The sequence below is a fragment of the Marmota monax genome, unplaced genomic scaffold (genome assembly GCF_021218885.2).
Source record: "Marmota monax isolate L192 unplaced genomic scaffold, Marmota_monax_Labrador192_F-V1.1 WCK01_AAM20220418_F8-fsc00051, whole genome shotgun sequence".
Lineage (NCBI taxonomy): Eukaryota > Metazoa > Chordata > Mammalia > Rodentia > Sciuridae > Marmota > Marmota monax.
This window is the reverse complement of record NW_026695202.1, coordinates 3548187-3836544: the sequence shown is the minus strand read 5'-3', so window position 1 is coordinate 3836544 and position 288358 is coordinate 3548187. Positions and strand designations below refer to the sequence as shown.

Below are 288358 nucleotides of genomic sequence, written 5' to 3'. Positions count from 1 at the left end.
TCAGATGCACCTTGGGGATTTTGGGCTCTTCTTTTAAAGACAACTTTGTGAGGGGTGGGCATGGAAAATTATGTGGGTGTTATGGTTTGGATTTACAGTCTCCCCTCAAAAAAGCTCATGTATTAGAAACATAATATCTAAAGTAGGAATATTCACAGGTGACATTAGATTATGAGAGCTGTAACCTAATAAGTGGATTGATCCACTTGATGGACTAATAATTTAAAGAACTATTGTACTGGGTGGTAACTGTAGGCAGGTAGAGGAAGTAGGTTATTGGGGGTGGGCCTTGGGGACTATATCTTGTCCTTGGCTCCTTGCGCTTTTACTCTGCTTCTTGGATGTCACGAGCTGAACAGCTTTTCTCCACTATACCCATCTGCCATGACGTTCCACCTCACCTCAGCCAAATATGGACCAAACCTCTGAAACCCTGAGCCCCAAATAAACTTTTCCTCCTCCAAGTTGTTCTGAGCAGGTATTTCGAGCACAGTGACGAAAAACTAACTAATACGGTGAGGATGACATCAGTCTGGTGATCACAGGATGGTTTATGGCTATTCTTAGAATCCTCAGGGTGATGCTGTCCTCTCTCTGATCAATAGGTAATGCTTGGAATACACACTCTATGATAAGTTTCTTAAAACATTGTTATCTCCCTTCACTTAATCTAGTCTAAAAATGCAAGTACAGTGCTCAGGACAATTTTCATAAATGAGTGAATTTTCAGTCACTTCAAGATTGTGAGACAAGATACATAGATTTCCCCAAAACTGGAGAGGGGCAGGCCTGGAGGGAAAAAAAAATGCGGGGGTGGGGGGGTGGGGGGGGGTGAGGACCTTCAGCCCATGGCTTTCAGATTACAGTGAGAGTCTCCTTGGTCCCCCTTTGTCTCTTCCTACCTATATATATATTTTTTTTTTCAATTTTTTTCTACCATACCTCAATACCAGAGCTTGAAATCAAAGGAAAGGAGTTTCTAGCTGGGTTTTGTGAAATCATCTGACAATAACTCTCAGCTCACGGGGAGATCAGGGCTTGAAACCAACAGAAGGGGTCTTGTCTACCCTGAAGGAAATTTAACTTTAAGAGACAACAGAGGTTCCGGGGATCTGGAGACCAGGAGGGATGCGGAGGAAATCAGAGGGACCCACAGGGCCAGAAGGATGCAGAGGAGCCTAGCTCTGGGGAAGGGGAGTGGGATAAAGGCTTCTATTGGGTTCAAATTGTGATTTAGGGGGATCTAACAGAGAGTTCAAAGTTTTTTTTTTTTTTTTATTTTGCCTTGGCCAAGGAATGTCTTTGAAAAGACATTCTGGAACCTGAATTCTTTTGGATGCTACTATCATGACAATTAAGGCGTGAGGACTACTGGAGGTTTGAAGTTTGTCCCTTTTGTGAACTGAATTTCCTGACCCCAGGGCCAGTTTAGGAAAAGGCTTATTTCAGAGCCAACTCCCACCCTCTTCCCTGTGAATTTCCTCTTTACTGATGGACAACAAAATAAATGGCACGGACAGAGAGACACACAGCAGTGCCAGTAACAAAACAGATTTCCACCAAGGATATGCTTTTTATTTTATTTTATTTTTTTTTAATTGGAACCTTAAGGAGGGTTTCTTAAACCTGGAAAAAAAATTTGAAAGAAATCAAATTTCCAAACCAATGTTCGATGTACTTACACTCTAATGGGGTTCAGGACACATCACCCTACAATATGATCATAGGAGACCAGACTTTGTCGCTTCAAAATAGGCCTCTTTAGCACAGGGATTATTTTGAGCTCTGGTTTTCGGAAACTGCAGACACAGGAGAAGCTCTGAAAAATGACTCTTGGGTAAGAGAAATTTCATCTATAAATGAAATTTCCATTTGAAAGCTGTCTTCCTGCCTGCACCAGGCAGGGGGCACCTGAACCCCCAGATTCTCATCAGTGGGGGAAGTCTCAGCTTAAATCTGCAGAACCGACCTAATCTGAGTTTCCTGGTCCTTTTCCTGGCCATCTTCATCTCATTGTCACCTGCCCACGCCCTCCTTTGTTTCGGAAAGTGGTATTTACACCTGCAGTCGTCTAAGCCAACCCCGCCCCCCGAGGTCTCTCTTAGGAATAACTCATTTCTATGGGTTATCTCTCCCATGAGCAGAAGGTCAACATGCTATTAAGCCTTTGTGTGTTTTTCTCTCATTAATCTATCTTTGGTTCCAGGGAGCCCCACCTAGGAACTCACCCAAGGGTGAAAGAAAGAATTATTTTTTTCCTTCTGCCCCCAATCACTGTCAGCCCGTGAGCAGCACTGATTCCCAATGGAGGGCTTTGGCCATGGCAGTGACATCATCACAGTCTCGTGGATCTTGGTGGAGCTCCAAAATCGGCTCTCCAGATGTCACCAAGACAACCTCTCATTAGGTCAGAGCTGAGCTGAGCACTCCCCGCATGAAGACCAAGCACAGCCTTGCAAAGCTTTGCAGGGTCTTGGAGGAAGAAAGTGGAGGCCAGAATTGACCGAGATTTGCAAGTTTGGTTGAAGGTAGGTCTTTCAGAGGCTGCATTAGCATCGGGTACAGATCAGGACACAACACTCCAGGACTTGTGGAAGCAGCAAGGTGAGCACTGAGAGGCAAAGGAAGGTCGAATGTTTTCTCTGATAAGTGGATGCTGATCCATAACTGATCCGGTGGGGGGTGGAGCATGGGAGGAAGGGAGGAACTTCGGATAGGGCAGAGCTGGGGCGGGGGAGGGGGAGGGGGTAGGAAAGACGGTGGAATGGGACGCACATGTTACCCTAGGTACGGTATGAACACACAAATGGTGTGACTTTGTGTACAGCCAGAGAAATGAAAAATTGTGCTCCATATGTGTACTATGAATCAACAGGCATTGTGCTGTCATCTATAACAAATTTTTAAAAATAAATTAATTAATTAATTTTTAAGTAAAAGAACCTTAGGATGGGGTTTTTTTAATATTTATTTTTTAGTTTTAAGTGGACACAATTTACATTTATGTGGTGCTGAGGATCAAACTCAGTGCCCCAAGCATGCTAGGCAAGCATTCTACCACTGAGCCATAACCCCAGCCCTTAGGATGGGTTTTGAAGAACGTTCTTATAATGAACAAGCAAACCATTTGTCCTGTTGTCGTGGGAATATAAAAGTCATACAAATGAAGACAGAGGAATCGCACAGTCATGTTAATGTGGGCCATAACCAACCGCTGGGATGCCCAGGGGCCAGTCTAATTGTAGGGGTACAGAGTCTCCATTCTCCCCTCTTTTCTGGCTCTCTCATTTAATTAGAGGATTACATAAAGTCTTTATTGTTTATTTTAAGGTGCAGAAGAGTCATGATTTCATCTTTTCCGAAAATTACCTTTCATCCTAGATACTCCCTAGGACAGTTGGAATCTCCTGGTTATTTATTCAGAACTCGGGGAAATGGGTGGACACATGTCATGGCAACCAGCTGCATGCGCAGGTCCCTGTGGGCCGTGGTGCAGCCTTATCCTTTTAAACCTCCCATCAGCTACGTAGTAGAACTACATCTCATCGCTCGCCCTTTTTGGCTTCTGTTGAGGTTCACAAAACAATTCCCCAAAGTGGGGTCCTTTGACAGCCTGGGCTGGGGGAACAGCCTCAGAATCAATCTCTCTCTGGCCTTCCCCGTTTCTCCCCCAAGCACCGGGAGAAAGGCTCTGAAGCTCCTGTCCCAGAGGGAACGCAACTGTGAAAACACTCCAAGGAGCCAGGAAAGATGAACCAGTGGAGAAAACTGAAAGTCACTATCGCCACGCCCAGGAGCAGAGCTGCCCTTGGCTTTTCTGAGGCCGCTCGAGGGATGACCTGGCAGGACAGCAGGGCCTGTGTGCACAAGTGGCCACCCCCCCCCCTCCAGAGCAGAGGGAACCTTGTCCCAGACTCGGGTCGCTTCTCCTAAAGACCATTTATCACCCCTCCAAAGTTGCCTGCAGGTCTCCATTTCCTGGAGGAGGTAATGAAGCTTCCTCCAACTGACCCTTTCCTGGAATTTCATATTTTGTGTGACTCCTGTACTCATGTGCACTTTATTTCTTCTACAAATCTGAGCAGCCCATTTCAGGGGACCTTCAGAGGGTAGATGGGAAGTTTCCCTTTACTCCTATACTTCCAACTAAAATACTGTGTCCTCAGACTAAGGCATATCTTTATGGGAGAAGTTCTCCACCTTTTTTTGTGCCATGGATGCCTTTGACGGTCTGATCAGACCTGTAAGTCTCTTCTCAAAACAATGTTTTCAAATGCTGGGGAAATGACGACATATAATGAAAAATTATATGTTATTAATTATTATTTAAAAAATTATTTAAAAATTTTATAAAAAAACAATTATTTTGAAATATTTTCAAAATGATTTTATAAAAACAAGTTACAATAGTTAAGCTATGGAAACAACCTAGGTGCCCCTCAACAGATGATTGTATAAAGAAAATGTGGTACATATACACAATGGAATATTACTCAGCCATAAAGAAGAATGAAATTATGGCATTTGCCCATAAATGGATGGATGTGGAGACTATCTTGCTGAGTGAAATAAACCCGTCCCCAAAAAACCAAAGGTCAAATGTTCACTCTGATATGTGGATGCTAACACACAATAGGTGGAGTGGGAATAGGTAGAACAGAAGCTTATTGGATAAGAAAAAGTGGAATAAAGGGAAGGGAGGGGTATAGGAATAGGAAAGACACTAGAATGAATTGGACATAACATTCCTATGTTCATATATGAATACATGACTAGTATAACGCCACATCATGTACAACCACAAGGATTGGATCCTAATTAGAATAAGTTAAACTCCTATGTATGTGTAATATGCCAAAATACACTCTTCTGTTGTGTATGTCTACAAAGAACAAATAAAAATGTATAACAATAGCCATCTCAGTGCATCTTTAAATTAAACAACATGTGAAAAATCTGTGGCCATTAGGGATGCCATGTAGAAACCCAAAATCCCTCAGAGGCTAAATCTTAAAGATTCGTCCATATGGAATCGGTCCATAGTACCCAGAATTTGTAGAGTTCTGCAGATTACCAAACACAATCCCTTGCCCCATAACTATGATGGACCATGCTGAGTATTTTGTCTCCTTCCAAACCAATTACTTTTTTACAAATATTGGCTTTTAAATATTTCAGGTTTTTTGCAATCACAATGTCACCTCATTGGACACCATAAAAATGTTGGCTAAGACTTTCTGCAAAAATAATATCTGAATTTTCTATCACAGGCTCCATTTATGATCCAGAACTCACTATACCACCACAAATGTGTTCCGCCATATTGAATAGTAGAGCCAACAAGTTGAGAAGGTTTTCCCCAGAGTACCATACAGCATAGGTCTAGGTAGCTACCACCACCATTGGTCATGGGTCTGTTCTATATTACCTTCTATTTTTAGGATAGTTGCAGGCCTCCAGAAAAAAAAAAATCTAAAAAGGGTCTCAAAGCATATTTGGGTGATCCGTGGTTTCAGGATTCTTCTGGCCCCCACAATCCCAGGAAACCCTTGCTCCAGACTCAGGTGGGCTTTGCTCCTGTGGTATTCTGTTATGACAGCCTCAGCAGACCAATAGAGTAGTTCAGAAAAGAAAAAATGTTATGGTTTTTTTATACTCAATTTGAAATACAAACCCAGAGTGTCAATTTGTGATTTAAAACAATTAGACCCTGGTATTGGGGTAGCTTTGATATTATAATGGAACTACCAGAAGATAGTTAGCACAGCCCTTGTCCCTGTACATCCCCAATCCCACAGCCCATATCCAGGCCAGAATCTCACCAAACGGTCTGACATCCCAACAATGGGGTTCCCAGAGTCATTGACCTTAGCATTTCCCATCTGCCGTTCGTGAGCCTAGTTGCCTACATCATAATTCCAAAAGCAGAAGTCTGGGTTTTGTTTTTCCCAGAAAATAGTACAAAAACTATTCCCAGCAAACATAATAGTGAAAAAAAAAGAGAGAGAGAGAAAGAGAGAGATTAGCCAAAGAATTTCAAAAAGCCAAGAATCAATTGTGTGGTATCATTAAGACTTTGGGTGGTCTCCCCCTCCCTACCCCATTCCTGGTTTCCAGCCCTAAGTACACTTGACTTCAGATATCTTGAAGATCACCAGAAACAGTCCTTGTAGATCATGCATGAAGTCTTATCTTTTTCTGGTTATGCTTTTATTTCAGAGGTCATCCACAGGCTCCAGGAGGCTCCCGGCATTAATGAACCCTCCTAGGAATTTACAGTAGCAGCTCTCAGCCCCCATATGAGTGCCACTTAGACAGAGATCAGATTTCCTTTTTAAGCCAAAACTTCAATAGCGCACAGATCAGCCAGCGGAACTCTCTTTCCGACTCACAATTTGAACAGAAAGGGGGTCTCACAACAGATCATAAACCCAAATCCCAAGACCACCATTTTCCCATTTCGAAATCTTCCCTAAGCTTGTTTTCCAGCTAATTTCTATTTACTCCATGAAGCATAAAGAAAAGGGAGCTCTTTCCTCTGGGTTAAAATTGATAATGTGTCTTAGGATAATTGTGAAGGTGTTTGATGGACCATTGGCAGTTAAATAATTATTTCCTGAGAGACCCAAGAACTCCTTTCTCTGAACACCAGTGTTGTTATTGTTTGTGACTCAGATGAACTGTTTTGTTGGTAAACTAAAGCCAATAAAATGACCATTTAATAAGTTTGAGGAATTATGTCAAGTTATGAGGTTGAACTTGAGCCCAAAACACCTAACCAAGTTTCTAACAAGACCAGGATTGCGATTCTTTAAAATCAGATCTGGGAGGAGATGATAAAGGTGAACAGACATGACTATGAACCTGGAGGAATCAACCCAAATCAACTTCCTTTCCCAGAAAGAGAGGAGAAGAAAATGGAGAGGAAAATGGCCCCTGAGAACATAATCTGGCTCTTGTTACGTGATAATTCCAGTTTCCCAAGGTTTTTGTAAGGCTCAGGACTAAGCAAGTTCTTGGCAGGCTGGAGGGGCCATGATTTGAAAGGAAGTCACAGGAGGTAGACAGAAGCCCCATATGAAGGAGGTGCTTAGCTACCATGACTTTTGAGAAGTCACATGGTCCTTGGGAGGGGTGTGCATGTGTCTGTGAGATTTGGCTAACTGGGAGAATTCCAACGATTACTAACTGGACAATCAGAAGAGCGAAAATCAAAGGGATAAAAAACCCTGGTGTGGAGACTTCCAAGACCTCACTTGGGTTCCCATAATCACCATGGACTACACCACGGGGGCTTAGGGTATCAAGAGTCTGCCAATTCTACACACCCCACTGTGTCCCAATCTATACCAAATCCACTACACCACAGGGCAACTGTGGACTGACCACGGCAGCCATGCTCTTTGGTGATTTGCCTCAATAACTCAGACTTACAAAATGGATCCACTTGGAGAAGAGAGGTCAATCCTGGGGGTGGCAAAGGTTATCTGAAAAGTCGAACACAGAGAACACAACAGAGAAAGAATGTGCTCAGAGAGGGCTTAACCTAAGAGAAAGGGCTGATGTCGGGCAGTGGGGATGCCTACCTGAGACCAATATCATAGGAAGCTTTTGCCACCTGCAAGCTTTTCCCTAGGATGAGACTCTCAATGATCAGCACACGATTTTAAAATGTGCCCTGTTTGTAAGTCCTCAATCCTGCACACAATTCAGAAGCTCCTGAAGAGCATGGAACAGTCAGACTTTGCAGAATAAAGGAGAGGGCAGGCACAGGATGCATGGCGTCTGCCAATCTCATCCCTCCACTGCCATTAATGAGAACAGAGCAGCATCCAAGCAAGGGTTCAGTGTCCCATCACTGCCAGCAGGGACAAGCATGGGTGGAGATTGGCAGAGGACTACAGGACACGAGTCCTTACTCTGGAGCTAGTAAGAGACAACTTATCCCCTGTTTACACCCATCTTCTTTTCCAAAACCAATGAAGAAGATGATTCCTTAAGAGAGAAAGAAGGCAAAAAGCTAGAACTTCATATTCTAACTGCTTAGAAAATTCTTTAGGAACTTCTGAGACTCTATCTCTTTAACATCTTCTATGGCTAATAAATGGCTCACTGTGATGCAAGAAGTGAATGCAAGCAAGCATCTGGAATGTAGCTGACCGTTCGGGGATGCTGTTGGGTTTTGCTTTACATCACTGAGGGCTAGCAACCTCTTTTCCATTCCTTCCTCATCCATTTTAAGCTTCATCTCCTCATATATCCACCACTACAATATTCTCCTAACCCACCACCTTTTGTGTTTCCTCATTGCAAATCATCCTATATTTCCGTGCCAGAATTTCTTAAAGTGACACTCTACACACACACACACACACAACCACCACAACAACAACACCTCCTGATTTTTCCTGGAACTTTCCAGATTTTTATCACTGAAAGTCTTGTGTTCAGGAAATCTCTCATTCTCCAGGAAGACTGAGGACAGCTGGTCAACCTAACCAAACACAAACACATGCCCCCTCCTTCTCATACACACACACACACACTTGACTACAGTACTACATATGTGTAGCAGGTACTCAATTAACATGGTTGGGTGGATGGAGGGAGGGATGGTTGGATGGGAAGAAGAAATAGGCTAACCCAGGAAAAAACTGATACTCATCCTTCTAGAAGGTTGTAAAATGTGATGGAGCGAGATTGTTTTGTTTGTTTTATTCCATTTCGCTTAGTATTTCATGGGTTAGTCTGTGGCCCACCTGAGTGCAGAGTTTCTAGGAAGCAAAGTCATCCCAGTGCCCAGGAAAAAGAGCAGCACACTCCAGAGGGAGAATAAAAAGTTTCTGTCAAGAGACCCAAGACATTATTGTCCCTCTAAACCACAGCCTGTGTGGATGAGGTGGGGAGAATGATAAAGGAACCCTGGGATTCAGAGAGAGATCCAGGAGTAACCTCCTGCAAGGAAAACAGAATGCCAACAAGGTGGGCCACCACTTGGTGACCGACACAGAAAATCAGTGTCTGCAGCCCACACCCCTGCTCAGGATTAGTGGCTCCAGTTCTCGGGAGGGGGGATCCCAGGGCAGACATGGGGAACTGCTTCTTTGGGCCACACAAACAGTGACTATGATTTTAAAATGCCTGGGTTTCCTCATGGAAGTAATCTACCCAGTCACACAAAATGACAAGACCGTGTGACATCAGCTCATGTGGACACCAAGCCTGAGTCCTGGAACAGGTGTGTCTCTATCACTCATGTATGTGCATACACAGACACACACACACACACACAAAAAAAAAACCCACAGGAGGCACGATTTATATATGTTGTCTGTCAACATATATAAATGTGAGGTGTCCCCGAAATACTCACGTGTGAGACAATGCAAAGAGGTGTAGAGGAGAAATGATTGGGTTGCGAGAACCTTAACCCAATTGGTGAATTAATCATCTGATGGAATTCAGTGAGTGGCCATTGAGGGCAGGTAGGGTGTGGCAGGAGGAGGTGGGGCACCGGGACCTGGCTCTAGGGTATATATTTTGTATCCAACAAGTGGAGTCTTTTTTTTCTCTGCTTTCTGATCACCATGTGAGCTGCTTCCCTCCCCCACACTCTTCTGCCATGATGTTCTGCTTCACCTCGAGCCCTGAGGAATGGAGCCTGCTGTCCAGGTACTGAGACCTCTGAAACCATGAGCCCTTAATTCCTCCTCTACAATTGTTCTGGTCAGGTCTTTAAGTCACAGCAACCAAAAAAAAAAAAACAAAACAAACTGACCAAAACACAGACTTCATCTTTTGCCTGAAGACCTCAACTGAGGGAGCCGTTGCAAGAAACTAACTCCTGAGATGTGCAATGTGGTAACAGCCCATCAGACTGTGTGGTTTAATAAATAAATCTCAGATGGGTTCACTGGAAGTCATCTGTGTTTAATTTGGGAATGGAATTAGGATTATACGTGGCTAACTGGTAGTGAGTGGTGAAAGTTGACATTCATAGTAGATATCCAATAATATTTGTTGGATATCTACTATTAGTGGTAGTGACCTTGATCACAATGTCTCTGACCATGAATTTAACTCTGAGATATGCCCATAGGATAAAAATCATCTCTCTACCAAAAGTCTACCAGGGTCACCGGGCAGACAGACTGAGTCTGGCCAGTCCTAAAGATGACTCTGTGCCAACTCTTAGGACTATACAGATAAACTAATTTCAAATTGTGTTTGCATATTTGGAAACTGAGTATTTTCAAAGAAACTGATAATTTATCGAATTAACTAAATGGTCTTAAAACAGTCTGCGTGAATAGATACCACACGTTACCCCCACAAAGGACAACAGTAATCCGGCAATTTCTAGCCTGAGCCAAGTAAATAACTAGGTAAATATAGATCCTAACACTGATAAATCCAGTGGTCACAAAATTGTGGTATCAAGTGGTTGGTTTTACAGTAAGTGGATAGATCTCTGAGGTTTCCAGCAACAAAATTAAACTAATGACTTCATGGGCCAGAAATATCTTATAATTTACATAATTACTGCCCTAATGTAGACCTGAGTAGGTCTCTTTCTTTTCATCCACGTGGACATTCACTCCGCCCTTACATCCTCCAGCCCTCATAACTAGATGGCAACTCCGTTTTATTCTTGTTGAGGGCCTGCTTGTGTTAAGGACAATCTTCACCTGAGGCTACAAAGATAATGATGATAATCGTAATTGCTATTTGATCACATTCATTTTACAGATGAGGAAACTGAGACTCAAGTTACCTCAGCTGGTTGCAAAGTAATAATGGCAAAGCTGGCGTTTAGAGAAGGACCCGGTGACCCCACAGAGTCCGTGGTCAGAACCAGTATCACATGCTCCTACCCTCAGAGGACTTGTACCCCATTTCTGGATCCACAGAAGGTCTCTCCTCCTGCACCTTCACCCCAAGTTAGGACTGCTCAGTCCCCACCCTGCTCCTCTCTGCCTTATGTTCTTCACTGAGAGCCAGAGACCCGGCCCCAACACCAAGATGGGCCCTGCTTGATTCCAGCCAACTTCCCGCCAGGAACGCAGACTGCAGCTCCCCAGCATTCAGGCCCCTCGTGCTCAACCTCAAGGCAGTACGCAGCAATGAAGAAGAGCTGACGACTTGAATCCCTTCTCTGATGCTGTGATATTATCTCCCCTTAAAGTTGAATGAGATAATCCAGGTAAAGTGCTCAGGACAAGGCTTGTCTCCTGGGGGCTCCCATTGGCTTTGGTTCTCCCAAGATTATTCTTGGCCAGAAAGATTACACCACCCTCCATGGATTGCACTGGGGATGCTTTACTTGATGGGCACACCCCTGGGTTGCTGCCCTATATCTTCCTCTGAAACTGAGCCAGTTTCCCTGCCTACTTGATGTTGGCCAAGGGGACAGGGCTCTGCTTTCCCCCTGGTAGTCTTGCAGGGCCTCAGGATGCCTGTTTCTCAGGATGCCCACTTCAGAACCACACTGTTCAGTAGAATTTTCTGGGGTGATAAAACTGTTCTAAATCTATGCTGTCCAAAATGGAAGCCCATAGCCATAAGTAGCTGTTAAGGACCTGAAATGTGGTTAGTATAAGTAAGGAATAGAATTTTCATTATTTTCAATCATTTTAATTTCAGTCACTACATGTGGCTGTGGCTAGTGACGATCAGCTTGGACAGGGCATGCCCAGCTAGATGTGCTCCTTGTCTCTCTGCTCCCAGTCTCTGCATCACATGGGGTTGTTTAGCCACTCACCATGAGGACCCGCCCCACAGGTAACTCACCACTCACCCACACCCTCTCATAGACGAGCCCGTGATTGCATCTAATGCATTTGCCTCAACATTGAGAAGCCGTCTTCCAGGTAAAGACCACTTTAGGGGTCACTGGAAGGTGAGGAGGAAGCAGATGGCAGTCTAACAGTGGGACTGTAGCAGGCAGAGCTAAAAAGAGGTGTATATAATTACACACCCCAGAGCCGAGAGGATTAGAAGTGCTACAGAAGTGAATGTCAGGCAACATGATATTCTACAGGTGTGAAAGGAGCATGGCTACAGAGTTGACCAGCACTCTCTAAATCAAAAATATCTGCTGCCAGAAAAGAGAGAGAGAGAGAGAGAGAGAGAGAGAGAGAGAGAAAGAGAGAGAGAGGTGAATACTAGTCAATGGGATCAGAGAGATGTATAGAGAGACCTGCAGGTCATACTTATGAAACTCACTGCCCACACACTGCTCAGAAGGTTGGATAAATTATCAAATAAATGTATGATTTAAATTGTAAAGAAACATTGGAAAAAATTCAAAATTTTACAGATGAGAAAACAGAGGCTTAGAAAGGTTATGTTGTTTACTCAAGTTCATACAATTTACAACGGAAGCAGGACACCCAGGCAGAGAGGCTCCAGGGTCCCCCACTCAGTGGTCCAGGATTCACAAGAGGGGTGAGGCAAAGATAGCAAAAGAGGTCATTCTAATGATCATCAAGTGAGAAGAAAAGTACAGAATCAAAGCAATTTTACTATCTGGGGTTTGTAGGACCCAAGAACAGAAGCAAAGGATTCTGAAGTGGGGATCTGACTTAAGGATGATGAGCTGGGTCCCTGAAGTGCTGGTCTGTAGATTGCAATAATTTAACTAAGTGGAAATGATCAAAAGTCCGTTGGAGACACTGAAGTAAAACTATGAAGGGACATTAGGGCAGGAGGCATAAATATCAGTTGTAGGAGTATTACAACATGGACAAAATCTCAAAAGCATAGACTATAAAGAGAAAGTAGCAAAAGCCAAAGTATCACCAGAGTAGAGACATTGGCAGAAAACTGTCTTTAATTGTTCAGCATGTGTCACTTTTGCTAGGTAGATGTGCATTCACTATTTCACCTCATTAGCCACACCATAAACCTGTCAAAGAGGTGACAAGAGAGCAAACCTTTGCCTTTTGCCTTCCAACATTTATTCTCTTTTTTTTTTCCTATCAAACTACAACAATTTGGGCTTGATCAAAATCCTCCAGCACTTCAGCACAAGGACCAGTCATGTGACCTAACCTAAGCCAACCCACACCTTCCATTCCCCTAGCCACAGTGATTGGTTCAGGGATAGATGCAAGAGCCAATCAGCTTCAACGGAACACAGACTTTTGCTGGAGAAGCTACAACTGTCTTGTTACCCTTTGAAGCCTGACACTGGAGTAAAAACTGAAGAATCAAAAGAGGAGGAAGAAATTGGGTCCTAGAGGATTTTTGAGTCCTGAATCAAAATATGCCTACATGGGAACCCACAACCTTTTCTCTCACATCAGACAGTAAATTCCATTTAGAATGAGTCTTCTAGCCTTTGCAACAAAGGGATTCCTACTTGATACAGAAATGTTCATATTTCAGCTAAAGCAAACTAGATTCCAAGAGCTTAGCTAATTTGTCTAAATTCATTTATCTATTAAATAATCAAGCCAAGATTTGAAGTCACTTCTTTATTTCAGCTCGAGAAGCTGGCAAGTGAGAAAAGCTAGATTCCCCCCCCCCCTTTTATGTGTTCTTTTTAGTCATTCATAACATTAGGATTCATTTTGACAGAATTATATAAGCATGGGATATAATTTGCTCTAATTCAGTCCCAAATACTTCCCCTCTCCCTCCTCTGCTCCCTCTCTCTTTCCTTCCCTCTACTCTACTGATCTTTCTGCTATTTACTTTTCAGGGCTATTTTTTTATATTGCAATGTGACAAACAGAAAAAAAATAAAGACACCACAGAAAGATGAAGCCAAGAAAGAACAAGTGAAGAACAGTGTAAATGAGATACACCGTTAGTGACTTTTTTGGGTTCTGGAAATCTGAGATTTTTCTGGTTGCTCCAATCTCTCCCAGTGCCTCAGCAAGAAAGGAGATCAAGGGTGTGTCTACCTTGTTACCTGGTAGACTATTTTAAACTCTAGCTATTTATACAGCATTAAATCGAAATCATTTCAAGCATAATATCTGTTCACCAATTTGCTATAACAGCGACCTTGGCTATCTATGAGGTCGTAATTTGCATCTCCTTGCTGAGAACAATCCTTAGTGCCAGGAGATTACAGAAAACAAACCTAGACACACAAAGATGCTCGGTTTTTAGAATTACACCACCATGAAATTATTCAGCCTTTCCCACCAGAATAATGTGAGCACACATTCCAGAGGAGAAGAGGGGACTGATGTGTCCCTTTGTGGCAGCCCTCCAAGGGTAGTCAATTTTTGAAGTTCTATGTTTTCCATTTCCTGCCGACGTTGCATTCGCCATCATACATCTGTTTATCTTCATATAGAAATATTTAGGCATTTATCAATTAAACCACTTATTGCAACAAATCTACTAGTGAAATCAATTCTTTGGTTTCATGCACCATCTGCATCTTGCAGCTTCTCTCACACTCAGCTCACTGACCAACACCCCAGGTGTTAGAGAGTCAGAGAAGCTGAGATAACAATGACGCAGAACAATGGATTAGTGCTTTCTGCTTGCCAGACACCTGTTCTGGGTGTTCTGCAAACATTAACCATTTAATTATCACAACTGCCTGTGTATTAGGTAGTATTCCTATTCCCCGCTTACCATCAGAACACCGAATCTCAAGATACAAAGTGACTTGTCCAAGCTCCCATCAGCTGTGAGGGGCTGAGGTAGGTTTTGGTTTTAATAGCTGACTCTTGACCACTCAGCTATATGCCTCTCAAGTCCATCAGCCCTTAACATAGAATCCCACCTGTCATCTGAGGACTGTAATAAAGAATGTTTTTAAAAGAGATGGGGAAATATGCATTGGACACAGACTTTAGGGGTAACTCAGGAGGATCTATCAAAATTCTGTATGCTTATCCCTATAACCTGGCAATTCCATTTTTAGGCATCCCTCCTCGTGAAAGACTGGCTGAGGGACAAGGTACACACAGGATACTAAAATTGATACTGAGACTCTTTAACTCTGGCACACCCAGACAGTGGATCGGCATTGAACCATTATAAAGAACAAGGTCAATGATTATGTGTAACATGGAAAATTCTCTAAGGTATGAGTAAGTGAAAAGGGAAAGTTGCAGAAGGATTTGTATAGGTATGTGGTGGGAAGGATAGTAGAAAAATCAGACATTATTACCCTAGGAGTCTACATCCTGTAGAACCAGAAGAATGAGAAATTATACTCCACTATATATGATGTATCAAAGTGCATGCTACTGTCATGTATGATTAATTAAAATAAATTTTTTAAAATTTTAAATCAGAAAAGAAGGACTTGTGCAGGACGAGGCAGGATTTAGACATTTAGGTTGAAAACAACATAAAACTATATTTTTTGTCAACATAAACTATATTTATACAGCAGTCTCCGTGGCAAACAGCAGTAGAGATTTTGGCATTTGATGATGGTTGATGTCCCAAGAGACACCTGAGAGACCAGATAATAGACATTACACTCAGTCACCAGGAGGGAAAACAGGGACAGTTACATTGAAGGTGTAGGAAAATGCCTTTCTTTATCCAAGATGCTAGAGAAACTAGAAAAATTGATCTGCAGGATAACATGGCGACATTGGGGGATGTGTTAGTCAGCTTTTCATGGCTGTGAAAATATTTGACATGAACAACTCAAAGCGAAAAGATTCATTTTGACTCACAGTTTCAGAGAGATGGTCCTTGGTCAACTGGCTCCATTGCTTTGGGCCTGAGGCACAGAATACATGGAGAAAGGACATGGCAGACAGAAGCTGCTGGCAGCCAGCAGGCAGAGAAAGAGACAGGAAAGAGCTGGAGACAAGATATAGTCCCTGAGGGCATGCCCCTGGGGACCCACTCCAAACAGGTTCCACCCCCAGTAGTTTCCACCACCTTCCAATAATCCATTCAGCTGTGAATCCCTCAGTGGGTTAACCCATTGATGAGATTAGAGCTGATCACTTCCCAAAGCCCCGCCTCTGAACCCTGCTACACTGGGAACCAATCCTTCAACACCTGAATCTTTGGGGGGTGGGGGACGACACATTCCAATCTAAACAATAACAAGAGGTAGAGCATGGAATATGGAATAATGATAATCCTAAACTGGTTCTTTGCTTTGATTGCTCAAAAGACTGACTGCATCCCACACACAGATGACTCATATGGCTTAAAGTCACTCAGTGAATTAGGGACTGAGCTGACACCAGGCTGTCTAGTAAGTACCAAACCGCTCCAATCTCAACTTGTCTCTGAGTTGTTGATCTTTAAATTGCATTCCAAGTGATTTCAAAGAGAATCTTCATCTCTGACACAAATTGCACAAACAAATTAGGACCCAGGTGACCAGACTCCCAGAAACCCTTCCCTAGTGCCCAAAGAGTACAGGTGTACTGTTTTCAATAAAGAGTCTTCATCGTGCAAGTTGTGTATGAGTTTTTATTTCAAATTCTTGCTATTTTTCTCTGTTTCTGTTTTATTGAAGCACCCACCAATAAGTATCATTTTAAAATAATACTGCTTTTCCTGTGCTGTCTGCAACTATTCTGGCACATTCCGTCATCCATTCCCTCTAGTGTGCTCTGTATACCTTGCTTCTTGCTATCTAAACTTGCAAGGTCCAGCAGCTGGAACTTGGAGTTGAGTCCGATTACTGCGGGGATGCTGCCCCCTGCAGGTCACCGCCATGAATGGCCTCTTAAGAGAGAAGCCTGATTCTAGATACTGTCAATTACATTGTAACAGCTATTGTGCTCCACCTCCTTTACGTAGATTATCTCTTTTCATTCTCACGACAAGCCTATGAGGTTAAGAACTATTATCCTCTTCATTTTTTAGAGGAGAAATATGAGTTCCAGAGGGTTAACCTGTCCAAATAAGCTGCAGAAGCAAGGTTTCAAAACAGGCTGTCTCTCCAGCATCTGCCCTACCAACACTATGTTATACTCCCTCCCAGAAAAGGTAATAACAATTTTTGAGCAGCTGTACCATGACAGTCATCCTTTCACTTAATCTGTCAGCCAAAAGTAAATTAACTAGGAAAAAAAAAACTGACTTACTTTGGGTCATGTCCACAGCATTGGATTCATCTGGGTGGTGCTCAGATCTCCCTGTGGGAAGCCTTTGTTGGAAGGTGCAATTGATTGACAGCCACCAACTGCTGCACCCTCTAAATAGCTGCAGCATTTGCACCAAGGCCAGGCTCTCTGTGGGGCTCTCCCAGCCAGTGAGCGAGCATTTCTGAGGAGCTTAGGACTCCTGGGAGGGCAGCCCTTGCTTGGAGGCTCCCTGTGGGCCTGGTAAGGTTCTCAGAGCTGCACTGACAACCTCTCTACTTCCTGCCCTCACTTGGCAGGTGTCAGAGCTGCATTGTGGCCTGAGGGTCTCCAACCCACACCTGCTCCCTTCTTCATCCTTCACAGATAATGTGGCAATTTGGGGATCCAGGCAGGTGACTCAGACCCTGATCTTATGCTCACATTGCTTGCGTAGAGTGGAGGTTTCATGAATATCAGTGGCTCTAGGGCAGGATAAACAACCATGAGGATCAGCAATACAGAGGGAAGAAGTCTGGGATTTATAGTCAGAAGTCCTGAACCAGAGTCTTGCAGCTGCCATCTTGGGCAAGTTACTTCTTACCTAGTCGTGGTGTGTGGTATGAATTCCCCCTCCAAAATTCATGTTGAAATTTAATTGCTATTGTAAGAGTGTTGAGAGGTGGGACTCCTGTAAGGTGATTAGGGGACATGGCCCTCATGAATGGATTCATGCTGTTCCCATGGAAGTGGATCAGTTGTGACAGTGGGCTCTGATAAAAAGCCCACCCCCTCTCCCAGACAGGCTGTCTTGCCATTCGGAGGCCTCCGGCATGTTGTGATGCAGCACGAGGATCCTCACAGATGCCAGCACCATGCTCTGAGATTTTCCATCCTCCAGAGCCATGAGCCAAAGAAGTTCCTAGTCTTGGTCCTCTGTTATAGCAGCACAAAACTGACCAAGACACTTGGTTTCCATGTGTGCAAACGAAAACCAGTAGAGTACCAGATCCTAGCCACAAGTTACATGCTTTTGTGGCTAAGGAAGTGTCGCACTTAGGTGGACCTGGGTTCAATTCCAGGCTGGATTAACTTGAGCAAGGGATTTAACTTTTCTGCAATTCCATTTCTTCCTCTGTAAAGGGGCACATGAACACACATTTTGTGGTGTGACTATGACAATTAAGAGTGACATGTATGTGAAGAGTCTGTTTATAATAAATCTGAAATGCATGGCAGCTGTGCCCCAAACTCTTCTAGTAAAAATAAAGAGAGATCATCTAAGGGGAAGTGTTCTATAAGGACTACTAGACAGGCAGAGGTCAGTTACAGCTGTTATTAAAAATGTCACAAAGGAGAATGGAATTGAGGGGTCTGAGATTCAAAGAAGAGGGAGGATTGGCAGAACTGAGGAAGAGGGGGTCTGGGAAAGGTCGAGGTGGAGGTGAAGATCATGGGGAATGGCAAAGGCAAGAGGGTGCAGGGTCTATCTACTCACAAACCTGTCTGGAGCCCATTCCCTCAAGGGCCTGCTGGGAGAGGACAAGTGGGTCTGATGAAAGTCCCCAGCACAACGTGTTAGTGGGAAGGATGGTGGAGGAGGTGGGGAACGAGCCTCAGCCATCCCAGGCCCTAAGGAGCTCACTGAGGAATTTATAATGACATCAAGGGACAAGACACACACAGTGGACACAGCTAAATAGCATCCAAGGTACTGGGGGAGTAGAGACAATGGTAATGTGGCTACAAAACCCCAAGAGCACTTGGCCCAGGCAGAGGACAGCTGTAACAGGGTGATGGCACAGTCACAGCAGACAGCTCTTTATATGTGTATCCACTTTCCAGCAAATGCCCACATGCATTCAGACGACTGCCATGCTGCTGAGGGGGGTAGAACCACGGCTGCCCCTTCAGCTGGCTCAGCCGATCCCCCTCCTCCCTCACCAACAGGGGGGGAATGACTGTAACTGGCACCGGTTTAAAAGCGCCGCATGCAGCCACATCAACGTTTACAGCAGGGCAATTCACAATAGCTGAACTGTGGCACCAGCGGGATGCCCTTCAGGAAGTGAATGGATAAAGACCCTGTGGTATATATACACAATGGAATATCACTCAGCATTAAAAGAGAATAAAATCATGGTATTTGCAGGTAAATGGATGGAGTTGGAGAACATCATTGTAAGTGAAGTAAACGAAAGGCTGGATGTTCTCTCTGATATGTGGAGGCTGATCCACAGTGGAGGTCGGACGGCGGGGAGCATGGGAGGAATGGAGGAACTCTGGATAGGACAGAAGGGAGGGGGAGAAGAGAGGGGGCACTGGGGTAAGAAAGATGGTGGAATGAGATGGACGTCATTACCGTAAGTACATGCATGAAGACACAGAATGGTGTGACTCTACTTTGTGTACAACCACAGATGTGAAAAATTGTGCTCCATATGTGTACTATGAATTAAAGTGCATTCTGCTGTCGTGTGTAACAAATTAGAATAAATAAATTTTTTTTAAAGTGATGCATGGTGACACTGGTGTTCCTGTGTGGGAGCTCAGCGAAGGGGAAGCCTCGTGCTGAGCCCGCAGGCAGCATTTCTTCACACCTCCCTGCGAGGTGTGTCCACTTAGCTGACTCCACACAAGCACTATGCATGCCATCACTTCACCCTCTCCTGGGTGACCATGGCTGGCTCTTTCCTTAGACTGCATACTCCTTGCAGCAAGCTTTACTCTTGGGAGATACTGATGTGTGGGATGAACGAATAAATAAACCAAAGAGTGACTTCCAGAGCTCAGTTAAATCCCATTACCTTATAGGTAGACTCAATGCTCTTGTGTCCAGGGTTTCCAAGAGGGACTCAGTTCAAAGCAGATGGCGGAATGTCCCCTCGTGTGTTAGCTCTATGGCCATGGCCAAAGGCTTAGCAAAGTAGAACTGATGATACCCACCTCAGGAGTTGAGGTGAGGTGTAAGTGTAGGTAATTCAGGTAAACTTCAACCACCCGACTGCCACCGAGCCCTGAGGAAATTCTACTGAAATTCACAAAACATTGGGAAGGTGTGGACTTCTTGAAAAGGACAGCCAGAGAGAAAACTGTGTTTCCCTCATGGAGATGAAGGTGAAACAGAGACAGCAAACCTGGGCACAAAGCACAAGAACTTATGTCCTGATAAGTATAAAAAATCTTGGTTAATAGCTTCCTGTTTTCAGAGATTGTGGAGGTTTCACAGGAGAGGGAAGGGGTGCAATCAAATTGTACCCTCGGAGAGGCAAGGGAAACCAAGCTACCTGGGGCACACCCTTCAGGACAGCCATCATCTCCGCTGGCCCCTGAGTTTCCTAGCCTGACCTAGAAAGGCTAATCAAGGTCCCAAACAACAGGTGCCCGGCATCCAGGGAGGATGGACCTCCTGAAGCCAGCTGCAGCAGCAGCTCAAGAGCACCCACAGTCTCACGGGCAGGGCCAGGGCCAAGGGGTCTGCTCCCTGGGGGATGGCAGGCACACCCCCAGGGACTTTCAGTCTTGTGGGGCAGAGCCTGGCAGTGACCATAAGAGACATGCAGAGCACCTGGTAACAAGGAAGGGCACCTCTTTGCAGCTGTCTGCCTTTACCCACCCATTCTGGTTTGAGTGCACCCCCCAAAAGTTCATGTCCACAGTGTGGCGATGATAGGAGGCAGTGAGATCTTTAAGAGGTGGAGCCCTCAGAAGGTATTAATGTAGTTCTCCTAGGACCCCAGTTAGTTCTCTCCAGAGTGGGTTATAAAGCAAGGCAACTGTAGGCACTTATTCTCTTCTGCACAAGGATTGTTTTCCTTTCCTCTTCTCCGCCATGTTGTGATCTATCTAAAGGGACCCACACCAGAGCCCAGCAGATGCTGGTGCCATACTCCTGGATCTCAGCCACAGAAAACAGGTGAATAATACACAGGTTTGGGGTCCATGGCACTAGAGATGACATGGGAACCCCGAGTGCTACTTGTTCTGCAGGGACACTGCAACGTAAAAGTCCTTCCCAGAGCTTCTGAAGGACTGCTCTGAAAGCCATTATTGAGGAAGGATATGCGACACAGAGTAAACCAGGGTACATTCTTGGCTTTGTCACAAGTGAAGCAGATTTAGATGTCCGATTCCTGGACATGGATTGGACCTCTCTCATGTCTGGATTTCCATTTATCCAGAGAGTGAAGGATAAATTTGATGTTGGCCAGAATGTGATGCCCAGGTATTGGATCTAACACTAGTCCAGATTTGCTGTGAAAGCACTTTGTAGACATGATTAACATCTACAGTCTGCTGACATTAAGGAGATTAACCTCAAGTGATGTGGGCTTCGTCCAATCAGTTGAAGTCCTTCAGAACAAAAATAAGTTTTCCCAAACAAGGTATTCTGTCTCAAGACTGTAACCTAGAGACCCTGCCTAAGTGTCTAGCACAGGGACGTTCACACTTTCCCCATGAAGACTTGGTCAAGGAGTCTACTGAAACACACAGACATTAGACAGATTAAGAGGCAAAAGGACACACACATTTATTAACATGCATATGTGCCTGGGAGTCTCAAAATATGAAACTCAAAGAAAGTCCAGATGGTTGGAGCTTAAATAACCTCTTCAGGAAAGTAGGGGAGGGGACTGTGGGCAATTTCAAAGGAGTAGCAAATGACTTTTAGGAGAAACGAATAAGCCCAGAGAACAGACAACGGCCCGGGACAAAGTTCCTCTGTGGTGTTTGATGTTCAGTCTCATCCTCTGTGATGTGGGTTTAATCTTCCTCGGTGAAAGGAATTTCAGTAAGGAGATTTGAAGGCAATTGCATTCCTCTTTGGAGAATCCGGTCCTTAGGTAGATAAGAAAACTTTAGAGAAAGCCCTGCCCTGCTCTTGAGGAAAGAAAGAAGATCAAAGATGATTGAGAGGCATGGGGGCAGGAGAAGGGCAGGGAGACCAGAGTTCTGAAGCAGTTGCTCCAGCTGAGCTTGTCAAAGCACCACGCTCTGGGGTATCATTTCCTGAGCCCCAATACCAACCAGCGCATATGCCAGCCCAGGCTATAAATTACAGGCTAAGACATCAACTGGCGTCCGAGTTTCCAACCTACCAATAGGCCCTTCAAATTCTGGGTTTGCCTTCCCTTACATTCACATGAATTAGTGTCTATTCTATTGGTTCTGTTTCTCTGGAGATCACTGTCTGATACACAGGATAATTATTAACACTCTAGGCGTCTGGCAAAAAGAGCAATCAATTTGGATATTGTGCTCGTGTGTGGTGCCTTGGGAGGTTGGTTGAGATCAGCCCCATTTTACAGATGAGAAAAAGCACTGTAAGCAATTTGTTCCACATCCTGTAACTTAGGGATGGTAAAGAAGAAACCTAAACCCCAGTCTTCCTTCAAAATGCCTCAGCCTTTATGAGTCAGGGAGATAGCTCGGTGGTAAAGCCCTTGCCTACTATGCATGCAGTCCTGGGTTCTAATCCCCATTGCCACATGAAAAAGGAAGAACAACAACAACAAAATTAAATGCCTCACTCTTTGTTTCTCCTTTCAAAGCATCTCCTGGGCCTCACCGACCCCAGCAGAGCGCCTAGTCACAGGTACCGCTCCATCTGTGGAATTATAGCACCAGCCGTTAAAATAAGACATGGTTTTGCTCCCTCTCCCTATTAATGACATATTACCCTCCAGTACCCAACCTCCAAAATACTAAGCCACCTTTTACGTTCATCTTTTTCTGTCTTTCTGCGTATAATCACTTAAGTTCTGGAAAGTCACCTTTGAAAATGTTTCACCTATCTGTCCTTCATCAAGACCCCACACACCCAGGCCACTGGTCCTTCTTGTCTGTGGGCCAGGCGCAGAAAACAATTTGAGAACAACTGATCAGGAACGGGATATAACAAGCTAGCGGAAGAAGCATCCTGTGCTGATTCTTGTGATGGAGATCTTGGACATGGTGGCTGTGTTAAAATGCATGTGACCTTGACCTTGTCTCCAAGGATCCCATCTTTACTGTTAAGTAACCAGAAATCATGGATCTACCATGTTTAAAACACTGGGAGGTCTTGCTTAGGGCACTTCTAAATGGGGGCCATACCTTAATTCCTGGGAGACATTTTAGGAATTTGTAGAGATGTTTTTTGGTCACAACATTAAGAGGCCCAGAACAACTAGAAATGGTGCATAGAAAAATTATGCACAATTTTAAAAAAAAAATTGCTTCCATCACATACAACCCTGGGTTCCATCCCCAACACCAAAATAATAAATAAATAAATAAACAAACAAACAGAACAGGTCACTTCAAACTGCTTAAAATGGTAACATTTTTTCTTATGTCTGTTTTGCCCCAATTAAAAAAAAAAAGAAAAAGAAGAAGTTATGTGTTTTATTGGTTTTTATGTGTGTGTCAGCAGGATAGTAAATAGGGCATTTTGAAATGTTTGTTTTTTTAAAAGGAAATGCTACGTGGAGAACAAGGTGTCTAGAGTTTGTGCCCTTGGTGTTTTACAGCACATTTTATTTTGTCTGGAGACTCTCTGGCACCCTTGAAATATGCAGAGACACTTAGGCATCACTAATGAAGGGCCGGGAACTGCTGGGGCACAGAAGAGAAGATCCCAGGAGACTAAGAAAAACATATACTTGAGCTTATGAGAATCCAGGCTGAGGGAGGAACTGCCCGAGAGTCCATTTAACTTGGATCTGAGCTAGCAAGTCTGGGACTACAAACATTTTATATTTATGGAGCTCCTCACAGTTTATGAAGCAAAAGCACTCTTAAACATACAGTCCATTAACAGGAGATAGCCACAGCCCAGCGGAAGGGGAACAAATGGAGTTAGAGATGACTTTGCCTCTCAGAGCTGTCTCTTCCATTTAGGGCAAATGTCTCACCTTCTGAGTCCTGTTTGTTTCCATCTGAAATATGAGAGTATGATTTACCTAGCTTTATGATGAAGACCTCCTCTTTACCGTAGGCCTACTGTGGCCCCTATGTAATTATTTAATCATTCATCATTTGGTCATCGTAACTACCCTGTAAGAAAGGCAGGATCCCCAGCATACAAATCAGAAAGCCAAAGCCGATGACACTGGTTACCTCGCTGTTTCCTGTTGGCTCACCTGAGAGGACAGCTGTGTGGCTTCCTGTGTCTCTCTGCCCAGTGGCATTCTTGGCCACTTGAATATTCTTTGACCACATCGGACAGCCTAGAAAGTCCAGGGGGTGAATGGCCAGGGGATGGAAGGCCCAGGAGCAATCTCAGCCAATGAAGGAGGGAGTTGAAGGCTAAACAACCCAGCTTCCTCCCCCTGCAAGACAACACCCAGGGGGTGTCTGACACAGCCTCTCGGAGGCCCTAGGATCAAGGCCTAGTCACCTGCTCGGTGACTCTTGGCTCTTCTTCCTTCCCTAGTTCACTCCCTGCCCCTTCTCCGTGAATCCTGGGATCAGCTCCCAGTAAACTTCTTGCAAAACCCAAAGTAAGGCAGAGGCCAAGGCTTAGAGAAGTGAAGTTGCTCATCGGCGCTCCCACCATTAGGAAGCCTGGCCCAGCCGCCATGGACTACCCACTGCATCTGATCTCAAAGCGTCCCTTCTTGTCCCCTGGCTTCCCTGCCTTCTACCCTGCCTGGTTGCTGAGAAGCTCCATGAGATAATACACATGAAGAAGAGGTTCATGTGGCAAAGCAAACAGTTCATTGCTTCCCCTGGACCTTCACAAGAGTCCACTGAGGTAGACAGTGGGTCATAGGATACTTTGATGCCCTTGGTAGGCTCAGAGGCTTGCACAAAGTGACCAGCTAATAGACAACACACAGCAAGACGATGCCCCCCTCCTCCAAGTCCACTCCCTGTCTCTGCCGGCCTTTCTGGGCCCGGTGGCTAACACCCCCAGACTTCGTCACTCTGGTCCTCTTGTCCTCTGGCCTATACTTGGGGGCTACCCCATTAAAGGCCTGGGCAGGAAGAAAGAGGAGAGGGACCTTTAGATCTCCACTCCCTCTTGGATGGGCTATATTTTAGCAATGACTGCATTCCTGAGCCACGGTCTTATCCAACCACTTTAACTTTTTAAAAAAAAAAAAAAGAAAAGAAAACTCAAATTTGTGTAAGTTATTTTAGAAATCTCAAGTCCTGGGACAGAGGGAAGGAAGTGATCTCAGATCACTAAGACCCCAGAACACTTTCCAAGTGCGTCTACCCTGACCCCGTCCTGTGGCTCTGGCTCTTGCCAGGTATGTGGGCTGGGAGTCACCAGGGCCTTAGCCTCAGGGGTGCTCCTTTCCCAGGCTGCTGTGGATCGCAGTGTTTCTCGGAGTCGCCCACACCCCTGTAGACAAAGCCCTCATTACACTTTCTTCACTTGGACCCTGTGAGGTGCCATTCTCTTTCTTGCTAAAGTCCTGACTAACCCAGAGCCTTAGTAACCCATAAAAGGGGGGAGAAAATAAAATATTTACGGGGCCAGTGCCATTCTCCAGCCCTTTCCATTCCTGACCCTCCCAGTGAGGTGGGGAGCTGGGTCATTATGATTCTCATTCCACAGATAAACAACCTGAGGCGAAGAAGTGGGGCCTGGACCCAGATCTAGGTCACTTAGAATTGATAGTCCACGCTGTCTCCCCTTCCCCACAGAGACCACACTGTTCCCTGACTTGCCTTTAGTGTAAATAAGTCGGGGGACCCCAGCCCTGCAGCCTTGGCCGGGGCATGTCAGAAAACCCAGAACACCCTGCCGAGGGTGAGGGAGTAGCATCTTTGTGGCAAATGAGATTTCCATGAATGGAAACAGCCTTTCCCTTCTGCAGGAGAGGCAGGATTTCATGTGAACGTGTGATGACTGGCAGGCAGCCAAGAATAAGAGCAGGAAATGGGGGCCCAAGTGAGATAATTGCCATAGACATCGAGGGGAGGGGGCAGGATAAACAGAGGACTTTCAATTTTGCAAAGCATTCAAGAGCTGGTTGGATTAAAGACGGCCCTTGGGGAGATCCAGGGATATGAGGGAAAGGGGGAGACAGCCTTGGCAGGCAGGGGGAACCCAGCGCTGGTGGGGCGATTAAAGGGTGGAGCAAGTGGGTAGGAAACCACAGAGAAATGCAAGACCCAAAAGCAAGCATCTGAATGTGCAAACACACACACACACACACACACACGCACACACGTTTGTGCTGAGAAGCTGAAAATATTTGAAACAACGTTTTGGGATGAGACACATGGAGTAAAAGGCAGCTGCCATTCCATGCAGCAGCTTGAGAAATGTGACTTGTCCCCATGGGCACTTGGAAAAAGAAGGAAAAAGAGTTTAGAATTCTAAATGAAGATGTGGCTGAATGGGCACTGCAGGGTTTTCCCCAATATTTCACATTTATGAATAAAGTCAAAAATGGATCACCAGACCCAGTAGAACTATAAATTTTATTCTCCCTTCTCTATATCAATCTACAACTTACCCATTATAAATTAATAATAATTCTAGCTATTTAGCAACCACATTCCAGGTACTTTTTTTTTTTTTTGGTACGAGGAATTGAACCCAGGGGCACTTAACCGCTGAGCCATATCCCCATCCCTTTTTATATTTTGTTTTTCACTAAGTTGCTGAGGCTGGCTTTGAACTTGAGATCCTCCTGTCTCAGCCTCCCAAGTCATTGGAATTACAGGTGTGTACCTCTGTGCCTGGCTCCAGGTTCTATACATATATATATGTATAGAACTAGAAATTTCTAGTTCTCCCAATGACTGTGCAAATATTACTATTGACTGCATTATACAGATGATTAGGGACCTGAGGCACAGCATTTGAATAATTTACCCATGGTCACACAAGCAGCTGGTGAGGGGTCAAAGGAGGAAGGAAACCCAGATCCCTCTGTCTCCGGGCACAATCCATTACCCCAGGGTGAATCCCAAGAGCTTTGAAAATGATCCAATCATCTCATTTTTCAGGAGAGAAAAATAGAGGCATAAAATGAGAGTGAAATGTTGTCCACAGAGGCGATCGCCCTAGACTTTGACTAGTGTCCTGCGGAACCTGAGGGGAGAAATCTGGAAGGTACTGAGCTCTCCTGTGCCAGTTTGAACCTTCCAAGATCTCAAAGCCCCCACAGCAGGGTACCGTATCTTTTTCCTGCCCAGTAGCACACGTTCCTACCATTCATGGATTCATTTGTTCATTCAACAAACATTTATCAAGTCCCTCCTTGGTGCCAAGAACTATGTCCTGTGAAAATATTATTCCAGTGAGGAACGAGAAGGTGCTCAGTTTGCGTTTCCTTTGGGTTTGCTTTTGCTTTTTCATTTTAGCACATTTCCACTTCATTCACCACATCAGGTCCTCAAATGCTCCTCCAAAAACTCACTCCGGCTCATGATCGGCACGCTGCTCTCTTCAGAACATTTGTGATCAAGTAACAGTCCCTGGTTTTTTCCAGTGGTAATTGTGTTTTCTGTTCAGTAACACTGGCAGCTCAGCAAGCGTGGTTTTTCTTTAGTAAATATAAGCAGTGAAGGCTCTTTTATATTCCTGTTTCTGAGCTGAAGAGGGTAATTGAAAGAGCACTTTGTAAATGGTTTTGTAATAAAAAAAAAATCCATGGATTTTGCCAGAGTTTTATTGGAAGTCTAGAAACCTGGAGAGGGGGAATAAAATAAAATTTCTAAACACCAAGACGTTCTGACCAGATCAGTCAGACCAAGTGACAGTGTCATGCTGACCTCATCGATACGCATTGGCTGGGTAACAAACAACTCCTGAAACCTGGTGGCTGAATACAACAAACACTTATTATTTCCCATGATTTGTTTTTTTAAGTACCAGGGATGGAAACCAGGCAGGAGCTCCACCACTGCACTACACTCTAGCCCCTTCTCCCATGATCCTGTGGGTCTGCTGGGTGGTTCATCTGGATCCTGCTGCGGCGGCGCTTGGATGGTCCAGGATCTCACAGGTGCATGCCTGAGGCCTCACCTGGGATGAATGGGGCCTCTCTTCTCCTCCAGGGGCCCACCCCAGGCTTCTCCACATGCCATGGAAGAGTTCACAGTAAGGAAGAGAGGGCAAGCCCCACTGCATCAACACTTTTCAAGACTTTCTGTACCATGGTTGCTACTGTCCTACGTATGAGTCAAATCAAAACACAAATTCAACCCAGGTTCAAGGGGTGGAAAGACAGCCCCACTTCTCAATGGGCAGATCTCCCAAATACTGTGGGGTGCTTTTGTTTTTGTTTCTTTTTGTTTTATTGCCAGTTAAGAGCCTTCAACATTTGCCCTTTCCAGAGATTTCTCTTTTTCCTGAAGAAAGTCACTTCACTCAAAGACACTTCCCCTTCTCAGGGATAGCCTGCAATGGTAACAACTTGTCTCAACTTATCTAGACTTCTATAACAAAGCACTATAGACTGGGTGACTTTGGAGTAAGTCCAGAAGAAGTTCAAGATCAGGGTGCCAGCATAGGCAGGCTCTGGTAAGGGTCCTCTTAAGGATCACAGATGGCTATCTTGTTTTATCCTCACGTGGAAGAAAGAGAGTTAGAGCTCTCTGGGGTCCCTTGTCTAAGGGTATGAATCCCATTCGTGATGACACCACCTCCAAAATCCCCACCTCCCTATGCCACCATATTTGGGAGTTAGGATTTCAACATATGAGCTTTTGGAGAGACACAAGCACTCAGTCCTGGCCAATGCAGGAATGCAAAGGCCTGGTCTTTTGCCCCAAGTCATCCCAGATCACCACTCATTTCAGGAGTCTAATGAGGCTTTTGTAGAAACTGAACTGCAATCTAACTCATCACTCTGCAGGATCTCACTTCCTCCCCTGCCACGGCTCATGTCCATCCTAAATACACTGCTAGCAGACTGATGTTCTCTAATCGCTGCCCTCTGTCTGCTCCCTAATGACAATGGATAATGCCAGAAGTAGTTTGAGAAAGAAGATGCTAAGAGAGGGATCTGAGGCTGTCAGCTGATGTCCAGCAAAAAGTGGAAATCCATTCCTATTGGTACATGGAGTTTACACAGTGCCCAATACAAGATGGTGGTGAAATTGGTTAAATGTCCACCAGTGGAGAAATGGAATGTGACCTGGGTGGAAGGAAAGGAACTAGAGGAGACAACCTACCAGGTGTCTGAAAAGTACAGGGGAAGTAGCCGTTGCAAGAGTGGTGGAATTAAGTGGCTGTGCTGGAGGCAACGTGTGCTTTAGAAAAAGATGACAGAAGACAGAGTGACTAGCAGTCAACAGAAAACTGAGCAAACACACCAGAGCCTCCTTGGCACTATATAAAGAGACTCTCATTTGTGGAAACAAATGAGATTCAACTCTCAAACTTGGGCAGATCTGCTATGGAAAAGTCAAGCCACTGGCTGGGAAAACATGAGATCCTGCAATATGGGATTAGCAACTGGGCCAATGCACTAGAACAAGCATGAACCCTCAGATTTCTCTGAATGCCTGGCCTTAACTCTTATTAAGCTCAATCACTAGTTGCTTTCTGCATGTGGTGCAGTGGCCTCTCCCACAGACAGCATGTGTGTGCTTTAGAATGTGCCCACATCTCCCGTTGGCCTCACTGATTCCATAGCCATGTGCTGGGGGAAGGAATATACCCTAACATTTTGAGCTCTGCCTGACCCAGGATCTCAACCGACAATTAGTGCTTGAAGATCCAAATATCATGATCCCTTTCCACTGTCAGAGCGGGAACACCTGAAGGCCAGGTAATAAACACTCACAAGCCCAGTTCCAAGTCACAGCGAGTCTATGGCATCTGTAGGTGTACCCCACTTCCTCCATCTCTGAAGGCATATTTGAAATGCACATCCAAATATGCAAATCTACATTGTCTCCTTTGGGTAAGAGCTCTCATAGAACAGAAAGCCAAGAGAAATGGAAGCCTCTGAGACTTCCCTGTCCCACAAGGAGAAATGGTAACACTCCCCAAGAACAAGGGCAGTGCCTCATGAGTGATGAAACCCCAAGGAGAAGGAGGTGGGGCTCCTGCCCACTTTGCAAAACAGACACTGTGTCAGCTCAGACTTTTATATAAGAGAGAAATAAATGTCTAGATATGTCATGATTTGGGGTCTATTTCACATCTGGTCCAATTTATATCCTAACCAGTCAGCCCTGAGCTTACTTCAAATCAACCTCAAACGAACAGAACTGGGGTTTCGGGTATGCCAGGCGTGTGGCACCAACAATTTCAGGCTCCACTGGCACAGGGTAATGATGGGAGGCAGACGTGCACCCACCTGCAGGGCTGGCTGGAAAGCAGGGCAGAGTCACACAAATAGTCTTTAGCCCAAATGTCTAAAAGGTTCACAAATGGAAAGATTCCCCCCTTGCCTCAGCCACACCTGCTTAAGAAATGTGCTAAATGACTTGTTTGCTCAGCTTCACACCTCACAGCTTTTCCTCTTGGTAATACCTTCACTTCACAAGAGCATTCTGGATTGCCTTGGGTAGCATTTGCCATGAGCATGACAGGACCTCAGCAACGGGTGGTGCGGTGGTGCGTGGCGGGTGGGAGGAGAAGGAATTTCTAAGGTACTGATTTTTCACACATTCTTGCCTGTGGATGGTGTATTGTCTGCTTTGTGCTGCTATGACAACATCTCTGACACTGGATAATGTATAAAGACATGTTTGACTCACAATTCTGATGGCTGGGGTATCCAAACAGCATCATCTAGCATCCTGGCCCGGGACCTACTTGGCTGCATCACAACATGGCAGAGAGCAGAAAGGAAAGTGGCCACAGGTAGGAGAGGTATCCAAGGGAGGTACGAGGTTCCCTTACAACAACCCACTCTCACAGGAACTTGTCTACCCTACCAGACCAGCATGTATCCCTTCTGAGGAAGTACCCCATGACCTGATAGCATTCCACTAGGCCCTACCTCTGAAAGTTCCACCACCTTGACACCACCGTAGTGCTTCCAGCATGTGAGCATTTGATGGACAAACCACATCCAAGTCATAACAGATGGAAAGTCATTAAAAAAAAAAAAAACTAAAAAGCTGGGAAAGGTGTCAGAAAAGGACCAATATATTGGTTTCGTGGCTGCTACAGCCAGATTTGAGAACACAGCTTGGATGTAAAGCCAAAAGCAGGATTCTGCTCCTTCCCCCTGAATTAAATTCACACCCATTCTCAGGTACACATGTGAAACATCCTGCCCATCCAGATGCTCGCCTGCCCCGGGAGGCTCCCCCTTGGAGAAGGCAGCTGCAAATAGAACACACACAGCTCATGTACACAAAGCCATTCCTCGAAAGAAAGTCCAGGAGGCGCTATGCTCGGTTTGCTCACTTTCCTTGGTCTCTCACCAGTGAGCTATGTCCTTCCTCCCTCCTCCTGAAGATAGATTAGTAAGAAGAGTGGACATAAGAACATAGGTCATGAAAGAAAAAAATAATGCTATTCCTTCTCTCTCTCACCACCAGAAGTCAGGGCTGGGTGGGGCAAGTAAGAAAGAAACCTAGTTACAGTACTGGCTCTAAGTCAGGAATGGGTTATTTCTACCAGCACAGGATTCATAGCTACCATTTGGTGAGTTCTCACCGGGTGCCAGATATTATGTTACATGCCAAATGGCCTAGAGAATGTGGGCTCAGTGTGGTCTCTTCTTAATATGCAAAGGGAGAGGAGGTGTTAAAAGTCAATTTGAAGAGGCTTTCCCTGACCAAAGACAGAGCGGTTTGAATATGAAGAAAGATCATAAATGAACAGAAACCTAACAAATATATTTAATTCTATGCACTTTGATAACACCTCTCTAAAGCCCTAATTGCTCACTGTTGGAGGATACTAATGAACTAACTTCATATTCATGAAGCTGTAGAGTAAAGGAAAAGCATCAAGCACTTATTCTGCTTTTTTCTTTTTTTACTTTTCACTGGTACCTTATGATCATACATACTCGTGGGATTTGTTGATACATATTCATACCATTTTGGGTTTTTTTCTATGCCGTTGGGTAATCAAACGGCAGATGAAAGGGTTTCTTTTTTTAAAAAAAAAAGTATTCAACCTAACAAATAAAGAAGCACCCATAAAAATTTAAACTTAACCATTTCATAAGCCCTAATAAATTAATAATTTTCAGCGCTGTGCACTAAAGTCTACTATACCCACAAAAGAGACAGCCATCATGTGATGCCCTGGGTAGAAGAACCCAGCACCACCCCAGAAATCAAATCTAAGCAGGATCAAGACTTTCTATCCAGATACCAACTCACATGGCAATGTCTCATCAGGAAGTCCCAACTGGAAAATTCAGTAGGAAAAACAACCCAATTTCACTAAGAAATAAACTACATGGGGAAAAAAAGAAGTAAATACAAAAATCTAGAGATGTCAACAAATCACAGTATGGAAACCTCATTTGGATGCTGAGACTGTTAAAAAAAAAACTTTAAAATATTTATAAGACAATTGTAAATTTAAACAGTGGCTGGATTATTTAGCAATATTAAGCAATCCCTGTTAATATATCTGGGCATGGTAATGGCATTATGATTACGTAAAAGCACCCAGTTTTAGGTTTTAGAGATGTAGATAAATGTATACAAATGCAATGATATGATGTCAAAAATCTGCTTTAGAACAATATTGGAGGAGATTAAATAGAAGATAAAAACGCGCTTGACCCAACTTGATCAGTGTTGAAACTCCAGGATGGGTACATGATGGTTTATGATGATTCTGTACATTTTTGTGTTAGTTTGAAATTTTCCATAATAAAAGTTTTAAAATATATGTGTGTAAGGACCCAATTTGATGGGCAGGTGGGTGGTGGTAGAGTTCTTCAGAGCACATCTGTGCTTCACATCTGTGTGTTTAGATGAAGGCGGGAAGTCAGTTAGTGGCCAGGGCCCCAGGAAGGGGGAGAAAGGGAACATTCTGGGCAAATTGTCACCCTCCCTGAAGGATCTGACGACAGCAATATAGCCAGATACAGTCCAGGTACCAGGCAGAAAGACTCAGCAAGAGGTTGGGGAGACCAGAATGGTGGACACATAGATTCTTGCTGCTGAGGGCTGCCAGACTAATTTCCAGACCCCGCCCACTGGCAGACACAGGGCACTCGATGTACTGCCAACACTGGGTAGATTGATTCCAGAAGTGGGCAGGGCTGAGCTTTCCAGAGAAGGTCCCCAGGCCTAAGCCAAGCAGAGCTTGAGCAGGGACGACAGGACTACCCTCTCTCTTAACCCTTGAGAGAGGACACTGAGGTAATTTGGGGATTGAATGGGGTGTCTCTTGTGTTTTATCGTCTGCCTTCCATTTCTGGGAAGTTCTCTCCACCCCTGCCTGGTTTAACTGGCCACGTTGAAACCACACAGCACTGGCCCTTGGGAACAACCGGCTGCGCCAATGGTACTAACCTAAGCCGAGAGGGTGCAAATCAGAAGACTGAGCTGACTCCATCACGTTCCTGTGGGGAAACTGAACCGAGAAACTAAGAAACCAAGATTGAGAACTATGAACCCGAGTCCTTGGGCCCATAAGACCTTGCAGGTCCCCTGCAGGGGATAGCAGCCAACAGAAGTAGGTGTGGCTCCACCCACTGTGTGACTTTGGATGAGTTATTTGGGCTCCTTGAATCGGTTTCCTTATCTATAATGTGGGAATTATAAAAATAACTATTTCAAAGAAGTTTTTTAAATTAAATTTTAGTTGTTGATGGACCTTTACTCATTTAGTTATCTGCGGTGCTGAGAATCGAACCCAGTGCCTCACACATGCTAGGCAAGCACTCTACCACTGAGTCACAACCAAAGCAATTTTTATGAAGTTTAAAAAACATGTTCATAAAATGCATATCTGGTGAAATTCAATAACTATTGTCATTATTACTAGTAACTTTAACACAACCCCTGCTATGGCTACATTTAACCACCTGAGACCGAACATAGAAGCTTGGAGGTGCGAAGAAGATCATGCAGCCCCTGAGAAAGGGGAGGAGCAGGGAAGCCCTGATCTGCCTGAAGCCCCAGAGCATGATTTGTGCCCCCGAAGTCCGTCCTGCTCCTATAAGACCCAAGCAGCTTAGTTTTCCAGTGCGATGGGCTGGAAATGAGCCCCCTCACTTGAGCCATCTTGAGCAGTTTCCTTAGTTCTGACTAAAGCAACAGGAATCACGTTGTGTTTCAGTTACCCACATTAGAATCCTGCCTACGGAAACCTCTGCGTAAGTGGTTCTGCAGCCAGGAAAAACATCTCGTCGTGGGGCTTACACCTCCAATGTCTGGCCATTCCACAGGAAGCTCATTCCGTTCCTGCCCCAGCAGATGGAAGCCTCTAGATGGCATCCCTGTTAAAAAGAAGAGACACTCAGCCCCTCTGCCCAAAGGAGGCCTCCACCCAGAGGACGGTCAGCACGTGGCCAGAGGAGATGGAGCACAAGAATTCCCATCTGAGAAATCATCCCTTCAGCCATGAATCACGAAATAAACAGAGACAGGCCAAACCACTAACAGGAGAAATATAGGAACAGCAAAACATTAAGAGCAAAGGGCTTTCTAAAGGACACCGAACTAGAAAATGAAGACCTCCTCCTTCTCCTGTCTTTCCACCCAATACCTCCAACCCTCAGGGTTTTTTTTTTTTTTTTAAATCCGTTTTAAAAAAGCAAACTATAAACTATTCCAGCTGAGACAAAATTGTTAAGTGGAAGGAGAGAATGTAACAAAGAACACCAGTTGACAGGCATCTCAAGCTAACTAGCAGGACTTAGCCTTCGCTAGCCACCAGCACTGTGCCCACACCCACACCTGAGGATCAGCAACTGACCCACGATGTAGTTGCCCACAAAACTTGCAAAGCCAGGGTGAATCAAAATACAAGAGAAAATAGGATGATCATTTTTAAATAGGGCAAGAGGTGAGTGTTTGAGTTTGCAGAGGAATACGGTCACTCCAAAATCAGATGGCTCTGGGACCATATGCGGACACTGGTGGGTAGCAGCTGGCAACCTTGAGCAAGTCACTCAGCCTCTCAGGGCTGTTTCTTCATCTGTGTAATTAAAGTGATAAAAATAGAACCTACTTCAGAGGGTTGCTGAGCACTCACACGGGGGCATGTTGGACTCCGGCCATAGGTGCTCATTGTCATTCTTTATAGTAAGTGTAATTATGTCATTATCACTGTGATGAGTATGGCATACTTATTCAGAGAAGTAGGGAAAACAAAGTTGTCCCCAAAGCTTAAGCAGCATGTGTGGCTCTGGGTTCTGTGGAAACCTTAAAAATATGCCAACAATTCCCAGGTCCCCAAATCCAGAATGGGGGGATGGTGAAGGGGGAGGAGTGGGCTTCTGGCTTGCTTTAGTCAGCTTTTTTGCTGCTGTAACTAAAATGACCTGAGCAGAACAATGGCCGAGGAGGAGAGGTTTATTTAGGGACTCACGGTTTCAGAGGTCTCAATCCATAGATAGCAGGCTCCATCTCTCGGGGCTCGGTGTGAGGCAGGACATCATGACAGAAGAGTGTGGCTGAGGGAAGCAACTCACATGGTGATCAGGAAGCAGAGAGAGAGAGACTCCAGTTTCCAGATAGAAAATCTATACCCAATAGCCACACCCCCAGTGAACCACTTCCTCCAGCCACACCCCACCTGCCTCCTGTTACCTCTCGATTAATTCCATGAGGGATCAATTCACTGATTAGGTTAAGGCTATAACCCAATCATATCTCCTCCAAACCTTCTTGCATTAATCTCACACATGAGCTTTTGGGGGACACCACGTCTAAACTGCTGCAGCTGCCCTGGGTGCCGTCTGAGTGTGCTCCCTGTCAGACCACTTCACAGAAGCAGAAGGTGAAGGAGGGTTGGGAGGGGGCACATGAGCTGACCTGGCTGGGCACTTCCTCAGGGCCAGGTGGGCTGGGAGCTACACACACAGACAGGATCTACTGAACCCTCTCCATGACCCTGCAGTGAGGCAAGTACTGCTGTCATCCCCATCTGACAGATGAGGAAATGGGGATTTAGAGAGATCACTCGGCAAGAAGTGAGGGAGGTGGGGTTCCCCCCAGGAGCCCTCCTGACCAGCTGCTCTTCCTTCTGATAACGCCCGGATGTCTCCCGGTGTCGCGGGCCAGCCAGGGGCTGTGTACGTGAGCTGTGCACACTTGAGTGTATGAGGGACCGGCCTGACGTTACGGCCTGGCTGGGCTGTGTGACACACGTGTGCCCTTTCCCCTGGCTCTGCCTGTGATCCTGCACAGCACCTGAGATGGGTGTGGCTTTCCAAGATGTCAGTCAATCTGCTGACCACAAGACACCACCAAGCAAGACTCCACCCTTCAAAACCCAATCCCTTGGCTTGTCTGGGCGGAACTTTCTCGAATGTCTTTTCCCCAATAAATAGAAGGTCTCGGGCGTGTCTGCTCTCTTGCTCCTTCCAGCGCTGGAGCTGACCCTTGGGTCATCGAGGCGTCCTGCCTTAGAAACTTGTGTTCGTGTGCTGGGTGGTTTCTTCACGTTTTCTTAGTTATTGATGCAGTCAGCTGCTTTGAGCCCAGTTCACATCACCAGCCCCAGTGGCTAGAGATACCCCACCCCCATCACCTTGCTTTCCTCATCTGTAAAATGGAACTTGCACAAAAGCCCTTTGTCAGCTTCACATTCCACGGTTCTAAGTCGTTCGAGAACGTCTGTCGGCCTGAATGACCAGTTTCCAGCCACAGGAAGGGGCACGTGGCCAGTTTCTGCTCCTGGGGCCCCCTCATAATCTTGTCTCTTGGCCTAAAGAGAGGGAAACTGAATGGAGGACGGGTGGCCCACACAACACAGGTGTCCCACCGGGTGTCACATTAATGTCACGCACAGATGGGGAGGAGCAAGTCTCACCGGAAGGTCAGTGTCAGGCTGAGCATATGGAATCCCCTAATGCTGAGCTAGACCTGGAAATCCATGAAGAGAAAGGAGAAGCCCAAAGAGGAACTTTGGGTTTTTTTCCACTGAAGCCCCAGCTTGTCCACAGACTGCAAAACTAGGGGCCCTCAGGAGCCTGAACTGCTGGTTTCAAGACAAGACAGTCCCTGTTTTCAAGGCATGGGAAGGATGAAGATAAAATGTTTGATTTTAAAAAAAAAATTAAAAAAGACTTCCATTTCCCAGGTGATCCTATCTACTAGTGCTTAAATGCTACCCTTAGTTGCCAGCAATGGGATTGGTATCACAGCCTCACTTCACCCATGAGGAGGCTAAAGTTCAGAGAGGTTAACCAACATGCCCAAGGACACACAGTGAGCAGGGAGTAAAGCCAGAAGAGCAACCAAGGACAGCCTGATTCTATGGTCCCTCACTGAAGGACCCCACCACCCTGCCTCTAAAAACGTTGGGAAACTGCTAAAGAAAAGGAATAGGTATCGGGCAGTCCCTCAAAGCATCAGAGAAGGACATTACATTCTGTGCAGTGGAATGAGAGTCAAGGTATTGGTAAACCCAGCAGGGTTGGCCGATGTATCCTGGATGCAGGGCACTAGTTCAGTTGGAAACAACCCCAGACCATGGTACCCAGGGTGCTGAGGCAGGGGAGGGAGAGCAGGAGAGCTAGCGGGGATGTTTGCTTAAAGGCCTCATAAATGCATCCTGGTCTCTGAAGACACATGCAGACATACACACACTTGATGCTCCTCAAGAATATGGAGTGCAGAAATCCCCCTCAGCATATACTGGAGAGGGTAGAACTGCGTCAGTGACCTTCGTGGCTGTCATTGAGGTCACGGTTGTAGCAATTTCTATTGTAAGCTCTTCCAGGTGGAAAAGCAGTACTTTCAATCAGGAGTCCCAGAAGCCCTAGGCAGGACTTCAGCCAGCAGGTGGACTCCATATCACCTTCAGCTGGCCTCACCACAGTGTGGTTAAACAAACCAGCTTTGGAACCCACTGGCCTAAGGAACACGTCTGTTCACTGAGGAACTGCAGGTCCCTGGACAATTCACTTCACCCGTCACAGCCTCAACGTCCCCATCTGCAAGTGGGCAGTTGTGATCCTCACCCTACAGGTGTGTGGAATGGTCCATGCAATAACCCAGGTGCACTACTTAGCATAGTGTCCGGCCCAGAGTAAACACTAAGGAAAAAGCAGATCTTATCCTCATTGGAAGACACCAGAGCCTTTGCGCACAGAAAACTATCAAGCCCAACTCAGCCCAAAAATACGGGAACGCCAAGAGCAGAGACTCAAGGATCAGCTGGAGATTAGAGCCTATATCCTCTTCACATAAAGAGTGTCCAGCTATTGAGGCTGGGACAAAACTCTGATCCTAATAAACATAATATCCCCAACCATCAGAAGTGAGCAACTTGAACAAACGGGTCTGGGTATTCAGGACATGAGCTCAACAGGGCACTGCAGAAAATCCAGGGGGAAGGACTCAGTTCATCAGAAGGTCCACAAGTCTGCCGAGAGCCTTTTTCAACAGCTTGACTCTGTGTCCTCAGTTGAAAGTACACCATTTAAAGGCCAACTGGGAAGGCCCTTGCCAGGAAAGAAAAGTCACTTTTCATGGATCAGCAGAGAGAAACCTACCCCGACAGCCAGCACCCTCCCATGGCTCCTTCCACCAATTAGCAAAAGGACAACTTTGATCTCAAAGCCAAAATACACCAATCCTGTTCGTGTGACTTTCACAGATGATTGAGCAAGACCAGCACCTGAAATCCCTTCAAGTACACACTCCCCAGGAACAGACTCCAAGGCCACATTGAGCACTTCCATTGAACTCCCTATCCTGCATCTTGGGAGAAGAAGGAACCAGTCTTGAAGAAGTGTTTCCATCATTGGAAATTTCGCTGAAACAGCCAATGTCAAAAAGATAAAAGAGTGCTCAATAAGTGCACAGAGATGTGGGAACTCAGTTACATTGATATACACCTGAAGGCCAGATGAAGGGGAAAAGGAAAAAGAACTCAGGAATTCAAACAAGGAAAAGAACCATGTATTAATATCTATTGCAGCATAGAAATTCACCCAAACAACAACAAATACATAAGATTTTACACAGTTTCTATGGGTCAGGACTTCTGGAGTGCTCTAGTTGAATAGTTCCAGCCCAGTGTCTCATGAAGATGTAGTGAAGATGTTGGCCAGGGTCACCATGTTCATCTGAAGGCTCGACTGGGGCTAGTGGGTGTGCTTCCAGATGGTTTGTGCCACATGGAACTTGTTGATCATAAGGGACCTTAGTGCCTCCTCCATGGGCTGCTTGAGTGTCCTCACAACATGGTAAGTGCTTCCTTCAGAGCAAGTACTCCAGGAAAGAGCAAGGAGGAAGCCATGTCTTTCATGACCTAACCTCAACAGTCATGCACCATCGTTTCTGCAATATCCTATTGATTGCAAATATCAGTCCAATCTGACGTGGTGAATAAGGACACAGGAGCACTAACACCAGGAGGGAAGGCTTGCTGGGACCATCTTAAATGCTAGGTAGTACAGACAGAGAGGAGGTTAGCTTTCAAATAGATCTCAGTTACTGTATTATGGCATAATTGCAAATGGCAACTCATCCAGGGAAAGTAATGATTTCTTAGCTAATAACATCAAAGAGTATGTGTGGTCCTTCTAAGAGGGGAATAGTAGTGTCAATAGTTTGCTCAGTGTTAGAATGCTGATGTATTACAATACCTTTGTACATCTTGAAAGTAAACATGAGGTGGAATAAGGAGGACGGTTCTGTATACTGCTAATTAAGTTAATACTATCATGTCAAGTTAAGGAAATATGAGGTTGGTGCTCATATAGCTTCTGACCAAGGCCAAGGTGGGCATGCCTTATACTGGTGCATAGGAAATCACTTTCCTGTCTGAGGAAAGATCCTGAGAAATACAGGCATGGAGTTAGATGTGGGTTACAATGGAACTCAAAAGAATCCCAAGAAGAACAGGATGAGGACACAATTCATCAGACATACTGATTTCAGTAGACCCAGAAATGTCAATAGAGAACCTGGGAGTAACTCAGGGCTTCTCTCTGTCCTACTCCCTAAAGTTCCTTAACTATAATCCTTGCCTTTGATGTCACAAAATTGCATGAAAATATATATTCTGTCAATTTCAGAGACTTGCTGCTTGCTTTCTGTCTTAAGCCATTTCAGAAATCTGCATATATCTCAAGTAAGGACTTGACCTTGTTTGGGTTCAGTTTCTGGCTTTATCTTTGCCCAAGAACCTTGGCTCCAAAGCCTTTACTTTTTGTCTCTCTAGTCTTACAAGACAACCCAAATCTCTGCCTCTTATTAATGGCCCTCTGTGGGTCCTTTTACCTGAGTTCTCAAGGTTTCATTCCATGCTGGCAAATACCCAAAGAGGGGAGAGGGGCTGTAGAATGTCAACAACCCTCTCTGTAATTCCCTGTTCTTTTTTTTTTTTTTTTTTTTTAGAGAGAGAGATTTTTTAAATATTTTATTTTTTAGTTTTCGGTGGACACAACATCTTTATTTTATTTTTATGTGGTGCTGAGGATCGCACCCAGTGCCCCAGGCATACCAGGTGAACACGCTACCACTTGAGCCACATCCCCAGCCCAATTTCCCTCTTCTTTATGATTTTTGGCCACTCCAGTCTTGGCTGTCTGTGAAGTTGACTTATGCCTTAATAAAATTTTTTCCATATATTTTCCCATTTTCCTAGTTGTTCTTGGAAGAAAAGTAGTCTAATTTAAACTATTCCATCACCTTCAGAAGTATATATCTTAATTTGCAAATACACAGGGTACTTTTTTCCTCCTTTATTAGTAATTTCTAATTTTGCATTACATTATAAGAGATTTCCTAGAAATCAGCTGAGATTTGCCTTATGCTTTCATTTGTCTTATATATGAATACCCCATGTGTGATCAAAAAGAATGTATATTCTCTAATTACTAAATGTGAAAGTCTGTATATGTCCATTAGGCCAAGATTTTTATAGACTTTTTTCCAAATCTTCTACAAAGTAAATCTATTTTTTTATATTTGTCTTTGTCAAAATGAGAGAATGTGTTGGAATCTGTTATTTTGCTGGATTTATGATTTTCTCTGTAATTTTAGTATTAAATATTTTTATTTAATTTTTTCTTCAGGGATTTTGAGCCTCTTTTATTAGTTTATACAAAGCTATATACATTATTTTATCTTTTTTTGGAAAACTAAAGTTTTGTTATTATGTAGTGATATTCTCCATCCATAATTATGCCTTTTATTATTAAAGTATATCTGTCAAATATTGAGATGATTTAAAACAACTTTCATTTAGTATATCTTTTCTTTTTCCATCCTTTTACTTTCAAACTCCTTATGCTTTTTATAAATAACATGAAATTGAATTTCAATTTTGTACGTGAACCTAAAAACATATCTTGGGAAATTTAGTCCATTTACATTTATTGTAATTTTATATATTTTTTCATCTTTTTAAATTTTAACTTATCTCACTTTCTCCAGTTCCCCTTCCTTTCTAATTCTGAAGATAATATCTTTTCTTTCCTAACAAGAAAGAATTACAGCACACTTATGACTCTTGATCTCTCTCATTCAGGTAGGACCTCCTATCATGTTGACAGTATTTAGAATTTTCATTCTGAGTTTGCCTAATTTTATTAAATTCATTTTTTTATAAAACTAACTTTACCAAAACATTTTATAATCCTTATTTTGGATATCTCTTGAAGCAGCTCCTGGATTTATCTCCCCTTTCATTTGAAGACATCCTCCCACCCACCCCACCCCACCCCCCAAAAATGTTTTCAACGTTAATCTTTTGGTTCAATACTTGTTGGGTTTTTCTATGGTAGAGAAGACTTATTATATTCTTACATTTAAAAGAAAATTTGGCTGGATAGGAACATATTGGTTCAAAATTATTTCACTTCATTACCTTAAAAATGGTATTCAAATGTCTCCTTGCAGGCAGTGTTGCTGAGGAGATATCAAAGACCAGTCTGATTATTGTTCCAAGTAGGAAATCTGTCCTTTCTCTCTGGAAGTTTTCTGGTTTTGTCTTTGTTATGTTTTAAACTTCACTAATATATCTGGATAAGGGGTTTGGGGGATGTTTTCTGTTGGAACTCTTAGTGCTGTTCATTCTATGATCACTTATCTTTCTTTAATTCTAGGACATTTCTTCAAATTTCTTTCTTCTTTTTCCCAAGTATTTCTTCCTCATTTTATTTTTCTGTCATCCAAGATTGTTATTATCCACTGTTTGACACTAATATTTCTATGCTCCATATATTTTACCTTTCTATTTCCTATCATTATTATTACCATGCTTGCTTCCTACTGGTGATTCATCAATATGATTATCTGTTTCAGAGATTCATGTCTCACTTGCATCAGTTCCACTGTGTCTCAGGTATTTTAACCAGTAATCTCAACCAATATCTTTTTGAAATGAATATATCTACCTGGTTCTGTGTTATGTCTTCTTTTTATCACTCTTTTGGTCCTGTTCTGAGGTGAGATCTTTGCTGGGCCTATTTGAACCTTCTGCTCTCTGTTCTAACATTTCTACTTTGCATACACTTTCATTTTTTAAAATATTTTTGAGTTGTTGATGAACCTTTATTTTATTTATTTGTATGTGGTGCTGAGAATCGAATCCAGTGTGTCACAAATGCCAGGCAAGTGCTCTACCACTGAGCCACAACCCCAGCCCCTGCATACAGCTTCATGTTTTTTCTTTCCTGTTTTTTTCATGCCTTTTCTTTTAGGATAATTTCACTACTTGTACTCTTTCGGTATCTTTTTATTATGACCTGAGTTCAGAGTCCCCAAAAGGGAATCTGTCTTGCTCCCTACAAACAGGCTGAAGTTCAAACTTAACTCTGTCAGTGGAAGTGATTCTAAGAGAGAAAAGGCGATGAGCCCCAGGCTGGAGAACTTGGATTCACCTCCTAGGAATCACTAGCCAACACTCTCTCCAGACCAGGACTTCCCCGCCATGCTCTCAAAGATAATCATCAGTGGGCGGAGTTTGGGAAAAACAAATGACATGATTAGTCAATATATCACCGATTTCCTCAACTCTTCACCCCAAGGGACTTTTACTCTGTCCCAATTTACAGGTCTTGGCTGTTTCTGGAGTTGGGGACATGCAATGGCTTGATTCCTCCAAGTCAATTATGGAGGAAGGCAAGGGCAGGGACGTACTTTCATAGAATGTTTCTGCACATGTGACCCTACACCCCAGGCCACAGCCACAGCCACAGCCACACCACCACTGCCTCGTACTTATAGTTCAAGAGCATTTCAAAGAACTTAGCAGTTTTCTTCTTTTTTTTTATTTCCTCTATCCCACGCCTCCCTCTATAATTTCTCCAGCGTTGTTTAAGGAAAGGAGGGAGTAGCAGGTGGAGCTAGAAGCCTGTGCTAATTTGCCATCATGACAAGATCTGGAAATTGCTTACAATGCTTTATATATACAAAAGACCCTCTTATCATAATGAGTCTTGATATTATCAATGAATTGAAAAAGCAGGGTAACATTTTTTAAATGATGCATACATACATTGAGTATTGTAAATGTGCACACACAAAAAAATCCTGAAATATTCTGCAATTGCTATTGAGAAGAAATCAGTTCATTTCTTTCAAAAGAGAAAAAATGAAAATGAACTTGGACATGTGATATCTGGGCCAAGGAGTTTTCTTTGACTATTGATATGCTGATTGGAATTCCATTTTTTTCTCTCTGGTATAAATCACATCCATTTCTCATTAAGATGTTCTAGATCTGTTTCTTTAAAATGGAATAAGAACTTAAAAACTCTTATAAAGCACATTTAACTTCTCGATCCTCCTAAACTTTCCATACATTTTTCGATCCCAAAACTATTTTAACAGTAGGGTTTTTAAGCATCTCCCTATTTATTTTTTTCTTTTAAGCATTCAGTCTGACTTTCTTTAAAACGACTCTGTTTCTGTACTCAATGTTTCATTCGTTTTTAACATTTTAAAGTTGTTGGTGATCCGTCCTTTAGTTACAGTAAAAAGCAGAACTGACTGAATAGGTTTGAAAACAAATGAGTGACTCCTGGTACAAACACAAGGACATGGGAGGAAACGCGGGTTTCTAGAGAGTGGTCCAGTGGCTGCAACCATTCAGTGCACCTTGGACATCATGTTAGAGAAAGGACAAAGGGGATGTCCTACTTCCTCTGTTCTTCTCTCAAGACAGGTAAAGGATGTCAGAAGAGTGCAGCACCTCTCTCCAGAATGATTTGGCCACCAGTTAGTTAATTAGAGATCTCAATTCAAGAGAGCCAGCCATTCCCATGACCTAAACACTTGACCTCTGTTACACACAATATAAGAGGTGACCATCTTCTAGAAATGATCCGAATGGAACCTCTGAGATGCCCATGGGTGAGTGCTGACAGCCAACTTCACCTTTCAGAGTTAGAATCCCAAGGCTCTATCCACTCTAACCCCCCAGTCTCCCCTCCCTGGCACAGGACCCTCATCCTAGTTACCCAAGAACATAACGTGGCTGCCAAACTATACTGGACATAGTGGCTTCTGCCCAGGGAAGCATGAACAGAGCAGATCTGGAAACCAGACCTCCCTTCTGAGGGGCAAAGAGTTAAGGGTGTGGGTTCCAATCCCGGCTCCCCAACTTGCTACCTGTGTGACCTCCAGGGAGTGACTCAGCCCCTTCAAGCTTTAATTCCTCCATATTGAGGTTGTCTTCCTCCAGCAAGTGTTACTAAGTGCCTAGTAAGTGCCAGACACTCGGCTAGGTCTGGGCATCACGATTAACAGACACTGTTCCTGCCATTGCGGAGTTTACGCTCCTAGAATTCCAAATGGAGGCAAGTGTTCCAAGGGAAGCTGGACACACATTACAGGAGAGCATGGGACAGCCTTCTTAGCCTGGAGGGTCATGGAGGGTACTTACCTCGTGCATTCTGGGGGGATTAAATGAGACTGGGAACTGTGCCTGTCATGTGGCCAGAGCTCTAGGAGTGGCCACTATTCATGCTGGTCAGCTTCATGAGACATCAGCTCGGGGTTGACAAGTGGTCAGAAGCCTTGCTTCCTGCCGCCTGCCTCAAGGGCCATTCTTGTCCTGCATCTCTGTGCGTCAGAGTTCACTGGGGAAGGGAAACCAGTTCCTCTAGGAGAGAGAGCAGATGGAGAGGCCAGCAGAAAGGCCTCCGGGTGGTTTTATGTGTTGGTTTTTGTTTGTTTGTCTGGTTGGTTGGTTGGTTGGGTTTTTGATTGTTGTTTTTTGGTTTTTTTGGGGGGTGCTGTTTCTTTGTTGTTTTGGGGTTTTAGTGCCAGGTATTGAAATCAGGGGCCCTTAACCACTGAGTCACATCCCCTGCCCTTTTTTGTATTTATTTAGAGACAGGGTCTCGCTGAGTTGTTTAGGGCCTTGCTAAGTTGCTGAGGCTGGCTTTGAACTTGTGATCCTCCTGCCTCAGCCTCCTGAGCTGCTGGGGTTACAGGCATGAGCCACCACACCCAGGATCCTGATGTTCACATGGATCCAGTGAGAAGGCTTCAGGAACTTCCTGCTACGGCCAATGGGAGGAGACCTGTTCACTTCTTTTTACCATTAAGCAGGGAGGGAAGGAGAGAAGGAAAGAAGAGGAGGGAACAGAAGGGGAGGGGAGGGGAGGGACCAGAGGTGAAGGGGGGAGGGAGGGAAGAAGCGGTGCTGAACAAATGTGTCTACCACCCAACAGCCCTTGGCGAGAAGGGATCTGGGATCAAGTTGTGAGAAGTGCTGTAAACAGGACAATCTCCATTTGCAGCTTCTCAAACGTGATTCTGGGCATTTTTCTGGGAGATTCACCCTGCCTTGGGCTCCAACAAGCCTATGTGTTCTCAAGAGGCCTCTTTCCTGGCTTAGCTCACTGAGGCCAACATAGACCACAGAGTTTGGGAAAACAAAAGAGGGGGAAACCTTGGAGACTTAACATTTCTCCTCCATGACACGTTCCTTCTTTTTCTTTCTTCCATTCAGTCTAGAGGAGTTCACTGGAACCTCGAAATTCCCAGGTTAGGAGAACTCGGAAGACCATCCAATACAGTCATTTTCACATGACTTTTAGCAAGAGAATCCTTTGTCCAATAAAATCTTATGCATAAACCCAATATAGAAAATACAGAAAGAGGAAAAGAATATTGTTCATATAAGTGCATCATTTTAATTTCAAGTTCATTAGCATTCTACAAGACTGTCAATGAGTTTGACTGTGGTTCTTTCGAAGAGTCTAGTAAATGTATATTGTGGATTTCTGCAGGAGGGTTCAGTTCTTTATGAATTTCTGTGTCTAAATACTTTTTGTATCCGTTTTGTAGCTGTTTATTGACAATTACAAGAACACAGTGATTTGTCAATGACCTTTCTGTTCCACACAAAAGTAACTCAATTCAATTTATATTAAGGGGGAAAAGGGAGTAGAGAATGTTTATCAACTCACCCAGGGAAAACCCAAGGGCTTGGAGAGCCTCAGTCACAGTGGCTTCTCCATCTCCCTCTCTCCACCCCTCAGTTCTGAACATGATTCCCTCCAGTTGGCACTACTCCCTGAGAGCCTTCTTGCACTGAAGGGAAAGATGACCCGGAAAGCGCTAGGCTTACACGACAGTTAAAGTTCATGGTCTTAGAGGGAAAAAAGAATACCTTCTTTCTTCCAAAGGCCCAGAGAAAATTTCAGGGAAGATGCTGATAGAACTGTCTACTCAGTACAGTTGACAGCAGGGGACTCTGATTGGCCAGGTGGAGTCATGATGTCATCTCTGTGGGACAGGGGGGGTGAGGACAGCCCTGCCCATCCACAGGGAATGGGTTTCCCATTTGTAAGAAGAGCAAGAGAAATAAAGGAAAGCATGCTAGGCAGATGAAACCCATGGCCACAGGGGTCACTGACCTTACCTGAGTGGCTACACACGAACAGTTTCAAGAGCTCACCTTTCAATGGAAGTGAGACCGGAGGAATTTTTGGTCTAACGATGAATCACTCACCCTAATGATTGATTGTTCACATTCTTTAATGATGAAGTTGTTGACTCAGAAGAGATTCAGTGAACAAGATCTACAGCCCACTTTATCCATGTTTTCAAAGAAAAGTAGATCTTGACACATTTTTAATTATTAGAAATCTCCATTCCTATCTCCATCGGATATTCACAAAATGCTTCCAAACCTTGATTTACTTTGTCTCAAATATTGAGTCTGAAATTTAATCTTTGGACTACTTTAATGAAGCTTTAGCTATTCTTGTGAGCATGGAAATATTGAAAGCCCCACACTGCTACTGAAGGCCATTCTGCTTACTAAAGCCAGAACTGCAGGAAAAACTTAAAAACGGAAATGGTCTAGGGCATCACATTGTCACGGTTCAGCATGTTTTATGTTCTGCTGTTACTACTCAACTGATCTATTAAGTCATGACAGAGCCTTGCCCAGCCTGTACTGGAGTCTGCACATGTGTTAAAAGAATTTGTTCACAGGCGAGTAGTTGAGTGCTGGCCTAAATCGCTTCTAAATATTAATGTAACACCCAGCCTCACAAGTCAGTGAGATTGCCACAAGAAGTTTAGATTTATGCAGAGCAGCTCTGGTCCAAAGTTTGCATAAACCATATAACACACATTAAAAAGCGAAACGGTAATGGTCTCCACTTGCTACATTTTGGGTATGGTGCTATTCCGCTTTTTGGCATTGGTATAAGCTGAGACGATCGACTTTTAAAGAGAAAAGGTTTATTTTGGCTCACAGTTTGGAGGTTCCAACCCATAATCCCTTGGCCCTATTGTGGGGTGCGGCAGCCCAGCCTAGCAGGAGCCCATGGCAGAGAAAAACAGCTCACCTCACGGCCAGGAAACGAAACAGAAATGGGGCCAGGGTCCCTGTGTTAGGCCACTTTGCATCGCCATGATCAAAATACCCGACAAGAACAACCTAGAGAAGGAAAACTTTATTTTGGCTCATGGTTCCAGAGGTTTGGTCCACGGTCCAGCAGGTCCATTGTCTTGGGCCTAAAAGGAGGCAGATATTCATGGCAAAAGGGTGTGGGGGAGAGAAGCTGCTGAGGATACGGTGGCCAGGAAGCAGCAAAGGAGGGAAAAGGGGCCACAGGGAAGATGTACCCTTCCAGGACAGCCCCCAGTCACCTGTCTCCTCCAGCCACACCCCACTTGGATACAATTACCACCCCATCAGTCCATTCATACCAGGACAGACTGAGTGGGTTACAGCTCTCATAATCTTATCATGTCACCTCTAAATACTCCTGGCATTAACAAGGAGCTTGCAGGGGACACCTCACATCCAAACCAGAATAGCACCATCTTGCCCATTTTAAACATATCCTTCCTTGGATTAATGTGACCAGACATTTTTAAAAGATGATGAAACCATCATCATTAAAACAGTCATGCTAAAACAACACTGTATCAGTTTGCCAGAGCTGCCATAACAAAAAAAAACATAAACTGGGAGGAATTTTTTGTCACCCATTCTGGAGGCTAAAGTCAGAAAGCAAGGTGTTGGTAGGCCAAGCATCCTTTGAAGGTATAAAGAAAGGAATCTTATACGCTTCTTCCTGGCTTCTGGTGGTCCACGGGCAGTCTTTGGTGTTCCTTAGTCCCTAGGCTTCACGTGGCTGTGTATCCATCTCTGTGTCCAAATTTCCCCCTTGTTAGGGACACCAGTCATATTGGATCCAGGGCCCACTCTAGTGACTTCATTTCCACTTGATTGCCTATATAAAGACTCTACTTCCAAATGACATCCCACTCCTTGGTATTGGGGTCAGTACCTTGCCAATGCCTTTTGGGGTCCACATTTCAACCCATGACATGAAGAATGCCAGACGGAGTAGAATCTTACCAGAAATCGTCCCCAAAACACAGGGGAAAAAGTAGAATGTGATAAATGTGACATTTCTGAGAAAAGATGGGCTACCTGACAGATGGTATGTCAGCAATCAGGCCGCCATCTTTTATGTCAACAGCTAATTTGTACCAACAGTTCACACCTGGTGCTTCCCTCACCTGCCCGTCTCTGGTCCTTGTCTGTACGAAGGGCTCACTGTCCTTGGGCAGTCTGGAATAACCCAGCGTCCTTCCAAATCAATTCACTTTTTTGCAAGGACTGGCTTTAGCTGGTTTCTGAACCTGGCAACCATTCCAGAGACTGACAGCTTCCTCACTGGGTCCCCTCTCACAGCGGTCTTCATAAAACAACTTTCCTCCCTGGCCCCGTCTCCCTCCCAATTCCATCTGGTTTCCTGCCTCCACCTGGAAATAGGCTATTTGCAGTCCTTTGGTGGCTGCTGCGTCTTCCATCATTCCAGGCCTCCCAGGAGAAGTGATCTGTCAAAGCAGAAGCTGTCCTGTGAGGGCCACTAGGAAGTCTGTAAAGCCAGCTAAGATTGAAGCTATTTTAAAACCCAGACATCAAAGTATTTGGATGGAATCCAGAGTTTCCTGCCTCACTGCAACCTCCTTCCAGAAGAGATTCAAACTGCGGGGAGGAGGGAACCCCGCCTTAATGAGACCTCTAATTCCCCAAACTGCGATTGGGCTCCTTGCTGGAGAAAAGGGGTTCCTTGGAAGCTGGGTCACTATAATATTTTCCTGAAAACTGATGAGACAGAGGGCAGTGCTCAGAGCAGACAAAGCAAACTTCAGGCGAGAGACTTGGGTTCTCTTCCAAGTTTTCCCCCCACGTTGACGGGTTTTGCTTTATGTTAAGCAGTAACGGGGGTTCCCATCTGTCACGGCCTCATATTGTGTAAGGAAAGACTCACATGGTCACATTATCCAGTTCTCACCACAGCACCACGAGGCAGTTCGATCATTATTCTCGCTTTCTAAGTCAGGAAATTGAGACTCGAGGAGGTGAAGAAAATCACCCAAGGCCACCCATTCAGGAAGTGACTGAAGACACATTTGAGCACAGGAGTGGTCTGACTCGGATCTGTGCCCTTACCCAGCGTTCGGGAACGAGTGGCACCGCCCTGGGTAAGACACAGCCAGCGGGGGGCAGCAAGGTGAGGCGGAGAGCCCGCATCTGAGGAAGACACCCCTCCTGCACCACAGCCAGCCACACCCCTGCGGGAAGGTGGAAAGAGAACTTTCAACTCTGTATTGTATATGAAATCTTCCAAGGTTTAAATGTTGGCTACTAATTCAATATTTAAAAAAAAAAAAACTCTGGGAAGGTCAAAAAAGAGGCATCTGTAGTCTGATGTTGGGGAGGAACTCTTTATTTCTCAGTCTGCATGTTTCCCATGGGATGAATTTTAGCTAGACTCACACACACACACACACACACCACCACCACCACCACCACCACCACCACCCATCTTTCTCCTGTGATTGGTGAGTTTTAAAGAAAGTACTGGGCATGCTCAGTTTATCTCCTTCCTGTCTATAGAAAGCACCAGCCTCTACTTCCCTGGATGGGAAAGTCTCTGCAGGCATGAGGAGCTCCCAAACCCACTGCCTTGTGAGCAGAAAGCTGTTTGCCAGATGGCTTTGTTGGTGTATTTGCTTCCTGTGACTGCCAAGGCAAGGTACTGTCAACCAAAAGGCAGGCTGAGGTACTCCAAGTGTGAGAAAATTTAAAAAAAAAAAAAAAAGAGTTCATTTGAGCCAATATGAGAATGGCCACCAAGGAGAGAAGCATGACCTTGGTTGCCTGGAATAAGTATGCCCCAAATGGCATCCGAGGAATCTGGCTTTTTTAAGATAAAAATGGAAAAGAAAAGAAAAGATTCTGGCCAGCCGGTCATTATAATTTCATTGGTTGACAGGAATGGCACAGGACTCTGATTGGTCACTTACGTGATACATTCCAGGTAGAAATTTTGATAATCAGCAGGGGGAAAAGGCTTTTCCTGGTGTTATTTATAATCTTCTTGGCGTCGGGGAGTCTGCAGAAACCTGCCCTACTAGGTCACAATGACCTACGCGACCTCAGTCTCACACCTCATGTTCCCCCCTACCTGGGGCTAAAGAATTTGGTGGCCTCATTTTTGTGACATTTCAAATCCTTTCCAGGGCCACTAAATAGGTGACTAAAGCAACAGAAATGTATTATTTCACAGTTCTAGGGACTCAAGTCCAAACTCAAGGCATCAGCAGAGACATGCTCCTCAGAAGGAAAGAAGGATCCCTCCCTGTTCCTTTGAGCTTCTGGCGGCTCCTGCTGGATGGCTGGCGCCCTTGGCTTGCAACTGCGTCACTCCAACTCTGCCTGTCTTCAAGCGCCATACCCCGTCTGTCCCCGTCTCTGTTTCTCTTCCTACAAGAAAACTAGTTGTTGGATTAGTGCCCCCCCCCCCCGTATTAGCTGTTACATCTGCAAAGACCCTATTTCCAAATTATGTCACCTTCTGAGGTTCTGAGTGAACATGAATTGGAGGCTATTTCAACTCAATTGAATTTCTTTTTCTGAAAACGTCATTCTTTTTAGGGTTGAAGGGTAGAGCATTTGCCTAGCACATGTGAGGCCCTGGGTTTGACCCCCACCACTGCAAAACAAAATCAAATCTCAAAAAGCAGTATTTTTAGGCCCACTCATCTGATTCGTGTACCTATCTCTACACTGTTCCAACTGGGGGAGGTCACTTCTTTATCTACTAGATCTGGGAGCCTTGTTCAACTTGAGTGTTGCCCACCCCTGACCTCCACACACACCGTAATTAGGTCATTTCCCTCCTCCAGCTTCTTTTCTTTCTCCATTTCTCCTTTCTCTCTCTTTGTGACTTTTAACCACTCCTTTGTGACTTAGATCTCTGACAAAGGTCGCCACGCTGCAGAGGAAAGACTCTGAGGTCACACAGACCTGGATTCAAGTCCCCACGGCCCACTACAGGCGTGAGCTGAGTCTGCCCCTGGATCGGAGGCCTTGGGGCTGGCGATGGCTTTCCTGCCTCTCGGTTTCCTCATCAGAAATGCAGAAGTGGTGAATAATACCACAGATAAGGCGCCGAAAGACAAAGAAACTTGACCGTGAAATGAGCGACTCTATAGGAGCAGCGCTATAGTTTGGGCCAGGAGCAGTCCCCAAAGGTCCACGTGGTTTATTTTCACGTTTGATGGGTGCATTATAGTTGTGCATGATGGCAGGATTGTTGTTACATATTCATACGAGCACACAATATAGTCTGGCCGATATCATTCCACCTCCCTCCCCACTGCCCACCCCCTCTTCCCTTTCCTCTACTGATCTCCCTTTGATTTTCACAAGATCCCTGCCCCCCACCTTTCTTTTCTTTTTTCCTCCCTAGCTTCTACATATGAGCGAAAACACACGACCCTTGACCTTCTGAGTTTGGCTTTCTTGCTTAACATGATGGTCTCTAGTTCCTTCTATTGTCCTGCAAATGACATAATTTCACTTTTATTTGTGGTTGAATAAAACTCCATTGCATATACTCACCACACTTTCTCCATCCATTCATCCACTGATGGATACCTATCCATATCTTTCAAAGACCCATATGTTAAAGACTTAGTCCCCAACCCATGGCCCTATAGGAGGTGTTAGAACCTTTAAGGTCATTGGGACCTGAAATGAAAATTGTGTGACCCTGGTCTCTTCCTCTCTCTCTTTCATTCAGAACATGAGGTGAGCATTTTCTCTCCACCACACTTGCTGCTTCCCACAGACCCAAAAGCAATGGGACCAACCAACCATGAATTGAAACCTCCAAAATTGAGTCATTAAACTTTCGTCTTTATAAGTTGATTGTCTCAGGTATTTTGTTAGGGTTACTGAAGCTGAAGAACACAAACAGGGTGGAGGAAACAGGAATGCCCTCTGGTGAGTTGCTGTGCATGAAAGGGGAGCTCAGATGGCTCACCACAATGAGCAGCAGCCCTAGAGTTTTTCCCAGTTGATTTCTATCACCAGGGGTCACCCCCCAGCACAGCCTGGCTTTTCTCTTGCTCTCCCTCCCCGTCTTTCCTGCCCTGTCCTCTTGCCTCACTGGCTGCCCCACAGCATCCCCTGTTCCCACACACGGGCCCTAGCCTCATAATTTTCCAGATATAAAGCTTCTAGGTGCTGCTGAACTGGGGACTTGAGGGGAGCGAGAACCCAGGGTGGCAGCTCTGTGGCGGGGGAGCATCGGCTTGTAGCGCTCCACAGTAGTCGGTGCACATCTCTGCCCTGATTCCATCCACGTGGTGACCTAAACACAGGGTGCCAGGGAAGTAGGGGGCGGACACAGTACTCTCGATTGTGTCCTGACCCAGAGAGGTGACAGGGGAGCCCGACGGATGGCTCAGGTAACCCAAATGAAGGAGCCGGAGTGAGGTGACCCAGGTGTCCCAGGCAAAGAGAGCAGATTATCTAAACGCTGAGTGACCAGAAAACGCCTGGCCTCCAGGTCACTCACAATGACTGGAGCGCTGCAGGAGAAAGGGACAGGTGGTGAGAAGTGAGCGCAGACAGGGTGGTGGGCCTGGAGCCTGGGGGACCACCCTTCCCAGAAGTGAGCGAGTCCCTCCTCCGCAGGGGGAGGACCCAGAACTCCACCTGGCAGCCTCCTTGTGAGCCTGGCTGCACCTCAGGGAGGAAGCGGGTGTTTGTCGGAGCGGAGGTGTCAGTGCTGATGGGGGGGATGTCACTGCAGCTTGTTCTAGGCCGTCTAATCTCTCTCCATGTATTAACTCATTGGACCTGCACGTCTCTCTAGGAAATAGAGATCAGTTCTCTCCGGTCCCTTGGTTTCCTTGTTTGCAAAATGGAAATAATACTGGTTCCAACATAATAAAATCATTGTGGAATTCAATGAGTTAATAGAGGGCGTGCAGTAAGCACTTCATATGTATTCATTTTTAATATTTCATTATTGATATGGTCTCCATTTCACAAGTAAGGAAACTGAGACGCAGAGAAGGTAAGTAAATTGCCCACAATGCACAGCTATTAGTGGCGAAATCAAGATGTAAATTCCTTGCGGTGGTGGAGTAACTGCTGCATCCTCGACTCCACAAATTAATTAAGGAAAAGAAGACAGATAAATCAAGCTGCTATTAGAAGCTGATTCCACCAGAGGGCAGTAGATGCATTCATAAAGAGACTTGATTTCAACCCATGGAATTCTTCTTTCAGTAGGCTCAATATTGAAAATTTCATTGTCATTTTATGCTAATTACTAAGGAAGAAATTGATTCCAACTTTTTTCTATCATTTTAAAGTGTAGATTATTGTTGTGAAGATTCAACGTGACCACAGACATGAACTGTCAGATGAGTGAAGGGCCTTCCACCAGCCTTCAGTACACTTTGCTCTTCATGCCTGTAAGCCCGAACACGTTGTTCTGGTGGGGGGAGTCACTGGGGATTGGGAAGTAAGAGCAGGAAGGTCACTGAGCAGTGAGAGGCAAGAACCTGCCACATACCACTGTCCCACCCTGCACTCTCCCCCATTTGGTTCAAAAGACAAGACAGTGCTGTCTGGGTTACTCGTGTGGCAACAGAGAAGTCAACATGTTAAGCACACATTTGGAGCAACTGAATTTGGAAGGCACCAGGCTAAGGGCTACCCAAAGCATATTCCAGGTGGTGGAGAACACACTCTCATCAGGCTGAGGGATGACGTGGGAACTCTGCTTTTACAGATCCAAAGGAGCTCGGAGGGCAGATGGAAGGAAGAAGGGAAGATTCCACGAAAAAACACTCTGGACCACAGTTTTGGAGCATGAATGGCCCTTGTGCCTGTGAAGAACAAGAAGGGAAGGAGGAGAGAGTCCCTCCCCCGCCCACTCCAACCACTCCACCTGGCCAAGAAGAGTACACCCAAGACAGGTGGTTAAACTTTTCCTTCCTGAAGAAAAGGTCTAACTATTTTTGATTGCTTATTTTAAACATTTTGGGGAACTCCATCAGAAATGTACATTTTATCACACACACACATGGAAAAGCAGTATTTCCTTATGTGTCTTTTAATAAACATATAATTTAAGTTTGTGTGTGGCATAAGTGTATGTGTCATATATATACACAAACACATGCATCCTATCAAGGTTAATTCTGTATAAAATTTTGTATTTTGCATTCTGAAATAGTGTGCACATATTCCATTAAATCGCATATTCTTCAACAGCACAGTTTTTATGACAGTATAGTTAGTATTCCCTTCAATAGCTGATTCATCATTTTTAAGCAGATTTTTACTGTGGGAAATTATATGGTTTCCAATGTCTATTTACTATAAATAATTTTGATGGGCTTTTTGGTTGTTGTTTCTACATCTCTTATTATAAATTTTCTTAGAATAAATTCCTATAAGTTGAATTGCTTGGTCCAGGACATTAGTATTTGTTAATGTTCTTGATTCAAATGACCAAACTGCCCTCTGGAAAGACAGTAATTAAACCTCCCAGCAAGGCCAGAGGGTCTGTTTCCCCACAGGCAGGCCCCGGCTGAGAAGTGCCCCATCTGGTGTCCCTGTCACTCAAAACAGGCTTCTTGGGCGGCTGCCCTCTGGGCTGGGAGCCGGGATCCAGCAATGAGCAAGAGAGACCAGAATTCCTGACTCTGGGCGCTTCCGTTCCACTGAGGGGGCCGCCAGTCAATAAGGGCAATCGTTCAAGCACAGACCAGGCTTAGGACAAATGCCAAGGAGGAAAGTGAATCTGGGAAGGGGCAGGTAAGTGCTGGGTGAAATGGGGGTGAACTGTAGAAGAGGCGGGCAGGGAGGGCTCCCTGGGCAGATGTCCCCTCCTTTGAGAAGGGAGAAGGGTGCCCAAACATCCAGAATACAAGATTCTACACGCGCCCCCATCCCCACCCCACTGAGATGTGAAGGCGGGAGACTGGAGCCTGGTTGGCAAATTCAAGGTGGAGGGAAGTGGGTGTGGCCACAGCCGAGGGGGAGGGGCAACTGGGATCCACAGAGTGGGGGAGGGAAGGGGGAGCTGTAGGGTTCCCAGTGCGGGCTGAACTCGATGCCTGCAACTGCTGGGTACAGAGCAGGCAGGAGCCGGAAAGGAAGCCACAGGCTGCTATAATAATCCTGGAGGATATGGCGGGATAGAATCTGGGTGCACCATCAAGGTGGTGGTGATGCCTACAGCTTTGCTGATGCAGGGATGAGGCAGACTGAGGAAGACAGGCATCAAGGGTGAGTCCCAGTTTGGGGGGCCTGAACAGCTTAAAAGAATGCAGTTGTCATTTGCTAAATTGAAGAAGACTACAAAGGAGCAAAATGGGAGGTGGGGTGTCCAGAACTCAGATATGGACTTGTGAACTCGAGATCCAGTTCAGGACATCCAAATGGGGATGTCAGCGAGGCCATTAGGTAGAGGACCAAATCAAGGCTGAGGAGAAACACTTAGGGATCAACAGCACATCGGACAGATGGAAACAGGAACAGTCCAGAGACAAAGCCTGGCGGGCCCTGGAGTGGAGGTCTGAATGGAGGAAGGAATCCAGGAAAGACAGGAGAATGCGCAGCCCAGTGGAGGGACCTGGGAGGGAAGAAGTGACCGAGTGGTCCTGGACTGAGTTAGGACTGGCCACCAGATCAGCATCAAGGAGGTCACTGGTGACCGTGGAACCAGTCTTCGTGATGTGAGGGGGCAAAAACCTGAAGGAGGTAGGATCCAGAGAGCAAAGGGAGACCGTGAATAGACTAGCCTTAGGAGGTCTCCTGCAAAGGGAAGGAGAAAAGGAGACCCTAGGTCAAGAGAGGCTCTGGTTTCCTATTTAATCTGAGAGAAAGAAGATGCTGGTTGTCTGATCATAGAAATAACCCTGTAGAGGAGGGGGCTGGGCTGGGAATTGGAGAATCTAAGGGGACGGTTGGTGCCAAGTCCTTGGTTGGGTAAAAGGATGGGTGCCACAAACTCAGGAGGAACATTCACCAACACGTCCCCAAGATGCCAGCCAAGGAGAGGCTGGTCCCCATGGTGGGGGGAGGAGGGTCAACTGTTTCCATTTTTTGTTTTGTTTTGTTGTCTCTGGGAAAAATAGGGAGGGGGTCAGCTGAGGGTGAGGACAGGGAGGGCATGTTGGAGGTTGGAGAAGTGAGAAGATGGGAAATAAGTCCTTGGACAGCAAGGGGGACTGAGTGAATGGACCACAAGGTGGAGGTGTTGGTCCGGCAGCATTATGGACCTGCCGAAGCCCTGTGGGGACTATTTCTATGCAGCCGTATTCAGCTGGACATGTGTGTGCGGGGACATGGCTTCAACTGGGGTCATGGCTAGTGAAATCAACAAGAGGGGAGCAAGGGAATGGGGTGTGTGTGCACAGGGGCCGTCAGGAAGCAAGGCTGGGGTTTGAGCTGGTTAAGGAGGGACACAAGAGGCTGGCGGGGAACACTGCAGCAAGTGGTTCCAATGGGGGCCAAAGACTGTTGGAGAGGAGGGAAAGATGGTGGCCGAGTGTGGGGTGTTAGAAATCGCCGCGGTGAGAAGCTGTAGTTATCTTCAAGAGCTGAGGCTGGGGAGAGAACCAGCTAATTCTAGGAAGGAAGGTCAAGAAGCTTGGAGGCCAGGGCATGGGAAGGTTCCCACACGAAGACAGTGAAGTCACCAGCACAGATGTTGGTGACAGTGGCCAGGGCAGACTCCCTAGTGGAGCAGCAGCAGCTGTGGTCCAGCTGACCCCCGGGGGGTGGGGGGTGGACGGCACCTCTGATGGGGAAGCTCCTCCTGGTGCTGGTGTTTCCAATCGTTTGACTTTAATGAGGCTAACCCTTCCCTGTGACTCACTGGCCATTTCTACTTCCTTTATGAGCTGGTCTCTTGGTTGCTTTGTTTATGATTCTCTCGGGGCCTTCATCTAAGAGCTCTTCACAAAACACATTAGTTAACCTTCTAGATGTCACCCAGCTGCCTTGCTTCCCAGCCACTTGCCTTAGAGAAGTCAATGAACCTTTATTTCTTCACATGTGGTGCCGAGAATCGAACCCAGGGCCTCACACATGCTAGGCAAGCGCTCTACCACTGAGCCACATCCCTAGATTTTTCATTTTTTACATTGTCAATTAAAAGAAATATTTTATGAGTTCAACTTGTATGTCATCCCCATAAATCTCCTTCCCATTCTCAGATCAGATAAAAACTGTTCACCGATATTTCCCTTGGTTTTATAGTTTCATGATTCATGATATGTTCAAATTCATTCAAATATATTTATAGGATAGTATGTGATATTTGACATTTCTCCATCCAATTATTCAACTGTTTCCAATATCATCATTTTTTTAAAAAAATACGTTCCTTTACATTCTGAGAAATCATCATATGAAAAATTTATATTCACAATAAGCATATATATTTTTGCGTTTTCTCTTCCATCTTCTATCTGTTCCTGTACTGGCCTTCCCGTGGCTACTGCGGTTTGATAATGCTTTGGTGTTCAGCAAGGCACATTCTCCTCCTTGTGTCCACTCCTCCGATCTACATGCTTTATGGTTACAATTGCACTAAAACTATAAGTAAACACAAGAAGATGACAATTTGTTCCTCAAGGACACAACCTCCTAGAGCTGAATATCACTTTGAATAAGGAATTAGGAAATCCAGATTATGGATTTCATCCTGTAGCTCCAAACAGAACCTACATCAGTTGCAAAATATACTCAAGTCTAAACCTGTAATGGAACTAAACAGGGGAGGTTTTTGGATCAAGCAGACCCTCTGCCTAGACCAAAATCATTGATCCCCAGACTCTCCTCTGTTCCGACTGGCTTGTTTCTATGGGGATCTGTGGTGGTGAGAATATGATTACTCCGATCATTTGCTCCGGTGTGGAATGTCCAGTCTGGGACCTCATTCAGTGCTCTCTTCATGTGATTTCCAGCATCCAGATCTCCTGGCTTTCCTCCCGCTCCAACCCCTCTCTGGCTACTCCTTCATTGGTGTTTCCTCATCCTCTGGACTCCATAGTGTCTAGGAACAGCCCTTCAATCTCTTCCTCAACTGCTCACCCTGCTGGGGACCCCATAAGCCCTATACACACATACCCAATTTTTACCTTCAACTCCCACTTCTCTCTTGTTATCTTTTGCCGTGAAGCCAACAGATGCATCTCAGGCTGGGACTATAGCTCAGTTGGTAGAGTGATTGCCTTGCATGCACAAGGCCTTGGGTTCAATCCCCAACACCACCACCACCAAAAAAAGTATAATTATCATTATGGGGCTGGGGTTATAGCTCAGTGATAGAGCACCTGCCTCACACACCTGAGGCACAGGATTCAATCCTCAGCACCACATAACAAATAAATAAAGATATTGTGTCCATCTTTAAAAAAAAATGCATCTCGAACTTTGTGTCCAAATCATTTTCTTACCCACTCCCCAAACCCTAGGACTCCAAGTCCCCTGCATCTCAGAATGGCAACTCCTTTATCCCAGTCATTCAACCAAAATCCTTGGAGTATTCTTTTTTAAAAACATTTTCTTTAAAAAAATTTTTTGTAGTTGTAGATGGAAGTGTGTCTTTATTTTATTTATTTTATGTAGCGCTAAGGATCAAACCCAGTACCTACAGGTGCCAGGCAAGCGCTCTGCCACTGAGTTACAGTCCCAGCCCCGGAGTACTCTTCAATAATTCTCATACTCCTGCCTCCTTATTTGATGCATCAGGAAATTGTCCACTCTATCTTCAAAAAATCATCCAGAATCTGACTACTCCCAATGCCACCTCCCTGTTCCAAGTTATCCTCAGCTCTCTCCTAGGTTACTCCAACAGCTTCCTGACTGACCTCCCAGCCCCCATCCTCATACACCAAACACAGCAGCCAGTAACCCCAGCTAAACCAGGATCCCTCCACTGCCGGAAACCATCCAGCACCTCCCACCTCAGAGTGAAAACCATGGTCTGCCTCCGGAATCGCCCCCGCCAGCAACCCCTGACCTCTCCTAGGACTCTGCCATTTGCAATCTTTGCCAGTTATTCTGAAATCTGTTCAGTTACGCCAGACACACTCCCACGCGGGGCATTTTAACTTGTCCTTTCTCCTTAGAATGTTCTTCTGCTGGATACCCATGTGGGTGGCTAGTTCTCCTTCAGGTCTTTGCCTTCAAATGTCATCTGAAAAGATGAGTAATTCCCCGATCATCCATTTAAGATTAAAACAGCAATGCCCACCTTCCCAACTGGCTCTCCATTCTCCTCTGATATTTTTCTGATAACCACAGATATGTATTTATTCATTTAGTGTCTCCCCTGTGCAGAATATAAAGCCCATGACGTCAGGGACTTTTGTTTGAGTTGTTCACTTCACTATCTCCAATGCCTAAAAAAATGCCAGGCACAGAATAGACATTTGGGAAATAATTGCTAAACGAATTGCATCAATGAGTCTATGAACTGTCACCAATCTTAGCATTAATTATAATACCGAATTGATTTTATCCTATTGATTGAAAGGGTCCAAAGCACAGAAGGCAAGTAACTTACCAAAGGCCCTAAAAAAGTCCCAAAGATCTACCACGCCAATAAAAAGACACTGCAATTGCCCCAGAAGTCTGGTCCCCTCTAGAAAAGAGTGACAACAATTTCACTTTCATTCTAACCCAAGCCATTTCTTCTGAGTGGGTCCCTGGTATTTGTAAGAATGGAAAAGAATAAATAAAGCCCCTGCTTTCTAAGGAGTTTGTAGTACTTTAATATCAAATATTTAGGGAATAAACAAAATATATAATTGAGTGCTAAATTATTATATGGTGATTATTCCACTGAAGGAGAAAGAAGTTTCATCTAATGATTTTGTAGAAAAAGGGGAGATGGTGAAGAAATAGGATGATCTAATTCTAATTTCATTCTGTTGTTTCCGCTTGGTGCTGGGATAGGCGTGGCCCTCCCCCGGGGAATGTTCCTGACACATTCGTTGCCTGAATCTACCCAACACAAGCTGCACATCAAGACCCCAGGAATTGTGTATCACAGCTTAAACGGGAAAGCTATACCTTGGCAAAGCAGGATAGCATTAGTCATGTCTCCTACAGAGAGCGCCACAAAACAGGCATTGGAGACAGAGACCAGGCCTGAGGGCCACAGGTAAAGGGGGCGTCAGCACCTGGGCTCAGGACTGTTCCACTCCTCAGGGGCTTCTCAAGGATGTCAGAAGTTCCAACCTGGGGCCAAAGGTCTCAGAAGCTCCACCCCTTTGTCACCGAATCCCACTCAAGTCCCAGCAGTTGCCAGGTTACACCAAGAGCTTTCAGGGCTCAGCCCTGGCATCTGCGGTTCTCAGCCTGGTAGACCGCTTTCCTCTCCCACCCGTCACTGGAAACTCACTCCCTTAACTAAGGCTGTGCCTGGGGGGCTGCTCTATAGGGAATCTCTCCTCACCTGCCGTTCTGACACAGTGTTCCTGCTCTGTGCTCCCCTTGCCAACCCTGGCCACGGCTCTGTGTACCCCCGGTTGCCTGGTACATCCACCACTACTCTAAGGCGTAACAAATATTGCCTTTAGGCTGTGCCCCAACTGGTGACGGCTGATAAATGGCTGAAAAAGCACAGCTGGGTATCAGAACACCATCTACAGAGAAGCACTGCATTGTTTGGAACTGCTTGAATTTTTCAGGTGCACAAAGTAAAAATACATAAGTAAGATGATTATCTTCCTGGGAATGAGTTCCTCATAGAATTTGTCAATCCTAAAATTCTTTACAACCCTGACCTGGGTACAGGAACAAAACTGTTATCAACAGCTTCCATTTGTAAAACCAAGCCTGTTCTCTTCCTCTTCACATCTTACCAATTCAAAGACTCATAAGGGCACTCCCAGCCCCCCATCATACTGACTTAGTACCTTCTCCAATTTCACCTCTCCCCACAAAGCCTAGTCCAGATCACCTCTGGAAGCTCAGCTCATCTGGCTACATTCTTCGGGAACCCCCAGAAGCTGGTTGTAGTTTTCAGAACTGGATTTCTACGTTGCTGAATTAGAAGCCATTTTTTCCCAAACTCAATTCTAGATGTCTGCTTAACTGGATCTAGGAATTAAGCACCTCCTAGCTGAGAAAGTTTGATAAGAAACACTTTTCTAATCATTCTTAACTATTCAGAAGTTCTCTGAAGTTCAGAGATGTGGCTCAGGGGTAGAGCTTGCCTGGCATGCATGAGGCCCTGGGTTCCATCCCCAGCCACTGCAGGGATAAAAAACTCAAATTCTCTGAAACTCATCTCTCCATTAGATTTTTTAAATAATAATCTTGTAAAGAAACAGAATATTATTGGAAAAGGTATTAACTCCTAAGATTCAACCGTGAAGTCTTTCCTGGTCTCACTTCCTTTTATAAGATCTCATGTCAATAGTTTATTCTTCTCAAAGTCTCTCCCTCAAGATTCTTGCAACACTTAATAAAGATGATAATCATCCACCTTAAGAAACAGGGAAGTGGGTGGCAAGTATTATTAACACGTTAGATCCACAGGATCTAAATATAAATGGTGTCTAGTTGAAGGAAACGTTAAGACCTGTCATAATATGGAAGACAACTGCTCATTTATAATGAAATTGATGATGTTTCAGGAATGTGTTTGAACTAACTTTTGAATTGGGTTTTCATTTTATAGGACTGCTATTAAGAGTCAACCTAGGGGAGAACAAAAGGATGGGGAAATGTCAGAATCCAAAATGAAAAAAATTCCAATGGTCCAAACTGGAAGCCTTTAAGCAGCAAGGTAGTGACAGTATTGGATTACAGCCATACAATATAGTAAGTTATTGAATAAATAAGTAAATGTGTGAGGGGGACAACTGTTTCCTAGGGAAGAACTCTAAATAATATCTGTATAAAGAATGGGGTGGTGGAATGAGATGGCCATCATCACTCTAGGTACGTGTATGATTGCACGAACGGTGTGTCTCTACACCACGTACAACCAGAGGATTGAAATGCTACAATCCATTTGTGTATGATGAATTGCAATGCATTCTGCTGTCATGTACAACTAAGTAGAACAAATTAAAAAGTTTTTTAAAAAAGGAATGGGGGAAAGTTCTCATTTGTACCACAGAAAGAGCTGCTGCAGGCAGGATCCAGGCTGGATTCAAACACAAGTGGGCAAAACACTAAGGAGAAAGAGGACGTGCACAGAGACCCAAAGATCTTTCCCCAAATACTTACTAACTACCATGGTGCTTTCAACAAATGCACCAAAATTCCTGAATACTGTTTCCTCCTGGAAAGCTTGATGCCCCTGTCCTAAGTCTAAACTCAGTGACTCACTTATAAGGAACGGGACAGAAAAGCAAAACTAGAAACATTTTAGTGGAGAGAGCCAACAGACACCACCTACAGGACCAAGGTCAACATCGCCAGTAGTAATCACGTGGGGATCACAGGCTTTAGGATATGACGGGGTGAGGGGGCATTTCATTTCTGCAGGCCTCTTCCCCAAAATCCGTAACGCCAGCCCAGTCGTAAGAAAACAGACCCATTCAAACTGAGGGGCCAACTACACAACCTCTAACCAGCAAGCTTCACAGGTTTCAAGGTCGGGGAAACAGAGAGGCGAATGAGAAAACGTCAGGAAGAGGGAAAAGGAGGCAAATGACAACTGGAACAGAATACCGTATCAGTGGGAAAACAATGGGATCTGAGTAAAGGTTATAGTTCATAGTGTAGTCTGTGTTTAATTTCTTAGTTTTGACAAAAAGTATAGTTATGTGAGATTAATCTTCGGAGAAGCTGGGCTAAGGACATATAGGAAAGTCTCTGTACAATCCTTAAAATCTTCTGTAAATCTAAAATTATTTCAAAATTAACAGTTTTCAAAAATTCAATCTATGGGTTATCCTAATCAGATAAATTGCTTATAGTCCATCTATACATCATTGTGGACTTGCAGGTACAGTACAGGAGTATGTGTATCATGATTTCTTAGTAATTTTACCTTTTTTTAAATCTTTTTGATGTCCCTGTGGTTATCATTTAGAGCAAATATACAAGACAATGACTTTCTAGTTATAAAAAACTTGGTATTTTTCATAGTATTCTATAAACTTATTAAAGTATCATTATCATCTTTTCATATCAATATATTCTATCTATACATTAAAATGCCGTCAAAGAATGATTTCTTTGAAAATGTTCTTTTAAAAACAATTAAGAAATACAAGAAAGAGGGATAAAATGTTTAATTGTTGAAATACACTAGTTGAGTACTTTATATTGCAATAATAAGTACAAACGTCATTAGTAAATTAAGAATTTTCTAGATATCCAGGCATCGTCGATCTTAAGTCCTTGAAAATCATATAGAACAACTATGACGAGATGCCATGATCACACAGAGGTGGAACGAGAGACTCCGTGGCCATGATGTATGTGTGGTCCCACGAGCCTCTGACCAAAGAAACAGGAATTCAATCAACCCGTGCTTTTGGCATGCAAATTTAACTAGTTTATTTTTAAATACTGCAATGCTATACAATGTTTCAAATAAAGAAAATTCTCTAACATCTAAATCAAATTAGAAAACCAAATAGTAAAAAAGGGAAAGAGATAGTAGTAAGAATCCATTTACCAATTTTACAGCTAAAAATTAATGTGAAGTAGAAATAGTGAAAGATAAGAGGCCAAATATTTTACTTTAGGTAATGCATTTATAATGCCTTATTATCTAAAGTTATAAATAGAATAAGGATTTTGTTATATAAAAATTATCCAAAAAGTATCAGAGAAAAGACATGACATCCACAAGCCGTGCTGAGTGGCCAGTGACAGTGCTGGAGCACGACAGTCCAGGCTGGACAACGGCCTCCGGACAGTCTGCCCTTGTATTCCTGGGCGAGCCACAGAGTCCATAAAAAGCACACTGCCTAACCGGATCCCTCTGCTGACACTGCAAACTGCGCCCATGCTTTCTTTCACTTAGGATTGGGGAGGGGGTGACTTTAGAATTTCCTTGGGAATGTCTGTGCACGTTGAAATGTCCCTGGGGCCTAACTCCTTCCAAATTGATGAGCAAGCTGTGAAGAGAACAAACAGAAAAGAATCAGCAAACTTGAAAAGGTGTATCAGATAACAATGCACAGCCATAGTCTCCCAATTATGTATTGCTTTTTTTAAGTTGAGTACATACTCAACATCCACCCAATATTTGTTGTTCTCATTGGAGTACCATTAGTGCATGGCATAATGGTATATAAACAGACCAAATCAGGTAGCAAAAGAGACTTATAAACTTACAATTAAAATGCAGCATGATAAAAAATACCCAAACCTAGCCACATGCATGTATAGACTGTTCAGTCACAAATCTCCCTTCCCTCCATGGTCAGAAACTCCAGGGAGGGCTATTCCAGCTGTCCACAATAGGCTGAGCTCCCTGGGGATTCTGAGGAAGCCAGCCCATGCACTGGCATCTGACAACCATGACTTCAGTACCCTGCATGTCTCTGTGCACACGATTTTTACCCTAGAGTAAAGAGAAACTTTTACAAAGAAACTACACATTGCATTGTGGGCCAAGTAACTTTCAGAAATTCTGAAGTTATAGCTGAATTTCCTTAAGAAAGTAATCAAATCAAATGTGAACTTGGGTCAGTGAGTAAGCTCAGTTCTGAGAGATTCCACATGTTGGTCAAAAAAAAGAACAGCTAATACTTTTTCTATAAGTCTTCTTCTCCAAAAGACAGACAGACTTCTCATCAGGATGTCCATCCAACAGCTAAGTCCAGAAAGCCACAAGTTAGACACGTCCCAGACCAGCACCACAACAGCCACGCAGCCACTGAGGAAAAATGGTCAGCTATTCAACTTAGAAAATCTTTCAGGCCATTCCAAGAGGCAAAAGAGAGACCAGAATCAAAGTGATCATTTAGGTCTCTTCTCTGGGCATGGCCTCGGTTATCTCGGACACGAATTCTCTCCCTACCTCCGTGGTCGCTGCCACTGAACTGTCAGTCTCTTGTCAATCAACCACCACCTCTACCACCATTGCTGCTGCCACTGATTCTGCTGCTGCCCCCCTGACATCACCGGGAGGTCTTCTTTCTAGGTGCTGCTGCCACAGAAGAAACCGCTGCCCTGGGTGCAATTGAAGCCGACACTGCTGCTGACCCCGGAGATCGCCTGGTGATCTGCCCCCACAGCTACAGTTGCAGCTGCCCCTGCAGCCACCACTACTGCTGACTTGCTGCCTGCTGCCAAAAACCACCGCCCCTACCAGTGCTACCACGGCCTATGGGACTGCTTCAGGGGAGACTCCAGGTTTGACTGCACATGGCTGCACCCATTTGGGGACACCAGCCAGGGCCTGGGGCCTGGGTGCTAGTAAGTTTACCACCACAAGAGCCTCTGTCAGGGGACTCCAGATAGGACCTGCAGGTCCAGCGTGGGGGTGCCTGCAGGTGTGGAGGAGACTTGGGTCTTCCTGCTGAGAGTGCTGGTGGCCCTTGTCTTGTTGCTGCATCTCGGGGTTGCTCTTCTGCAGGAGTGGATCCCTGGTGGTCTCTCTGCAGGAAGGAGCAGCACTGACATCTTGGGACTGCAGCGTGGCTGAGTCTGAGGTATCTGAAGCCCAGATCAGTGGGATAGAGACTGGGTTTGCGAGGGTTGATCTGGGCTTGGTGATCCCAAGAGATGTCAGAGACAGGGCTGAGAATCTGTTGAACACTGACAGACAGTTTGGTTTTCTAGCAATATTTATTTTATTTTTTTAATATTTATTTTTTTCAGTTTTCGGTGGACACAACATCTTTATTTTATTTGTATGAGGTGCTGAGGATCGAACCCAGCACCCCGCGCATGCTACCACTTGAGCCACATCCCCAGCCCTATTTTATTTTTTGATTCACTAATCTCTCTATCATACTTGGAACAGGATGTTTTTTATGCATCAGTGTGTGGAGGACAATGAGATATGAATGGTGGTTTATAGTTCTGTTGTATTCTTATGTCTTTAATTTTTTCTCTTTGTTTGTATGCTTTCTCTCTCTTGCCTATTTTCTTGGATTTTCTTTCCAACTTTTCTCCAACAAACAGCCAATCTGTCGGCTCCTCTTCCGCTCTTCTTGTGAATTTTTACTTCTAGCTTCTCTCTTCCTCCCTTGGGAATATTGTACACTACACTTCCTCTGTTCTCTCATCCACCACTTGAAACTGTAAATCATTTTAACAAATTTTCTGTTTGTACTATAGATAGTTATTGAATTCATCATTTTGGTTTAATGTGAAAAAGCAGTAGATGCCTTAGCTATTAGGTTTAAGGCTATATATTGTGTTCACTGGGTGCTGTTGATATTGGTCTCACCAGAAAAGGTGAAATGCTGGAAACCTTCAGGGACACTATAGATAGGTCTACAGGGTAGAATTTATCCTGCCTTATATCCATACTTTTAGATGGGAAAACACACTAACAGCATAAAAAAACAAGGATATATAGAACCCCAAACAAACCAAGATGCTTCAACAACAGAAGCCACTGATAACTTAGTAGAGGAAATGTCCAAGAAGGAGTTCAGATTTGATACAGTTAAATTAATATATGAATTAAAAAATAGTATAAGGAGTGAAATCAAGGAAAAATTATAGGAAGTGAAAGATTACTTCAATAAAGAGTTAGAGATTGTGAAAAACAAACAAGCAGAAATCCTTAAAATGAAGGAATCAGTAAACCAAATTATAAATTCAATAGAAAGCATCCCCAACAGACTAGACCACTTGGAAGACAGAACCTCAGATAATGAAGACAAAGTATAGAATCTTGAAAGCAGAGTTGAGCATGTAGGGAAGATGGTAAGAAACCATAAACAGAACATCCAAGAATTATGGGATAACATGAAAAGACCAAATTTAAGTGTTATCAGAATAGATGAAGGAGCAGAGACACAAACCAAAGGAATACACAATCTTTTCAATGATAAAATAGCAGAAAATTTGCCAAACCTAAAGAATGGAATGGAAAATCAAATACAAGAGGCTTACAAGACCTGAAATCTACAAAATTACTGCAGACCCACACCAAGACACATTATAATGAGAATGACTAACACAGAGAATGAAGATAAAATCTTAAAGGCTAGGAGAGAAAAAAAATCAAATTATGTATGGGGGAAACCAATTTGGATCTCGACTGATTTCTCAGCCCAGACCCTCAAAGCTAGGAGGTCCTGGAATAATATACTTCAAGCTCTGAAAGAAAACTGATGCCAACCAAGAATTTTATATCCAGCACAATTAAGTTTCAGATTTAAAGATGAAATGAAAACTTTCCATGATAAACAAAAATTAAAAGAATTCACAACTAGAAAGTCTACACTACAGAGCATTCTCAACAAAATATTCCATGAGGATGAAGTTAAAAAAAAAAAAAGTGAAAACCTGCAAAGGGAGGATCTACACTAAAGGGACATTTAACCAAATGAGAAACTAAGTCAAATCAAAACCCAGAAATAAATCAAAATGATAGGGAATACAAATCATATCTCAATAATAACCTTGAATGTTAACAGCCTAAACTCATCAATCAAAAGATATAGACTGGCAGATTGGATTAAAAAGCAAGACCCAACAGTATTCTGTCTTCAAGAGACTCACCTCATGGGCAAAGACATCCACAGGCTGAAGTTGAAAGGATGGGAAAAAAACTTATCACTCATACGGATTGCATAAACAAGCAGGGGTTTCCATAAAATAGACTTCAAACCAAAGTTAATCAGAAGAGACAAAGAAGGATATTTCATACTTCTTAAGGGAAATATAGATAAACAGGACATAACAATTATAAAATATTTATGCCCCAAATAATAGAGCATCTATGTACATTAAAAAAAAAAAAACCCTTCTCAATTTCAAAAGTCAAATAGACCACAATACAATAATATGGGGTGACTTTAACACCTCTTTCACTACTGGACAGACCTTCCAAACAAAGACTAAATAAGGAAACTATAGAACTAAATAATACAATCAATAATTTAGACTTAACAGACATATATAGAATATCTCATCAATGAGCAAATACACTTTCTTCTCAGCAGCACATGGATCCTTCTCTAAAATAGACCATATGTTGTGCCACAAAGCAACTCTTAGTAAATACAAAAAAACAGAGATAATACCAAGCATTCTCTCAGACCACAATAAAATGAAATTAGAAATCAATGATAAAATAAAAAGTAGAAGCTACTATAACAAATGGAAACTAAATAATATACAACCGAATGATGAATGGATAGTAGAAAAAAATCAAGGATGAAATAAAAAAATTCTTTGATATAATATATCAAAATCTCTGGGACACTGTGAAGGCAGTACTATGAGGAAAGTTTATTGCATTGAGTACATTTATTAGAAGAATAAAAAGTCAACAAATAAATGAGCTAACACTATATCTCAAAGCCACAGAAAAAGAACAAATCAACAGCAAAATCAGTAGAAGATAGGAAATAATTAAAATCAGAGCTGAAATCAAATCAAAAGAAACAATTAAAATAATTACAAAACAAAAAGTTGGTTCTTTGAAAAAACAAATAAAATAGATAAACGCCTGGCCATGCTAACGAAGAGAAAAAGAGAGAAAACTCAAATTACTAAAATACAAGATGAAGAAGGAAATATCACAATGGACATGTCTGAAATACAGAAGATAATTAGAAACTATTTTGAAAATTTATACTCTAATAAAATAGAAAATATCAAAGACATCAACAAATTTCTAGAGACAAATTTCTATGACCTACCCAATGAGGAGATCATATGTGATTTAAACAGATCAGTTTCAAGTAATGAAATAGAAAATGTCATCAAAAGCCTAACAACAAAGAAAAGCCCAGGCCCAGATGGATTCTCAGATGAGTTCTACAAGACTTTCAAAGAAGAATTAACACCAATACTCCTCAAAGTATTCCATGAAATAGAAAAGGAAGGAACCCTTATAAACTCATTCTATGAGGCTAATATCCCACTGATACCAAAACCAGACAAAGACCCATTAAGGAAAGAAAATTTTAAACCAATATTCCTGATGAACAGAGATCAAAAATTCCCAATAAAATTCTGGCAAATCGCATACAAAAACATATTTAAAAGATAGTGTACCATGATCAAGCGGGGTTCATCCCAGGGATGCAGAGTTGGTTCAGTATACAGAAATCAATAAACATAATTCATCATATTGATAGACTTAAAAACAAAAATCATATGATCATCTCAACAGATGCAGAAAAAGCATTTGACAAAATACAGCACACCTTCATGTTCAAAACACTAGAAAAACCAGGGATAGTAGGAACATACCTCATCATTGTAAAAGCTATATATGATAAACCCAAGGCCAACATCATTCTGAATGGAGGAAAATTGAAAGGATTCCCACTAAAAACTGAAGCAAGACAAGGATGTCCTCTTTCACCACATCTATTCATCATCATCCTTGAAACTCTAGTCAGAGCAATTAGACAAAAGAAAGAAGTTAAAGAGATGCAAATAGGTAAAGAAGAACTCAAACTATCACTATTTGTTGATGAAAGATTCTATATCTAGAAGATCCAAAAAATTCCACCAGAAAACTCCTAGAACTAATAAATGAATTCAGCAAAGTAGCAGGATATAAAATCAACACCCATAAATCAAACACATTCCTATACATCAGTGATGAATCCACTAAAAGAGAAATTAGGAAAACTACTCCATTCACAATAGCCTCAAAAAAAATAAAATAAAATACTTGGGAATCAATCTAACAAATGAGATGAAATACTTCTACAGTGAAAACTACAGAACACTAAAGAAAAAAGTTGAAGAAAACCTCAGAAGTTGGAAAGATCTCCCATGCTCCTGGGTAGGCAGAATTATTACTGTCAAAATGGCTATACTACCAAAAGTGTTATACAGATTTAATGCAATTCCTGTTAAAATCCCAATGACATTCTTCATAGAAATAGAAAAAGCAGTCATGAAATTTATTTGGAAAAATAAGAGACCCAGAAGAGCTAAAGCAATCCTTACCAAGAAGAGTGAACCGGGAGGCATCACAATACCAGACCTTAAACTATACTACAGAGCAATACTAACAAAAATGGCATGGTATTGGCACCAATAGACATGTAGACCAATGATATAGAATAGAGGATAGAGACAAACCCACATAAATATGGTTATCTCATTCTAGACAAGGGTGCCAAAAATATTCACTGGAGAAAAGATAGCATATTCAACAAGTGGTGATGGCAAAACTGGAAATCCATATGTAGCAAAATGAAATTAAACCTCTATCTCTCACCCTGCACAAATCAACTCAAAACGGATCAAAAACTTAGGCACTAGAACTGAGACCCTGCACCTAATAGAAGAAAAAATAGGCCTAAATCTTCACCACGTCGGCCTAGGATCTGATTTCCTTAACAAGACCCCTGAAGCACAAGAAGTAAAATCAAGAATCAATAAATAAGATGGATTCAAATTAAAAAGCTTCTTCTCAGAAAGGAAACAATCAATAATGTGAGGAGAGAGCCTACAGATTGGGAGGAAATCTTTACCACATGCACCTCCCATAAAGCATTAATCTCCAGGATATATAAAGTACTCAAAAACCTGAACACAAAAAAACCCCAAATAACTCAATCAATAAATAGGCTAAGGAACTGAACAGACACTTCACAGAAGAAAAAATACAATCGATCAACAAATACATGAAAAAATGTTCAACATCTCTAGCAATTAGAGAAATGCAAATCAAAACTACCCTAAGATTTCATCTCACTCCTGTCAGAATGGCAATCATCAAGAATACAGGCAACAATAAATGTTGGCGAGGATGTGGGAGAAAAGGTTCACTCATACATTGGTGGTGGGACTGCATATTGGTTTAACAACTATGGAAAGAAATATGGAGAGTCCTCAGAAAACTGGCAATGGAATCCAGCTATCCCACTCCTTGGTTTATACCCACAGGACTTAAAATCAGCATACTACAGTAATGCAGCCACGCCCATGTTTATAGCAGCTCAATTCACAATAGCTAGACTATGGAACCAACCTAGGTGTCCCTCAAGAGATGAATGGATAAAGAATATGTGGCATATAAACTCAACGGAATATTACTCAGCTTTAAAGAAGAGTGAAATTGTGGCATTTGCCAGTAAATGGCTGGAGTTGGAGAACATCATGCTAAATGAAATAAGCCAATCCCACAAAACCAAAGGCCAAATGTTTTCTCTAATATGCAGATGCTAATTCACAATAAGGCGGGATAGCAATAAAATGACATAATTTGTAACCATGAATAGTAAAGAAATATTTAAGCTAGCTACCTGAAGCTGAGTTCTCCTGAAGAAATTTTAGATCCACACACTAAAGTCAACTTGCCCAACTCTGCAGTGAGAAAGTAAGCCCAAGGTGCTCACATGAGGCCTTAGCTGCAGCAGAGCTGCCAGGCTCCCGACCCCTGTCTCCAGGGCACCTCCTCCCACTCCACGCCTACACTCTGTGAAATACACCCATTTCTGGGAGGGGAATGGGTGATATAAAGTTGCTTTCAACTATATCACCTTTTGTGCATGATACAAACACAGTTCAAATTCTTGTGCAGGGAACTCAGAAATCTAGAATTAGAACTAAATCCTAGAAACAAAAAATCTTCAGCAAATTCCCAGAGAAATCCAACACTCTGGGGCACAGGTGGTAGGGATCAACCCCCACAAGGCTGCTGCCCTGATGAGAAAGTCCTGGAAGACCTGGCTACGCAAAGCTTGTCACGGTTCCTGCAGGGAAGAAACTCCCCACGGTTCCTGTGGCCCCCTCCTCCAGCATGTTAACCTCCACTGTGATCGTCACAATCCCACCCCACCCCAAATACTGACTCCTGTACCTCCCTGAGCAAGAACCTGGATCAATATCAAAAAGTCATGCTCCTGGTTTTCCAATGCTGGGTTCTCGTTACATAAAAAGAATAATAGGTTGATCGACGATGGCAGTGGCAATGATGACACCAGAAGCAACCACTTATTTCACCTTTAGCCCTAATAACAACCCTTAAATCTAAGCATTAAATCTATTTTACAGATTACAAAACAGAGGCCACAAAGGGGAAATTAATGCCCGACCAATAAGTGAAAAAGCCTGAATTCAAATCCAAGGCTACCTGACTCCCAAAGGAGAAAAAGCTGTCTCAGGAGACAGGCTATTCCTGCCAAGAGGCTGGGCATCATCAGGCAGGACTGAACAGAGAGGGGATCCCACAACTGAGTGCATGGCTGGACAGAGCAGAGGCAAGTCTCCTGCCTACTCTATCTCTGCCCAGTGGTGACCACCCATCTCTACTGGAGATCTGCTGTGGACACACCACCTCTCTGTGCATTACCTGAACCCTGGCTATCCTTAATACTTCATATGGATCCTCAACTAACCATTCTGAGCCTCTGTGATTTCTAATGATCTGTCATTTCTCAAATCTTAGGCCCTCAAGACCTCAGTGTTTTACATGGACACACAGGTCATTCTTATTAAATACACAGCAATAAGATCCACAGTTTATTCAACAAGTCTAAACATATATAAAGAAACATACAGTACCTCTTGATTATTGAGTCGGGATGTTATTTTCCTCTAATCTTAAAGAGAAAAATCAAGAAAATTAAGTGTTCAGATATAAAGAACAAATTCTAATTTTCTACAAAACTACAGGCAGTGATAACATACACTTTTTTCCCAGTCTAAATCTTAGAGAAATAGCAATGAGAAACAAATTACAATAGTATGTTAAAAATAATAGAAAACAGCTTTGTGTGCAAAGTAAATATATCAATAGTCACTTAAAACTATGTATCATATGACAATTCATCACCCTTGTTGGTAAATCAATGTTCTTGACCATTAGCCTCATTTTGAGTTTCCTAGCAAGACACCATCCACGTGGTTGCAGTCATGTCTGTTATTCAGAAAAACTTCCTTAGCTCCAAAATTAGTAACTATAAAACTCAGAAAAGGGAACCTCATTTCATTTAATTATACAATAGGCAGTTACTTTTCCTTAAATCACCAGACTGCTTATTAGTTAGTCATCTTTATAGAAATGTACCTTTGTATTCCACAAAAACTCCATAAACCTATTTAAATGTCAGGATTAATTATCATACTGATTATTACTTAAATTAATAAGGAATTAAGACTACATAGAGCATAACCACAAATAAAAGCAAAATTTGCTCTGAAATTACTTTTAACATCTGGGTGACAATTTCAAGAAATGATTACAGCGATCAAATAATACTTACAGCGATCAAAAGGATGGCTCACTGAAACTACGTAACATGTAGACTGAGTCAAGCAAGCAGAAATGCAAATTTCATATTTTTCATAACATAAAAATATTTTGAGAAAGTAAACACAATGCAATCTTACTTTTTCGTACAGTCTTGGTTTGATTGGACACCATACTGACAGCTTCAGATGGAAGGCCAACATATACTCCTCCATAGTTTCTTTAAGAAAAGAATTCAGAACAATTTAAATGGTACTATATAGAGAGGAACCAAGAAAAGTACAAAGTACTTCAATTATCTAATTATTAAAATAACTCATGGTTTTTCAAAAGAAGAATTCAGAGTATTATTGACCATGGAAATATAACTTCTTTCCATGTAAAAAAGAAGCCAAGGTTCTGAACAGACACTTCTCAGAGGAGGACATACAATCAATCAACAAATACACGAAAAAATGCTCACCATCTCTAGCAATCAGAGAAATGCAAATTAAAACACCATCTCACTCCAGTAAGAATGGCAGCCATTATGAAGTCAAACAATAACAAGTGCTGGCGAGGATGTGGGGAAAAGGATACACTTGTACATTGCTGGTGGGACTGCAAATTGGTTCAGCCAATTTGGAAAGCAGTATGGAGATTCCTTGGAAAGCTGGGAATGGAACCACCATTTGACCCAGCTATTCCCCTTCTCGGTATACCCAAAAGACCTAAAAAGAGCGTTCAACAGGGACACGGGGACACAGCTACATCAATGTTCATAGCAGCACAATTCACAATAGCTAGACTGTGGAACCAACCCAGATGCCCTTCAATAGATGAATGGATAAAAAAAAAATGTGGCATTTATACACAATGGAATATTACTCAGCACTAAAAAAAAACAACAAAATCATGGCATTTGCAGGGAAATGGATGGCATTAGAGCAGATTATGCTAAGTGAAGCTAGCCAATCCCCAAAAAACAAATGCAAAACGTCTTCTTTGATATAAGGCGGGGGGTGGGGGGTGGTGGGGGGGTGGGACTCAAAACAGAGCAGGGAGGAAGAGCATGAGAAGAAGATTACCATTAAATAGGGTGCGTGGGAATGGGAGAGAGAAAGGGAATTGCACAGAAGATGGTAGGAGACCCTCATTGTTATGCAAAATTACATATAAGATGGTGTGAGGGGGAAGAAAAAAGAGAGAGAGAAAAACATGTCACAGTAGATTGGGTAGAAAGAGGGGAGGGGAGGGGAGGGAGGGATAGGAAGGACAGCACAATACAATAGACACTAGTATGGCCCTATGTATAAACGTGGCTGTATAACCAATGTGATCCTGCAATCTGTACACGTGGAAAAATAAGATTAAGATTACGTACCCCATTTGAATCAAATGTATGATATGTCAAGATCATTGTAATGTTTTGAGCAACTAATAAAAAAATTTAAAAAAAAGAAGCTATATAAGAAAACTATTGAATTAATGGAATTTTTAGATTTTTATTTGCAATGAGAAAGAAGAAGCTGGGATGTTATAAGTTAGTATGGTAATAAATATCAGTGGAGTAACATGTTACAGGTAATCAGTCAACAGTGATCAAGAATTCAGAGTGGTCACCATGGGATCGGCTGTTAGTGCAACAAAAACATTTTCTGCATGAGGAGATAAGCTATGAAATGAGAGGAGGGAAAGGTAAGGAGTAATGAGAGCAGGGTGCAGCCAACTGGAGGAGGAGGAGGAGAGAATGGGGAAGGCTGGGAAATGAGAGGAAGTCACCCCCGAGGAAGAACAGCCAAAGGCCACAGGCTGGCAATGGGCAGAGGCTGCGCACAAGACAAAACCTCAGTCTGCTGGAAAGAAGCACAGATTCTGAATCCTGGGCAAGTTCCTTTCCAGATCTCATGCTCTTACCTGTGTTCTGTGTGCCAAAGCTTCCCATGGACTCTGTGTTATTGGTAATGTGCTACAGAGTGTTCAATCCATGAGGTGTGGTCAGAATGATTAAATTAAAGCCAGGTGCAACACCAAACATACCTCCTCTTGTCATCTTCTGTTATCGATTCTTCTGCTCTAAAAGGTTAAAAACATGAGCAATGAGTCCGAGTCACTTGGTTACATGGCCAGAGACTTAATTTTTGGTTATGAGCGAAAAGGGATCAAGTTAGAGCCTGTGTTTTTTATTTCAAGCACTGCCATCAAGTATCTCTATAGCACAGTGTTTGGGCTCCATCTCAGTCACTCATGCACTAAAAACTTGTTAAGTTTCCACTTACTAAAATGTGCAACTCAGCAAATGGCAAAAAGCCCAACCACCAAACCAAATGGAAAACTGAAGGAAGCTGAGACTGGAGAGGGCACATGGCTCATCATGAGGAGGCCTGAATTCTCTTTGGCTATGCCATGGTTCCCACGGTGACCAAGAGGCTATGGGCCAGCAGCCCATGCCTTCTCTGTAAAGCAATGGGGTCGACCAGATGACCCCAAAGTCCCTCCCAGCCCTCACACCATGATTTTGGGTCTCTCATGCCAATTCAATGGCACAACTATGAGCAGTGAATGATTTCTTCAGTCCCAAAAGAATCAACACTAATTTAATTTTCTTTTGTCTAAAAACACAAGCCATTTAATACACACTACTACAAAGAGAAAGCAAATGTTTCAGAGGAAGGTCCTGGAGGACACCACTACTTGAGACCACACAGCTTTGTTCCCTGCATACAGGAATCCACATTCCCCCAGAAGTCCTTGGTGTTTTCTAAGAGGATTGGGAAGCCTGCCTTAAAGCCCCAGTCCACACACCTAAGTTACTTTTAGGAAAGAAAAAACCATCACCCCAACAAAACTCCAATGTTCAACACATGCAGTTCTCAAGAAGCAATCAGGCTGAACGCATCCAAACACCTGCATCGGACCTCTTGATTCCAGAGATGGTCTCAAAGTTGTGAACACCACAGAGGCACCTGTGTTTCCCTGCAAGTAGGCGTGGCAGTGCCTGGGGAACACTGGCCAGGAACCCAGCAGTGACTCCAATCCAGGGCAAATCCACCTTGAGATCTCATTTACTCCAACTAGGCACAGAACTCAATTATGCCAGACAATTATCAGCTTCATTTGCCTCTTGCTAAAGTTAAGTTGTTCTTTAATTCAGAAGTCTTATTGTATGAGAAGTGGTGTGATGTTTATTGAAGAAGTGGTGTGATGTTTACTGATGTGGTTTAACAGTGTTGTTCACTACTTTTAATTAAACTGGGTTTATAAACAGATAATGGGACAATGATGGTGACAAATTCACTTACTTTGGTCCTCAGTGACTAACAGCATCATAAAATCATTTGTGAAGCTATATAACTGAAGATCTGGACACATACAATGTCTCACATATCCATTTACAGCTACTCTTTTTTTTTTAAGAGAGGGAGAGAGAGAGAATTTTTCAATATTTTTTTTTTTTTTTAGTTTTCGGCGGATACAACATCTTTGTTTGTATGTGGTGCTGAGGACGGAACCCAGGCCGCATGCATGCCAGGCGAGCGCGCCACGGCTTGAGCCACATCCCCAGCCCTACAGCTACTCTTCACATTCAGTTACATCTATTTATTCTAATTCTTTTCCAGTTTGCCTCATTCTGCTTAAAATATATTTTAACTTTTCCCAAATATAAGAAAATAGTAAATTATTTTAAATCTATTATTCAATAGCCTAAAACCCAATCTGCAGTCCCTAGTATAAAATTAATCAACAATCTTACACATATAACTGGTGCACAAGACAAAACTGTTGATACTGTAGCTGTTGTATCTACTGAATAATAAACTAAGCTTTAGATACAACATAAAATCTCCAAAAATATCAATTATAATTATAAGACATCCATTCTTTTAAACCTTCAAAAAAATTGATATGGTGGCCTGTGTACATACACCCATGTAGATAGGGCTGCCACTTCACCATTCCTTCTACAAACAATTATGCTTAACTCAATTATGCTTAAGATTAGAGAACTGGGCTTTTAAAACGGTGTCATTGAAGAGTCCCTCCTGAGTGTCAGGCACAGCACAGGGACTTCACAGGCTTCAGTGCTATCCCTAATGACAGCTCTGAGAGCTCAGACCAGAGGAACCAGGTGCAGAGATCCACGGAATTAGTAAAGATCTAGACCAAAAAGCAAAACCAACATTCAAATTCACATTCTAATTCACACTCTGCCTCTATGGGACAAAGATGCAAAAGTCAAAACCAACTCCAGTGACAGCCTGGTAGCTTCTCCTCATGTGCAGCTGACTCTACATCACTCTGTGAAAGCTTTGAGTACCACCCCTACCCATGACCTGCTTGTGTGGTTATGCCAGGCACTTGGCTAATGCTATCATGATATTTCCTTTAATCCTAACCACAATCCTGCAAGACAGGTATTAGCCTCATCTTCAAAATGAGAAACTGAAGCTCTGACAGGCAGGCGGTGGGATCAAGGCTATAAAACTAATGGAGCCAGAATTCAAACCCAAGTTAGCAAGACTCCAACGCTTGCTCTCCCCAGCTTCCTGAGCCCAGGCGAGTTTGTATTAGAGAACACACACATGCCCCAGCTGGATCTCCCCAGTTTATATCCTCTAATTTAAGGAAAGGGGGGACCAAGAAGGTGGGAGAGTCTGAGTCCACGTTTCACTAGCATTAGAAGAAACCTCGAACAGCCGCCAGAAACCAGCACCCTTTGCAGATCTTTTCAAATTGCTACGTAACTCCTTTTGATCCAGGTTCAAGGGCTGTTCTGATCAGAAGATGCCTTAGGTCTATTCACCTGGACACTCAGGTCCAGACTGAGGTTAAATCACAAAAAAAAAAAAAAAAAAACTGATTGATCTAAACCAAATCTCCTTATGGGAGAATAAATCCCAGCCACTGTTTAGCTGCCTGTAGAGAACCAAATGCTGCCTGCCCTGCCCTAGCCCAAGACAGCAGTGTCCCACCAGCTAGGGTGACAGGGATCGGCCCCAATAGCACAGACCAAAGCATAAGGAAGAAGAAATGGTCTGGCAAGCAGCAGTAGATTCCTGGTAAAAGGAAGGCCCAGAGATGTGAAGCCAAAGTCCCCAGGAAGCAAATGGAATTTCCCCAAGGTTATTAGGTTTTCAGGCTCTAGATGGGAGTCCAAAAAATGGACCGTCTGGTCTCTCTGTGGGTAAATACTGCTGCAGTGCCCAAGAACAGCCCAGATAAGAGGTGGATGAAGAGGTGGCAATTAACATCCCAGAGCGGGAGTGGACAGGTTTGGACTTCCAACAACCACCCTGCTGGACCATCAGAGAACACATGCCCAATACCTGGCCCCTTCCGATGTGATGACAGGACTCTCTCTCTCTCTCTCTCTCTCTCTCTCTCTCTCACACACACACACACACACACACACACACACACTAATGCACATTCTGGTGTGGAGGACTGACTTCCTAAATGATGAGAAAAGAGGACATTATCCTAGGATAGCTTCAAACTGGTGTGTTAAATTTATCTTAGTGCTCATCAACTTCGCAAGAAACTCTAAGTCTTCAGAATTCCAATCCTTGTTCTTTTCTCCTCACAGAACTCCATATTTTGAAAGATTCTCTTATCAACCTGCATTAGTAATTCTTTTTCTAATACTTTCTTAGGTTAAGTGTCAAAGCAAGAACCTGATGAGCCTGAATAACCAAGGTACCCACGAGAATGTGTGTACTTAAATCAAAGGCAAATAAATTTCAATCTTGGTTACCTGTGCACGACATGGTAAGCACATGCAGATTTCTGCCAGGTTCTGGAAGGAGTTTGTGGCCCATCTTCAATGCTGAGGATCCAGGATGTCAGGCTGGGAGCTAGGATGGGGCCAGAACATCCACAGCCCTGTCCGCTCCAGGGAGCCAGGCTGACCCTCGCTGAGGAAGTGATTGCTTTTCTTTTAGCCCAAGTGGGAGGGCAGGAAGTGTATGGCTTGCAGCTGTGACTGCTAATGGACTGTGATATTTGTCCCCTAAACCAGTGGAGGAAGCAGGAAAGACGAACAGAACATGGAACCACACTTTCACCAGCTTTATGAGAATACAGCCACTAAGGGGGAGTCCAGAGGGTTCTCGGACACAGACAGCACAGATCTATTTCCTGCCAGGACCAAAACAGAACAGTAGGAGTAGAGAATTAGACGACTTCACCTCCTAGAATCTTCCCTTGGAGAGAAGAGCCTGAAGACGGAATGATCCCATGCTGGGAAGACAGACCAAGTTCAAACAAGACCAGTTCACAGTGGAAGAAACAGAAAAGGGGCCAAGCTGCTCTGCTGCACTGGATGACTCTCGGGAGTTGATGGGCCCCAACATCTCTACAAACTCCGCTTACCCATAATCTTGTCCCTTAGAAAAGGAGCAAGCGACACATATCAGCCAGGATAAACCTGCTAAAGCATAATCCACTTCTAATCATGGCCTCCTGAGGGGAGATGAGATTTGGGAGCCAGTATCCAGACACCTGCAAGCAGAGGCACTGTGAAAGGAGGAAAGAGAGGCAGGTGTGAGAGAAGGGACTTGGGAACAACAGGAGTGTCCCTTCATCTAATATAAACGAAGAGGAAACTTTGAGAATACGGCTTATCCCAAGAGAACCAGAATGCAGAGTCACAGGCGATAAGGGACCAGGCACCATAACCCAAGTCACTAAAACCAACAAGTAACAAGCAAGTCCCACAAGTTTCCCTCCCACTCCTCTCCCTGGCTCCAAGGATTGGGATTCATCAGGACTTCTCCAATTTCAATTTCTCCATCATGGAGCCAGAGGCTGCAGCCAATGGAGGAAGAGAAACCAGCACAAATCCGTTCTGGAAAACCCCACATGGCACACCAAGGCAGTCTGCTCTCGCTGGGGGACCTAGGCTGCTGCCCCTCCTCCACACTGTGCGGGGACTCTGAAAACCACACCCTTTTTGCCACCTGGTTCCCTTTAGGTTCTACCCACGGGGGTGCAAAAGGGAGGACAAAATGCCTAAGGGGGAAGGGCTGCTCTTCCCAGCTGAGCCTGCTCTTCTGTCAGCACCACCCAGCCCACGGCCCCGCCCCCCAGCCTTCTTTCACAGGGTCCTGGTCACTACAGGTGGGCGTGCAGCGGCCATCGTGTGACCTCACCTGTGACTACGGACGGGTGCCAAGTTAGATCTGACAGCCCCAGCTGGTGCTGCCCTAAGTGGCCTGGGCCCCTCCATCAAGACCCTGACAGGTCAGCAGCGGGCAACACGCTCGACTCAGAGCCTGCGTCCGTGCTTCTCGGAATCCCAGGCCCCCAAACTCCTCCATTTCCACAGCCCAACCTCTTGCCTTGGTGGCTCCAGGCCGGTGGGGGAGGGGGGACAGCTACTTCCTGCTGTTGCTTTCTGCATCACCTTGTCTTCCTCTGACCTTCCCGGCCCTCCAGGACCTGCTCACCCAATTCCTCAATAGCAACTTCTCGCTGTTAAAATGGCGCCTCTGGCTCCCACAGTTTCATGATGGCTTCTCATTATGGTGACTCAAGTCAGGTTTCTGGCCCCCGGACCCAGGGTTTTTCTTCTTGACAAATATGTGTAGTTTTATGTTGAGCCCCTGGCCTCCGCGCCTCTGGGGTCCCATCATGCCCCGTGACATAAAGAACCCGTGGTGGTGGCAGCATCTCCCCTGTCACGGCTGCCCTACCCACGGCTGCCACCTCAGAGCTTCTCTGGATCCTTCTTTCACTAACTTACTCCCAGTTTCCTGGGTGCCTAAGGGAGGGGCATGCCCTGTGGTGACAAGCAGGTCAGAGTGACTCAGGTCAACCTCCCGTCTCAAGCTTTTGGGTTCCTCCCTCTCCATCATACCAGGAAAGCCCTAGCATACTCCTCCCCAGGTTAGAGTGGAGGTCCGTGGGTCTGTTTCAGCAACCCAGGAAATGAAACCGTTCGTGTTCCACCCATAAACCTCAACTATTCAACCAGAGTCCCTGTTCATCACAACCGAGCTAATAAATTAAGTCCAATTCAGTATACACTCGTTCCTGTTTGGTCTACACCCTGGGAATCCATTCCCACATATTCCCTAGGTCTCCAGGGACACCAAGTGTGACACCTGCCATGACTCTGCAGCGTGAGCTCCACCCAGGGCAGCCCTGGGGGCATCCGCTGCAGCACAGTGAGCTCCAGCCATATTTGGGGGTTGGTCCCCCTACTGATCGCTCTCACTTCACACACAGGTCAGAGGGCGACATTGATTCTTAGGCTTAAGAACCAGCAGCACAGCAGAAGCAGGTGCTGAGGAGGGTAAGTAGGCATCCTAAGCAAGGCGACCCCCAGGTGAGGGAGACTAGCACCTTCTCAAAGGCCCTGCCAGGGAAACAAAGTTTCTGGCTGGCAAAATGGGGAAAGAAAGTCCGTTCTTGTCATTAGATTCACCTCAGTTCTAATTTAGGCCAGTCTAGTGCTCTTGAGATGAAAAGGGAAATTGAGGAGGCTACAGTGGCTGTCTCTTATCTCACTAAAGGGGACACACACACACACACACACACACACACAGTGGAATGAAATCTAAAGCAGCAGACAGAAAACCTTTCCATGTACCACAGTTTGGGGGTAAATTTTGGTTTGTACTGTTGGTGCTAAGGGTTGTGTCCCGGGACTTACATGTGCTAAGCGGTACTCTACCACTGAGCTATATTTCACACGGCTTTAGTGCTCTAAGATCAGGAGCACTTGCCCGGGACAACTCAAAAAAGTCACATTCCGAAGCCAGGCACAGTGGCACACACTTGTAGTCCCAGAGGCTCGGGAGGCTGAGTTCAAAGCTAGCCTCAGCAACTCAGTGAGACCCTGGCTCTAAATAAAATATAAAATAGGGCTGAGGATGTGGCTCGGTAGTTGAATGCCCGAGTTCAATCCCCAGTACGCCACCCACCTTGATTTTTGTCTTCCACAGCTAAGCAAAGAGTAAAGGGAGGAAAGGAAGGGCATAAAGAGGCAGGGAGCCTGGCCTTTTCGGTACTGTGGTGTAAGCAACCACCTATTGGAAGACTTCTAAGGGCCCAGAAAGGCCAAGATTTAATATAGTTTCTCTTTACCTGTTGACTAAAGACACAAACTCAAGTTATCCATATCCGCTAAGAAGCCCCAGAGTCAAAGAATGGGGAGGCACCCCAGGGAGAGAAGGAGAAAACCCCAGGGAAGAGCCTGGGCCAAGAGCTGGGTTCGAGAATGACGTCAGTCAGCACCAGAACCAGTCTCAGCAGGAAGACTGAGTTCTCTGGCCCTGAGACTGACAGAGGAAAGTCATTTTCAAGGACTTATGTCAGCTCCAGGGAGTAGCCCATCCATTCTCTAGTTACACATGAGCACTACTCTGAGAACAAACCTGTGTGATAGACTTTATTTTTCCAGAAGGCATATGGCTGAACTCCTGGTAAATGCTCTCTCTGGTATCAAGACCATATTCCACTTCTGGTCATATACATCATTTGAAAAATGTGAAGAATGTGACGTAATATTTGAAAATTTTTAAGAGTGAGCTATTTTTTTTAGATATTTATTTGTCTTTAGTTGTAGTTGGACACAATATATTTTATTTTATTTTTTTATGTGGTGCTGAGTATCAAACCCAGGACCTCACTCATGCTAGGCGAGCGCTCTACAGCTGAGCCACAATCCTAGTCCAAAAGTGAGCTATTTTTTTAATCATAACCGCACACCATCTTAAGGAGAAAAAAAACTTCTAAACCACAAGAACGATTCCTAAGAACCATGGAACATGTCTGAACCATCTTGGACCAGATTTGAAAAATACACTGGGCATTTAATTAAAACAGGTATCTTCCTGGTAGCAAAGATTTAGCTTCTTTTATCAAATAACACCATGTTCAAGTAGAAAAAAAGTGTCAAGGTTAAATGCACCAACTGAGGATCTTAATCTCTTAGACTAAGATCACAGGCTTCCAGGGCTCTGACTCAGACTCGGGGTCACAGCATCAATAAAAATGTTTGCAGAAACAAATAACACCGAAGGCGGAAGGACCTCTGTGACTCAGATGCCCCCATTTCTACACCTCAGTTGATAGTTTAAGCGTGACTCACTCTCACAGAGTAAAACAATGGCGCAGTGATCCATCTTACCAACACTGACCTGGCACCTGGCACCTGGCACACCAGGAAAAAGTAAAGCCAGGAGAAAAATGAAAAGTGATAATGCAATCGACCAAGGACAGCCACTGCAGCTAAGGTGACAGATGTCATCCCATTAATTCTTCCTGAGAACCTGCTAAGCCAGCAGGGTGCTCTTTTACCCCTCTCAGATCGAAGATATGGATCCAGAGACTCCAGGTAATTATGCCCCTTTCCACTTCATACTTATCTTAGAAACTTTTCCTAAATGAACCAGAGAGACTGAATCTCTCCTGAACCATAAATAAGGTCTGATTTCTTTTGAGTCAGGGTTCTGGAAGGCAGGCTGCCTCCAGACCTGCCACTGACTGCAGGTGCTCACCCCTGGGGCAGGTGGCTCTACATTTAATTCATTCATTTCTTCACAATTTCAAAACTTTATTAGACAATTATCTTTCACTCTGTCTCCTTGGATGAGCTACTTGGCCAAAACTGGTCCCTTTCTTTCTTCCAGGACGTATTTCTGGAGAACATAAGTAACATTTACCACGAAGAATGCTTTCAGATTATCCTTTTTGTCAATGATGAATTTTGTACGTGCCCATTTAAAATCAAACGTCTCTATGGAATACCTACACCTTTGATTATTTTCATTCTGTCAATAAATAATTATCACTTAACACAAAAAGAAATCTTATTCAAAGTTAATATATCAAACATAAGCTACTACTTTTTTCCTCTCCAGTAACACATCAAAGTATTTCCCATCATCATATTTTCTTAGTTTCTAGGTTATATAAAATAAATATTCCAAGTGATCCAAAGGTTTCAAAGGCAAAATAATGGAACCATGTCATGTTCAAGAACAAACACAGATGACAAACTTTAGATGGCAGTCAGCCACTCCAATTAACATTTCCAACTCGTCCTAGCTACGACTTGCCCGAAAATTCAGAAGTTCTCACTTGCTTTGCCTACCACAACCAATGTACTTATGTGGCAAAGGCATGATGCATTTCTAACTTATTCATCAAGAAAAATGTTCTAAATATAGAGCTATTCTTATCAGATCTGCTCTAAGAAGCAGAAAACACTCTGTCGTCTTTCCTTTTCCCATATTTGCAGTGCCACTGAAGAGGCTGAACTTATTTTGATTTGTGAGTTGTACAGATTTAATGTGGAAACCTTTGGAGAACATGCACGTAACTCCGGGCATCTATTTTTTATATAGCTTTATTGAGGCAAAATTGAAATACAATAAAATGCACATATTTAAAGTATACCATTTGATCAGTTTTGACATGTGTGAAAACAATACAATCAATATAAAAAGCATTTCCATTTTTTTTTAATTTGAAATCATGCAGACTGTGTTTCCTTCATGATTTATTACATTAGAAATCAATCACCTTAAGATATATAGAACCCCACTCCCACATGTCAACTACTTCAAAATTAAGTGACACGCTTATAACTATCTCACAGGTCAAGGAAGAGAGCACCAGAAAAGTTAATAAAAAGTGTTATGAACTAAGTGATAATACAAGCTTAAAATATTAGAATCGCTGGGATGGAACAGACTCAGACGAACATTTATAACTTCAAGTACTAGTATCAGAAAGAAGCTAGAATAACAATCAAATTATTTTCAAATTAGGTAGTAGGAAGGAAAAAATAAGAGTAGAGCAGCATTGTATGAAACAGAGAAGAAATAATACAGCTAAAAGCTGATCAAACAAGTCTAATCAAGAAAAAAGCAAGAACACAAAAATTAATATCAATGGAAAGAAAGCTATCAAAATAACCCTAAAGATGTTAAAAACATATTAAGGTAATATTACAATTGCATGCCAACAAATGTGATAGCTTACATAATATGATCTACATAAAAGAAGGATTCATGTGCTACTAAGAAAGTATATTAAATCATCAATGGATGAAATATTCTATATAAGTTTGTAAAGTCTAAATTATGAACTGCATTTTTTTTAGTTCTGTAGTTTCCTTATTTAGTTTTTGTTTGGAGAATCTATCCAGTTTTGACAGAGGTGTGTTAAAGTTACCTAATATTATCGTGTTGTGGTCTACCTGATTTCTTGACTGAGAACTAAGTTTGTTTGATGTGCACACATGCTCCATTGTTTGGAGCGTAAATATTTACAATTGTTATGTCTTGTTGATGTATGATTCCCTTAAGCAGAATGAAATGTCCTTCTGTCCCTTTTGATTAACTTTGGCTTGAAGTCCACTTTATCTGATACGAGGACAGAAACCCCTGCTTGTTTACAAGATCCTTTTACCTTCAGTCTGTGGATGTCTTTGCTATGAGACAGCATGTTGTTGGATCTTGCTTTTTAATCCAATCTCCCAGTCTTGTGTCTTTTGATTGATGTGTTTAAGCCATTTATATTCAATGTTATTATTGAGAAATTATTTTTATTCCCTTCCATTTTGATTTATTTCTGGTTTTTACTTTGAATTAGTTTCTCATAGTCCTTCCCTTTGCTGGTTTTCACTTTTATTTTTCAGTTTTTCTTCATGAGATATTTTATTGAGAATGTTTTGTAGTGCAGGCTCTCTAGCTGTGAATTATTTTAACTTTATCCTTTCATCATCAATTCTGAAGCTTAATTTTGCTGGGAATAGTATTCTTGGCTGGCATCCATTTTTCTAGTCATCTATTTTTGTTATCATTTGTGACACTCATTTGGAGTAAGTTTGTTAATTGACAAATTTTACTTCCATTTACACTACAAGTCTCCAGATGAAAGTGTCATCATTTAATTTTCCTTGTTTCCATGGTGACTTTTGCTTCTTAGGATGGTTCCAATCAAATCTACCAATAATATATGATTTTTGACTAAATTAATGTCTTACCATTAACTGGGCCTGTTTGATCTCATTCATTTCTTCACAATTCCACCATTTCTTTGGACGTTATCTTTTAAACTGTCTCCTTGGATGAGCCCCTTGGCCAATACTGGTCCTTTTCTTTCTTCCAGAGTGTTTTTCTGTAGATTGTGGGTAATATTCACTTCGAAAGAATGCTTTCAACTTTTCTTTGTATGGAGGCAATGAATCAAGAGCTAAACTGCCCTTCTTCCCGCTTGCCCATCTTCCTCCTCACTGTTCTCCTGAGGAGCATGGTTGGCTGTGGAAGTGTCATCTGCTTAACAAAGGCAGGAACACCCTCTCCATCTCCTTAGAAACCTCCATTTTCCCTAATGGCACCACTGTTCTCCCAACCTCAAGAATATGCACCCTGTTTTCCTAACACCCAGTATCTCCAGACTCTTTGATATTTCAGATGCAACCAATTTCATCTGCACTCAAGAATGCTCCTCTTTTGGGTCTCGCCCTGCTACAAAAACCCCCAAACCACTGAAGAATTTGGTCCTACCCCAAAGTTGGTATTTCTAACCATAACTATCTTTATACCAATTTTAAAATTCATAAAATAACCATCCAGCCTCTCATGTTTTGCTGACCTCCCTTATCTTAACAACTTTTTTCTTTTTACTTTTACATAAATCATGAAATGGTTAAGCTTATTTTTTAAACTGCCTCATAACTGTACATATTGATGGGGTACAGTGTGACATTTCAACACCTGTATGTGATGCACGATGATTAAATTAGGATAGTCAGCACAGCCGTGCCATTGATCATGTCCCCGTGGCTCTCCAGGGGCTTAGCTCCTGGAACTACTTCACCCCATCTGATCAGGACTTCCTTGTGATCTTGGACTGTGTCTCTGTCTCCAGTTCATACCTCCCTCCCCATTGCTCCATCCACAGCCCCTCGGCCTCCCCTCCCTTTCTCTGATTTGTGTTCTCCAGCCCAGCATTTCAGCAGCACCTGCTGGTCACCACCCAGCCCTCCATCCGGGCGTGACCTGCTTTTCTCTCTTCTTGTTCCTATTCCACTGGGTCTCACCTAAGGAAGATCTGAACAGGTGTGGCTTCTAACCACAGCAGGGTGCTCAACATGCTGTGTCTTCTGCTATTGGGTATGCACGACAGAGGCTCTGGAAGTCTTTACAACAACCCTTCAACCACCTAATGATTTTATTTACCAGAGTAACAAGCGTGATGCCAGGCATCACACTAGGATACTGAGATATGGAATCTATAACCACCTGAGCTTTGAGCTCCCACCTGAGCTCTCTGCATCCCATCTCATTCAGAACATGAAGCAGCATTACCTTCTCCATCAGAATGGGTACAGAATGAGATAACGTAACCAAATGCTGAAATTTAGTATCTGGCACGTGGTCCTCAATAAGGATTAGCTACCAACATAAGAATGCCATTGACACTGATGAAGATGACTGCCCTGCACAATTATTATTATAATTTTATATCTACTTATACTAAAGACACAGCATCACACGGGTAGTACGGGATGGATGGAATTTTACGCACAAGCCTCCCTGCTTCCAAAATGCAAATTTTTTAAATAATACTTCAACCCCACCCTCTTTCCCTTCAGAATACAATCTAGCCTCCCACTACACCAAGGAGAAAAGAACCCATCAGAGACTCTTAGGTTTGTAACAACGAGGGAACAAGAAGGGGTAGAGAGGGCTCAGTGACACAAGAGCATGAAACATGGAAAATTCATACAGACTTCCAAGGAAAATTAAGATTAGAGAAGCATAACTTCATTTTCAATAAGACAGACCGTCAATGTGTTTTATGCTCGTTCATTTCAAGATATCTTCCTCTAAAGCTGTTATCTTCTATAACAATAAAATGGCTTTGTCAAGAAAGGAATCAATGAAATGTCACTTTGTAAATTTTAAATGAAAAAAGTGCTTGAATTATCTCGTTTAAATCAAAAAGATGTGTTTTTTAATTTTCAACAACAAACATTAAATTTTAGCTAACTTATTTGACCATTTCTTATTCAAAACATATTCATAATATTCTTACAAATACTGCTGAAAGTTGAGAGATTTTTTTTTTTTAAACATGAAAAGTAACCAATATAGACAAAAAGCTTTGCTTCTGCCTACCTAGTTACAGTTGCCCCCTCTTTTGGTAGCAGCAATCTGATTTTTCTTTGGGGAATCATCACAAGCTTTGCGCAGGGTAAGGACCCAACTGGCTCCAGCAGTGGGGCACATGACCAGAGCCTGGCCAACGAGAATCCCACAGTCTCCTGGCCTTGACTGATTCAGAGGAGGCACAGTCCCACCTGGAGGGTCAGAGTGTTGCTCTAGGACTTCAGGGGAAACCACCAGGCTGACAAGAGGCAAGCTGGCAGGTCAGCCACCACTTGGGGAAAGCTCCTAAGGATGAAGCCCAAAGCAGTCAAGCAGAGATGAAAGAGTTTCTTCCTGTCCTTTGACCACCTGGATCCAGCTGTGACTAAAGCCAGACCCCCGGAGCTTTTCCACTACACATGCCAATAAATTCCTTTTTTGTTTGTTTGTTTAAACCAAGCTGGGCCGCTGCCATTTCCCAAAAATATCCCAACATAACCTACTGGTGCCAAATAGCTAAGATAATTCACTGAAATAAAATAAAAGCATGGCTGATTTTTGCAGGATTGTAAAGCAGCCAAATGTCATCATGTTGCTGCTGCACTGTGGTTTAAAGACACAGGGAGAGAGGCAAAGGAGTTAAGCCTGCAGCACGCCATCTCTGTTTTCTCCTCTCAAGCCAATTTCAACATCAACCTCTACCTTGTGTTCTCTCCCTCCCCAACCTGCCCTCAGCTTTTCTTACTCTCTGGGTTCCTTCTCTCTAACCCACAGATACACCCAAGTCTCCTCCACTTGGACTTCAATGTGAAAAAATCATCCATACACAACAATTAGGCAGAAAAAATAACAAAAGAATTTAAAGAAATGTCAATGATGACTGTCTCTGATGGTAGGATAACAGCTGATTTCAAAAAAATATTTTTCTGGGGGCTGGGTTTGTGGCCCAGTGGTGGAGTGCTCACCTAGCACGTGTGAGGCCCTGGGTTCACACTCAACACCACATAAAAAATAAATAAATAAAATAAAGTTCAAAAAATTGTTTTAAATATTTTTCTGTATTTACATTTTCCTGGTATTCCTTTTATAATACATACACGTTTTTAGATTTAGAAAGATTGCTACCGCCATCTTTCCCGCCGCCATCTTTCCCACCCCTTACTGGCAACTTCATACAGCAAAACACAAGGCATCACCCTCCCCACTTCCTCCCTCACATCCACTGTGACTAAGTTGCTATTCACTCCACTCAGTTAAAACCACTGTCCCCCAGGAGACCAAGGTGGCTACCTTGCACCCAAACATTTCTCTTCCTCCTTCAGCCACTTGGCCTTTCTGGATTAACAGCCTTCATTCCCTTGGCTTAAGTCTGAACTGCAGTGTCAGCCTCGTAGGCTTCTTTCCTTTCCTTCCTCGTTAATTCAATAAACCTTACCACGTCCCCTCTCATGTGTCTTGAATGGACCACCTCTTCTCCTTTAGTAGCAGCCATCTGTTCACTCGCCTCCCACAGCCTCACCTCCCACAGCCTCACCTCCAAGCCTCCTATGTCCACACCCCTTCTCCATGTCACTATCCCTCCTCTGGGAGTTACTGCCCTAAACCCAAACACTATCTCTAATGACCCCTGAAAGCATACAAAAATCAAGTTCCATTACTGACTTGACACCAGAGGCACTTCACCAGCTAGTCCCAGCCCACCAGCCTTGGCTCCCACCTCTGCCAAGCCTGTGTTACAGGCTCCAGGGGGAGCCAGCTGGGCAATTGTGCCCAGGAGACATTCTACTCACACACCCCGGGTCCTTCTGCACGCTTCTTGCTCTGCTCTGGGCTGCCGTGCCCTCGCCCTCGCCCTCCCCCTCCCCCTGTAAACCCCGGCTCATCTGTCAAGACCCACACCAACATTCATTCCGACTGTTTTCATAATCAGCCCTATCACACTATATTTTGGTCCCAGTAGACAGTGACCTACTAAAATGCAGCAGAATCATTTTACTTGTTATTGGATACTGGCCTCATGCCTACAGAAAGCAGGCAAATGAACAGGAAAAGGGAGAGAAGAAACTGCAGACCTCCTCTCAAAACTGATGTTTTAATATAGACTAAGGGAGTAATTATAGTATTGCTGGCTTCAAAAAATAACTACAATTCTCCCAAAAGACTTTCGTGTGGTTCGTACAACATAGTAGTTGGCCAATTTGAGTTCCCCACTCTTGCAGCATCTATTATACTACTGGGGTCACTTCTTTGGATTTCAAATCAGCATATTTGGATTTTTTAAAATAAAAATTTAAATTTTTCATAATAAAAATGTCAAACTGTCTTAATTTCTTAGCTCCTCATTCATTCATGGCATCACCAAATAATGCTCTGGTTAAGATTTATAAATCTAAAGCTTCTTCTTTTAAAAATCTGTGTTTGAATATACCTTTTGTGTACAGAAAAGTAATACTATAGTATTCTTTAACCTTTTCCAATTATATCTATCGCATTTATTTTTTAAAGAATCATTGATTTAATAAAAACAACTTTTAGTTATAGGGCATTGAATGAAGTGTAATTACAGAAAATTTAAATCTGAAGATTTCAGAATTTTAAAGTAGTGAGGTGACATCTCACATCCTGAAGTAGTTAATCCTGTTGACAAAACCATCAGTAAATTCTTTAGGCATTTGCATTCCTCTAAAAGAAAGAGGATGCATAAAATCGCTCTCTTGTTAAAGAGAAATGATGGAACCTTCAACAACTTTTTACCAAACGTTAACCATGTTCAAAGTCTGATACTAACAACCCCAGAGCACAACACAATGGCAAGGCATTCCACCCCTCCAAGTCCCGAGGGAAAAGACAAGAAGGTGGACAACGGCAATGCAAGCCCCACCTGAGACATCACAGAGAGGGTCTGACATGCTGTGGCGGGTGGGAAGGGAAAGATTCTATACCCAGCAAGAAGGTTCCAGGAAATTCTTCTTGCAAAGAATAAGACGTCAGCCCTGAAGAACAGGCAGCATATTTACCAACAGAACTGGAAAAAAGAACATTTGAGGCTGGTAGAGTTTGGATGAGTGTCCCCCAAAGGCTGGCATATTAAAAGACAGTCCTAAGCTGGCGCTGCTGGGAGGTGGTGGGCCTATCAGGAGGCAGGGCCTACTGGGAGGTTTTAGGTCACTGGGTGAATGCCCAGTGGGATTGTGGAACCTCAATCATCCGCTCTTTTTCTCTTTTCTCTCTGCTCTGGCTTGAGATGTGAGCATTTTGCTCCAACATGGGCTTCCTGCCACTGTCATCCACGCCACAAAGTGATATAATCATAGGGTGGCCCTCACCAAGTGTTCTAGGCTATTCAAACTTTCAATCTCCAAAACTATAAGCTAAATAAACTTTTTTCTCTTTATAAAGTTAATTTCCTCAGGTATTTAGTTCCAGAAATGAGAAGTTGATGGATAAATGGAGGACAGCAAGAAACAGGGAAAGTAGATTGAAACATGAGTCTCTAGAGCGGTCCCCTTAAACAGTCCTGGGTTTTCTCATTGCCAACTGCCACCTCCTTCCACACCATGCAGTCAGCCAGCTTACAGCTACTCCCAAGGGATTCTGAGCTGAATCCTGTGGGCAACAGACATAATGGAACAGTTCTGAGCAGAGATCCTACAAATACAGAGCTTGAGGAAAATTAACGTGGCAACAGCATACAGAAATTGAAGGAGAGACCAAAACACCACAATAATAGGGATAAGGTAAATGTGCAGAATTTACTGTCACTGCATGTTTTGGAAATAGTCTCAGGCACTGCAATCAGGAGTTTGAAGCAATCTATTACTGCTTGTTTTATGCTTAAAGTCACATAAAAAATATTTAATTCCCAGAAAACTTTACAACCCTATCCTAATCTTCTCCAACTTCTTTGTAATAAAAAGTCTGACTCTATTTTAGTACTGGGCCACTGACAGCTTTCAAGCCCCATCGCTCTCCTTCCGTACCCCATCTGTGAAAGGCAATAGGAAACCTGTCAACAGGAAGATCAGACCTTTGCCTCTGCATAAGAGCCCTCATCTGGTCCACTCCCCAACCACAATGAAAACCAAAGTCATGCACCTCTCCTTCTCCAGCTCAATGGCGCACTCTGGGTACCCACCCTGCTCTCCCCAGAAAGCCACATTATGTGAGTATTAAATCTTTCACACTCTCTTAACCTTGTGTGGCTCCATCAGTCTTGACATGCACCAATATGGGGTAGGAGGGCTGATCCCAACCTCCACAGAGTAACCACGAACACTATTTAACAGTAAATTCCCATGATGTCCATGTCTAGATTATAGGTGAAAGGATATAGAGCAGGGCCATAACGGAAATCCTAAAAGGTTTCTATGCCCCCTAATTAATGTCCTGTGGTCTAAAGATCAGCTCAATAATGACTATGTTGAATTGTGTGTTTGTCCATCTTCTGTGGCTATAACAAAATACCTGAGGCCAGGCATTTATATCTATAAAGTATGAAAGTTTATTAGGTTCACAGTGCTGGAGACCAGAAAGTTTAAGAGCATGGTGCCAGCATCCTCTTGGCTTTTGGCAAGAACTTTCTTGCTGCATCATCACATGCCAGAGGGCATCACATTGAGATGGAGCAAGTGTGCTAGCTTGAGTCTCTTCCTCTTCTTAAAAGCCACTAATTCCAGCCTGGGAGCCTGACTCTCACGACCTCATCTAACCCTAATTATCCCAAAGCCCCCACCCCAACATGTGAATCTGAGGATTAATTTTCTAACCCATAAACTTTCAGGAGACCCCCTATTCAAACCATAGTAAATAGTCACATAGATTCACTCAAATTTCTAGTTTTCAACTTTAAAGCCATTTAACATGCCTGGCCCCAGTCTGTCCTCCCAACTCGAAGACCCTGCAGAGTCATGAGAGCTCTGTGCTTAATTCTCCTATAACTGCTTACTTTCAACTAAAAGAAGCCTCTGCACAAGTTGGGATGGAAACACAATTAACATCCTCTTTTCTTAAGATTCTCAGTTTAAGTGCCAGGACAAAAAAGGCTAAATTCAGTAGTCACAAATAATAGCATTCTTCAAGCAGCACTTGTAACCAAGTGATAATCTTAATGTGTGATGGCACAGAAAGTATTTTCATGTCTTTTCAGCCATCCTACAGAAATCTAAAGGTCACAATCATGAAAAACAGCAGCTTCCGAGAAAGAGAGCTTATGATATAATATGATGTACTTACACATCTTTAGCTGCTCCCGCAGGGCCTGGAGGGGGAAAAAAGACAGGTTGGTGTTGGTACAACAGTATAGCTACAAACATGTGAAGCCCAAGACCTAACTAGTAACACTCCAGAAGAGCTAAGAACATTTTTCAATCATTTCAAAAAGGAAAAGGGCAAGAGAAGTACAAAATTCAATTCTTAAGTTTAGAATGTGTTCTGCCCATTTTTAACCATCCCTATACGTTACAAGGTGTGGGTTCCAAAGAGGAATGTACAGGTCACCTAACCCATTCTCCCACTTTATACATAAGGAAGCAGACAGACCCTGAGGAACATTTTCTTTTGGAAGCCACACCTTGGAAGCTGGTGTGCACACTGCATTCTTGTAAGTCACGCTGTACAGTTATCACAAAGGGAAAGCGAAGTCACAAGAAGAAATGGAGGTGACAGACTCCATGGATCAGGGCATCTCAAGGACACCCGTCTCACTCCACAGGAGTCGCGTGCTTGTCTAACTGGGCTCCAGCTTGCTGCTAAACTCTCTCCTTTCTGCTTCCCACCCACGTGCCAAAAGCAGACCACCCCCTTAGGACGCCATTCCCATCACTCACCACAGACTCTCTGCTCCCCCCCAGTACCTTTATCTGTAGGACACAGAACCTGATTCCAACACTTACCAGCCACGTGGCATCAAGCCTCCTTTACAACTCTCAAAACCTCAGTTCCCTCGAGTGGGTAAAAAGGTTATTCTCAAGATTATTGTGAAGATGTTAAAAGATAATGTGTACAAACAGCAAAGTCCGACACATAAAAATAGCACACCAAATTATCGTTAGCAATCACAGTTAACTTTTCAATTTCCATATCTATGAAATGAAAACTAAAACACTTCAGCACAAATCACAGAAAATTGGAAATAAAGATGTGCTACACAGTAAGTACACGAGAAAGCAGGAACAGTTACTTCCAAACTTGCAAGAACTATACTTCAGTGACATTAAGGCTTGTAATACTAATAGCTGGTCATAAAGATAATCAAGACTGTCTCAAATGCATTCTTTTAAGGCTTTCACTAAACCTGAACTTTGCCATGAACACCCTTTTGTCTTTCCAGGAAGAGTAACATTTTTGTGAAACAATATCAGTAGAATGGAGGTTGGGAACTTTGTGCTTTGGTATCCGAGATCTTTTAAACCAAAATTATAAAATTAAAAAGAAAAACAACTGCCAACAGCAGAGTGTTTTGACAGAAGAATAATAAAGGATTAGTGCCACCATAAACCCATAAAAAATGAACATTTTATTTCAGAGTCCAAACAGGCAGAAAAAGTCTAGAAAGAAAATAACATCCTGTTCTTGTTTTTATTTCTACAGAAAGGAGCGAGAATATCTGGGAGGGGAGCAGCAGAGGGGTCAGAAACTTCGTGATTCCTCAAGTGGGTGATGAGGACGTGGGCCTGGAGTCCTGGGCACTGAATGCAGAGAGCCAGCACAATCCAGGGGGAGAGGAGCAGGCACGCGGGTCCCCACTGCAGCCTGGGGAGGCAGCGGGGTGGGGTGAGAACAGCACGGATTTGGAAGGCACACACCTGAGCAGGGTCTGAGACCTGCCTATCAGTTACTAAGTCATTCTGCTTCAGTGGCTGACGGGGACATGCAGCCATCAGGAGCCTCCATCCGCTTCACCCTGACTACCAAGGACACCACAGGTCCTCTCCCTGCTGGGCTCACCATTTAGAAACCCAGCGGGCCCAAGAGAGATGCATGGTGCCTCCTCCAAAACGAAGTCAAGGGATTGTACTTTCTGTTCTAAAATGTCCCTCGATCAAAAGGGCAGCATCTGTTTAATAACAGCAGCAGTTATTAAACTGGGGCGAAGTCAGAAACACTCTATCAGTACACACAAAGGATTGTAAAGGGCACTCCATTTTCAAAAAGGGAAGAAATCTGCATCTTAGAAGCAAGGTAACATGGTGGTTAATGACAAGCTTACAGCCAGGCTAGAGAGACTATGACTCCCCGACATATAACTTCTCAGAGTTTAAAAAAAAAAAATTCAATCGATGGAAACCCTTGCCAAACTATCAGAGCACCTAAGTATATAAAATGTGAAGTAATAAGTCAATTTGCCCTAAAATAGCATGAACTCCAAAAATGATTAGAAACAGAAAAATTATTACCTTTGCTGCAACATTTTAATCACATTTCATTTAATTATATAAATAATGAGATCAAGACTTCTACTTGAGATAATTTATGCAAAAATACTTTGACCAGAACTATTCATACAGTGACAAAATCCCATGTGGTTTAAAGTGTATTTGCAATTTATGTGATTTATCATTGATTAAGCAAATATTTACAGTGGTGCATCTACTTTCTGGACCCTGGGATGGACTGTTCATCCCTGTTAATACCACTTCATTTCCCACCAAACTAGCTCTTTACTGTTTAAACAGAGGCTTGCAGGGTTAACATCATGGATCTTAGAAGAAATAGAGATGCAGGGATGGTAACAATTTTTCTTGTAGAAAAATAAAATACCAAGACACATAAAGAATCAGAACTTTTTTAAGTCAAAAGATTTAATTACCAGATTCTAAAACTGTATAAAGATAATCATAATTTTAAGTGTCTTCTTTTAAAACAAATTAAGAGGGAGAAAGTTTACTTTCAGAAAAGTATAACATGCAGCTCCAGGACCAAAACCTAATTGCAGGGCTGGGGGCATAACTCAGAGTAGAGCGCTTGCCTAGCATGCTCGGGGCCCTGGGTTTGAGCCCTAGCACCCCCAAAAGAAAAGAACTGTAAATACATTGGATGTCTAAGGAATAACATTTCCTTCTGAAATTACCTATTTCTTTAAAACTTAAACATCATTGGTTGCTCACAATATAACTTCATTTCATTGTGATCATGTTTATTACCCTTTATACACTTTAAAAGACCTTATTATTTTATCCATGAGCCTCAAAGTCAAAAAAGTCTCAGTTACTTCAAAATACGTAGCAAACTCAATTTGCTCCAGCACTCAAAAAACTTAATCTGATATTGGAACGCCACAGAAGAGATTTGGTCTTTTCCCCCGGCTCTAGCAAAGAGCTCCCGAAACCCTTGGAGTTTCCTACCTGATAAAGGTTGACAAGGGTGACTCTTGCCAAGCCCCTAGATAGCCTCAGGATGGCAGCTGGACCCCAGAAAGACCAAGGCTTGATGAGAAGGTGGAACTCTGAGCCCCACTCCCAATCCTAGGGAGGAGAGGGGGCTGGAGAGAAGCTAATCCCGATGGCCGATGACTTCATCGATCGTGCCTATGTAAGGAAGCCTCCAGAAAAGCCTCCAAAAAAGGACCCGCTTCAGTGAGCTGCCCAGTTGTGAGCACCTCCACTGGCCAGGAGGGGACCAAAGCGCCTGTGCTCAGACACTTCCAGGCCTCGCCCCGTGACCTGTTTATTTGTGTCCTTTGTGACAAAATGTGTAAAACACCTTCCTGAGTTCTGTAATCCACTCTGGCAAAGTACCAAACCTGAAGAGGGTGGCGTGGAACTCCCGAACTCGCAGCCACGCTGACAAAATGTGGGTAACAGGAGGCCCCATACTTGTGAGTGGTGTTTGAAGTGAAGGCAGGCAGTCTAGCGGACAGTGCTTTGCCCTGGAGTCCCCATGAACCCTGGGCAGTCAGCATCAGAGCCTAACTGCACTACAGGACACTCAGGGGGTGGTGGGGCATCAGCTGGTGTTAGGAAGAAAGAAACTCTCATTTCTTCATGCTTCACATAAAAATGTAGGACCCTCACAGGAACTGACCAGCCTTGAAGTACACTGAGATTTAACCATGCTGTACTTCTGTCAGCAAGTATTCTTTACACTCCAGATCCAGAGTTTCTAACAATATTTTCCTCTACGCTAATTTTGTGCATTCCTGAACAACTGCAGAAAAGAACTTTCTGTATTAGTTTCCTGGGTTGCTATAACAAACCACCACAAACTGGGTGGCTTAAAACAGCAGGAATATAAGCCCTCACACTTCCCAAGGCCAGGAGCAATAAATCCAGGAGTCAGCCAGAATGGACCTCCTCAGCCACAGTCCCCAGGAGAAACTAGGGCCTGCCTCTCCCTGCTTCTGGGGCAGTGGGCACTGCTGGGCACTCCTTGGCCAGTGGCTGCATGGTCTCTGCTCTCTCTCCATCTTTACAGCACCTCCTCCTCTCTGTGTCTGTCTTCTCTTCGGTCTCTTATGAGAACACTTGATTTAGGGCCCACCCAGATCACACAGTATCACCTTTTCATCTCAAAATACTCCACTTAATTACACTGGCAAAGACCCTCTATCCAAATAAGGTCACATTCACACATTCCAGGGATGAGGGCATGGACGTATCTTTACAGGGACCACTGTTCTATAGACTACCTTTCTTACCCTGTCATCCCCCTCCTTGAGAAAAAGAAATTCTATGGTGAAAAGAAACATGGCAAAATTAACATGGGAGGGGGACCAAATTTAACATGACATATCATACATCCCAAAACACAAAATGTATTCCCAGAAAATGATTTAAGCAAGCCAGCTGCATGGTTGGGTAATTTTAAGTAGAGCTACACATCATCTTGGTTCCAATGGGCAGATGTTCCTTTGAGATCTCATCAGTCCGCCTTGTAAGTTAAGAAGAGTGAGTCACACTGCCCAGAACGCCTTCAGTATCATCCACATTCGCGCACTCACTAATGGCAGAAGTTCCTCACACAAGCCAAATTCTAAGAAAAATACTTGCTTTTTTGGTGGTGCCTCACTCATGCTGGGCAAGCACTCTACCACTGACTACAACTCCAGTCCCTTACTTCTTTTAAAAGAACACATGATTTCACATTTGAAAAAACAGACTACTACAACAAACCTTTTTTGAAATATACTAGAAATGTTCACTGGAAAATAAATTGCTAAATTATATGTTGTGATATTTCATTCTTCAAACTCAGTGGTGATGACTCACACATACACATATACACAGGCAGACATGCACCAAAAATAATGTACATCAGGAATTTATAAAAAAAAAAACTCAAGATTTACAAATCACTCTTCTTAGAGCATAAAAAATAAGAAACGGCTATGGTTCTTATGGGAAATAATAAAAACATGTAGGAATGTTCTACTCATTTTATAAAAGAAAAAGTCTCACTGACAACTGTATAAACACAACTACAGAAAAATAAACAAAATTCTCTTTAATTCTGACAGTTTTCTATGGGCGCCTTTGACCCATAATAGTTCTAAAACTATGTCATAGTCTCAGTTTGGCCAAAAGAAATGGAAGAACACAGCTCATTAGTATACCCCGAGTGGTGTTTATTTTTAAGAATGCAGAATCATCAGTCATTTCTTCAAATAATGGAAAAAACATTTCAGGTCAGTGTGTCCTAGAAATCAAAAACGCTGCCAATGACTATGAAAGCTCTTGCAGAAAATCTCTTTGTTTACAGGTTGTCTTTGCTGAGCAGTTCTATTTTAGGTCATAAAAATTAAATGTAAAGGCAGCCGATAATGAGTACCCACGTAAGGTAACGTGCGGACCCTTGGCTGCTATAATGTACTGATGCCATGTCTCTACTGAACTGCGTGTAGATGGAGAGACTCTAGGACACCTTTTGAACCATTCACACGGCCGCAACGTCCAGTCTGGGAAGCTGTAGCATGTGGGTAACACACAGAACCTCCTGAGTGTGTCACGCGGTGATAATGCAGAGCAGAGGCGTCCCCCCACCATGCATTTGTCATCACTTTCAACGTGGTACTCCCAAGAGCATGTTGGTCACCTGCCCCTCCCTACCTTGCCCCTAGTGAGCAGCGGCCTCCTCCTGGTCACCCAGGCTGTGATGGTTGAGCTCATTTTTACATCTCCCTCCTCCTCCAACACACACCCGCAGCCTGTCTGCCTGTGTCTCTGACTTCAAGGCCTCCCACCGGAGCAGGACCCAGAGCTGGGGTCCAGGCCCTCAGCAGTCTGAGGAATCCAAACACAGCTTTTGGTTCCACCTCTTCTGTAGGCACACACCTTCGGCAGCTCACTCTCCTTCCACACCAGTCACAAATGTCTTTCCCTATACATTACAGCCTACAGGGACACAGGCTTCCCTACAATAACAGCACAGGAGTATCTGCACTGTGTGAGGCACTGTTCCAAGCAGCTGACGTAGACTATCTCATTTAATCTTAGTAGGTTCTATTCTTGCATCCCATTTTACAATTGAGGAAATTAAGGAACAGACAACTTAAGCAGTTACCCAAGGTCACACAGCAGATGAACAGCAAAAGCAGATCTCAAATTTAGACCTCCTGGCTCCAAAGCCCACTCTCAATTCTGAAATATACTGCCTCTCCAGCCTCCTTGCCCCCATCCTGAACATCCTTACTTCCTTCTCATTCCCAGCAACCACCATGAAGTACCAAAGCCAGCCAAGCCAGACTTCTCAGCACCAGAAAATGCACCAGTCCCACTGGGACTTCACAGAGCCCTAAAAACACCTTCCAGCTAAGGACGCAGCATGCAGGAGGCCTGGTTTAATTTCCAGCAAAACACACAGACACACACACACACACAGACATACACACACACAGACATACACACACACACAGCAAGCCCTTCCTGATTCTACTTGTCTAAATCCTACCTATTCTTCAAAGTCAAATCAAGACCCACTTCTCCCTAGTGGTTTCCCTGCTGCTTAAGGTTTTATTTCATCCTCTCAATTCCTACATCAATGACAGTTACCTCTTAAGACGGAACTTCATTTTCTCTCGTTTCTCAGATATACTCATTCATTCAACAAATATTATTTTGAAAGCCAAGGAAAAATAAATTCCACTAAAAGAAAGGCAATGAGTCTAGAGGCTGGGGGACCACTGTGAATACCATGTGTGGGCTCACCTGTGTGGGCCTGCGTGGGGGAGGGGACAATGAGATATGAAACAAAATGTCAGCTCCCCGCAGAAGGTAATTCAGAGAAAAGATTAGAGGGAGCTCAGCAGGACAGAAAGGAAGATAGTGACCTTCTTTCTATTTCTAGGTGAGGGGAAGAGGGAGTGATACAATATACAAATGACTTCTTTGATGGTATCAACAAAATTTTATATTTTTCCCCCACAAGGCATAGACCAATGCTAGGTACAGGTGCTTCATTCCAATACTACCAAACCATCTACAGATGTCAATTAAGGCTGAACCAATGTAGCTACATCAACAGAGAATATAATTATCTAGTAATTAAAGACCAGGAAATAACTAATCTAAATAACTGGACCCAAAAGGAATCTATTAACTCCTGGGTACACTGATAAAGTAAGATAAATAATTGTTAAGCTCCCGTTCCTCTTCTTCCTCCTACCCCTCTAATGCTCTATTGTTATATAAATAGCAGAAGAACCACTATAGAAACAATAAACTTCCCACAAAATTACAGTCAGATAGTTGCCAATTACATATCTCTGGCAAAACCTACAACTTACAGATTCAACAAAATATTGTCAACTAAAATAACTCTCCAGCAGGCAAATAATTATTCTGCATTATAAAAGGGTACTGGAGATAGTTGGAACCATTTGAATTTTTAAGGGGCCTCCTGGTCTACATGAAAAAGAATTTGGGTGGATATTACAAAGCTGTCTCTGTGGCTGTGTGAACACGACTGAGTGACCTGTTGTACTTCATGAGGTCAAAACGCAGAGCTGCTCACTTTTCTGCCTTGTTAATGGGTAGCTCAAGGGAAAACAAGAAAATAGAGAGTATCTGATGGGACTGGGGAAGGGAGACACAAAAGCTGTTTGCCTTATAGTAAATGTGACACATTAAATATACTACTTAATCCAGATGCATCTCCTCAGATCAAGGTCTAAGATAGACTAGACGATGCAGGAAAAATGTTCTGAGTCCTCACAAAATGGAAAATATAAGAAGCCACCCTACTTTATAGTTCTAGGCTGGGAAAAATCAAATCCCTACCTTGGAGAGAATGGTCATATTAAAATGGAGAGCTCTTGAGCCCTCAAAAGGGTTCTTCCACTCCCTCATGGGCTAATAACTCACCTCCTCCTCCAGAAAGCCTTCTCTGATTATTGGTCACTCAACACCTCTGGGCACCTGGAGGTTCAAGGTGTATTCTACTCTACATTGCTTTGCAATTGCTCCCATGTGCTTAATCTGTCTACCTAGACTGTCAGCTTGTCAACAGCAAATAAATTTGATTGCATTGTACAATTGTTAGGCAGGAGCTCAGGAACACCAAGATGGTGAAGGGAGGGTATAAGAAGAATGTCTGTCGATGGAGGAGAAAACAAAGAGACAAGTTATGTCCCTGTTTCCGATAAGTCCCATTACCATGACAACTCCCACCACTGAGGACTTATCACCATGACAACTCCTGCCACAGGTTCAGAATTTTTAAATGACCAGTGAGGGTAAAGTGGGCAGTATTCAAATTAGGTTTTCTAAAGTAACCAATGGGGGGTATTTGGACAACACTCTAATTAGGTTTCATAAGGTAACCAATGGGGCAAGTGGGGTAAGGTCTTCAATCAGGTCTATATAGGGAAGAGGGCCTCACAACTCAGCAAGTAAGTCACTAATTTCCAGACACTGGGGCTCTGAGCCTCTCTCTTGCTCAGCCCAGTCTGCTCTACTTACCAGAATGTTACTTTCACCTTCACCTTCAATAAATCTGTACTTTGTCTTCAGTTGTGTGTGTCTTGCTCAATTCTTTATTTGGGACACCAAGGACCTGGACTCCGACTGGACACCCTGATGATAACACAGTCATCCATTGCTGGCTGCCCCAACCCCTGCCCTAAAAGTTCCCAGCAGGGAGCTCTGCCCACAGGACTGGACCATGCAGAAGTCTGCAGTTAGCAATCTCCCAGAGGGGTCAGTCTACCCTGAAGACCCATTTCACTTTCTTTATATCACTGGACCATTTGAACACACATCACTTTCTCCATTGATGTGGGCAATGAAATCAAGTTTACTCAAGCACATTACTGCACATCAATCTATCATATTAACCAAGTTCACTAGCCAAAAGCAAAGTAAGGCAACTGTCCAGATAGCTCAGAGAAAGGAGAAACAAATATCTGGGTTTATCTGAATTGCTTAGAGGATAAAACAGGGCTTATAATGGCGACTTCTGGTTTGGGGACCACTACATAAAAGTGTTAATGCACAAATGTAGATTTGCCATTTTCTTATAGAAAAATATTCAAGGAAAGTCACTTCATCTTCAACATGATAATTTTTTTTTTACTACAAAATGGCAGTTACCTTTTATAGAGTGCTATTCCACATTATCTGATTCCAAGTTTCACATGAGCCCCATGAAGCAGGGCACACAGAATTATTCCCATTGCATACATCAAGGAACTGAAGCTCAGAAAAGCAAATTGAAATGCCCACAGGAAACAACCAGCATGGTGCCAATGCCAAGAGGAAGCCTCCATCTGCAAGCTTCGAGTGCAGCACCCTTTCCACCACCTTTCTTTGCACTTTTTTCCTCCGTACAGCTACCGAACTTTAGGACTCCTGGAAGATTTCTGAAGCTGTGCTCTATAAGTACCTAGAGGACAGGGACAACATCGATTTACCACATTTCACAGCACTTGGGTTCAGGGCAACTTTGCAGATTGGTCAATAAACTGTACGGTGTTGGTGTCAGAGCTCACAGTGTGGACAGAGTTAAGACTCTGCATTGTGGTGGACTCTTCTGACCCTTCTCTCTCTTATCTCGATGCATTTCCTTTCTGAAACTTAATTCCTACAATCAGCAGACAGAAAATAACAATGACCAAATCCCAAAGCCAGCCAAATGGACACACAGCAGGGAAATGCTTGGGAATGACTTCTCAAAGGCAGGAGCAGATCCTCTAAAGAGGTAAGGCAGCAACTCCATGCTCACAATGCTTTCCTTCATGGTCTACCGTCTGCCCTCACTATCTCGCTCTTCTCTGAACATAATGTGATTTTTAGCAAAGAGCAGGCTTAGAGGAGAGAACAACATGGTCTTATATGCTTTGTCCTTCATAAACCAAAGCAAGGCACTGCATAAAGATGTGCCCTTGGAGTGGTTTTTGTCAATGTAAGTATAACTCCCTTTGCCTAATAAGGTACACTCTTATTACAAAAAAAGAAAAAGTCAATCAAACATTTGACTGAGAAATATTAAAATAAAATATTCAAATATCCTTGATGTTAATACTTCAGAGGTAATTTACCATACCTTACCATTATTCTGATTTTCATTTAGCAATGGAATTCCCCCATCTAACTCCAAACCTGACAAATAATTCATTAATAAAAAATAAAAGTGAATAAACTAAACAACCTTTTAATGAAATCTGTCTCAAATCCTTCCTACACTTTATTTTTAGCATGGATAACTGTTCTCAATCTTTTTTACAGTAGGGTATACTTGAAGTGGATAGCATGGGGCCACAGGGCCTGGTAGGATGAGAGACACAGTTCTCTGGGTGGGTGTGGCCTTGACACTGTTCCAGGTTTCAACATAGAGCTTTGAATCCTGTCCTTGCCACTATTAGCATAAGGCACTAACTAAATTAACCAGCTTCTCACTGTTACATGATTCTAAAAGATTTGCTCCCCAGTAGATCTCTGTATATCACAAGGATAGATTTTAATTTAAGATGATAAAGATTACGTGTAACAGATAAATCTTTCAATGAAACACTACCTAGGCTCATTCAATCTCTAGGACTAGAATCCCACATATTTGAGCTCCTTCTCTTAAAAATGAATATTCCACATATATGATCATCTAAAGCCAAAAAGGAAAAATAAACTTGGCCAATTAACTAAGCAGATTTCCACTCTTGCTCCTATCATGTGAATGCCCAAATAAACTTTAAAATAAACAAGGCTTCAGGTGTAGGTTAAGGGAAGTGACAAGTCCAAGGTTACAAAGTCATTGACAGGGCATCCATGACCGCCTAAGAAATACTGCAGTAACAGACTGCTGTTTGCATTTGCTGGTTAGGGCAGGATGTAGCGTCTGACTGATCCCAAGTGGAGGAGCTTTTAGTGTCCAAAACGACACTAAAAGAGGTAGCAGATACTACTCAAGACAGATCCAAACTATCTTAAATCGGGTGACACCAACTGGGTTAAAGGGAAGAGTTGAGTTTTAGAATCATCACTTGACCCAAAGCCTGGTCAGGATCTAGACCTGCCTGCCAATCACCAAAATGAAGTGGTGTAAAACGAAGTTTCCATACGTGCTTAAAGGAAAAACGCCATCAAGAGAACTGCTGATACTGAAGCTCTGCCACACACATCGTGCTACTGCAGCTTCTCAAAGAAATCCTAACAGCAACCCAGTGGGGCATCAGCTTCACCGAGCGGGATGCATTTCTGGAGCCCGGTTCTCAGCTCTCCTCCACCCCACCCGCACCGCATCCCAACCCACCGTCCACCGGAAAGTCCTGACTCGCTCTGCGGCACTTTTCCAGGTGCCCGGTCCCGGATCCGAGGGGCTGGGGGGCGAGGCCCGAAGAAGCGAGAGTCGGAGGTGAAGGGAGCGGACCGCGGGTCACGTCAGGGAACCCTCGCCCCAGAAGGGTGTGAGCCCTGACCCCCCGCAAAGGACCCCCGCCACCGTCCTCCCGCGCGCCCTCCGCGGCTCGCCCGCAGGCTCGCGCGGTCCAGGCGTGTCCACCCCCGCGCCGTGCTTTGGTCTTTCCAGAAACCGGCGATCTGCCCGGGTCCCGAAAATGGGGACGGGTCGAGGGGCCGTGCACCCCCACCCCGGGTCTCGGCTCCGCTCCTTCCCGCCGCCTCGCCCCGGCCTCGCCCTCAGGACCCCGCCGCGCCCAGCCGCCGCGCTCACCTCGGCCCGCGCCCGAGCTGGTAGCGGTGGAGTTCCCGCAGCCCATCGCGCCGCTGGCCCGGGAAGCCGCGCTCAGGAGCTCGCGGCCGCGGGTCCTGGGGGCGGAGACCAGACAGAGGGCGGCGCGCCCCGAGCTGGAAGCTGGCAAGCGCGCGGGAGCTGGGGACGCGCGGGGGACGCGCGGGGGACGTCCCTCCTGGCGCCGGGGGGCGCGGGAGGGCGGGGCGGAAATCGCCAGGCACCCCCGCCCGGCCCCGCCCCGCCGGGGGACCCCGCCGGACCCACCCGTCACCCCGGCAACCGCGGCTCCAGCCAATCCGCGCGCTCCTCGGCCGCTCATTGGTGGTTGTTAAGAGGGGGCGGGAGTTTAAAGTGGGTTCGGGGGCAGAGGGCGTGGCCGGCACGGGCGGGGCGGCGAGGCGGGGGGTGCCCACCTGCACACCCTCCACTTCCTCTTTGCCTGCTGTTTTATTTCCTCACTTCCCCTCCCTGCCCCAGGATGTGGGGGGCAGAGGAAGTTGCGGGGAGCACCTGTGTTGAGCCTCGTGGATGCCCAGTGGAGGTGATTGACTCAATGATGTTCAGAACTGAAGCCCCAAACAAGACTCTCTCCTGCTTTAACAGAAAGCTAATGCAGCTCTATTCCCCCATCCATCGTTGCCAAGAGGAGAACAAGTTCTTTCCCAGGTTGGTCACATGAACATACTCCACTTTAAAATAAATGTTTGTCACGACTTCAGTGACCAGCGCCCTGAGTTGATGACAGAAGTGTGTTGGGCAAGTACTGTTGGAGTCAGGCTGTCTAGGTTACAACCCTGCCCTGCCCACTGATACCTGCAGAAGAGTAAACCTGTAAAGCACCCAACATAGTGCCTGACCTTTAATGCCAGCTGTTATCCTCAGTCTTAAATCTATTAAGAGTAAATGCAAATACCTTGGAGGTGAGGACTAGGATATTTCAGTGTTCTTCCGGCTCATAACGTAGACTCAATAAATGGCTTGTGAAGGGAATTCAAGCCAAGAATTAAAGCTCCATTTTAAACTCAATATTTTAGAGAGCCTAGCCTGTGCCAAGTCCTTTGTTAAGTCCTGGGGATAGAAATGTATGGGAAACAGTCTCACCAGGAAGACAGGTTATGATGAGGACTTGGTTATCCTATCATTCAGGATACAGAGATAAGCCATCCTCTATTTGAAAATTAGGTATACATGGCCATGCACTGAGATGATATTAATTCTTGGACAAAGGTGTTGTTTTTTTTTTTTCAGTTGACCTCTAGAAATATTGCTTCTTTACCTTGACCTCAGCTGTCTTGATTCAAAGATCACCCCAATACAAGTCCACAATTGGAGGGTCCCCAAAAGAAATACTCTTGCTTATTTCTATGCTGTCTGATAATAGACTTTGGCCCTCCTACACCTGTAAGAAAGAGGAAAACAAATTCTGTCATCCAGAAACTGACTTGACCTAACTAGACCTTTGCATTCTTCTATTGAATGTGGTTTCACAGAACATGATATCACACAAGGCCAATCTCTAATTGATGGAGTGAGATTAAAAAAAAAAAAAAAAAACAAGACTCAGTAATGTTGTCTAAGCACTGACACAAAGAAAGTCACTATGCCAACCACAAGAACCCCCAACAACCCCCATCCTGGAAATATGAATGCTGCTACTTTACCTATGATTATTTGTTTGTTTTTACCAGTTTCAGTCTTTCTGCCTTGTAGATGAGATTTATTGAGATTATCCAAGGAATTATCCTTGCTTCCTGATGATATCCAATACAGAAAAATCACCCTGTTTTCCTTAAATCCCAACCAAAAATCACCTAAAAGGAATTTAAATTCTATCAATTCTTTCCTAACATCCTCCTACTAAGATACTTCATGGATCCTCATGTTGTGTTTTGTTTTGTCTTGTTTTAACTGCAGTGAGCAGCAATAAACCCAATTTGACAACTACAAATGTGTTCCCTGTGTTCCCGGCTGGAGGGCATTGACCCCTGTCACTAACATGCTCCAAGGTTACAGAGTATGTATCTATGCATTGTTTCAACAAACACTATTCAGGAGCTCCTTTGTGCCAGCTACTTCTTTACATGCTTCTAGTACATGTGACCATGAACTAGAAGGAGAGGAAAAAATATAGTGGGAGGAGACATCAAAATAAAATAAAATAATTTCAGATTCTATAAGTGCAATGGGAAAAAATGAAGCATGTCACTGGAATAGGAGACCAGTAGTAGGAGAGAAATATTGTGCTATTTTATATGGGGTAGCCAAGTAAGGGTATTTAACTGAGATATGATGGATGACAAAATATCAGACATGTGACAACTCAAGGAAAGAGCATTCCAGGCAAAGAGAATAGCTAGTGCAAGAGCCCTGAGGCAGGAGCATGCTGGGTATGTTTTTTAAACAGGAAAAAGGCCAGGAGGGCTGGGCCAGAGCAGAGGTGGGGGTGGGGAGCCAAGAGGTAGGTCAGATCACTCCAACTATGACTGGGCCTGGTAAGGAGTTAAAATGTATACAGAGGGCAGTGCAAGGTCATTTGATGAGTATGAAAAGTTCCCAATAAGATGCAAATATACAAAAAATAATGTGGCGTGGGGACTGGGGTTATGGATCAGTGGTAGAGCACTTGCCTAGCACATGTGAGGCACAAGGTTTGATCCTCAGTATCAAATAAAAATAACTAAATAAAAATAAAGGTACTGTGTCCATTTACAACTAAACATTTAAGAAAAATAATGTGAAGAGTAAATCTAGGGTCACCTTTTTCCTGTTTAGGGATTTATTTTTGTTTTGTCTTATTTTATGGGTGAAGACTCATTGCATTCGGATATTTCTAAAAATAGTCAAAAGAAAATCATGAATGCATGCCCCACTTCCTGATGGGTCGATGTCAGCTTCTCTCTGTGACGGTGAAACCACACTACCTTGCTGTCTTGATCTGGTGTGAAGAAGAGACAGGAGGCGCATGATTGAAACGGATCTGATGGGAAAGACGAGGCGAGAGAGAGCAGAACAGGGAGCCAAGTAAGCCTACGTCTTCCTTCCCGTAGAGGGCTCCCAACAAAATGTTTGGCAGCCTGGTTTTATTTTTATTTTTCCCTGTTGACATGCGACAAGATGGCTACAATACTCTACATCTAAAAAGGGGGCTTTTTACAGTAGATGGGGTAGAGAGAGAAGATGGGAGGGGAGGGGAGGGGGCATAGTAGAGGATAGGAAAGGTAGCAGAATACAACAGTTACTAATAGGGCATTATGTAAAAATATGGATGTGTAACCGATGTGATTCTGCAATCTGTATTTGGGGTAAAATTGGGAGTTCATAACCCACTTGAATCTAATGTATGAAATATGATATGTCAAGAGCTTTGTAATGTTTTGAACAACCAATAAAAAATAAATAAAAAATAAAAGGGGGCTTTTCTCCACTCTGTGCCTTTGAAAGCCAGGAGGGACCCAAGTACACTCCCCCCCACCTTTTCCATTGGCCAGGATGATCCCCATGACATACAGTCAGAAGGTGGATAGCAACCTAAGTGTGTCTCAGTGTCTATGTCATGCACTTCCCTCCCCTGTGGTCAGGACTTGTCTCACTCCATCACCAGAACAAGGATGAGTACAGGACAGTATTGTTGGAGAGAGAGCAGGAGAGCCCACGTTGGCATAACTTTTATTACAGGTATTATCATACTGTCCTACTTTGTTATTACTTATTGTTGTTGATCTCCTACTGTGCCTAAGTTATAAATGAAAGCTCCATCACAGGTATGTATGTACAGGGAAAAAAAAACAGCATAAAAAAGGGCTTGTGGTCTCAGGCATCCACTGGAGGTCTCAGAATGTACACCTGCAGATAAAGGGAGACAGCTGTCGTTGATTTTGAGTTTCAATAACATATTTGTCCTTTATTTTGTACATATCCGGCAGGAGACTTGGGTACAAACAACAAACACTGACTGGCTTCGTCAGCAGGAGGAGAACTCACTGTGAGGCTGTCGGGCCATCCACAGACCTGACAGAAGGCCGGGAGGCCAGGCAGGGGACGCAGTCCAGGAGCAAAAGAGGCTGGAGGAGAGGAACAATGCAGCCAGCCACTCGGTGCCTGTCCCTAGTGCCTTTGCTGTCTCCCATCACAGCTGCTGGCACAGACCCAACCCCATCTCCACTTAACCTTGTGCCACTCTCCCATGGGCTTCTCAAAATCCCAGGAGGGAAAGTACAAGGTCAAGTGCTCTGTGGGGTCAGGGAGAAGGAGAAGCTTTCCTCCTTTAATGGAGATGGGCCCAGGGTGGGGGACGCTCTGCCTGCCATCGTGACTTAAATAGCAGGCGAGTCCCCAGAACTTGAAAGAGTATTTTCTGAGTGGCTGAAACACAGCAGGCAGTACAATATGGACAGCACCGACTCCAATGCTGTCATCTGAAAACAAGCAAAGAGGCCAACAGGCCTGCAGAGGTCTGGTCACAGGCCTGGAGTAAGCCCAGGGCTTTTCATTGCTTGTCCACCCAGACTGCGTGGACCGAGAGCCAGGAAAGGGAGAGCAGATCTTGGAGGCTCCAAGTCAGCCCTCCCTTTCCCATTCCAGGCACTCCGTAGTAGCATGTAAATTTGATCAAAATACTTCCTCCCATTTTCCTTAGAATCTTCTATGGCTTCCCATTGCTCTTAAGATAAAGATAGTCCTTAATGGCACCTATGAGGTTTTGCCTGGTCCAACCTCTATCCACCTCTTCTACCTCCATCCTCCTTCCTGTGCCTTTTTTGGCTCCTTGAAAGCTTTGTGCCCTCCAACACTGGGCCTTTGCACAAGCTGTTCCCCTTCCCCAAATGCCCTTCCCTCTCCTCTGAGCCTGGTTTTGCTCAGGGTTGTTTCTCTAGCACCTCACCCAATGTTTGCACCAAAGCACAGTCTCTGGAATATTTGGGAGCCTCTATCCATGCCACCAGGCAGTTCATCTTCTAGAGAAGGAGACAGGCAAAATAATAATAACAAATACAAATAGATGCCCAAAAATCACAAGGTAGGGTATGTGCAATGAAGATGTTTAGCCATATATCAGGCTAAAATTAAAGACACAAACAGATTGGCTTATTTCACTCAACACAATAGTCTCCAGATTCATCCATTTACTGGCAAAGGTTATAAAGTCTTTCTTTTTATGGCTGAGTAATATTCCATTGTGTATATATACCGCATTTTCTTTATCTGTTGATGTGTCAAAAAGCCAATCCCTACAAACCCAAAGCTGAATGTTCTCTCTGATACGTGGATGCTAGCACACAATAAGAGAGGTGTTGGGAGAATAGAAGTTCATTGGATTAGACAAAAGAGAATGAAGGGAATGGACACCACATCATGTACAACCACAAGAATGGGAATAAGTTATACTCCATTCATCTTCTAGAGAAGGAGATAGGCATGTATGTATAATATTCCAAATATACTCTACTGTCATGTATATCTAAAAAGAACAAATACAAAAATTTAAGAAAAAAAACACAAGTAGAGATACATAGGAATAGTGACATTTAGACCGAGATCTGAGGATGGAAGGAACTAGACCAATGGTTCTTAAAATGTCCTGGCTTTGTGTCGCAGTCAGACACGGGCACCTCAGGTTGCCAGGTTTCAAGGCTCAGAAGCAAGGCCCAGGTAGAACCTTGAGAGCACAGAGATGTGCTGAGCCAGTTTCCTGGGATTTGAGAGTAGAGGGCGTATCAGGAATTGTGGGCTAGTGTCCCACCGACAGGCATCTGGAGGGATCCCATTTTTACTCCACACAATGTATCGACTGTGTTTTCTGCAGGCCGATGTGTGGTTTTTATGATGTTGGCCAATTTCAACTGGAGGGAGTGGGATGGAGACTCTGAACTGGCCATCGATTGCCCTGCAAATCATCCTTTTTCCTCACCCCTCAACATGGCCAGCCCTCACGATCTGACGATATCACATTTTTTAAGTTGAAATGAATCCTTCCAGAGTGACAACCCAGTGGTATTTGTCATGTTCTCAATGTTGTGCAGCCATCACCCTCTGTTCAGTTACTTCAAAAACACTTCCTCACCCAGGAGGAGACCTGGCCACTGTCCAGCAGTCCGGCCTCTTGCGTCGCCCAGCAGCCACCGACCTGCTTTCCGTCTCTATGGGATTATCGATTCTGGCTGTTCGTATAAATGGAGGTGTTGTTGCATTTTAAATTGGGAGGGGAGGGTGTTCTGTAACGTTTTGATGTGATCAAGGCTTGCATGTTGCCTTGTCCTATGAACTTCCTGGCTTATTAGGTCCAACTGGCATCTGGGGTAAGAGGGCTTGTTTACCATCTCCGGCTATTTACAATGTGAATGTGATGGGGAGGAACTGGGGAAAGATTTGCCACAGGCAAGTTGATATCCTTGTTGCCAGGCACCTCGAAAGCAGCACCGAGAAGGTTTACTGCATCTGTAAAATAAGTAACATCGTGTCCTCTTCTTGGAAGAAAACTGCGTAGAGAAGATCCTTTCCTTCAGGGAACTGAGAGCGTTTTGCTTGGGTGTCTGATGTTCAGGCTGTGATAGACTTGGATTAGCCTGTGCCAAGTGGATGAGTCGGCCCTCGTGACTCGGGGGAGATCAAGCTAGAACTCAAACCATGAGCAAGAAGTAATGTGTATTATTTTGTTGTTTGTTTGTTTGCTAACTGGAGATGAAACCCAGGGTTGCTTTCTTCTGAGCTACATCCCCAGCCCTTCTTGTTTTTTTTCATTTTGAGACAGGGTCTTGCTAAATTGCTGAGGCTAATCTTGAACTTTCCAATTCTCTTGCCTCAACCTGCCAAGTAACTGGGGTTACAAGGAGTATACTACCACACCCAACTGCCCCCAAATATTTTTGCTTATATTTTTAAAATTTAGACTCATCTTTAATTGATACATAAACCATAAAAGTTGAACATATGCATGTAAGGAGAAACCATGTGATGTTTTAATACATGTATACATTCTGTGATGTTTAAATCGGGGTAAGCAAACCTATCTCCTCAAACATTTGCCATTTCTTCATGGTGAAAACATTCATAATTCTTTCCTCTAGCTTTCATTTACTTGGTTTTTTACACATTATTCTTGAAGATTTAAAACATGGTTGAATAATCTTTAATGATTTAAAAACATGCAGAAAGACTCTTCAATGTTATATATCCACTTACAAATTCAGCATTCAGACACACATAGTCCTTTTGCTTGAATTTAATTTTAGATCTAATATTTTAAATAATGAAATACTATCCAGTCTTAGGGGAAACCAGAGCAAGGATTTCACTGCATGTGTAGGAGACCTTTATTACAATAGACTGTTATTGTATAAGTTCAATTTTTAAAAGTGGGATTTTAGCAACTACATATTTGTGGGGAAATAAATGGAAACTTGATGTTGAAATTCTAAAGTGCACATTTCTCCTTTTTTTTCCAAAGAAATTCCTCTCTCCCAGATTATTATTTCTTAGACTACTTTAAGTGAAACCAAATGAGCTGTACTCTCATATTTCACCATTGCTTTACAAACATATTTGAAAACCAAATCGACATATTCTACCATGCTAAGGAGACTTTTTTTTCTCTAGCTACAAGACCCTTAGCATCCAAGTTTTGGGCGATTCATGAAAATCAGTCAAACCTTCATGCTAGAATCTCAAAGCGTTGGCTGATACAGCCAGAATGTCAATATTGCGTCTAAGCTGCTAATCAGCCTATCGAACGACTTCGTTGCCATGACTAACCAAACAATACCCTCTAACGGTTAAGATTAAATTGCTCGGAAAAGAGGGAGGGAACCGGAAGATGAGACAGAGACACTTCATCATTAGCTAAAGCAAACGGAATTGGGACTTTATTTGTGTTTGGAACCCAAAATCAAAAGGATTTCTAGAAGAACTGGTTTCCAAATTCAGGAAGACCCTGTGAGGAGCGGAAATCTGCCAAGGTGCAGAGAGATAATGAAGACATCATTGTCTAACATTAACTGCTACAACAGAAGTCAAAAAAAAAAAATCTTATTAAATTACTACAGTGTTTCCTGTCTTAAAGATCTTAAAATATGATTTCAGACACAGTGTCTTGGGCTGGAAACTTCCTCGATTGAAACTGCCTTCAGAATCCCCATTTCTTAGAGACTCAATGCCCACCCTCTCCAGCCTCACCTCACTCCAGTTTCTGAGCGGCAGTTAGAACCAACTGGCTGCTTCTGACCCCACTATGAGTCAGACTTCTCCCCTCCATCGAAATTCCATTTCCTAAATGTGAACCCTGGTGAAGACTCACATGATGCCTAAAATAGAGCAGGGCAGAAACAGAAGATGGAAGACCTCAGAGCCAGACAGACCTGGGTCAATCCCCAGCCCTGCCATTTGTAGCATAATAATCTAAAGCCCCTAAATTCTTTAAATCTCTGGTGTGGACATAACCCATGCAATAGACAGAACACAGTTGCAAGAATCCACCACTTACTAGCAAGTTACCCAGTCACTGTGTGGCTGGTTCCTTATTTGTATAAAAGAGAAACTAATGGCACCTGTATCCTAAGATTGCTATAAGAATAAAATGGCTGGGCGTGGTAGCTCACACCTGTAATCCCAGGAGCTCAGGAGGCTGAGATGGGAGGATCATGAATTCAAAGCCAGCCTCAGCAAAAGTGAGATGCTAAGCAACTGAGTGAGACCCTGTGTCTAAATAAAATACAAAACAGGGCTGGGGATGTGGCTCAGTGGTCAAGTGCCCCTGAGTTCAATCCCCAGTACCCACCTCCCCTAAAAAAAAAAAAAAGAATGAAATGGGTTAGTTTATGCAAATCACTTAGCACACGGTAAGCACTCCATGAGAGTTGGATTTCAGTAGTAGACCTAGGGCAGTTATATCATTGCCATTATTACTTAATAGCTTTGTATGGGGATTATGTGTCTGACCAACCCTGAGCACCCAGTCATTGGTAATTATGGTTTATGTATGACTTCAAAAAATACAAAACACTAAAAGATTGCTTATGACTTCAAAAAATACTTCTCATTCATTTTACAATAATGTTTTCAGTAAGTCCTTATAAAATGCTGGCTACTGGGCCAGGTGCTGACCATGGGAGTTGCAGACAGGAGACCAACCCCCAACAAACCCTCCGGCTGGCAGGGAAACAAACATGCAATAAAGTGTTCTAGGTGCCGTCACACTCATAGCATAGGATTCAGCAGAGACCCATAGGAGGGGTTGGCAGCAATGCTGGGGAGAAGATCGTGGAAGTCTTCCTAAAGGAGGTGACTCTAGCTAGATCTTTAAATATGAACGGTGCCAGCCAGATGGAAAAAACAGGGTGGCATTCCAGGAGCAGAGGCAGCCATGCCCTGCGCTCATGCCAAGTCCTCTTTCTGTCTCAACATATCTGATCAGATCACTCAACTTTACACCTGACCTTGGCTCCCCACTGTCAAGAAGATAAAGGCCGATCTCTCCAGCTGGTTTCAAAGTCCTTTCACAATCTGCCCCTACCTCCTTTTGCAGCCTCAGCTCCAGACACTCCTCCACGTGGGCACGTGTTTTAAGCCAAGGGTTTCCACCACATCTTTGCTCATATGGGTGTTCCAGCCAGGCGTGCCTTCCTCCGCCTCCTCCACCCAGGACCTCCATACCCAACCTTGGATCAATGCCCATCAAAGGTCCCTTTCTTGGCAAGTCTCCTATGTTCCCAGGAAGAATTATTGCCTCCTCCCTCCCTACCTCAGGCTCATTCCTTCCCACTTTGTGTCATTATGTCTTGTTTATCTCCTGTCTCCCCATCCTCGCAACTAAAATACCAACTCACCAAGATCAGGGTTTTATTTGACATTGCATATCCAGAACCCCAAACGCATGGGAAGCTCTCCATCAAGGTGAGCTATTATTTTTCTGATAGGTGCCCAGAAAAAAATGTTCATTTGAATCATGGAGTAGAACTTGTTTGAAGAATCAATAAACTAGATCAGAGATTGTGCAAAGCAATTTTGTGCAGGGTAAAAGCAATTTTGTTCAGCATTTCCTAACTTCCTCTCTCCTTAGTCTCCAAAGCACTTGCTTTTGAAATGTACAGCCAATAAGAAAAAAAATAATAATTGGAACAAATTATACCTTCAGAGTCCCACATGCCTGTGAAATGCACTGTCCTGGAATTGGGGCAGTCTTGCCATCCAGTGAGGCACCGTGACCCAGATCTCTCTGCACAATACATTAGAAGTAATTCCTATCTATTGGCACAGAATGAAATTCTTACCATCCATAGCCTGCTAGAGAGGTGCAGAAGATCAACTTCAGCTCTTCCATTAAAAGTAGAGACTTGGCCCTCAGCTCCTCATGGTAAATTGTGCTGAGTGCTTCATTGCATTAATGTCACTGGAAATAAACAGCATGTGCCAGGAGAAGGCCTATGGCAGCAAAAGTAGAGTAAACTCAGGCAGGGTGTCCACATTACACAGCTCCAGGGGACACGATTCATATTGCAATGCATACAAACATCATCCCTGGAGCATCTGGAGGATGATGGGAATGCATCCCTTGGAGCCATCCAATACAGCATCACTATATTGTACCTAGGACCTTTTAATAGGTATCAGAATTAAGTGAGGTCCTTATTAAAAGTACAGAATCCTGGGATTTATCCTCAGAAATTCAGATTCAGTAAGTCTGCCTTGGGCCCAAAAATCTGCCTCTTAAATTAGCACGCACACATCCATCCTTCACCCTGTGATGCAGATACTGACCTCTTTGGAAGCACATTGCTGTGGGAACTGTGTGATAGTTCCTGATAGTTTCTCCTCCTCCACCTTCCCAGTCTAATATCGTTACGCATTTAAAATCAGCAAGCATTTTCCCTCTCTCACGGTCGCATCACTAAGACTGGGCTGCTGGAGTGATTTCATAATGTGGTTATGCTCATAAAAAAAAAATCAGATGGGCATTATCAACCCCATGCCATGTGTAAAAGCACCCATATATAACTTTTTCTGCAAGTAGGTAACCCTCCTCCTAAACCTTAGACTTTACCTCCTGCTACGAAAAAGGACATTTGCCACTTTCCTTTCCCATGGGGAATATCAGTTTTTACTTCTTCTCTGGCTGTAAGAATGGGAATGTCCTCTCAGTTATAGACATAAATTCCATTTGATTCCTAGCCTCACTGATCTTTGTAGCGGTGAGTTCTCATTTCCCCAGGTTATGGGCCACCTACTGTCTTTCCATGGTCCATCTACTACTACCATGAGTATTTATTGGGCAATCCTCTGGGACCAACAACCTCTGAGTTTCTTAAGGTGGTGGGACAAGCAAAGCCACCACTGTTCGTAGTACTGTTGGGAATTGCTACTCCCTGTTGAAATCATTCTAATGGATATTCTAAGTAATGATGTGAACTATTCTGAATTTGCCTGCCTGGTATTTTTTCATATTTCCTCTTCTTGTCACAAGAACCCAGCTTTCCTTTGGCTAACTGTTCACCTCCCACTTCTCAATGTGGTTCTGATGGGATTTTGAGCCAAGATGGTGCACCAAGCTGAAGGATTGCCCTGATCCCAGTAAGCCAATCCACTTCTCTACCATGCATCCGCATCTCGAGCAGAGTGACACAAAGATGGAAAATCGTTGGAGCCAAGTTATCCTGATGTCAATGCCCCAGAGGGCTTGTTCATGGTCTTTCCAGAGCTTTCCTTGTTAGTTCTTTCCAGAGGCCTCCTTGAAAAGAGGCCTCCTCTGTAAAGCTGTGCAATTTCCTTCCAATATATCCCATTTTTCCTAAACTAATCAAATGTGTATCTGTGACTGAGAAAATGTAACCGATACAGTAACTAATGACTATATTAATTAGTGAATCCTTTAGAAACCAACCTAGAAATACAAACTAAAACATCCAGTTCTTTAATGGTGGTCATAATCACAAAGTGCATTTTCATGCAGTTTGACTTTTTAAAGTGGTAGTCTCCAAAATGGAATAGTCCCTGGCTAATAAAAACCAAATTGGAATCTCTGGAAAAGTTCTTTTAAAGTAGTCAGCTTCTATTTTAGCTGTTCCCATAGATCGAGGGAAAAACATAGGCTGAAAGGAAATCTTTTGAGTTTTGTTCCATTTTTTTTTTCATTTAGGAAAACAAAATGTGGTTAAAATAAACTCGATCTTCACGCCTTAGGGTGTGCATTATTTCTGCCACTTGTCACACAGCAGAGATCTTCAGGTTGGAGAGACGGATCCTTTCCACTCACCTAAGGAACTTGTGGATCCAGTATTCTTAGGCTTCCTCCCCAACACCATTCATAGCCCTTCCCAAGGGAGAAAATGGGTTCTAACCCATATGACTTGAATGAGTGCCTTTGGCCAGTCTTAATTTAATCTGCTGAGATTTATCCTGTAGAAAAAGTCACTTCACTGCTAGTGGATGACAAGCTACTAATATAGGAAGTCCCAGAGATGCTCCCTGGCAGGCTTCTTGACCTGCAATTGTATCCTCGAAGACTGTCCCAAACCTCGACCCACAGCTCTAGGTAGGTCTTTTCTAAAACAACTTCTTTATTCCTTGACAGGAGAAAATAGTGATGGCAATTCACCAGGATCCAAGTCCAAAGTACAGATGATTTGTGAGAGAAGAACACTCTGTTAGCTTGAAAAAAAAATCTATTTAACTTTAACTACTTTGTAATTATATATCTAAGAACATCAGGAATTCCTTCTGGGCTTCTCATGCAAAACTATAAACACCAGTGTTTAAATGGTTTCATTCTGACATTCTTATTGCCTTATTCTTATGATAAATTATATTATTTTCCATATTTGCCAATAGTTGCCAAGGAAACTTTTCTTCCTTGTGGCATGTGTGTGTGTGTGCATGTGCGTACACACGTGCACATGACAGAATTTTATTGTATTTTTTTTAAATCTCTTTGGGGACAATTGTACATTGAATTTCTCATTTTTATTAGACAAGAGAAAGGAAAATATAGCATCCAATTCTTGATGAAGAAAAGTTGTGTCTAAACAGAAAAATGATACATCTTAAAACATGTTTTGCCATAGGAACTGAAATAGTGATTCCAAAAGCTAGTTCACAGACTAACTTACAGAACTGTTACAGTTTGGATCTTAAATGTCCCCAAAGGTCTATATGCTAAAGACTCAGTCACCAGTCTGTGATTGAGGAGGTGTTGGAACCTTTAAGAGGTGGGGCCTAGTGAAAGGAAGTTAGATCATTGGGGGCGTGTCCTTGAAGAGGATACTGGGACCATGCCCATTCCTGTCTCTCTCTTTTTGTTTCCCAGCTGCCATGTGGTAAGCAGTTTCCTTTGCCACGAGTTTCCACCATTATGTACTGTTTTGCTGGGTGCTCAAAAGCAATAGGGCTATGCAACCATGGTGGAAACCTCTGAAATCATGAGCCAAAATAAACATTTCCTCCTGTCAGTTGATTTCTCGGGTTTCTTGTTGCTGGGACAGAAATCTGACTAACACAATCACAAACAATGCAGGGGTGAGGGTGGGGGATCTTTAAAAAGCACAAATTCCTGAATTTTACCTAATCCACTAAATTAGAATCCCCTGAATGAAAAACATGCATCCCTTTGAAAGAATAAAGAGGAGCTATGTGTGCTATGTGAAAAGGGGCCTGGTTTAGGAAAAGCAAGTTCTATATACAGAATAATCATACTTGCATATTCGAATATGATGTGTAACAAAGGTTTTGGAAGGCAACACACATAATATATTAACAATGGGGTTATTTTAGAAAGTGCAAAGAGAAGAAGGGATTCACTTTGTATCTTTCATCCCTTTGCCCTATTAAAATTATTTTAACCAAAAGCATGTGCTACTTTTATAATTGAAACTAATTAATCAACAGTGAAAAACATGTTAAATGCTTCCTAAGGGATTCTGATCATCAGCCAGTTTCAGGGACCATTGCACCAGGCAAATGAGATAAAAGCCCATTAGTTTAATTTCTCAGTTAAAGGAAGTGAGCCTTCTCTCAAAATGCAAGTTCTTGCAATTATACTGTAAGTATGAGGCCTCAAGCAATGTTGACACCTGCTAGCACTCATCTACACAACAAGTAATAAAGGAGATAAGAGATAATGAGGGGAAAAACTCATATTACGCTTTGGAGGTAGAAACATTATAGTCCAGTGTGGGGGAAAGAAAGCGTTAAAATCATTTTTATAGGGACAGCAGACTGGAAAGAAACATTCCTACCCACATCTATGTTTCCAGTACACAAAGTATTTTCACTTCCTTGCATTAAAAGATCCATAAGCCAAGCTAAAATTTTACAATTTTGTTCCCTACCAGAAAGTTTAAATTTTGATTGTCAAGTGGCCAATATATTGAGTATTATTATTGAAAAGTGTATCATTTATCATTTTGATGTTAATCTTAATGGAATAGGCCAGATCAACCCCCAAAAGGAAGATTCCTCAGTATTCCTCAGCAGCAAAATTTTGCTGACACTATCCAAAGAAACAAGAATTTTCTACTCATTAGATTATGCTTTGAGATACCAGCTTTTTCACATTTTGGCTCTCTTATCTTGCTCCATGCTGAACTCTTTGCCCAAAATCCTTCCAGAGGTCAAAGAAACTCTACCATATAGAGAAATCTCAGGATAGAAATTCCTTCAGGAATTGTGGTTGGTATCAGGCCATAAGAGATATACAAATCTGTAATAATGCAAAGATATCAGGTGATCAATGAGCAAAAGAGAAGATTTTTGCCAAAAATACATTATTATTCAAAGAGGATGGAAATGACGCTGGTTGTAAAAATTTGCTAGGCATCTTATTTTTCTAAAGAAAAGTTTTATTTTAGCAAATTGAGCTTTCAGGACAAATTTTTTCAAGGGCAAATAGTAAGTCTATTTTGGAACAAGGAGAGTTATTTATAGAAAGAAAGAGTGAGAAAGTATTTGTAAAAGAAAGGAAATGTTTTCATGCTCAGCACTCTGTTCCTAACGTCTCATTATTTTTCCCAAAAGACCCATGAAATCTTAAGTTAATACAAAGCTAGATTCCAAATCATTCTTGCAAGCTAGAACTCAAAAATGGTGCAAATTGTTTCTTTATCATACCCTGTTTTTGTATGTACCATATACCCCTGGGATGGTAATCACATTGAATGCAAAGGCACTCTTAGCTAAGTTCCCACCATGCTAAACACATTGCCTCCTCACACTTGGAGGGGTTGGAAAACTTTAGAATTAAATTACACATGGATAGTTTATGTGAAAGCACATTAAAAGCAGAGAAATTGGTTCAGAAATAAAGCTACGTAATTGCCATCAGAAAAATGTAGACATAAAACCTAATGAAATGTTTTTACCATACGCTCATGTATTCCCCTTAACATGTTGTACAAATCAAACCTAGAAGCTACAGGTGTCCACTAGCAGAAATGTGAATCAAAGAGCTCTACTGTGCAAAAGATCACTTTCCCTGAGCAGCAAAAAGCATATTGTCTTTTGTCAAAATAAAGGAACAAACATTTTTAAAAACCCACTAGCTTTAATAAATGCACATCATTTACCAGCCATACTTTTCCTATCATAAAATAGTTGATCTGTTCTGTCCCTGATTTGATTGATTAATTAATTAATTAAAAAAACATTATTTTAGGGTTGTAATTGACAATATCTATACTGTCACAGATGCCAATATAATACACACTTGGATGTAGAAAGATGTCATACAAATTTGCTTAAGGTATCCCCTGGATTTGCCACAACAATCCCAATATCAAATACTGTATCCACTGTCTGTGTACCTTTCCTTGGGCCAGTCAAACCAAACATCTATGTAATAGGCATTTTTTTTTCTACTCAACATCTCTTACTTTTCAAGAACTAATCCCACCTCAACTCTGGATGGCTTTATTGGTGGCTTCCAATTAGATTTCCAGGGGTAGACCCAGGACCCTTAAAAACACCCATGAGTCAGGGTGCAATGGCCCATGCCTATAATCCCAGAGACTCAGGAGGCTAAACCAAGAGAATTGTAAGTTTGAGGCCAGCCTCAGCAATTTAGCAAGACCCTAACCAATTTAGATAGACCCTGTCTCAAAATAAGAACTAAAAAAGGACTGCAGATGTAGCTCAGCAGTAAAGCATCCTGAGTTCAATCCCCAGTACCAAAAAAAAAAATTTAAATCCTTGATTGCTACTTTCCTCTTGATTATTTGGCCTTTTTAGTATTGTGAAATAAACTTTGAATTCTTTGTGTATTTTTTTAGTTGTGGGTGAACACAATACCTTTACTTTATTTTTATGTGGTGCTGAGGATCAAACCCAGTGCCTCATGCATAACAGGCGAGCACTCTACCACTGAGCCACAGCCTCAGCCTGTAACTTTGACCCTTTTTATCCCTGAATAATATTCTTTGCCCAGAAATCTACCTGGAAGATTAATCATAACAATAAATTTATTGCACATTAGATCTTACTTGAATTAATTATTCTAGGATTTTGATGGAGAATAATTACAAAGAACAAATTTTAGATTTTTTTCTTTCATGTCCTAAAACTGGGGTCAATATCAAAAGGCATTTTCATGAGAAATGGACATGAATATTCTCTTTTCATCCATTGAGCTGTGAAAGGTTTAAATTTTTCAGATGATCAGGAATTTTCAGGGCCTGACCATATATGGGCAGTTAAGTATTTTAGAGATTTTTCTGGATCTAGGCTACATTTTAATGGTGAATTGGATTCTGCCTCTCAAAATCTTTAAGAATCCCTTTACCTTTTTAAAAGTCATAGCAAAATATATATGCAACATAAGATTTATTATCTTAGTTTCTTAGAGTTCTGTAGTGTTAAGTCATGCATCCAAACTCCAGAAATTTTTCATCTTGCAGAACTCCACACCCACTACAAAACAATTTCCCTTTCCCATTCCTGGCCACCACCATCGTACTTTCTGCCTCTGTGGATCTGCATTCTCTACACTTTAACTCTCATATTATCTTATTAATATCAAAGCACAGTAATACTTTTTTTGCGTATAGTTCAGACAACTTGGAAATGTACAAGGTAGAACATAAACTTCTTCCCATTTCCAATCCCACAGCCCACACACGTAAGGACTATTAAGTTTTGTGTATATGCATTATGCATTTTTTTCTACACATTTGGGCAGGGGTGGGGAGAGGTATGAATGGCATCCTTTCTAATAGGGTCTCTGGATCTCTGTGCCTCTAAATTTAATGGACTTCACACTCTCCGTCCCTCACTGTGGTTCCATGTTCATTTTGCGGTTATCACAGACCATAATTCAAGAACCCTACTATCCATGACCCCACCATGGGTAATTGCCACATACTATGGTTTGGGTAAGTATCCACCAAAGGCTTGGTGCCCAGCCTGTGCTCCTGGGAAGTGGTGCAACTTTGGGGAGGTGGAGCCTAATGGAAGGGAGTTAGGTTATTAGGGCGTGCCCTTGAAGGGGATAATGAGAGGCTGGTTCTTCCTGTCTCTCTTTGCTTCCTACCTGGCTGCCATGGCTAAAGTCCTTCTACACCACACGTTCCCACCATGATATAATGTGCTGCCTCAGGCTCAAAGCAACTGGGTCAACAACCATGGACTGAAAGTCCCAAATTATGAGCCAAAATAAAAGATTTCTTCCTTTTAAGTTGATTATCTCATGTATTTTGTCACAGTAAGAGAAAACTAATACCCCTTACAGGGATCCGGTAGTTCATGTTAATGTGAAGTTTCAGTATGGGACCTCATCATTTACTTCCCCTCTTAACACTAACTCAGAAAAATACAGTAGGCTTTACTAAGAAAAGTATAAAATATCTAAAATAGCTGATAATAAATAAGATAGTTTATATAAAATAAGTTGCCTACTAAATACTATTTTCCCCACAAACCAAAGAAAAAGCAAACCACGTCAGTCCTTCGCAGGGGCTCCCCTAGGGACTCACCCTGTCCCCGGTCTTGCTCCTTTGGCCTTGAGTTCCCTATCATTTCGTTTTTATTTTTTTTATTTATTTCAGTTAAAAATAATTTTTTATTTATTTATTTCAGTTCCCCTGCTTTTTCTAGATGTCATTGAGAGCTGATCTCCCACCTCTGGAAATCACGCCCCACGTTGGAAGGGTTGTTCTCACCCATCTTCCCTCACTCAGCAGCGCATGCTCTGAGCTAAGTTATTCAGGCTAAGTAACACTCCAGGGACTCCAACAGGTTCATTTCCTGGGGCTTTCCATTCCACGTTTCCTTGCCTCTAAGGCACACAGATATATTTCAGTATCCTTCCTGGTCCCCAGCTGGGTCAGATCAACCCCTATGAGCACATGTTCATCTCCCATGCTTCACCAATCTGAGTTTAGCTGCTTCCAAATCTGAGCAGCTTTATGGATGAAGCTTAATGAGGATGAACTTGGTTGGTCATTCAAGGGCCAGATCCCTTCCATTTGTGACCCTGCCTTCCCTCTAGGTCCTCAAAAATCCCCTACAGACAAATCGCAGGCATTTCCTACCTTCAACAGATGCAGACAAAAAAGTGTAAGGATCATGCAGGAGTTTTGATGGCCAGATGGGGAAGGAGCGTCCGTCTCTCTTGCCCATGTTCCAGTGGCCAGAGCTCAGTCACAAAGCTCAACAATCACCAAGGAAGAGCAGGAAATTTAGTATCCCTGGATCCCAGGATATAAACTAAGTGGATTTTGTGTAGTCTCTGCTACAACCACTATGTCTCAGTATGAAGCACTCTGACCTCTCTCTGATGACCACCTCCTATGTTTCCAACTCATCCTTTTTATTTTTATTTTTATTTTTTTAATATTGGGGATTGAACCCAAAGATGCTTAACCACTGAGCCACATCCCCAGCCCCTTTTTAATATTTTATTTATAGAGAGGGTCTTGATGAGTTGCTTAGGGCCTTACTAAACTGTTGAGGCAGGCCTTGAACTCGTGATCCTCCTGCCTTAGCCTCCCACACTGCTGGGATTACAGGCCTTTGCCACTGTGCCCAGCTCTAACTCATTCTTAAGTTTAGCAATGTTTTGTCTCCCTCGGCAGCTCCAGTGCACTGACTCATCATCCCTCCTCTTCTCCTGACCCGCTTCCCACGTCATCATGTATCTCTCTACCTGGCCTGAATGACAAGGTCCACCATTATAATCACCCACTCTTAACTCTTTTGTTTCTCTCTGTCCTAAAAGTCTGTTGGTTGCTTAAGATCATCTCAGTGAAGGGGCTGAGGTATATAATATTTGTAAATCCCCTTCCATAGCATGCACAAGATGCTAGGTTTAATTCCCAGCAACACACACACACACACACACACACACATTTAATTGAAGCTTGAGCCCATGTAACTAGAGATTTCTACACATACCGGAAGCAACTAGCTTAGAACCTTCTACCTCAATACTTAGTTCAAGTTCTCATGCTCTGCTTGCTGGTATCACGACCAAAGAATCCACATGTGTGGATATATGACCTTTCTTTCCTGATTCTCAGACTTGCCAACTTGTAACTGTGAACTTTTGGTTTGGCACCAATTGGTGATATTTGCTTACTCCTCTAAACCTAGCATATCTCTGAATTCCTCATCATCAATGACACCTAAAATCTCCTTCACCAACATTTTTTCACCTTGACCAACCTGTCCCCATATGTACCTTTCCAGCTCCTAGCTACAGAGCTCTACCTAAGTAATGGCCACCATCCAAGATCACAATGGAATTTACACAAGAAAAAAGTAGAGAGAGGCTTTCAAACATGAGAACAGACTCAAAAGCCAGGCGATGGATAATAAAGTGAGTGGGTGAGGCCCTGTGGTGGGGACAAGTGCCCAAGATTACAGAGGTAGGTCACTGGAAACAATTTCTGGGAAATATTAAAACACATTACAAGCTACCATAATTTTGTAAAAAGTGTTATTTTTACAAGTGCCGGAACAATGAGACAAACATAGTAATGCAATATAACAGAAAGTCAATGAATCGAGCTAAAATGATATAAAAATCTAATATGTGATGAAGGTGGCCTTTCAAAGAAGTAATGAAAAGGTAAATTATTTAAGTATTAAGGTGGGGAAAACTGAGTAGCCATCTGTGAAAAACTAAGGTGTAATTCCATCTCATGTTACTAGACAAACATTTAGAACAGTTTTTACAAATATTGCCTATGTAAGTCATTGTCAATAAAACCCTGGAAGTTGGAAAAAAAAACTGTGAAATTCCATTTTCTGAAAGAAAAGCAACAAGTTAGTGTGATGTGCTATTATTTGGAGGAAAATAGGAAGGATAACAGGGATGGATAGAATAAAGTCTGCATTTGAGTTGGTAGGATTACATCAATGTCATTTTCCTTGGTTTTGATTATGTACAATGCAAAGACAACCAGGTAAAGGGCTCTCACAGGAACTCTCTGTACCATTTTTGCAAATTTTTAAAATTAAATTATTTATTTATTCTTATTTGTTATACATGATGGCAGAATGCAAATCGTTTCATATCATACACAAAGAGCACATTTTTTCAAGTCACTGATTGGACACAAAGTATTTTCATACCATATCATTTGTGTCTTCATACATGTACTTAGGGTGATGATGTCTAACTCATTCCACCATCATTCCTACTCCTTTGTCCCTCCCTTTCCCTCCCTCCCCTTTACACTATCTAAAGTTCCTCCATTCCTCCTATGCTCCCCTGATGAGTCAGCATTCTCATATCCAAGAAAACATTCGGCCTTTGGTTTTGGGGACTGGCTAACTTCACTTAGCATTATATTCTCCAACTCCATCCATTTACCTGCAAATGCCTTGATTTTATTCTCTTTTAATACTGAGTAATGTTCCATTTCGTATATATACCAGTTTCCTTATCCATTCATCCCTGAAGGGCATCTGGGTTGGTTCCACAATTTAGCTATTGTGAATTGTGCTGTTATAAACATTGATGTGGGTCCTTTGGGTATAAACCAAGGAGTGGGATAGCTGGGGCGAACAGTGGTTCTATTCGAAATTTTCCAAGGAATCTCCATACTGCTTTCCAGAGTGGTTGCACCAATTTTCAATCCCACCAGCAAAGTGTGCCTTTTCCCCCCACATCCTCACCAACACTTATTGTTGCCTGTATTCTTGATAACTGCCATTCTGACTAGAATGAGATGAAATCTTAGAGTAGTTTTGATTTGCATTTCTCTAATTGCTAGAGATGTTGAACATTTATGTTTGTTGATTGATTGCATATCCTCTTCCGAGAAGTGTCTGTTCAGTTCCTTGGCCCAATTATTGATTCGGTTATTTGGGGGTTTTTTGGTTGTTGTTGTTGCTCTTTTTTTTTTTTTTGGTGTTAAGGGTTTTGAGTGCTTTATATATCCTAAAGAGATAAGTGCTCTATCTGACGTGACTGTGGTAAAGATTTGCTCCCATTCTGTAGGCTCTCTGTTCACCTCACTGGTTGTTTCTTTTGCTGAGAAGAAGCTTTTTAGTGTGAAGCCATCCCACTATTGATTCTTGGTTTTAATTCTTGCGCTATAGGAGTCTATTAAGAAAGCCTAATCTGACATGATGGAGATTTGGGCCTAATTTTTCTTCCATTAGGCACAAGGTCTCTGGTGTAATTCCTAGGTCCTTGATCCACTTTGAGTTGAGTTTTGTGCATGGTGAGAGATAGAAGTTTAATTTCATTTTTTACATGTGGATTTCCAGTTTTCCTAGCACCATTTGTTAAAGAGGCTATCTTTTCTCCAGAGTACATTTTTGGCACCTTTGTTTAATATAAGATAACTGTAGTTATGTGGGTTAGACTCTGTATCCTCTATTTTGTTCCATTGATCCACAGGTCTATTTTGGTGCCAATACCATGACGTATTTGTTACTATTGCTCTGTAGTATAGTTTAAGGTCTGGAATAGTAACACCACCAGCTTCACTCTTCTTGTTAAGGATTGCTTTGGCGATTCTAGGTCTTTTATTTTTTTCCAGATGATTTTCACGACTGCCCTTTTATTTCTATAAGGAATGTCATTGGAATTTTGATTGGAATTGCATTGAATCTGTATAGTGCTTTTCGTAGTATGGTCATTTTGACCATATTAATTCTGCCTATCCAAGAATAAGGTAGATCTTTCCATCTTCTAAGGTCTTCTTTAACTTCTTTCTTTAGTGTGTTGTAGTTTTCATTGTAGAAGTCTTTCGCCTCTTTCATTAAGTTTATTCTCAATTTTCTTTTGAGGCTATTGTAAATGAGGTTATTTTCCTAGTTGTCTTTCAGCGGATTTGTCACTGATGTACAGAAATTTTGATTTATGGGTGTTGATTTTATATCCTGCCGCTTTGCTGAATTCATTTATTAGTTCTAGGAGATTTCTAGTAGAATGTTTGGGGTCTTCTAGGTATAGAAACACATCATCTGCAAATAGTGATTATTTGAGTTCTTCTTTTCCTATCCATATCCCTTTAATTTTTTTCATCTGTCTGATTGTTCTGGTTAGAGTTTCAAGAACTAGGTTAAATAGAAGTGGTGAAAGAGGACATCCCTGTCTTGTTCCAGTTTTTAGAGGGAATGCTTTCAATTTTTCCTCCATTTAGAAAGATGTTGGCCTTGGGCTTAGTATAGATAGCCTTTACAATGTCAAGGTATGTTTCTGTTATCCCTAGTTTTTCTAGCACTTTGAACATGAAGGGGTGCTGTATTTTATCAAATGTTTTCTTAGCATCTATTGAGATGATCATATGATTTTTATCTTTGAGTCTACTGATGTGATGAATTACATTTATTGAATTTCGTATGTTGAACCAACCTTGCATCCCTGGGTTGAACCCCACTTGATCATGGTGTACTATGTTTTTTATATGTTTTTGTATTCAATTTGCCAGAATTTTATCGAATATTTTTGCATCTATATTCATTAGAGATATTGGTCTGAAGTTTTCTTTCTTTGATGTGTCTTTGTCTGGTTTTGGAATCAGGGTGATATTGGCCTCATAGAATGTGTTCGGAAGTATTCCCTCTTTTTCTATTTCATGAAATAGTTTGAGAAGTATTGGCGTTAGTTCTTCTTTAAAGGTCTTGTAGAACTCAGACCTGGGCTTTTCTTGGTTGGTAGGCTTCTGAGGGCATCCTCTATTTCCTTGCTTGAAACTGATCTATTTAAATTGTGTATATCATCCTAATTTAATTTGGGCATATCATATGCCTCTAGAAATTTGTCAATGCCTTCAATATTTTCTATTTTATTTGAGTACACATTTTCAAAATAAGTTCTAATTATCTTCTGTATTTTTTATTGTCCGTCATAATATTTCCTTTTTTATTGTGGATATTAGTAATTTAAGTTTTCTCTCTCCTTCTCTTCATTAGCACAGCTAATGATTTATCAGTTTTATTTACTTTTTCAAAGCAGCAACTTTTTGTTTTGTCAATTTTTTTCAATTGTTTCTTTTGTTTCAATTTCATTGATTTCAGCTCTGATTTTAATTATTTCCTGTCTCCTACTGCTTTTGGTGTTAATTTATTCTTCTTTTTTTAGGGCTTTGAGATGTAATGTTAGGTCATTTATTTGTTGATTTTTTTCTTCTTTGAAGGAATGAACTCCATGCAATGAACTTTCCTCTTAGAACTGCCTTCATAGTGTTCCAGAGATTTCAATATATTGTATCAGTGTTCTCATTTACCTCTAGGAATTTTTAAATCTCCTCTTTGATATCTCTTGCAACCCATTTTTCACTCAATAGCATATTATTTAATCTCCAGGTGTTGGAGTAGCTTTTATTTTTTATTTTATCATTGATTTCTAATTCTGTTCCATTATGATCTGATAGAATGCAGGTAATATCTCTACTTTTTTGTATTTACTAAGATTAGCTTTGTGGCATAATATGTGGTCTATTTTAGAGAAGGATCCATGTGCTGCTGAGAAGAAAGTGTATTCACTCATTGATGGATGAAATATTCTATATATGTCAGTAAGTCTAAGTTATTGATTGTATTATTGAGTTCTATAATTTCTTTGTTTAGCTTTTGTTTGGATGTCTATCCAGTGGTGAAAGAGGAGTGTTAAAGTCACTCAAAATTATTGTGTTGTGGTCTATTTGACTCTTGAACTTGAGAAGAGTTTGATTGATGAACGTAGATGCTCCATTGTTTAGGGCATATATATTTATAACTGTTATATCTTGTTGATGTCCCTTAAGTAGTATGAAATGTCCATCTTTATCCCTTTTCATTAACCTTGGCTTGAAATTTACTTTATTTGATATGAGGATGGAAACTCCTGCTTGATTATGTAGAGCATGTGAGTGGTATATTTTATCCCAAATTTTCACCTTCAGTCTGTGGGTGTCTTTTCCTATGAGTCTCTTGAAGGCAGCATATCATTGATCGTTGGGTATTTTTTAATCCAATCCACCAGCCTATGTCTTTTGATTGGTGAGTGTAGGCCATTAACATTAAGGGTTATTATTGATACATGATTTGTATTACTGGTCATTTTTGTTTGTTTTTCTTTTTTTTTTTTTTGACTTGGTTTCTCCTTTAGTGGGCTTTTACTTTATTATAATTCTTCCCTTTGCAGAATTTCACTGTTGTTTTTTATTTCCTCCTTATGGAATATTTTGCCAAGAATGTTTTGTAGTGCAGGTTTTCTTGCTGTAAATTATTTTAGATTTGTTTACCATGGAAGGTTTTTATTTCATAGTCAAATTTGAAGCTTGATTTTGCTGGATATAAGAATTCTTGATTGGCATCCATTATCTTTTAGAACTTGGTATATGTTGTTTGAGGATCTCCTAGCTTTGAGAGTCTGGGCTGAAAAATCTGCTGAGGTCTGAATTGGTCTTCCCTTATAGGTAATCTGATTTTTCTCTCTTGCAGCCTTTAAAATTCTATCCTTATTCTGTATGCTAGGCATTTTCATTATCATGTGTCTTGGTGTAGATCTGTTGTACATTTTTTGACCTATAGGCCTCTTGTATTTGATTTTGCAATTCATTCTTCATGCTTGGGAAATTTTCTGATATGATTTCATTGAAGAGATTGTGCATTCCTTTGGTTTAAATCTCTGACTATTCCCCTATCCCAATAAATCTTAAATTTGGTCTTTGATGGTATCCCATAATTCTTAGATATTCTGTTCATGGTTTCTTATCATCTTCACTGTGAGGTCAACTTTATTTTTAAGATTGTATATTTTGTCTTCATTGTTTGAGGGCCTGTCTTCTAAGTGATCTAGTCTGTTGGTAATGCTGTATATTGAGTTTTCTCATTGGCTTATTGTTTCTTTCATTTCGAGGATTTTTTTTCCCAATATCTCAATCTCTTTCTTGAAGTAATCTCTAGCAACCTGAATTTGTTCTCTTATCTCTTTGTTGGAGTGATTAATTCTTACCTGTATCTGCTCACTTAGGTTGTTCTTTAATTCCCAAATCATTTTAGTTATGTATATTCTGAACTCCTTCTCTGACATTTCACCTACTTCACTGTCTATGGATTCTATTGTTGTAGTATCTTGGTTTGTTTGGGGCACTTTTCCTCCCTTGATTTTTCCTGATGACTATGTGTTCCTCTCTTGCAGTGTAGATCTGAAGTATTGCAGCTTCTTCCCTATTGTCTTATAGTGTCCACAGGTTACCAATACCTCACTTTTAAGGGAGAGATCAACATTACACTACTCATTGTACCCAACGTGCAGCCTTATATCAGTTAGCTTCTATTTTTACATTTACAGTTTTGTCACTGTAATCGGAAATGATGAGTTCCGTTATCTTCTACCATATAGTCAATAGGTTTGCATAATGGTTTACAGTTTCTGATGGTGGAGGGGGGGACTGGAGTGTTGGCTGAGATGTTTATGAGGTAGGATGAGAGAATATGGAAGTATTAGATTATATGACTAGTGACAGAGTAATCATAAGAAGTTGGCTGTTAGTAGGAGAAACAAGAGATAGGCAACCCATGCAAGACTCCCTGTTACCTCAGCAACAGGATAACCATTAGCTCCCCTAGTGGAGAAACCTTTGTTGTAGCCAGGCCCACAGGGACCTTGGTGACATCTTACCAGGTCATTATTATTGTTTCTTGATAGAAGTGCTATCCCAGTTACATGGCAGCCTCGAGCCTATATGTACCCTGATGTGGGCTGTAGAGCCACGCTTTGATGAATAAGAAACCCCAGGTGGCTGTCCCTGCAAGTGTGGGGTGGCTGTTTGCGCAGGCATGGGGTGGCTCTCCTCAGGAACTCCAGGCCGTGGTGGCACAGGGCGGTGAGGTAGGCGAGCTCTCCTTCCGGAACCCCATTTTTGCAAATTTTTGTGATTAACAAACAATTTGAAAAATGTAAGGTTATTTTTAAAAAAGGAATCGAGATATGTATTTAGGTGCATTTGTTATGTATTTGCATTCGAATGCATAAAATATCAGGAGGGAGGAATATATGATCAACCAAAAGCATTGACAGACTCTGGGAAGGGGAACTGGGTGGCTAGAGAAATAACAGAGGGTATTTCTTATGTACCCTTTGGTTCTCTATAAATTTAAAATCTTGTTTTAAGAAGACAATTTTCAAAGACGGCTTTGATCAGTGAAGGTGCATGATGAAATTGAAGACAAAGAAGCAGAAATCATAATGAACATTAGGTTTTAACCTGGATTTCTCAGAATGTGATCACAGCAGTGAGAACCCTCAGCCTTCAGAAAGAAAACGCCTGCTTTCTCCACTAGTGGCTTTGATTTCCTCTATAACAATTTAATAAAATGGAGTACCTCGCACAAGAACAAATGTTTGTTTTGTTTGCAGTGCTGGAGACGAAAACTAGGGCCTTGTGCATGCTAGGCAAGCACGCTACCAGTGAACTACATCCCCAGCCCAGGAAATGATGAGAAAGAAATTTGCAATCATCAACAAGATCAAAATTAAATCTTCCTCCTTCCCAGGGATACTGATCATTTTAATTTTTTTTTCTTTAGATTTTATCACACTAGTCCAGGAAAAGCATTATGATGATTTTGAAATTGTTTTCCAGTGTTTTTTAAATGTAAGTGATTCTGATTCAACTTCTTAGTTTGTTTCAAAAGCAACAAACCCACAGTGTTGAAAGGCAGCAAACACTTGTGAAATTGGCCGAGTAATCCCAAGAACGGGGGTAAGGAGAAGATATTTTTTTAAATTAAAAATTCATGAGGGCAAATTTTTCCATTTTTTTCTGGATGAACTTAGAGTATTAGATTTTATTTTATGCTTTAAAAGTGTGTTTCATAACTTATTTAGAGTAAGTAATTCTGGAATAATTCCCAGTAGTAAGTCTATAAATTGAGGCTAATTCATTTGAACCATGGAAAGCAGCATACGCTAATGGCTGTTTTCTAAAGAAAATCCAAAGAAAACTGCTGGCTCTAGAGAACATTTAACAATGAAATTACAACTTCTCAATCCTAGAAATGCTCCAGCAGAGTAGATTTTTATTTATTTATTTCTTGTAGTGTAGATAGACAGAATGCCTTTATTTTATTTGTTTATTTTTATTTTATTTTATTATTATTTTTTAGTTGTAGTTGGACACAATACCTTTATTTATTTATTTTTATGTGGTGCTGAGGATCGAATCTAGCTCCTCACACATGCTAGGCGAGCATGCTGCTGAGCCACAACCCCAGCCCCTTATTTGTTTATTTTTATGTGGTGCTGAGGATCTAACCCAGTGCCTCATGCATGCAAGGCAAGTGCTCTACCGCTGAGCCACAACCCCAGCCCCAAATTAATCTTTGTTAACTAATGATCAAGCCAAGTGTCCAAGCCCACCAACAAGGAAGGATTTATTTGATTTACACCAATTTCAAAGAGCTTTGGGTAGTTTTGTGAAATGCTGCACTCATCCTTTTCAATCTCCAGTCTCCCAACATCCTGAACCACCCACCTTTTCTATGACTGACACCTCTATCCACCCAGTTGCATAGAACACGATCATGGAAGTAATTTTATCATCTCTTATCTCCACCCTCCCTGGCCAATCAACCACAAATCCCTTCAGAGGAACTTTGGTATCTCTATTTGATATTCTTACTTCCTCCTACCTCTTTCTTTATTCAGCTCAGTTGATTGAGCTATTATCTCCACGACACCTTTATTATCAAGGTCATTATGGAGATGTAGATTCTCTACATCTAGCCAAAGCCAGTGGTCCTTCTGCCATTTCTCTCAATCTCTCAGCAACATTTGCAGCAGTTGACCATTCCCTGTTCTTGAGTCTTCTCTAAGCCTCTGTAAGTTCAGAGTCACCTGGATCTTCTAACTCAAAGGTCATTTGAGTCTCTTTATTTTACTTCTCCTCCATATCAGACCTCTGTCTTTTAGATGGCCCAGACTTCTGTCTTTAGCCCTCTCTCTACATTCTCTCCAATCCCTTGACTTCAAATACCATCTCAATGCTTATGATTCTCAATTCCACTCCTCCCAATTCCAGAATCCAATATCATTTTGGAAGCCCAGTATTTTATAGATCCAAAACAAAGCTATTTACTCTTCCTTCCCCTGACCATCCCATACCTGTTTCCTTGTTCTGTCTTCTCCTTTAAGTAAATTGTACCATCTCACCCTCAATTGCTCAGACCAAAAACCTAGAGTTTGCTTTGATTTCTCCTTCCCAGGAGTGGATGTTACCAACTCCCCTCCAAATACAACCACAACCTTTGTTCCATCTGCACCTGTACCACCAACGTCAAAGCCAGGACTCCCGACCAGCCTCCTTACTTGTTTCCCTGCCTCCAACCTACCCCCCCCACACAGCTGTCCTCCCACAGCAGCCAGATGAAAGGTCAGACTTCTTCCCAGAGACTCCCAATGGTTCACCATCACCTTTAGTTCAAAAACTGCGTCCTGACCGTGACGTACAGGGCTGCAAGCTCTGAGCACCTCCTCTCGCTCCCATACTCTCCTTCCTGCCAGTGTTCACCCCTCAAACACTCCACGCTCATTCCCACCTCAGATCCCTCCACCTACAACAACACAGCTTCCCAGGGCTCCGTCTCATCATTCGAATCTTAACTCAGATGTCACTTCCTTAGAATTCAGCCCACTTAAAGACAAAGTTCCCCTCACCAGCATCATAATCCCTATTTTATCTTTATTGCCCTTAATCATCTTATTTATTTATTCAGTCACCTGGTCATTGCCTGTCTTTCTCAACTAGAAAGTAAGTTCCTGAAGGACTGAAGGTCTGTCTGTCTTCCTTGCATGCAATATCCCTACATGGAAGTTAACAAAAACAATGTGTTACCTGACTGGCTCAAGGCCAGGGTCAGTCTCACACCGGGTGTGAAGAGGCCTCTGGACCAAAGTCTAATATGGACCCCCATGGGACATCTCTGGGAATGGGACACTCTTTCCAGCCACGCTTATTACCATTGGTTCAGGGCAAGAAGGGGCTTAGCCTAGAAATGTCAGAACTTCATTCCTCAAAGCAGGGCCCAGCAGGGCAGGACGTTCAGGGACATGATTCTAAAAACTGTAATGACAATGGGAATAACAGCAACAAGGTGCTTTGAATGTGATTGGCATGTTAGACGCCGCCCAGTGCCTTGAAGGAGTGGCTGCACCCATGCTTCCAACATCTTGAGTTTCTTTTTTATTACAGTAAAATGTATATAACAGAAAACCTACCACTTTAAACATTTTATGAAACCATTTTTAAGTACACAATTCAGTGGCACCATGTACACTCACTTTGTTGTACAATGTTACTACCATCCATTCTGGAACTTTCTCATCTTCAGACTGGGACCGTGTACTCATTAACTAGCCCCTGGGTTAGTTAATGAAGGGTCAGACCCTTAATTCCTCTTCCCAGAAACTCCCAATGGTTCACTGTCACCTTTAGTTCAAAAACTGCATCCTGACCATGACATACAGAGCTGCAAGCTCTGAGCACCTTCCCCTCAGTCCTCACTCTCTCTGATCTCACAACCACTATTCCACTGTCTCTATAAATTTGCATATTCTAGGTACCTTGTGTAACATTTGTCCTTAAGTGTTTGGCTTCTTCCACTCTTAGCATAATGTTTTCAAGATTCATTCTTGTCATAGCATATATTAGAATTTCATTTCTTTTTAAGGTTGAATAAAGTTCCATCATGTGTACACATCACATCTTGCTTACCCATTCATCCATTAATAGATATTTGGGTTGTTTTCACCTTTGGGCTATTATAAATAATTCTGCTATGAACACGAATACACAAATACCTGTTTTAACTCCTTGTTTTTAACTATTTTTGAAGTAGAATTGCTGATATATATAGTAATTTAATTTACTTTTTTAAAGAGCTTCCATACTGTCTTCCCACGGTGGCTACAGAAATATTACATTCCCACCAGCAATGCACAACGGTTCTAATTTCTCTATATCCTTGCCAACACCTTTTCTTTTCTGGGTTTTGAAAACAATATCCATCCTAGCAGGTGTGATGTGCTATCTTACTGTGGTTTTGATTTGCATTTTCCTAATGATTAATAATGTTGAATTTTTCCTTATGTGCTTACTGACTACAGGGTTTCTTCGTTGGAGAAATGTCTATTCAAGTCCTTCAATTAAGTTAATTAATAATATCCATTGTATTTATTTAAATACATTTTTAAATTGAGTTGTTGGTTTTTGTTGTTGAGTTGTAGGATTCATTATACATTCTGGGTATTAATCCATCACAGATATGTGATTGGCAAATACTATATTTTTTCCCATTCAGTGAGTTCTGTTGACTCTAGTGATTATATAAGTTTTTAGTTTTGATGAATACAATTTACCTATTTCTTCTTTTGCTGCCCAGGTTTTGGTGTCACACACACACACACACACACACACACACTTCAATATCGTGAAGATCCCCCCCCCATGTTTTCTTCAAGGAATATTTTACTTTGGGGTCTTTAATATATTTTGAGTTAATTTTTGAATATGATATAAGGTAAGGGTCCATCTTCATTCTTTTGCACATGGATACCCGGTTTTCTTAGCACTGTTGTTTGAGAAGTCTGTCCCTTCACCATGAAACAGTCTTGGTACCTTTTCATCCATCAGCATTTGACCATATATACAAGGGGTTTTGCCTGGGCTTCCTGATCATATACAAAAGGGGTTTTGACTGGGCTTCCTGTTCTACGCCACTCTCCATATGCTAGTATATTACTGGTGATTGGTGTCACTTTACACTAAGTTTTGAAATTAAGAAATATGAGCCCTTGGATTTGTTTTTTCTTAAGATTGTTTTGTCTATTTGAGGTCCCTTGAGATTCCATATGAATTTTAGGTTGGGTTCTGAAAAAAATATATAACTGGGATTTTGATAGGAATGGTATTATGTCTACATATGGCTCTGGGTGGTAACAGCATCTTAACAATATCTGGAGTCTTCCAATCCCTAAACTCAGAGTTTCTATTTATTTAAGAGTTCTTTTTTAATTTCTTTCAGCAATGTTTTATAGTTGCATATAGGTCTTTCTCCTTTTTGATTATGTTTATTGTTAAATATTTTATTCTTTTCAATGCTATTGTAAATAGGACTTTTTCTTAATTTTATTTTAATGTAAAAAACACAACTCATTTTGTATTTTGACTTTGTATCCTGTAACTTGCTGAATTTGCTTATTAGCTAAAACAGTTTGGGTTTCGTTATGTAATCTTTAGGGTTTTCTGCGTGTAAGATCATGTCATCCGTGAACAGAGATAATTTTACTCCCCACTCTCCGATTATTACTATTTTTATCCTCTCCTTGTAAATTAGAAAGTAAGCCTATCAGATAATCATGCATTCCACCGTAAATAACAAATTGACTGGGACTTGACAAATGAATTGTTTGTTTTTTCTCACTGAACCTGGTCCAAAGTCCAGAGCTGGTACAGATGCTGCCCAATATGATTAAACAATTACCAGGCTCTTCCTGTTTTTCCACTCCTCCCTTCTTGGCATGTAGACTTTCCTTTCCAAGCCAAAGGATGGTTGCTGTACCTCCTTGATCCTGTCAGCATCCAGACGGGAAGAATGAGGAGGGGTTTCCAGCCACCAAGCGTCTGCCTGAGACTTGGGATGGATTCTGCTCCTACCTCACCTCGGCCAGTTGTCTTTACAGCTCTCTGGCCATAACCTGTTGTCAATCCACCTCTAGCTAGCCCCTGACCAAAAAGAATGAAATTTCTGTGACTATTTTTAACCAATCACGAGTCATAGCCTAGGGCTGGAATAGGATGGAAGGCCACTTGAGGTCAAGGGATGTCACACCAATATCAAAACCGATCCATGCTCTGTTAACAGGAAGGAGAGATGGCTTCTGGTGGACAATGTTTATCAGTCGCAGGGAGACACAGAACGGTAAAGTGACAGCTGCGACTGCAATCCAGGCAGTGTAACTCTGAAGCCTGCTCCCCTACCCTAAGTAGAGATAAACAGAGGAATGGGCGTCGGGCACCCAGGGAGCCAGAGTTCATGCTGGTATAGACCTTGTTATCTCAGGGTACAAACAGGAATGGGAATACAGAGAGGTGGAGATGTCAGGATCCCCTCCCGGATGTTTCCTGAACCATGTCCTGTCTCCCAAAGTCCTGTCACGATCCCCAGGTCCACACCAAGCCAGTCCTGCTGCGATCACATGTGTTTACAGACACTATTACTAATGGCTTTGTTGAGGAAGGACTCTTTATCACAGAACCCCCATGATAAAGAATATGAAAACCACCCAAGAATTCAACTTTAGGTCTTTGGGTTGATTTCAAAAGACTGCTTCTGTTTTTTCACTTTATATTCCAATAAAATTTCTTTTAAAATTATGAGTTCCTGTTGAATTAAGTGGGAAAGAAATTCTTCTTTCCTGAGCCTTGGGCCTTAGGAAGATCTTTGGGCCACCACCTCAAAGCCCTTTTTTGGGAACAAGACTAAGAATACAAAATACATATCAATGTAGATGTTTCTGTATTTGAGGTTGATAAGTTGAGATCTATTTCATGTAATTCAGTTCAATAAATATTTACTAAGTGCCACATATAAAATATTATACCAGGAACAAAGGAGAAGTTCTACAAGAAAACTTTAGGGAAGTCTATAAATCTCTAAATTTGCTTGAAAAATTGTAGGATAATATATATATATATATATATATATATATATATATATATATATATATATATATAAAAAGAGGTCCTCTTAACTTTCACCAGATCCTCAAGTGTGTCCATGTGTTTCGATGACATACAAAAGGTTGCTTACCAATCAGAGTGGCCCACTGGCACAGGTGAGGTGTGGCCACAGTGGTCCTAAGGCAGCAAGAGGTACATCACAAGGTGGGCAGTGGTATTTTCTTTCCAGGACAATCTTCACCAGGCATGAAGAGAAATGTCAGTCTGTGGACAGAGATGAAAACATGGTTCAACCCCCCAAGAGAGAAGGTTGAGTTCCAGCCATACAAATAGTGACTTTTTCTGCTAGCCAGGCCAGACACAGTGTGGGTGGGAGTGGGAGGCTGGAGTGGTTGCTCCACTGGTATCCAGGGAGTCACTCAGACTCAATAAATACCCATCTTGGGGACCAACCGGAAGTCCATTCCCTACTTGCCATACAAATCTGGTAGTTTGTGGCTCCCAGGCAGAGTGAATACCGACCTAGGAGTTGAGCCTATGGGTTAGAAAGCAGGTAGAGTGGACCCTTGGTGTTTGTGGATTTTTTTTTTTAATGGTGATTGGCTTGGAGTAAGGGGAGATGCACAGAATATCCAGAGACTCACTAGCAGATAAGGACCCCCTCTTCTCGACAAGAGTAGAGACAGGGTACGTGTGCAGAAGTGAGACTTCCTGCAAGCTCTGAGTCACGCTAGTTTATAAAATGACTCAATTATCAGACAGCAATGAAGAAAAGAGAGGGGAGAGCACAACAGGTACGCAGCACAGCAGGGCCTTGGGAGCAAGACTGCAGGGGTTCAAATCCTCACCCTGCCCCCTACTGGCCGTTGGGCCCTTGGCAATTTATTTAAGGACTGCCCCACTTTCTGGTATTCCTGGGCTTTTCCTACACACAGCATCCTCTCCCCTTCGCCCCATCTCTAAGACACCTGAGGATCAGGCATGTGGTAGGCGGTTTGAGTTTGGGCCTGCCATCTACTCACTGCTGACATTCATTTTTTTCAAGTCAGTTTTATCACTTGTAAAATGGGACTCGTAGCCCGGGCCTGGTAGGGTTTTCAGGATTAAATCAAATAATGTGTGAAGCGCTTCCTGCCTGCAGTGTCAGGGATGGGAAGGCCTTTTCACCCTGAAGCCTGGCTGATACTCACAGCCTGGCTGCTTTTCTCCTTTTGGACACCGTCTGTGCCCATTTTCTGCTGATACAACCGAGCAACACAAACAAGGTAATTGTAGACAACAGAGGTTTATATGGCCCCTGCTTCCAGAGGCTGGGAAGTCCAAGGTCAAGGGCCCATATCTGGTGAGGGCCTGCATCCTAGGACAACAGAGGGTGAGCAAACACAGGAAAGGAAGTGGAGTGAACTCTTCCCTTTTATCAAGACCCCCTCATGATAATTAACCCACTCCCGAGATAATGGCTTTAATCCATTCATAAGGGCAGACTCCTGTGACCCGGTCATTTCTTAAACATCCCACTTCTTAATACTGTTGCATTGACGATTAGATTTCAACAGGAGCTTTAGAGGTGACATTCAAAGTCCAGCAGACAAAAACAATCACCGAGGCCATTAGGCAAGGTCATTCTAAGAGCATGATAAGGTGACAAAACAAGGTCCCTGTGCAGCCTATGAAACACCAAGGCTAACATGAATGGCTGCTACTTCTTTACCACTTATTATTTTATCCCCCTCTCATCTGCCCTCCGCAGAGGTAAGATTTAGTGGGTCACTCCATTGAAGAATTGCCCTATGCCTCTGAGAGCACTCAGTCTAGCCTGGGCTCCTGTTCCATTGGACCCTCCCCAAATAATTTCAGCCAACACTCCCATACTCTAGCAGGTTCTCTCAGACACGAGATGCCCCGTGGTTCTCTCTGGGGCCTGTGCTCTCCTGCTGAAATAAGCAATCAGTTCAGCTTGCTCAACCACAGGGTGCCCCTGGTGGTCTTTGGCTGAAGAGCATGGCTGGACTCCATTCACAATAGTTATTTATCTTGGGAGTTAGTTTCCCATCCTCTTTGGAGGCTGGCATGTGTTCAAAAGTGTAAACATATTTACCATTGGCATGAAATCAGACGATCCAAGACAAAACTAGCTGTATGTTTCTGAAAGTCTGCGATTCTAATTGTGCTTCTCCCATAGGTGAGCCAATTGCGTCCGTTTATGCTGTATATGATTTCATTTACAAGTACATAGCGAACGAACACTTCACTGCCCAGGTGTAGTCTTAGATTTTGCAGCAGTAAAATAAATTCCAGAAGAACGGCCAAAGCCATATGTTCTGACTTAAACAGATGACATTGACATTCATGGAGGGGAAAAAAAAATAACAAGGTGGTATTTTTAATCTCTTCTGGGATCATTGAGTCCTGGCTAAAAAGGTATCTCAAGGTATTACAGAATACTTTTTTCTTTATCTAGAATTCCCTGTACAGCAAGTGCTAGATTATTACTTGGTTTATAATCACTTGGCCCTTGTTAGTTCAGCATGTCCCAGATTTAAAATGGTACAATGTTTTAGCCTTGTTTTTGTAAAGGCCCGTTCCTGATCCAAGAACAATGAAAACCACATAGGCCTGCAGGAACATGTTGGTCCTGAGAAGGGACAAGGGAGGTAATGACCTTGGCATTATGAAAGGGCATCTGAAACTACTGTTCATGGTCCAGTACAACCCCACCACCTTTCATTTTTTCCTCTCCTTGTATCCACTAAAAGGCTGTTAAGGTTCCTTCCTATTCTAAAATCCCAGGGGCCTACAACTATACTTTAAGACCCTTACTCTAATAGGCTGCTAATCTGTTGGTTTGGTTTGGTTTTTTGCCCACCAGTCCAGAGGTAAAAAATCAAAGACAATGGTACAGAGGCCCCATAGAATCTGAGAAGTCAGAGACATGCTCCAGATAATACCTTGTTTTTCAATGAAGATACCCAGTAATCCTCTGTTTTGCTTTAAAGTCTTAGACAATTTTTCCATGCAAACCTCTTTGGGACACTAAGATTACCCTAATCAAATCCTACCAAAAAAGAAAGGCAATGAGGAAGCTCCCAGGGAGGAACTCTCTCTCTACAGGGAAGAGGGTTGTCCCTAGGACGCCCCCACAGCAGTCCCTCTGTTCCTAAGCCCTTGGCCTGGGGGACCGTTGCAGGGACAGTGACAGATGTGAGCATGACCCAGGACATGGAATGTTGAGGCCAAGCAAAGACCTTGTGCTGGTGTCTTGGGTGACTGGCCCCTTGAAGAACAGCCCCATGACTGCACCACATGGGTTTTGGCTGTGGGATTTACCGTAGTAGCTGAAAATTGGATTCTTAGAAGGCTGATTGGATTTCCGGTTCTTCAGATTTGGAAGTGATCCCCTGGTGTTATACTTTTGGTGTGAGGTATCCCCCCAAAAGCTCACATGTAAGACAATGCAAGAAGATTCAGAGAAGAAATGATTGGGTTGTGAGAGTCTTAGCCCAACTGGTGAATTAATCCCCTGACAGGGATTAACTGAGTGGTAACCAGAGGCTGGTAGGGTGTGGCTGGAGGAGGTGGGAACTGGGGGATGGCTGTAGGGTATATATTTGTATCTGGAGACCCCTCTCTCTGCTTCTTAATCATCACATGAGCTGCTTCCTTCCACTACACTCTTCCACCATGATGTTGGATGTTCTGCCTCATCTCAAGCCCCAAGGAACAGAGCCTGCTGTTTGTGGATTGAGACCTTTGAAACTGTGAGTCCCCAAATAAACTTTTCCTCCCCTTCAATTGTTCTGGTCAGTCCTTTTAGCTGCAGTAGTGAAAAATCTGACTAAAACAGAAATTGATGGGAAGTGGGGTCATTGCTATGACTAACCTGACCATGTGGTTCAGAAGCTTTGTGAGCTTTTTAGAATTGGTGGGAGGAATTTTGAGATGCTTAGCAGTGCAAGTTGGAAATGCTTTAGATTGTTTAAGTGGAATTTAGTGGCTGATTCTGGTGGGACCTCAGAAGACCAGAATGCCAATAGGATTGTGGACAGTGAAGACAGGACTCAAGAGGGTTCAGAGGAAAAGGAGGACACTATTGGTATTTGGACTAGTGGCCATTCTATTATGTCCTGGCTGAGAAGTTGCCCATGTCCTGAAACTTTCTGTGAAGCTGATTTTAAAAGCAGCAGACTTCTTAATCTGGCAAAAGAAGTTTCTAGACAGCATAGCATTCAGATGGTGGCATGGATGTTGCTGAAGGCTTTTAGCCAAGTTTATTGGGATATTCAGGAGCAGAAAGCAGAGCAGAAAGATTTGAAAAACTTGGACTTGAAAGGCCAGAATAAAACTGGGACTAATGATGTTATGGTTGCTAAATACATTATTGACACTAAAGAAATGCTAAAGACTTTGTCCAGAGACAATAGGAAAAGTGGCTTGAGGGCATCTCTGGAATTGGCAAGATCATATCCATCTCAGACTCCAGGAAGTAAAAGTAAAAATTCTCTTGAGAAGAGACCAGTGGGGCATCCTTCTTGCACAAGGCGGCCTAGGAAGTTTTTTCAATGTGCTCAGCCACCCAGACACTCAGAGGTTGCTGCAGCCAGGGTCCCTGGAGGCTTGGCTGCTGTTCAAGATGGCAGCAGACCTTGGCATCAACCACGTGGTGCTGGTTCTGCAGGAATGCAGGATGCTGGAGTTAGGGGATTATAGAGGCTTCCATAAGATCTCCAAGGAAGGCCTGGGAGGCCAGGCAAAGTGCTAAAGGGTCAGAGTCCCTGTGAGAACCCCCTGAGAGGGCAAAGCATGGAGATGTGCGAAGGAAGCCAAAGCTGCAGTAGAGACCCCGGAGATTAAGAAATGCCAGTAATGTGGGACATCATCCTAGGAAGACTGCAGAAATTGAGTAGAGATAAGCCCACAGAGAGGCCAACCAACAAGGCCACAGGGGCAGAGCTACACAAGCCCTCTGGAGAGGACATCATGCCATGCGCTCCAGATGCCAAACAGAACTACGGGACCTGTTTGCCCGGCTGGATTTTGGTCTTGCTTTGGTCCCATCCCTTCTTTCCATGTCCCTATTTTTTGTAAGTGGAAATGTTTACTCAGAACCTTTGTGTATTGGATACTTGTAAATTACTTATGTTTTTTTTTTTAATTTTTTATTGTTGGTTGTTCAAAACATTACAAAGTTCTTGATATATCATATTTCACACTTTGATTCAAGTGGGTTATGAACTCCCATTTTTACCCCGTACACAGATTGCAGAATCACATCAGTTACACATCCATTGATTTACATATTGCCATACTAGTGTCTGTTCTATTCTGCTGCCTTACTTATGGTTTTATAGGAGATCACTGTAAGACATTGCCTGGAGCCTCAGAGAAGACTTTGGACTTGAACTTTGAACAATCCCGGAATAGTGAAGAATAGGGGAACTCTTGGAAATGGACTAGATGTATTTTGCATTGTCAGAAGAGTGTGAGCTTTGGGGGGCAGAGCAGATTTGATGTGAGGTGTCCCCGCAAAGCTCACATATGAGACAACGCAAGAAGGTTCAGAGAAGAAATGATTGGGTTGTGAGAGACTGAACCCAAGCAGTGAATTAATCCCCTGATAGGGATTAACTAATTGACAACTGGAGGTGGTAGGGTGTGGCTGGAGGAGGTTGACATTGGGGGCATGGCTTTGGGGTATATATTTTGTATCTGGAGAGTGGAGACCCCCCCTCTCTATGCTTCCTAATCCCCATCAACATTTAAAGAGCAGACAATTTCTTAAACTTAAAGGCTGGCAATTTCTTAAACCAAAGTTTCCAGAGAAAGGTGGCTGTGGAAGGCAGACTGTAAATGGTCGAGGAAGGAGGGGAGGTTAAAAATGATGAGCATGAGTGGGCGTAATAATGACATCAACAACAATAGAGCCCCTGTCATTTTCCATCTATTGAAAGCAATTAGGACTGGTTATTGTTTGGTTCCTTGAAAATAAGGATCTAGAGCATGGAATCATAAAAATTTTATAAATAGCCTTAGGCATTATTTGAATTTAAAACATAATTGCAGGTACAGTCACCTGTCACTTGATATTCTACAAATAGTCTTATGTGAGTATAGGTTTGTGATTAGACTTTTGTATCATATTTCTTAAATAAACAAACTATACTCATAAACCATTTTGTGTGCAGAATCCTTCTAGAGCTTTCACAATTTCCCCTAATCTTTTGCACTAGTTTTGTTACTGTCTCATTTCATAGCAATTCGCTTTAGCAAATCACTTTTGTCCGCTCTTTCAAAACATTCGCAAATCTTTCAAAAGAAGTTCTACCAAAAAAAAAATCCCTTTTTCACAAATTCCTTTTTCCCTTATAGGTCATTGGTTTAGTACCATCGAATTATGTGATCACAAAAACATGCAGGGCAAGAATACAAAAGTCAGGAGCCAGGTGCAACTCTAGAGTAGGAGAAGAAGTGCCCAGCTACTCAGCAGGTCTTAGGTGTCTATATTCTGTCATATTTTGTTACTATAATGAAGTACCTGAGATTGGGTTCTTATAAAGAAATGAATTTTATTTAGTTCAAGATTTTGGAGCCCCTGACTGCATGACCTTATGGTGGACAGCTTCACAAAAATGGAACATGAAAGAGAGAGAGAGAGAGGCAGAGAGAGGGAGGGAGGGAAGGAGGGAGGGAGGAAGAACGTTACAAGACAGGAAGCCAAAGAGAGGCTAGAGCATTGCCAGGCTTGTTCTTTTATAACAACCCTCTCACGAGAATTAACCAAGGGGTCCCATGAGAACTGTGTTAATCCCTTCCAAGGGCACACCTCCATAGCCTAAGGACCTCTCACTTGGCCCCACTTCTTAAAGGTCCCATGGCTTCCCAACACAACTACACTGAAGACCAAACTTCTAATGCACGAACCCTTGGGGACACACTCAAACCAGATCCAATGATAGAAGTGTGTTTTATTGGAGGGATTGGTTAGGTAGAAAGTAGTTAAGAGAGTTATTACACCACCGAGAATGAGAATCATATTCTTACTAGGCCTAAGCACTGTAAGGGTAAAAGAAATTGAAGTTAAAGCGTAAAAGTTATGTTGTAAAGTTTCTAAGCTGCAAGGTCTGAGTTAAAATGTAAAGGATTAGGTATTGTTAGGTTTCTCTGCTACCTGCAAAACCTGAAATCCCTGTAGCTGTTAGGACAATACTGGAACTGCCCAGTAAATATTCCCACTGACTCCCTGGTTGTCCAATAACTCGGGACTCTGTGTAACTGGTCACATAGTCCTTTAAGCCCTAAAACAAATCAGTTTGAATGTGTACCCCGTTTAGAAATGACCTATCACTCCAGCCTGACCTGTTCCCGCCAATGAATGAACTAATCATGTTTAGGAATTGTTGTTTGACTTTCCCGCGGTGTATAATGATTTGTTAAAGGAGACTGTGATGTATGTAAAGCCCTCCGCCCTCCCCAAAAAGTGTACTTAAGCAGTGCTCAGCCCCTGCTCAGGGCTCTGGGCTGCTTTCCCTTCTTGAGTGGGCACGGAGCCCCAGCATGCTGGTTCAATAAATCCCCTTCTGCCAATTGCATGAGTGGTCGCTTGGTGGTCTCTTTCTCCGACGCTTCGCCGGACCCTTACAGCACCAAGCCACGCTTCAGCCTTACCTCATTTACTCTCCTCAGCAGCCACGGAAGTGAATGCTGTTATTATCTGATTTCACAAATAAGAAAATTAAAGCGGAAAGAGGTCATTCTTTCAGGCACATACCAAATGAGCAAGTAGTAGTGACAGAATTCAAACACAGAATGTTTTGTTCCGAAGCTTGTGTTTCAAATTCCTGTACAAAATGTCTTTGAGAACTTTTTTTAAGGAAAAAAAAATTTATTTGGGGGCTCATGGCTTCAGAGGTCTCAGTCTATAGATGGCTGAGCCACTCCATTCCTCGGAGCCTGGGTGAGGCAGAACAGAATGGTGGAAGGAAGCAGAGGGAGCTCCTTTTGAGAGTAAACAGGAAGAGGTATGAGAGGGTGGCCTCCAGGGTGTGAGATACAGCAGTTATTTTGCCTCTTGGGGAACAGCCCTAATTTTTCTTTGGGATAATGACTCTCCCCTGCTCTCAGTTATATATCTCAAAAAGCCTCCCCCCACCTCAGCCTAGCTCTAGGAGTGAGCATAGGACCCAGAAGTGCTCCCTTCCTATAATGACAGTGACTGGCTGAGAGAGGGGCACACAACTCACGCCGGGCCAAGAAGGATAAGACCTGGGACTGTTTCTGGAAAGAAGAGTGTTTTGGGTTTTTTGTTTGTTTGTTTGTTTGTTTTGCTTTTGTTTTTAATCTTCTTCCCCTACTCTTGGCATCATTGTCCAAGTACCCAGAAATCCTACCTGTACACAAAATCAACAAAGGACAGAAGAACCTAGAGGTAGAAGGAAGACCAATCAGTTTGTTAGCTTCTGGATCCATCCATGCCTGAACTCCTCTGACCAGACCCCTTCTTAATGGTGCACACAACTGAACTCAAAGCCCAGTTCCTTTCCTCAAGGAGTTGGTGGCTAGACTCAGATCTCTTGAATATATTAAACTTAATCAACCAAAAAAAAAAAGAGGTTTAAATGTATTTTCTACTCAAATGTATCTTGTCTGTATCTGTCTTTAGTTATGCTATTTTTCCCCCTTGTGACTCACTACTGATAGCTAATTAAAAATTTTCCCCAAGAAAATATATTTCCTGTCTAAGCCTACAGGAAGACATGTAGGCACAAAATCAAAGGCTCTTTAGCCATGGAATCTCTTTTCAAATGAAATCTTGTCTGGAATTCCAGGACATAAAATTGTAGCTATTGGGGTTGAAGGTGGTGTGGCGCCTGAGGAGCAGAGACTGACAGGTCTTGCTAGGACAGCTTTTTTATCTGGAATGTTCTCAGGTTTATAGCCTAGGATAGTGGGTCTTGACAAAGTACTGCATAGAATTTTGACAAGCCCAGAGATTTTTTTTAAAAAACCTTTGGTCAAATCTTGTCATCCACTAGGAGGACCATCCAAATGACAATTAGCCCACTCGGCCAACATGATTAATTCTTTAAAACAATCACAAAATTCATCACTTTAAGTGAAAGGGAATGTAGGAAAATAAGTTTGGCATGCTCTTACCCAACAAATTAAATAGCTGATAAAGAGAGAAGTCAGGTTTTGAACCAACACTGTAATTTAACTGGGGCAACAGTTTCAAAATGACCTTACAGAAAATAGAAAGGGGAGCATATTTGGAGAGCCTAGGTCTGTGTTTCAAGTACCTATAGCAGCAGCAGCAACAAGAAAAAGAAAAATGAACAGCTGGGATGTTCGAGACTAGACAGTTTTAAGCAGTAAGTCAAAATCCTCACCATCACCATCATCCAATCTGTTTTGTGTGCTGGATCCAGGTTGGGCCCTGGGCAAAGTCTGTTGTGTGTATCATCCTTTTTTACCCTTGATGCAGCCTCTGCAGAAGAGACTGACAGTGTCTCTGAGAAGTCGACTTGCTCAAGGTCACACGACTGGTAAGCAGCTAGGCCCAGACCTCAGGTGGATATGTCCCCAGAATTCCTCATGCAACTGCAGCTTGTGAGTAGAATATGGGGGCCCCAAGCATCCCAACTCAAGAGGATCCCAACTATCTCAGCACAGATCCTGTGGCTTCTGCACTCCCTGGATTTGGACTCTGACCTTGACCATGAGTGTGAATTTGGGAGTCTAAGATTCATGACACCTTATGGAATTGTTTAGTTCAAAGACCTGGAGGAGAGATTCTCACCTTTATTTTCTCCATGGTTCTGTAATGAAGGACCCTGATCGTACTACTTCCCAACTTTGTTCCTAGGAAAGGGAAACCTTAAAAACAGAATCAAAATAGCTTATGATAACGCTGATCATATCCTTCCTAGATCAAAGCACCAAGTGTTGCTTCAACCTTAACTCATGTAATTTTCTCAGCAGCCAGTGAAGTAAATGCTGTTACCTTTTTGATAGTATGTTATTAATATATTAACCTTTGTTGATCTTTTACTACGTTGATCTTTTTATATATATTACATCATTCCTACCTCACAGAAACTCGGCAGTAGTTACTTCTATTTTCCCCCATGTTAAAAAAGAAGAAACAGAAGTTCAGAGTGGGTAAAAAACTTGCTGAAGATAGCAAAGCTAGCTGAAAGCAGAGCCAGGACTTGAATGGTCAGTCCTGCTTCTAACTCATGCTCTTCACCTGGCAAAAATCAGCCACATCCAAGGTACAAAAATATTATGTTCCAATTTGTTTGATTAGAATTGGGGCATGTTTTCTCGTAGAAACAATTTTTAAATGGTAGGACTCCCAGATCAACACCCAGAGGCCTATTTATGTCTTGATATTGCTCAAATTCCACCCGTTTGCAGGAACAAGATGTTTCAGTGTTGGTAATGAAAGTAAATTTAGAAGTAAATACCAGGAACAAGGAACATTCTACAAAGCTTCCACACCTACCTGCATTGAAGAATTCCAAAATCCCTAGAAGAGATAAAGAAGGTAATGATTCTAAAAATTTCTCCTGACAAATTTCCAGCACTTTAGAGATAATCATGGCTGGCTGTTTGCTATGAATTTCCTCTTCCTAGACCAAACGACCGTGCTAATCATATGCTCTTTATTTACTCTTGCACTCAAGTGTGATATAAAAGAAAATGTATTGAACTTTGGAATCTGACAGACAGGAATTAATAATCAAAGCTCTGATAAATACAGAAGTAATTAGGAAATCTCAGTCTACATCAGCAGGGATTAAATGAGTGTCACTGGAGAGTTTATAATTTGGGAGTTTGGGGTCATTTCTCTCAACAAGACAGGGTGTAAGTCCCTGAGGTGATCGTTTGTGGAATTGGGAGTGACTAAGCAAGAAGGCTAACATAAAGGTTAAAGCATGAGAAACAAAAATAAATAAATCCAAGTTAGGAGAAATTAGCAGGTGAAAAAGGCTGAATTCCAGCTCTAGGCTTCTAAGGAATCACCCAGTGGACAAAACAGTAAGAAGACTAATGAATGCCCAGAGATCCTCTCGGTGCCTTCCCTAGATGGTCCTCGCTGCCACCAAGCCACAGGAGGTCAGAGCAGGAGGACACTAAAAAGAGAACCTGTTACATTTGCGGGCTCTGAGACTGCTCTTGCATCAAACCCGAAAGTAAAATCTTCTTGGCCCTTCATTTGCAGATACCCAGAAGATACTGCAGATCCTGTGTCAAGAACCATTGCTAGCAAAGGACATTCTTTTGAAAACTCATTTTTATGGAATATTTTGCCTTCCTTTCATCTGTATTCTTGCCAAGTGGGTCTTCAGTGATGTCAGGTGGAAGGTGGGTGGGCTTTGAAATCCAAAGCAAGTTCTCCGTCATGATATGCAGGAACCGCCCCAATGCATCTATTTTTCGGTCCCCTTTAAAAATACAAAACAAAATGGTTTTAAATGCAACAGGCTTTTACTCAGCATGTCGATAATATCTTTTAGTAAAATCTAAAAGCCTGTAAAATGTTAATGTCTTTTGTATGAAAGTTAATTTTTATAGGATAGATTTTGTTTTCCATTTGAACAAGAAGCACACAGGTAAATCGACAGCTTAGACTTGATTCCTTTGAGAAGTTTTGCAAAAAAAAAAGAAGATTTTTCTCTCTGAATAACATTTTTCTTTCCATAAAACAGCTATCTTCCCAGAACAGGTTTCATTATTTTAGCAACACCCTGATCTGTGGCCACAGACTGAGAGCAGTCCTGCAGGATTCTAGGGGTAAAGGATCCCTTGGAAACTTGCCACCACCCCCCCATTCCTCCTCTCCACTGTCAGGGGAGGAGAATTATGATCCTACCCTTTGAAGGGCTCAAATTGGACCTGGCTTATAGGATTGGACCACAGGCTAAGGGCAGAGCCAGGAAGCCCTCTACCAGGCGACTAAAGTACTCCTGGGTTACTTTTTCAAAAGTTGCTTAAAACTCTGGTAATAATAATCCGGATCCTGTTTGTAGTGTGTGCACTCAATATCGGGATGTATTCTGACATATAAATGGGCCATTCCTCTCCCAGTGTGGCTGGTAAGCAGGAGCACTCCCAGATCCAAGTGAGCCTTGTTAAGGCCACATTCAATAAGACCTTAGTTTACCTGGTCTTGCTACCCCAAGAACTCTGTGGTGTGTGTGTGTGTGTGTGTGTGTGTGTGTGTTAGCCATGGGCAGGACTTTCAGGGACAATCACTTAAGCTTCCAGGAGAAAACTGCAGTCCCTTGGGCTGGGGTTGTGGCTCAGTGGTACAGTGCTTGCCTAGCACGTGTGAGGCACTGGGTTCCATCCTCAGCATCACATACAAATAAATTTCAAAAAAGGTCTTGTGTCCATCTACAATAAAAAAAAAAGTTAAAAAAAAAATCTGTAGTCCCTTGAATGATTGTCAAACTGCCTCTAAAGTTGGTTTTCATTCAAATAAAACCCCCAGTGTAACTTAAAGGGAGCAGCAAAAACTGCCCCACCAGCCTGCCCCACCCCTTTTAGGTGGCCCAGAGTCAACTTTGCTCATTAGAATACTAAGCCCTCCGCCTCCCGTCTGCAGGCTGGAGGGTGTGCCTGTCTCCCTGGGATGGATGCTTTGTTAGGGAGTCGCTTCTGGAGCGAGTCCTGGCGCTCCCCATTGGCTGCAAGTGATGAGCCCCCTTTCCCTGTCTCATCTCCTGCTTGGCTGCTTGTCCTTGTGCCTGCGTAAGGATGAAGCCACCATGCTCCGTTACACCTGCTGTGTGCCATGGTCACTTGGTGGCTTAGCAAGCCCTCCCGGAGTGGATGCCCAGGGCATCTCATAAGGCTGGCATCAATTCTCCAGCTTAAATACCCAGGCTAACTAAGTGCAATATGTCGTCAAAGAGCTGGGAATGGAGGGCTGGGGCAGGAACCGGGTTTGACTGGAGGGTTGCGGTGCGTGCTGCCAGCACCTGATTAGGGCCCCACCCATCAGGGTGCTCCAGCTAATGGAGCTCCCAGCGGGAGCATCTGGGGCCCAGAGGCTCTTTCTGGAAACATGTCAGGCTACTGCTGTGGTCTGGATGTTGGCTGCCCACCAAGGGCCCCAGTATTGGAAGACGGATTCCCCGGGTGGCCATGTCGGGAGGCCCTGGACTTTTCAGAGGTGGGGCCTAGTGGGAGTCACTCAGGTGACTGAATGTGCTGTCCTCGCAGGGGATGAAGTCGTCCTCATGGGACCTTAAGCTAGTTGTCACAAGAGTGAGTTGCTATGAAAGCCTGACTCCCGAGTCCCTTCTGGCTTCCTGTGTCAGTATGTGATCTCTCTGTGCTCATGTGCTCCCCCAATTGTGTCACCATCCATCTGGAGGGCCTGACCAGAGCCATGATGTTTCCAGCATCATATCTTTGAGCTTCCAGAACAGTGGGCTGAATAAACCTCTTTTCTTTATACACTACTTAGTCTCAGGTATTTTGTTCTAATGCTGGAAAAATGACTAATATGGCTACCTTAACTGGCATGTTCTCACCTAGGCCAGGAGTCCTAGGAAATTGCCACAACCTCTCAGCACTCCAATGACCACCCACCCCACCTACTCCAAGCCTCTTGCTACTTGGATGGGAGCATTCTGAGATGTGTATTTTACACCATTTCCCAAAACTTCCCAATGGGATTAAATTTTAATTGCCTACTCAGTGGCTGGCTTAATAATGAACTTTGACTGCCTTCGTCCTCTGTATCAGTCCCCTGTTATTCCCAAACAAACAATTTACACTCAAATCCTTGTGTCAGGATCTGGTTTGGGAAGAACCCAAACAAAGATAGTCGTATGACCCAGTTCAGATATTTAGACATTAACTGCGGCTTTCTGGGGACATTCTTTTAGGTTTTTCAAAGGCCAAAAAATAAAGAGTGTGACTGAACATGACAGGAAGCAGAACACCATACAATTAGTTTTTCTTTCTAGAGTACAACTCCTTCACAGACTGCCAGGTGGTGGGGTGTGACTATCGCTTCCCATCTCCACCTCACGGAGGAAGTGCAGATCTAAGGAAAGACCCCTGGGACGAAGGTGGCCAGGGCCACCCTTTCTCTTCTGGTCTGTGGGCTGGAATCATCTTCCTGCTGACGCTGGGGACGGCCTTCTGGCATGGAGGGTGGACTTCTGCGTGGAGCATCTTGTCCTGATCTCTTATGGCCTTTTCCAGCATTAACAAGTACAGTTTTCTCATCAGACTTTGTTTATTAGAGTAGTTTTAGGTTCACAGTGAAACTAGTGGGAAGTTCAAGGAGTTCCCACCCCCTCTGCCTCCATGGGCATCCAGCCTCCCACAGGATGGACATCAACCCCACCCACAATGGCTCATTTGCTACAATTGTAGTCACCCAAAGTCCAGAGTCTACATTAGAATTCATCCTCCGTGTGGGTTTTATGGGTTTTGATCAATGTTTAGTGATAATCACCCATTAGGACCCTAGGAACAGCAGAGACGTGAGCATGGGTTGGGCCAGGAGGGAGGGGCCTGGAAGTGGAGGCCAGAAGTCTCACCAAACAAGTGTTCAACGCAATGAAGGGCCCGCGACCCTCTGAGAGCTCACACGGATAATGGCATCGACTCTCAAGACTGCCACGGGCACTTTTATTATCACCCCACCTTACAGAGAGTTCAAAGAACTTGCCAGAAGTCACAGAGGAGTCTGGCCAGCAGCTGAGCTGGGAACTGAACCCAGCAGGCCTACTCCAACCCCAGGCCACGTCCCCTGGCTGCTGAGGCTCACCAGAGTCTGTCAGTGTGGCCCCCTCATTCCCGAAAACACGCCACGTGCACTAGCATGACCTCGTGGTGGGGATGAGGGAGCTCCCTGTGCCTGTGCTCACTCGCTTTAGTTATTTGTTTGGTTAAATGGCTTTTTTTTTTTCCCTTTGGTACCAGGGATTGAACCCAGGGGCGCTTATCCACTGAGCCATGTCCCAGTCCTTTCATATTGTACTTAGAGACAGGGTCTCCATGAGTTGCTTAGCACCTTGTTGTTGCTGAGGCTGCCTGAGGCTCGCTAAATCTCCATCCTCCTGCCTCAACCTCCCCAGCCACTGGGATTACAGGAGTCACTACTGCGCCCAGCTTCACTGGCTTTTTATTGATGCCAACTGTATGCTCAGCTCTGAACTTTTTTTTTCCCCCTTGCGGTGCTGGGGATGGAACCCTGGACCTTGCTCAAGACAGGCAAGTGCTCTGCCCCTGAGCCACACCCCCCATCTGTGTTCAGCCCTGAATGGGGACAGGATGAGCAAGATCCCTCGACTCTCACGGGAAGCCCATCTGTTGGGTTCAGAATTGGCAATAAACATAGACATGCAAACTGACAGTTATGGCACCAGGAGTATAATAAACCAGAGCCTGAGGTGCGGTGACAGTGACAGCTGGGCTGAGGCCGAGGAGCAAGGAACAGCCTCCCGGAGAAGGTCTGGGTAAGACAGCCCCAAGCGGAAGAAGTAGGGGCCAGCTGGCTGAGTTTGGAAAGGGACCAAAGGGTTCACCCAGGCCAGGCACAGGGCTTGGGATTTACAGTGACCGCCGTGGGGGGCGTTGAGGGCGTCAGCAGGGAAATAGGATGATCTAGTTCACATTTTGAAAGGTTCCCATTCTCCAATTTCACTGCCAATTTCAGGAGTCACTAACTGGCTGGCAGAGACCTCCCCAGGGTCAGTGTTCGCCCAGCAGGTCTTCCAATGGGTACCTACTGCCCACTGTGTTCCTCTCCCAGAGGATCCTGGGATGCCCAGCGGGGGAGAGGCCCCAATCTGTTACCTGCTCTGGGGCCCCAGGGAGTCTGTGAATGGGCTGCAAAATTGTCAGCCAGCCTGTAGGCCGTGCCCACATTCTGTCTGGCCTGTGCAGACATCAGTGTTTGGAGAGGGTCCTTGGGGTCCATCAGGCTCCCAGAGAGCCCTAAGCCATGGGAACTAGGCAGCCAGGAAAATCCATTCGCAAGATACAACTGCACATCCAGATTAACACCCAGGCAACGTTGCATCTGTATGAACAGAGATTTGGGAAAGGAGTGTTAGGTGCTCAACAAGTTCTTGCCAAACAGAGGAGGGAGAAGTCACCTGCTTCTCCACCCCCGACCTTCCATGGTTGAGCAAAGCAAGTCATAAGAGGGTTGCATGTTTTGCCCAAACTCACACATTCAGAATGTGCGATCCTGAGCTTCCAAGATCCTTCGGCTCCAGTAACTGGACTCTCCACTTCAGTGCACATTATATTAACGAATATTTTAAAAGAAGCAGTTGCAGCATGAATGTCTCGTTGGGGCGTCAGAATACAATGATAACGGCCACAATTTACTCTGAAGTCATTATGCGCTAGGCAATCATTTATTCCGCTCAACCACCTCACCAGACAGTTCCTCTCACTCATTTTCAATGAGATCCCAGAGACAAAAGAGTGGTTAAGTAACTGACCCAAAGTCACACGGCTAGAAAGCAGCAGGGGCAGCATTTAAACCCTGGATCTGCATGTTTGATGCTACACAGGCCCTCATACTAGCTGAGTTTGCCACCTCTCAGCATCTTATACCAGAAATCTACCCCTGGCTCAGGTAACCAAAGAGCCTACCCAGGAGGCCGACAGGTTCTTTGGAAGTCAAAACCAGAAGCTGCCAGGACATGAACATCCAAAAAAATGAAAGCAAACCTCTGCCTTATGAAATGAGAGCCCTTCCTCAAACATACAAACACAGAAGGAAAATTAAAAGTAAAAAGACAGAGGAAAAAAAAAAACAGTCAGCCATTCCAAAACTACTGAGCAACAAGAATTTTTACAAGTTAGCGATGACATTTATTGCCTGTGAAACTCTTAAGGCATTTCCTTGCAATTACAAGTGAAATTACTTCAAAATGAGCCACTCAGGTTCATTAGCATAAAAAATCCTCTCTAAGGCGGGAAACTGGGACCCCATGACTTTTGCATGATTTAATTTCACTCTTATTTCCCCGAGGAGAGTAGCACGTTTTGTACAGGGTCTTTGTCTCTTTGTCTTGGATGAGCTCTGGGTTTCTCAAGGGCTGCGGTGTATCCCCAGAAAGGGGAACACCACGGACCCCGTGTGCTTCAATTGGCTGGCCAGGTTTCTCTCTTCTTCCCTCGATACAAATGAACTGGAGTTACTGTGTGTTCCTTTAGAAAGCAGCGTCTTCCAATTATTTTGAATCCGTTTGATGGCTTCTATGTTCATAGTTATGGTCTTGCAACTTTGCTATCTGTGCTGTTTAAATTGCTGGCTAGCTGCAAGAGGAGAGCCCAATCAAGTCATTAGCCACAGTCAAAAGAAGATGTTATTTTTATTTGGAGAGAAATTGTTTCTCATTTATCTTGGTTTCCCAGTGCTTAGATTGATTGTGTGGGTATCAATGCCAAGTATGATACTAGGTCTTGTTATCCTTGATCAAAAGGGATAAAGTGAGTTTTTTAGGACCCAAACTTAATGTTCTCTGAGTGCAATGATGTCATGGAGGGTTTATGTGGCAGAAGCTGTTGTCACTATTCATTTCTCCTTTCCTCCTTTGCAATGAACGCTGGTTTCGGGCTGGAGATGTGGCAATGTAGAATAAAGATCAATTTCCCCTGCCTCCTGTTCAGTTAGGCATGGCCATGTGACTCAGTTTAGGCCACTGAGATATAAATAAAAGTGTCACGTGGCAGCTTCAGAAATCCTCCAAAAAGGAGCTGGGAAACACCATTTACTATTTCTTCTTCACCCCTTTTACTTTTGACTGCCTGGAATATAGATTCAATGGCTGGAACTCTGCAGTCCTCTTGGGCTAGTCCTCTTAGGTTCAGCCTATATATGGTTGAACCTAGATCCCTAAGGACCTCATGGAGAAAAGCTGTCATGTAAATCCTAGACTTCCAATTCTGGACTTTTATGTGAGCAGGGAACCGTATGTCATTTAAGTCACAGTTACAAGTCTGTTATAGCTGAACCACATCCTGGTACTGTATTGAATTTTTCTGCTTCCCAGTGACAGTGTTTTGTAATATACAGAAAAAAACCTTTCCTTCAAAGGCTTAGATGAGTCATATCTGGAAACTGTAAACTACAAAATTAAACTGTATTACAATCTGTATTACTATAGATCTCCCTTCTCCCACTTCTGCAAGGAGACACTCAGACTTCTATCCTGTTGGCATAAACTAGCGGCTTTTGTTATTAAAAGCTTACTGTATACTATACTTCTTGTGCATTTTATTTAATCCTTATTTTTTTAGCACTATTGCCTGCACATTACTACGCCCAGTACATAGCTCATGAGTGATCAAAGCCATCCCAAGGCAGGGCTGACTCCCTCCAGGCCCTGCCTAACCACAGCTGGACTCTCGATAACCGGAGGGGCTGAGGAGAGACCCTTCCTCTGCCTGCCACAGACCTTTCCTTGCAAATCCGTTGAGCACCAGGGCGGCAAGTGCCAGGCCGCAGGGAGTGGAATTCTGCCAACAGCAAGGTGACATGGGAACCCCCAGGGAGGGAAGGGACAGGAGAAGGAATCGTCTGCTGATCTCTCCATATCGAGAGAGCCAGAGGCTAGGGAAACCTGTGTTCGTGGGTTACTCTGGGGCAGGCTGATGTGGAGGGAAAGGGGCCCACGTGGAGGCTCCCAGGGCAGCAGAGTCGGGGAGCTCCGCCCACCACCAGAAATGGCTTCAGCCTTGGAACTGGACTCGGAGATAATGACACAGCAACCTAGAAACCACAGGGCCGGTTTCAGATTGGAGGGTCGAACACCCAGAATTCATCTTTAACAAGACGGGCCTTTGGGGGAAAATGTGTGTTCTACGCTGGCCTTAAGGACAACCCCCATTGGTACTGAAAAAGTAATTAGTTTTCATTAACTCTCTATGGTATACACACTCACTGAAGGACTGAGAGCCTACTGTGTGCATGGGCTGTGATAGGAAGGGACTGGAGCACCCGGTGGATGAGGGGCGACCTTCCTGCACAGAGAGCCTCACAGTTCAAGGTGCCAGGAGCCACATGGAGAGGGCCTGGTGGAGCTTCTGTGAGAAGCATGCCACTCTGGGGTCAGGGAAGATCTGCAAGATGACGGGCCCAGGATCTGAGGGATGACTTTGACATCCCTGAGAACACAGAGAGAGAGAGAAAACAAAGTAACTCATGCCAGTCCGTGTAAAAGGCAGAAGAAGCTCCTGCAGACAGCTCCTGGGCCACACTCATGTCAGAGAGTCACAAACCTGCTTAGAGAAACGGCCCTGCACATCAAGCGTAGAACCACTTATGTCTGTCACTCTTTAATAAGATGAAGGAGAACAAGGCACTTATCCTCCAAGATTTTCTGACCATCCTCCAAAACAGCCTGAGTAACAAATCGGCAACTTGATGATAGGGCGAAACACCCTGTTCTAAAAAATGCTACAGCAGAGGAGCCTTCCCACAGAAACGTCCTCCTTCACGACGCATTTTTATTGTTCCCTAGCCCAGCAGGATTGAATGTGTCTTTTAATATCAAACATTGATTCAATTATGCAGTAGCCTAGGAAGCAGGATCCAGGCAGAGAGCCACATGCTTGGCACACTGTGGCAATGCAGGGTCAGGGACGCATGCCCTAGAGTCAGAAAAATCTAGATCCAAGTTCCAATTCCAATTACCACCTCCAGACTAGCTGTGTGCATCTCTGGTTCCCGATACACACAACCAACAGTAACGACGTATCTTGTGTAGTTGTTGATCTCAATTACATAAAATAGAAAGCATCCAACACAACATCTCAAATATACCAGTTCTTCATCTACAGTTGCTGTCTCACCGTCAATGGTATGGTTATCATCCTATCCCAGGTCAAGTGTTCCAAAATGCTGAGTTTCACAGGCAAAGTTGCTATAACACAATTTTCAAGCAGAGATAGAGAATCCCATCAGCCTCACCTGTAACTACCGTGACCTTCTGAGTTACAGAGTGACCCAGGTGTTGCAACTAAGAGCTGAGTCCTCCATCCTGTGTCAAAATCATGACCTCCCTGTACTTTATGCAGAAACAAAGAGTTTCTGAAAACCCACTTGTGGGTTGGGAATGAGATCCAGTGACCCAATCCCATTTCCAACCTGTCAGAGTTCATTGCAATCATTTTAATGAACGAAGTTCAGCGAGTGCTGAGGCGGTGGGATGGTCAGCTCTGTTCCCAACATGCCCTGCAGGACCCAAATTTTCGACAGTGGGATCTTCGGGGATCCCCATCATTCAGCTGTGCCTAGCACTTATCAGGAGTGGATAAAAATTAATCATGAGGTCTCCACGACTTCTTTACCTAAAATATTTCCACAGCTTCATTCTCTAGATCATCAGTTGCTTCTAAAGTGACTTGAACCAGACTTGGCACGAGTATTTCTTCTTTTTGCCATGTGTAAGCTTGAAAAATGGCATCCCAGCTGGGAGAAGAGGAGCAAAAAACATCTGTGTGAGTGAGGCCCTTGCAGTCTATTAAGGAGGCCCCTGCACCCTGCTTCCCTACTGAGATCACCTTGGACTTATAAGAGGGCAGGGCGAGAGGGCGAGAGATGGGGCCAAGGAAGGTGGGGATGGAAACTAGGCCTCTGTCACCAAGAGTCTGAGCATGCAGGGATTCTGCTCTTCTCTCTGGTGAGCCTGAGCCGAGCTCTATAGCCAACTGCACCTCCACTGAGACACGTCCCCTGGATGACCAGATAGGTGGAAATAAGTCACCAATCTGTCAGAGTGAGGGGAGGGGACTGGAAACAGCAGTCCACAGTGAGTGACCTTCTTGATCCTAGGGAGGAGGAACTCTGGGAGCATGTGGTGGGAAGTTCCCTGCAGGCCTGATTTCGTGTTCTTTGTTCATCTCTGGGGTGGTTGGGAATGGGGAAGCAACTCTGGCAAAATTAAGCACCATCTCTTGGTACCTGAGAATGGAGAGGAGAAAGAGAATCCTGAGCAGAAGGTGGAAGCAGAGAAAGTCTTGAAATATGTATGGCTGGATTGGGTTTCCTCGTGGGAGCACGGTGACAAGGACAGGAAGTGAGATGGTCTTTTCTGGGAGGAAGTCATGGAAGGAAGGACCCTGGCTGTCTCACTCACCAGTGTGTTCCCAGCTCCTAATACAGGTCATGACAGGTAGTAGGCACTCAATAAATATTTGCTGAAGGAGGGAAGGACTGGCACGGCAGGATCCACTTCTATGGTGGACACTCAGTAAGGATTTGTAAAGACTCACTGGATAAGTGCCCATTGTATACCAGCCATTGCTTTGCTGTGCCATGCTACTTACAAGTGCTGTGTTGTGCAAGCCCCTGTCACTCACTGGACACAAAGAACTCAAAAGAGAAAAGAGACAGTTCCTGGCCCCGAAGACATCATGGTCCTGGGGAGACAGATCCAACTGCCGTACAGGACTTAATGACCACAGGCTTTGTCACAGCGCAGGGAGTCACAGGGGGAAAGCATCACAGTCTTTCTGGGAGAGTCAAGGTGACCTTCAAACAGCAGGGACAGGATGAGCAGAGGACCATGTGAGGGGAATGTAGGGAGCTTATCCTCACGGGAGCAAAAACTTCTGTGGACAAAGAAGAGGGCGAATGAGTGGAGAAGGGAAAGGGGAGAGGCTTAGGCCTCATGGCCAGAGACCTGGAATCTCATCGGAAGCAGCTTCATGGAACTGGTTCTATAGGAAAGAGGAAATGGGACCAGCTTTGTCTTTGAACTTGTGCTTTATAAAGGAAGTCCAGTGAGAGAGTGGAACGTGGCCATGAGCAGAGGAGGGGGTCCATGCATGCAGGTCCACGTGCGGCAGCGGCTTCGTTGGCATTTAGGTTTCATGATTCCCATGAGCACAGAATTCCAGTGGACTTAGTATGTGTGGGAGTTTAGCAAGACCCAAAGCAAACACAAGTAAGTGTGACATAAAAGCTGCCACCTCCTGTTGGGTCTCTGTAGAACATGCAGATATCAAGAAGAAGACAAAACAGTGGGGTTGGCTCTGTGCAGCCTTTCTGGCATCCTGGTAAGAAATACAATGGCTACAAAATGCAAATTGCTTGACTTCACTGCATACACCAGTTAGACGCTCGTCTATTTTCATTTACAACTGGCATCTTGATATAAAGATGAATGGCGAATAATTTACAATTTGAAGTAGTTTTTAGTTTTAACTTAGAACAACAATAAATAGTAAATTCAAACACCATGGCAAGTTGAGAGACTATAAAAAAGAAAAAAAGCAACACAGGAAAACTTTATAGTTTAGAACACTGAATGCACCCTTGCTCTGGGTCCCACAAATAATGTAGCCGGAGTTAATGGGGAGCCATTAAAAAATGTTGAGCAAAGAAGAAACATGACAAGTCTATTGTTTTTGAAACAATAACTCTCATGTGGAAGTTAGAGGCAGGAACACCAAGGAGCAAGAGGACCAGTCACTGTGGGCACACAGGCACAGGTAGAGAGGTCGCTCCTGGAGCAGGGACAGAGGAGATGGACAGAGAGGGATAGATGTACCAGAAGCCAGTGGGCAGAGGACTAAGGCTTGCTGATTCACTGCAAGTGGGAGATAGGCAACAAGGGGGACAGAGCTTGACTCCCAGATTCTGACTTCCACCCTGGGCATTGCCTTCCATGGAGGAAAGGTGTGGGGTACGCGAGGGAGGACAGATGTGTTCACTGGGACTGGGACATGGGATGGACCCACCTTGTTTTGGTCTGGGTGGTTCCTGTCCTCTTCCTCCCTCTTCTGGTAACAGAGCCCACCTCCTCTGGCCTCACAGTGCAGCTCTGACATAGGTGGGGCCCTTCCCGGTAACTGGTGCTGTGCACACCCATGCACACAGTCACAGCTAGTGATTCAAGGAGTGGGCACCTCTGTGTCTAAAGACGGGACAATCAGAGCCCTTTTCAAGGACTTTTAATATTTTCTATCCACACCTCCAGCCTCACCTCCAGATGAGGTCTCAAACTGGAGGCTCAAACGATCCTCCTGCCTCAGCCTCTGGAGCATCTGGTACTATAGGCATGGGAAGCACACCCAGCATGTATTTTTCAATTTTTCTCTCTTGTATCGGATGTGAGTCAGCAGCCCCCGGGTGACATGGTTCTAGCCACTCTAAGACTTGCATCTGGGAGAATGAAGCCAACCTTCAGGGAAATGTTTGGATGAGAGGTAGAAAGGGAGCCCTGGGGCTTCGGGTCTCTAGTTCCAGGCCATTCTTGACTTCCTTTGTGCCCTGTCTTCTCATGCAATCCAAGAAATCCAACTCCCTCCTTCCAGATCTTTTGTATTTTCCTTAATCCAGTAGGAGCTGGGTTTAGCAGAACCAGGGATTGAACTCAGGAGTGCTTTACCCCTGAACTACATCCTCAGCCCATTTCAGTTTTTGAGACAGAGTCTCACCAAGGTGTCCAGGCTGGCCTCGAACTTATGAATTTAGGATTCTCCTGCTCCAGCTCTCTTTTGTCTTTGGCAACTGAAAAAGCCTGATTAATACCGACACACAGTTAGCTGCCTTTGGAAATAGGATATGGTAGGAATTAGCATATTCATATCTCAGAGAAGTGAACTGAGGTTCAGAAAAGATATATAACTTGCCCAAAGTCTTATGGCCAGCATCCTGCAATGCCGGGGCTCAAACTCAGGTCTGTCAGGCTCCAAGTCAATGGCCTTCCTACAATGCTGCACTTTCCTCTAAGCCATTTATCATTATCAGCACTCTATTCTGCACACTCAGGCTTTCAGATTTAGGGATATTTGTGCTACAACTCTAAGGTTCTTGCTTGATAACCAAAACTTATCGGGACCAGCCCATGCTTTCTCTGGAGTGCTTCCCAGGCTTCGACTGTTCCCACTTTAAAAGGCACTGGTAGCAGAGGGCTGAGTTGCTAATTTTTGCAGAAGTTCAAATTCAGTGACCTTTGACTGAAACATTATTTTCCTAAACTTTGTCATGTTTTATGAGTTCAAATGGAAAATCAAGTTTTAATTCCCAGCATGAGTCCCAAGGAGGTGATAAAAAACAGAGCCCAAGCCTCTATAACTTGAGAACAACTCTCGCGGACCTTTACTCAGGCCTGCCTGCTTCTTTATTCATCATTTGACTATTATTTTTATCATTTATCCTCTTCTTTTTTCCCCTTCCATTCCATTAACACAAAAATATTCTGAAGAGATTCTTTTCTGATTAATTCATTCTAGGGGTCTTTAACAGAGACCATTATCCCCAAATTGTTATTTTCCCCTCTTTCTTTTCAATAGTAGAGCCCCAATCTTTTACACTAATTTATTATTGTTTTATTGAACTGTAATTCACATGCCATAACATTCATCATTTATTTTATCTTATTTGCAGTGCTGGGGAAGTCACCATTTTAAAGTGTTCAAGTCCATGGCTTTTAGCAGATTCAGGGATTGTACAACCATCACTGATATTTGATTTTGGAACATTTTATCACTGCCCCCCCCAATAGAAATCACTCCCCATTCCATCCCCCCTCAAGCTAGCTCCTGGCAAAGGTTAGTCTACTTTCTGTCTCTATGTACTTGCCCACCCTGGACATTTCAAAGAGTTGGAGTCTTATGTGGACTTTCTTGACTGGATTCTTTGATTTATCATGTTCAAATTCACATGTTCAAGTTCATCCACATCGGAGCCTGCGTAAGTACTTCATTCTTATTAATGTCAAAAATATTCCACCGTCTGGGAATGCCATCTGTTATCTTGCTTATCTATCGGTTGATGGACATTCAGGGTACTATGAATAATGCTGCTATAAACATTCACATTCAAGTTTTTGTGTGGACTGATGCTTTTAGTTCTGTTGGGTCTATACTGGAATGGATTTGTGGAGTCATATAATAACTTTATGTTTGACTTTTTGAGGCATTTCCAAGCTATTTTTCACAGTAGCTATACCATATTACATCCCCTCCAGCAAGGTATAAGAACCTTTGAATCTTACCTGGGCATCCTGAGCCTGGAAAAAGGCCAACTTTCCAGCTTCCCTGGTATCTGTGTGTGGGCATATGACTAAGTTCTAGCGTATGGGATGGGATGTAAGTAGGAGTGGTGTGTGCCCTTTCTGGTGGAAACATGTCATTCTCTTGCTTTCTTCAAGCTGCTGTTTGGAATGCTGACTTAATGACTAGAAGGGGAGGGAGAGGGAAAATACTAGGGAATGATACTGGTCAAATTGTATTGTCATCTTGCGTGCATGTACGAATACATAACAAATCCCACCATTATGCACAAATATAAGGCACTGCTAAGAAATATAAAAAGTTTAAAAAAAAATGACTGGAAGACCAGCCGTCATCTTGGGCATGGAGCAACTTTGCTAAGGGAAGCCAGAGCTCAGTATAGAAGGATTCTTGACTGACACTGTGGAGGGAGGGCTATCTAGCCCTGGACTGATGTGGGGTTTTTTTTTTTTGTTGTTGTTGTTGTTTGGTTTTGGTACTATGGATTGAAACCAGGGGCGATTCACCACTGAGCCACATCCCCAGCCCTTTTTTATTTTTTATTTTGAGACAGGGTCTCGCTAAGTTGTTTAGGGCCTTGATAAATTGCTGAGGCTGGCTTTGAACTCGTGATCCTCCTGCCTCAGCCTCCCAAGCTGCTGGGATTATAGGCATAAACTATCACACCCAGCACCTCTGAGTTTCTTGAAAATAAAAGAAAAACAAAATTCTATCATGTTTTAGACATATGTTTTTCTTATTAGTGGTATATCCAAATCAAATCCTAACTAATACCTTAATATAATGCCTCTACTCACTGAGAAATCTTTTTTTCTGAATGACAATTAAAAGCCAGTTTCAAAGTGTGGCACTAAGAAAATGAAGGTACTTGACATAAAGACATAATTGTAATTTATGGGCTCCCACATGGGTCAAGAGAGATAGGCCCATAAATAAATAAGACAGGGCATAAGTGCCAATAAAAACATGTAAGTCCTATAGGCGGACAGAGGAAAGACAGATGAAGTTGACCAAAAGCAACTTAGAGAAGCTCTTATTTATCCTACACATCCCCACTAATCTTTGGGATTTGAGAACAAGAAATCAGAATTTTTGAAAAGTCTTAGGAATTCAGCTATTCTTAATATATCTCCAATATCATATTTTTATTTATTATCAATATGTAAAAATTGTTTAATAAATAATAAGTAGAAAGTTCAGTAATTTTTATGAAGAACTGCTTCCTGCAGGGAGCATCTGAACCCTGGGAAAGTCAGTGAATGTCACCGAGACCCAGTTGCAATGGCATAAATAAAGGCAGTGCACTACACAGAGTCTGGTTGAAATCGCCACTGTCGGATGCATTTTTCTAGGAACACTTGTAACTTCTTGGAACATTGCTCAAAAGACTTATATAGAGTATATTAAATATATAACACTACCGAGAGGAGTATTTTATTTCCTTTTGCAATGACTCATCATTAGCAGCAGACAGGGCCACAAATGCACGTGGCGACAGCTCAGAGCAAGGCTGCCCATTCGGTGGTGGCTGCCTTCCTTCCCGCTCTTTTGTCCTCCTCAGCCTGCAAATCCTCTAGCTTAGGAACCCAGAATCCTGAACATGCGCATCCCTGACTTGCTGCTCTTGCTGGGTTGGAAGCTCCTTGGAAGAGAGGGAGCCCCAGTCTCTGTCACATTATGGAACCTGTAGTGGCTGGCTCAGTGCTTGCGACCAAGTGCATGCTTCATTATGTGCATTGGGTTGGATTCCATTGACCACAGAAGTGCCACTTGAGCAGTTTTAGAAGATGTGCTGTTAAGGGGCTCCCGGGGAGTGAGGATTTGAGTCTGAGGGAAAGGATCTCTACAAAAACACAGGCTAGGGGACAGCATATTTTCAAGGACTACAGGGTAGGAGTACAGCGGGGCATGGCAGGAGACGGCAACAGCATGGTAGCCAGGCGCTAGATCACGCAGGGGCTTGCATGCCCTGCAGAGGAGCACAGATGTCATACTATGAGCAACAGGGGCCTCCAGGGGAAGCCTCTGAAGGGGTGGGGGTGGGTAAGAACACACACCCCAGGACAGACCTCCTAGTGGGAACCCATCTCTGAAGTGGCTAACTGTGAACAAGTTCTCTAAGCTTCCTGGGTCTCAGTTTCCTTGTTTCTGAAACAATCATTACCACAGCAAATAACTACTGAGGTTTGGGATATGATTGCAGGAGAGTCTTAGTCTGTTCCAGCTGCTATAACAAAATGGGAGATGTATAGATAATAGACATTTATTTCTCGAAATTCTTGTGGCTGCAAAGTTCAAGATCAAGATCAAAGTTCAAGATCAAGGCACCAGCAGATTTTGTGTCTCTGCTTCAGGGATGGCTCCTTCTCTGTGTCCCCTCATAGCAGACAGGCAAAGGGGACAAACAGACTCCCTCCTTTCCTAAAGAGGCTAAGCCCCTTCATGAGGGCTCTGCCCTCACTTCCTTGAGGAGTTGCCCTAATGACCCTCCTAAAGGGCTCACCTCTGAACACTACTGCATCCAGGACTAAGTTTCAATGTGTGAATTTCAGAGCAATGCACACATTCAAATCATAGCATTAACACAGGTAAAATAAGAATGCACATAGTAACAGCTCAATAAATATGTTTGTAATTAATTATTGCTATTGTTATCACCAAAGGGTGTTAAGTAGCAGAGTGACAATCCCCATCATAAGATGAACACTCAGGATCTGAGAAGGTCTCTCCCCCCTTGTCCCCACCTTCACTGATTGCCATGGTGGCTTCTCAGAGCTCAAGGATGCCACTCATCCCTGGAGGGCTTCCATTTCCCCTTTCAGTTTCCACAACTGGCTGCAGAGTTGCACATGGAAAGACAGTTGGCGAACACACAGCCTCAGTCGCAGGAGTCCTGGGTAGGGGAAGAGGCCCAATCATTCAACCATTTTAGAAGCATCTGTTGTGGATCAGATACTACAGAGACAGCTGGGAGGTAAGGGGAGAGGGGCTCTAGGTCAAGGGCCTCGGGCTTCTAATGGGGGAGCCTTCCCTCTTCTCTGGGGTGCTCGGACAGTCCTGGCCTTGGGGTTCTTGGCTCTATCACAGCATCTATTTGAGCCTCCGCTGCAGCATCTGTACCATGGGGACCCAGTTCTGCTGCCTACCTGCCTGTGCAGCAAAATAACCGGGGGGGGGGGGGGGGGGTGACGAGCAACTTGTGTACATTGATACAGCAGGAGTGGGATCCGTTTATTGTAGGACCGGAGGGGCATATATACATTTCACACAGCTTATCTTAATTAACATAAACTAGATACAGCAGTCAACCAATAAGGAATCTCTACACTTAACGGCTCACTGGTGTTACTTCACAAACCACTCCCTCTGGCAATATGCCAGGTGCCATCTTGACTTGTTTACAGACTCTAACACTTCACACCCTCTCCTCGCCTCTGAGACCTCCAACACATCTGACCATCATTCTTTTGAGCGATGGCCTTGCTTCCTATCTTACTGAGAAAAAGAGCCCCAGAAAGAACTTCTTCATCCTCCCTCATTTAATCTACCCACTCTGTCACTCTATCACACAGAATGCACTGTCCCTGCTTCTGCCTGAGGCCATCGCCCTCACTTGCCATTTGGGTCTCATTCCTTTTTGTAACTCAAGGACTTTGGCTTTGGAGTTGCCACTTTCTTGTCTTTATTGCCTAATCTCCCCCACTCTAGGGGCTTGTTCTCATCAATATTCAAATAATCTAAGAAATAGTCTCTCCACCCCTCAGAGTCTCCCTGCCTTTTCTTTTTCTTAAAAACCTAAGAGGTGGTGTCATTTACAGCTGAAAAAGTTCTGATTGATGCGGGACAGCCAATGGAAACAGCTTGTAATTGGTGTCTCTATTCTCATCTCAGGGAGAGTAAATAAAGCAAGACTCAGAAAGGCCAGGCATGGTGAGGCACATCTGGAATCCCAGGTACTCAGGAGGTGGAGACAGGAGGCAGGAGGACTGAAAGTTTGGGGCCATCCTGGGCAATTTAGGGAGACCTTGTCTCAAGGAAAAAAATAAAAATGGTTGGGAATGTAGATCAGTGATGGAGTGCCCATGCTTAATCCCCCAAACAAAACAACTTGCCCAAAGTCTGCAGCGTCCCTTTGCTGAAAACAAAGGAAAAACTTCCCCTTTGCTCATCGTCCCTGCAGTTAATTCCCCTCCAATCACCCCCTTATTGAAAAATCTCTTGAAGTAAGTTTTGTCTTCCCTCAGTTGCTCCTGAACACATACCATCTGGCTTTCAAATGAAACTGTTCTTGTCAAAGTTTCTTACTAGGTTCACCAACCTCCAAAGACCAACAGCAAATCCCAAGGTCCATCCCCAAGCCTCCTCTTGAGCTGACCTTTCTGCTGCCCTTGACATTGTGGGTCAATTCTTTTCCGAACACTTCCTTGACTGTCTTTAGGATGGTGTTTCCTTTGTATATAGCTTCTAGGATGCGATGTGAGTTTCCTAATCCTCCTCCTACCTCATTAGCTGCTGGGTCTTATACGTGTTCAGTCTTCTGATCTCTGCTCTTTCCTATCTGCATTCAATTCTTAAGAAATTCCATCTACTCTGGTGGATTAAATGTCATCCACATGCTGCCTCAGTCTCCCCCTGGACTCCACGGTGGTGCACCCAAGTACCACAGACACCTACACTTGGAGGTTTAAAAGGCATGAGTGCTCTGGCCCAAACAGAATGGTTGATGCCACCACCAACCTGCTCCTCCCCAACATTTCCTATCTCAGTAAATCCCAGGGCCTTTCACCCAATTGCTCTATTTCCCCCACCCCTAGGCCAGTGTAGCTTGTCAGGTGTGCTTTTAAGACAGGTTTAATTTTCACCACCTCTCACCATTTCTACCACTAATCCAGACCTTGACTCAGACCTCATAATCTCTTGCTTGAATCATTGCAATAGACCCCTTGGAACCCAGAGAAATTCTTTAAAAGTGTAAATCAGACCTCGCCACTCAGCAGCTTATATTTAATGAGCAGTTTTCTACAATACCCAGAACACCATCCAAAGTCCTTCTGGTGGACACAGGGTCCTCTGTGACCTGGAAGCTGGCATCTCTTCCCCCTGTACCCTCCCACTCTTCCCTGCTCACTCTTCTCCAGGGCTGCTGGCCTTCCTGCTCATCCTCACACTGAGATGCCTCTGGGTCTTTGCACTTGCTCTTCCCTCCAGGCTTGGTTTATTCACTTGCTTTATTCAATTCTCAGCCCAAATGTCGGTCTCCTCAGAGAATTCTTCCTGCTTACCCCATTTCCCACAATCCTTTATCCTGTTACTAAACATTATCATATACTTATCAATTTGTTTTTGTTTTTTATTCTCTCCCCTATTTAAATATAAGCTCCATTAGGGCAGGGACTTCTATGAGCTTCCGGCTACATTCAGAGCTTCCGGAGGAGAGCCCGGTGCTTAGGAGGTGCTAAAAAGTGAGTCTGTGACAGGAAAACCCCCAGCATCGTGGTATCAAATGGAAAGAAATTCACGAAAACACTTTTCAAACTGAGGAGTACTAACCATGTGTTAGTTATAATGACATCTGTGGTACATTAATAAGCATTTCTCAAGCAACTGCTTATGTGTTGGATAAGGCACAAGGCACTTTAAGTACATAAATAAACACTCTAGCTGGAAAGTTGGGGTGGAAACAAATAGAGGTGGTGTTATTCTAGAATTATAGAAAGAATGAATGAAAGTCTCTGTCTCTCTCTGTCTCTCTTACACACACACACACACACACACACACGGTCATCCTAAGCTGGGATTTGCAGGCTGTAATTGGGCTTGTCTGAAATGAAGCAAGAGAATGGTCACCGCAGGCAGAAGAAAGAAGATCTGTGCACATGGCCTACTGACTGAGCAATCTGCTCAAAACAGGTGTTTTTGCTCTCACTCATTCTTGAAGCACCTCTCCGACTTGGGCCTCCTGGATACCTTTTTGCGCCTTACTATTCCATTTTCCCGATGGTCCACAGAGCTCATCCTCTCTTCCCACAGGTCACGGTGGTGGCTCCAGACAGTAATTTCATCTTTGTACTTCCTGTATCCAACCTTCCATCTGTCCAGGGATTTCAGATACAGTTGGAGGTGGGGGACAGACACGTTTTGTAAAACCTTTAAAAATTATGGGGACAGATACTTTTTATGAAACATTTAAAATTTTTTATGTTTACTTAAAGATTCCTCTTACATAATTCATAATAAAGACAGCAAAGTGAGTGCGAGTGCTGGCACTGAACATTTTCATCTATTACACAAATGACTGGATGAAATAATTAATGAAAAGAATTTATAAATGTGTTATAGTCCCAGAATTTGTTTTATAATTTAGTCACTTTGAATTTGGGATACAGTTTCCCAGAGAAGCAATGTTATAATGGGTACTTAAGTACCAAGAAATCCCACAAAGGCTGTTTAGCTCATAATGTAGCAATAAAACGTAGAAAAGTAAAAAGGATTGGAATATTGTAAGAATACGATCTAAGTAACTTTGAATATTGATGTTCAAGGAAAGGTGATTTTAATTAGAAGATGAGATGGTTCACGAAAACTATGGCAACCCCCAAGGGAACTTCTGAGCCCTTTCAAAGCTTCTGAACAGCACTGTCTCCATCTAATGTCTATTTTCCAGTGAAAAGGATATAATTGGCATAATCATATCCTCACACTGTTCTTACAATCAGAAGGGAGGAAGAACTCGAATCTGGCCTTAAGGATGAGGATTTTGGTCATGAGAGAATCTGGAAGATTATATGAGGTAAAATTAATTGAATGGTAGAAATAGAGGAAAAGGAAGAAACAAGTGCGGTCATGATTCCATCTGCAGGGAAAAAAGAATATGATGGGGGGAAAGATGGTCAACGGAGGCCATAAAATAGCACAGGACAGGCTTGGCCATTACCAAGGGAGTGACAGCAGCATGCCACTGACCTTCAGAGGTGTTGGCAATGCAGAGTCTCTCAACATACCAAGGTGGCTTCTGCAGAATACAGAATTTGTATGGCATCATAATCTTCCTGTTGATTTTGGTGATGTTTTCTACTGGATAAGTCTTACTGATTCCTAAAGAAGAGACCCTTGCCTTTGACAAAAAGAGACGGTAAGATCCCTTTGCCAACCTTCCCCACCCCATGTGGCTTCCTTATCTTCTTTGGCAAGCTTCACTCTAATGATCCTAACCAAATCATTTAATTCTCTGGAATCGGTTTCCTCATCTCTAAATGACAACTCTGAACTAGATTATTCCTTCCAATTCTAAAAATTTGTTGATGAAATTCTCCAAAAAGACATAACAAACCAGCAGAACGAGACCTAATTACATGGCCTAAACCAAAGAGCTGATTTCCAAGACTAGTTATCTCTGTCACAGAGGAGTCACAGTGATCCAGCTTTTCCTAAACTTAGCTGACCTCTCTGCTCTCAGAACTGTTTCAGGGCAAGGAGATTTATCGAGCAAAATTGGTGTGAGAACTGTAGGGTTGTCCTTCGGTTTAAAAAAAGGGATGAGGCCGGGAGCACTGGCGCATGCCTGTAATCCCAGCCTCTTGGAAGGCTGAGGGAGGAGGATAACAAGTTCAAGACTAGCCTCAGCAATTTAGAGAGACCCTGTCTCAAAATAAAAAAATAAATAAAAGGGGCGGGGATGAGGCTCGGTGGTTTAAAAAAAAAAAAAAAAAAAAAAACACTCCTGGGTTCAATCCACAGTACCAAAAAAAAAGGTGGTGGGAGGTTGGTGGTGGTGAGAGTAATTGCAGCAAAATCTGTTAGCTAGTATCTCCTTCGACCTAAGAGGGTTTCTGAGTAGCCACAAGTAGATAAAACCTCATCTCCCCACACTGGGGTTCCTCTTTGGGGTTTTGTAGCATCAACTGGCACGCGCACGGGGGACACGCGGCCATGACTGCGGAACCCTAACCCATTAAGCGATGGAAGAGCCGGAGGGCTGGTCCCGAGGGTCGCGGCTCCCCGCGGACGGAAGCGCGGCAGCCACACTTCCGGCGGCCGGCCGGACGCTCGCCACACTTCCTGTTGATCGGCTCCGCTGGGGGCCTTGCCGGGCTGGGCTGGGCTGGACTGGGAGGTGGGCGGGCTGGCAGGCGGCGGCGGTCACTGGCCAGGCGTGGGCGCGCGCGGGGCTGCCGCGGGCACTGAGAGTCGGCTGAGTAGCCTGAGCCCGGAGCACCTCGGCTGCCGCCTCGCGCCCTGCGTCCTTCCATCCGCCCTCGCCCAGCCATGCCCGCGGTGGACAAGCTCCTGCTGGAGGAGGCGTTGCAGGACAGCCCCCAGGTACCTCCGCCGATGGGTCCCGTGCGCCCGCAGGGGCGAGGCCGCGGAGGGGCGCCTCCTGAGGAGGGGGCGGGCCGGGGACCCCTGGAGCCCCCGCGTCGCGACCCCTCCCGGGACTGACTAACTCTGGCTCCTTCGCTTGTTAGCACGGTGCCCGGGGCAGACGGTTCGCGTTTTGGTGCCTTCCTTCTGCCTTCTGTCAAATAGAGAGAATGAGTGTACCTGTCTCCTGGGTAGTTAGGAGAATTAAATGAGAAGGTGCTTGTAAAGTTTTGTTTTTTAAATCAGACAGTTCGCGGTTCAGAGTAAAGAAGTTCATCTTGACATTCGGAGTACCCCTGCTGATGTGACCAGAACCGGGGGGTTTAGGGTCCAGAAGGGGAAGCAGGGAGGCTGGATCTCTCTCCCAGCCTCTCTGGCACTGTTTTCCATTGTGAAGAGAAAATGAACAACACCTGCCCCATTTGTCAGGCGAGGGAACCTCATTAGCACGCTTGAGATGCGAGTCCTTTGAGCTTGGGGGTGAAAACTGGTGTGTAAATATAGCAAATGAGTGCAAATGACACTAGTTCATGAGCTCCTAATTCATAGTTTTTCTCTGGGGAGCTTTTGTTCTTCATTTGACACCCTCCCACCTGGCCTACCCTTGCTTCCTATCTCCTTTCCTGGCTCTGCATCCCTGGGTTATTTAAGTTTCTTTATTTTCTAGTGCCAAGATTAAGCCGTTCTTCTCCCAGTTTCCCCTCTTTGGGGGTTCCTTCCTTTCTCTCCTGAGTGAATTGTACCACCCAGGATGACTCTTTGAGAGAGTTATCTAGTGCTCTCTGCATCTCCACCCCTGAGAATAAGTAAACAGGGCTGTGTGCACCTGTGTTTTGTGCGCATTTCTTTGTGATCCTTCCTATGCAGGCAAGTCGGGCCCTGTAAGCAAGCTGTGGTTTTTCTTTTATTTTTTTGCAAGTTAGCATCCACTGACTGATTTTTCAAAGATCTCTTTTATACAACTCTACACTTCTGGTGTTTTTAATTGAATTGGACTCCATGATAGGAGGCATTTCCGCCAACCTCCCACCAATTGAATGGGAATGGAACCTAATGTGAAATTTCCAGTGATCATTGGAAACCGAGTTCTCCACTTGCTTTGTAGTTGGGGACGCTGAGATGCAAAGGTACATTGCTTTCCTAACCAGACATGGCTCTGGGCAGGCCAGTCTAAAGAAGCTGTACTCATTCCCTGTGCTGTCCTCACTGACAAATCACATTCTGAATTTTTGGCTGTCGCATAAATGAATACACACTGAGTGGCTTGAAGAACTTGCAGCACTATGAGGGAATAGTAAGAAGACTGGCAAATGAGTCAGGAGACCTGGGTTGCAGTTCTGGCTCTAACACTGAGCTTACCATGTGATTTGGGCAGTCACTTAATCCCCATCCTGTGGCTGGCTAGTTTTTCTCATCGGCAGAGCCTCTACAGAATGAGAGACACAGAGGAGATGATCTTCAGGGCACTCTAGAGGCTTTAAGCTCTTGTCTTATCTATGGGGTTTATGATTTTGAGCTTTTATGTGGAAAAAAGAAGTTTAGAGGCATTATGATTCCTATTTACTGTTCATTTTAATATAGGGAGTGTATTATTAAGGGTTCTTGATGTGGTTGCTGTACAGAATGGAAGCTACCTTTAAGAAGGTCTTTTATAATCATTAGAGCATATTTTGTGTATTTTATATGCAGCTTGTGCCTGGTACAGCTGTACTCCCAAGGAGATTCATAGACTTGGAAGTGGAAGGAGTAATCCAGCTCTTTCATTTTATGTGGAAAGAATAAAAAGAATAGCAAAAGCTTAGATCATGTGTGTTATGTATGGACACTGTTCTAAATGCCTTACCCCTCTTAACTCAGTCCTCCCAACAGTCTTTTAATCTAGGTCTCTCTTAAAATGATTAAGGAGCAGAGAAGTTATATAACTTTCCCAAGATTGTACTCTCTAAAGTGACAGAGCCAGGATTGGAACCTAGGCAGTATGCATATTAAAGGGATATTGCTTAAGTTAGTCCAATTACTTAGCACCTGGCTTTTCTGTTATTGGTGACCTGAAATTTGTTTCACTAAAAGGAAAAAAATCCTAAGAAACCAGCTACTGTTTGTTGCCTCTGGTTTATGTAGGAGAGCTGTGAGGTTGCTTAAGTAACCTGGTTGCACAAAAGCTTTTGTGTTTGAACTGAGTGACCCAAGAAATGCTGAATAGAAGTTGTCTGACCTTAGACACATGTATTCATTTCCTCCTTTTTAGTTGGCAGGGCTGCCTGATGTATTTAGAACTATTCTGTGTGTGTAGTGTATTATCCCTGCTTACCTCTGCTATATGAGAGGCAGCGTAGCTCCAGGATGAGAGGTTGGACTCCATGGCCATTTGTCCAGCCACCACTTGCTGCTAGGAATGTGATGTAAATGAAATTCATGTGACTGCCCTCGACCGGCTCACAGTATGTTCCAGGGCCAGATAAGTGTACAGCAGTTCCAGGACAGTGTGAATGTTGCTGTGAAACAGAGGGACATGGATGCTTGTACTTTGTCAAGGGGCCATTTCCTTATCCTATAAGTCATACATTTCCAAGACAGAAGAACTATTGCCTGCTTTTTTTTGGGGGGGGGGGGAATGTTTTGTCCTTTTTTTAATTTTTTTATTTTTTTTTAGTTGTAGTTGGACACAATACCTTTATTTATTTATTTTTATGTGGTGCTGAGGCTCGAACCCAGAGCCTCCCATGGCTAGGCAAGCACTCTATGGCTGAGCCACCATCCCAACCCACTGTTTGTTGTATTATTTTGCAATTGGAATCACTGAAACAGAAATTAAAGACTTAGTTCTGAGATTTTGCTGTGAGTGGCCCAGCTGGGAACAGCCCTCTCCAACCAAATCAGGTCTTTCTTTTTATGCCAATGAGATGCTTCCAAACATAACCTGGGTGGCCTTGTATGGCTTCATTGTGGAGGGGTTTTGTCCTGAGGCTCTTTTTATTTTTATTTATTTATTTTTTACATTTTTTAGTTGTCAATGGGCCTTTATTTTATTTATTGATATGTGGCGCTGAGGATCGAACCCTGTGCCTCACCCATGGTAGGCAAGTGCTCTACCACTGAGCCCCAGGCCCTGAGGCTCTTTTTATTTATAACACCATTTTACTTAGACTTATGATTCTACTAGTTAATATCTTTCCTTCCACCAAAAGATGGGAATAGAACTTTGTTTTTAACCTTAAAAATTTTTTTTAAATATTCTGACATTAAAATTGAGCCATTCCACAATAACATGCTATTGAGAAGGTCTAGGATGGCTGAATTAGGTCACAAGCTATTTCTTTACTAAGGTAAGGGAATAACACAGACCTGAGGCTATATCCTTAGGGTGCTTGCTTTTTTCCCCTCCTCTGGCTGTGGATGCTCCTGAGAGCATAGGGTAGTACAGAAAGGATGGAATTCAAATCCTGAGTTTTCCACTGTTCCCTCTGGCAAGTTATTTACCCTGTCTGAGCTTGTGTTTGCACATGTACAGCGGGAGAATAGAAATAAGCTACTTTTCAGGTTGTTAGGGGTTTATGTGCCTGCATGCCACAGTAACTTCATGAGTGCTGCTGCCATTGTCTTTGTGACACGCCAGTGCCTGACATTTTTTTGAAAGTTCGTTATCTTCATAATCAACATCCTCTGCCATCACTGTGTATTCATTCGGCCCTGCTGAACACTTCACATACATTAGTTATCTTGTTAACTCTGCTAATTAGTGCCAGAGCCTGGATGTGGACCCAGGAGTGATGGACCCCAAGTGAGTCACAGCTCCTCTGAGGGGCCCCAGCTGACTCGGATCCCCTGTAGAGTGGGGGGGTCATTGCTCCTCAACCTTGAATCTCAGTTCCCAGCACAGATGCTGGCTGAAGTCAGGAGGCAGGCACAGGCCACTGAATACTGACAGACTCCCAGCGTGTGTTCTGAAAAATGTCCTTTGACAATATTTGTTTTTTAGATAAAAATTATAACTTAAAGAAATGTAACACAGAATTCCAAATCCGAGTTTTTTCCTACAGGTTGTCAGGAAGTCCAGTGGGTCACAACCATGACTTTTGTTCACAAATGAAATAGGAAAAAAAGAGTGTATGCATTCTGTGGATAAATATTGTGTGGTGAAACCTCTGCTCAGGCCTTAGTGTGAAATGTATTTCATACCACGGGGTTTGATTTTTAAGTTTGAAGAACTCTTCTAACATGAGCTAGGCACCGAATGAGTTCCCTGATGAAGTTTACTCTCTGCGAGAGCTCTTTACACACTCCTTTACAGTCTCTGCATGATGGCCCTGTGATGCTTCCATTGATAAGCATTAGTACCGAAGAGAGTATGTAGGTCACAGAGCAGGGAATTTTTTTTTTTTTTTTATCCTGGAAGACCTCAGTGAATTGCTGTGAGATGCCCCAGAGTCTGTAGAGCAAAAGGAGGTTCCACTTCTGTTTATGGAGGGACCTTTGGGCCCAGGGATGTCTGGGCCCAGCTGCATTCAGGCTAGAGGGTGGCAGGCAGCCCACAGCCCCTGGTCCCTGGAGTAGTGCAGCACTGTGGTGGCTCAGGCCCTAGTAGGTGGGTGCATGGCAGCGGGGAGGTCCTAGGATTGACAGGACATAGTGGCAACCCAGGCCACTTTGCTAACCTCTCAACTGATAGGTTAGAAAAAGAAGGGATTGAAATTTATTTGCAGGGAAGTAATGAATCTTAATAAATTGTTTCTTGTAAAGCACTTTGGTATCACCTCTAAAGATATTTCTGTAACTTACGTTTTATTCTTTGCCTAATGAGTTATTTTCTGAAGTAGAAATCCCATTATTGCTTAGTGTAGTATTTCAGATTCCTCCTGAGCTGGGCACATTCACAAGAGTCCCATGAGTAGATATACCTCTTAAGTGATGCCTTAACACCTGTTCGTGCACCATTTTATATGTAAATATTTCGTAAACAATATTGCAGTGCTTAGTGTGTGCTGGGCACTACCATGAAAATGCTCGGAAACACCATCCAGCGAGTGGCATAGCTCAGTGGTTCTCAGAGCTCCTGGGAGCGTGACTTCTGGAAGCAGGGAGCTGCCCTTCTTGTTGCTGTTTGAGTTTTGTGCCCAGAGCTACCGCCAATGGGCCCAGGCAGCATGAAATTCCTAACCATGAATTTGAGAGTTGGCTGAATAAACTATGATGAAAAACAGGGACCTTGCAGCAGTATCTTAGGAGGGACGGACGACACACTCTGCAAGGCTGCCAGAACCCAGACCCAAGCAGCTGGCTGTGGGGGGTCAGGCTCCAGTGGTACCTGCAGCCACATCTGGCACACAGAGGGGCGCTGGCCTTATGGACTTGAAAGGAGAGTGTGTCTGTCCTAACCCCTCTTTGTTGGACGGACTTGACTGGCATGTCGTAGGGGTTGAAGTCAGGACAGATAATAGCCCTTGATTCTGAATTCTTGGCGGTGCTGCGGTGGATCCCAGGGCCTCGAGCTCACCAGGCAAGGACTCTAGCCCCGAGCCAGGCCCCCAGCCCCAGTCACAACCTTTCTAAAAACAGGTTTTCCTTCTGTGACCCTGACAGGAGGCACTGTTGCCCTGCCCTGCGGTGGGAAGGGTAGAGAGGCGGCTCCTGCTGGCTTTACTGATGAAGGTGAAGCCGGGCCCAGGCCCTGCCCTGCCCACCCATTTCCACTTGTGCATGTGCTCGCGTGTTTTCTGCCTCCTTGTGACTGTGACACTGAGAAATCAACTCGGCCCCCTCTCTTGCAGACTCGCTCTTTACTGAGTGTGTTTGAAGAAGATGCCGGCACCCTCACCGACTACACCAACCAGCTGCTGCAGGCCATGCAGCGCGTCTTTGGAGCCCAGGTAGGCCGCCCCTTGGGCCAGGAGAAATTTGAGTTGGAAAAGCTTCATTTAAAAATTTGAAATAAAATCAGGATTGCTTTTCTCACTTCTGTACACCTCCCAAAACTAAGGCATTCTCTTTTCTTTATTTGAGAAAGAGTAGTCTTCCTGTAACAAGAGCCCGTAGACAGAGACCACGGAACTGCTTTTCATTTTTAAAAATTCAACCCCAAAGGGAAACATTGGAGTCTCCTCTTCCCACTGGTAAATGAGCGGGTTCAGTGTTTTGAGATGTGCTCTTTGTCTCTCTCATAAATGGACAGTCTTGAATGTCAGTGTGGGAGGGAGCCATGGTTTTTCAGAGCTTCCTCTGAAAAGGACTTGAGTCACAGTTCTGGAACTATGGGGTGGCTTCTTTGTTTTGAGGAACAAATATCTCTGGCTTGCAAACCCATGGAAAATAAATTGCTGAGTAGCCAAAGTGAAGCTTTTTAAGATCAAGAAGTGCCATGTGAGTAACTTTCTAAGGGAAGATTTATGAGTCACTTAAAAATAAAATTATGTTACACATCAAAATATGGCAATTGATAATTTTCATTATTAATTCCTTGCCAACTTAAATCTGTATTGTTAATGTTTCTTTTTCTCATTGGATGATTTCTAAAGACTTAAATACCACATTCAGTATTGTATAACTCTTAATAACCATATGGAATCATTATTATATAGCTCTTAAAACTCATGACTCATTGTCTTATTAGTCATTCATACATGGAAAAAGCCTCAGTCCTTGACTTTAGGGAGCTTACAGTTGGGTTGGGAGACAGATACACACGTCACCAGCAAGTGCTATGAGTACTAGGGAGGAGGGTTGCCTCATCCAGAGGAGTTGTGTTAGTCTGCATTCCATAGCTGTGACAAGATACCTGAGAATATCAACTTAAAAGGAGGAAAGGTTTATTTTGGCTCACAGCTTCAGAGGATTGCGTCCACAGTTTTTTGACCTTGTTCCTTTGAGCCTGTGGCCAGCCCATGTAACAAAGGGACCCCATGCGAGGAAGCTGAGGAAGCTGTCGGCTCATGGCAGTCAGGAAGCAAAGAGAGGGAGAGGAAGGAGCTAGGGTCCCAATATCCCCTCCAAGGGCACTCCCAAGTCACCTAGCTCCCTTCCACTAGGCCCCACCTCTTAAGAGTTCCACCACCTCCCAGGAATATCACAGGCTGGTGACCCAGCCTTTAGCATACAGCCTTTGGGGGCCAAACTGTAACAGCTGGGCACCCAAAAGGAGTGATTGTATTGTTGAGATTTATTGAGTACTTAACAGCTGGAAGGCAGTTTCAGGAGCTTTTACATTGATGATTTCATCTACCTTCCCCAGCAGCCCTGTGAGGCTGGTGTTGTGATTATCCTCCTTTTGTAGGTCAGGGGACTGAGTATTTTGATGACAAGTAACTCGCCCTGGTCCACCCAGTTAAGTCTAGCAGAGTCTTTAGTCTCAAACTTCACTACTACATGGGACGGAGGGTGGAGGCCTGGGCTGGGGAAGTGCAGTAGAAACAGAAGGAGGTGGCTGCTTCAGAAGTGTCAGGAGGTGAGAGGTGACTGGGTGAGAAGGGGTCTGGTGGTGAAAGAGGAGCCAGGAACGTGGGAAGAGGATGGTTAACAGCACAGGATACAGTCGGGTAGGAGAAAGCACTTCTGATGTTCTGTAGCACAGCAGAGTGACTCGTTAACAATTAATGGAATATTTTAAAATAGCTAATAGAGAAGATTTTGAATGTTCCCAGCAGAAAGAAATGATAGCTGTCTAAGGTGTAGACATGCCAGTTACCCTGATCTCATCAATACACATCGTGTATATGTGCTGTAGTGCCACGCTGTTCCCCATAAATATGCAAATTACTGTGTATCAATTAAAAAATGTATATATGTATTTTTAAAGGGTGGGTAGGGAAAGCAGGGCACATGTATGTATACCCAGGTGTACACATGCAGGGGGGTAGGGCTGGGATGGGGAATGGCCAGGGGGCTACACAGTTCTCTCTTACGACATCACAGTGAGGAAAGAGGTTTTGTTGGAAGTTCAGATCCAGAGTCAGAGCTGGAGACACACATATGACAGGTAAACTTTGCAGTATTTTGTGAGTGTTACTTTTTATCTACAACAAAGAATCAAGTCCTCATTTGTGACTTTGCTTGCCACTTGTTTTGGTAAAGACATTCAGAATTTGGGAGCTTTGTTGATTTTTAATTTGAAGTCCTGGCTATTTATGTTGGCATTTTAAAATATTTTCCCTAAATACTAGAAATATAAGAAAAGAGACCTTTTTTTAACTTTTACTGAACTTATACTGACTTATACTGAACTTGCTTGCCATTCAATAATTTGAGTATTATTATCAACGATTTCCCTCCTGTTTGAGGCTGAAAGCCACTCCCGAGAGTCTGTGCAGCTTTTCCATGTCTGTCCAAATCATTTGTCTGGAGAAGTGAAACAATCTCTTATGCATCTTTTCTTTTGAGCCAGAAAATCTGTTTTGCCAAAATTAAGTAGGTCTTGCATTCCAAGAGGCTGGAATCCAGCTTTTAATTCACAGCACATGATCATCACGTGGGTCCTCTGGCCAGAAACCCTTCCTCCCGCCTGGTTCTGCAGCAGAGGCTGGTGACAGTGTTGGGTCAGTGCTGCAGGATGAGCAAGTGGCGCTGATCAGATGTGCTCAGGTCAGCTGGGGCATGGATCGTTGGTTTGTCAGGCTTATGTGAAAGCTTAGGTGTTGTATTGTCTTTTAAATTTGAGAAGGAAAACTTTTCTGAATCATCTTTGGTCAGTTTGCTTTGATATATGTCTATATATGTGAGTCTTTATATGCATTTAAATGTTATAAATATTTCATATCTACATCTTATTAGGGGGTACTGGGTACTGAACCTGGGGGTACTTCACCGCTGAGCTACATTTCAGCCTTTTTTATTTTTTGAGATAGGGTCCCACTAAGTTTCTGAGGCCGGTCTCCAACTTGTAGTCCTCTGCCTCAGCCTCCTAAGTCAGAGGAATTACAAGCGTGCACCACCACACATAGCTGATAGATGTGTATTTCTAAGACAGTAATATTTCTCATTGTCTTCATTTAAGTTTGTTTTCCCTGAGTTATATTTTCTTGGTTTTATATTATTCCTTAAATACTTTTTACTAAGACATATTGAATTAGGTTAATAGAGTTTTATAATTTTATTCTTAAAAACAAGTACTTAGACATAATTTTTCATTATTATTTTTTTCTTTCTTCTTATTTATTTATTTTTTCAGCACTAAGTATTACACCCAGGGGTGCTGTACCACTGAGCTTCATCCCCAATTCTTTTTTAATTTCTTGTTTTGAGTCAGGATCTCGCTAAGTTGCTGGGACTGAAATTCAAACTTGAGATCCTCCTGCCTCAGCTTCCTGAGTCACTGATATTACAGGTGTGCACCATGATGCTCATCTCATTAGTACATTAGTAAGTTCAGTATAAGTCCAGTTTTTTTTAAAAAAAGTCACTGGTATTACAGGTGTGCACCATGATGCTCATCTCATTAATATATTTTAAAAACTGTATATAAATGCTGCTGATGGATGATGAATGTCCTTCAGCCCTTAGTTTTAGAAAGAGGAAGAGAAAAAGTATAGAAAGTTCTGTGAGCAGTTTTACTCATTGTGACTAGTTGAGGGACTTTTTATATTTCATTTGGCATAAGCTCTGAAATGCAGCTGTAGGCCAGAAGTGGTTCTCAGCATCGTACAGCAGCAGTCCCTGGAGCCACATCTGGTCTCTCTGCTGTCATGTGCCTTTGCATGTGGTGGGGCTGAGTCCTGCCTGTGGGTCATTGGAATGAACGAAGCCGAGGGCATTTCAGGGCACTGACAGATCAGAACTGGTTACGTGGAACACAACTGTTTTGAAAACACTGAGTTTAAAAGCTTTAGTAGTATCTGAACAGATGCATAACTATAACTATACGTAAACTTTGCATTAAACCCACATAAATTTTGCATTCAGTATATTTGTTATGATACGCGTTCTGATTGTGGTAACCTGCCATAATTTTGTTCCTAAAGGGTTTAACATTTTTTAATTTTTCAAAATGGACTTCTTAGGGCTTTACAATGATATTTACACAGATCATCTCCTTGCAGCTGTTGTCCTGAGGAATCAGGGCCAGGTGCAGTGGCAGTTCTAGCTGTGGGCACTAAGGCTCTCCCTGCCGTTCTCATACCCGTCTTCCTCCCCCGATAGATGTTGAGCATCTGTGGGGAGTGCTTTCAGGTTGTTCTGTTGTTGTTGTTTTTGTTTCTTTTGCTTTTTAAAAAATAAATCTTGGATGGAATTTTCTTGAGAACTATAGTTAAGGTGCTCACTTTCCTTCCTCCAGACAGGACAATCCACCCAGCTCCATCTCTCCACCCCTTCTTTTTTTAAAATTTCTTTTTTAGTGTTGATGGACCTTTATTTTATTCATTTATTTATATGCGGTGCTGAGAATTGAACCCAGTGCCTCACACATGTGAGGCAAGCGCTCTACCACTGAGCCACAACCCCGTCTCCACCATTTCTTATTATTTTTTTTAAAAAATACTTATTTATTTTTTTAGTTTTTCGGCGGACACAACATCTTTGTTTGTATGTGGTGCTGAGGATCGAACCCCGGGCCGCACGCGTGCCAGGCGAGCGCCCTACCGCTTGAGCCACATCCCCAGCCCCTCCACTGTTTCTTAACCAAAGCTTTTGGAGTATAGAACTACAGAACCTAAACGGATCCTAAAAGCTCAGATTTAAGGTGGAAACAGTGTCCTCTCAAATTGGGGTGAGGACAGTGGGAGAGAATAGAAGTAAAATAATTGGAAGGGGAGATATGCATAAAGTTGGTGTAGTAACGAAGACGGCTTCGTTATATATACAGATGTGAGCTAAGCAAGTTCCTGTACCTGCTGGGACACAGCATGAGGGCAGGGGGCAGCCAGGGCGTGAGCCTGTGATAGGAGAGGGAGGGGCCGACCCGTCACAGTTGAAACAGGAGCTCCATTTATTAGACACCCCAACGTGCCACACACTAGGTTCGGCATCTGCTGTGCAGTAGCTCATTTAGCTTTCATAACAAGGGTGTGGGGTTATTATGGTATGCATTTACAGAGGAGGAAACTCAGGTTATGTAGCTTGCCTAAGGTCACGCAGCTGACGAGTGGCAGAACCAGAACTTGAACTCAGATCTTTGACTCCAAGCCTGTACGCATGCTTCAGCACAATACTTTGCTTCTCTGACACATTGGTCCCCTCAAATGGCAGCAGAGGTTAGGGAAGTTTGAGGTTTCAAAGGTGGTACTTGTCATTATAGAAGAACAAGCCCTGTTTGACAGCTGTGTGGTATGTTAGAGGTGGGATCCAGTTTCTCCTTGTATCCCAGAACAACGTACTTTGTTTAGTAGTGTTATTTGTTCGTTTGTGTGCTGGGCATTGAACCCAGGGGCACTTGACCACTGAGCCACATCCCCAGCCCTATTTTGTATTTTATTTAGAGACAGGGTCTCACTCAGTTGCTTAGCACCTTGATTTTGCTGAGGCTGGCTTTGAACTCGCAATCCTCCCACCTCAGCCTCCTGAGCTGCTGGTATTACCACCACACCTGGCTTGTTTATTAGTTTTTGTCAAGATAGTTTTCGTAAGTGCATTTTAGCAGCCCTGAAAAACCAGTCAAATTGAAGCTTATATGCCAGAGATCGAGAAGAAATATATAGTTTTAAGATCTCTGGGCATAGGGGGCCCAAGTGGGTTCTGAGACAACTTCATAGATCTGAGTCCCCACGCTTGGCTTGCATGTGAAATCTGTCCTCATGCTGGCAGGGAAGGCCTTCATAATGGCATGAAAGAGTGTTCTGGGCTCAGCTTCCTCTCTTAGGTATGGAGGCTCGGTATAACCTTAGGCTCAACAGATCTGAATTCTGGTCTTGATTTGGCCACTTGGGCATGACCTTAGGTATGGCAAGCCACTCCATTGGCAGGCGTCCTTGTCAGCTCGGCATAGGCCACACCCTCCCCACCTCACAGGGTTGATGTGAGGGTTAATTCTATAATCAATATCTGCAAAGTGCTAAGATCAGTCCCTGGCACAAAGCGTGCCCTTGGTGTTAATAGCACCACCTTCTAAGTCAAATGGCAGTGGCAGCTGGTCCCCGCCCCACCTGCCTAATGCCTGGTGCTCAGTGCTCCCAGCCCTATTTTGTATTTTATTTAGGGCCAGGGTCTCACTGAGTTGCTTAGTGCCTCGCCTTTCCTGAGGCCGGCTTTGAACTCGCGATCCTCCTGCCTCAGCCTCCCGAGCCCCTGGGATTACAGGTGTGCATCACCACGCCCAGCACTGAACTCTGGCTCTTTATTCCAAACAACTGTTACCTGTTGTCACTGTGTAGATGTTTAGGTTTCCCTGGGATGTTGCAGTGCTTGCCCTCAAGAAAGCGCCTTCCCCCTTCAGTTCCCCGTACCCTGCAGCTCGGTGAACCACATCAGAACTCCTTGCTTCCGCCCAACTTGGCTGCCTCTGTGGCCCAGAGGCAGAAAAGTGAACCCTAGGAAGGCCCACTAGCTCTCGGGACCTGGGGGTCTGCCTGCTCTGCTAGCCTTGTCTCTGGCTATGTCAGAGTGGGCCAGGCCTCCATGCCCCTTCCACCATCTACGCCAGGAGGCCCTAGCCACCCCTGCCCTGGCACGTGTCCTTCCTGGCCTTGGAGACTGACCTCAGGCCTGAGAAAGCATCTGACCCCTCCTTGCCCCTACACTTCCTGGCCAAAGTGCCCTTCACCTGTGTGCCCATTTGCCCTGTGCCCTTGATAGCTGGACCACTGATGGTGCACTGAGTGGGGCCTCCCGAGCCCTTGTGGACTCAGCTCTCAGGGAGCAGGTAGCCTTGTCCCCGTGCCCAGCCTTCTGTGTTTGAGGACTGGCTGTGGGGCCTCTCCTCCTGGCGGTCTGCACATCCTGATGGACACAGTACTGTCCTTCCCAGCCCCGTGCCCTCTCAGTTCCTTGGCTGGGCTCTGTCGTTGTGTGGACCCTTCCTGGAAACCCAGCTGCGCTTGACTCCTGCATCCTGTTTGAGTGCCTGGGTTCCTCTCCGGGGCTTCCTGACTCGGCCTCTTTGTATTTATGTCCCATTCAGCTTCTCAGAATGGTCTCCTGATGGGTCACCCTTGTCTGTGCCCTCCCCCTCCAGTGCTTCTTCCCGCTACAGCCACTCGACAGTTTTCTTCCACCAGTCTCCGATCTGGTCACCCTGCAGCCCGCGGTCCTCAGGGCTTCCCATTCTCCACCAGGGCAGAATCGAGGTCCTCAGCAGGCACCCCTCAGCCTTCGCTCTTGCCACACTGCCCTCTGATCCCCGTGCAGCGCACCTGGAGGGGCACCCGTGTGTCCCAGCCTGTGGCAAACATAGAATGAATGTGGCTCTCAGCCCCTGGACATGTGTTAGGTTCAGACCTGAGTATGTGTCTGTGTCCACCCCACACCCAGCCTCTCCATGGCTGCCAAGGACGATGGTGCCCACAGAGGCCTCTGGATGGTTTTAGGTGACAGTTGCGGAAGATAAACATTCCCTTGCCAGGAGCTCAGATTTCCTGTCGGGCTTGTTAGCCACTTGTCTTTCTGCCTCGGCCACAGCTGCGGGCGTGCTCGCCAACGCGGGAGGCACTGTCCACAGCCCTGTGCCAGCTTGCCTTTTGTGTGTGTGTGTGGTGCTGGGGGTGGAACCCAGGGCTCTGTGTGTGCCGAGTGGGTTCGGAGCCCCAGACCCAGCTTGTCTTTTTGGATTCTTATGTAGCAGTAAAGAGTGTCAAGGGTGGCCAGGGAGCTGCTCCAGGGCAGAGAACGTGGCTCAGTGGAAGAGCCCTTGCCTAGCATGGGGGAGGCCCTGTGTTCAACCCCAATACTGCCAAACAAAACCGAGCATATTATTCATGGGACTCTCATGTAGAATGTGTTCGGCCACCTCTTCTGCTGGGCTTCAGTTAGAAGAACGTGAGCGCTGTGTTCCTGTCTGCAGACCCTCCAGGCCTCCCACCCGCATGCTCACTAGGTAGAGGTTGAGCTCCGGAGGGGAACAGCACTGTGTGAAGCACTTGGACTTGAGGTTCAGAGGCCTACAGACCCGGGCTGAGTATTTTACCTTGCCAGTTATTAATCATGTGGTGGTTTCTTTATTTAACTAACTTGTAGATTTACCCTCTTTAAGCCCTAGCATCCTCCTTTGTAAAATGGAAATAAGAAAAACACCTACTCAAGGGTGCACTTGAGGAGTAAAAGTGCTCATGTGTGAAAAACTCTTAGTGGCAATGTCGGGTGCTCAGAAAACACCCCGAGTGCCCCCAGCCATCCCTGGCGCCGTCGTGCACATCCCCACTCCGCCTGCTCCCCAGTTTTGCGAGCAGAGTTGGATGCCTGTGCCGGGAGGGGCCATCCTCCTGGGGCGTGGGCTCGTGGGCTGGTGTTGGTGGGGCGTCTCCTGAAGCCTCATGCACCTTGGGTCAGGTATGAGTGAGGCTCAAGAGGATCCGGGTCAGGAGACTTCACATGCTGAGTCTTGCTCTGAGCAGGTGACGGGCCACTGTAAGTGTGCTTGGTTCCAGTGAAGTCACTCTGGAAGCCCAGCGTCTCCGTGGCCTGAAACAGCAGCTCTGTGGGAGCACAGCGTCTTCCCAGGGTATTAGGAGGGACATGGCAGAGACCAGTCGCCACAGCCACCACTTGTGTGTTGTGCCCCTTCTTCCCCCAGCCATGGCAAGTTGTGTCAGTGACACATGCATGCCCTCCCCTCTGGCCCTTCACAGACCAAGGCTGTGTAGAGCTCGGGCTTTCTCCTTTCTTACATCTTAGTCAGGCTCAGAATCTTAGAGAGTCATGTCCGGGAGTGGGGAGTTTAGAATCAGACTGGGTTCACATCCTAGCCCGGCCACTGCTAGCTGTGTGACCTTGTGCAGGTGGCCTGACCTTTCTGTGCCTTGGTTTCTTCATCTGTAAGATTAGGTTAATAATTAGATCCTGCTCTACAGGATTGTCAGAATTAACTGAGGAAACACCTGGTGTAAATCAAGTGCTCTGCGGTGTCAGCTGCTGTTGGGAGGACTCGAATCCCACAGGGTGCTGTCCTCCACCACGTGCCAGGGTAGCTAGAGCAATTCCCCTTAGCAGTCCTCCTCGCTGTTCTCTAGTGAGGAGGCAGAGGAAGGGGCTTCTGCTGGACGAGCATGAGCCCAGCGAGTCGCGTGGTCCCCTGTCCATGTGCTCTGCTGGCGAGGCCTCATTGTGCCGTGCCCCGGCTTGGGTTTCCCTGCCCTGGTGGACAGCTTAGGTTAGACACCAGGAGTCCAGGTAGTGCTTTAAACTTGGAATTTAGATGAATTTTCCGTTGTCAAATATCTGTCTGCACCCGCTGTGCGCTAAGAAGTGTTGTGTGTTCCTGTCTAAGTGAAGGACGGGGCACCTAGGCTCGTTCACTTGCCGCCAGTTCCGGTCAGTTTTGAGGGGCAGCGTGCCAGTAGGGTGCCAAAGCCGGGGCTCCATTCGACCTCGTTCTGTGGGATGGGGAGAGCCACTTTTCCTGGCATGTCCATGCCTACCCTTAGGGTATGGAGAACGGCAGAGCGGAGTTGGGCCAGTTGTCTGCAGCGAGGGTACCCCCAAAAGTGGGATTGGCTGTGATGGGCCCACAAAAAATAAAACAGGCTCCTACAGACTCAGGACTTGACCCTTAGAAGAACAGCAACACCCGGAGAAAGAGAGTAACGAGGCCAAGGCCAGGAAGGCCGGCCACTGCCTCCCTTCTCCACGCCAGGTCAGACCGAGGGCGCTGGCCTGCAGGAGTGAGCCCCGAGTTAGGAGCAGCATTAGCGGGAGCCCGCAGCTCGTGGCTGGCAGCAGCTCGCAGGTGGCAGGAAACCGCGTTGTGGCCGAGAGTGGAGGAAGGAACCTGAGCAGAGGGAAATGGACGGTAAGGGCGGGGCAGGGGCCACCACGGCCTCCCAGTGCCTTCCCCAGGTTTTCTGGGACTCTTGGGTTTAGCAGTGTTTCTGTCACACCCGTGGTGACTGCCCCAGTGCTGCTTCGTTCCCGTCACAGTTCCAGGAAGGCCCACCTGGCCTGGGCCCTGCAGGCCCACTTGGCCGTGTTGCAGCTCGCCCGCCCCCTGCCCGCCCCCGTCCCAGCCCTGTTCTGCTGGGCGTCTCCATGTCCATTTCTTCTGGAAGCTCACTCTTGGGCAAGGCTCTGCTTAAGACATGTCTTCCCAGAGACCATCTGGGTCCTCCTGTCCCTGCCTCCCATGCGCCAGCCTCTTTCCTTTGCTCTTCTCATTATGCAAGGGGCCATATTTTTGGTGTCTGCTTCCCCAATCAGTCCACAGGACAGGGACCACATCTTTGCTGAATGCTTGGCAGATTGTAAATTTATTTTGGTACCAGGGATTGAACTCATGGGCGCTTAACCACTGAGCCACATCCCCATCCCTCTTTTCTATTTCATTTAGAGACAGGGTCTCAATGATTTGCTTAGCACCTCTCTAAGTTGCTGAGGCTGGCTTTGAACTCGCGATCCTCCTGCCTCAGCCTCCCGAGTTGCTGGAATCACGGGCGTGCACCACTGTGCCTGGCTGGATTGTAATTTTTTGCTCCAGTTGTTTACTGACGGAAAAACCAGAAGGAACAGTAATTTGCAGAGGATGTAGTGGGGGAAAAGGTAAGCATTAACCTTTGGATTTGTCTTGGTTTTGTTTTCTAAATAATGCCTGAAAAAAATATTTGTCATTCCACAGGCACACACACAGCGCTTTTTAAAGGATGCTCTGAGAGGCCTTTTTTATGGACCCTAATGCGTGGGCAGATCTCATTGCCTTCTCTTCTCTCCACAGAATGAAATGTGCTTGGCCACCCAACAGCTTTCCAAGCAGCTGCTGGCGTATGAAAAGCAGGTAACCTGAGGCTCCGCGCCGCCTGTGCAGGCCTCTGCTCATCACCGCTTTAGAGCAATTCTCCAAAGGCGTCCTTAAAGATCTGTGCTGCTTTTCCTTCCTCTCCTCTCCTTTTCTTCCCTCTATCTTCCCTTTTCTCTCTTCCTTCTCCCTTCCCTTATTTTCCCCCAGTGTTTTTTTGCGGGGGCCTTTCTTTTTTTTTCCCATTGATAAATACTAACTAGTGATCATCCCAAAGTCCTTCTGAGGCGCTCTAAGGGGCCTACAGAAGAAGTCAGATAGCTGCCCTTGAGAGCTCACAGCTTCTGGGGGCTACAGGGAACTCAAGCTAACAACCCCAGGAAGTAAGCTCCCTGAGATACCTTTACGTTCAGAAAGAGGTGACCGAAGAGGGGTTGGCCAGAGAGGGCTGTTGTGCGAACCCCAGGGGCCAGGAGGAGCAGGGAGCTCCAGCTGTGTTCATTTGGACACTTCTGCAGGGTGCTCTCAGGAGGAGGGGCGTGGGGTGGCGTTTGGAGGGTGATGCTCATTTAGCTGACACCTGGCGCTCTCATTCTTTGGTCTTAGAATTTCGCTCTTGGCAAAGGTGATGAAGAAGTAATTTCTACGCTCCATTATTTTTCTGAAGTAGTGGATAAGGTAAGATAGCAACATGAGATGTTTTTATGTGATTCTTCTTGAATTTTCTTTTTCCTTATTTTGTCCTGATCTTCATTTTAAAATGTCTACTTAAATATCTGAGAAGGTAACTCAACTTGCTGATCTTCCAAGCTTCATTCCACAAAAGAGGTTGTGCACTATTACGTCTGTTAGTAGTTTGAGGAGAAAGAAGGCTTTCTGAGTTCCGTTTCCTCTGGAGAGTGCATCAGTTCACAGCAACACGTTTTCTCCCGCAGCCCCGGAGGCCAGACAGCTAGACCACGGCATCTGCAGGCCACAGTCCCCCACAGTCCTTGGGCTTCCCCCCTGCCTCTTCAACTTTTATAGCTCTTGGTGGGCCTTGGCCGTGGCTCTCTGACTCTGCATGGCCTCACTGCCCCTGTGGTTGCCCCTAGATTTGGGGCCACCTAGAAAATTAGGGATGATCACTTCAAGATCCTCCATTACCTCTGCAAAGACACTGTTTCCCAATATTCCCAGGCACTGCCTTATTAGAATAAAAGGCAGTCCTGTCACCCAGCGGTCCTAAGGTGTGATGCCGCGGATAGTCATAAGACCAGTATTAGAACAAAAGATGCCCCCTGTGTCCCCACTGCTCAGGAAGTTATAAGGGTTTTAGGAATTCTGTGCTAGGAGCTAGGAACAGAGACTAAATTTGTACTTTTCATTATATCACAATGATATACTCATGTCAAGGCTCTTTAAAATGTGTATTGAGATGGGTGAAAGGTAAGTAGAAAGTGTGGTTACAGAGAAGTAAAATGTGATTTGGGGAGGTGGGGAGGAGCCTTTTTCTTCATTAACAGTGAACAGGTATCTGGGGGAAGCCGTAGACTGAACCCTGAAGTTGTCTGTTTTCTGCATAGAGGCGCGTTGCCGTGGAGGTGTGGCTGGTGGCCTGAACCCCCACTAAGATTTCCAGCTTAAAATGCTCGCTCGTGGCCATCTTCTTCTGGGTAGTGCTGATTCTATCAGTGGACTAGAACCTCCCCAGGGTGGGTGGATTCTCTGGGCAGTAGCACGGCAGCTGGAGGTTGGTACCGTCAGAGGCTCCACACAAGCTGCTTTTTCTCCGGAGACCCAGAAGGAGGCTTGGTTACCAGCGGGCCCAGACCTGGGAAGAGGAGGGTGGGTTTGGGGTGTTTCTTCAACCTGGGTCTCAACCAGGTGGAAAAGTCTTTAAGACAAGTAATTTGACCATGAAATTAAAAAAACAAGCCAGTGACGTGAAAGGTCTGCGTAGTCAAATGTGTAGGATGCGCTCTTCCCTGTTAGTCCCATGGGGATCCCGGGCTCGGTGGTCTCCCCTAAAGCAAGGCTTCTGATCACTTCCTGGGGTGGCGCCCAAGACAGGAGGTGATTGTCATCACAGCTTCCACTGGTCAAGCAAGTGCCAGGATGTGTGTGTCGGGCTCCGGGCGGTCCCTCTGTGTACTGTCCCATCCTCACAGCATCCACACATAGAAGCAGGTCTTGCCGTTTTCATTTTCTGTGACGATCCTTAAGCACCAAGATGAGATGTGGGCCACCTCTTCCACTCTTCCCAGCAAATGCACAGTGGCTAGAGGCGACAACCCCTTACATCTCAAAAGCCACACAGCAGAAGTTTGATGGCTCAAAACTCTGGGTCCTTAGAAATGACCATGGGTGATGTGCCCTTAGCCACCAGCAGGAGTCCTGGAACATCCTTCAGCATGCCCACAAGTCTGCACCTGAGGGACAGTCTCCCATTGTTTGTTGCTCCAGGCCCTCCCAGACCCCCCCAGACCCCCCAGACCTATGAAGCTTTGGCAGCACTGTGAGCGTAAAGGACCAAGCTCCACGTCCCAGGCTGTGTAGTGGGACGAGCATGCATTCTAGATCCCAGCAGCCTGTGGTTACAGCCCTGGCCGTGCCATTTATTTGCTTTCCGGACTTACAGGGTTGTTTGCCTGCCTGTAAAATAGGAATAATAAATTCCTAATGCACAGAGTGGGCAAGAACTGAACCGGATAGAGTCTGTAAAGTGGGCACACAAAAAGTGCCCCCAGTGCTGGCCCTGCGGAGAGTGTTTATTTCCCCTAGGCTGTTTACGAAGACAGGATTTTAATAAGCCCTCAAGGCAGAGGGGAGAGGACACCTAGAGCTGTTGAAAGTGTTTGGTGAGGAGGGTCACCCTGGAACGCAGCTGGCTTGCTCCTAGCTGGTGGTCCTGTAGGGAGCTGAGGCCTGCAGCCTGCTGCCGGCTTCAGCAGGGATCAGGGACCGAGCTTTCTCCCGCTCAATCCATGGGGCCCACAGCTGCTGGCCCTGGGCTCGGGGCTGGTTGTTCCCAGCCAGACTGTTTTTCTGGTGTAACTGGAGCTTTCTCTGAGAGTGAGAGCTGTGGCCTTGGGAGGTGGCTAACTGTGCTGACTTCTGGCTGCAAGCCATGCTACTGCCAGCAAATACAGCATTCCCATTCTCCGGGGGTGTGACCCAGGAACACAGAACCGGAGTTGGCACAGTGAACCAAGAATAACTGGGCCCGCCTTTAGCAAGCTTCACTGATGGCCCAGTTAGTTGAAACCCTGTGTTACCTTTTTAGTGCCTCTGGGCCTCTTCTTTACAGCTTTATGGGGGGGTATTTATTTTCTAAAGAAGTCCAGCCGAGCTGTTTAACCACCTAGAAGTGTTCAGCAGAGTCCCCTGTGAGTTGAGACCCAGTAATAATGGATATAGTTTTCTGAGGAGTTCCTTTTCTTTCAGCTTAATGTCCTCCATACAGAGCTGGCCAAACAGCTGGCAGACGCCATGGTCCTACCTATTGTACAATTTCGAGAAAAGGATCTCACAGGTATTGTAACTCAGTTCACTGCATTTACCTTCAAAATACTATTTAACTCAAAACAATAATTCTTACTGCATTAGTGTCTTTAAAAATGTGTGGATCATTGAGAAATGCCTTTCTTTTTGAGTAGGTCAGTTTAGCAAACCTTCATCAACCACCCTATCCCCCCCCCGCATACACCCCCACCCCATGTTCCTGGCTCACCTTAAAGAGGCCACAGGCAAATAAGACAAGGGTGGAGAAACAGACTGCTGTAAGGTCAGGAGGTGAGGAGGCAGAGCCCTATGGGAAAGGAGTGCAGGGGCAGGTCTGCTTCCGGAATGGGTGCTAGGGAAGGCTCCTGGAGGAGGCCTTCTCTGACCTGGGTGTCGAATGGTGTATAATATTTAGCAAGCACACAATGTGACTGAGGTGAGTGTCATAGGTTAGGGACTCTGCAAAGGCATGTTCCTGGGGAAGCTGAATGCTCTAGAGTGTGACATGGGAGCCTGTGGAGGGGAAGACGGGTGGGAACTCATGCTTTCTCTCTGCAGGACTCCAGGGCATAGCTGTGGATGGGTGGGCGGGTCCCTGCTCTCTCGTGGAGTGCCTAGTTTTGAGTGACGACATCTGTGACTGGTTCAGAGAGCCTATGTGGCTTTTTGGACTTAAGAATAATTTTATCAGGCTGGGGTTGTAGCTCAGTGGTAGAGCACTGCCTTGCATGCGTGAGGCCCTGGGTTTGGACCCCAGCACCACATAAAAAAAATAAATAAAAATAAAGATATTGTGTCCATCTACAACTAAAAAATATATAGAAAAAAGAATAATTTTATCTCTCTTAGAAATTAAAGCAGTCAAAAATGAATAAAAATGAATAGTCTTACCTGGGCGCAGTAGCACACACCTGTAATCCCAGTGGCTTGGGAGCCTGAGGTAGGAAGATCGAGAGTTCAAAGCCAGCCTCAGCAGCTTAGCGAGGCACTTAGCAACTGAGGGAGACCCTGTCTGTAATAAAATCTAGAAAAGGCCTGGGGATGTGGCCCAGTGGTTAAGCACCACTGGATTCAATCCTTGGTACCAAAAAAGAAAGAAAAGAATAGTACTGAAAAATCCCATGTGATGTTTAAAAAAAAAAGGAATGCAAATCTTCTAGTCCCATTGTTCCTTCTTATTTCATTGTGTTTGAAGAACATGCCTATAAAAGAAAAATTCTGATCGAAGAAGCCCAAACCTGATGCTGGCAGGTCTCAGTGTCCTGCTCCTCAGAAATACAGAGCCATTTATTTATTTATTTATTTATTTATTTAACGAGCATAAAAGATGCGGGGAATCTGAGGGCAGATACTGGAGATGAAGGTTTCCCCTCACTTTGAGATTGGTCCCCTGTTGTCGTATCACCTGGGGCTGGGGATGATGGTACATGAACTGGCACACACTCTCAAGGCCAGTTTGGCAGGCCTTAAAATTTTGTAGGTAAAAAATAGTAATACACCACGTGTCAAGAGGAACCCTCACTGAGCAGGAATCTCGGGCTTTTTATTGGCTCATCTCTAGTCAAACATGAAGCCAGACGGCTAAATCCAGTGGTGCTGGTTTCTAGTCCCAACTGAAAGCCTCGTTGGATGCTTTTAAAACAGATTTACCCTAAATAAAATCACCAGGCAATGTCATTTTAAAAGCAGACCCCAAGTTGTTAGAAAATAATGACCCCTCACCCCGAGTTGTCAGATTGCTCTTTTTCAGGTTTGCTTGTGGGAGGAACCTTGGCTTGAGGGGAACGGTGGCCCTGCTTGATTGAGTGTGACCCAGCATGTGGACTTGGTAGCTTTTGCACAGAATGGTGTTTCTTTTGAAAAGTAGATTTTCACTGGTCGGTAGTAGTCAGAAGAGAAGTTTCTTAATTCTCTGAAGAGAGTTAAAGTCTCCTTTTTTTGGTGACACAAAAATAGAATTGAAGCGTTTGGCCCAGTTTTCCTGAGTCCACACTGGACCCACATGGGCATCTGGCACCCTGTCCGTGAGCCGCGGTGCTGTTTTATTGCCTTTGCTTCCTGTGTCCCCCACACAAGTATGTGATCAGAATGAAGAGAACACAGGAGGGTTAATGAAGCTATTTAAAATTGATAAGTTAAGAAAAATATCTTCACTAAAACTCTGCTCCATCAGGAAGTAAAGGTGGGAGAGAAAGAAGAGAAAAATGCAAGTGGGAGAGGGCGGCGGCAGCCCTGCGCTGTGGAGTGAGAACAGTGTCCAGAGAAGGAAGCGCTGGGGAGACGAGAAAGAGCACAGCCCGGGAAATCCCAGCCGCGTTTGACAAAGTCAGACGCAGTTAGAATTGTAGAATGGTTTGCTTCCTTTAGGGACCTGATTTTGTTTAACCTTGGACCTTCACTGCTCAGAGTCCTCTGTGGCTTTGTCTTGGACCTGTTCAGCTGTCCCAGGAGTGGCAGGTAGCCCAGTGGGTGGTGGGGATTGGTGCTGGCTTGCTGCAGGTACCAGATGGCATCGTAGTTTTCATTAACACAGGCACTGCAGTATTTCTTTGTTCAGTGGTGACACTAATAAGTCAGAAGTTAAAATGGCAACAAGAAGGAACTTCTGGGTGTTATCCTGCAACATTCTGAGAAAAGATGCATTGGACACTTCACTTAGGGGCTGAGAATCAGTACTTAAGTTTATACTTCAGGTCTGCGTGACAGGTCCTGGCCGTTCACTGTCTCTGTGTTCCCAGAGAGCTGTGTTCTTCCCGAGGCAGGCAAGACCCCCAGATGTGGAGTGTAGGCTGCATGCACAGGCTCCAGGGAGACCAGGATGCAGCCATTGGCCTAGGCCAGGGGAGCAGAGGACCTGGGGGCAGGCCGAGCACATATTCTGCCTTCTCAGGAAAGCAGAGCCCTGGGTTGGCATGCTTTATTTTTCTTGCTCTAAGACTTTTTTTTTTTTTCCTCTTGTACAGAAGTAAGCACTTTAAAGGAACTTTTCGGACTCGCCAGCAGTGGTAGGCATCTTCCATTCCTGGTTGGTGGGTTTGGTAGTGTGTGTGGGTTTAGTGTGTGTGGGTGGGAGAAGATGCTGAATGAATGCTTTTGCCTTTGGACCTTTCTGGATGCTCAGATGTCTTTTTATTTTTAGAGCATGATCTCTCAATGGCAAAATACAGCAGGCTCCCTAAAAAAAAGGAGAATGAAAAGGTAAGCTTACCTTACCTGTTATTTTTCCCTTCATTTACTTAAGCTGCTTCTGTACCTCATATTCTGAGTTTGTGGCAGTCGGGTGTCTAGAGACGTTACTTTCTTTTTCCTGTACGTGGACTTTTGAAATTATTCTGAATCTCATAAGTGGGCTTCTGCTTCTCTAGACTGACTTTTCAGCCTGATATTAAACACCAGCTTAGAACCACTGTAGATTACAATCACACAGTAGCTTTATCTCCCACTTGGTCCTTCTTGGGACTGGCTGACTCCTGTGCTAGGCGAGTGGGTTGAGCTCCCTGTGGCCCCTGCTTTTGAGGTGTTTTGCTTTTTACTTCTGCTAGATGATTTCCTTGGGCTAAATTATTTCTTTGGAACAGGATCTTATGAGTGAACCAAAACGTCTGTGGCTTCTGATGCCTATCGCCAGTGGCTTTCCTGCAGGGTTGCAGTGTGGGTGCTGCTACCTGCAGGGTGCCGGCTTTGCCTCCTGCAGCCCCACGAGCACTGAGATGCTCTTACCTGTGTATTTTTTTCTTTTTTATTGTAGATGAACACAATATCTTTGTTTGTTTGTTTGTTTGTTGTTTATTTATTTATTTATTTTTATGTGGTGCTGAGGATCAAACCCAATGCCTCACCCAAGCAAGGCAAGTGCTCTGCCACTGAGCCCCCGCCCCAGCCCTTACCTGGGTATTTTTAATTGGGAATTTTAAATTGAGGTGAAGTTTACCTAAGTGTTACTATATTTGGCACAAAAATGGATAAGCAAACGTTCTTAAGTTGCATGCTCTTACAGAACGGTCACACCTGGAAGTTTTCCCTTCACCTTTCAACCAGGTAAAGACTGAAGTTGTGAAGGAGGTGGCAGCTGCACGGCGGAAGCAGCACCTGGCGTCCCTCCAGTACTACTCCGCCCTCAATGCGCTGCAGTACCGGAAGCGGATGGCCATGATGGAGCCCATGATAGGCTTCGCCCATGGACAGGTAGGGGAGCCCTCTCACCTGGGGCAGAAACCTGAGAACATTTAGAAGAAACCAAACCTCGTCAGAGCAGGAAACAGATGCACAGCCTCCCTGGAAACTTCCTGGATTCACACTGTGGAGTCCTTCCAGCTGGGCAGGCCATCCTCAGCTGGACTTGTGAGGCCATATGTTCAGGAAATGATGGCCTGGATCCTGAGCTTCCCTGGGGGAGGATCCTGCATGGCCCTTTGTCTCTGATCCACCCAAAAGCCAGGCCTGGTCCAGTGTTCCTAGAAGCAGCTCACAGTCGGTCCAGATGTTTGGCTTAGAATCCAAAATTGTGACGTTCCCTTACTGCTGTGTGCAGTCGGGTGCCCCCTGGCTGGGCAATGCTCAACTGACTCATCCCCAAGGTTGCTGCTGAGGCCTTCACCTTCTGGGGCGTAGGCAAGAGTTGCCAGGGCTTTATGGAGTATTCTGTAGAGAATTTATTTGGCTTCTTCCCTCTTATTGACTGATCTACTGAATATTATTTGTCTTAAGGGAGGCTCCACTTAAGGAGGGAGCCCTAATTGTTATGGCATAAACAGGAGTGGCAGGGACCAACAGGAGTGTGTCAGGCTGGTGTCCTCCCCGCCCTATTTAACCCCATAGTGTTGACTCTGAAATTTCCCTTTGGCACGTGAGACAAGCACCCAGGAATCTTCTCTCATCGGTCTAGGAGCAGGACGGGTGTGAGGAAGCCAGGAATTGCTTCAAATAAAGTCACTGACTTGAAGAAAAAGTGAACACACGAGCATCTTTTACTGTTATGAAGCACATTTGAAAAATTCACGAATTTCAAAAGAAACAGAATTAGCTTCATTCAGGAAAAAGGGAAAGAGGGGAGAACCTAAGCATCGGAGCCCAGCTGCCAGGCTCACTGTGCTGGTTATGAGTTGGAGTGCCCTGAGGTCAGCTTCTGTCATCAGAGGTGATGTTTAAGTAGATCAGTGTAACCTTTCTGTGTCATCTGCATAAAGCTGAATAAACCCCCAAATAAGCACTGTCCAGCCGGGGGCTCCAGCCCCTGGCAACCCCTTGGGAGCTTGGCAGCTTCCATGGCATTTGAGATGGTCACTCTGCTGCCCTCCTTCCTCCTTTGATTAGGTGTTGCACCCCATGAGTGGACTCGGCTGGCAGGGGCTGCACCATTCTCCAAGCTGGGCCTTTTAAGCAAGTGCTGCTGCCCACAGGGAGAGGAGACCAGAGCACCTTCACACAGATGCAGCCCGAGGCCCAAGGACAGAGCTCTGGCTAGAGCTCCCCATCACTGCTGGGTGGCAGGAGCATCATTTTGAGGACTGAGGATAGTGCGTCTAGTTTTTCATGTGAGGAGTATCTAGATTTCAAGACACTAGACCAAGTCAGTCCCCTCCGCTACAGACTTTTAAAATCCTAATGCAAACTCTAGTCCCTCCCTTTGTTTGTTGCCCAGCACGTGAGTCTGATGACTCAGAAGCACTTCTCCTTCTGCCCTATCAGCCTTCAGAAGCCTGTTTATGGAGCCCCACCCTTGTTGGTCATGGCTGGTGGCTGTGACCATTGCTGGCCCATCTGGGGGAGATCCAAATCAGCCTTCTTGGCACCACTTACTTTTGTGTAGGTGCCTTGACTCCATTTCTGCCTTCTCTAGTCCTTGTTAAACAGGCTTGTTTAATATTCATGATTCAGCCCTGGTGCAAACTGAGGCTTTGTAGTGTGTGAACAGGTTTTTGAGCACATAAAGATGCAGGCTAGTGTAGAATCGCCAGGGAAAATGCTGGGTAATGCCGCTGGAGAAGGCAGTGTCTTTCCTTCCATTTGTCTGATTTTTGTAGGGCTTATGTGAGCCCCTGCCCTGGGGTGCCTACAGAGCAGAAGAGCTGAGCCTTGGACTCAGTAAAAACTCCAGAGGTAGGTCAGGCAGGGGAGGGGGGAGGAGCTCCCAAGATGTTGTGCCCTTTAGGGATGCCGAATGCTCATTTGACAGATGCATGATATTAACTGACGAGTATCGTTTCGGTATTTGACATTACAGTGATTGAAGCAGCATTACAGTGTTGATCTCTGTATGATTCAAAGATCACGGTGCCAGAACATCCCCTGTAGGTATCATTTGGCATTAGGGTAATTGTGGTCATCATCTGATTTTACCCTGTGGTAACTAAGAAATGGGTATGAGCTTTCCCAGAACAGGAGAGAATGTCAAAACCCTGCTGATAGCACCTGTTGGCCTGCTCGGGGTGAGAGGTCGATTTCTGTGCCCATCACCCAGGGCAAGGTGGGATTCCAGATCAGATAGATAAGCAGGGAGACACACAAGAGTGTGTCCAGGCTGCATGTTTCTTCTTTTTTTTTTGTGACACAGGCTTGCAGCCGTTACATCCCAGCACGTAGAGTGGAGCAGCTTATCCATAAAGTCCTGAGTTTTTAAAGCCATGGTCATAAGAATGAAAAGTTGAGCCTTTCAGGGTGGGGGGTTGCAGATGTCTGTAACACCCAGGGGTGTTCTTCTCCCTCTCTTCCTGTATCCTGCCCTGCAGGTGTCTCAGGGCACCCAGACCTCCTGGGAAGGCAGTATTTTACAAGAGTCGCAGGAAACTTCACAGGAAGGAAGAACTCCTCCATTGGTTCCAAAAGCTACAACTGCAGTTTCACATCCTGCACTGACTGCAGGTCTCCTAGAGGCCACTGTCCCCTGGGCAGGGAAAGCATTCACTACAGAGCCCAAAGGACTTCTGCTGAGCAGCTGTACTATGCCAGGACCCCCAACATCCTTTATGTGTATAATCCCCTCTAACTTCCTGTCACGGTTGGAAGAGGCCTTTAAAGCCTTCCACCCAGTTTTCCCTCTGCAGCGTCTCAACCAAGCTGTCATCCATCTGCCCCTCTATCTGGCCTATGTTCACAGCTGCACAGGGCTCAGTGACCAGGCTCTGTCACACCGTGGCCTTCAAGGCCAGGCGAACATCTCATGCTGTACAAGAGCAAGAAGTGCTTTTCAGGTTCTTGCTGGGCTGATAGCATCTGTCACATGTCACCCATTTGGGGCTAGAGATGGTGAATGAGACCTCAGGAAACTCACTACTTAGGATTCATATTAAAAAACCACTGGTGGTGATTTAAAACTTATCAGTCATGATTATTGAGATACGTGGTACATACCAGGCATTATCTTATGTCATTCCTGATGTTTAACAGCCTTTCAGCAAAGATGACTAGGTTCCACTTTTCCCCCATTTTACAAAGCCCTTGGGACTTTGGGAGTCACGTCAGGCTGAGGCTCCGTTGAGATGCTGTAAGAACTGCAGTGAGGGAGGGCGCGGCCCAGGTCTTCTGTCCCCATGCCGCTGGTCATTACATTAAGGGCACTCACCCATCCCCTTCGGTAGGAGATTCTCAACATGTCATAATTGTATCTTTCAGATTAACTTTTTTAAGAAGGGAGCAGAGATGTTTTCCAGAAGCATGGACAGCTTTCTATCCTCTGTTGCAGACATGGTTCAGAGGTAATGCCGCTCACTGGTTTGGATCTTGGTGTGTTTCGCTGTCTCCGCTGAATAGGAGTCTGGGGGTGAGCTCTGACCATGAGCGCCTGTGCAGGCGACACGCGTGGCAGAATAGGACGGAGCTGGTTTCTGCCCTTGTGGCCTTGTGTGACCTTACAGACCCTGCTGCCTCCTGTTAGGGTCCCTGTGTTAATACCAAGTTTCATCTGTTATAAACCCAAATCTAGTTTAAATTGTTTTTTTTCCCCCTCTGAGCTAATGGGATTAGCAGACAGAAGTGCTGGAATTTTGGGGGAATCTCTGACCATTACATTAATTTATGATAGGCAAGCTGCTAAGCTTCTTTTGAGTTACTTTAAAGAAAAGGTAGCTCAGCCATGCAAACACTTATTATTTTTTTCTAATTACTCTATTCAGGAGGTCAGCCCACACTTCATGATGGCCCAGCTGCTATCCCTCCTGCCCCTCCCTCAGCCTCTTGACATCCTGGAGCTCTGGGGCAGCCCACGGGCCCTGGCACATCAGGCTTGTTTCACCCTGAGCAGCAAGGACCTGTCATGACTTCTGAGGTCTAGAAATACATCTGTGGGCTCACACGTGCACGTGCGTGTGTGGTTGAAAAATACATAAAATAGAAATAATATGGAATTTTATTTTATGTGGAAAAGGATAAAGTTGCTCATTTTCTGAAGATATTACATTTCAAAATAGCTCGTGAAGGCCAAGCAGTGGAACGTTTTTAGGCAGAAGTCTACTTCAAAGGCTCTAAGAATAAAGCATGCACCAGAAGGGCCAGGGCCAAGCCCTGGAGCTGGGGGAGGTGGTGTGCCTCTGCTCCTCCTCAGGTCCCTGTGCTGGGTGCCCGAGAGCTGGTCACAGTGAGCAAAGAGACTGTATTTATAATTATGTGAGAAAGCAATCTGTGAGCTCTGATTTCAGTCTCTTACCCTTGAATTTGATGGTTAGCCTGGGAACATGAGGGGGGAGAGGGAGCCTGCTGAACGTCGCGTCCCACAGACCGCCCCCTTAGCCTCGGTCTCACCCCGGCTTTAACTCTCATAGTCCTGTGGCTTTCTATGTCTCTGGAGAACCACCCACATTTCAAACACTGCTTAGGCCCTGAGTCATTTTTGCTGACGGATGGCAGGCTGTTTATGCCCATGTCATCGAGACGCCATGGTGTCCTCTCTGCAGATCCCAGAGCCTGTCTTCCCCTCTTGTCTGCCTTTCCATGAACCTTTATGAGAGCACTAATGTGTGGGCCTCCTTCCCAGTTGGACTGTGAACTGGGCATTAGCACAGAGCACCGCTGACTACATGGCCTGGTCCCTGCATGCCATCCCTCTGCTGCCTGATAAGGTGTGCTTCACTACAGGCTAAAGGCAGCCCACACATTGGATCCTCCTGGTTCAACTAGCTAAAGCCTTTGGTCCAGAGAATTCTAATTGTCCTCTCAGTTTAGAGACAGTGCATCCACTTCTCTCCAGATCACGAGGAAGCGGTGGCCTTGCCATCGTGTCACCATGATGAGCAGCCAGCCCAGCTGAGGGGCCTCAGGGCGGTGTCTAGTGGTGCCACTAACAATTTACCGTCTTCAGGAGAGATGGCTTCCCCTGGTGTTCTCCTGTTCTTAGAGCCTAACTGGAACCCAAAGAGGGCAGCATAGTTTCCAGCCACCCAACAGTCCTGGGCTTTTTGAAGCCCTGAATCCCACAGTGATATTTTATTACCTTTTTTCTTGGATCCTTCATGTGTGTGTAGAAACATACTTTTCTAAAAAAAAATCTTTGAAGAGGACAAAAGCAGTTACTTTTCCACTCTGTTCCTTTGGATCACGAAGGCTTGGATTTGATCAGCGTTTTTGAGCCTAAGTCTGTCTGAGTAGGGGAAGATAGGGAAGGACAGTTACTAAGAATTTCCTACAACTGTATGCAAGATATCACATTAGGAGGCTGGGGTTGTGGCTCAGTGGTAGAGCGCTTGCCTAGCACACATGAGGTACTGGGTTCAATCCTCAGCACCACATAAAAATAAATAAACAAAAAGGTATTGTGTCCAGCTACAACTAAAAATATTTTTTTAAAAAAGATCACATTTTAGTGCACATTAGTGAGTATATTTCGGGGAGATGAACCTTATCTTTCATCAGATCCCTCAAGAGATTTCTCATCTACTAAAGCTAAAGAACAAGCCAGGTGCTGTGGTGCACACCTATAGGCCCAGGTACTTGGAGGCTGAGGCAGGAGGAGTGAAGTTTGAGGCCAACCTTGGGAACTTTGCAAGAGCCTATTTCAAAAATTTAAGTGTTGGAGATGTGGCTCAGTGGTAGAATGCTTGCCTACCGTGTGTGGGCCCTGGGTTCAATCCCCAGTAATACAAAATAACAATAATAAAGCTGAAGAACGTCAGCAGGTCTACTCTTGGATGCCTCCTTCTGTGTCCTGTCCTGCTCCATTTTTCTGTATCATTCCATTTTTCTCAGCCTTGGCAGTGACTGGCAATTTAAGCCAGCGAGGTTTGTTCTCCAGTGACCTAAGGTCTCCACTGGTGGAGTTCCTAGTCATCCCATTCAAATGTCAGAAATTAACCTAGATGGATTGTTTGCATCAAGCTGTGTTAAACAGAAGATGGAGTGTAGAAGCCTAGAGTTACCTATGGAAGAGAGAAAATCTTGAGGTGCTCATTTTGAGAAACACTGGATTCCCTAGGTCCCTTGTTCCTTCTGATTTTAACAGTTATAATTCTGTCCTTTCTTCACTCTGGTGGAATGGTGGAACACCTCCTTTGGCATTTGCTTTCCCAAATAAGACCATGTTGGGCAGATGGTGTCCAGTCATCCTTTGTGGGTGGAAGGGCAGCTGCTGTTTCAAGCCAAAGCTTCTAGGTTTTCCACACCAGCCCCTCCCACATACGGAAGCTGGGGCTGCTACATCAGAGCCCAGGCATGGTCCTGCTTATTCCTCTCTGGGCAGCCCTTGGCTAGCTCACCGTGCAATCTCAGGGCAGTTGGTGGATGTCATAAAAGGAAAAGTGTTGTTCTGGGCTTTGTTGTCCCTGGGACACTCCCTGGTCATTTTCTTGTGACCTATCTTCACCACCCCTGCCTCACACCAAGCCCAGGGGAGGGTGACTGCTCCCATTCTTTCCTCCGTGGGACTTTCACAGGCTGCCTGCATGTGCAGCCCAGGAGGATAGGCTTGCCAAAGCTCCCCCAGAATCTGACCACCATTCTGAGAATGGTGCTCTTCTCCAGCAATAAAACTGTTGATCTGGGTTCAAGCATAGTTTAGTGGTGTTCCTTGTGGTGGGGTGGTGTTTTGGTAGAGGGTGTTGTGTGTTTGGGGGGATTTTTTTTTTGTTTTTTTTTCCATGGTGCTGGGGATAGAATCAGGGCCTCACTCATGCTAGGCAGGTGCTCTACCACTGAAACCTCCCCGTCCCTTCTCGTGCGGTTCTGAGATGGTGTCTGAACACTGTGATCTGTAGCTCAGGGGCCTAAGTTGGAGGGTGGAGTGCTGTGGCTTCAAGGCAGGCTGGTGACTTCATGTATAGATAGGAAGCTTTTGGGTGGGTGAGGGCCCTGCTACCTGCTTCTTATACTGCTGAGTTGGCCGGCAGCTTCTGACCGACCTGCCACCTTCTGTCTTAAGCATTGAGGTGGAACTGGAAGCTGAAGCAGAAAAGACGCGGATATCTCAGCAAGAATTGCTTTCTGTCGATGAATCTGTCTACACGCCAGACTTCGATGTGGCTGCACCCCAGGTCAACAGGAACCTCATCCAGAAGGCCGGTTACCTTAACCTTAGAAAGTGAGAATGCCAGTGGTTGCCTCTTTCTGAACTCTTCTCCCTAGGAAGTGGCTGTAAAGCAGTCTGTGGTGCCCACTGAGGCCTGAGGGTGGGGTGGGTGCACGGGAAGAGCTCGCACACAGCCCTGCTCCTACTGGAGCGCAGGACACTCTGGGGCCCAGGTCCCAAACTGCATGCAGAAATAGGGCTGGAAACAGCCTGTATGAGTGAGATCTCAGTGCCATGGACTCGGGAAGAGGAGGCCACCCTCGTCTCTGGCCACCGTGGCCATTTGTAACTGCTGTATACTCATCATTCTGGATCATTGAGAGTTAGTGTCCCCTGGCCCTCTGCCACCCAGCAGGTGAGCATTGTGTTAGAGACCCATGTGGAGGTGAAGCTTTGGGTAAATCACATTCATTCAGATTAAGTCATACATTTGACACTTAGGTCCTTAAATTTACCATTCTGAATGAAAGGGATGATCAAGGTTAGCTGCTCCCAAGAGCAGAGAGAGGATGATGTCAGCGTATGTGAGGATCGGACACTGGCATCAGACACCCTGGCCAGAAGGAGCCATGATCCCTCCCTGACGATGGCACCTACTTTACACAGTTGTTGCAAGGATTGAGCGAGGTCATTCTTAGCAGGTAGGAGCCCTCAGTTATTAGCTGTGTCTTGCACATAGTGGCAGCTCAGTAAATCCAGCAAATTACTCAGCATTCTGCAAGTGGGGGTATCTACAGAGGAAATGCCACCTCTTCAGGTACAGCCCCTCTATGAAGATCACAAGCTATGTGTCCCCATTCAATCTGTAGGGATGAAAGTCGTGATGTTATTTGCCAAGAAAGCATTTTCCTGTTGTAAGCATCTCACAAAATAACCTCTAGTTAGAGCAGAACCCAAGCTGGGAAGAGCCCCGCCCCCATCGTGGGCTGTGGGCTGAGACCCTAGTGACTCTAACTAGGTTCAGAGCTCCATGTCCTAGAGGAAAGATCCCCGGGATTTCAGGTTCTTAATTAGGAGACTGCTTCTAGTTGTAGGCAGCAGCTTTGGAAGCTGTGGCCGTGCTGGGGGAGCGGGTACACGCCCTGCCGAGGATCTGGAGTTGGCACTGGAGCCCAGTCTCCTAGGTCACTCAGGCCAAACTGATCTCTCCTGTCACTCTTTTTCAAAGAGGTCTTGCTTTACTATAGGGAAACAGTTTCCACAGTGTCACCAGTACCTTTAGACAGGCAGCACCGCTGGAGATGCTACTCGGGCTTCCCAGTGCTAATGGCTTTTTCAATACCACCCATACAGCAAGACGGGGCTGGTCACCACCACCTGGGAGAGACTTTACTTCTTCACCCAAGGCGGGAATCTCATGTGTCAGCCCAGGGGAGCTGTGGCTGGAGGTCTGATCCAGGACCTGGACAACTGCTCGGTGATGGCGGTGGATTGCGAAGACCGACGATACTGCTTCCAGATCACCACTCCCAGCGGAAAACCGTAGGCCAGCGGGTGCTATCTGGGAGGACAAGTGTAGTGACTCCGCCCCTGCTGAAGGCTGCCGAGCTCAGTCCTGTGGGCCATGCTCCTTGCGAGTCCCCGTCTAGGTCATGCTGACTTTTGGGAGAATGGTTTATGTTCTTTAAATAAGCACACGTGACCTATATATATGGGATCCAAACTGCTTCTTTTAGGGAGACCAGAGAGGACCTATGTGTGAATTCATAGAGATGACCTACTTGTGTAAGAGCAACAGAGGTAATTCTTGTCAGCGTAGGTTCTGAGAGAAGGCGGTGGCCACTCCTGGCCTATCCCTGAACAGGTATCTGTGCCTGTGCAGTGGTGGTGCAGGCAGAGGGGAGGTGGGAAGGCTGCCTAGGAGTCCATGTTCCCAGCCGAAATGGGAGATGTGAGCAGTGTGTTCAGCCATAGCAGGATCATTTGTTAGCATGCTGTCCCCACATACCCTGGGGACCTTGGGCCCAGCAGAGGTCATGCTTTAAACATCGGCAGCCTGGGCTGGGGTTGTGGCTCAGTGGTAGAGTGCTCACCTAGTGCGGGCGAGGCCCTGGGTTTCATCCTCAGCACCACATAAAAATAAATAAAGCAAAGGTATTGTATCAACTACAACTAAAAAAAAAAAAAAATCACCGGCAGCCTGTGGTCACTCACAGTAGAGCCCATTCCAGCAGATCCTCTCTCACTTCTATAGTGGTTTTCACTGCGCTGAGGAGCTCACAGCCACATGTGTGCTCCTGCGGGCATGGAAGCAGAAGGGGGGTGGCGTGGATGGCTCTCCTCCCAGATTAGCCAAGCAGTTTTAGACATGATCTTCTTTCTGGCAGTGAGCTAGATGATCCTGCATTCTAGTCATAGTCCCCTGAGTTACTTGCCTGCTCTGGGCCTCTGTCCTCTCAAGTGTGAAGTAAGGATAAGACCCATTCCCCCATCTGCCACAGACATGAGGAACAAAGAAACAAGCAGAGGCAGAGGCCCTTTTTTAAAGAGTTGAAGCCCTCGTGAAGGTAGGGCAGTACTGTCATTGTACTCCCTGGCCTTTCAGTTCTTAGTGCCAGGTCCTTTGGGCATAGGTGGAGGAGTGGCCAGGCATATAGAGAAGGGTCAACAGAGATGGTCCTTGCTGTGGGAGCCCAGACTTAGGTGGAAAGATCCGAGTCCCCCTCACTTTATAGATGAGGAAGCCTAGGCCCAGAGAAAGCAGGTTTTATCCAAGACCAGGTGAATTGTCACCAGAGGCAGACCTAGCACTCCCCCCTTCCACCTGGTCATGCTTCCCCCACCCCGGTGCGGAGTTCAGTTGGCTTAGCGTCCTCCTCAGGTAGCCTGAGATAGGGAAGCACTGATGTAGATGCATTTTCTTTCAGGGGAATCATCCTCCAGGCAGAGAGCAGAAAAGAAAATGAAGAGGTAAAGCTTTGACTCTTGGCCTTTTTCCTAGCGTGGTGGGTGGCTTTTGGATTGACATTCTTTTTACTGTCTTCTGCAGTGGATATGTGCAATAAACAACATCTCCAGACAGATCTACCTGACCGACAACCCAGAGGTAATTAGCATCTGCCTGCAGCTCAGCTGAAAGGTAGGCGCCCCCCTCCTGGACTGAGCATGTCTCCTGTGGCTTTAGGCAGTCGCCATCAAGTTGAATCAGAAGGCTCTCCAGGCTGTGACTCCATTTACAAGTTTTGGGAAAAAACAAGAAAGCTCCTGCCTCAGGTAACTAAAGGACAAAAGAAAACTAGCTGTTGTGGAGCCAAACCATGTACAAGGAATTTGACACGAGATGTTAGCTAATCCTCAGCCCCCTCCAACCCCCACCACCACCCCAGGGGTGCAGTTAGCCCTGTTCAGTGGAACCAGTGACTGGCTGGGAAAGGTTAGGTATCCTGCCCATGTTCACAGGTGGAGCCAGGATTCAAACCTATCTGATTTCAACACCCCTGTCCATTTCCACTGGACCACACTGCTGCAGTTTGAGTAAATATTTGTGTCAAGGTCCTGTCAGTTTGCCCACATTTTCTATTAGCATCAACAGTACCATAACCAGAACTAGTTTTGTTTTTTAAATAAGAAAATCATCTTGTTGTGTCTGGGTTACTCCCCAGACGTTTTCTTTATGTGTAGTGATATTTCACAGGTACATTTTTAAACATTTCTAGATTTTTTGTGATGGTTTAATACCATTACATCATTTATTATTGCCATTAGCCATTGAATATTTAGGTTCTCTCCTTCCATTGTTTGCTGCTGTTATCAAGGTGAACATTTTCTTACATAACAGCTTTTCTCTTGAATACCATTTTAGGATTGACTTTAGGAAATCCAACCTTTTGTCTTCATGAGAATCTCTACATGGCAAACTAGGTAGTAGAGGGCTGGATTATTTAGCATGCTGGTGAAAGCATGGCATCAAAGGGCAATTAAAATCCTGACTGCACAGTGTCTTTTAGACACTCTCTAAAGCAGCAGAAGCCCAGTGGTTACGTACCTTCCTAAGTTCACACTCCTGGCATTGGGTATGTGAAGAGCGGTACCAGGTAAGGCCAAAAAATAGGTTTGAGCTTGACAGTAAAAGATATGTCCTGCTCAGAAGTGACAGGCAGTGGAGCAAAACTGAATGTTTTAAGAAAAGGGGTGACAATCAGAACCAGGTTTAGAAAGACCGTTCTGCAGCATTACGTAGGATAAACTGGGCAGGAGGTGGTAAGGAAAGTGAGACCCAGCTGGTGGTAGTACTGGCATCAAGCAAAACATGGACCCTTCACAGCAGTGACAGGAATGATAAAGAGGCGACAAGTCTGAGGAAGACTTGGGTGCTTTAAGGCAGGCCTTAGTGGATTCCAGCAGCAGTGTAGTGTGCTCACGAGGTGCAGCTCTAGGGAAAGCGCCATGTGGAAGTGAGTGAGTAAAGATCTAGGAGGTGCAGGTGAGCCCTTCAGCCTTCTGTTCCTAAAGCCACGACATCAGTGGCCGAAGAAGAGAGGTGCCTGCACAGCCTGATGTCCCTGAGTGAGCCAGTCAGCTGCTGGACCTTCTCTACTTCATTTGGTGACCTGAGAAACCACATGACCTCCACAGCCCCTCCAGCTCTAAGGTGCCATCTTCCTAGAGTGCTGATGGGTAATTCAGTGTCAGTATTAGAAGGTGTGATTTTTTTTCTGGAAAGAAACTTGCAGCTCATTTTAATTATTCAGTAACTGATTTTTCTCCTAGAATAAGTAAGTCACATTCTTAGACTCTACAGAAGGGACACAGAAGAGTCCCTTGGGGGAAAGTGGACGACTTGGGGAGTCATGGAGGGCTGGGAGGGCAAAGATAGAGAGGCAGAACAAGGCAGTCCTTGGGAATGGTGGCTTAGACCAGGACCATGGCAGAGATGAAAAGGACATGAATTTGGATTTATTTTGTAGGTAAGCCAGCCAGTTGACTTAACCCAAACATTAAAGGGGTGACAAATGTGGCTACCAGATGGCTCCAGAGCTGTGAGGGGAGGGAGCCTCTCTTAGAATAGCTCATTAAGAATAAAGAAATGTTTTGATGACAACAGAGGAAAGCAGCAAAGAAAATGTTTTCTTGGGAATAAACTGCCGTTTACTTCTAAACAAATCTGCATGAAATTCCCTCACTCTGCAGTTATTACATACCTGCTTCAACAAATATTGTGTGCCCAGGCCTGAACTAGGTAAACTTACAGAATACTTGGAAAAGACAGACAAAAGGCAAACCTACACTGTTAAAATGGGGGAAAGAACTGTGATATTAATGACCAAGGTGCTGTCATGGACAGTGTAGAGATGGCCTGTGCAGGGCCTGTCTGTGGAGGTGTTCAAATTGACAAATACAAGATGAGAAGTCACTGTTCTTGCAGCCAGCCAGAGGTGATGCATTCCTGACAACAGGTGTGATGAAGCAGGAAAAAGCTTAGCAAATCTGAGAAATGGTTAGGCAAAGGAGATCATGGAGCAAGATGAGGCTGACCAGAAGAAAGCCACACTCAGGATCTTGGGAACTCATGGAGGGAGGAGGGCAGACAAAGATGGTGAGGCAGAACCAGGCAGTCCTTGGGAGTGGTGGCTAGACCAGGACCATGGCAGACATGAAAAGGACATGGATTTGATTTATTTTGTAGGTAAGTCATTTGGGACATGTGATGGATGAGATATGGAGTAGAAGGAAAAGGACAGGCAAAGGACAACCTTTGTGTCTAGTGGCAGCAGACACAAAGAGGAGTTCTGTTTGGGTCAAGTTAGGTTGAAGAGGCTTTCAAGTCTTCCCAGTCAAGCATTTGACCAAGGATTCTGGCTAGAATGCAAGTCTGAGCAGGTATGAGCCAAAGCATGAGACGGTAGTGGAAGAGATTGTGTGAGGCGAGCAGGTAGAGGGAGGAGTGGAGGCTCTGAGAGAATCCTGAAGAACTCCAACATCTGGAGAAAACCCATAAATGTGGCACAGCAGAACCTGGATGAGAATGGCTTCAGAGAGGAGAAGCCATGTCCATTAGAGGTCAATTAGGATGAGACTACAAAGTGTCCATCAGAACTGGAGATCCCAGGTGAAACTTGACGTGTTACTCTGTTCAGAGTCCTCAGTGGCTTCCTGTACTGGAGAGTCAAGTTCTGATCCAGCCCCAAAAAACGTTAGCATTAAGGTCTTCAGTAACCTGGTCCCACCCTCACTTGATTGGGCTACCGCCCACTTGACCCTCTGGGGAGCCAAAATCTTGGACTTTCTCCCTTTAAACTTCTACTCACACCACTCTCTTAGGCTTACTACTTATTAAATCATAGGTCCTTCATAACAACAGGATCAAAGAGCAGCTGTGATTCTACCACTGAGATTACTGAGGCAGCAAGGGGAGCTCCACCACTCGTAACCTAACTCACAGGTTGTCTAGGAGCCTCAATTTCTTTTTCTGTTACCAATGGAGTTTAAAAGGTCTCCAAGGTTCTCTTGCAGTGGCCATCTCCAAGCCTATGTAGTCCAACACATTCCATTCAGTCATTGACCATCTGTCAAATGATTCTTGTAGTTTCACACAGACATTTCTGTTCATTTGATGTTTTTATAACAAAAAGTTGTTATAAAAACATCAAATGAACAGAAAGATAATTGAGGGCTTTGTATGATCCTGACAATTAAATAAAAATATTGATATTCTGTGCCCCTCAAAGGAGTTTACACTCTAGCTAAGGAGAAAAGATTTTTCAATGGTGAAATTAAATTGTTGTATTCTGACACTAGAAGAAATATGTTGGTACGTGATTAATTACTATGCAAATGACACGCTGTTTTTATAGGGTCCCCTCAGAAGCAGTGGTGGGGTTTGTGGCAGCGGGGCGGGAATATCACAGTGTTAAGCTCAGGGGTACCAGACTGGCTCTGTGACTTTGAAGACTCAGGAGCTAAAGACTTACAGGCTGGTGTGTGGGGGAGAGCTGGCTAATTGGTTGTTCCCTGAACACTTGGTAGGACACATGCAGTGAGGGCAGGCCTTGGGACAAAAATAGGGGGAGCACAGGGTTTTCAACATCAGGCACCCCACATCCCCAGCTGGAGGCAGCTGCAAGGTGCAGCACGTGGAGGTGTGGCTCTAGAGGAAGTCATCACAGGAAGGGGAGAGGGTTCCAGGTAATCAGAACCAGACTGATCAAATGCCAAGACACTGGTTCTTGTAGCTAACACTTTTTGAGTTCCTACTAACAGTCCCTACTTTTAAATAATAATATGACTTTGCTACAGCCCACCCTCAAAAACCTGTCCAAAGGAAGAGATACGTGATATAACAGGTTGTAGGGGACACAGCTCAGAATGTTGTGGGGCGATCTGAAGGTTTTTAGCCAGATGTGATTGGAGTGAGGGACTGAAATCTCCCTTGTATTTTTATTTTTAAAAGTCATTTGATTCCCTGTCCCCCATTTTATACTTCAGCCAGAACTTGAAAAATTCAGAAACAGAAAATGACAAGATTGTTCCCAAAGCAACAGTCAGTATTCCTGAAGCAGAAGAACTGATCGCACCTGGGACGCCTATTCAGTTTGATATTGTACTTCCTGCCACAGAATTCCTCGATCAGAACAGAGGGAGCAGGTATGGGCTAAGGGAAGATATCTCTGGGAGAAAGTAGATTTGATATCTTGTGTTCCTTCCACCATCACCACCAAAGGTCACTGCTCATTCTGACTTAGAATTCAGTGTATTCAGTGTCCTTTCAGCAGCAGCTGTCATGATTGTTGACCTTGGCTATTCCCCTAGGCGGATCAACCCTTTTGGTGAAACTGAAGATGAGTCATTTCCGGAAGCAGAAGGTAAGTGGCAAGTTTGGTGTGCTTACTCTTTCCCCTGCAGAAAATGATCAGGGTCATTGAAACAAGATGTGAAATGTCCTAAGAGAACTCTGATTTCGAATATGAACTGAAATTATGCGCCACCCCATACTGTCTTTGGGGCTCCTCCAGAGAAATACGTTGTGCCTAAAGTCTGGTGCTACTTGTATCTGGCTGTCTTTGTACACTGTGTGTCAACAATCCAAGGAAAAAAATCTTTCAATGGTGGAATGAGATGGACATTATTACCCTAGGTACATGTATGACTGCACATGTGGTACGACACTACATCATTACACCTAGAGAAATGAAAAGTTGTGCTGCAACTGTCTACAATGAATCAAAATGCATATAAACCTAATTAAATAAATAATTTAAAAAATCTTTCAAATTTGTCTATACAAAAAAAGAAATTAGGAGCCAGGAATGGTTGCACACACCTGTAATCCCAGTGGCTTGGGAGGCTGAGGCAGGAGAAGCATGAGTTCAAAGCCAGTCTTAGCAAATTAGCAAAGACCTAAGCAACTTAGTGAGAACCTGTCTCTAAATAAAATATAAAGAGGAGCTGGGGATGTGACTCAGTGATTAAGTACCCCTGGTACCCCCACAAAAGTTACTATTAGAGTAACCATTTATAGTTTCCTATTAATTTTTAAACCCTTAAGTTATTTTTAGGGACAGAGGAAAAAAAAGAGGCCCTTCAGTTTAAAATAATGGGTGCATGAATTATTGTTCCTACAGAAAAAGTGAACTTTAAAAAAACATTCATTATCTTTCAGTTGTGGTTGCCATTATCCAGTTTTGTCAGATTATATGCCAATATCTAGAAGCTAATGTTGGAAATTCTTTAGGATTAATAAGTTATTTTGGTTTATAATCATTGTCTCAGTTATAAATATGATGTATGAGCTGAGTGAGACCCAACATCAGGTCTCTCTTACCACAAATAAAGCTGCCTCTATAAGAAGCCCAAATAATTAATGAGTTTTCTAGGATCTAGTGGAAATGCTCTTGAGATTTAGTTCTAGAAGGACATTCACCTGGCACTTCCATCTCATAAATGGAGAAAAAGAAGAGCTTTTCTAGTCTGTTTAAAGTAGTTTCAAACTGACAGATGTAGAGAAAAGATTCAGAGCTTTTAGCAATACCAGGCTTTGAAAAGTCTTATTGAGAAAGTTGAGTAGAAAGTTCATCATAGAAAGCAAGCCTGAGGTCTTTGGCCTGTTCAGACAGGGGTATCTGGCATTGGTAAGCAGATTAACAGCAGGCAAAATAAATGTGTTTCTGAGCAGAATATGCTCTCTTGCAGATTCTCTTTTGCAACAGATGTTTATAGTTCGTTTTTTGGGGTCAATGGCAGTTAAAACAGACAGCACTACTGAAGTGATCTATGAAGCAATGAGACAAGTGTTAGCAGCTCGGGCTATTCATAACATCTTCCGTATGACAGAGTCTCATCTGATGGTCACCAGTCAAACTCTGAGGTACATTTGGTTTCATTTTCAGACTCTCATGGCTGCATTTGATTCCTCTGTTAGGACACATCAACCATCTGAAACGTTAGTGCTGGAGTATGTTCAATTGAATTAGATGAAGATGCTACTCTTGTTTCACCCCTTTCCTTTTTACATTTCCATTTTATAAGATATAATATAAAAGGTGCTCCTTTAAGGACAAGAATTCAGCGATGACTGGAATTCCCTTATCTGAAATGCTTGGGACCAGAACTGTGTTGGAATTTTTTCAGATTTGGAATATTTGAGGTGTTGGGGGATGGAACCCAAGTCTAAATATGAAATTCTTTTGTTTCATATACACAAAGGTAATGTTATATTTTTAATAATATAATATTATTTTTAATAATATAATATTTTTAATAATTTTGTTCATGAAATAAAATTTCATGGTGTGGAATTTTCCACTTGAGGCATCATGTCAGCACATTTCAGATTTTGGGCATTCTGGATTTTGAATGTTCAGATTAGGTATGCTCAGCGTGTACTATGTTTCTAAACATGCTGTTATGCTATTCTCCATGTCATATCTCAGCTTGAAAATCAGACTCATTTGAGAGTACTGTTTATAAAAATTAACAATGAAAAAAAAACATGAATCTGCCTAAACTAGACCACTTAACTAGTTGGAATTGAGTTAGTTTTTCAGTGTTCATACCAAATTTTTATCATCCCTCCCCCAAAAGAGAATGTAAAACATCTAATAATTTTTAGATTTGGTACATGTCTGACAGTATTTTAGATTAATTTCATTTGTTTCTTTTCATGTTTCTTACTGTGGCTGTTGGGAAGACTTAAATGATGTGTAAGACTTCATACTGTACTTCTATGAGACAGCACTCTGTCAGAGCCAAAAATGTCAATAACATTTGTTACTGGTTAGAGATTTTGATTGGAGATAGTAAACTGGGAATAATAATTCATTCCGAGAATTTCACAATGTCAAGTCTCCTTACTATGGCCAGTTATCAAGCCTTGGCCTACTTGTCTTGGTCTTGGTTTGAATAAGTCTCGTGCGGGCCTTTGGGAACAAAATATAAGCTTTTATCATGTGATCTGTTACAAAGTACAGCAGCCCTATATCTTCCCTTGACTCAGACAAAAAATTAAGTCAACTTCATCTATCTGATCACTCAACTAAAAGTATCCTAAATACCTTTCTCTCCAAATTCCTAATCTAGTTAATCACTGAGACTGATCAACTCTACTTAAATACTTTTCCTTTCTTTCCCACTCCATTCCTCCGACTTCAGCTTAATTCCTATCATCAATCAATACTGCTCATTTGTATTTACTTCTAGTCTGTCTTGTTGAATAGAATTTGCAATGGTTTACAGAAATAGGCTGAGGCAAAATAATTGAAAGTTTCAGGCCAGCCTGAGCCTCTCAGTAAGATCCCGTTCTGAGAGCTGGAGATGTACCTCAGCGTGAAAAGACCCGAGTTCAATCCCCACTACTGAAAAAAGAGAAATACTATAAGAATAATTGTGTCAAGTATACAAGAAAACAAAAATTTTTTTAAAAAGTGAGAAAGTTAAATAAACTTAAATTGATACATTGAAAAACCACCCTCTGGCATTTTAAACAACTAAACGTGGACCTTTGTGGATTTTCCAATAAGCAAACAACCAAATCTCTGGCTAAGGAAGTCAGTTCCTAAGCCAACCTGGTGGAGATTGAGTCCTGCTTTTTCTTCTATTAGGTGCAGGGTCTCTGTTCCAGTGCCTAAGTCTTTGAGTTGATTTTTGTGCAGGGTGAGAGATAGAGGTCTAATTTCATTTTCCTACATATGTTTCCAGTTTTCCCAACACCGTTTGGTGAACAGGTTATCTTTTCTCCAATATATGTTTTTGGTGCCTTTGTTTAGTATGAGATAATTGTATTTATACGGGTTGGTCTCTGTGTCTTCTATTATGTACCATTGGTCTACATGTCTGTTTTGGTGCCAATACCGTGCAGTTTTTGTTAGTATTGCTCTGTAGTATAGTTAAAGGTCTGGTATTTTGATGCCTTCTGCTTCACTCTTCTTGCTAAGGATTGCTTTAACTGTTCTGGGTCTCTTATTTTTCCAATAAATTTCATGATTGCTTTTTATGTTTCTATGAAGAATGTCATTGGGATTTTAATAGGAATTGCATTAAATCTGTATAACAGTTTTGGTAGAATGGCCATTTTGACAATATTAATTCTGCCTACCCAAGAACATAGGAGATCTCAATCACAAGATCGAATTTCCATTACATACACAGAGCTCTACAAATCTGTTTTTCAGATATACCTGGAGTTGTTACACAGAGATTGATTCACTCTAACCAAACTTAAGAGACCTAAAGGTGGAATGGATGCCAGTGTTTTAACATACAGTGGTATACATTACTGTTACAAAGTCTGGAATGCTTCTTACCAGCTGGACAGCCCATCTGCCTGTGATTTCTATGGGAGGCCAGACTATAAGAGGGTTTTATATCTGGCTATGGCATTTCTTAGCTGCACAACTTCAGGCAAACTTCCTTAACCTCTGTATCTCAATTCCTTTAACTGTAAAATGAAAACTGTATCCACACCTCATAGTGTTGAAATAAGAAATAATTGAGTTAATATATTTAAAGCATTTACAACTGACTGGGACATGGAAAATGCTCAATGTTAGCTTCAAGAAAGGTAACTAAAACTTTGGCAAAAATGAGGATTTAGTTTCTGCTGTTCATTAAATCTGCCCTTTTCATTTATTTTAAACATTTTCAAATATTTCTGATGAACCTTACCCTGAGGATTAGATTATTATGAATAAAATCTTGTTTTTTTAAAAGCTTTTCTCAAGATATGTCCTGGATCTTTTATAGATCCAGGACATATCTTGACTACTCTACACATATCTTGCCTACTCTAGACATTTCAAATATATGGAAATTATAACCATTGTTTTAAAAACAGAGTTTTTGCTTTCACCTAAAAAAAACTATACCAATTCCGTAATAATTTATACACCATGTTAATCAAACTAACACAATATAAGTATATAGGGGAAATTTACCTCTTTATATTTAAGACAACATTAAATTCTCTAATGCAGGTCCAAGATACATCAACCTTATTATTAAATGAAGCTTAAAATGTTGAAAGAATACAGTCTGAAATGCCTTCTTGAAATTAAACATAACCCCTCTTACATCCATCCTGAAAAGTATAGTTTTGTCAAAACCCCTTCATTCTCTTTTCACACCTACCCCCCCCACCACCTTTTTTTAAGTTAAATTTAGAATAAATCGATCCAGCACTTCAGGGGAACTAAAGTAGCCAATGAATGTTCAGAAGGAAGCTTGTTCAGAATATGATCCATTCTATTATACACTAGAACTCTCAAAAATTATGCTGCTGCTTTTTTGGGGGGTAAGCACCAAAACATTGAAAATCAGTTCTTCTACTTGCTTATAATCTTCCACTATAGACAGCCTGAGTATTACCTACAGAGGTTCAAAAAAGGCAGAAACCACAGCACATGGTCTCATGAAACTGTTTTGCCCTGCCCTCAGCCAGACCTTATTTTTCATCTCTGAGGTTTTTGATGACTTCATTCTGAACTTTTACCTACTTTATAACCCCTCTCTCACCAGTTCTTATAAGTTTTTTCAACATTTGTGATATTATAAATCTCTTAAAATTGCAGGTTGATAGATCCTCAGACTCAGGTGTCAAGGGCCAACGTAAGTACCTCATCCATGTTAATGTTAGTGATTCAATGCCTTTTACCTCACCTTCTACTTTAAACACACCTAGGCACTTAATAATTTGTTAAATTAAATGACTGTCACTACTAGTACACTCTTTTTCATGACTTTTCCATAGAGAATAACCTTATTTTTAAAATCCCAGTTGTTGTGATTACACATCTAACCTTTTCCCATCCCTCCAGTTTGAACTTACCAGTGTCACACAGTTTGCTGCTCATCAAGAAAATAAAAGACTGGTTGGCTTTGTCACCCGAATTCCAGAGTCCACAGGAGAAGAGTCTCTCAGCACGTACATTTTTGAAAGCAACTCAGAAGGCGAAAAGGTCTTGTTTTTTTTTTGTTTGTTTGTTTTTTAATATTAAGATTCTGTAAAATCTCAATCCAGACAAGTCCATTTTTAATGATTTTCTTTCTGCACTAGCCCCCTGTATCTAGTTGGTTATTCCTGTGCCTCCATCCAGGAGTTCAGACAGTGATAGTTCCTAGGAAGGCCCTACTAAATTAAGAAAACTGACTTGATTAAAGTTTTCCCATGGAACAAATTATATGTCAGCTAAAATAGGGTGAATGGGGAAGAACTATATTAGCAAGATAGTTTATTATTGTAAGGATATCATGAAATGTTAAAAGCAGTTCCCCCCAAATTTGTTCCTTAAAAGAAATAATAAAGCGGAAAGTTACAGTAGAGAATAGTCTCAGAGAGCAAATCAAGGAAGATACCAGGAAAACACATCTAAGCTGTTCTTTTGTTTAGTATGAAAAATACTGACTACATCTGGTACTTAGAATTATCAAAGTTAATCTTCCTTTTTATTAAGTATCTGTTTACTATTATGTATCTGAACATGTATTAGCTAAATATACTTACTTCAGAGAAAAAAAAATCCTATCAGGAATTTTAAATGCTGGAATAACTTAACTTTCCTGTAATGTTTTTTGTATGGTATAAATCAGCAATAGGAGGTTAGGACATTTGTATGCTGGGACAAATCTCCAACAGCCAATCCTGTCTTTCCATGTGGACATAAACAGTGCCCTCACTATACTTCCATATCACATTTTTTCCTAAAATTTTTATCCTTTTCTACCTTTACCAAACACTACTTTTCTTGTCTTTTGCAGATATGTTATGCTATTAATTTGGGAAAAGAAATTATTGAGGTTCAAAAGGTAAGGTGGATTTTAGTGCTGGTTTAACAACTATTCTATAGACATTTGTACATTTTTCTCAAGAGAGAAAAGTGATACTCATTAGTCAGTGAAACCAAATTTGGGATTTTCTTTAAGCATTCTAACCACCAGACATCTTTAATCATCTGTTTCCATGTTCACTGGTAGCATATCTATACTTTTTAATTAATAAGTATCATTGCTGCAGCTCCTGCTTTATTAATTTTCTTGCTTGCATATTAGTTGGTTAGGTTTCCCATGAGGTGGGTACCCACCATGCTTTACGGCCTAGCTCCTTAGAGGACGATCATAGGCCTAGCAGCATTGATAGTTATCACCTGGGAACTTATTAGAAATGAACACTGTCTCTCACATTAAGCAGCTTACAGTCTCATCCAACAAATTTTTGAGAACCTATTTTATATAAAAAATCCTGGAATTATAGTAGTGAAAGGAAAATATGGTCCTTCATCCAGGGGTATCTTTAAGTCCAGCAGTGTCTAGAAGAATTGTATTACATAATAGAAATGTTCTAGATCTGCATTATTTAATATGCATACTGAATGTGGCCAGTGAGGAACTGGATTTTTAGACTTAAAATATTTTACTTTAAAGAGTAAAATGAAGATACCTTTTTAGTGTATTCAGTGCTTGAGGAGGGTGGAAGACCTATAAACTTGAAATAATGTCACACACTACAAAGTTAGTATTTAATGGTATAGGTGAGAAGTTGGCACACTTTTTCTATAAAAGGTCTTTATCTTTTAGGCTTATTATCTTCACAGCCTCTTTTCTCTGCTATTGTAACAAAAGCAGCCATAAGCAGTATGTAAATGCACAGCTGTGCTCTCATAAAACTTAGTAACTACATAAATAGTGAGCTAAATAAATGGCCATGGTTTGTCAACTCCTGATGTAGACTAAAGACAGAAAAGAATGGGGTTTAAAGACAAAGACAAGAGATTTTATGAGGGAAGTTCCTGTATGGACTCTCTTTTGGGAAGCTAATTATGGGTACATAAGTGTTATGTACCATATTATGACCAAGAGGAAAATTAGCCTGGACTCTAGAATAAGTAATGCCTTTGAGTTTTTTTTCAGCAAAGTGAGGAGACCCAGCTGAAAGCCCACATTGACAAGAGTCAGGAGGAATGAGGTTAGGTAACAGAGCACATTGAAAGCCAAACTGAAGGGGTTTAAGTGCATCTTAAGCATTTTCTTTTTTCCTTCTTTTAAACTCTCCTAACTTCAGGATCCAGAAGCACTGGCTCAATTAATGCTGTCTATACCACTAACCAATGATGGAAAATATGTACTGTTAAATGATCAATCAGATGACAATGATGGAAATCCAAGTGAAAATAGAAGCGCAGAATCTGAAGCGTGACTCACTGGGGCCTGTGGGGGAAGCACGCACAGGAAGGAAAGCTACCTCCTTAAGGGTTTTCAACTTCTCTGATGTATAGGCACACTGACCTGGCTTCAGAATGCTGACAATCGTTTGTGGAATGTGCCCCTTGATGCCTTGATACTGAGACTTGGGAGGGAAACAGTTAAGAAAAGGGTGACAGCCTTCCTACCCATCTACAAATGTTATTTTAGGTGCCTTGTGGTAAGTCTTTTTTCCTTAGATTGCATTGCAGTGTCCACAATGAAAGCTATGAAAAATGCATTGTTCACTTTATTTGAATGTCATCTCTTGAGTTTCTAGTGTCTATTTTAAAGGTGGAAAAAAAGTAGCTTTACAAGTTGATAAATACTAAGTATTTCCTATTAATATAATCTATTTTTATATTTTACTTAAAGCTTATCAAGTGCCTGTCATCCTGAAGGTTGTATATTTATAATTCAGCTTATCTCATAATTGGACCTAGCAGCATTACTGTGTGCAGTGAGGTGACAAGCACTGCTTTGAAGCCCAAGCACCAGTAGAGATGCAGGTCTAGTTTTGGCAACTATGTTAGACATCATGCAATAGAAGGACTAGTAGATGAATACTACAAAGAAAGTTTTATAACACAACCTCACTGAACCAGCATTCAGAAGTTTAAGGTCCTCTTAGATATGACCTTTTAATGGCTATTCAGGATGCAGCTCTATCAGTTCCTGTTTCTTCTGAGCCAGACCCTCCTCAAGGAAGGGGTCAATTAATTTTTAAAACTCACTTGAAGCACAGCTGGTCGTGGGGCTTGGTCTTAAGTTCCTATTTCTACCCCAATATTTCTGGTTCCTAGACTCCCAGATCCCTCTTAGCTATGAAATAAATATAAGATCATGAATTGGTACAGTGTGTTTAATTGTAACCAAGTTCAACAGACTATCATTTTTGTAATTAACCAGCAATAAATATTACCATTCTGTTTCTTTCTTTTGCTTGCTGTTATTTTGTAGAATATTTCCTGGAAGGAAACTAGAGTCAGTTCTCTGGATATAACAATTTAACAAAAACAAAAAACCACACACCACTAAGGTTTAATGAAATCACTGTAGAGGGGACAGCTCATCAAAAAGTAACTATTCAACATGAGTATTTTTTTTTAAATGGGGAATTAATAAAACAACCTTTGCAACCCAAAACTAAGTTAACTTCATAGGGTCTATTAGAAGAATCATCCTGTAATGTGTACACCATCAGAGACATGGATAGCTGATCTAAGCCAATATGAGACCATTAAGTGACTTCTAGATTCATTCTAACTGTAGTAGATCAGTAAATTCTCAGCTGCAAAAGCCACAGTCCTCCCCCACCCCCAATAGACTTTTTCAATGGAGGGAGGTATGAAGTAGAGAATCTCAAGTCTTGAACAGTTAGTTACTAGGTTGGAAACTAAAGCATTGTTAATACTGTGGCTTAAATAAGATATAGACCATGCAGAAAATAAGGAAAAGATAAAAAGTCTGAAATTCAGCACCTTAAAAAAAACTTCATCACAAAATACAAGGGCTGGGGAAGAAATTCAGTGACAGCACTTTCCTAGCTTGTGTGAGGCTCTGGATTTAATTGATACCCATCATCATTAAAAAAAAAAAAAAAAAAGAATGAAAATATTAACTAAGCAAAGATACAAGACCAAATATTCAGAATATATAAAATACTCCCAAGTATTTTAAAAACATGCAAAGTCATGAAAGCATTTCATAGATTAAAAACTACAAAGGACTCAAACAGAATTGTGCTCATTCTCTCATAATAGAAAGTGCAAATTAAAACCACAGACTGCAAATATTTAGCTGTTGGAAGGGAAAGGAGCAATGGGGAGTCTAACCCACCGCTGAAATGAGAGAACAGTGTGACAGTCTATAGTAAATTTGAAAGTGTGCCTGTCCCACCACTTACCAGTTTCAACACATGCTCTAGGACATGTACAACAGTGATTACAGCAAGAATGTTCAATAGTATCCCAGTGTCATCAATGGTACAGTAGGTTAAACATCTACAATCACTAACAATATTAGAGAAGTAAAAATAAGATATAGCTATGCACCAACATGCATTTCAAAAATCATACTAGAGTCATAAAAACATACAATGTAAGATGCTATTTATGGTAAGGATAAACATGCAAAACACTACATAATTTAGGAAAATACAGAAAGGTGATAAAACTAAACAAAAGCAACAGACCTATTTCCACCAAACCCTGAACAGTAGTTGGGGGAATGCTGGGAGGGAGCCTCTGAGGAAGTGGGAACAAATGTTCAACCAACACCGTCACTTCCCAAGTAGTATTCTTTAAATAGGACATACATATTTTTAAATAAAAATTTTAATTTAGAAACCAGGTGATCTGCCCTTTTTCTCAACTTACTGAATTGTGTATTAATGCATATAGAAGCCCTGTGGAAAATTAATCAGTGCCAAATGAATGGTGGAAGTATAGGAAATGGAACCTTTTTAGAAAACCAGCTATCCTCACCAGTTTCGATTTCCATGTGGATTTCTCCATCACATACCCATAAGTCTGCCCTCTTATGACTGCTTTTAGAGAAGAGCAAGGCCTTCTTCACATTTACAACTAGCCTAGTCACTGAGCTAAGAACCTAGACTCGCCACAGTCAAATACAGACTGCTTTTCAAACTCCACCTAAAAGAGTGATAATAGCAGCTAACATTTATATACCAAATGCATTTCTACCTAAGAGTACAAATCAATATGCCATATAAAAGGTAAAATATAAAGTGTTTTATATAAATTAATCCTCAAAATCCCACGAACTCCTTATCCCATCTTGTGCCTATATAACCTCACAGGCAGCAAATCAAGATTCACATCAGTCTGTCCTTGGAGTGTATGCTTCTAACCACTATGGGTTATGTATATGACCTCAGAGATAAGCAATTACCAAATATTTCTTAGTACTAAGCTGTGAAGATTATTCTGATTGAAACTATATCAAAGTATCTTTATTTCTACAAAAATTGTTTAAATACTTTAAAATTGATTTTATATCAACAGACACTTCTAGGTATAAAAGTTTCCCCCCTCCTTAATGAGGGCACTACTACAGAATGCTTCAGTTTACATATATCTTACATACATTATACAATGTTTTAGTTCTTAAAGATGATCCCAGAATTATGGCATCAGACATGAATCAATGGAAAGATAAATTTCATCTATATTCCTGCGAAATTTATCTCCACTAATGGGAACTCGAGAGATCACTTAGTTTTAAGTGGTAATGAAGAGGTAAGCTATCAAAATAGCGAAACTACTTACTGGCCAAACTTTTTATATACTGTACTATATGTAAAAATTTACTTTTATATAAACTATAACTTTGCCATCACCATCTCAAGAGTTCCTTGTACAATCTAATTTCTATAGATTTCCACTTATTCTAGATTCCTCTTTTTTATCTGAAATCTTAAAAACCTATGTAATTGTTCCTAACACCTAAAAGCTTTATTTAAAAATTATTTTTATACAGACAGATACTTCTAGGTACCTGTCAGCTCTCCCTAAGCCAGAGAAGAGCTGATACTGGATGGGAAAACTGCAATGAACAACCCCGAAGGATGAAGTATCTTCCTCCAGTACACAGAGCAGGCTTTTTTTTACTATTTGCTATATAAGTCATGGATTTCCTAAACTCGGTGGTCTTCAGGAGTAACAAAGCCCCTAGGCATTAAAGCATCTGTCAGGATCCACGAAACATTTCCCTATGGAATTTAAGGGAAAGGGGGACTGATGAAAATACGCTGGTGCTCATATTGCCTGCATTATTGTCCCTTTGGTCAGCATCCATGACATCATGGCAATCAAATGTGGTAGCCTGCAAGTAGGGTAATATCACATCCAAGATCCTTATACCAAGAGCATATGTAAATTGTGGTTTGCATTGACTTTAGTGGCAAACCAAATAAATAATGTTAATCTCCACTGACAGGAAAATAGTTTAATAAAATGGTGCATCAATACCAAGGAGTAGCGGGGTGATAGACATCTGAAACTTCTGCAACCTGAAGCTGGAAAAGAGAATAGTACCAAGATTTTTAAAGTTGCTAGGCATGGTGGCACATACCTGTAATCCCAGTGGCTCAGGAGGCTGAGGCAGGAGGATCACAAGTTCAAAGCCAGCCTCAGCAAAAGCGAGGCACTACGCAACACTGTGAAACCCTGTGTCTAAGTAAAGATACAAAATAGGGCTGGGGATATGGCTCAGTGTTGGAGAGCCCCGGAGTTCAATCCCCAGTACCCATCCCCTCAAATTATGAAAGTCTACCATTCATACATTCAGCAAAACTATGGGGTAAAAATGGGAGCTCATAACCCACTTGAATCAAATTGTGAAATATGATATATCAAGAACTATGTAATGTTTTGAACAGCCAACAATAAAAAATTAAAAAAAAAAAAAAAAAAAAAAAAAACTAGCATCAAAAAGTAACATGATGTACGTGGTAGTATTATCTTTCCCACAATTTTACAAATTTAATACCTCAGAATAAAAAAGGTGGTAATCAGACATTTCTCCAGCATAATGTTTAACAGGATTGTTATCTCTTGCCCTCCAATGTAGATTTAAAAGGCTCTTGTTTATTACTGTTTCACTTCAACCCATGTTTGTAAATAGGATTATAGATATTTCTAACATATTAAGCACTTCATACTTAGGATCCCTTTCCAGGATTAGATTTAAAATAAATTCATGTTATTCGTTTTATTTGAAAATATCGAGCTATTGGAAAGATCAAGAATGGATAAAGGAAAGAAAACAAAGGTTCTTTTCCTGGGATAGACAAAATCCAATCCCATTATATACTTGAAATTTTCTGCCTCTGGACAGCTTGCAAGCATTTTTTCTTTGAGGGATTCCGTATATTTTATTTGATTTAAGGGGACCCAAAAAGGTAAATGTTAAGAACTACTGGTTCAAGACATTCAATTTTGAACATAAACATCCAGGGGAAGGAAAAATTTAAAATTATATTTATTAATGTTTTATTATACATATTGTATTTTCTTAGAATTGGGAGAGGGAACCCCCACTCAAGTGAGGTAACAAACTTGCCATCCTTTACAAAATTTAATTTGAACTGACAATGTATGGTTAGTCCTTAATTCCTGAGAATTTGAACATCATTAAGTTTTCTGTGAACTTATAACAAATGTTCACATTAATTTTTAAATTACAGTATGTCTGAAAAAATATTAACATTAATATGTTAGTGAGAAAAAACATCCAAGTGTATATATTAACTCAGGTGGGAATACACTGAAGCCCTGTTGCTCTGCAGTTTGATACCATTTAAATACTTTTCAGAGATTTTATTTCAAGTATGTGAAATTATAATTTCTCCAGACTGCAGTGATGTTATTTTGAACTAAAGGTGAAATAATAATCTGTCACTTTCTTCCCAATTGTAGGTATCCAGGGAGTCAGCATGTGGCCTCTAGTATTGATAAAATGATTAATTTACATATGGGGATAATCAAGAAATGTGATTCTTTTAATCACAATTTCTATCCCCATTGAAGGATATAATTTTAGAAAGTTAGAGAAGAAAAACAGAAAACAATACTGTTGCTATGAAATGGTGACTAATTTGATACAATTAAATGCAATATCATTAATATAAACATTTATAATAATGAAAATATAAATTATCAATTATGCAGCATGCTTTAGGGCCATTTCTACAGTTAGTATGAATTAAAAATATCAAATGTCTTTAATCTATCCATTGTCCATAATTTTTAAGCCATGTTTACATAATAAACATAAAACAGTTTCTACAAATTCTGTTTCTTCTGACTTTAATAGAGAAGGTATTTATCTTGGGCTGGGAAAGTTTTCCTGACCCTAAACCAATGAGCACAGACAGAGCACTGAATACCCATTCCAAAAATGTTAGAATTCCTTCCTTGCAGGATTTATCCAGAGAAATGTTTAGCAGGCAAATGCAACAGAAAAATCAAGCATTTTCCCAAAGGATATTTGTATTACATTTAAAGTTTTAAATTTTCCTTTTCATCATAAAGGTATTATTTTATTATATTTAAAAAGGCCAAAATTAAACCATGTAATTATTAACTAACATCTTTACAAAAATAAAGCCAGTAGCTTGCCGGGAACTAAAATTTATTCAAAATCTTTCTATATTTTTAAAATCAGGAAGTGATTTATTAGAGTTTTATTCTCACAGTGGTAATTTTTTAAAAGCCTGCACAGTGCAATTATTCAATCTTGTATTTTAGATTATACTTGATATGAAGAAAAAGCCTGCCCAAACCATCAGGATTTCAATTTAACCTAACATAGAAGAAACCTGAGTTTAGATGTAGAAACAATTCATTCAACTTATTCTGATATCAACCAGAAGTGAACAAGCAGGATTCTATGGCTTTATCTGACTTTTGAGTATTAAGTAAATCTTAAAGCAGTTGTTGGAGGTTAAATGTTCCCAAAGCAATGTAAACTAATTACAATGTCTCATCAAAAGACATCAGCAGCAGCTCTTGTGAGTCACATGAAATTAACAACGAAGGATCATCAGTTATACTGTACACAAAGGGTACATAACACATTTGTACCTCACCTCCAGTATCAAAGTCGTCTTCACATACTCTTTTTGTAAGAATATTGATATGTATGCTTCATAAATTTCAGGTTCAATTCCTTTTTTTTTAAGACATGTATTTACTGGCTATATAGTATATGCATTGAATTTCCAATGACTTGAGATAAAGACCTATGCAAATATAAATTACAAACACTTGTAGACTGCAAGAGATCTGAGGTGACATTTTAGGAATCTGGATTTGCCAACAAATAATTTTTCCTAGAAACATCTTCTAGCCTAAAGTCTAGGCAAAAGTCAAATTTTAAAATCTTATTCTCAACCTTTGAAAAGCAGAGCCTTTGTAAACAGAATGGCTGAACTTCAGAGTACTGCCTTAAGAGTTGTCACAACTAAAATATTTTCCAGAGATGTGACCCAGGAAACAATTTGATGATAGCTTACAACATCCATTTCACTGGCAAAAATATTAACACAATTCTGATGATTTCATACCATCAATATCACTTCACAACAGGATCAGTAGACACAGTGCAGTCAGACAGGTCTCCATTGCTTGTTTTAGTTTCTTCTAGAAGTATGAGTGAAAACAACAATGGTCATATTTATGTTCAATTTTAAAAAGTGAATTAAAACGTAAATAAAATTTAAAAAGAGCAATATTGTTACATATCAAATTAAAAGGTTGTATCCATCAAACTTTTCTTTAATATAACAAATTATAACTAGTTTTTGTTTTGTTTTACATAGACCAAATACTAAGCAAGTTCTGACTGGTTGTTAATGGAAATGCAGAGTTGAGAGAGAGGAATCGCAACTGGGGAGGGACTTCAAATTGAGCATCTTTTTCCTGTGGAATCTTGGTATCTCTCATCTAAATAGGTTATGCTCCCCACCACACACCACTTCCTCCAGCTGAACCAAGAAATCACCACTATGGTGCACTGCCAATACTGACAGAGATGTGGCAGCAAACTCACATATTAAAATTGTCCAGAATGAATAACTTTCCATTTGTACTTGTAACTTACTTTTTATAAACAGCTTTTTACTGTCTGGGATCAGAACAAAATCCTGGCATTTTGTGCAAATGTCATGTGCATATACTATTTAACAAATGAAAATTATTTGACAAATGTACTTACTCAGCAACTAACATCCCTGAGCAATCTTTAGCTAAAATATAGTTAAGAAGTGTAACTTGAGCATGTAAGTGATAATACATCAAACCAGAACCCTAGAGAGTTCTTCAAGAAAAAATCAAAGCAAGGAATCCCACTGCGTTGAGACTACAGGGTTTGGTGGTTTTGTTTTAATGATTCAGGATTTAAAGCAAATGGTCTAATCCATCTGCAGTTTTTTCCAGTCACCTGCACTGAAAACAAGGTTCCGGCATCACAAAATGCCTAAGCAGAACCTAAGCACTCAAGTTTCTGCACAGTTTAGATTATATTAACTCAAATTCTTCCAAATCTTTTGCCTTGAAAATGAACCTAAATGGAATTAATTTAATAAATACTAAATATCTTCCAGATAATAGTCTAAAATAATTTTAAGCATGTTTAATTCTAATTCATGAATTAAGTAAATTTCTTTTCAACTTAAATATAGGCATTAGGTTTTTTTTTTAAAGACTTATTTCTAGGTCTATATTATTTTCCAAAAGAAAAAAGGAAGCTAGAAATCTGACCCAAAAATGGTGCATTCATGTCTACAGTTAAAAAGAGATTTATTGGTTTTTTCCAAATTCAAGTCACTCACTGACCTTCCTTTTCTTTCTTTTCTTGGTTCTCTTCAGCTGCAGTCTTGTCTGCTCTGAAGAAAATTCTTGCACTGCTCAGTGAGAAATAGAGCAATTCAAATTCCTAAATAAACAAATTTGAAATAAAAAGGAAAAATGCTTATTATCACAAAATATCAAGAATAAAAGAAACAAAACTAAAAAGAAAATATTTGTACTTTAATGTGTCTTATATTAAAACCCTCTGGCATAAATCATAAATAAACTTAACTAAGTAGCCCATCCATTATTAAGATCTGAATCAAACAACTTTCAAATATCATTAATCCTAAAATATACCCTATATTCCTCTCACTTGTTTAAAATGGGGTTTTCCATATGGATTATGGTTTTCAGATATCAAAAAGCAAGTCAAAGCAGATTTGACTTTTACATTCCTCTACCTGTAGATAGACATCCAGTCGCTTCTGAGTGAGGTTCATGGTTTGCAATAGTTTTTCATCTTGACTAGCTGATTGTATGTTCTGTTGCTTAGCAACTGCTCTTATCTCCTTCAGGTATTTCTCTCTAACAGACTGGAACCAGTGAAGTGAATCAAACTCCTGGTACTGATCCAAAAGCTTTAGGATGTAAGCCACACCTACAGTCATAAGCAAAATTACAGTGAGTGTAGAGGTGTATTCTATGCCTTCACCAATAACTCTTAGCAATAAGCTAACCATTTTGAATCAATACTCTTTCAAATCACATTTTACTGCATAAATGAGTGAAGCTACCAAGATGGCTTAATTTTCCTAAGAAAATATGTAAGAATGTAAAAAACTAAAGAAAAATCAATTAAGAAGAAAATAAATAATATGGCCTGCAAAAATATTCGGCTATTGAGGGTAGTGAATAAAAAGTTTCACTGATAGGGCTGGGGCTGGGTCTCAGTGGTAGAGCACTTGCTTCACACAGAATGTGTGACACACTGGGTTCAATTCTCAGCACCACATAAAAATAATAATAATAGTATTGTGTTCATCTACAACTAAAAAAAAAATATTTAAAAAAAAAGTTCCACTGATAAAGAGCAAGTGAAGAGGAAGTTACAGGCAAACCAGGGAAACTAAATACAAGATGCTTAAAACTATGAAAACCCAACAAAAACAAAGCCTAAGTGTTCAGTCAAGTTAGAAAAGTGATTAGCAATACTAACAGACTATTGAAATACAGTTAAGATGATGAGGAAAAAAAAGTATTGTCAGATACTAAAATGAAACAAAATGAAACAAAACAGTAAGCACTATCCCATGAAAAAAATCAATCTGTAAAGAGCACAAAAACCTATTTTTAAGTCAATATAAAAACATATTTTAAGGTGAATATAAAATCAGTGGGAAAATAGTTCCATTTAAGCTTACCCATGGCAAAACCATCATCAGTAAAGGCTGCTCCAATTTTATTTTTTTTATTCAATTTTTCCTTGCAACTAATGGAATGCTCTACAAAGTTGAGAGTCTAAAAAGAGATAAGATATTAAAGAAACAACTGTGTTAAGAAAGTCTTTAGAACAACCAACAATAAAAAATTAAAAAAAAAAATCTGAAAAAAAAAGAAAGTCTTTAGAATCTTCAGAACAGACATTTCAAAAACTGCAAAATGAACCTCTAGGTTCCTCTCTTTCGTTCTGAAACATTTGCCTAAGACAATCTCTTATTGAGGACACAAATCCGTTCAAATGTCTCTTGATGGCTTTCTTTCCAAGCCCTTAAAACATGGGTCCTCCTTCAATCACTACTTAACCCAAGCACAGTGTATATGATTCATTATGAAGTATGATACACATTTTAGAGATGAAAACACTGAGCACTGGGAGATTTAGCATCTTACCCAAAATGATACAAAAAGAATGTAGGAGTCAGAAATGGTCCTGCTTTATAACAAAATACTCTTAAGCCTATGCAGGAAGCTTTTACTTCTGCCTGCTTGATTCATTCTAAAATACTACTTATCATGTTTTTGGTTAAAAGGGATTAAAAGTCCTTTGGGTAAAGGGTGAATTCCTCAAAAGTGGTACTTCTCTTGAAAATTCAGCTTTTCCAAAATACCTTATCTAATCAATTTGTTCAACAAAGATTTACTGAAGCTACTATGTAACAGGCATAAAAGAACTTTTGATTAGGAAAAAAAAAAACTGATTACCATCTAGAGTTTACACCAAGCAGCACTACTGGTACAGTAGATTTTTTTTCCCTGTCCAACATACTAAGCCATTAGTCATATGTGGCCACTGAGGCTAGTATAAAAAAATCAATGAATTTTTAATTTCATAAAATTAAAAAAAAAACTTTTAGTGGCCACATGTGATAATATAAGGACAGCAGAGCTATAGAGGGGTACAGAAAACATTGTTTAAAAAATAATTATGATACAGTGATGAATACAGTTACAGCCAACATTGAAAACAAAACATCAAGTTTCACTTTTATTGCCTGTGAAATTCATTTCACAATCACGTATTTGCAAAATATTTATCAACTGTTATTTAAATCTTTTTTAAGATAGCTTATTTACATTTTAAAACTGTAAACTTGAGCACAAAGGTAGTGTTCTATACTTCTTGGTAGGGCTCTTACTCCATTTGGAACTGAATTCTGTAAATCTCCAGGCTCCCCCCTAAGCTCACCAATGGTTTTCATTACTGCTACTAGGGCCTAAACATTTGTCCTCCATCTTAAAGAAATACGGTGAGAACTCACCCTAAGTTAACTACAGTGTTGCCACATACTAGTTTGGACCTAGCCTAAAATGGAAAGATGCTTATTAGATGAATGTGGACATCTTTGCTCTATCATAGCTACTAAATTGTAATGATAACTAACAATAAGTATATAAAATAAAATTTATGAAAAACAAAAGCTATCAATAAGTCAATAGCTATTTCTGATAGGTAATAATGGTTATGTAAAATGTATGAAGATGGGTGTCAACAATTCAGGCAAAAATATGAAAAGTTGTTATTCTTGGTCAAAAGTGGATATAATAAAAAGCTAAAACTGCAAAGTGATGTTTAGATTTTAGAGCTATCTATTTACAAATTGAAAAACTTTTATAGAAAGCTTCAGGGAAGATTAACCTCTCTAAACTTTTGACTCCATTTCCCCCACTGGAAAAACTGTCTTTATAATGTCATTTTTGTTAATAAGCTACTTTTTGATAGTGACTACAGAAATACAGAACATATTACATATTTTAATAAGGAGAAAGCACTAAATATTTAGGTATTGGTATTTACTACTGAATAGACAGAAGTAATCCTCAAATAACAGGCTTTTAAGAGAGATGTTAGAAAAAACTTTATATTAAAACAGCTGAAGTCAGTCTATGCTAAGCAATTAAAATGATTAAATGGTATTATTCTGGCCAAAGAGTCTATGGGATATGTGATGGCATATACTCAAGTAATTTAAAACACTCTGATTTCTCTGGCAGTATACAACAAATAATAATCTCTTAACTATTAAATAAGTTCAACATAGCTAATGAATAAAAAAAAAGTTGGTCACATTCACTGAGCTCACACTTAGTTTTACCTACAACCAGAAAGTCAGTAATACAGTCTGTGTGCATTTCATGCTTACAAGAAAACCAGATTTATTAATACTCTTTTTTCAAATTCATTTTAGGTTCTGAATATACTCACTAGAGGAGGAACAATGATATAGAAATTTCGGAGATGTATATTCTTTGGCCTTCGAAATTCTGGAGCAAAAACATCTACAAGCATTTTGAAATATTCTGTGCCTTCAGCAGAATTTCGTGTATGATCACTGAGGACCGAGTCCAAATGCCTAAAAACCAAACAAACAAAAATGTGTTTCCTCTTTTAAACAAGGTGTGGCCTTTAAAAAACAGTGTGTGCTTTTAGATAAAAGCACTCATAAGCAGGAAACATTATACAGTTTCTATATAAGTTTCCTTGGAGTTCACAATGAAATAATTTTCTTATGGGCAGAAACTGATTAGAATCATCTAGTTAACTTAATTATTAAAACAGAATAGAGCATCCGGGGACTTAAAATGATAAGGTTTTGTATTTCTTTTCCCCACAATGAGCCCTGTACAACATCTCATTGTAAGTAAAGTCTTCATTTTAAGTCTCTTCACTAATCCTTCCTCTACATCTCCTTACCTCAACTTAAACCTGGCCTTCTTTCAAGAAGCTTTTCTTTCAATCTTCAGAAATATTAGCTGCTTTTCCTCCTGAAATCCTCACGTATACTACTTTTACATGTTATTCCTCCACCAGAGGAAGGCAGAAATCTCTCCTTTAATCCAACTACATGATCCAACTACAGATGCTCCTCAACCTACAATTGGTTTGCATCCTGATAAATCCACAGTAAATTGAAAATAAAGTAAAAAAAAAAAAAATGTGTGTATACACGTAGCCAACTGAACATGATAGCCTAGCAATGCAGTATACTGGAGTATATCAGTTGTTTCGCTTTCTGTGAGGCTGACAGGGAGCTACAACTCACTGTTCTGCTCTGTATCACACAAGAGGTTCATAATACAAATTGCTAGCCCAAAAAGAGATCCAAATACAAGACATACAGGAGCTAGGGATGCAGTTTAGTGGTAAAGTACTTGCCTCGCAAGCACCAGGTACTAGCAAGCGCCAGGCCCTAAGCTTGATCTCAGCACCACAAAAATATAAATCAAAATAATCAAAGTATAATTTCTACTGAATGCTTTATCATTGTCACACCATCCTAAAATTGAAAAAAGAGTAAAGTTGAAAGTAAAATAAAATGGTAAATTGAGCCATTATAAATCAGTGGTCATCTGTATATTCATCTACTCTTTTGGAAAGCAAGCATCTACCAATTTTTAGCCACTACCCTAACTTAGAATCTAGGACTAGGATGCCTTCCCCAGTTCTCTACTGTTTATGTGGATAATTTACTCATTACCATGACCCCACAACTCTTGGATTTCATCTGCCATGACATTTCTTCACTTACTATTAACCATCCTCTCCCTTGCACAAATGTGGATCTTTCAGTTATCAATCAGCTTTACCCTAGATATCTTAAAAACCAATATCCTACTGTAACTTCCTTTGGCTTCTTCAAAGTATTTTTTAAGCAGTCCCCAATTTTGAAGAAAATGATGACATTTAACAGGAGATAAAGGGTCCAATTTTCTTTCTTTGGTATGCAAGCCACAACCATTTTAATCATTTTCATGACTTCAAATGACTTTAATACCTGTCTTCTGTAATCTAGTAAAGCACTATGCTATCCAGTAGGATACTGCAGAACAAAGTTTCTGTGTTCGGGTCATGTTTTCATTAAAATGTACACATATATTTTCTGGTATATTTTAATATTTTTATTTTTAAAAATATCAAGCATATAAAAAAATTAAAATATAGTATAATGAACCCTGAATGCCCTTAATTAGATTCACACTTCTTCACAATTTGCTAGTTTTCTCTATTTTTCAGAAACATTTCAAAATTGCAGACCTCATGTCACTTAGCACATAAATACTTCAGCATTACTTTATTAGAACAAAGACATTTCCCTAAAAAGCCACATCAGTACACCCAAGAATAAAATACAACATTATCTAATACACAACCCATTTTTCAAATCTCCCCAATCATTCCCCAAATGTCCTTTATAGATAAATGTTTTCTTTACCTGGATTATGATTAAGGACAACCCCATTACATTTGATTATCAGGTCTCTTTATTCTCCTAATCTAGACAGCCTCTTTGCATTTTTGGTCTTTCATGACATCTGACATTTTTTAAGAGTCTAGGCCAGGTATTTCACAGAACGCCCCACATTCTGGATTTCTCACATTGCTTCTTCCTAATAAATTCAGAGGAAACACTCCTAGGAAGAATATAAACTAGGTGCTTGTCATTACATTACATCATGAGGCCATATAATATCAGTCTGTCCCATTACCAATGTGCTGTTTTATCACTTGATTAACGTGGTAGACATCTCTTCTACATTGCAGATAGCTTTTCCCTGTGTGATTAATAAGCAATTTTGTGGGATGATTTTTGAAAATGAATTCTCTGGTTTCCAAAAACTTTTCACCCAACATTTAAGTGTTATAATCGCAAAATGTGATATTTTTCCCCTTAATTTTCTCATCTGCTTTATGTTAGCAGCCATTCTTTTGTTAAAAGAAAAAAACAACTCTGTTTTAACCTTTCTTATTATCACTATAATTCATAGATTTTTTTTATTCAATGTTTTATGACCTATTTCTATCATTACTCTCTTTTTTTTTTTTTTTAAGTTGTAGATGGACACAATACCTTTATTTTGTTTATTTTTATGTGGTGCCAGGGATGGAACCCAGTGCCTTACGCATGGCGAGGTAAGCGCTCTACCAATGAGCCGCAACCCCAGCTCCCCATTACTCTTTTTGACATTCAAACTGTCTCCACTTTGTTCAGAGTGCCCCTTCATATCTGATTCAATAAAATGCTATAAATATTTAAAATAATATCTACAATTTTCTAAACAAATTCTTAATTTTTCTCTCAAGTTTTATGTTACAAAATCACTAATGACTCAAGCCTGTAGATCTGCACTACCCAATAAGATCCCTATCAGTAGTAAAATGAAAAGAAAATCAGTTCCCCAGTCTAATCTGCCATATTTCAAGTGCTCAACAGCAATGTATGGTAGTGGCTGCTCTCCTAGAGGACTCTACTATGCTGCTTTAGAGGACATGAAAGGAAGGACTGGCATTCAAGAACACTGCTAATGAATAGAAATATTTTTAAAGTAAGAAGAAATAAGTAAATGAATTTTACAAATGAGATATCTGACAATCCTTTTCTTATAATAAATCTTTGAGATAAGTTGTTTGACCCAAACACATTTCAGGTGCCTAGAGTCATATGTGGCTAGTGAGTTCCATACTGGACAGCATGTTCCAAAAGATCCCTTTTTAGTGAAGTTGGAAAGATCCTGGAATGCTATAAGTCTCTAAAAAACAATGTTATTTCATAAACTGAGACCATACATAATTTGCATAATAAAGACCCTGGCATATAAATTACATATTACCCTCTAGTCTTCTCATTAATGTTTTATATAAACACACTATTTTAAACTTCCAAATTTAATTATTCCAAAATTAGACTACCTTGCTGCTTTTAATGTTTCCTCTGAAAGACCTTCTTCTTTCACTAGTTCCTCAAAGTTTACAATATCTTCAAGATCAGGCACAAATCTATATAAGAATTTGGGAAGGAATTTATTAGAGCAACTGACACAGACATAAAAGTGGTACCATAGGACTCAAAATTTTTCAATTATGCATTTAGGAAGAACTCTACATTTCATTAACATTGTTAATATCACCACTTAAGTTCCAAATCAAATGGACATGATCACATTTTAATCCTTAAAATCACATACTCTTTAGATCCTCTTGTTTTCCATACTGACAAATAAACATAACTACAACCTTAAGAGAAATAAAGATTTCAAAAGTATAAAGCAAAGAAATCTAGTAGAAGTAATGGTTTTCTTTCACATTAGAATTAATGGATTTTGTCTACATTTTATCTCAAAATATATTAACACAAATAAACACCTTCTCTATAATCAATAAACAGATTTAAGTAACAATTTTCAAATAGCATAAACAAGGCAAAAATGATATTTGCATCCATACCTAATGGCATTGCTGCTACAATGAAGACCACCAGATCTTATCATTCGTACATAGCCCATAGCATTACCTTAAAAACCACATAAAAAAATCAGATATTTATATAAATAACTCTAAAATCTATAATCAGGAATATAATTACATACAGTAGTCAATTACAAGGTTTCCACTCCGAAGTACCAAAATAATCTGCTATATTTTACTTCTGTTCAGTGTTCCATTAAAAGCAAAACTGTTAACATACTTCTGTACTTAAGTTATATACATCTACATTAAATATTTAAAATAAACCTAACTTTCAACAAACTAAATTCATTAAATGCTATGTTAAAATGATCTAACAGTTTTAAATTTTAATATCAATAGTTTATTTGCTTTCACACCAAAATCCAGTTTCCTCTTTTTCTCCCTCCCTCTTCAACAACGTTTGCAGTTATCATCCTATTCCTAATTGCCACATCTTGCCTAGAACACTACAATATGCAATGGTTTCCTGATTTCCCTACCTTCATCATTAGTACCCTGCCGTATCCTTCAATCTTTCATTTAACTAGCAGCTAGTTACTGTTGGAGGCAGGTGCAGTACTGGGGATTGAACTCAAAAGTGCTTAACCACTGAGCCACATTCCAAGCCCTTTTTCTTTTTTATTCTGAGACAGGGCCTCACTAATTGTTTAGGGCCTTGCTAAGCTGCTAAAGCTGACCATGAACTTGGAATCCTCCTGCATCAACCTTCTGTGTTGCTGGGATTACAGGTGCGCACCAATACATCCAGCTACAGCTAGTTACTTTATAAAAACTAAGTTGGAGCACATCAGCCTTTTCTGAAAACTCTACAATGCTTTCCATCTCAATAAAACCCAAACTCTGTATGTTCAACTTCAGTATAGCCCTGCATTTTCCTGCCCCTGGCTGCTGTTCTGCTATCACACCTTGCCGATCAGGTCTTCACTAACTCCATTCCAGCCCCCAGCCAAGTCCTCACAATGCCAAGCAGACTCGGGAGTTTTGCAATTGACTGTCAACTGTCAGGTATACTTTTTCCCTAGATATGAACAAGGTTTATGCCCTCATTTTATTAAGTCCCTGTTCATATGTCACCTTCAAAAGCTTTCCCTGAATATCATTGCATAATGCCCAATCCCATTACATAACCTCACCCAGCACTTATCAGTGACATATTATCTTTTTGTTTATATCTCCCCTCACTACAATGCAAGATCCATGAGTACAGCCTTTGACTTCTTCATTGCTTCATCCCTAGAGTCAGCAAGTCCTAGCACAGGGTAGGAATTCGATACAAAATTGAAGTGAATTGAAATTATTTAGGAGAGAACAGATAAAAAGGTAAGAAGCAGTTAACATTTTTTAACCATTATGGTAACATATGTGTTGATATTAACAACCCTACAAGGCAGGTATCACTAAATCTATCTTAAGGCCTGTCCCAGTGGGGTTTTTAAGGTTTTTTTTTTTTAAAGCACATATTAGAAAAATCAATTATCTAGTTTTACTATTTTCCTCCAAACTGTCAGACATATGTCTGGCTAATTGAAATGTGAGAGGTAGATACAGAGCAATGGTTAAAAGCAAAGCTCTGAAACCAGACTACTTGGGTTCACATTCAGACTCTGCCACTCATTAGCTGGAAGATCTAGGTCAAATTATGGAACTTCTTTTTATGTCAGTCTCATCTGTTAAACTCTAGAAGGGCAGAGATCTTTTCTACTGTCAAAATTCTGATATTAGTATGTGAAAAATGAAATTTAAGCAATACTGCTCCAAGGACAGCTCTAAATCTGAGGTCCCCAGACCCACACTTAAAGCACCTGGACTCTTGTACCTTATATACAAAAGTATAAGTACATACAGGCATTAGTTCTAGGAGAAAGCAATCCAGAATTTTCACCAGATTCTCAAAAACTAAGAATTGCTGCTCCAGAAGTGGCCACCTAATATGATATCAAATGTCTCCCTGAAGAAAACAATACTCAACACCTTATATTAAATGGTTTAAGATAAAAAATTTACAAAGCTAATATTTTTGTACTATCATAGAAACATCTAATATCCAAACCAAGCAATCTATAAAACTTAAGCTACAATTCAGTGACGTTACTCTAGCACTAAATACTTGTAACATATTTCCTACTAGTAAATTTAAAGCCCCTTGGGAGCAAAGATTGTCTGCATCCCCAGCACCTGAAAGAACATTCATCACAATTGATGCTTAGTAAATGTTTGATAAATGAATAAATGAATCTCAGAAGGCAAAAATTTCCTAAAATATAGCTAAGAAGATTTTATTAAGTGATTGGTGTCATTTAACATAAAATGTGAAGAATTTAAAAACACCTCTGGACTTATACCTTAAAAACCTTGATTTAAGCCTCAGCAACACCATTTTTTTTTTCTCTAAGTCTCTGTCTTTTTCTTTCATCCCCTCCTTCTCTCTCCTTTTCTATTTATTTATTTTTAGTTCTAGAGATTTAACCCAGGGATGCTTAACCACTAAGCTATATCCCCAGCCCTTTTTTTTTATTTTGAGACACAGTCTCACTAAGTTGCTGAGGCTGGCTTTAAATTTGCAATCCCCCTGCCTCTGCCTCCCAAGTAGCTGGGATTACAGGTGTACACCACCATGCCTGGCCTCTTTCTGCATTTTAAAAACAGTGATTACAGTCTCTCTTTCAGAATTATTTTAAGGACATTAACAAAGATAATATGTGAAAAGCCTAAATAAGTATAAGATTTTATTAAGCTATGATTATTTTTAACTGCTTTTAAATGTCATATACTGTATTTCAGAAGACAAATTCCACTTGTTAGTTCAAATCATATGCACATGTATAAAAGGGTGCAGCATCAAAAATTATAGTATTCAGTATTTTATCTTTAAATTTTTATACAGCTTATTAAATTACTAACTTTTCACGTAAATTTGTTATACTCTCACATTTAATGTGAGAAAATCTCTTAGAAGCCCAAAACAGTGCTTTGAACAGAGTAGGTACCCAGTAATTACTAACCAGTAGACTATCAATTATGAAGATAATCTTTGTGAAATTTATTAAGTATATTTTAAATCTGTGATCAGTCTATCAATTTCTTCTGTAGCAACAGTAATTGTGTTAAGAAAACTACCCCAGTGAAATAAAACTAAGTTGAGACATTCCCATAATAAGCTGTTTATTAGCATGACCTATTTAATATATGATATTATTGGGCTTTGTACTTTGTTTTCCAACACTTTTATAGTAACTTACCAATTTGGCTGATGAGTTGCCTGAACTGATCAAGATAGCTCTGTCCCTCTGGTGTTATTCCAAGTTTTCTGATGCCTCGATTGAATTTTTCTGCTCTATCAAAAGGATACTAGAGAGATAATTTTAAGACTACCTTTAGACCCCTAAACCATAAAATGCCTACTAAATCAATCACGGCAATAAACTTTCCTGTCTAATTTTATATCTCATCATGCCTTCAAAAAGATACCACTCAAGTCTAACGACATAAAAGTTGTGTGAAAAGAAAAAAAAAAAAAAAACAGAACTACTAACATTCAGGTTTTTTTTTTCTTTTTGGTATTAAAGGTATGCCACTAAATAAGTTTTACATCACAAATTACTAGTGTCCTAACACCCCAAAACTCTTATCAGATTGACAAAGAACCTTATTCATCCTAGAAACATTTGTTTCTAGATGTGTCAAGTTTCTGTGGGATAAATAGGTATCTGATATTTATGAACATTCTTTTCCAATGAAAACACATCAGGTGGCTTAAAATTTCTAGGTGCCATCAATAATAAAACAACTTTTTAAAGTTAGAGACATATGTGTTAGGAAGCTACCCTTAGCACCATTTATAAAAATGAAAAATGAGGGGGAAAAGATTCATCAATATAAAATTAAGTAAGTTATTATCACTATACTACCAACTATTAAAAATAATTAGATCTATAGGTACTGATATTTTATGAGTATACTGCAGAAGAATGTGTATAACATCACTCCATTTTTGCTATAAAAAAGAAAGATGTATAAATGTGTGTAATTATATGTGTCTACTGTGAAGATATTGTGAAGGGTATAACACAGCACTGCTAACAGCCACTGTCTCCAGAAAATGGAATTGAGAAGAAGAAAATGAGGGAGGATAGTATATACACTTTACATGGCTTAAATGTTTCAAAATTATGTTTTTATATTATTTTAAAATTTTACAAAAGTAAACCTGGCTACATTGATTATATTTTTCCTTATGCTTAAGCACACAGAGAATGCAAAGATTAGGAAATTATAAGGGAAAAGACAAAGGAACTTGGAGGTCAGATATAGATAACATGTGAAAAATTAATAAAGAAAGAAAAACCCCACAGAGACCTAAATAATGTATTGTAGCATAAACATTAACCATATATGGCACACAGCTGAATCAAAGTACCTAATAGCAAATATGTAGCATACCTTATGATCATTTTGGTCCTTGATTTCCCTGAAAAACCGAATATCTTTAATCAATCTGGACTTGATATGTTCATCATACATAAACTGGCTAAATATATAGAACTTCTTTTTCAAAAATTGGTAAGTGAAATTAACCTATAAAATTAAAATTAAAAAAAAGTTAAATTAAAAAATTAATTTCAGGTCAACATAAAAGTACTATTTTAAAATTCAACTTATTTTGGACCTGAAATATTTAAATAATGAAGCTTTTTATTGCCTATGTTTATAGAACTTTCTACAGGCTTCTCATATTTTTACTAAAAAAGGAGAAAAAAGTGTACAATATTCTCATGACAGGATTAAAAGCAGTAATGGGAAACACAAAACCAGACTGAAGCCCCTAGCTTTTAAGTCATACACCAGTAAGAAGTTCCTATATTGATCCATCATTAAGATTACCTATTACTAATATGCACAGCTAGAATGAAACTGAAGTAAGAAACATGATGCTCCTTGAACATTCCTCAAGGACGATATTAAACATTTAATTATCTGTAACCATTTTTTAATGCCTTTTATACACAAAGCAATATGCTATTCTCATGCTAGACGCAGTCCTTGTCTTCATGAGGTTATATTCTAGCAGGAGTGACAGATGTTTTAAACAAGTACTGTTCAATAAGTTGTTATATTTCAACTGCAATAATTTCTAAAAATGAGAAGTATGAGTGCTTTGAGAATGAATAACAAAAGGCCTGAAGTAGATTCAGAATCTTCTGACAAAGTGAAAGTTGAGCTGGGATTGAACTAAAATAACATAACATTAATTCTAACCTACAAATGGAAGCCCCATACTCATTTCCATTCCCATGACTCTCAGATACAACAAATGGTTTGGACAAATTTAACCCTTTTTACTGAATCTTCATTTACCCAGTTATAGAAATGGGTCCTTCCTCTAAACTTACATTGTGGCTTAAACTTTGTACTCTCCCTGCTCTGTGTCTGTTTCTTTGCTTTTTATCTCCTTTGTGGTCTTTTCTTTGTCCTTCTACTCTTCATAGTAACTCTGCCACTCTGATTCTCACTTTCCTCTGCTCACTTTATCATCACACATCAGTAACTTATATTCATTAGTAAGATTAACTGATTTTCAATATTCCTCTACTAGGAAATGTCTGTTTTTCTCACCCTAGTGCCAGAGGCACATAAAATATACTTGTTACATGAATGAGTCTGTGGCAGATGATAGAAGGTAAGGAAGAGTTTATCCTCAAAAGTTCATTTATCATGAAAGGTTTCAGACATAATTTCTACATGGATGATTCCTTATTTTAAATTTAAAACTCTGACTATACAGATCTCATTTCTATACTGGTAACCATTAAAATAGAGCCTTAATCACACTCATTGGCTCTAAAACTTCAAAGCATTCCCTACTATATACTAAAATGATCCCAACTTAACTCTCCAATCTTCTTCCTATTCCCTCACTCCAAAGATATTTAATATTTTACTACTTAAGCATTCACAATTTTTTCCTCTTCAGGAGAAATTATGCTAAAAGTGAGATAAATTCAAAGATCTCTTTCTTCAGAAAGGGAAAAACAGCACGCACATTTAAAAGATTTCCTCAAGTGAATGAATGTCTATTTCTAAGAGTAAAATATTTTTAGTAAATTCACAATTATATGGATATTAAATAATTAGTAGCCCCTCCCCCTAAAGGCTATAAATGACCTTAAACTACTATCAGTGATTAATTTTTTAATTAACTTCCAGAGAATATCAGAATCAACATACATATGGACGTCCTCAAAACTACAATGCTATTTATAATGATGATGCTGCGATGTCTGTTAAGGAGCCTTTTATAAGCAAAACTCCCATCACATCGAATACAATTTTAGTGCCAAATATTTTTAATTATACTACCAGAAAAAAAAAATGGAAATTCAGCTAGAATATCAACAAGTAGTAATGCATATTTGCCAGAATATTCTATAAGAAAATTATCTTCCAACCTATTAAATTAAGCAGGGGTCTAAGTACCTACCCACCCACCTCTGTCCCCCACCAAAAGTGCACTTACTGTGGTATTCATGATTCCTGTGCCATGTGTTCGAATTGAATTAGCAATATGCCGAATATTAATAGTATTCAAATGTTTGTTATTGCTTGTTCGTTCAATAAAAATCTACAATGAAACAAATTTAATCAGTTATCCAGAGAAAATTTTAGAATTGGTTTCGTTAATTTAACTGGGAAGCCATTCAAGAAGATAGTACAACCAAGTAGCATCAAAGCAATAAACAAGATCTCTAAACATTCATTTTGTTTTGAATATTTTACTAATTTTGGGCCTTGAGAATCAATTCCTTGTGCCTTGTGCCACTTAAATAACCAATCACATTTAAAAAAAAAATTCTTAAACCTACTTACCTGATTGTTGAGATTATAGAGGTATCGAGACACAAATATATGAATGTTTCTCATGATTTCCAAAACATCAAGGCCCTACAACATAATCCACATAAGTTCTATAATTATAAATTTAAATAATCAAAATTATATCAATATAGTGACACTGATTATATTAAGCTTCCCAATATTTTGAAACTATTTTAAGAAACTACATAAAAAGTATGACCAAAGGTATAAGAGCCTTCTGACATATATAATCAGAACTACCTCTTTGAGAAAGCCTTGTTGATTATGATTTTACCTCTTCTATGTGAACAGAAGTTCAAATAATCAAAGATGATGACCCACCATCATTTCCCCACCATCCTTGAAAATACCTATTTATCTTTCCAAGGATATTTTTTATATAAACTAATGAACAGATTCCAAATGGTATTCACAGGATATACTATGTTTGTAAAATGCATACTATGTTTCAGCTACTATGCAAGGTTCTTTTACAAAGGATTATTCTAAATTCCACAGGTGAAGAAAATGAAGCTAAGGAAGTTCTCTAGGGTTACAAGTCACGAAGAGCCAGAACCCTGGGATTTAAGAAAGCCTAACTCCAAATTTTTATGTACAATAGACACCTTGTAATGCACAAGTTCTCTACTGAGATTCCTTCATTCTCAGACACAGTATTACTCTATACACCCAATGGTATACCATCTACATTTTTCTATGCTTTTCTAATTGTGGCTTAAAGTAGCATTACAATACCTCTAGTTTCAGTTATAGTTTTTTATTGTGTTCTAATCTAAAAATTTGTTCACACCTTTTTACTCTACACCAAATGCTGCTTTGCACTCATTTTAAGAGCAAATACATTCAAAATTCTATAAAATTAACCACTTTCCTAAGATACTAATGCCTAAGTTTAAAATCCTTAAATATGACCCTGAGTAAACTATTTACAATTCTGCTGAACTTGCAATTCTGCAGAAGTCACCTAGTATGTTTGTGAAATCTATATACATCACCAACACTCAACAGAAATCTGGGTGCACCCAGGAAGCCGCTAGTAAATTCTTTCATAAAGTCAATTAGTGGCATCTAATTTCTCACTCTTCTCACGTATGAGGTTTTATATAGAAAATATTTTCTTAACAAAACAAAACAAAACACACACACACACATAGTAAAAAGTAAAAAGAAAAGACTTCCTAAAGAAATATTGTTATATTACAGTCAGATTATGTTAGGAGTACATTATACACACCTGTTCCAAAGTCTGACTAGGAAGATGTGCCTCTGTCATAACCAATCCATAACGTTGAGTAGCTAAATTTCTCATTTCACTGTACGTGGCCCAATCATGAAGGGCTACTGTTGTGAGATTGTAGAAAGTCTTGTCTAGGTAGTGAGTTACATAAGCTACCAGAAAAAACAAATTCCAAACAATTTTTGAATCATAAAAACAGCAGAAAAGGAACTAGAAAGGAAAAAAAAAATACTTGTCTTTGAATATTATATTTCTTCCTTTAAGATAAGGTGCTAGGAAATAAACACAAAGGAGTTACAGAATCAATTAGCACATACCAAAAATAATACCCTCAAGGTTTTATTTCTTCTTTCATACTTTATTAAAGAGATATAGGATATGAATTAGGAAGGAAAAAAAAACTCACCTCGAATGTCAATGAAGCGATTGAAAAACCTAATTGGATTTAGAGAGAAAAAAAGAGCCAGGTCTTTCATGCCAACTTTGAAAGGGTTCCGGTCATCCAGCTTTAAATGAGTATGCACAGAAAGTCTCAGATCCTTCTCTATTTCTTTGCACAACTTGTCCAACAAATGCTGTTCAGAGATGAATTGACAGTTTAATTTTTCAAAATGATATCCCAATTGTATTGTTTCTCTATATGACTATGCTTTGAGAGTTTATAATCAGTGCATTGAAGAAAAAAATTATCAAACTAGTTTTGTTTAGGATTCTAAATACATCATGATAATTTTTTTAAATTGGAAAATGGAAAATTATTTTGCTCATTTTATACCAATAATTTTAGAGGGAGAGAGCCAGGGAGAAATTATCTAATTGTCAAACCTTTATTTTCATTAATATTTTAAATTTAGCTAAAAAGAAAACCAAAAAAGCAATAGCTTCACAATAAGGAACATGAAATGTAATATAAGCATAAAATTTATGGGAACAGCAACAAAGGAGGAAAAACCCCACAAATATGCAAGTGAGGAAAGAAATCTTTCTGATCTACCACAGAGTTCTAAATACTGGACATGTATTTCATTTTCTAAATAAAAATATTTGTGGGTTGGGGATATAGATCAGTAGGAGACACCTGCCTGCCTAGTATATGCAAGGCCCTGGGTTTGAAGGAAGAAAAAAAGAAAGGAAAGTAGGAAAGGAGGGAGGGAGGGAGAAAAAGATGAGGAAGGAAGACATGGAGAGGAAGGAAGGGAAAAAGGGAGGGAGGGAAAAAGAAAGAATATTTTTTAATACAAAAAATTACATAAAATTTTCCTAATTTCATCAAACCCACATAGGTTTACACTGTAAAGTTGACTCATTTTTAGTTCTTCCCTCCAAATAAAACATCACTAGATGGAAATTTGATTTTAAAGGTATCAGTGTTTATTATAAACACTAAGACAGGAAACACTATATATTGCAGTCAAATTGTTATGCAAGTCTTTTAAATAATTCTCTCCTCTAAGATACTCTTCATATGAAATTCAATAAAGTATTAATAGTAAAATTGCCTTAACTGTACTATCAGCAGCATTCAACATTCAAACACATTTTATGTATACATTCTTCTAATTAATACAAATTTAAATTCGAACACACTGTTTGCTAAATTTAAAATTTCCAAATTCCTAGTCTGATTTCTAAAATGATTATGAATTACAGACTATTTGGCATAATAGTGATATTATAACTAAAAACAGTTCCTTTGCTCTACACAATGATTTATAAAGAGTAATCTTTGACTCAATGGAAGTCTGCTTCAATTCAAAACATTTTTTCAAACACTGCATTCCAAAACATTATTTAATCCTTTTCAATCTCAAATATGGTCTTACCTCATTTAAAATTTCCATAATTTCCTTGTCATAGCAATCCAGGAGAATCTCATGGGACTCTAAATGCCTTGCATGCATCATAGCCGGCACACAGTCTCGTAAAGCACTGAACATGTACTAACGGAAACAAATTTTAAAGTATGAATTTAGAAAAAGACATGAGCTATAAACAATATTACAAAGGCTATTTATCTGACATCAAGAAAGATAAAACCTTGATCTGAAGAAAATATGATTTTTCTACAACTATCTTACTTTCCTAAATAAAGTATGTAATTTAACTAAATACATAAAATTTTATATTGACATCCTTTCCTATCTTGTACTCTGAAACTGCTTTATTTCCATAAACAAAAATGATGAATAACATGTGGTTTGCTGATGAGTAATGTCAGACTACTAATACCAATTAAAATCAAGTGAAATGAGAATGATCAGGAATAAGTGAGCAGAAGTTAAATGTTAAAATTAACTTCATTCATATTAACATAAAATTAAACCACAGAAACATTTATTGGATATTCATAATATTGTTCAAAACAGTATTAGAGGTCAATCTTAAAATAGTTTATTAAATCAGATATCCTATTTTAAAACTTAAAGTGAATAAAATATGATGAGTTAATTCTTTATTATTCTTTACTTACATGTAATCTAGCTGCATCAACGGCATTTTCATATACATCATCTAAATAAATTGGGAAGACTGCTCGATGCCAGTATAAAAAACAACAGTCACACTGTATCTGAACCCTACAATATAAGTATTATAGTAATTAGTGGTATCAAAACTAAAGTTTCCCAAAACAACATAAAAGAATGACTTTATATACTATTAGGGCAAGAGACCTGTCATTCATTTTACATTCCCTACATCACTTCACCCAACGTTAGTTCAGAAAAATCACAAAAAAATTATTTTTCAAATTGAGGTAAGATTTTAATAAAATTCTCCAATACCTGACACTGACAGAATTTTGCATATATGCAGAATTAGATTCTCAAAAAAAATAGAAGAAAAAAATTATCAAACTATAATAGGTGACTTTTAAAGAAGAGTTTAAAATAAATTTATTTTCAATATTATTTAATATGACTATTGCATAACATGTACCATTTTACCTGTTTCCAAGTTGGAAAGTAAAACTTAAAAAACTGTAATGCAAAAAGTCCAGTCACACATAACCTATTCATAGTCTCTGTAACCAAATAACTATTTCATACCTTATAAAGTAACAAAATGATCATTAAATATCTTATAATGAAGGTTTAATATTTCTTCCAAAGATGGAAAACTAAATGCAACTACAAATATATGTTCAGCTCAGAATTTAAAAAAATATATATTATGAGCATTAAAGATATTATTGTGCTGTAACATAATTCAGCTGGAAGTCAAAATTTGTAAGGCTCATTTTCCCTTCAGGAAGCTTACTGTTTACTCAACAAAAAGTAAACAATAAAGTCACAAGTAGCTGCAAAAATGTGACTGGCTACTGACATTGTAATTAAAATTTCTACCTCAAAATAAAATCATAGGACACTATGAGTCAAAGATCTCTAAGTTTCTCACAAATTGATGAAGCCTTACAATAAAGCAGCAATTTTGAAAGCCCAGTAAGTGATAATCAGCATAATAATCACAACATGCACAAGAATCTGCCTAAGGCTATGAGTGCACTGCTTTTCTAGAAGCCACATGCTTAATGGAGAAGAAAAGCTAAATGAATATGATCCCTAGTCACAGTCTCACTTTGGTCATGCCAAAGAAATTAAAGAGGACTAATGCTCAATCTGAATTTTACTCCTCTTTATGCTAAAAAAGAAAACTGATGCTCCAAATAGCCCTATTTTTTGAGTATTATTATATTCACCAGTCCTGCTTACCGTTCTCTAAGTTCACTGATAAGATCCAGTTTTTTCATGACTACTTGAAGTGGAAAGAGTTCTTCATCTTTGAATGTTTTCTATCAGGAAGTAGGGAAAAGACAGAGAAGTTACAGTCAAAGTAAAGGCAGGTTTCTTGGATCAATAACAAAGAAACTGTGACATTTCAGACCTTATATTTATTCCATAAATAATAGCAATACATTTACCATTTGTGTGCCAACACTTAGTGCCAAAGAAACGATAAGTCGCCGTTGCTTTGTGCTTGGTCCATTTAGAGTATTTTCAGCCAAAACTAGAGCAGAGAGCACATCAAGACGCTGTTCGCTGTATTTTTTGTCAGAAATTACTCTTTTCTTTAAGACAAAACAGAAAACTATTAATTTTGCTCCTGTGATAATGACCAAAGCTTCAGAAGAAAAACTTCTCTTTATCTCTTCCACAATTCAGTTTAAGAAAACATAAATAACACCTTTCCCCCTGAGCTTCTCATATAATGTTTTGTACTTTCCTTCTGTAACTTTGTCTTAGCACTGATGGGAATAGCAAATGTATTGGGCATACTTTGAATTTTCCATATAAATTTAACAAGAAATCACTTCTAAAAACCCTTGAATTTCCATACTAATAAGAAATCACTTCTTTAAAAAAATGATACATCAATTTCAAAAGTACATACAATATCAGTTTTAGTAGAAGTATATTACAGTAGTATTACATGCTGCAATTTCAGAGTAGATAACAATGATCCTAAATAAAAATCATAAAACACCATGGATATAAATGACCAAGATGTTATGTTCAAAGGAATGGAATAAATAGGCTAAGCTAGAAAACATATAAAACAGCAGGACAAAAAAAAAGTAACACAATTATGCTGAATATATAATAATTTGCATACCTTGGCTACAGAAATAGAATTAAGAGCCTGGTGTTGAAGGTGCTGTGTTATATGTGCAACTGAATCAGCCACAACCATGCTTCTTCTGTAGAACATATGCTCTATTGCCTTAAAAATCAAAAATTAATTTTGTTAAGATCATCTTAAAACTTTTAAGCAAAATTAAAGACTATCTTTATGACCTCAGGCAAGAGAAGGAATCTGTAAATGAGATACAAAAATAACACCATGAAAGACTGGAAAATTCTTCTGTATTAAAATTAAGAACTCTCTTTGTCAAAAGCCATCATTACCAAGCAGCTCGGGAGATTAAGGCAGGACGATCACAGTTCAAAACCAGCAACAGCAAAATGCTAAGCAACTCGGTGAGTCCCTGTCTCTAAATAAAATACAAAATAGGGCTGGGGAAGTGGCTCAGTGGTTGAGGGCCCCTGAGTTCAATCTCGGAACACCCCATCACCAAAAAAAAAAAAAAGCTATTATTAAAGAAATAAAAAAAAAAATAAGCCAAAGTATGAAAAGAGAATCTGCCAAGTACAAGAAATTAGTATTCAGTGTATGTACAGACTCCAAAAGAATGATTTGTTTTAAAGGCATACAATCCAATTGAAAACTGAACAAAACACAAGAACACATCTTTCTCAAAAGAAACACAGTTAATAAATCATTGAATAAATATTCAGCATCACTAACAAACAGGGGTTGAACATAAAAAAGTCATGACCAAAGCCAATTATACCCACTAATTTATAAAAGAAACAAAAATACCCGAAGCCTGATAATACAGGTTAAGTATCCCTAAATTAAAAATCAGAAATTTGAAATGCTCCAATATCAAAACTTTTTGGGCACTAACATAACACGGCAAATGGAAAATTCCACACCTGATCTCATGTGAAGGAGTCATGGTCAAAGCAAGGGCATGAAAAAAAAAAAAAAACATCGTATGAAGTTATCTCCTGGATATTTGTATGAGGTATATATGAAACTCTTAGTGAATTTTATGTTTAGATTTGGATCTCATTCCTAAGATACCTCACTGCACATATGCAAATATTCTAAAAACAAAAAAAAAACTGAGATCCTAAACATGTCTGGTCCCAAACATTTCAGATGCTATTCAACCTACACAAGGGCTGGCCAGCTAGAGAATAAGAGGAAGTCTAATATATATGGGAGGTCTATAAAATGACATAATTATTTGGGAAAACAATTTGTCTTCATCCTAAAACTTGAATACACACATAGCTTACAATCCAGCAATGAACTCATAGGTATATATTACATTAGAAAAACTCTTCCACGGATACACCAAGAAACACATGAATGGCAGCACTGTTTATAATAGCAATAACTGGAAACCACTCTCAATTCCATCCTCAAGCAAGCCACCAGCAATGGAAAGCAACATAATACAGCTACTAATCCCAACATATTCCAATACAAAATGATGAGTAAAAAAGACAAAAGGAATATATATAAAGTATTACTCCATCAACATAAACTCTACAGCCAAATGTAACTATGAGTGGTTCATGGATTCAGCTAAAAAGATAAATAAGGGAATAAGCCTAAAATTTCAGAACACTGATTTCCTCTGAGGAGCCTGGTTGAGATCCAATCCAAAAGGGACACACAGGAGGCTTTGAAATCACTGGTAACACTCTATTTCTTCAGTGGGATACTATTTGTTCTTTTTAAAACTATACTGAAATATTATATATACTCACATCCATATTTATATTTCATTTAAAAAAAAATATTTCTTAAAAAAAAAACCCTGAAAATCCAAAGGCACAATATTAAAAAAAAAAAAAAAATATTTCCTAAACAAATCTAATGTCCATTGTTAGCAGATGTTTACCAGTAAATCTTAAATTTTTATATAAGATAAATTGGGCTCTCCTGCTTGAAAGTTTTATTTTTTATTTACACTATATGCTAAGAAACATTTTATATTTCCACAAGTACTATAATTTTGAATTCATATGACCACCTCTGTAAGTAGCCTACTGTTCAAATCACAAGATTATAAGCACTTTTTCTAAATATCAAAAAATTTTCCTATTAACTAATCTCATATGCATGTGAACATTATAAAATAATGGATATAAAAATAAAAAATAACATACCGGATGTTGTGGTTTTTTAACATCATTTAACATGCTTTTAAATTTTTAAAAATCACTTTTAAAATTTCCATAAATAAAACTGAACTAATAATACTAAAACCTTACTATTTCCTTTCTCACTACCTTAACCTTCAATAAAGTTTAACTATATAAGCAGTCTTCAACCTTCAATTTTTCTACTTTATAATGGTATGTTATATGTTTCTACTTTATAATGGTATAAAGCCTATGTTCTGTTTTTCCCTTTCTATTCAATAAATCACATAAGATGAATTCAGCACTTTATTATAAAAATAGGCTTTGAATTAGATGATTTTGCCCATCTGCATCCTGGGTATATTAAGGAGGACTACACTAAGTTATGAGGTTAACAGTACATAACTCCATCATAAGTCAAGAAGCATCTGTAATGAACATTCGCAATATTTAGAAATTTCGTTTGAGAGGCAAGTACACTTTTTCACAAGTTTTTGTTCTCATGTAAACAAAAAGTCAAATGTTACAAGATCATTCTAATTTAAGACTGGGTCATTTGAGAAACATGATGGCAAGGTAACATAACCCAAGACCTACCTTCAGAAGTTCAACAAGCCTGCATAATGCCTTAACTGAGGTTTTGGTCATTGGCTTTTGCATGGACATGTAGAGATTCATCGTGGTTTTAATAATAGTACTAATACTATATGCATATAAGAAGCCCTGTAAAAGAAAATAAAACACTGAGTATAATCATAAGAAAAGATTTCCTTTCTTCAAGACTTAATTCTCTATGTTAATAGTAGTTAGTCCCCAACTTGCCAATAATTAGTGTTTTCAAGTTCCTTTTAAAGCCAGTCTTAAAATTTTGAAATAATCTTGCTTTCAGGGACAATTTAAGTTTAAAGCAGCCCTTAAAGTTTAGACTACCACAAAAACCAGAAGATTAGTACCATTAAAATTATAGAATATAATCAGTTTTTAAATATTTCCATTAAAAAAAAATTCAGAGAAATGGTTTGGATGTCAGGGAGGTTTCTACTCTTCCTCATCTTACCTGCCAGGGAAGAGAACAGACTCCTATCTGTTGCCACTTAGGGCAAGAACTGAGGACTCTAAAGAGCTAGGAATTGGAAAAGAAGAGAGCTGCTTTCTGATCAAAGCAGACACACAAGGAGTTCCAAGTCGCTTCCACCTTTCCTCTTTTCCTAGACCAGTCCACACAGTCCATCTGCTATCCTGTCTCTGATAATCAGGCCTTTTCTCCTTTTAGCTCACTGAGAACAGATTGCCTCCTCCCCTTCAATTCATGAAGGAAGCACAGGTTTAAAAACATTTTTAACACTATTAAATTCAGGGAAAGAATGAATAAGAAAACAGGAAAAAGGGACGTTAACTCTCAATTTTTTTCTTTTCTTTGTACCAGAGATTCTATAAGCCACATCCCCAGCCCTTTTTATTTTTTACTTTTGAGACAGGGTCTCACTAAATTGCTGAGGCTGACCTTGAACTTGCAATCTTCCTGCCTCAGCCTCCCAAGTAGCTGGGATTATAGTATGCGCTTCCACACCCAGCTCAAATATATTTTCCTTTAAACCCAAAAGAGACACACAGAAATGCAAAGATAATGATAGCAATTCTCTGGGCTTCTACAGGTCCCCAAAATATACATTTATATTTCAAAGATGAACCAACTATGTAATTGTGGATACAGGCAAGAAGGTGAGACAGGATCTACACCAGTGTTTGTCAACCTTTTTCTCCTGCCCCACCACACATGAGAAAGTTCTCTCACAGAAGTAACCATGGCTCTGCTAAAGGAATGATACTCAACACAGAGTAGAAGTGGGAGTTTCTCTGAACCACTACTCACCTGTGGTGAAGAAACATGCTTAAGTATGAGAATGAGGAAATGAAAGAGAAAGAAAAGTGGCAGTAAGACCAAAGCATGGGATATACTTCAAGAAGGAGCTGCAAGTCTTACCTTGTCAGCTACAGACCATCACATCAACCCTGCCCTAATGCCATGCCGGAAAAAGTTACAAAGCAGAAACAGAAGAACCGGGAAGGTATCTACTCATCATTATCTTACCTGCCAGGGAAGAGACAGACTCCATTCTGCTGCCACACTATGGCAGGCAGAAAAAAGGATTCCTTTTTTTCCCCCAATTGGGGGCTTGAAGTACAGAACACCTGGGCCCATTCCACCCGCTTCATCACTAATCTGTGAACTGGCTACACATGAAGGATGTACTTTAAAATCTAAATGGGGACAGGAGAGTCTGGGACCTTACTGTTAATGACAGAATGAATAATATGAACCACCTTTCCCACTGAGAACTAGAAAAGGTGAGCAAAACAGTTCTGAAATCTTTCGGAAGGCATGAAAGAGCTAGAAAAAAAGTAAGAAAACAGGAGGCCAAGATCTAAGAGAAGACAGAAACCCAGAGAAGGGAGCCAGTATTTGGGGTTGCCTTCTCTTAGAATATCTACCTTAGAGGATTCTGTTAAAGACAAAAGCAAAGTACATCTTTCAACAATGTCTCCAGGGAAGAGGATAAAAAACAGGAGTTCACAGCCCATCAAGGAGGGGAAAAAGTTCTGAGAAACCATCCAGGCTCTGGGGACCCTGAAAAGATGGATTACCTGCCCCCTCCCCCAATTAAGGGTGAACTGGAACAAAACTAGCCATCAGAAGTTTGAAGTCCTTCAAATCATCTCAATCCATGACTGGATTGATGTGATCCAGGCTGCCAACTGTCCTAGACTGATTGTGGTAGACTGGGTTCCCAATCTATCCTAAACAGCAGATTAGATATAGAGAATAAGAATAGAAAAAGAAAAGAACAGAAGCAGTACTGAGGCATGACTGAGAATTTCCCACAAATTCAAGAAACTACAAATTCCAAACAGCACGTACACAAACACTTAGGAGCATCACAGTAATACTGCCAAAATCCAAAACCTAAATCTTACAGGTAATTAAACAAAGATGTCTTAAAAAAAAAAAAAAAAAGATTTAAAATCAGCAGCTAACTTAAAACAAAAACAAAGCAAGCCAGAAAACAATGACATCTTTAAACCTAGATGAAAAAAACCAGCCAACCCAGAATTCTAACACAGCAAAACTACTGAAATGAAGACATACGCAGACCCAAAACTATGCCAATTCATCAAAAAAAAAAAAAAATGCATATTAAATGAATTACTAGCAGGTATTCCACACAAGGATGAAAAGAAACAGAAAGTATAGGGCAGTGTGAATCCAGATGAACACTGACTATAAAAATAACAAAATATAAGCAAAAATAATGCTTATATTTAAAATATACAAAGAATCAAAGTTACCAATAGCAACACAAAAGGTGAGAGGGAAATAAACAGAATTAAAGTGGTTTAAAACCATTACATTATCTGGAAAGTGGTAAAACTACTAAGTTATATGAGAGCTGAGTGAGAAAACAATGCATCTTTAAATCTCTAGAGTAATCTCAAAAAGAACAGTAAAATACAGAATAACAAGCTATTAGAAAAATGAGAAATAAAATGGTAAAAATAATCCACAAGGAAGGAAAAGGGATATAGAACAAAAGTAGACAAACAGAAAGCAACTAGTTAAGTGATAGTTTTAAAAATATATACATCAAGGGCTGGGGCATGTGTAAAGCACTGGATTCAATCCTCAGCACCACATAAAAATAAACAAATAAAAATAAAGTTATTCTCTTCCATCTACAACTAAAAAATATTTTTTAAAAATGTATATACATCAATAGTTACATACATTTTTTTAAAAAAGTTCAATGAAAAACAAAGATTATCAGATTGGGGAAAAAATGTTACTTACAGGAGACACACATAGGGAGCCAAAAGGCTCTAAGTACAAATATCAAGAAAGATATACCATGAAGATATTAACTAACAGAAAACTGGTACAGCTATGTTAATATCACACAAAAGAGACCTAAGACAAAAAGCACTACTAAAGATAAACAAGTATTTTTTTCAAGGGGCAGGGGTGCTAGGGATCTAACCCAGAGCCTCACACATGCTAAGCACATGCCCTACCACTGAGCTACATCCCCAGCCCACAAACACACATTTCATAATGATAAAAAGTCCAGTTCTACAAGATATAACAATTCTAAACTTAATACATAATCTACATAATCTCAAATCATATGAAACAAAAATTGACAGAACTACAAAACTAAATAGACAAATGCACAATAGTAGGAGATTCTGACCCAACTCTCTCAATAACAAATAGAATACACAGAAAAAATCATTTATAAAAGTAAGCCTCTTGTCGTATACATAACACTGCAACTGACAAATGTAAATTTTACATTCTTTCCAAGTACACATAAAATGTTTACGAATGCTGAGCCAAGACTAGGACTTTATAAATTTCAAAACAAATAATTTGAATATTGCTTCAAATCAGTAATAAAAAGATAACTACGAAATTAACTTGTAAATTAAGAAACATTTAAAAACCCACAGATTTAAGTCACAATTAAAATTTTAAAATATTTTAAACTGATAATGAAAATACAACATTAAAATTTATGAGATGCAGTTAAAAAAAGTCATGCTTTAAAGGGAATGCATAGCTTTGGGTTAGGAAATCCAAATTAATAAGGCACATTTATCCAAAAATAACCAAAAGAATTTTTTAACACAAAAACATACCCTTATCCTTTCCCAGTTTTTTCCAATTGTAACTTCTATAAATTAAATTAACAAAGAAATTACCCCCAAAAATATTCCAAAAAGGAAGACGTAACTACCTGTATAAAAATATTACATCTATTGGTGAGGTCTTCGGCAAATTTATCCATTCTCTGCTCTTTAGATAAAATAGATTCCATTTTCATCATCCATGAGCTCACAAAGACGTAGTAAGACTGTACATCTCTAACAAAGGAAAATATTGGGGTTACTAAGCACAGGAAAGAAATTGAGTTCGATTTTTATCATGTTGATCAGAATAAAATTTTTCCTTACAGCAGCCATTCAAAAGACAGATATCATAGATATAATTTACTTACTCAACAAATATTTCCTGAGTGCCTATACAGGTGAGGCATTCTATATAGTACTGAGAACAAAACAGATGCAAATCCCTTCCTCTGTGAAGCTTATATTCTAGAGTTACATAATCAAGAAATCAATAATTAAAATCTTAAAATAACTCAAAGATGTTAGAGAATACATCCTGTGAGAAAAAAATAAAGCAGAGAAAGGGGCAGGGCCTGGATCAGGGGTACAGTTTTAAATAGAGTGATCAAAGTAGGCTAATTAAGTAGGTGACTTCATGCCAAGATTGAAAAAAATTGAATGACTAATCAAGGCAAAATATATAAGAACAGAATTTAAGGAAAGTAAGTAATAAGCGTAAATGTCCTAAGACATTTGGAAATGTGTCTGGCATGTTTAGTTAATAACAAAAATTTAGTCAGTATGACTAGAGCAGACTAAGCAGGAATGAGAGCAGAAAAGGAGAACAGAGAAGTACAGGGGTGGTGGCTCAAGATGTGGGGAAGAGACTGGAAGTCCTTGTGGAAAGAATGGACTTCAACTCAGTGACATGGGAAGCCACTAGATGATCTGATCAGAGTGACTTGATCTAACTTTATGATGATCAGTATCACTTTTCTGACAAACTATAGAGGGGACAATGGTTTTCTTAGGAAAAGCACCAAGCAAGCTACTGTAATAATGCAAGATAAAGAGAATGACAGCTTGAACCAGAAAGAACAATGGAAGTGGCCAGAATCTCAATTGAAAAGATCACAGTTATTGAATGCTGTCTGCCAGCCACTTTTTTAAGCATTTACAAAAATTTGCTAATTCAGTCTTCACATTGACCTTATGAGGTAGATGCTAGATTTCCACCTTACAGAAGAGGAAACTATCACACAGAAGTAATATGCCAAGATCATACAACTAGTAAGCTTCCACACTAATATTCAAGCCCAAATCCAGGAAGCTGTCCCATCCTGAAAACAAACAATAAGGGTAATTCTACTATTCAGAATGATTACAAACAAATCACTCGGCCAATATGTCTAATTCGGATGGGAAATTTTAACTCCTACAAGTTATTCAAATTTTCCTCTCTAAAAAAAAATGTGCAAAAAATGAATAATTCCTTTTTATGTGATCCAACAATACTAATTCTTTTTTAAAACCCTTCTTCAGATAGCATAAAGAAATATCTGACTATTGCCAGTCAGAATCACTAACAGAGAGCTCTTTGGGGCAGGAGACTAAAGATACTCACTTGACTAAGGGTAGAATCCCACAATGAGGTTGGTGGGTAGCCACATTGCCAGGCAAACTGTCAATCTCAAAAACTAAGTCTGAAAAGGGATTACATCAAAATCTGCAATGTGTTTAGGGGTATAAAGCAACCCCTAGCATAAAACTCTGAGAAAAACAATTTCTGCGGTGCCATGATTCCATTAAACAAAAGATACCAATAGTTACAGTTTTGGCTTTGCTTCCAAAGGTGCTGAAATATATTGTTAAACATCTATTTTAAAGTATGGAACAGTGAAAAAACAAGGTCTTACAGCAGCACTTTCAGTTTTCAGGAGGCACCTAGATGGGTCATGAGCAACAACTCAGGGGGATCTTGAAGGAAGTGATGAAAGAACTCCCAGTGGGAAGAGCGATGGGGATGATGCATCTGATGGTCCAGGGAGTGTGATAAATGAAGTGTCCCAGGTGAGAATGAGAATAAATGTGGACTTGTAGGCTGGGTAGGATGCTTTGTCTGGTAGGGCAAGGATCGGAAGGAGATGCACTGGAATACTATGAACAGGAGTTCTAGAAAAGAGTCATGTTTAGAAAAGACAAATGTTCAGGGTGAATATAAAGTGTAAGATAATTCCAGTGAAATTCATAAGAGCTGTGCGTTGAAAATGAGTGAGGAATATAAGGAGTTTTATTATATTATGTTGAGTATGTAAAAAACTACTAATTTTGCTGGTCAAAAATGGCAGGATATTGGCAATTTCATATGGAAAAAAAAAAAGTCATAAGCAAGGATCAGAAAAAGAGACTAGACTATGTAGCATTCCCTGACAGCAAGTAGATCAATTATGCATAAGGCATTACAAAAGCATTCTCAGCCTCAGATCACACTGTCAACAAAGTAGAGGTTTACATCAGTTTTGCCCATCACTCTCACATTCAGAGCCAGATCTTGAAACTGCTTCAAGTTAACAAAAAGTATAAAAATGCCCCAGAGTCTCATCAGATTATCAGCTTCCTTTCAAAGTACAAACAGGAAAAACACTAACAACAACAACAAAAAAAAATTTCCTGTCCCAATAAAAAGCACTAAGCAATGTCAACAACAGTATGTTAACCTTAGAGTGACACAAGGGTTTAGACCTCTATCCCCTAAAGGCAGTTATTTTTGAGGGTCAAAATGGTTGTGAATGAAAAGCAAAATGTAGCGACCACAGACTTTGAATCCCAGTGAAGGCAGTGGCTGGAACACTGATGACTTCAAATCTAACATTTAGTATAGGGGCAGGGAAACTCCTGCAGTCCTCCCTCTTCACTTACATAAACACTGCAGCCCACCCTTCAGACAGCTCTATCACCCCCCAACTTGCTTTAAAATGTCAGGACAAAGCTCACACTGACTGCATTTCCCTTCTCCAGAGTTTCACTTTAGCGACGTGAATTTTAGGTTTCTGGCATAATTGCAAAAAGAATGAAAAACATAACCACCACCTTCAGCTCTCTGAAACTCCAAAATTTTATTTATACACGCACACACATACACACACACACACACACATATATATATATCATGTACACTGTCTCATGTAAACTCTGTAATAATCTTAGGTGAGAAATAATAAAGATCTCTCTCTCTTTCTCTCTCTCTCTCTCTCTCTATATATATATATATATATAGAGAGAGAGAGAGAGATGGATCGAACTTTGGATTCAAATGAATTTAGAAACAAAATTTGTATGTGAACTTCTATCTCTACCTACTAAGACTCACTTCCTACTGTCCGGTGGGCTGATGTTCATCTACACTGCACACAGCTCCAGTGAAGCACAGTATATTATCTCAGAGCAACCTGCACAACTCTACCCACTGGAGATGCCCTACAACAGGACTGATACCAGTTTGAATTCCTTTTCTAATGTGTACTGAAGTGTGTGGCCTGACAAACTTCATTTCTCTAAAACGAATTTTCCTCCTAAAAATAAGATTAAAAATTTTAGAGTAGCAGTTAATAGTTTGGGCTCCAACCTGAACTTCCTGGTTCTGCCACCTAATAGTTATTTAGACGTGGGAAAATTTAGTCTCTCTCTACTTAACATTTCTAATCTATATAATGGCAACAACATGAGTTATCTATTTACTTCGTGGGCTTTTCTGGTAAATAGAGGAAATAATACGTGAGTAGTTCCTGAAATTTTATATATATACACACACACACACATACACACACACACACATATACATACATACATAATACACACACACTACATACAGTGAGCACTCCATAGTCTCCAGCTGTTACTTTTATTATTTCTCACCTAAAATTATTACAGAATTTACGTGAGACAATGTGCATAACCCTTCAGCACAAGGTCTGCTACATAATGAATTGCTCTAAAATGTTATCATTACTATCTGTTATCTCCACCTTCCATTTTCAATTTAATCTTCTGGAGCCACAGAGATCAAATCTGCTCTCTCTTCACTCTGAATGACCCTCAGAAAGAAACTCACCACATCATTCTTCAGATTTCTCTTTTAAAGGACAAACTACAGAAAGACTCTCCATGGCCTTTAAAAAGAGAAGGCATGGTTCACCAGATCCTCTGCCATCCTGATCAGCTTTATTTAGCTGGAGTTCTGGCCCTTGTAAAAAGCAGTACTTCCAAACACTAACTATGATCTAACCAATAAGAATTTAATGAAACTAACAATTCCCTTGGCCCAGATAGGTCCATGACCTGGGTACTATGTTTATTCATGTAATCCGAGGATACACTGGCATTTTTAACAACTGCATCTCACCACAAAAGAATACTGAGCTTCTAAGAACTTAATTACCCACACATTTTTTTTAACTTACTGATAACGCAACTATTTTTAACCTAATTCCTGTTAACCTAACTCTCCATCTGATATTAAATTCACCTCTTTATACCCAAACCTTTGTCCCTCTTCCACTGTTTTAGGATGTACAATAGAGCTCTGGTATCTCTGCTGTGAGCAGACCTACCTGAAGTGTTATCATTTTCCACTGACTAATCACAATAAATGCGGCTCCTAAAAGATACTTTAAGGATTTCCTGTATTTCAGTAATGTTTCTCCTTCCCTCACTGTAAAGCAGAGACCCAATTTCACCTTGATCATCAGGATCAACAGAAAGTAGTTAAGAATTCCTGTTATATTTTTCATCATAACACAGACAATATACGTATACAGAACAAAGTCAATGGTATAGTCTCATGCCATTTTACTTAAAATCTTCATCCAATTTAACAAGTGTTAGCAGTATACTCATGTAACAATGTGCTATACATTGATTTCTGAAGCTGGGTGATGAAAACATGTTTCTTTACATTATTTTTTTATGTGCATGTTTGAAAATTAACCCAATAAGAGATAAACAAAACATAAAGATGTAAATGTCTGAAGAAACAAAGAATTAAGTGTTCTTTTAGGAAGTAGGACTGAGGTACAGGGAAGAACAGGACAATTGGGCTCAGGACAATTCTTTTTCTCTCTAAGCTTTATCACTTTTTGACTTTTTAAATATATGCATACATTACTTTCATAAAAATAAAAATAAGATGGGCATAGTGGCGCATGTCTACAATCCCTACAACTAATAGAATTGAGGCAGAAGGATCCAAAGTTCCAAAGTTCAAAGCCAACCTCAGCAATTTACTGAGATCCAGTCTCAAAACAAAATGTGTTGGGGATATAGTTGAGTGGTAGAACACTTGTCTAGCTTGTGCAAAGCCTGGGGCTTAATCCCTAGTACTGCAAAATAAAGAAACAGAAATTCAGATAAGTAAGTAAAAAGAGGAATAAAAAGAAGAGCAGCAAGTTAAAGTCAATTCCTCCAAATATCATGAACACCCAAGGTTCCTGATTTCATCAAAAGACATACATTGTTGGGTGAGGTAGCACATGCTTAGAATCACAGTTACTCAAGAGGCTGAGGCAGGAGGGTTACAAGTTTGAGGCTAGCCTCAGCAACTTAGCAAGACCCTAAGCAACTTAGACCCCATTTCAAAATAAAAAATAAAAATGACTGTGGATGTGGCTCAGTGTTAAGCACCTCTGGGTTTGATGCCCAGTACGAAAAAAAAAAAAAAAAGACATACTGAAAATAAATCAGACTTCACTTTAGGAAAAAAAAAAAAAATATGGCTAATAAAAAGTGTATCTATAAACAATAAGCCTACACTTTAAACTGACTTTAAGCCTGCACAATTTTTTTAAAAAAGTTTCTAGAAAATAAATCTGGAAATTGCCCAAATTTCTCTGGTAATGAAAAAGTACCCTTGATCTTATAATTCAAATGCTTTCAATATAAAACATTATAAAACATATATTTTCACTAGAATTGCCTATGAAACCTACTTGGTAAGTGATTGAGCTTTCTGCTGTAAGAAACTATCCCTGTGTATTTTAATGGCTTGAAGACTTTTTCTGTCTAGAAGTTTGGCAGCTGCTGGTATTTTCTGGATCAGAAAATTATCAGGAAACCAAATAATATTAGCAGTTAATGTGATGGCTGGTACCTGAAACAGTGAAGACAAGGGAGAAAAAAATATTAAATGCAAGCTTAACAACACACTGTTTAGTAGTTCTACAATGTAAACAAATCATGAAAAAGTAACCACACAAAAAAATTCATTAATAGAGCCAGGTGCTAAGGCGCATGCCTGCAATCCCAGTGACTTGGGAAAATGAGGCAATAGGATCTCATGTTTGAGAACAGCTTTCACAATTTAGAGAGGCCCCCTACAACTTAGTGAGACCCTGTCTCAAAAATTTAAAAAGGAGCATAGTGGAGCACGCCTGTAATACCAGCAGCTCGAGAGGCTGAGACAGGAGGATCACAAGTTCAAAGCCAGCTTCAGCAATTAGCAAGGCCCTGAGTAACTCAGAAAGACCCTATCTCTAAATAAATTTTTTAAAAAATAAAAAGGCTGGGGCTGGGGCTGGGGTTGTGGCTCAGTAGTAGAGCACATCCCTTGCATGTGTGAGGCCCTGGGTTTGATCCTCAGCACCACATAAAAATAAATAAATACATATATACATACATACATACATAAAAGTATTTAAAAAAAAAGGCTGGGGATGTGGCTCAATGGTTAAGTGCTTATGGGTACAAAAACATAAATCCCCAGTACACAAAAATAAATAAATAAAATTTAAAAATAAAAAGGCATGGAGATACAACTCAGTGGTAAACATTCCTGGGTTCAATCCCCAGTACCAAAAATCAAAACAGAACTAAAAAAACTCATTAATATATTATAAAACAAATATTTTATTATGGCATAAAGTGAAAGCATTTCTATTTCTGGTGCTGAACATGTCAATTTTATTCTTCCCAAATATTAACACATACGCAGGAACATACACACACCCAATTCCCCGCTCTTTTACAGATTTTACAATGAAAGTACAAATAAAAACTTGAATCCTTATGTCCTTACTTTCACTCTATTATTAGTGAAAAGAAATTTTTTTTCAAATGAGAGGGGGGAAAAAAACTGATGGCTGGTTCTCATGTGGTCCTGTATAATTTGATGACATTACAAACAAACTAAATTTTCAATTCAGAAATCCCAGGGAAATATCAAAGAAGCAGAAAAAAATTAATTTTTTTATACATTAGCAGAAAAAATACTTTTAAATTTTTTCTACGTTAACAGTAAGACTGAGTGACAAAAAGAAGAGGAAAAAACAGAAGAAAAATGCAGTATTAGCAGTAAAATATATAAGAAAAAAAATCTAAACATCCACCTGTCTATATATACTCTTATGAAGTGGAATTACAGAATATTTTCATTTACTATGTTACTTATTTCTGGAACGCTTGGATTTTAAAACTGAATACTATCAAGATACTGGCCAAATTTTATTGTTACACTGTGTGCATGTACAAATATGTAACAACATATCCCATAATTACATACATCTATATTGCACCAATAAGAAAATGTGGAAGAAAAAAACTCTGAATACTATCGAATTATTTTTGTAAATAAGAATAAAATATATTTAAATATCTAGTTATATCCAAAATCTTTTCAATCTACTCAAAAAATAAGTTCCAAATTCATACCTTCTTACAAATATCCAACAAAGACTTATAAAATTTTTTATCAACAGTTCGAAAAATTTGAAAGTGCAGTACAAAGAGTCCACAAATTCCAACATACTTGTCTCTCTGGTCAATTTCAGAAGGTTCTCCTTATAAAATAATAACACAAGAGAAAAATACACTTAAATTATGCTTATAAGGCAATGCAAACTTTGCAAACAAAAACCCCAAAATGTGATCTATATTACCAAGTTTGGCTTCTACATTTGCAAAAATTGAGCGAATACTATGTGCAAATTCTTCAGCAAAAGTGCTATTCTTTGACACAGATACTCCACCGTTGAGAGAATCAAACTGTTGTTCTATACAAGCCTATACAGGAGATATTTAAAGAGAAATTGAGACTCTTAATCATAAAGAATCAAACATTTAAAATATATGATAAACACCTATAGTTATCATTTTAATATTATTAAAACTGAAACACAGATTCTTACTTTAGTACCTAAGTCCTCTTGACTGAAAAATGTGTATGTACTTATACATCTGACTACAGTTATGTGAAAGTAATAAAACTAAACCCCAAATATCTAATTCTGGATAAACAGATATCCAAAATGATGCTTAAGAGGTATACAGAAAATATTTCTGATGACACACTGGGAAACATGTTTTTATTTTTACTTTGCACTCTCAAGGGTAGAACCTATATTTTTTTCTGTTTACATTTGCTTTCCTAGCACTTTATTATAGTATGTATGGAAATATCCCCTGGCAAAAGAATAAATATCAAAAATAGTTACCTTCTGAATCTAATGAACAGTTAAATTATAAAAACAAAAGCTGGGATTACTCTATTTAAATTGTGATCATGAGCAATATAAATTAAAAGTTACCCTGAAGCACATGTAAAACAGAATATAATCCAGTCTCTTGGGGACACTACCTAAGTCAGACCTCTCCAACAGAACTTCCTGTGATGATGGAAACGTTCTGATTATGTGCTATCTAATTAACAGTTTGCCATGAATTACATGTGACTATTAGGTAATGGTAATACTAAATGTAGCTATTATGACTAAGAAAGTGATTTTTAGGGCTAATGATATAGCTCATAGTAGAGTGATTCCTACCATATATGAAGGCCTTGGTTTGATCCCCAGCAGCAGAAAAAAAAAAAATAGTAATTAATGTATGCTACTTAAATTAATCAGAATTTAAACATCCATAGAAGGTACTAAACGAACTGTGCAGACTCAACATTATATTCCTTGAGCCTAGGATGAATTCATCAGACTTTTTTTTTAATGGTTTTTTAGTTATACATGGACACAATATCTTTATTTTGTTTATTTATTTTTATGTGGTGCTGAGGATCGAACCCAGGGTCTCTCATGTGCGAGGTGAACATTCTACCACTGAGCCACAACCCCAGCCCCTCATCAGATGTTTTTAAGGTAGTTTTACAAACCTAAATCTAGAGGTATTTAACAACAAACAACATGTATTTAACAATAAAAAATATTTAACACAAACACTTAAATCTTAGTCCTTAATTTTCTCCTTTTACATAATTTAAAAGAAAACCCTCACCCCTAGTACAATCAATACACTTTTTTGTTTACTACTAGATACCAAAATAGTTATCAATTAATACACTAACAATGATTTTAAGTCAAAGCACTTTTTAAAGAAAAACAAACTCAACAGTATTCAAAAAATTCTTAGCTGGGTTAACTAATAACAAGCTCATTGGTTATAGCCTGATACAGCTCTACTCACCTGAAATATCAGGCCATCAAGTAACTGCCCTTCTAGTTTTAACAAGAACTTTTCAAATGGCTTTAGTTTTTCTTCCTGAATTCCAAATTTGGAAGGGTTGTGATGTACAGACTTCAGTAACCTTGTAGAAAAGCAGGAAAAAGATCTTAAATCTACTTAATGAATTATTAAAAACTCAAACTTTTTCCTCATTCTTATTTGGTGCTATACATTTGAAAATTTGAGCAGAATAATCCTCATATATGAAATTTTCTTTTGCTTCTTTATATCATCTTAAATTCAGATGCCTGGAGCTCTGTATATACCAGATATTTAGTGAATATTTATACACTGAATAAAACATAAAATAAAGTTTTAGAGCATGTAATAAAATGAAGCCAATTCAGAGAAAAAAAAACATCACTTGAATAGAGTCCAAGGAAAAAAATAAATCAGAGTCCTAAGGCAGGTAAATTAACATTTGACTCTTCTTAAGAATGAGGATGCTTGCTAGGCACAGTGGTGCACACCTTAAATCCCACTGGCTCAGGAGGCTAAGGCAGGAGAATTGCAAGTTTGAAGCCAGCCTCATCAACTTAGTGAGGACTTGAGCAACTGAGAAGACCCTGTCTCAAAATAAAAAATTTAAAAAAGGGCTGGGGATGTGACTCAGTGCTAAGTGCCCCTGGGTTCAATCCCTGATACAAAAACAAAATGAATGAATATGCTTTATATAGGTTTATCATGCCCTCAGACAAATCCATCTGAAATTAAGCAACAGTACTATCTTCATAAATGTAAGAGAATAAAGTTATTTTAATTGATGTACCTTTTGTACATAGTCCAGTGGTCTTTCAGTGTGATATGATTATCAATAATTTCATCCAGAGTGAGCAAAACTGCCAGCAGTTCTCCCAAGTGCTCATACATAGTCTGTCAAAAAACCTTTAATGATTATCATTTAGTCACTAGTTAGAAATTAAGCCTCATATAGATTTTTAAAGTAAAATATTTGGGCTAATTAATGAATTAGTTAAAGCAGGAGAGTAACATCAGTTTATTAAACTACAGGTTTGATCCTCAAATGAGACTATCAGTCTTAAATAGAGAACACTTTGCCCAATATTTCTTCCTTAATTATGACATTTTGCAGATTTATTTCACTGATCAAAAGAGACTATGAAGAATCTGTACTGGGCCACAACCAGGAAAACTAAAAATAACATTGATAGTCAGTAATGCCTCATCAACTACACAAGTGAAAAGAGAATATGAAAAAAAATCCTATAAGAATCTTGGTATGATTGTTACACTTCCTAATCACACATACTCCAAAGTAAAACACAGTAAAAATGAGCTTTACTGGTCAAGTTAAATTACCTGAAAATGAACTCCAGTTGTCTCTATAATTTTGGGGGCAATCCTATAATAAAATAACACCCAAGTTAAAAAAAAATTGCTTTTTTTAAAGAAACAGTTCATTCTTATTTTAAAGAATATACACATTAGCAGAAGCTCTTAGAATTTTAATATGCACTCATCTTAAGGCTTCAGTCATTAAAATTTAAGAGATCTAAGAAATTACTACCATGTTCCTCTCTCCTAAGAAGGGAACTGACCTATGCATTCAGACTGCTATCCCTGTGTACTCACAGGAAGGGACATGACAACATGTGGTCCATGAATAATCCTAACAATTTAAACCTAAAAGATATATCCTGGATAATGACAGAAATAACAAAACTAAAACTTATATCTTTCTAACTATTAGAATTCTTCAATTATCAGCTAGGCTCTTTGTATCCTACTCGAAGTGGTATTTTGGAGCTAGGCCTCTCTTTGGTCAGATTGATTTCTTGCTCTTATTCCTACTGAAAAACATACTTCTAAGATTATACTAAAGTCAAAAGCCACAGAAAAATTCATTTCACTTCCTTCCTAAACATCCAATTTACTCAACAATAAATAATTTACAATAGTATTTATATGTTAAAATACATACAGATATTTCAAAGAACACATTTTTAAAATAAAGAGAAAATTCAAATCAATTTCATCCTTCAGGGTCGAGGTGGGGCCGGGAGAGACGGGGAGCTATACTCTCACTCCCTCCTGATACAGGGATAACTTCACTGATAAGCCAGAACAAAAAAGTACCTGATAAGAAATGCATGAGAATGAGAGTAAAAACATTCTACCCATTTATGAAGAGTTAAGGTACATTTAGAACAATGAATTAATGAATTAGAGTTAAGGTATATTTAGAACACCTTTAGAACAATGAATCAACTGATGACCAAAGTAACAGTGCCAAAGTTACCATGGAATCTTAATAAATAACTTCTATGGGCCTCATATATCTCTTCTTATCATTAAGAGTGCTAGTCAAGGGGCTGGGGATGTGGCTCAGTGGTAGAATGCTTGCCTAACACATGTGAGGCACTAGGTTTGATCCTCAGCACCATATACAAATAGATAAATAAAAGTATTGTGTCCATCTACAACTAAAAATAAAAAAATTTAAAAAGAGCCCTAGTCAAACATCTAAACAAAATTACTGTAAGGATATAATTAAATAGTAAATGTGAGAAAATGTTTAAGTATAAAGAATTAATCAAATGGTAGATATTATTGTGTGGTAGTAATAGCAAACGCTCTAGGAAAACTTGATCACGTTTCTTAATTTAGGATAGTGGTCCCTCGATTTGGAAGATTATAGGACTACAAAATTTTTTCAGGATAGATTCCTTAGCTCCACTCCTCAGGATCCCTGATTGTAAGAAAAAAAGTCTCATGAATCAGGAAACTACTAATGTAGATAAGAAAGGAGCAAAGAGAAAGTATAGTGCAAGAATAAATTCCACATTAGTTTTTTTCTATATGGTCAAATTTCTTCTAAGTTTTTTTTTTTTCTGGTTGATATTCTCAAATAATGGGGTCATGCACTATGGTAGAAATTGTGCTTATTAATTTATGTAATGTACCCATCAAGTAGCACTTAAAACATCGTAAGCATTCAAAGAATGCTGAATAAATAAGTGAACAAAAAAATATTTCAGATGTTCAGTTTTTAAAAGACATTTCCTGTATCTCTAATACAAAAGCAAAAACGTATCTAAAATCCATTACTTGTTACTGATATAGAGGGCGGCCAACTGATGGACTACATTCATCACCACTTCATAGCATCTCGTAACAAAACAAGACAGTTCCTGAAATGATAAGTTGAGTATGTGTTACAAAATTGCCTTTTAAATGTCATCTTTTTAAACTAATTTTTATGGTAGAGAATTTTTGAAAAATAATCACTTTCTAGTAAAATATCCAATTACCCACAAGTCAAATAACTTAAGCATTCCTCAAGCAATCAATTAACTCACTTCCTGCATCCCAGGGCATTCTTAGTTCTGTTCCCACTGCACTTCATTCATACTTCTATTTTAAGTCTATTGTTCGAGCTATTCATACAGCATCTAAGTGGGATTCATTCCGTCTTTGAATATCTATTGCCTAGCATGGTAGCTAACACTGAATTATTGCTCAACATGAATGAAAGAGCTCAAAGGCTGCCAGTTTTGGAAAATAGGAAGATGAGAGAAGGGGTCTAGAAATCACTTCAAATATTAAGTACCTTTATAATCTATAAGTGGGCTTGGCACGCAATAAGTGAAGTATCAATTACTCCAGGGTTGTGCTTGTCATTAAATAATAAATTCACATCTGTTGTATCTCAGACCTCAACTTTTAAACCTATAGAAACAGTGTATATCTAAAATATTTTACATCTGATTAAATTTAAAACTATTTTAAATTTTAAGCTCTATGAGGGCAGCAATTTTTGTTGGTTTTATGGTGTACTGTTGTATCCTCAGCACTAAGAGTAGGTGTACAGACATCATAAAGTGTATTTACACAAATCAATACAGCTATAACACCACTAAGCAATATAATCTTATGGGAATACTGTTGTAAATTCAGTCCACTGTTGACCGAAACAGTTACATGGCACATGACTGTATGTGCAATTATTTTAAAATGCTTTTTTTTCTTAAAAAATGCATGATGACACAAAATATTTGAAAGAATTGTAAAATGATAAATCAAGAAAATGCCAACTAGAACAGAGTTAAGGCAGCAATATTACTATCAAACAAAACAGATTTTATGAGCATTACTATAGCTAATTACTACACAGGTTGAACATCCTTTATCTGAAATGCTTGGAACCAGATTTGTGCTTTTGCTGGAATACCTGAGAATATTTGCATATACATAATGAGATATCCAGGGGATGGGAACCAAGTCTAAATATGAAATTCATTTGATTCATATACCCTTTATACACATAGCCTGCAGGCAATTGGATACAGTATTTTTATTAATCTAGGTTATGATATTTTCTACTTGTGATTGTCACATCGGTGCTCAAATGGTTTCAGATTTTGGAGCTGAATGTTTTAGTATTTTTGGATAGGAGATTCTCAACCTGTATATGTAACATATATTTACACAAATATATATATATATATATATATATATATATATAAAGTTTTTTAGTTGTCAATGGATCTTTATTTTATTTATTCATACGTGGTGCTGAGAATTGAACCCAGTGCCTCCCACATGCTAGGTAAGCGCTCTACCACTGAGCCACAACCCCAGCCCTCACAATTATATATTATATAATTATTATCATAGCTTAAGAGTCACCTCATAGCAATAAAAGATTAAATTTATCAGGAATCATTAAAAATTCTAAACTTGTATACACAGGATAAAATATCTGCAAATTAAGAAATGCAAATTTGATAAAACTAAGGGGAGAAACTGACACATTTACTGAAACCCTATAAACTATATTTTTTAGACACTTTCCTATCCAGAAGACCTCCTGTTAGATTCTGCCAAGAAGAGATTAGGAGGCAGGAAGAGGACATGCTTTCAATTTTTTGCTGTTTTTATCAAGATACCTATGTAAGAGCACCTCACCACAACAATGGAAGTTTGCACCAGTATCCAGTTTCTTTCAGCACTTCAAATATAACCTCAAACCACCCTCTCAAGGTACCAGCACAGAAAGGGCCACATCCTCAGGGATATGAACACCAATTCCACATGGTTATTTAAAGCTCCTAGATTCTGGAAAACCCAACTTTTTCCTTCCGTTCCCTTGATGTTGAGGTCATATCTACTTCCTTTGGATTACCTATTTTGTTCTTTCAGTCCTCTAATTCCTGTGTAACCAATTCTTTATATTAAATACCCTCTTTTAAAAATATTATTGTGTATATCTAAGGTATGCAACATAATTAGTTTTTTGTCAAATGCAGCTAAAATCTACTCATTTAAAACAATTCCATATAAAATTTTATTGCTTATTGCCCCCATGTGGTAAATTAAGATTTCTAGACTTCTTGCTATACTATTTGCCATTTTGTAACCTCTGATCTAGCTCTTTTGAAGGACCTTCTGTGGTTTGTTTTCTAGATAAGACCTTGAATAACACATATCATCATCAACAAAGTGCTCTCAATTAGGTCAAGTAGACACCCCACAAAGAAATTATAAGGATTCGAACCATATATTTGCACGCACAATTTGATAAAACATATCAAGTCTTATATCCAACAATCAGAAGGGAGGTGGAACTATGGATATTTTTTCTCTAGTCCTGATTTTTGTTTTTGTCAGTTTGTGCATTATTGTATGCTCTCCCACTGGGGCAGCAAGGGAATAGAGATTATTTCATGCTTTTGATTAAATCAAGCCAAAAGATATGGAATCACTAAAACTCTGTTCAGAGATACAAAGCATATCTAAATTGAAATATTCTATTAGAAGCATCAAGCACCGCTGCTTTTAACAATCTCATCAGTGCTCACCCAACAGCTTAAGCTTCACCATTTACAACTTTCCCACATGTAATTTATCTTCTTCCACAAGGTACAAAGTTGAAGTTACTTTAAAAAGCATGATAAATCATCCTTTAAAAAATTATGCAAAGAAACTGATTTTGATACCTTATTCCTCTAAGAGTGCTCGGAAATTTTTCAGAAGTCTATCTCTTAAACTACAATCCAATGCTTATTAAGTGTCTCACAGAGCACCCATATCCTTAGCATGTAAAGTTTTCAGAACTTTCTAAATTGGGATTTATTCAAACTTTTAAAAGAAAAAGCTCATTAGAAAGCAAAAATCACTTACCTGTAAGAATGAAATAAATCTTCCCATTTGAATTTGGCAATCACCTTCCACCATGCTGGAATCTGTAGCTTTAAAGGGCAACATGAATAATTACATTTCAATTTTTTCGTCTGAATTCAACACCAAAACACACTTATTTTTTTAAGTAGGACATCTTCTAATCCACATAGTATTTGTTATATTTTTTCTTGTCTTTTTCTTCATTTTTTTAATCTGCATAACATTAAAGAATTTTTACTGAAGAGAAAAATGCGACATTAGTCATACAATTAAAAGTAACCATCTGCTTCACTATTAAATGAATTCAAGAAAAATATGGTACTTTTGGGGGGTTAATTTGGTTTGGTATCTGGGATTAAACCAAAGGGTGCTACACCACAAGCTACATCCCCATTGCCTTTTCAATTTTGAGGCAGGGTCTTGCTAAGTGGCTGAGGTTGGCCCCAAACTTGTGATCCTCCTGTCTCAGCCTCTGATGGAGTAACAGGCATGCATTACCATGCTTTGTAACTTACAAATATACCACAAATCAGTTTTAGAGAATTCTCTTTTTTAACCAACCAAATAAACCAACAAAAAACGGGAATGTTTTTTTTTCTCACACTAATACATGACATAATCATGTTCTGTCAACTTTCCGTTCATTTCAATCTCATTACCACAATACCATTTTGAAACTTTAAAACATACCTCCTTCTCCATAAAACAAGAGCCCATTGTAAAACTTAGTTTCAGCCTGTTTAAAAAATAATAAAATAATTTTAAACATTGTTTTCAAATTTCTAGGCTCTCTTATTTATACTTAACAACAGAGGACTACAACACCATTTACAACTTTTTTTTAATTTCAAAAGCTGCTTACAAGTAAATTCAATTTTTCTTAAGATTAACAAATATGTTACTGATACTCAAAGCTATATCCTGATTTCTTTAGCCTTGTCTCATCTGACCACCCTCATTGTCCCACACTGTTCCACTAGTTAATAGATAGCAACCACAGTGTCAAAGAGTGAGAGGGAAAAAAAGATGACACTTAAACCAACTTTTATCACAGTGTAAATGGCTCTTGGGTAAGAAAACACAAAACCAAATAGGTAATAAGGATTCAAAGGTTTTTTTAAGAAATCAGTTATATCTAGCTACCACTACATATGGCAGGTAACACCAACTTGGGAGGTATCCAGACCTGGATTCAAACTGTTAAGATGCAAGATATTAGACAAGTGACACCCTCTTTAAGTCTCAGTTTCTTCTATTCCTCACCTACCTCCCTGAGTTAGGGAGGATTAACCATATAAGCATGGTGTTTGGCACACAAGAAGTATGCAATGGTGTTATAACTATTAGTATCTTACTATTAGTATTATTAGCATTACTGTTATTTCAAATAATTCATTTAACATTCAATATTCATAGAACACCACACATATACAAGCACTTTTTTGCTCTAAATGATCTGGTTTTAAGTTTTAGATATAAAAATAATTACCTCATATTTTAATTTCTTGATTTCACAACAAAGTGCAGCATAAACAGTGATGACTTTGTTTAAGACCTAGTTTCATGAGAGAAAAGAAAATAGAAAAAGTAAATTTTAACAAATAACAGAAGCATTTTTTTAAAATACATTTTTAAGTTTAGGACTTTGTACCTTGTTTTCAGTCTTTATCAGTTCCAAAAGGGAAGACTGTTCATAAGGCAAAAGCTATAGAAACAAAGAAAAAGAACATTTCTTTTTAATCTGGAAAAAAAAAAAAATCACTGAAATTTTAAATACATGAATTGAGACTATCTATACTCTGTTGAAACTTGTGTTAGACCCTGTACTCAGCACTAAAACCCAACCAACTTGTTTGTTCAAAACAATCTCATCAGAGGAAGTAAGAAAAAATAATAAGCTCAAGAAGGAAAATAAACAAGCTCAAGAAGAAATGACCCAACATAACACCACTATGCTGAAAGACTGTAGTTGTGCTCTGGGACATAAGGTGGTTGATTATAAATGCAGTGCAATAAAATGCTAAGTAATGAGATAATACTAATCAATAAATTATATTAATTATGAACATAGGAAAGGACAACTATCATTTTGGAACTCATTATGCAGGCATACATTCAGTAAAATATGGTCTGAGATGTAGCTTAGTGGTAGAGCACTTGCCTAGCATGTGTGAGGCCCTGTGTTCAATCTCCAGTACCAAAGAGGGGAAAAAACAATTTACAATTTAGTAAGATGTTAATATGATAGCTAAAAGGGAGAAGTAAGTTATCATAAAGAACAGAACAAAGAAGAAAAGAGAAAATATCATCTTTTCTTGTATAAATCAAAGACCCAAAAACACTTAAAAATGCAGTCTTGGGTTCACTTATCTTCTAAGACCAGCTCACAATCTACCTCTTTCACAAAGCCTTCCTATAATCATCATCTACAAGTGATGACTTTTAAGTTTCAGATCTTTCTTTTGGTAATAATAATAACAATTTAGTATTTATGTAGGTAAATAACCTTATTATTATGTTGGAATTTGTTTTCAGAGATTTTGCCTGATTTTGTGATTCCCCGGAAGTACTACTACTCTTGTGGAGTTAGAAACATGAAACAATTGCCCAATAATGGAATTAAGAAGATTCCAAAGAAAGCAACAGGGAGCAGGAAGGTTTTATAATGATAAAATTTAAGAGATTAGAATGCTTCTGTGGGGGAACATAAAAGCTAAAAGATTATTTCACCCTTTTATAAAATCTGAGAGTTGAGAGAAACACCAATGTTTATGATCACAACTATGAGGCTCTTAAAGCTCAAGAATAAGTCTTAAAAAAACAAGAAGTTTTACTGAAAAAAATTCAGAAACTCATTACCTTCAGAGATAATACAGGTTGACAATGGCAATTTCCTAGTGAAATTCCTATAATTTATATACAATGATTCTGATAGATGTGTCAAAGAAAAAAAAACAGCAACAAATTTAGCTTAAAGATTTTTTAAAGGAAAACTATGCTTATCCAGTCAACAATACAGAAAAGTTTAGAGTAATTTCATTTTACAAATACATAAAGCATTAGTAAGGCAATTTAGAGTAGCAGATAAGGAATGTGCTCTGGAACTAAACTGCCTTTTATTGATTTGTCACTTAAATTCACTTTTTGAGTGTGTTGCTTAGCTTTTCCATTCCTTTATTTTTCATTTGCAAACAGAGATGATACAGCATTGTTGTGGGATTTTAAAAGTCAACACCTGTCCTACAACACAAGAATAAAAAGTCCAATTTTAAAATGGGCTAGGGCCAGGTACAGAGGCGAGCACCTGAAGTCCAGCTACTTGGATGGGAGGCAGAGATAGGAGAATCCCCTGAGCCCAAGAGTTTGAGGCCGGCATGGGCAACAATGCAAGACCCTGCCACCTCCTTCCACCCCTGGAAAAAAAAAAAAGGAAGAGCAGAGGATCTGCACAGACATTTCTCTAAAAAGAATTTCTCCATTTGTATAAATAGCCAAGAGCACAGGAAAAGATGCTCAACATCATTAGCCATAGGAGAAATAGCCATATGAAATTCAAATCAAAACCACAATAAGATATCATTTCATACCCACTAGTATGGCTATAATAATTTTTTTAAGAACATAATATCAAGTGTTGACAATGATATGGAGAGAAACTGGAACTCTCATACATTGATGGTAGGAATGTAAAATGGTGTGGCCACATTGGGAAAAAGTCTTATAGATCCTTAGAAAATTAAACAGCATATGACCCAGCAATTCCACTGAGGCTTACACATTCAAGAGAGATGAAAACATGTCTACAAAAAACTTGTACACGAATGCTCACAGCGGCATTATTTTAGAACTCTATTCCAAAAAGGAAAACCCCAACTATTTAGCAATTGATGAATGCATAAATACACTGTATTTGCATTTCATACAAAGGAATATTATTCAGCAATAAAAAGAAAGCATGACATGCTCATGAGCCTTATCTGGATGAGCCTTAAAAACATTACGGTAAGTAAAAGAAGTTGGACACAAAGGACTACATATTGTATGTCTCCAATTATGAAATGTTCAAAAGGGACAAATCCATAGAGAGATAAAGTAAACTGATTGGTGGTAGCCTAGAGTCAGTGGATATTGGTGTAGCACAATATGGGAGCAGGGGTGACTAAAAGGTGCAAGATTTTAGGGGTGATAAAAATGTTCTAAAACTGACAATGGTGATGGTTGCACAATTCTGTAAATAAACATAAAAAAAGATCACTGAATTGTACAATTTAAGGGGGTTAATTTTATGATATGCAAATTACATCTCAAGAAAGCTGTCATTAACAAAAAGGCAATGTGTGACTTAGGACAGACACAGTATATAAGTGCTCAACAAATATTAATTATTATTTAAGTGGAAACAGACCAGTTTCAAAGACAAAACAAGAGAGTAATCTCAAAATGTAACAGAGTAAGAGTAACACACACATTAAACAATCACTCCCACATCAATATCTCCAATATAACACAAAGAAACTTTTTGAAAATGATGAAAATATTCTATATCTTGATTGGGATACAAGTTATGGGCATACATGTTGGCAAAATTCACTGAACAGTATCCTTAAAAATCAGTACTTTTCAGTGTATGAAAATAACCTCCATAAGAACAAACAAGCCAAGCTTAAATAGTCTATCCAGCACTCTTATTATTTTTTTAGTGATGAAAAACAATGACCAAGTCAAAAAGCTGGAGCTTGTACCACTCTTTGACACTAACATCTTCAAGAATCATTCTTTCAAAAAACAAATTTTAAAAACACCTACCTAGCTTAGAGAAAAGAAAGTTAACAATTTTCTATAATTTCTTTTTACTCTTAAAGATTGAAAATAAAACGTATTTTCTACTTTAAAATTGAAGTTTAATATATACTAGGTCCTGAAAATATATACATAAGTAAAATAATCAAACCAAATCAAACCTTTAACGCTATAGGATCAAGATTGAAATCCCAAACATCTCCAATTGAATCATCCAGCGCGTCCTCGATTCTTCTCAATTGAGATGTATATTCCTCAAGAAATTTTCCATAATTCTTAAGTTGGACTTCAGCATGAATTTCTAAATTTAAATTTTAAAACTGTATGTTAGAGCCACAAGTAATGAATTACAGAACACATACTTCAAATAACCTCAGAAATCACAGCAAAGCATTGTTAATTATTACTTTGGAATGTCTGGACTTCTTGAAAATAAAGTTCCAAAGTTAAACAGTAATTCAGCCTTCAACTTTTTCCAAATGCATAAAACAATTTTAAAAGCAGTGACCCATTTACCCAGGACTTCTAACCAATCTGAATAATGCCTCTGACAACTCAATGTCTTGATTCTATGTTTTAGTGAGAAACAACTCTACTGAAAAATATAAATATTCACAACCTGGCCTGAAGCAGGTGCAAAAATCTACACTGAGCTGGGGATATGGCTCAGTGGTAGAGGGCTTGCCTAGAATGTGCAAGGACCTGGGCTCAATCCCCAGCACTACAAAAATAAACAAGCTGCCGGCTGGGCTGGTACAGCACACCTGCAAATCCAGCAAATCAGGAGACTGAGGCAGAAGGATCACAAGTTCAAAGCCAATCTCAACAACTTAGCAAGACCTTGGTTTCAAAATAAAACATAGAAAGGACTGAATATGTGGCTCAAGAGTTAGGCACCCCTGGATTCAATCCCCAGTGCCCCCCCCAAAAAAAAAAAAAAAAAATCTGTATTGTTAAAGAAGCAACATTTTTAGATGATAATTTAAGAATATTTTTCTCATAATGCCTAAAAATTTACCATGTTTTATAATTTGTTAAATTATTTAACTATAAAAATAAGTTGGAAAAGTAAAGTCAGAACAAAATACTGTGCTGATATTTACAGAATTAACACAATTCATGACTTTAAGCTTAAAGTCACTGGAATAAACTATATTTTAAAAATGCCAGTTCATCAGAATTAATGAAAGTAATTACTTCATCCTATACATAAGAATTATTTATTCACAAAGGCAGCAAATTCAAGTTTCTTTTATTGATGTGTATAACTATTCAATCTTTGTCTTCTAAAAAAAGAATTTTTCTTTTCAAATTAGCAATATGGGGCTGGGGTTGTAGCTCAGTGGTACAGTGCTTACTTAGAACATGTGAGGCACTGAGTTTGATCCTCAGCACTACATAAAAAATAAATAAATAAATAAATAAAAGTATTATGTTCACCTACAACTAAAATTTTTTAAAAAACTTTTAACTTAGCAATCTGAAGCAACTCTAAGATAAAGTATATTCTGACTCATGCTGTATTAAAGATCTACCTTCCTATTTTTCCTTAGTGTTTGCAACTCATGATCTGAATCAGAAGAACCAATTTAGCTCAATAAACTTTCTATCTCATTACAGCATTAATCTAGGTAGTTTTGGAAAACATTTAATCTAGATATGATTCATAGTCCAAAAATCAATAAAAACCAGTCTTCTCTTTCCTACAGCTAACATAAAAACTACGTAAGTGTTCAGGACCCCAAATTGACATTTTATTCTGTTACATGGGAAAGGATCAAGCTTCATTTGACCAGCAAATGAATTCCCAAAGACAATACAAGAAAAACACCAATAAATTGCTCCCTTAGTTTGAGAATTCACAAGGTAGAAGGGAACAGAAAACCCTAATAACATTGAGGTTCCTTGCCAATAATGAATAGTTGAAAAATTAGTAAAAGTTAAAGTACATGACTTAAGAATCACATAATGATTATTCAGAATTCTAAACACCTGTATAACAGTCATCTTTTCCAATAGTTATCCTTCCTTGCCTTATCTTTGTACCCCTAACAGCAACTGGAGTGTAGAAAATGTCTGTTGAATGAATCAGATTATTCTACTTCAAGTTGGAATCATTTCAAAACCAAATAACATATCTTCATTCATTAGTTTTTAATAACCTTCATTTTATTTTTATGTGGTGCTGAGGATCAAACCCAGTGCTTCACGTGTGCCAGGCGAGCACTCTAGCACTCTATCACTGAGCCACAACCCCATCCCTTTATTTATTTATTTATTTACTTTTTAGTTGTAATTGGACACAGTATCTTTATTTTATTTTTATGTGGTGCAGAGGATCGAACCCAGGGCCTTACATGTGCTAGGTGAGTGCTCTACTGCTGAGCCACAACCCCCAGCCTCATTATTGTTTTGAAGATACTAACATAGGAAACCTTTGCCCACAAAACACCATACATGACAACCCTCTTCTCACAATAAGCACCAAACACCTGCAAAAAAAATCATTCAAGATTTTTGTCAATAGCTCCAAGATTATTTTTATGTTGCATAAGCGTTAATATCTTAAAGAATGTTTTATGAAAAACTTCAAACAATGCTGGATGTAGTTTACCCATCTTTGAGAAATGAATAACCTTAAATTCATAGATGTTAAGTTTCTCTTTATAAAATCAGACAAAGTTCACCTAGAATTTTTAAAGACTGACTTTCCGATTTCGGGAAAACAGCATGTCCCAATATCTCTTATATAGATTAATATCAACAAAGATAAACAGACTGACGACTTGCAGTAATCTCAAGTAGTTTCATTAAGATAATTAGTTTGGACTCTATATTTTGCCAAAAGAAACTGTTAGGTTTTCCTTTTTTTGTTGAATTCTAAGTTTTAAAAAATCAGTCCATTCTATTTTATGAAGCAAAATTTGAAGCTCTGTTGTAATTTTTGAAAGCTTTTATAGCTGCGATGCAAGTCTGGCCATCCCAGGAAACACACGAGTTAACATAATGGGCCTGGAAGAGGGTAAAATGATATTCGGGTTATTTTCTACCGCGTAAACAGCTGTTTCCTCGCTATCTTCTACGGTTCTAAGTACGGGAACCCAAACTTCCAAAAGTTGGTTTGAGAAAAAGAAGAAAAACAGGAAACCGAAACAGGAACCCAGGCAGGAGCCTCCGCTTGAAGTGCACGCTCCGCGAACTCGACGAGGTCCCCGCGAGGCAGGCCGAGGGCCTCCTGGGCGCGCCCGCCTGCAGCCCCGGCCGCAGAGAGCCCACCGCGGTCGGCCCGCGCACGCAGAGCCCCGGCCGGCCGACCCGCCGTCTGCGGGCCCCGACCCGGGAAGGCACCCGAGGGCGCGTCCCACTCACACCCCCGGGGTGGCCAGGGTCCGGGACCCGACGGCTGCGCGGCGCCCCGACGCAGAGCCCTCCCGCAGGAGCGCCGCCAGGGCTGCGGCCGGCTCGGGAGGGTCCGCCCGCGGCCCGCGCCCTGACACTCCCTTACTCTGTGAGCCGTCGTCAACGCGGTCAAACTCCCAGTCAGGGGACAGAGTCTCCACCGCCATCACCCCAGCGCCTCCCACAGACACAGCCCCAACCAGCGCGGGCGGCGACGCCGGCCTCGCCCCAGCAGCTGTCACGGCACGTGACTTCCGGCCTCGGCCCCGCCCCCGCGCGCGAGGACCGGCCGGGCTCGCGGCCCCTGCGGCCGCGGGGGCCGCTGGGAAAGTGAGTCCTCCGCCGGGGACGGACGCGGTCGCCATGACGGCGGCGGCGGCTGTTTCCGCGGGCTTCTTGGGTCCTTGCGTGGGCCTTGCCACCGCTCACTACTTTCCCATGCCACACAGGCTCCCGCAATTTCACCTTACGGTCTCACGGCTATTTTTATTGCCGGGGGGAGTTGCTCCTCAGTCCGGCCTTGAAAGGGCCGCTTCGACGGCGTGGGGGCTCCACAGGAAGGCGTGGTCTTGGAGAGGACGCTGCCTTTCCAAGATGCGCAGATGTCCATCGTCTTTCCTGTCACCGGCAACGGAGGCCTTGCCCTCCCAGCTCGTCCAAGACCTCAGTGCGAGAGGAAGAATTAATGATTGCCCTAAAGGGCATCTTCCTGCTTACCCTGCACTCCATGGCTCTCCTCCCGGCGCTTTTAGGAACGCGGAGGGGGCTTCTCCACGAATAAGGGATTGGTGTTACCCGCACATTCTACGTTTATCCAGATATTTGCCCATGAATGTACATTGCAGCGTGGTTTTTAATAGGAAACGACCTAAATGTCCCTCAGAATGGGATAGTAATAGAAAACAATATAGCCTTTATGAATTACTAAAGAGTTATTAAAAGAAGTAGATCTGTAATGGTAAGAAACACCAACAGCAGGCAGTTGCAAAATAATGCATATTTATGGTTGCATTTGTATTTTAAGTTATATAAACATGCATATATTTTAGCAAATTCATGGGGAGAGATATCACACTAAAGAGGACAGCAACTCCGAAAAAGTATGTGTTGGTGAGTAGAAAGTTTTAAAGTTTTGTTGTGTATACTTAAGTTTCTACGAATCTTTAGCAAGGAGAATTTATTAAGGTTTTTTGGTGAGTTTTTTGTTTTGTTTGTTTTGTGTGTGTGTGTGTAACGTCAAGTACCAAAATAAATAATCAATGTCCAGTGCTCTCCTCCCCACCCCCACCTTACTGGCCATTGAACTGAGGGGCACTCTATCACTGAGCTACATCCCCAGTCCTTTTTATTTTTTATTTTAAGACAAGGTCTTACCCAGGAGTTGTCCAGGCTAGCCTCAGACTTACCATCTTCTGCCTCAGCTTCCCAAGTAGCTGGTGTTGCAGGCATGCACCACAGTACCCAGGTAGAATTTCTCTTGAAAAGCTTTGTTCTAGATATTATTGTTTGGATATGGTTTGAATGCCATCCTCCAAGTTTTCATGTGTTGAAGTTTGATCCCCACTGTGAGGTATTAAGAAGGTGGAAATGGAGCTGGGGTTGTAGCTCAGTGGTTGAACGCTTGCCTCCAATGCGTGAGGAACTGGGTTCTATCCTCAGCACCACATAAAATATAAATAAATGAATAAATAAAACAAAGATATTTAAAAAAAAAAAGAATGTGGAAATGTGTGTGGCTGGGATTATAGCTCAGTGGTAGAGCCAGCAGGAGGTCTCCAACACCGTTGAAATGTCAAGGTGGAAATTTATACAATAATAGTATTGAGAGGTAGAGCCTTTGTGAGTTGATTTAGATATAAGGTTATTAGATATTATTGTTGTTTGGATATGGTTTGAATGCTATCTTCCAAGTTTTCATGTGTTGAAGTTTGATCCCCATTGTGAGGTATTAAGAAGGTGGAAATGGGGCCGGGGTTGTAGCTCAGAGGGAGAGAATTCGGGAGAAATGAACATACCTGTCCCTTAATCTCTTTCTGTGTGATAACCCTGAACCACCTTGGGATTCTGTCAGCAAGCAGACCATTACCACATGCACACTTAGGCCAGAATTCTGACCCAAAATAAACCTCTTTGTTAAAAAATACAGCCCCAGGTATTTTGTTGCAGTAATGAAAAACAAATACAGAGACCACAGATTTGCAGTGGATCAAATATTTACCGAGTGCCAACTCTACTTAATCGTAAAAATAATAAAATAGACAAAAATGATTGACCCATGCTCCTTTGGTTCTTGCTTGTGGTATTAGTGCTTAGTGGGCATTTTATTTATTTTTGACCTTCACTTTTTTTTTTTTTTTTGGATACAGGGAACTCACTGTGTTGCCAAAGCTCATCTTGAACTAGTGGACTCAACTGATGTCCCACCTCAGCCCCCTCAGTAGCTGAGATTACAGGCATGCATCACCATGCCTAGCTTCTGGCAAACTTTTTTCACATTACTCTCTGAGTGATCTTGAAATCTGCTTTGCCGTGTTCTTCACATTTACTTTAATCACACATAATTAATCTCCCAATAGTTCATTATGATAAACTGAAGTTACAAGTAAGAGCAATTTGAATCTGCAAATACACTAATTTATTAATAAGTTTGCATTGAAAGGGAGTATCAAGTAATGATTATGGAGAGAAGGCAAAGCCCCGCCCTGAGTTGCTCCATTTGTATGGAACAGCAGTGCCTAGCCCTGACTTATTCCATTTTATAAAGCAGTTTGACCCGAGCTACTCCATTTTGAATTAAAGTGCTAAAGCAGAATGACTCGAAAACTTGTCTGAGCAAACAGATAACCTCCAGATGGTAGACATACAGAATTCATCAAGAAGAATAACCTACAGCAATACAGCATGATCATAAGGCACAAACTGAAAATTGAATAATGAATAATAACCACTTGTGAACTTACCAAATTAAATCAGAAACTCATGGATGCATGGACATCAAACCCATATCAGAGAAACAAGGCGCCTGAGTTTATCAATCTCACCAGAAGTAATCCTCTCACCTGAAATACATAAAAGGAGGAGCACCCCAAAACGGTAATGGGTGGTGTTGCAACCCATCCGGTGAACTGCTCAGGAGGTCCACAGGTAACAAACTCCCAACTCTCTTCCTAGGACTTCAGCTCAGCAGGTCCTCACCCTCCCCCACTTCACAACTGCCTGCCCTCTGGACCTTGGCTTAGAATAAGTTCAGCACCCTGATAGCCTTGACCCCTGAGCAAGTTCTTCAGCTGGTTCCTGATCTGACCACTTGCAGTAAGTCTTCTGTAGTTATATTGCTCCCTGCCATAGGGCCTCTTGAAACCCTGTGTCCACCCTTAACCTTCCTTAGCCTTCTGTAACCTATATAGCATTGTGTTAAGTATGATGTGTGATTTGAGTGTTATAAACATTAGTAATTAAGACTGAAATGGAATGGAAGAAATTATGATTGCCTGGGTCATAACACCAAGTGAACCATGAGTATCTTCAGGAATTTGAAGCTGATGAAATTGATGTAGCTTGTAAATTTATTATTACTCAATAAATCCTGACAATGTGGAAAGACACAAATGTGTCCAGTCTATGTTAATGGCATAGCTTGTTCAGGACAATAGTTAAAAGCACAATTTTTATTATATTTTTTATTTGTTCTAATTAGTTATACATAGCAGTAGGATATACTTTGACACATCATATATAAACGGAGTATAATTTCTCATTTTTCTGGTTGTACATGATGTGGAATCACACGGTCATGTAGTCATATGTGTACTTAGGGTAATTATGACTGATTAATTCTACTATTCTTCCTACCCTCATACCCCCTCCCCTCCCTTCACTCCCCTCTACCTAATCTAAAGTAACTCTATTCTTCCTTGCCCATCCCCCTTATTTTGAAGTAGCATCCACATATCAGAGAAAACATTTGGCCTTTAGTTTTGGGGGGGATTGGCTTATTTCACTTAGCATCATATTCCAGTAACCATATTGCTTAGGTCTAAATCTAAACACAGCCTCTTGGTAGCCATGTGATATCAGACCAAGCAACTTAACCTCTGCCTCAATTTTCTCATCTTTAAAATGAGAAAAAATATAGAAAATACCTCATAGGATTGTTATAAGAACTAAATTAATTTTTACATACAAGGCACATAGAACAATAACAACCACAAATTGTAGAGTATTTGCTATTATGAACCAATATGGCCTTATTTCTTAAAAACTTAAGGATTGCCTGTCTTGAAATTAAATATCTTTAAACCAAATTCCAGAGCCTAGAATTTCAAATTTGTTAGAAAAATGCAAGTTAGATATTAAATAAAAAAGTACATTCACTAACTGAAAAATGCTATCTTAAAGTTTTGATTAACTATTTCTTAGACCTAGTCTACAGAAGATGAAAAATCATTTTGAGAAATTAAATATCTTTCTTTATACTACTCTTCATTCACACTGTATTTTCTGCAAGGCGAGTTTGCAGATAGAAGGGGAAACATTTTACATGGACAGTATTGTGCTGATTTGAGAGCTTCTGAGAACTTTAGAACAGCTGCCCACAGAAGGTGCCTGCTGCCAGCTCCCAGGAATTCTGCCTTTAACCTACAGGTGTTTATACCCGCACATTAAGTACCAGCTCACTCCATACCAAATTATTTTTACATATTATATAAATAAGGTCTTGGTGAACTTGTTTTTAATATACATTATTTTTCCTACAGTGTAAAATATCTGTGGTTATAACGTCCAGAAGACATCTCACCTAGTGATTTGTCACAGAGTCCTGTGTATACCTGTCAAAAAGATTCCTAATATGTTCATGTATTTTTTCAGCAAATAATCTTTCACTTGGACAGTAACATAACCTATGATGGACCTTCTTTCTCTATTGCCCATAGAAAAATGGCTGAGGATGTGGCTCAATTTATTGAGCCCCTGAGGTTCAATTAAAAAAAAAAAAACTACCAGATCTAGTCACATCCCACTTCGGCTCTTTTCCTGGATTCCCACTGCCTCTGCATGGAGTTTTCACTTCACAGCATGCAGTCCAAGGTTTCTTCCAGTCTGGCCTTTGATTTAAGGGACCCAAGGATCCCTGTACTGGTTGTGTCATCAATGATTGTGGGATCTTATAGATTACCATTATATGTGATTCTCTGAATTCCAGATTGGACTGGGAGTTTCAGTCCTGTGCTTCCACAGATTATACCACTTGGAAATTATCTGTTGATGCAGTTGTCCACCCTAATAGGGTATTATTAGTTTCCTTTTGCTGCTTAACAAATTGTCACAAACTTAGTGACTTAAAACACATCTATTATATTTCAGTTCTGGAGGTTAGAAATCCAAAATCAGTCTCAACAGGTAAAAGTCAAGGTGTCTTCCTGGACATTCTGCTGGGACAATTTGTATCTTTGTCCTTTTAGCTGCCATGCATGACTCAAACCTTTTCCTTCTGTCACCACATCTGCTATTCACTGACTCTGCCTTCCCTTTATAAGGACCTTTGTGATTACATTGAGTTTGCCTAGATAATCCAGTTTAATCACCATATCTCAAAAATAATTACTTCTGCAAGTTCCCTTCAAACACATAAGCTAACACATTCTGAGGTTCGGGGGGGTCAGGATGTGAAAGTCTCTGTGGCTCCTCAGCCTCACGTTGGCCATAAATTCTTTGATATCAGGCACCATGATTTATTCCCATATTGCACAGTTCCTGGTATACATTAAACACTCAAAGTGTTTGAGATATTAAAAACTGTAGTTATCAATCATTCTAGATATAAGGACTTCTTCAAATTCCTGAGTTTATTTTAAAAATGTATTTTTCAGGGCTAGGGATATAGCTCTGGTAGAACATATACATAACATATTAGGCCCTGGTTTTAATCCCCAACACCATGAATAAATAAAAGTAGATGAAGAATGTATTTTTCAAAATTAGCTGCCCTAATGACTCAATGAACCCCCATTTTAAAATAACAACTATAAATGTAAGAAATTAAGAAGTCTGAAATCCTTTCTGGCAATTCCAATATCTAGATTTCCTGTGGGTCTCTTTTCTGCTGGCTGGTGATATTTCTTTTTCTCTTGGTTTTCCATCATTTGCTCTTATTTCCTGGTATATCTGATAATTTTTTCAGTGAACTCTTGCCATTGTGTGTGAAAAGTTGGCAAAGATAATTTAAGGCTATGAATGATGTTATCTTTCTCCATTTTCTCTGGAAGGCCATTAGAGTAAGGACAGATTACTTTAACCCAAACTATGACTGTTCTGATTGAAAACTGGGTTTGTCTTTATGACAGACAGCTGGTCTGTTTCTGTATTACCTGTAAGACTGGAAAACGCTGCACCACACGACACAGATTACCAAAGAGGTCTCTCTTTATTACAAAAGGCTGTGTGTTTATATAGGTCTAAGAGAGGTAGCAGGGGCTGAGGTAGATAACAGGTCTCCCGTTTATTGGCAAGCTTTTCCATATGTCAGTTCCGGGGCCCAGGAAGTTAATTCAAATTGGGGCTAAGGCTTCCTACCGGCAGGGTTTGAACATGGGCGCCGGCGGGAACGTTTCGCGCCAGTGAAAGAAACAAAGAGGAGAAGGAGGGTCGTTAGACGCCATGCTGGGGTTTTTCTCTGGGGTGCGGCTACCTTTATGTTTTCCCAACATTACCTTCATCCTGGAGTATAACTTTGCAGGACTGCTTGGCAGAGTCTGTCAAACCTCCACTCATCTTTTCAAACTGTTAGTTACTACTCTTGGCTATTCAGTCTCTTAGATTCTCAGCTGCCACTTAGAAATCAGCAAATGTGAGCCATGTGCAGTGGCACAAGCCTGTAATCCCAGTGACTCAGGAGATTGAGGCAGGAGGATCACAAGTTCCAGGTCAGCCTCAGCAACTTAGTGAGATCCAGTCTCAAAAAGAAAAAAACTAAGGACTGGGGTTGTGGCTCAGTGGAAGAGCATTTGTCTGGCATGTGTAAGGTACTGGATTCAATTCTCAGCACCACATATAAAGAAAGAAAGAAAAGAAAAGTCCATCAACAAGTAAAAAATATAAATAAAAACAAAAAGGCCTAGGAATGAGGCTCAGTGGTTAAGCACCCCTGGGTTCAATGCCCGGCACAAAAAAAAGAAAAAAGAAATCAGCAAATACCTGTTGAGGGCCACAGCCAGTTGGAATGGCCCCTGGCATTTTGCCAATAGTATTGGTTGAGAGGTGAGCCATTAAGATGATGCTGGATTGATTCAATTGTATATTAGACCCCTGCTGTCCTCCTTGGCCTGCTACTTTGGAGTTCTCGTAAGGATTGCTTGGGGAGTTCTTGTTGATTGGGGAAATTCCGGGAGAGGGAGGTCCAGTTGGTGTGTGGTGTATTCCTGGAGGAGCCTCGTGGGTGGCGTTCGGGAGAGTTCCCGGGGAGTGTGTGTGGAGTGTTGGTGGAGTTCAGAAATAAAGTTTGTTCCTGCTTGAGTGTCTCGTGATTTGTGCCCAGCCAGACTGTGATATTTGGTGGCCCATGCGGGGAACGCCTGAAGCTCAGAGGGAGAACAGCAGCCAATTTGGATTCCAGAGAGACTAACCAAAGCGATTTCTACAGACCAAAAAGAAGATGATTTGACTCAAATCCATAACAGCTGATATCCAGAGCTCCAGCTTGACTATTCTTACATCTGCAACAGTGGTTCTCCCACACCTGGAGGCTAATGAATAATGAATACCATTAAAGCCTATTTCAAATGTAAAAAACCTTGGGGCTTGCTTGTGGGAATACCTTCAGACCCATTATGCAAGTTACAGGAAAAAGGATGGGATATCCAAAGAAGAGTCAAACCCAGGTGGTAACCAGGATGCCTTTTTCAATATCTATTTTATTATTTTTTGAGCTCATACAGACCTAGGTTAATGTTTTTCTTATCAATTCTATTTTTTGACTGTGGAGTTTTTAAACATTGCAATGGAAATTTCACCTGTGTAAAGCTACAAGGCCTTTACTATTGTCTTAGGTGTTGTATGTTATGTGTGCACACTTCTGTTTTGTGTTGTATGTGCGTATGTCCACATATATGAGGAGCACTCATGAAAAAATGGATCTGAATATTTTTTTTTATTCACGTGATTTAAATGGTTTAATTTAAATTGGGTAAACAGCTGTTGAGGATTGTTTTTAAAGGTGGTTAACAGATCTGTTTGTTTACTTTCACCTTTCCTTTTCATTATATTTAATAATTCTGTTCAGGATAATGTAAATTGTTCAGAAAATTGTTTTCTTAGTACCTGTTGGAATGTTACATAATTTTTTTTTAGCTATCATTGCCAGAATTCCTATCTTCATCCCAGTGCCGGTGAAGACAAAGATAAAACCAAACTATAGCTTCTACGATAGCTATTAAACTGATGCATCAATGAATAATAACTCAGCAAGTAATGCTCAATCAAGGAGTTGATTTACTTTGGGAGGAAATGGACATATTGATGGATTCCTCTGCTTTGAACTGCTTGCAGAACTTGCCTGGACTATGTATCACTTGTATGCATTGTGAACTATCTGTTGGTGCAGTGAATTGTGGTAGTGCTGGCGTATCTTTGCAGATGGTGTCATCGGTGATACAATTTTTCCAAAAAGAGCCGTCATTT

General features: G+C 41.6%; 3 protein-coding genes, 1 long non-coding RNA gene and 1 pseudogene across 15 annotated transcripts; 2 read left to right on the top strand and 3 right to left on the bottom strand.

Moving 5' to 3' along the window:
* Window positions 1-4931: 4931 nt before the first annotated feature.
* Window positions 4932-5378, bottom strand: LOC124083005 (mitochondrial inner membrane protease subunit 1-like; annotated as a pseudogene).
* A 58704-nt stretch (window positions 5379-64082) lies between these two features.
* On the bottom strand, window positions 64083-106591 carry CUNH12orf75 (chromosome unknown C12orf75 homolog). 6 transcript variants are annotated; one of them, XM_046429753.2, is made up of 6 exons: window positions 106354-106591; window positions 94489-94513; window positions 76187-76222; window positions 74308-74387; window positions 73480-73517; window positions 64083-64931 (listed from the first exon to the last, which is right to left on the bottom strand). In XM_046429753.2, the coding sequence occupies exons 1-5, from the start codon at window positions 106397-106399 to the stop codon at window positions 73513-73515; spliced, it is 192 nt and encodes a 63-aa protein (XP_046285709.1). In that variant the 5' UTR covers window positions 106400-106591; the 3' UTR covers window positions 64083-64931; window positions 73480-73512. The 6 variants fall into 6 exon arrangements, 2 of the variants coding, with proteins under 2 accessions (XP_046285709.1, XP_058430236.1); XM_058574253.1 differs by having other exon boundaries at window positions 73480-73512; window positions 106354-106589; XR_009225409.1 differs by lacking the exons at window positions 64083-64931; window positions 106354-106591 and adding an exon at window positions 97599-100216 and having other exon boundaries at window positions 76064-76222.
* Window positions 106592-106804: 213 nt separating this feature from the next.
* Window positions 106805-109498, top strand: LOC124082790 (uncharacterized). Its single transcript, XR_006848485.2, has 3 exons — window positions 106805-107040; window positions 108289-108388; window positions 109184-109498. It is a non-coding gene; the product is annotated as an uncharacterized LOC124082790 (long non-coding RNA).
* A 63081-nt stretch (window positions 109499-172579) lies between these two features.
* Window positions 172580-238870, top strand: Appl2 (adaptor protein, phosphotyrosine interacting with PH domain and leucine zipper 2). Of its 6 annotated transcripts, none has more exons than XR_006848577.2 (22): window positions 172582-172802; window positions 178613-178711; window positions 189622-189681; window positions 190249-190320; window positions 193069-193156; window positions 196089-196130; window positions 196265-196323; window positions 197164-197310; window positions 200737-200819; window positions 204470-204628; window positions 205910-206098; window positions 207484-207526; window positions 207606-207662; window positions 207741-207829; window positions 212042-212200; window positions 212366-212418; window positions 213746-213920; window positions 217618-217654; window positions 217864-218004; window positions 218804-218851; window positions 220104-220463; window positions 232287-238870. XR_006848577.2 is itself a non-coding variant. In XM_058574280.1 (22 exons), the coding sequence occupies exons 4-22, from the start codon at window positions 189628-189630 to the stop codon at window positions 220236-220238; spliced, it is 1830 nt and encodes a 609-aa protein (XP_058430263.1). In that variant the 5' UTR covers window positions 178695-178711; window positions 188551-188706; window positions 189241-189449; window positions 189622-189627; the 3' UTR covers window positions 220239-221215. The 6 variants fall into 6 exon arrangements, 5 of the variants coding, with proteins under 5 accessions (XP_046285499.1, XP_046285498.1, XP_058430263.1 ...); XM_058574280.1 differs by lacking the exons at window positions 172582-172802; window positions 232287-238870 and adding exons at window positions 188551-188706; window positions 189241-189449 and having other exon boundaries at window positions 178695-178711; window positions 220104-221215; XM_046429543.2 differs by lacking the exon at window positions 232287-238870 and having other exon boundaries at window positions 172580-172802; window positions 220318-221215.
* On the bottom strand, window positions 225268-279934 carry Washc4 (WASH complex subunit 4). 2 transcript variants are annotated; one of them, XM_046429540.2, is made up of 33 exons: window positions 279789-279934; window positions 276445-276584; window positions 273135-273188; window positions 272973-273038; window positions 272174-272219; window positions 271484-271551; window positions 268409-268491; window positions 266660-266702; window positions 266109-266212; window positions 265301-265421; window positions 263767-263890; window positions 263540-263667; window positions 261823-261983; window positions 255967-256093; window positions 251771-251896; window positions 249066-249173; window positions 248374-248520; window positions 248165-248244; window positions 246925-247030; window positions 246278-246394; window positions 244861-245029; window positions 244452-244606; window positions 243209-243283; window positions 242859-242963; window positions 240785-240919; window positions 239584-239692; window positions 236321-236387; window positions 235787-235873; window positions 232304-232451; window positions 230022-230118; window positions 229062-229258; window positions 228643-228742; window positions 225268-227448 (listed from the first exon to the last, which is right to left on the bottom strand). In XM_046429540.2, exons 1-33 carry the CDS (start codon window positions 279847-279849, stop codon window positions 227381-227383), a joined length of 3522 nt encoding a protein of 1173 aa, XP_046285496.1. In that variant the 5' UTR covers window positions 279850-279934; the 3' UTR covers window positions 225268-227380. The 2 variants fall into 2 exon arrangements, with proteins under 2 accessions (XP_046285496.1, XP_046285497.1); XM_046429541.2 differs by lacking the exons at window positions 271484-271551; window positions 272174-272219; window positions 272973-273038; ... (1 more) ...; window positions 276445-276584; window positions 279789-279934 and having other exon boundaries at window positions 266109-266224.
* Window positions 279935-288358: the final 8424 nt, after the last annotated feature.

Excerpts from the sequence above, each read along its gene's own strand:
- CUNH12orf75 (XM_058574253.1), bottom strand. The coding sequence starts at position 106,399 with ATGGGCTGCGGGAACTCCACCGCTACCAGCTCGGGCGCGGGCCGAG. Across the intron at positions 76,223-94,488 it reads GCGGGAGCAGCTAAAGATGT|AGCAGAAGAATCGATAACAG; the intron begins GTAAGTACATCA and ends TTAACCTTTTAG. Across the intron at positions 74,388-76,186 it reads ACAGAAGATGACAAGAGGAG|AAACTATGGAGGAGTATATG; the intron begins GTATGTTTGGTG and ends CTTTTCTTAAAG.
- Appl2 (XM_046429542.2), top strand. The coding sequence starts at position 172,749 with ATGCCCGCGGTGGACAAGCTCCTGCTGGAGGAGGCGTTGCAGGACAGC. Across the intron at positions 178,712-189,621 it reads AGCGCGTCTTTGGAGCCCAG|AATGAAATGTGCTTGGCCAC; the intron begins GTAGGCCGCCCC and ends TTCTCTCCACAG. Across the intron at positions 197,311-200,736 it reads TAGGCTTCGCCCATGGACAG|ATTAACTTTTTTAAGAAGGG; the intron begins GTAGGGGAGCCC and ends TGTATCTTTCAG.
- Washc4 (XM_046429540.2), bottom strand. The coding sequence starts at position 279,849 with ATGGCGGTGGAGACTCTGTCCCCTGACTGGGAGTTTGACCGCGTTGAC. Across the intron at positions 263,891-265,300 it reads TTGATGGCCTGATATTTCAG|GCTTGTATAGAACAACAGTT; the intron begins GTGAGTAGAGCT and ends TCTCCTGTATAG. Across the intron at positions 251,897-255,966 it reads GATGTAATATTTTTATACAG|GGCTTCTTATATGCATATAG; the intron begins GTAGTTACGTCT and ends TTTCTTTTACAG.